Raw genomic sequence first — 215,607 nt, 5'->3', positions numbered from 1 at the left:
TTTGAAGGAAGATGCATGCATGATATGAAAAGCATCATGTCTGGTTTTGTTGAATCTCTTGACATTGTTTTAAAACACTGTTCGCCATGGCAATGATGTGAAATGACAATGTGAGATCTTTACAACGGACACAGATAGAAACGATCTGTGCAGCATTTAGCAGCTATTGAGCTTTCAGAATTGGTGGAGACAACAAACACAGCTTCATATCAACTTAAACATACTGTAGTGCTCACAACGCGTTCCTCCTGCCCACCCATGGTCAAAAATCAGTTTTAACAGTACGGTAGTGTTCATCACTATGCTGCTACAAATACTCACTAATCCACCAGATGTATTAAATCACTTTTGTCGGAGAATTCGTGATGTGGAGACAGATTTCATTTGTTCACAATGAGAGTTTAATGTTTTGTCGAAACTTTGAGTGTGACTCGCAGACTCTTTCCTACACCGTCACACACAGTGTGATGGGGTCACTGCAGGTCCAGGTACTGTGGCAGTACATTGTTCCAGAACTGCTGAGACTCGTCTTGTCTCTTCTCCTCTGCAGCTCTCTGCTTCGTCCTCGGTGCCGGTTTGGGTTTTTCCTGTCTGTTTGGAGGAGCAGCTTTAGGAGGCAACTTCAGAGTGTCCTCTTGTTTTATTTTTGCTGATTTGACTTTTTCCTTTTCCTCTTCATCTCCCTCTTCTTCCTGCTCCTGTCCTTCATCTTCTTCCTCCTCCTCCTCCCCTTCCTCATCTTCTTCCTCATCCTCCTCCCCTTCATTATCTTCTTCCTCATCCTCCTCCTCCCCTTCCTTTTCTTCTTCCTCATCCTCCTCCTCCCCTTCATTATCTTCTTCCTCCTCCTCCTCCTCCTCTCCTTTATTATCATCTTCCTCTTCTTCCTCCTCTTCCCTCCTTTCTTGTTCCTCTTCAGCGAGCTTTTTACCACCTTTGACCTTTGTGACCATTCCTTTTTCCTCACTCTCTTCTTCCTCTTCCTCTTCTTCATCTGTTCCCTCCTCTTCTGCTTCACTAACTTCTTCACCCTCTTCGTTAGACTCTTCTTCTTCCTCACCCTCGTCTTCAGAATCGTGACCTTTCCTTCCTTCAGTTTGTTCCTGTCTTATTTCTTTTCTCTGATTTTTGAGTCTTGTCTCTGTTTTTGGTTTAATCATTGTTTCATTCTCTTCTTCCCCACTATCCTCCTCCTCCTCTTCCTCAGTCTCAGCCTTACCATTTGCTTCTTCTTCACCCTCCTCTTCATCTCCTGTAATTTCTTCCTGATCCTCTTCTTCTTCCTCCTCTACCTCTTTTTCCTCTTCCTCCGTCTCCTCCCCGTGATTTTCCTCCTCCTCTGCAGCATCCTCTTCACTTTCCCCCTCTTCCTCATTTTCTTTAATGCTTTCTTCCTCTTGCTCTTCCTCCTCTTGATCAGTCTCATTGTCTTCTTCCTCCTCCTCCTCCTCATTTTCAACACTGGTTCCATCCTGTTTCTCATCCTCCTCCTCTCCTTCATTGTCATCTGTTTCTTGATCATCTTCTGACTCTTTATCCTCATCCTCACTTTCGGTGGAGTCTTCATCGTCATTTTGCCCCTCAGTTGTGCCCTCTTCATCGTCATCAATCTCGTCTCCTTCTTCTTCATCCTCTTCCTCTTCTTGACTTTTTGCAGACTCTGCAGTGTCACTTCCTTCTCTGTCCTCTTCTTCAGACTCTTCACTCCTGCTGTCAGCTGCGCTTCCCAACTCTTCACCACTTTCATCTTCTCCATCCTCACTCACCTCAGCTTCATCCTCTTCCTCATTACTAGCTTCTTCACTGGACGTTTCACTTTCACTTTCACTTTCCTCCTCCTCCTCTGTTGCTTCATTCACCTCAGAATCACTCCCTGATTCGCTGGTTACCTCGCTGCTTTCTTCACCCTCCTCTTCCTCTCCTTCATCCTCTGTAGCATCACTCTTCTCACTACTTTCGTCCTCTACTTCACTGCTGGCAGTTGTTATCTCCTCAGCTTCTTCCTCATCAGTTTCCTTATCTAGCTCTTCCTCTACAGAACCACTCTCCTCCTCTTTCCCATCTTCCACATCACTTTCACTTTCTCCCTCCTCATCTTCCTTCTCTTCCTCATCTTCAGTATCTGCTTCCTCTTCTTCATTGGTCTCATCCTCCTCTCCCACGTCGTCGTCATTAGAGACCTTGGAGCTTTTTTCATCTTCGTCTTCCTTTTCTTCATGTTCTTGCTGGGACATTTCCATTTCTGCGTCACTTTTCCTCCCCTCGGTTTGTGAAACATTTTCATCCCCGATCTGCTCCGACAAGTCACTATTCACAGCTTCCTGTTGTGGGTAATCATAAGTAGTATGATTGCTTTCTTCTTCTTGAACTGCATTCCCAGACTCTGATAGGATGCTAACTTCAGCATCTCTCTTTACGAATTCTTCTAGTGGATTTGATGATTCTGTTGAAGACAAATGTGACAATGTCGAGGAGAAAGACGGCTGCATAATTGCACTTTGCTTCATAAATTGCTTCTGCTTGGAGACTTTGGGCGATGTGGAGGTAGCTGACTCACTGTCTGACTGCCAGCCCTGTATACTTGTCACTGCCTCACCAAGAAGCTCCATAGCTGCACCTGCTAATCCAGCAGCAGGTAGAAGAGATGTTGCATGTGTGAGAATTTCTCCAGTTAGACTCTGAGTATTGTCTCTGTCTCTTTCAGAAACAAGCAGATCTCCTTCCACAGATTCAGAGCTTTGCAGGGATTTAGTATGACCGACAGGACCCACCTCTGTTCTCTTGGGGCTTTGTGAGGAAATAGGGTTACATGCTGGTTTATCATCTTGTGCTAGCTGTGGGCTGGAGGCTTCAGTGTGTTTACTCCTCACCTTAGCCTTTTTATCAACTTTACTGTCAGTATCGGCTTCTCCTCCAACTCTAAATTCCTCTCGGTCCTCTCCTCCTGGCTTTGTTTTTCCCATCGCTTTAGATTCTTTTGATTTCTTTTGGTCCTTTTTTTTAGTGCTGTCAGCATCAGATAACTTCTCCTTATCTACAGGCTTACCTTTCATTTTTTGACCTGTGTTCTTGGGAAATTTAAACTCTTTTTCCACAGTCTTTCCTTCCTTTCGACGTTTAGCATTTACTTCGCGTTTACTTTGATTTGTGACTGGTGTGGATTTGACGTCCTGTGGTTTTCCTTTGACTTTCACAGGTGTAGATTTAAGACTTTTTGAAGTTTCATCCTGATCAAGTGCGATTTCCTTTTTCACTTGTGCAGATTTAACATTCAGCATTTTACTTTGACCTTTGTCAGTTATGGATTTAACCTTTTGCAGTTCTTTTGTTGGAGTCAACTTAACCTGCTGCATTTCCTCTTGCATTTTACCTTTAACTGGTTTGGCGTCAGTCGTTTTACTCGGAATATTTGCTTCTTTTTTTGCAGCGTCTTTTACAGACGTTGTGCTTCCACTTTGGATCGAGATGCTGGTTATTTCATTTCCTTTTGTGGCCTTAATAACAGGTGATGTCACATTCAGAGCTGATGGTTTAATGTTCTCCCTTTTTGGTGTGCCTGACAGGTTTGTCTTGACAGGTTTGTCTTTCACATTCTCTTTGTTTTTATTACTTTCTTTTAATTTTCTATTTTTCCTGTCACTGACCTTCACTTCAGTCAAATTCTGCTGTGCTTCAGAAACATTCTTCTGGACAGATTGTGATGATGATTTAGAATAGGAGGGCTCCTTTTGAATTTGTTTGTCTTCTTGTGTTTTGATTTTAATTGACTGCTTCATAATGTCCTCTTTTCCTTGTGATGTGACTTTGGGGTTTTTCTTTACACTCTTTAGAGGAGACACTTCTTTCTTTAGGGAGCTAGACACCTTCAGGAGTTCTGTCGGTAAGGCCTTGTGAGAAATTTGGTCTGTCTTTCCACTGGACTGGAGCTGTCCAGCCTCTTTCACAGTTCTTCTTAGACCACGGACCTTTTTCTTTTCCTGTATTAAATTACAAAAAAGAGAAGGCTTAATAGAGAGTATAAAAAGCACAACAGGTAGAAAAAGGTCAGCAAGATATTGTGTAAAATTACATCAGTAATATAAGTAATTGTGGTCTTCTGCTTTTTGTGCTTTACTGCCAAATTGCAACATTATCGAAAAATATCTTGAAACCTATAGAAAATTATGTTGTTTGCTCATCATAGGACATATGTTCACTGTGGGCACACATAACAAATCAGTCATAAACCAATCTGTCATCAAGTTTAAATATAAATATGGGTGGGAGTAAATATAATAATAATATGGGTAAACTGGTGCTGATGAAGAGAAATGGAAAGAGAAATCTTTATTTGATTCAATCTGCACTGTAGACACACTGTGGTTAATTGGCCGTCAGTGATGTGTTATTTTTTTTACAGCAGCAGCCCTTCTGGCACCTTAATGCATTAAAATAGAAGTTCAATAACTCCTAAACATTATTTATAACAACCATGGTATCAAGTTGTCCTTAAGTCCAACATCTACAACTCATATATTAGAGAGATTAGATATTTCTATCTTCAATATTAGATATTGTACTTTATATTAAAGAAGGTTTTTTAATATCTAAAATTACTTGCAATATAACACTTTGAACACTTTATGAAGTAAGATGTTTTATAGTAATATTTCCACTTGGCTTTAATGCCTTTTATTATTATTATTTGATTCAATCTTTCAGTTTTAGAGCAAAGGGGGCCCTTCTAAATAATCAGAGAAACATCAATAGAGATCACAGCTTCTACATCTGTCACATACAGGCCTCAAGAAGTGTTGGCTGCCCGAAGACATGACTATAGCTGACTCACAGGTTAACAAACTCCTGCATTAGCTGATACAGCGTACATGAAGGGGATATGTGTGATGGACACAGAGGAGCACAGAGCTTTGCTTTCAAGTCTTTTTGTAGGTTTGAGAAAAGGATGTTAGGACTCAGAAGGACTCAGTTATGTCTAAAATCTATAAATTAAAATCAAAAAAATGAATTTTTAGGGTAATGGGTAGCCTAATTTTATATATAATGACACATTTTAAATGCAGAACTTTAAAGTGAGGTCTTTAAGTAGCAGCTCTGAACACGTCTTCCACAACTACACACAGGTGTATATGCAGTAAAAATCTTATTTAACACTACAAGTAGGAAATGAACGGGTTACTAAGCACCACATGTTGCACTATGACACACTACAATGTAAGAGACTCCTTCACAGCTTGCTTCATCCCCGGTTGTGGAAACACTGATGAGATGTGGCAAGATTCTTGCCAATTTTTCAAAAGCATTGTGTGTTTTTGTTTGTGTGTGTGTGTGTGTGTGTGTGTGAGAGAGAGAGAGAGAGAGAGAGAGAGAGAGACTGGAACCAAAACACATTTGTGTATTGGCAGAAGCAATCCAAATATCTAAATCTGGCTTGAGGAGAGACATTACAGACCCTCTTGAAGGAAAAGCAAAAATAATGTGAAAAAGTAGTCGATCAAAACACTGAACTAAATTCACATTTACCTCAGTGCTCTGCTAGTGGAAAATGTCTCTACAGACACACACACACGTGCAGAACATATGCTGACTTATGCACATTTTCTGGAAAAGTCTGAGTTGCTGCTTTCTGCCCTGGAGTGCACATAATCTGGACCACAACCAAGAAGCCTAAAGAGGAAAATAATGTTCAGCCGACTCTCTGTTTATGACTCGGTGGACAGCACACTGCAGTGAATGTATTTCTCTGGTCTATCAAAGTCAAATCAATCAAGAAGCCCTTAAAAACATTTTCTCTCACCATATTTGGCAAAAACTTAGAGTTGACTCCTTTCTCTTTCACATCTTCAGGGATTATTTGTTGTTCAGCAGCTTCTTCCTCTGAAAGAATGGACAGAATTTGGCTTAATGGCTGCACACGCCAATATCTACATAGATCTATATCTATAGATTTAAAATACCTGTTTGCAGTGAGGGAGGATCCTCATTATTGGAAACATGAGTGAGTGGGCTACTGGGGCTACAGTGTTCTTCAGGTGATTGAGGAGAGGCCACTTTGTCAAATAAGGTCTTTTTAGCAGTCACAACTCGATGTGCTTGTTTTTCAGTCTTTCTTGGTGAGACTGGGGTGTTGCATTTAGAAACAGGCTTAGGTGACAATAAGGAAGAAGGCAACTTTTTGAGTTTAGATTTAGAGGTGGCATGTGATGATTGAGAATGTGGGCTTGATGGTGCAGAGGAAAACACTGGACTCTGGGGGGATTTGGACAGAGATCTAGGGGAGAGTGGTGTGCTTGGTGTTAGGTCTGATTGGGGTTTGGGAGATGAAGAAGGGCTGGTAAAGCTCTTTGAAAGTGTTTTAGGGGTTAATCGATTTCTGGATGTTTGCCAGGAGGTACTGAGGAAGCCAGAATGCAGACGTGGGAGGTTCTGAAACATCTTCCCAAACAGCTCCACAGAGCTTTCCTGAAAGACAAGAAAAAACAGCAAAAAAGACACATATATGGAGCTCCCCCAACCAGTTATTTAGTGGCACTACAGCAGAGCTACATGTTTGTGCAACACTGATCCCTGCTGGAGTTAGACAAGGATTACAGCTATCTAAGCCACGAAAAGCCATTAGGAGTTATATATATGACAATATATTATATGAGTGGAGCAGAAGAAAATGAACCAGCAACTGTTTTAGATAGATTAATAACGTAACAGATTAATTGCTTTAGTCTTTTTTTAAGTGAAATGCAAAAATATCCAAGGCTTCTGAAAGTGAGAATATGCTGCTTTCCCTGATCTTACACTGTAGTAAACTGACTTTGGTAGATTCTCACTTTTTCTCTGTGGCGGGCACGAGCAGAGACGGCTGAGAGTGGGACTAGTGGAGCAGAACCCATCAAAGTATCCAGCAGGAGAATTTCTGTATAACTTGACTCCAAAAAAGTGTCACTGATTGTAACATCCTTCTCTGGCACCTCTTGGCTCTCTGGTGGTCTGGGTGCAGCCAGTACCAGCATGTGGTTCCCACCACAGGACACCTAAATGTAAGAAAACACATGGACTGGTGTAATCTGCTCAGCCATACTTACATACTCTACAGCATTTTAAGTCAAAGAGTTTGGAGGTTTCACTTACTAACTGAACACTGTATTTGAAAAAATGTGAACAAAGTGTTGGGCTGAACTGGTTGATGAAGTTCTCCTCTGAAAACCCCAGTTTTCCATGACGACCATCACCAAATGTGTAGAGCAGCCCGCTGTCTGTGGAGCAGGAATAAAAAGCTCTAACTGAATCAATCCCTTAATCCACAAAAACACTTCAATCTTGAATAATGAAAAGAGAATTTTCTTCTATGACCGATGTTGATGTCCTCTATAGTAAGATAACTTACTTGTGATAACAGCGGTGTGGTTCTCTCCACAGGCGATGTGTCTGATGCTGCTGTTAGAAAAGTGCTCCAGTGGTTTTGGCAAATCAGCTTCAAATAGAAATGTTCCATGGCCCAGCTGACCATACTGACCCCTGCCAAATGTGTACACGTTCTCATCTGACACAGAAAAACAGACAACAACATTAAAAAAATCATCAGCTCTTGATCAGCTGAGGTTAAAATGCTGGAATACTTTTTCCACTTCTTCCAATACTTGGCAGTGTTTTCCAGAGATGTCTAGTCTCTTCTTGAAACACGGGTTTTATTCTGCCAACCTACCTGTGAGTGCTACAGTGTGCTCTCCTCCACAGGACACCTGGGTGACACGACCCAGGATGCCTTGCACTCGCTGAGGGACTCTGTGATTGGTCAGCTGCTCCACCTGCAGACCAAGCCTTCCATACCCACTCTCACCATATGTGTAGAGGCCTCCATCCACTAAAACAAAGGCAACACAATAAGCTCACCACAGTAAATGACATTAAAGGTTCACACTTTTTCCAGTCTGAGTTTGTTAAATCGAGTCTTTTTTTTTTCCTCTTGTGCTCTTATTTAAACAATACTAAACTCTGATTCAGGAGATTAAAGCTTTATATTGGTATCAGAAAGCTCATACACCCAGTGACAATCTCAGTGACTGCCCTGTACCTGTGACAAATGCTGAGTGGTGGTATCCACAGGATACCCACATCACTGCTTCTCCAACATCCAGCTGTCTGGGTTCTGCTGCAAACCCCTCGTCCCCTAAACCGATCTGTCCAACAGAGTTGTCTCCCCACATGAACAACCTCCCATCCTCTGCCAACACACACACACACACACACACACACACACAGTATGAAACATACAAACAGTCTGAACCTCGAACAAGCATCACTAGCAGAGACATTTATTACATTATTACACTGAACCTGTTAAGGCAGCTGAGGTGTTATATCCTGCAGACAGCATTTTGATTGGTGCGTGGCTGCAGAAGGGGGGCAGCAGGTGAAAGGATGCAGCGTTGCTGCAGTGGCCTAAACCAAGCTGTCCTTCCTGGTTACTTCCAACACCATATACACTACCCTTCGCTACAAATACACAAAAACTGAGATAAATATAGGAACAAACATGGGCACCACAAAAACCTTCATTTAAATTTATATTTTTTATATCTTATTTATTATCTTACATGTGCAGACAATGGTATGATCCTTCCCACAAGCTGCAAGCTTCACTTTCTCAGACCTTAAGGCTAAAACAGAAATATCCAGTCACTGCTACTACTAACATACTTTAAATATATATGTATATATATATATATATATATATATATATATATTTAAATATACTGTATAAGACATAAATTGTTTTAATTTAAAAAGTAGCTTGTAGCAAAAACTATCTGACACATAGTGGAGTAAAATGTACATACAACGTTCTTCTGAAATATAGGCTAATGCCGTGGTAGAATAAAGTAGCATGTCATTTAACTGTGTTTTATATTTAAATGAAAATGAAAAGCTCTTACATACATTTCACAGTGGCCGGTTTGCTGACAGCGGGCTTCGATCCCAGCCCCAGCTGGCCCCAGGTATTATCACCAAACATGAGCAGTTTCCCATTTTCTGCAGAATCATTATTATAGAGAGTGGAGTTTGACTTGATTGCATGTAATTACATTTCACCTGTTAGTCAACACAGAAAGTATTGATATTAAACATATGCAGAGTCAGTGTTTCACCTGTGATGACTGCAGTGTGCTCTCCCCCACAACATATATGCACTGGGTAGTCATTCTTCAACCAGAATTTACTGGGCACATTATCAGCAAAACTGCTCTTTCCAAATGTGAAGATGGCTCCTGTTTCTGATGACACATGTGTGATGCATCTTTAAACAGTCTTGACAGAAGATTACACCATATTCAGGGGTAATCAGTAACTTACTGTTCACTAAGTTAACACCGGCTAAGTCCCAGCACAACCTGCTGTCTGTTCTCAAGCGATTTAGTAGCAGCCAGACATAAATAGCAACAGGTTTACCACACACACTGCCTGTAAGTTACTACTGGACAAGTGGAAGACAGACAAGTAAACATGACTATAAATGAACCCATGGGTTATATAGTGACACGGTGTGTTAAGTGCTCTCACCAGGTATGTCCACATCGGTCTGTCCGGTCATGTCCAGCGCTGTCCCCCTCACACCTCCTCCTGCTTTGCCTCTGTGGCCAGGTAGTTAACCTGGATCAAGGAACCGTCAGGGAGGGGCAGGCTGGAGGAAGCTTTGGCTGACTGCTCTAAAATGTGTTTGGACACATGAATGCATGTATGCATGTAGTATGTTGGTTCAACTTAAATTAACCATATTTTATACACAAGTCCACTTTCTCAGAGTTAAACCCTCTCTACCTGCTTTCTTAAATTACATGAATATGTATATGTGTTACTACCAAAAAGAAAGCTATTAAAACATATCGATTGGGCCTTAAATATAATGACTTTGTAAATATTAGTGTCTGTATCATTTCCCTCCTAGAAATGTTCTGTATTGGATGTTGTCATTCGCGAATTGTACTGTTTTATATTCAATAAAGATAAAGAAATAGAAAACACACTACAAGTAGAACAGAACTTATTCTTGTAACATGGTTTTAATTCTACATATTGATAGTTAATCATATACAAACCTGTTGTTAAATATAGTAAAAAAAAATAATAATAATTTAATTCTCTCCAAATATTTGCGCAGGCGCACTGAGATATGCGTTTAAAAATCATTGCTGTACGTGTTACCTAGCCCACCAAAAAGTAGTTTAACCCAGATTTTAAAATTCCTAATAAATTATGTAATAATTCATTTTTTATTTGTACATTTTTAATTTTAAATTAAAAAAAAAAAATCTGTAATGTAAACTAGTAGTTGGTGTCAGGTGGTGAATTAAGCCACGCCCTCGCTTCCCTGGCCGCATGTGTGCAGCAGAGTGAAGGAAAGTTGAACTGTTTCTGATGAAACACTCTCACAGCATTGCACTTCCATTGGATTTCCACTTTTAACTATGTCCAAACTTTTCTCTGTAAACAGCACTGTTTTCAAATGTTTGAAAACTTTGCACAGCCGTTCAACACGAGGGTTTAGGTGAGTTACATGAGCTAATTCTTGCAATGTCTGCGATGCAAGTGTTGCACATGGAAGGACATGCTGATATCCATGTTTTGTTTACTTTTTTTTTAGCATTGGAGCTGCTTCCCTCAGTCCAGTGAGTTTAAAGGGTCGTAGTTGCCTCACATTGAAAGATTTCAGCCCAGAGGAAATCAAGAAGCTGCTGTGGGTGTCAGGGGATCTGAAACATAGGATAAAGCATGGAAAAGAGGTAGCTAACAGCCAACAGTGTCCATTCATTCAGTGTCTTCAGTTTTACTGTGAAGCCTCTGTGTTGATCATTTAAAGAAGCTAACTGTGTTTTGTGTTTCAGTATCTTCCTCTTCTGCAAGGAAAGTCGATTGCCATGATATTTGAGAAGAGGAGCACGAGAACAAGAATGTCCACAGAGACAGGTGTCAGCTTTGTATTTAACTATGCTCTGTAGTTCAGTTTGGCATCCCCAATACTGTCAATACAGACATTTTATTAAAGCTGCTTTCAAGTGTGAGCGCTACACAGATACTGAGCTGGACCAATGCTACTCATCCATGTGTAAAGTGGTGAAAAGTCATTGTTAATATGGACACAAAAGAACTGCTGAAAGGTGACTTTCAGTGTCTCCCTGGAACAAAACATCCTGCACCTAAACATTTCCACCCTGTCGAAACACATGTGGGACAGTGTGCTTATTTAATTTACATGTTCATGCATTTTTATATTGATTCCAGGTTTTGCTTTGCTTGGTGGACATCCCTGTTTTCTCACCTCTCAGGACATCCACCTGGGAGTGAATGAGAGTTGCAAAGACACAGCTAGGTGTGTGATATAGTTTCAAATGATTTCTGATGTGTGTTTTATGAAATTAGATATAGTGTTTAACCTGAATAAGTATGTTATTTGTCAGTCTAAATCTTCTTCCAGTATTGTCATACCAGTGAACAATAGTGTTCCAATGATTTTCATTTTCAATATAAAAGACTGTGTTTCCTACCTTAATCTCCTGTATGAACCAGTATATGAACTAAAGCGCTCTTGATGTATAGCCTTTCTACTCACTGGACTCTCATCACAGGGTTCTCTCAGGTCTCTGTGATATTGTCTTGGCTCGAGTGTACAGCCACTCGACACTGGAGGAGCTGGATAAGGAGGCGTCCATCCCCATCATTAACGGTTTATCTGATCTCTACCACCCAATCCAGATTCTGGCTGACTATCTCACCTTGCAGGTACTGCTACTCTATAATTTGCTACAAATTTCATTCAGTAAATTGTAAAATATACCTTTTTCTAAACACCTACCACTTTCTTCTAGGAGCATTATGGGTCCCTTAATGGACTAACAATCAGTTGGATCGGAGATGGAAACAACATCCTCCACTCCTTCATGATGAGCGCACCCAAACTGGGAGTTCATCTTAAGATTGCTACACCAAAGGTTTACATGATTGTGTACATTTGGCCTCTCTTTTCTATATTTAAATGCATACAGTCTTGTGAAATGAAAAAACAAAAACAAAAAACTATTAAAGCACCTGTAATGTAAAACTATATTTTCATTTTCAGGGTTATGAACCAGTAAAGAGTGTTATTCAGGAGGCACAGAGACTCTCCAGACAGGTGAGGTCCTGCTTAAATGAGATGATTATAAACCAACCTGTGCTCAAAGGATATGTTTTAAATTTATAACATTACATATTGTCTCAGCATGGGACACAGCTCATTCTGACCACTGACCCGATGGAGGCTGCTCGTGACAGCAATGTTTTGGTCACTGACACCTGGGTCAGCATGGGACAGGAAGAAGAGAAGGCAAAGCGGCTCAAGGACTTTCATGGTTACCAGATTACTATGGAGGTAAAGAACCCTGTTTTAGTATTATTAATAAAGGCCATAAAATCCAACATTTCCTTTAAAGTAGCTCCTTGGCTCAGTGTAGAAATGAGTGAGGGCCACCTACTAACATGCCAGCAGATTGTTGGGAAACCAACAGGTGTTTGTGGCGGTTTCCAATTTGATCTCCACAGCTGCAGACACCATGACAGTAATCATTTCAGTAAAATAAAACGTCTGACTAGCAGTTTAAAAACGAAGAAGTAGTATTTAAGCTTTTGAAAATGGCATGTCTGTTAAACTACTCTAACACAAGTTACTAACTTACAAAGCACAAAATGCTCTCCATGTTGCATGATTATATGCACAAACCTTACAAGGTCATATCTGAAAAAATGCACATTAAATATTTCAGTCGGTGGTAATGCTTTATTAATTCTGGATGATTCCAAAGATAATAAATAAATATGTAGGTTGTGTACAGTATAGTCTCATACCACCTTGTGATCCACAACGCTGATCTGGTCCATTACAGACAGGAAGTGTAGCCAATCCAGACTGGATGTTCCTGCACTGTCTCCCCCGTAAAATGGAAGAGGTGGATGATGAGGTATTCTACTCATCCCGCTCACTTGTCTTCCCTGAGGCAGAGAACAGGAAGTGGACAATCATGGTGTGTAACGTGATAAAACTTGGATTTAATTTGGACCTTTCAGAATAGTTTAAATGTTTATTAATCTGCACATCCTCCCCTTTGTTTCAGGGTTTGATGGTTTCTCTTCTGACTGACTACACTCCAAAGACCCCCATACTAAAGTTTTAACTCAAGGTCTTAAGGTGGAATTTTAGTTGTGTTATCACAATGTATATCAGAGGCATCTGCAGGAGGAAAGTATTAATGTATAGTTCATAATATTAAGTTCACAACACTAGTGGGATTACCTCAGAGTAATTATGTTTACATTGTCTAATTCGGTTACAGCTTTAGAGCATGAATGGCATTGTTTGTCACCTTTTTCTACAGTACATTGTTGTTCCTCAGAGTCACATGTTTACACTTTGAGGTGTTCATTGCACTTACAGGTAGTAATATATGTCATTATGTTAACGTACAGTTCTTGTAATTTGTTTTTTTCATTTCTCCTCATCAAGCATGTTTATAATGAATAATTTTTTTGTCATTTCTGGCTCAGATTTTAATTGTGATTTAGACAAAATGCTACAACCTGTGAACAAATAATCAGATCACAAAAAATAACAAACAATTATTGGCAATACCTAATGACAATTCTTGATTTACTTGAATATCTTTTCATAAAGGCCTAGTTAGTTAATACAGTTATACCACTTTTTAGGTTAATAACATAAAAGGTTTTAATAAAGCATTAACATTAAAGAGGTCGTGGGTTTTAATGTTTGCTTCAGGGTTTATGTTAGGTTTTTGTCCACTGGTGTTTATCATTTGCAAAGAATTGTAACAATAGAAAATTCACATGATAATATGATAATAGACACAAGCAAATTAAGAAAAAAGCCTCCCCAATTTCATACAGTCCCTTCAAATGTAAGAATGACTCATGATACCTCTACATCCACGTTCGTCTCAGTATATGATGGATGAGACGTTCAGGGACAGTGCGCCATCACATGGGCGGCTCCGGTAACGCCGTGTGTTTTTCCTCATTGGATGGCGGAAGATGACGAGTTTGTGCGGGAAGCTTTGATCAACGTGGGTGGTCGGGTGAAATTAAAAACGACGCTTCATTCATAAACAACGACTTTGTTGTGAAAACGCACGAGAACAGTCAGAGATTTTGTAAACAAACACTAATACTACGTGATGCATTCAAAGCTGATTAAAATGTACTTCAGCACATGCAGTGTTGTGATGGTTTCAAAGCGCACACATGCGGCACCGCCACAGGCTGCACTACCATTACTCCGATAAGAAGCCACTTCTCCCCGGCGACCACCCACACTGAAGGAGCCGGGGAGCGGAGGGAGCAGCAGCGGAGGTGGGAGGAGGACGCCATTGCAGCCGCAGCTGGTCGTTTCTGCTCCAACGTTTACCAAAGTCCACAATGCCGAGGATCTTTCTGAAAAACCACAGGGGCAACTTTCTGTTTCTGGCCGTGAAAACACACCAGTGAGATGGAGGGTTTGTGGCTCCAGAGGAGGAAATGTGGAGGCACAGCGCCGAGCCAGAGCAGGTAAGCCGGGTTTGGAAAGCTGCGTTTAGAGGGACAATGGGAGAAAGTTTTAGCTAACTGAGGCTAGCTAACGGTAGTTGTTAGCTAGCATTAGGTTACTGCTAGCGACCTGGATGTAGAGCAGCAAATACAGCAATATGTTGTTAAAATGTTTACTTTTATTGTTGAACTGCACAGAAAGACAAATAAACAAGTTTTTTCTGCTAAAAGAAAACACTGTTAACTAACGAGCCAATGTTAAAGTCTGCTTTAAAGTTGAGTTCAGTTTTACTACTTAGCATCTGTAAAACAAACTAATAGTGAGGATTGTAGGCTCCAGGCTTTTAGGTTTGGTATAAAGCTGTTAAATAACTAGTCAATGGTGTTTTTGTGCTCAACCTTTTTTTTTTTTAACATGGTAAAAATTAAAAACAACAGCAGAAACCGATTTCGGATCCTTAACCAGCTAACACAGAAACATGAATGGAGCATTTTAAAGATGTTTATTTGAGATATGTTCAAATCACCTCCTTTTCTGTCACTTAATAAAACTTATCTTCATCTCGGTGACTTCTTATACACTTTTTCCCTAAATTAGATAAAGAGAACACGATTATAAGACGAGCTGAATTTAAATGTCACTGTGACGAACATTATATTTATTTGTTTACTCATTGTGTAAAACTATTTGATCTTACGTGTTTTTTTTAAGTGTGACCCAATTTTGCAGCAATAAATTCAACTGCACATTTGCAGTGCCTGTTTTTTTTAGCCCTGTATGTTGGCTTGCAGGGATTTTAGCCCATTCCTCCTTCACCCTTGGGATGTTTTTTGGCTTTTTTAATTGCATGAATTGTCTGTTTTGTCCCTCTACTGCATTTTGTAAGATTGTGGTTAGGATTTTGACTCTGTCATGGCAAAACATTACATTTCTTCTATGGTGGAACAACTTAGTTTGTTTAGGGTTGTTGTTTTGCTGCATGATCTACTTTCTTTTGAGCATCAGTTCCCCGATTGATACCTCAACATTTTTCTGCAAAATTTGCTTGTACAACTCAGAATTCATGGCTCCATTAGTGATGGCAAGCAGCAGAGCAGATCCTGCTCAACCATACTCAACCATTTTTTGCAGCCATTGGTTTCAGTTCATTTATGTGCCGTCTACAATAATGTTTATCAATCTTACAGTATTGTGACTTTATTAAACTGCCTTAGAGCTGAAGAAAAGTTGCACCAATTTTAAATCCTGAATAACTGTTTGATTATCAAACAAAAAATGCCAAATATTGTTGTGTTGTTTCCAGCTTCTTATGTCAGGATTTGCTAAAGATTTGCAAAAAATTGTGAAAGATATTAATTCACTGTTTCCTGCATTGTTAGAAATTATTTTTAATGTAATGATTAATCAAATATGAAAATGCTTAACTGTCTAAACATTAATGCAGATTATATATTTTACTAGCTGTATTTTCTATCGTGCTCTTCTACAGTCTATTACCATTCCTTCACCTGTCCGGTGGCCCAGTCTCTCATCATGAACATCAGTAGGAACTGCACAGCCATAGGAAATGTCGAGGGTCTGGCAGCCCTGGAGTCAGTCTCCATCGTGACCATCACACTCCTCGCCTGCCTGGGGAACCTCTTGATTGTGGCCACTCTTTATCGCAGGCCTTATCTGCTCACACCCAGCAACAAGTTTGTGTTCAGCCTGACCCTCTCAAACCTGCTGCTGTCCACGCTTGTGCTGCCATTTGTCGCTGTGAGCTCAGCAAAGAGAGAGTGGGTATTTGGGGTGGTGTGGTGCAACTTCACTGCCCTGCTTTACCTACTCATCAGCTCTGCCAGCATGCTCACCCTTGGAGCTATTGCTATTGACAGGTTAGTGCTGGATAAAGATAATAGACACTTGATATGTCTGATATTCATTTACTCCTGACACTGTTTGGGTGCCTTTCTAGTTTTTAAACAACTAAGTTCTGCACTGTGTTATTGCTATAGTTTAGTCTGTTAATTATCACAGGTTTGTCTCTGAACCAAAACAGTTAGGTCGCAGGTTGTAAAAACAAAAACAATGGACTGACTGACGTTACAGTGCTCTGTAAAGCTGTGGATAGCTGCACAAGTGTGATAATATTTACAACAACACCTTCCCTCATATAGAAACATTGACTACCACTGGTGCAGCTGCTAATTGATCAGTGTTATTAGATTGTGAATGTATGAATCAATTTTCATACTAATGTTGAAGCATTCATGTTCACAAACTTGTGATTTGTTTAATTTTTGTGTGTGCCCTTTAAGGTCAGTATGCTGCCTTCTTAATAAGATTGGTTAACCACTCACTTAGGTTGTGGTATTTTCCCAGCTCAAGAGTCAAGCATCCTTACACAAAATAACTTTCACCATTCATCTGCAAAATATAGATTATTTTCTTTCATTAGTAGTTTTAGAAAGTCTTTTGAAAGTCAGATGGTTTTAACAAACAGGGCTGTGATATTTGCTCATTTGAGACTATTTTATTTAGGCATGATTGCTTTGAGTTGAGGCAAAATAAAACATTGGTGTTTTAACACAACATACATTGAAATTAACATTAACACCATTTTAGTTCAGCAGAGAGGACTGTAAAACAAAGTCCCTAAGACCTCCTGTAAGTTTTCTCAGTTACATACAGTCCTCTCTGTTCTCACTGTAATTCTAATTACCCTCAGCACCTTTGGGGATTTTTGATTACAGTGCATGTTTTTGTTCTCCTTCCAGGCCCCTCTCTTTCTGTTCTGTTTGCAGCTTTTTGGAAAACACATTACAGAATTGTTTCTGTATCACTCACTCACATCTGACCAGTTACTGGACTATAAACGTCCCTTGAGAAGAGTGTTACATTTCCCCTACTCATTGGTTTCCTCTATGTTGTGACAGGTACTATGCAGTGCTCTACCCGATGATCTACCCCATGAAGATCACAGGGAACCGGGCAGTCGTTGTCATCACCTATGTGTGGTTACACTCTCTTGTGGGCTGTTTGCCACCTCTGTTTGGCTGGTCCTCCTTCGAGTTTGACTGCTTCAAGTGGACATGTGTTGCATCTTGGCACAGGGAGCCAACCTACACGGCCTTCTGGGTCGCCTGGTGCATCCTTCCTTCTTTCTTCATCATGCTGGTCTGTTATGGTGTCATTTTCCGTGTTGCTCGCATGAAAGCTCGTAAAGTCCACTGTGGGACGGTTGTCGTTGCTCAGGAGGACTCCAACGGAGCTCAGAGGAGCGGAAGAAAAAACTCAAGTACCTCAACTTCCTCTAATGGAAGCCGGCGGAGCCTTGTCTACGCAGGGAGCCAGTGCAAGGCCTTTGTCACAATTTTAGTGGTGATAGGCACGTTCCTTATGACCTGGGGGCCATATGTTGGGGTTGTGTGTACAGAGGCCTTGTGGGGGCAGGGGAGTGTTTCTCAGGGGCTGGAGACTCTGGTAGCCTGGCTGTCTTTCTGCAGTGCTGTGTGCCACCCACTTATCTATGGTCTGTGGAATAAAACGGTGAGGAAGGAGCTGCTGGGGATGTGCTTTGGAGACCGTTACTACAGAGAGTCGTTTGCCACACGACAGAGGACGTCCAGACTCTTCAGTATCTCCAACAGAATCACAGGTGAGAGGATGGCTGCTCACACAAATACTGTAACTTTGCTGAACAGATACTGTGTATTTCTGTTTAGCTTGCACACACTAAACATTGTAATTGACTTTCCTGCACAGCCAGAACCTTAGGCATTTATTTTCTAACACTATGGACCAATAAAGTCAATTCCGGTAGATTTATTGAGACAGGAATATAATGCATCATTACTTTGTGCAAGTTTACTATGAATACAGAGTAAGAAACGAGAGGGAAACCGGACTGTGCAGTTACTCAAACTGCCAGACAGCCCACCAAGATGCTGTACTCCTACTTACATGTCATTAGCCTCATCAAAACTGGTGACGTGACAACTAAACTGGCAGAAATTTAGTTCAATTCTAAAATGAACTTGGTATGACCAGTTCAGGGCCAATCTGGCTTAATCTGTGCAGTGTGTGCCCAGTTCTATGATGCTAAATTGTAAATGATAGTTACAATGATTACAAAAGCCGGTTGTGTTGGTATTTTATCATGTTCAACGATCCAATAAGAACGTGCTTGTGTTCTTCCAGACTTGGGTATGTCCCCACACCTGACAGCCATGCTGGCAGGTGGTGGGCATCTGTTGGCCCCGGGGAGCAGCACTGGAGATACTGGCTTCAGTTTCACACAGGATTCATGTAAGTGTTGCACAAAGGACACAGATTGAGAAATACACTCTGTTCCACATTTAAAATATACAAGTTAGGATCAATATATACTAGGCATATGTTAACACAGTATGCTTTTTTTGTTCTTAGTACACAACAAATCAACACACCTTAGTGCTTAATATTAACAGGGAAATAAACAACATATGGAGTCTTACACATCAAACTGCAGCACCCCTTCCAATTGGAACTAAGTTCTTAACACTGTTTCAAAAGCTGTTTCACCATCAACAGTTTTATTCTGTTGAAACTGTGAATAACACAACCATTTTCTTTGTGCACTTTCTTTGTAAATGAAAACAGTTTTCAACAACGCTTTTTGATAGCACTATTTGAGTATACTGTTGATCTTTGTCTTGTCCATAAAAAAAAAAAAAAAATTTGTTAATTGACATGTTAACAGACTAAATGTTTAGATTAGACAATAGTGGAAATGGCAACTAAACTACCTTTAAGCCCAAAATAAAATCTTGGTGTGGAAAAACTAATTTTAAATTCTACTTTAGTTAACAACTGAGAACCAGTGGGTGTAGTACAATCTTTGACAGATCTGTTTATTCTATTAAATTGTGCCTCTCCTGCTTTTTAAAACATGACACCTTCAGTTTGACTTGAACATAAAAAGGAGATGAAATGATTCGTGGCACACGTAAACATAAGGCTGTTGGATGGTCTTACATAAATTCATTGCCTCATACTCCCACAGCTTTGTTACAGCCGGCCTCACATTCCTGTTTCACAGATCACATTTTCAGTTTTAATGAATCAGTGGTGCAGACAGAACAAGTAAAGTCATGCGTTAGACAAATAAATGTCTCATGATACAACTGACTAGTGTCCTTTTACTAAGATGGTTTCTGCCTTTAAATGTAAAGTAGTTGTTAAACCACTGCTCTCTGTTAACCAGCTGTTATGTTTCCCTCCAGGCACAGATGTGATGCTGCTGGATAACCTCTCGACAGATGGCTCCTCCCACCCACAGCACCATGGGAATCCGTCCGGGAAGAGGAGGAGCTCGGTCACCTTTGAAGACCAGGTGGAGCATTCCAGAGGTATCTGTCATGTCCTCACTCCACAAAAGATTAGAGAGGAGCGAGCATAATTTGTACTCACCAAGGGTTTTAAACATCACACTACACTCAAGATTTGTTTTTTGTGACATTTGTTTAATAAACTGCACAAATACCACTCATGTCCAAAAGTTTGTGGACAGTTGCATATATTTTTCTTTTTGTCTTCATTACATTGAATTTGAATTATAATAATTTATACTGCATTAAAGGGCCTCAGTGGGTTTACATCAGTATAGATATAATTCTGTATAAGATATAGTCCTATTAACAAGCTCTGTAAATCTAATGTAGCGTCTGTTAGTTATTTCACATTGAACGTACTGAAGCAGAGTCTGAAGAACTAGATATGTGTCCGTCCAAATACTGTACCTACCATCTCAACTGTACATTTTCTTTCTTCCTCAGCTGAGAATACCAACACATCGTCGGTTCAAGTCCACGCAGAGGTACACAAGTCTCTCGACACGTTTGCCTCCTGTCTGGCAAAGGCTATAGAGAGTGACGCTAAACTCACTCTGTTTGGAGAAGCTCTTCCAGCCGGACTGTGCCCCACGAGGACAGCACAGAGACCTAGATACCTGGACGGTCAGAGACTGAGGCTGGAGAGTATCGATGAAGGCATTGTGAAGGATGACCGAGATGAAGAAGAGCGGAATGTGGAGGAAAAACCAGCTTGAACACGGTTTGTTGGATCTTTGTTGGACATTTTTTAGGTTGTACTCATTTTATTTTAAGGGTGTAACAGCTTCACACCCTTAACACAAGTATGTGTGACCATCAGAGTGGAGTTTCAGTTCTTCATACTCTGTGCTGTTAATGAAGTCTTTGTATACTCATGGGTACTCGTTACTTGAAAGTATTAGGATGCACATGAATCATTTCAACTGCGTTGGACCAAGTGCACACTATCAGTGTCTTTACAAGCTTTTGTATGGAATAATGTAATCACATAGGAAGCCTTAACTACTGTAACTTAAATTATGTTATAATTTGTTTACTCAAGTTATTGTTGCTGCGTGTCCTCAGAATTAACTTTAGGGCTGGGCATTATGAACGAAATTCACTGTAAGTTCTGTTTCCAGAGAACATTGTTATCACATTCAGTTTAAAACCTCTTCTCAGTTACATTAAGAAAAGTATTATCTGTAGGTTCAAGCCCAGATTGTTTCTCGTTCAGGTACAGGACTTCAAACCTAGAAGAGTTTTAAACTTGAACAAAGCTAAGTGGAGTTTTTCACTTGTTGCACCAAACAGGACTGTTCACTCACACTAACTACAAGATGCTGCAGCTGTTTAGGTAAATTAAGCAAATGATAAAGCTAATGTTAGCTTGTTAATATACGTTCAGAGCGAAGAACAAAAAATATAGTGAAATAAAATTACCTTGAAGCTTGTTAATTATTTATATTTCATGCCAAGGTTTTAAATTACATTTTACCAAAATAAAATACTTTAAATTGCAAATGTTATGCCAACATTTGAATAAACATGTCAATAACATCAGCTAGGCTTATAAAACATAATCAGCTAATATAATCTGATATTAGACTTCTAAACTCTATGAATACAGACTGTCAAACAGATCTCTGTGTATGCAGACATGAAATAAAACTAAGAAATACCAACACTAGCTAAAACGTATAGGTTTTAATTTCAGAACCACTGGTTTGAAACTAGCTAGTTCTTACTATACTTTCAAACATTTCTGAATTTCCAACTAGTATTCCACATGAAGAGACAGCTGTGCATCTACTGCACCATCGGTGGACCACATGCACATATACCTATACTGTTCCTAACTAGTTAGACCTCTTTGTTTGTGTGGCCAGTTGTTGAATCGGTTAAGTTAGGAGAACAGTATTTACAGTAACAGAGCTTTTAATGTAACAATGGAGAGATTTTAACAGAGAGGATAACAGTGCTGAGTGTTTCTTGGGAGATGAAGTTAGGTTTGTTTTTTCTTTCTTAGACTTGGTAAAAACAAGATTTAAAAAAAAATCCTTCAATGTCTTATTTTATCTAAGCATCCAAACCCCAACTATATTTAGTTTATTATCACATAACAAAGAAAAGCATCAAATCCTCATTAAGCTGGACATGTCTTTGCACCTGTACACAATCCAATGTAGGTGTAAATACATGTGAATAAAAATGAATTAATTGGTAAAAGAAAGAAGAATGTAAATATTTCTTACTGCCCAGCCCTGAACATTTGTAGTATCAGTAAGCTAATGAGCAGGTACAAACCACTGCACATACATCGTGTACTTTGTCTCATAGAAACCACTTTGTTTTTATATCACACTAGGTATTTCTTTCTGTTCAGTGTTTCTTCGTATCCAAGTTGAAAAAGAGCAGCAATAAAGTGAAGAACACATAAATGAACAACCAATCATTTGGAGACTGTTGCCAATATTTAAAATAGTTTTATTAATGAAAACACATAAGCAAGGACATTTCATGATATTACGCACAGAATGAGCAGTGCAAAGCGACCATGTCAGAAATAAATTATTGTATGTTCATATACTGGTAATAGAAAGTGAACTCACTGAAATAGAAACCGTTTGTGAATCCAAGGACAAGTTATGTCCTGAGAAAAAAGAAAAAAAAACAAAACTGTTCTCCAACTTAAAAACTGTTTTAATTCGATGGAACATGTGGTTTACCACAATTTATATGCGTCAACACTTCCTTTACTGTTACGACAACATTTATAACAAGTAGAGCACTGTCGTGGTGCTTCAGTCTTACCTCGTATTGTTATGTTGTGTTCGAACAGGTACTTATTTTGTAAGACAAAGCTGTACACCTGAGAAGTGATGTAACCTTTTGATTTTTACTATATAGGAACTATTAATACAAATATTTGCATTAAACTTTTGTATCAAGATTCTTCTATTAAAAGTTGTTTTTCCTTTTTACATAAAACTGTTTTCATCTGTTCTGCTGTGATTTGGAGAAATTGTTACCAACAGCTACCAAACAACGGCGACTTACAACATCCTGCTAACAACCTGGAGCCATTGGCGTTTTTTTTCCTTCCAGTTTGTGCCTCATTCGTCATTTAAGCATCAGATCTCCAGAACGACACTCCCGGTGATCTCTAAACATCAAGCAGGTGATTTAGCAACAGTTAGCACAGTTATGTTTTTATGATGAACTCCGTTTTTAACCAGCTTTACAGGTCTTGGGGCGTTTTATGACATAGTAAATGTTTGTTTGGCCGCAGCAGCAGGAGCTGTGCAAAAATATGAACTGCAATGTCACTTAAGTCAGCGTCTGAAAAGAATCTAAATCTGTGTTTGCAGCCTGCTCCTCGTCTCTGCCCGAGGAGGCTACGGTTGCAGAAGCACAGTTCTACTCCAATGGTTTTTCTAGAGTCTAGAAAATTTGCCACTGTTTTCTAATCCAAACAAGTTATTTTATGTTTTGCTATTCTTACCTCTGCCCAAGCGTTGTCTGTCTCAGCAGTCTAGGTACAGTTAACCCTTCCACCAATCAGTGCGCATTGTAAAGCTTGTTTATTTCTTAAATTTATTTGTATCTACTGCATGTTGCACAGTTTTAGTTTTTCCTCTCCGAGACAAGCGCGGACATCTTTCAGATGCCATTTAGCTTTATTTTTTTTCCCCCAAATTTTGTAAAAGATAATAGTTTCTTGACATGATCCTTTTCGGGAGGGGAACCACAGCTTTGTTTCCTTTTCTCCCTGCCAACAACAAATTTAAAGCATTTTCCAAGTATGTTTTAAATTCCTTGTTTACATGCTGCAGCAGCACATCAACATTTCTTAGCTTTGTGCTACAAATTCAAAATGTCACACGTTAACACTGATCAAAGTTCACTCTCTCCTAACAAAATAATATTGCACTTAACATCCTTACACACCAGCCGCCAATATTCTCACACTTTATATATATATACTGACGTCTTTTTCTTATGCATTCACACAGATGTAGTTTTACCTCATACAGAAACATCAGTAAGAAAGTCATCTTTAAAAAAAACAAAACAAAACACAGGGGCTAGAAATTAGACTAATTTTCAAAAGTAAGTATTCTACACTGTACTTGTACAAATCTCAAATCTCATGTTTCAAGTGCTATACAGCAAGGAGAAATAGTGTTTTCTTTAAAATAAAATGCCATTAGACTACCGCTAATCCTCATTTTCCTGACCAGAACCTTCAGAGCGATCGCCTTCCAGTCGATCTACAAGAAGGAGAAAGCTAATATTAAAGACAGGGGACAGTCCTGAGAAAAGCACAATAAGTACGTTTCTTGCTAACACAGGAGTAACTATTTAACCAGAATGAGATAAAAAGCAAACAGTTGTGTGTACCTGATCTGATGTGATTAAGCGAGGCCAACATTCGGAGCATGAAAGAGGCCGGGACTGTGATTGTGTTTCTTGTTTCCTCTAGCATCAGCTCGTTTCGAGTTATTACCTTCAAAAAAATGATTGTAAAATATAAGTAAAATATTGAGAACGGCTAATTATTGATCAGTAGTGGCATGGAAGTTGTTGCGTATTATTAAAATGTTAAGATTTATTTACTCAACAAATCAAGTAACAAATACAGAAGTGCTCAAGCTTAATAATGAAAACATGCTCAACATTTTATTACTAATGTTTTTCAAATTCTTGAAACTCTCTTTAGAAATTAAGATGGGGATGGTTTAGGCAGCAGGAAGGTAGGTGCTACAAACATCTTTCTAAAGCAAAGGACTCCATGAACAGTAGCTTAGGTTATTAGGGTTATTAGGATGCCGTCGATAATCACAGATATTAGAGTAGACAGAGTATAACTGTGTTATAACACAGTTAATTGTGATAAATATTTCTCCATATTTATCACAATTCACCAATTATTTGTGTTATAACACAGAATAATCATTTAAGCCTGTAAACTTGTAATATACACATGTCCATAATGTAAAAGTATTATTATGAATAATATCACTTCTACTCATTTCTGTGACCTTGTGGTCGTCATACCTCATCAGCGAGGACCCTGTCGAAAGATGAGGACTCTTCCAGTGGTGACCAGATCTTGATGTCATAGTCGATCCCTGAAGAAGCCAGAACTGAAACAGGCCATGACATGAGAGTTAAGTTACTATGCTGGACTACTTGGTCCTGTTGGAGCAGAGGATCAGGTGTGATAATCAGAGTGAAGCTCGAGTGTGACTCACTGGGGTCGTAGGGATGCGGCTGCAGGCAGTTGACCACGTGGTTGTCGGCTTCGAGCAGCATGAGGTGCTCTGCAGTGTGTCTGTCCCAGATGAAGATGTGGCCGCAGTCTGAACCGCTCATCACAAAGTTTTTGCCCCAGAAACAGGACTCTTTTATCTGGATGTAAGAGGAATAAAATCGCCTTAAGCACAGAGTTAGGTGAGATGATGCATACGACAGTCGTATCTGTGTGGTCAGTAACGAGCTTGTGTTGGAAGGAAGTTACAGACCTGGTACTTTGAAGGTGTACTTCTACTCATAGTAAATTTACTTTAACTATAGTTTCGATGTCATATCAGTTTTTCACCCTGCCTTTGTGTGTGGAGCTGTTCAACATTCAGATTTCCATCATGGCCGGACAAAATGTCAAACTAATGAGTCATTTTTCTTTTTCATGTGAGTGGACTGAGCTGTACCATTGTCCTGGAGTTGCGGTGGCCTTTGTAGACCATTTTGACAGAGGGTCTCCTAATGTTCTGGGTCTCGCTCTCCTCCATCTCCCTTCTTTCTTTCCTCCTCCGAAACAGCTCCTGGATACGAGCAGCTGCAGAGCGTCTGACAAACAATAAAAACCAACAAGTAAATTTAAGTCGCACAACAAAAAGACACAACCTCATGCTTTGAATCTATGCTACGTTTTCAACCAGTAATAAGCTGCGGTAGAAACAAACTCCAAAGCGAAAAAAGCAGCCACTTCAAAGGCAAAACATCTGCTTGCTCTGTTATAACCTCATCTGATCACTAAATTAAACCTGATCACAATTTTCTTAAATGCTCCTATTTATGAAATGAAAAGTTAAAGATATTGTTTGGCTATTTTCTGTCAGGATAACATGCAAACAAGTTCTCAACTTTCATCTTTATTTGACTAGAACATAAACGCTCACATCGTTTGTGGAGTCAGTGCTCACATGCACAGCAATCGTACATCACAGTTAGCTTTGTGTTTATTAGCCTTTTATTGAGTGAAATGAACAAACCAAGACAAAAACATCACGTTATGTCAGCATGTTCGTACAACACACACATTGTGCTGTTGAGTTACTGTGCTCTGCTGCGTGTCACACACCTGACAAGGTTTTATGCTTTTAGTTACCTGATCATCCTATCTCCTACTGCAGACCCTCTGGAATTAAATCTATATTTGTAATCAGAACAGTTAAAGCGTCACAAAAGACTCACGATAAAACACCCACCCTTTAACAGTGATCAGTAAATATTCATAGGAGAATGAAAAAAGGAAAAAAAATAAAAATCACAAGCTTGCCTGACATACCTCTGTCCCTGTCCTCTGAACCTTGTTGATGGGATGAGGATTGGATCGTCATCGCTGTCATCCGAGTCCTGGTTGCCTCGTGCAGGCTGACTCTTGCCCTCCTCTGCCTCCTGGCCTTCCTCCGTTGTGGGCTCCGCTCTCCTGCAGCCTCCCGATGTGTCCTCTATATCCTCCGTCTGACTCCTGTCCAGCGGAGAGGAAGCCATGCTGTCCCCCTCAGAGGAGCCCTCTGCTGGTGCTGGAGCAGTCGAGCGGCCGAGGCCACCGGAGCAGGAGGCGTCGCACAGAGGATCTGTGGAGGTGGACGGCAAACTCTGCTGCCCCGAGGACTCAGAGGGAGCTGCGGGGGAGTACACATTAATAAACTGTACGTAGGACTGCAAAACATTTTAACTACAGTTTACGTGGCTGTAGTCATGTAAGTGAGATGATGTGTTTTTGTAGCAGAGTAAATTTTTTGTGATCTGCGTGTTTGAAAGTGTGCTATTTCTATATTTAATTGAAACTTTATGTCTTCTGTGACGTGTTTCTCTGACACAGTCCCAGATGAACATCGTCCCTCTGGGTGTGGTTACTGGATAAGATATGCATAATTACATTTAGTTTTTGTAGAATGTATATTTTTAGAAATACATATACAAAAACATTCTTTACAGTATTATTGAAAGAAAGGGGACATCACACAGCTGCTATTTCATCCTATTTAAATAGGAAAATTATCAAAACCTGCGACACCTTTTACATCCTAATCGAGTTTTACTCCTCTTTACCTTTTGCTTGTCTGTTTCTGCAGTTTCTCTGTTACCTTGTTTCTATACTGCATTGAATTGGTTCACCCAGGCGTCTAGTTATTCTTTAAATTCTGTCGGAGCAGTGTTTGAGATCCTGAAGGAGACGACCCACCTTGCTCCAACGCTGGGCTCTCCGTTGACTGACTCGCTCTGCTCTGAGCAGCCACAGGCTCAGATGTTTTTTGGCCTCCGCTGCCCAAAGAGCTGGATGTGCTGCTGCTCCTGAAGAGGAAAGAAAACAGTGAATTGGTCCCGTCTCACATTTGATCCTCAATAATGAATTAATTTAAAGGTCACATTTATTTTAACATACAGGAAAATTCAATGAGGTTTCGTAACATTACAGAATTGGCACAATTTGTTTCTTGATTGTTGTTGCTTTTAAAACTGAGAAAGAATCAGAAACTCCACACACTTTTAGTCTCGAGCAGGAGTTTGGGAAAAGACAAAGACTTGCTGCTGATGTTGAGTCAATGAAATGAATAAAAACAACCTGTGCACTTAAAAACAATTATTTTTAACCCCAGAGATTACTTTTTAACCTTTGTAGTAAAAATAAAAAATGTCCCTTTATTTTTTTTTATACAGACTTTATGGTGTTATAAGTTTTTTTTTTTTTTTTATGTTTTTATTATTGTGTGAATGGTATTTCTGCTGTGCTCCAGGTCAAATAAAATAAAAAACACTGAACTGATCCACACTTTGCTTTTTTTGCTCACAATGTTTTCATATAACACAAGTGAGAAGTGTGCAGATTCAGATTAGATTATCATGGGCCCACTTCTACCATCTCAGCCATTTGTTATGGCGTTTCATTTACATTATAAGGTTGATTTTGACAGTGCACACCCTTACTACTCATGTGTACACTCACCACTCATCAGTGAAGTCCAGCTTGATCGTGCTCGTGGTGGTTCCCTCCGAGCTGTAGTGGAGGCTGAGTACTGGTTCTGCTGCACTCGGTCGACTGGTGCCGGTCACAGTGGTGTTGGTAGAGGAGGTGGGAGCGCTGCTGCTGGATGGAGCGGATACAGGTTCATCAGAAGGTGAACCTGTAGCTCCTGCTGCTCCTGGGAGGACAGAGGAGGAACAAAGGAGGAACAAAAAGCAAAAAATATGGATTTTTTTTAGAGCAATAAGATGCTGGAGAATATCTGGCTCTTCTGTTTAATGATAAAGAATAAATTTTCCAGCAGTTCACAGCACATCATTGGTTGTTTAAAAGTACACTGCAAACATGCAACCATGTGTTGCATCACTTCCCATTGATTAATGACAGTAAACACAAATGGAGACATGCGGCAGACGTTAACAGACGACAGAGCTGGACACACTATGACAAACACAGAACGACTATCAGCAGCCACAGAAACAATGCAGAGACACATTGAGACACCGAGACACAAGTCAATGCCCCTCGAGGATCGTTACACACCTCAGCTGATTTTGGACGGTCAGAGCAAGAAGAATCAAACTGGTTTATTAGGTTTCAATGTAATTTTCAGGACTCAAGATGTCGAATTTATTTTCTAATTCACCCTTGCTGTGAATTGAGAATCGTCACAAACAGCTTATCTGTTTGAGATCAGGATGAGATCTGCAACAACTGGGCAATAAATTAGTAAGTTAATATTATCATAATGTTTTTATCACTGGTATATTGTTGGCGTCAGTTTCCTGAGATAAACTTGTTCAGCCTCTCAGGAGTGAGATTCATTTATGTAAAGCGATGGACACAGAGCAAAAGCAAAAACATATAAACAGCAGAGGACGGATTGTGGAGAGGTTCAATATGAGGAAAAGTGTTTCTGAGGGGGGGTGGGGGGGTGGGGGACGCACCCTGCTGTTCATCAAGAGTCATGGATCCCAGCTGTTTGTTTACCACAGACGAGGGAGAATCTGTAACACAAATGAGACCAACTAAACATCGGACACAGAGGTCGAACCTGAGGACGCACACAGTCAATGGGCACGAGAGTTAAAAATGTCAAAGTCTCGTTAAACTAAAAGAAACATCCAAGGCTAAGGCCAAGCAGGAGGAGCTGTAAAATCAGCCAAAGGAAAGAAGCTTCGTCCAATATCAGTAAGGATTAGTTCACATTCTGCAGGTGCAGCTTCAGCTTGATGTGCAAAACAAGCATCGGAGATTAGTAGGTCTGAAGAAAATCAGGGGTGGAGATAACGGGTTTGCACATGCATACTACAGACGAACTGGTAATGTTTGTTTATTTTACTCCAGTGGTGTAATATCAGCTTGTAAATCACAACCATCAAGATTTACTTATTTAAAGATATGATATCCTGTAACAACACAACTGCACACAAAAGCAAAGCAAATCTAAACAAATTGAGATACACATAATTGTGTCAATGTTTGCTTTATGCACTGTCATCTTTAAAAGTAAACAATACATCCAAAATAAATGAGTGAAAATGATCCCATACAAAAATATCTGTCCTATGAATGACTGACTGGTGTCAGATGCATCACTGGTTCAAACAGCGAGTCCAATAAAGCCCCTTTCAGACACATCCATCATTTTACTTTCACATCATCCAACCATGTCACAGTAGTAACATTTCATAATTCATCCTGGTTCTGTCATCAGTGTATGTGTAAATTATTTTTTTAAGTTAAAAAACAGGAAACACTGATTTTAAGTTGCAGTTTTGAATGTTAAGTGAGAGGATTCTTCACATCAGATCATAAATACTAAACAGCAACAAATATATATTTTAAACAATCACAATAATCCTCAAAATAGCACTCCCTGCTGATATTCTTTATTTTTACGAATGCAAACCGCATGCATCTGACTCACATCATGTGAGCTACAAAGAATCAGAAGCCCATATTAACACGTTCTTCTCTGATTAATAATGAAATGGAGAAAATGTACCAATGGATTCACTGTCAAAAGTGACAATGAGGAACCCTCAAGCTCCCAATGGGCATCAATTATGACTCCAGCTGCAAAAATCTATTTTTAAAAAGCATCTCTGACACCGTAACATGTGCAAACCGAATGATAAAATGGCATCACTTCAACTGAGAGACAAATAAAAGTTAGATATCCCATGTCTGAAAAGGGCTTTTTGTTGATTCTCAGTTTGATACGAGATCAAACCAAAGTGAATCACATCACGCTCACCAGATAAGATGACTGATCACTGCGAGTGAACACATTAGTCATGGGGACATAAAAGCAGAGCTTCATACGTCAGCTGGTGCCACTCCAACAGGAGAGTTTGCAGGTGAAAAGCAACAAGTGGAGTGATGAAGCCAGGGGATTATTTAGGGTGGGGCTCAGCAAACAGTGAAGAGTAACAGCTACAGGGGTTAATAAGTACATGGTGCGTTATTGGGGACTGGAAAGAGGATCACTTGGGGATTAGTCGTCAGTTCTAGCAAGACTGGATCTTTCTGGAGCCTGGCTGTCGCTACAAACAAACGGGGAGATGGCAGGGGCCAGGCTGTATGAAGGGGGTGCTGCAGGGGTGGGGAACTCGGAGGGGAGGGTAACCTGTACGGGGCTGCGTCTCGGCAGCAGCAGCAGCAGAGGTAGCAGCTCTTTGGGACTGCCTCTCAGGGGCTGCAGAGGAAGAGGCCGCTCGCTGACCCTGACCTTGCCCCGGGGGGTCGGCCAGCCGAAGTAACCTCTGCAAACGCCTACACACTAAGCTTATGGGCAGCCGGTGAGGACCATACTCTGACAAAGAGGCAGAGGAAGAGAGGGAGAGTGAATGCACGGTTAGAGGACTGACGGACGAGAATGTGAAAGAGTTGGAAAAACAAAAAATGAGGAGGAGGAGGAGGAGGAAGAGGACAGGATGGTGAAGGAGAAGAGAGTGAAGTGAGGCTGCTGCCTGAGTGGAGTGGCTCCAACAAACACAGGCGCGCACACACACACACCCACACACACTCGTACATGGGAGATTTGACTAATTAACTCATACACACTTGCTGTTCTGTAGAGTAGAACAGTTGTTGTGCAGATGTGAATCTAGTCTGTGTTACTGCTCTTTATGTTGATGAATTGTACCTGAGAGTGCTGGTTCTGAGGTGGGTGTAGCTGTTGGGGTGGGGGTCCCGGTGGTAGTGGTGTCCTGACTCCTCTGCTCAGAGTCGGGGGATGAGGTGAGAGGGGAGGAGGAAGGGGCTGAACTTTCCACGGATGCAGAGCTGGAAGGAGGAGGTGCAGTGACTGTTGACGAGGACCCTGAGGAGGAAGAGGACGTGGATTTAGGCATGGCTGCAGCCGCGACAGGGCTCTCAGCTACCTCTGGTGCGTCTGTCCCCACAGGCCTCTCAGGGGCACTGGACTCCTGACTGGAAGCTCCCGCTGCGGCAGCCGGAGCATTCGACGCTCCCTCTGGACGGACGGCTGTTCCTGAAAAGAAGGAACACATAAATACAGTGTTTGAGCAGACATTTAGTCAATAAAGGTGTTTTTAGGCTTTGACAATAATCTGAAGACAATTCAAACACAGCCACCTTTATTAAATGCAGCTGAGTGCACAGTGTTTGATTTACTCAGTATTTTTCAGAGGGTCTAAACTGAAGCCTCACCTCTGGGCCGTGTCTGAGGTCGTGTTCCTCTGCTGCTCTGAGCTTCACTGGCCTCCTCAAACCAGCGAGACAACATGTCCGACATCCGCTGCATCAGAGATACGTTTGGGCTCTGCTCCCCTACAGAGAGAAGGGAAACGTGTGTTCACGTCAGACATTAAGCATTGTTGTTTACTGTCTGAGCTCCAGGTCACTAAGGTGTGAAAAGCACTTCAGGTAAAACTGAGTGGAGTCTGTTGCCAGATGTTACAGTGTGAGGGCTCCTACTAAAATGAAAGACTGGGGAGAAAATCTAAATGGCCAAATTTGTGGGACTAACTCTTAACTCTTGTGTCTTTGACATCTTTAGTTTAGAATAAGCAGGAGCACCGACAGACATGTCAGCTTACCGTCTCTCTCTCTCTCACTCTCAGGACGAGCGCGGGGTCCAGTGTCAGACCAGTCACCTCGTAGACGGAGGCGCTTCACCGGAGGCTGCCTCAGCTGTGGAAACATGCACACACACGGAAAGATTAGCAGTTTGTCAGTCAAAGCATGGTCAAAAATAGCTCCGCTGCCAAAGCAAAACACTGCTCGTCTCTGTCAATGACCTCTTTAAAGTGCCCCCCCCCGCCTTCTGGATGCACCACTGAGGGTGCCTTCACTCTCCAGTTCCCTGGCTCTCTCTGCAGGGCAACAGGCCGAGAGCCAGAAATAGAAAAAATGGGGGGTCTTACTGGAGTGATTACGAACTGCTTTACTTAGGAAATGTCATCAGGTCTGAACGTGGGCTGGAGGTGTTGAAAAGGAGCAGAGATAGTAGAGTAAATACAAGTGGAAAAAGACCCTGACCAAACATAGGTGAAGGAAGGGGACATAGGGGGCAATGTGCCCCCACCACCCACCTCAGCCTGAACTATTTTAGAGGATAGAGGAACACTGCCTGCGTCGGTCGCTGTATTTGGAAAGGAATGTGTGTGGTGGTTCTCATCTCGACACAGCTGAACTCGGCACAAGGCTCTGAAACACTAGCACCATGATCCAGCACATTTGCATGAAGCCAAGTACTCACCATAAATATCTGACTTTATCTGACTTGTTTGATGATTTTGTGTCTGATTATTTATCTGATTTATGATATAACGACCCAAATATTTAGGAAGACAATTACTGAATAAAGACGGCATTTAGAAAAAGGCTTTAGTAATGATTTTACTATGAATCTGGGTTTTTCTCTCTTTATTAGTGCAGTTTTTTCATCAATAACAAACCGTTAGCATGATGACAATAACACTAATGTTAAACCACAGCTGTGCCCAAGTACTGACTCATGTATAGTAGTTGTCTTAGTCTTTGCTAGGTGCTGCTACGTGGTACGGCTGCATGATCAAAAATAATATTAAAATATTAAAATAGTCAATGACATCAGAATGTATGTAGGCTGTGCGCTGTACTCCATGATGAAGACAACATACTGATGTTTGCAGGTAGTGTTCAAGTTTGTCTAAGACATTTACATTTGCTAACTAGGTTTATTGTAATGACATCGATTTTACAAGTATTTAGCCAAATACTACAAATACAATTACAATTTATCTTCCAGTGGAACATGAACACCAAGTTCCACGGTAATTATTCTAATCGTTAGAGCTGTTTTATTCAAAATCACCAATTTCAGATCACCGAAGTCATTATGATTCATCATCTGGACACCATGAATATCTGTGAAACCTAAAGCTTTCTGACACTGAGCAGCACGTTTTGCTCCAGAATGCCTTGATAGTCTTGATATTTATTGAACCCTGCTTAGATTTAAGCCAGATGCAGCACAGCAGCCCAAGAACATAACCGAGTACAGTACAGGTACAGTGTTCTTATCTTCGTATGCTTTGTGTTTGCTTCTGTAAACATAGATCTGATGTGAATATCCAGTAAGTTGAGTAATTTCCACATACATGACTTCAGTCTTCCCATGTTCTCACCTCCTCCCTCCTCTCCTCAGACGGGCCCTTCAGCTCACGGGCCTGGTCATCTTTGGGATCAAACAGGTAGATGTAATCGGAGGAGTAGCTGACCAGCACCTCCTGACCATCCTCGCTGTAGCAGAGAGACGTTACCCTGCACGACTTGTTGGACAGGTGAGCGGGAACAAAACGAACACACATGCCCGTCGTCCCCCGACCCATGTAGTTACCTGAGGATGAGAAAGAGAGAGACACTCAACATCAGCTCGGGTTGGTGGGATTCTTATAGTACTGGTAGAGCCCTTCTCTTCTCAACACATTCCTGACTGCACCAAAAACTGATAGTAAGTGATAAATTTAAACTTACTAAGGTCAAGACAAAGGAACTGGTTGGTTTAACTCTCAAGTGTTTCACTGTTTCACTTATTGATTGTCAAACAACTGATTTTAAAATACTACTCTGTAGTACAGTACTCAGACATTTGGACCAGGTGTGTTTTCCATTCCTTGGGTAAAAACTTGGAGAATTGCCATTCGGTTTTTATTCACTGCATATGTGACACATAAAAAACCAGAAGTTTACCCCAGTTCTTTTAAAACAAGGCTTAAAACCTTGTTTGTCTCTATTAAATTCACTGTAGGACTAAAAAACTGTGCTTTGTACATGCTGCACTACAAATAAAGTTTATGACGAATTCATTGTGGGGAGCGTTTCACAGGAAAAAGATTAAATCGTATTTATGTACACATGAGACATCAGAAGCTCCCAGAGGAGACCGGGGCACAGCACAGCGGGTTGGGACTGAGAGAGAAAACCCCTCAGGTCTTAATTACTTCCGTCTGCTGTCTTCAAAACTGCTGATAACTGTAAAGATACTCTGCCAATACCATCGAAACAAAGGTAAAACTATGTTGGTTTGTGTTGCTGTATGAAGATATTTACATTTCAACACATTGAATCCACAATCTCCAGAGAGAGCATTATAAAAGGAGGTCGGCATGCAGGACAGTTCACCTGTGGCTCTGGTGCCCAGCATGCGTCTGTCGTAGATTCGCACCGAGCTGTCAGAGCAGCCCACAGCCAGGTAATATGGCACCAGTGGAGAGATGGATATAGAGGTCGCTGCCCTTCGACAGTTTATCAAGATGTCCTGAAATCAAAGCAAGTTTAAAAAACTAAATTATTTCTGCTCAGAAGAAGACAACAATAATAATTATAAAGTTCAATCACTACGTGTCCAAAACAGCTTCAACAAAACACGAACATGACACATATATTCTAGCTGTGGAGGTTCCCCTCGTAACACTGACAGCTTTCAGCATAATTAAGGGAAAAGAGCTGTACTGACAGATTTAAGATGACAGGTACTGGTCTCAAGCATGACGTACAATAGGAAGATAACACAATCTAGGCAGACACAGCCTCTCACACACACTAATCTACTTGGCTCTCAGCTCCCACTGACGCTGACTGGTCTAAAGCCAAGAATAGTGTTTTCTGAATTACTCCAGACACAGAAAACGGCTTGTGAAGAGACCGGTGCTGAGGACACTGATGAAGATTTGTTACATTGTCGATATCAAATTAATAAAATTCCAATAAAAACAATGAAGTGGCAGGAAATAACAGGTAGAAAGTCACAAAACTGAACATACTGACACCTCAAATCTTTACATTTAAGGAAGTTAAATACTTCTTAATTCAGTAAAAACATAAGTTCCAAAAAACTATATATATATATATATATATATATATATATATATATATATATATCCCTTTATAGATAATAGATCCCTTTCATGTTTATTATTTATTCAAGCCCTTCCACCAACTAAAAGAATAACATGTCACCGTACATCTTTGCAGTCTTCTTTAGTGCAGCTCGTCTTCGTGCGGAGGTCAAACCACCGCACCGTGCCGTCCTCCCCACATGACAGAAATGTGTAGGGGTCATTTGGTACAGTCATAATCTGACAAATAAAAAGCAAAAGCAAAGGAGGTTGTAGTTATAAAAGAGAAGACGTGAGAGAAAATGTTGTTTGTGTGCTGTGTCTCTGGTCAGAACCTCATAAGCTGTTCCATAATGGCAGGTGAACTGACACTGTCTGTTGTACTCTGGACTCTTCTCGGTGTGGGTGTAGTAGATGATGCCGTCTCCGGAGCAGGAGATGATCTCCTGATCGTTGGTGTGCGGCATGAACTTTGCACTGAAGATGTTTGCACGATGACCCGAGCGTATAGACTTCTTGACCTAAGGAAGGAAAGCGAACTCGGTTGGAGAGGAAGCTGAAGAGAAGCTGAGTGAGCAGGTCCTCCTCACTTCAACAAATTCAAATCGAAAGAATAATAAAAGTGCTGAAAAGTGTTCTCAGCAAAGTATCAAAAGTAAAAGTACTCATTGTGTAGAATGACACATTTCACATGAATGTTTATTTTATTTTTCCACCACTGACCAGCTGTTTATTAATTGATTGTACTGATTAAGACCTACCTTTTTATTATACGGGTTCGTAATAACCAAAAAGGTATCGTCTGAGCCCGACAGGATATATTCTCCTGTGTCATTCCAGGATATAGTGTTGACCTGTGGATTAAGAGAAAACAAATGTTTATTTTACAATTAAAAAAATAAATTAGTTGACCGACTAAATCAAGGGTATTTACAGATTAATTTTAGGTTAATTTAAATGTATATATAAATCTATTTTAAGACGTCAACATTGGTCTTTTTCACAGTTTTCAGAGATACAAGTAACAATTAGCTTTTCTACAGACGTCACAGACAAACAAACTGGCTGAGAACCACTGGTCTAAATGATCAATTAAAAGCTTTATCAGGAAACTAGCATCACACCAGGACCATGTATTATAATCCATCACGCAATCTAAAGTGGAGCCAGTGATGTAGGAATTTAATAATAATAAAAAGTAATAATTACCTGCACATAATTTCTGTACAGTCTGGGATGGTTACATTTTGTTCTTGTTAATATTTAATTGATTGATCAAATAATTATTAAACAACTTTCCTTCCTCCGTCTCTTTAACAAACAACACATTCTCCTTTAATGTTTTGCGAAGACTCCGGAAATTCATAGTCCTTCAGAACAACTTTCACATCCTGAATGCATGAATCTTTTTCTTTCTCTGCACGCTCACTATAGAGAAGAAGCAGCTCCTAACAGACATAATCACTTTAAATGATCCTCCAGCGATGTGCTCTCTTTAATGTTCGACTTCCTGGGGAAAGTGTCTGAGGGAATAAGCTGCTACATCAACCTCTGCCCTAAACTGCAAACTCATGTGAACTAATATGAGCATTCATGACTTTTTATTATAAATATTCATTTGATAATGTGCCAGTAAATGCACACAATGTACGAGCTGCTAACAGGTTTAAAAATAACTTTTCCAGCTCATAGTTACAACACAGAACACCACAGCTAACAAGCTCATACCACACAATAGAAACACGGCTGGCAAACTTTCTGATTTAGAGGCAGCTATTAAACTGCGACTCTCCTGAGACTCTTCTGCTGCTGCTGTTTCCGTGTTTGGGACGAGTGTCTCAGCGGCCGATACTGCGACAAGACGTGTGACTGTTATGTCAGCGTCAGGTTTCTCACAGGCATAAAAGCACCTGACCTGAAGTTGAAGACCTGCTCTCGTGACACTAAGGAAAAGTGACACAAAATAAGACGAGAAACAGAAATATGTGGGCACTTACACAGCCATCGTGTACATTCAGTGTCGCTTCAAGTTTAAGTCTCTGGACAAATTCTCTTCTACCTGTGGAACAGAGGGGAAGAGAACAATTCTTGAGCCTTTTCATATTTTACACATACAGGATATCATCTTATTCAGTGCAAGAGAAGTGTGTACTGTACAAAAAACCCAAAATGTTTTTATTCAGTATTTAATTAACATGCACAGTGTTAGTCATGCAGGACAAACCTCCCTCGCAATAAGACATATTTCAGTCTTGTACAAGTCACGCTTCTAAAAAAAAAATACAATAAATAGATGATAAGTTCAAACTTTCCTTCAAAGTGTCATCAGAGTAGAAATGAAGATTTTATTTCAGTTTATTTTAGTGGTTGTATTTGTAATCAAGTGTTTACATGCTACAGTATCCCGGTTTCTGTCAGAATACTGCAATATGCATAAAATAAATAAAATGTTTACAGGATACTAAACACACTCTGTGACTAACAGCGCTGAGCTGTAAGAAACTAGATTCATTTTCAGTTTTGTATACGAATACAAGTCTTGATTATTTCCATCAGAGATTAATCTGCAGATTATTTTTTGTTTATAAAATTGCAGAAAAGGTGACGTGTTCAAGACAAAGCAGCATCTTTATTAATGCTGAAAACAGCATTTTTGACTACCTTCTAAATCTTATTACTACTAAATGCGACAGGTCATTGTTTAGAAAAACAAAACGGAAAAATGTATAATCACAACTTGTAACTTTCAGTAAGTTTAGAATATTATTAATTCAATAATTACGCCTGTATCCTAAACTGCTGAGCAGTAACACAGTGAAGTCACAGTACTGAAGCGACAAAACATCACATTATTCAAAGTAAAGTGTGTTTTCTGACACCACGGAGTGAAAACACAACACAGCTGATGGTGGTGAAATATTTGGAGCATGTTGCTGCCTCTCTGCTAAATATGATTAGCTTTAACAAGTTTAAAGTGGCTCTTTCTCTGACATCCAACAGCATACAGCTGTGTGTAAAGATGTAATGACTAAATGTGTTAATTTTGTGGAGACAAACTGTTCTGATTAGTACAGAACTCAGTGAAAACAATTCAAATGTCCTGAGAAAAGAGTAGATCACTTAGTAGATAATCAGGTAACACTGATGCTACAATATTTTATTTTATACTGTGTTCTGTCTTGTCGTGTAAATGTGCTTTAAAATCATAACTTGAAATGTGAATTATGACAAATGTTCTGTCTGAAATACAAAACGACATTTAAAACATTTAATAAATCCAATGGGTCAGGACAGATTAGACTAATAGACTCACTGAATAATTACTTTAGCAGCACCTGTATCTCAGTGTGACAATATTTATAGAAATAAGGTATCTGTTCTTCATGTCACTTTATACTGCATCGTATACTGAGAGGAAATATGTTTTAACTCTAATACATTTATGTTTTGGTCACTTTATAAATTTAAGTTAAGTTTCAGTTTTTTTCTGTTTTAATATTTTTAATCCTTTTAAATCCTTTTACCTAATTAGACTTACACACTCCTGCTTGAGTGAGATTATTACAACATAATTGTGATGGAGTATTTCGACAGTGTGATATCAGCACTTTTACTAAGGTAAATGATCTCTACACTTCCTTCACCACTGCTTGTTGCCCCAATCTCTGAGCTAAATATATCCTACACAAGCTCTGAGCTTCACATCACTGCAAGTATCCTCTCCCCGTGCACAATAACAGCTCAAACCGTATCTCAGTCAAGCTAAATACAGCACTGACTAAACCTCTGTGGCACCAGCTCCACCTCTACAGGCTTGTAAATCTTCGTTCAACCACTGTCAGGTGCCGACTGTTTGACAGGACACGTTGCAGACGAGTTTTAGAAACCACGCTGTCTGAGCCATGACGACCGTCCTGCGTTTACCCTGCTGAGTTTAAGTGCTGTTCTCTCCCAACCAACAGAAACACAAACGTTAAAAGACTAAAATAACTGTGAATGACTTATATGCAGACATCTCTTTGATGATGTCATGAAAACTCAGACCAGTCACCTGCACAGCTTTCCTTTCATCTTCTCAAATCATGTGGATATAAAATAAAACTGCATAAATCTTTTAAAACACTCATATGTGGACTGTATATTTGAAGGAACAGAGTCTGTTGACAAATGCTCTTGTTTATAAGTTGAGTAAACAAATAGTTGTACATGTTACATACATTAATTTTAACACACTAAATAGTTTCCAATATAAATAATGATAAATAATATCATTATATTCACAATCTACTTCACGTAACAGCTTCTCTTTGTTCACTGTGGCTGGTTTTGGCTGATGTGTAAGAGCATATTTTCCAATAACATCAAATCCTGATTATTTATCTGAGATGACGGTGTGCTGGTCTTCAGGGTTATGAACATTACTCCCACAAACCACGTGGTACAATCACATATAAGCAATTCATCACTGCAGGAACACGGTATATTGACGAAGACTCTTGTTTAAATGCAGTGGGACAAATAATCAATGTCAATATGTCATGATCGTGTGCGACAAGTTCAACTTACTGCAGAGTTGTTACCGGTTCTCACAGGTCACTGACACCAAGTGTCACTGTTTCTATTCAAATGTTATGAAGTGTGAGTTTTTAATATTTTAATAGTTTCATATACTCAAAGTCTTCACAAACTAAAACATTTAGGTTCCTCTGTTGGTTAGTTCAGTAAGTTACTGTGAACATACTTTAAATGATGACACTCTGAGCACTTTATTACACATGGTTTCATCTCTAGCAACTACAAAATCCTGCAAGACTGTAAACGCTTCATGATCAACTAGGCAGATGGTTGCTTTGCTGTACACTATCTAAAGGCAAAATCTGTCATCCTGTGTACACAGTGCGCTGCAGCTCCGGTGCAAAACAATGTAGTGCTCCAGCTGCAGCCTCGGACTGTGTTTTACATCACACCTAACCTCATGTCTGGTGCTTTAACTCTGCCTGCTCTCTGAAGTCCATTACATGTGCATGCTGTGACAGTGGAGCTCGGCGGACCGGGGACACAGTCGTGCTGGTTCTGTCAGTCCATTGGATCTGGCACCACACACCCCAGCCTGAGATGACCTGCTGCAGACTATGTTTAAAATAGTCCGTCTTCTGCTGACTGCACCTGCGTTGTCGTTAGCATTGAACGGGGCTTGCTTTGTTCTTACCTAAATAGTTGGTCCTGATTGCGTTAGGCTCGCTGTATCCAATTAGTCGTTTATTTACATCCCAAACCAGGTTTCCAGAGCAGGACATCGTGACCATATGAGGCGTTTAATTAACAATAACATTGAAACTAAGCTAACCCTCCCTGGTGAAGTCGCCTTTTCTCTATCGTCGCTTCGGTTTTGCCATCGGGATCAGCTCCTGGGAGTCGGGACGGGGCTAACGCGTTAGCTCGCTAACTCGGCGTCGGCATTGCTGAGGGAAAGTCCCGGTCCTGTCCCGTCCCCGCCGTCCTCCTGAGTTTACACTGGCTGAACCACGGCTCTCTGGGCTGCTAAATATCCGTCCTGCTTTCCTAGTGTGGTTTATGTCTTCTACCAGACAGCAGTCAGCTGTGTCGAGACACCGCGAGAAACTACGTGATTTAAAAGCCAAAAATAGAGGCGCTCGTTTTAACACACCCCATTGCTGACGGGGCGGGGTGTGTCCACACAATATTATACTGTCATAATAACTAGATGTTGTAGAATTGTAGGCAACTGCACATACATGACCTGGGTGACCGATGAAACTGCATTTTCCATGTTGTGATTTAAAAAACACACTATGTAACGTAGGTTTCTGCTGCATGTGCAGCTGTATCTCATGGGAGTTGTAAGTTTTTTCATTTGCTAAAATGAAATCAAAAAATTCATTAACTTTGTTAAATTCACTCCTAACAGCCGATACTGTGGTTGTTGGTTATTAAATCTAAAGGAGCATGAAGAGAATGAAAGAAATAATGTTTGAATGGAAGAGGCTGGTTTATCTTACTGATGAAGGCTATTTTTCAGGTAGTGTTTAAATGGCACTAAATGTCATGCACATATAAAATCAATCAGAAGGTATCAGACACTGAAATAACTTTTTAAAGTATTTTCTTACATAAAATAAAACATTATTGATCAAAATAACATTTTTTTTTTCATAATTAAATTCAGGATGCAAGATTAAAAAAACTGTATTAATCCCAGAGTGAAATTGTTATGCCTTGTTACAGATGCTCTCAATTCAGACATAAAAAAAAGGAACCACAACCAGAACAGATCTACACCAACACAACTATAAATAAAAAACATCAATACAAAAAACTTAATATGTACACAGAATATGTGAAGATGGATGAAAATAGGTCATAATAATATTAATAATAGTCTAGGGTGGATGACAACATATAAATCATAAATATTATTCTGATAATAGTTTGATGGCCACAAATGTAAAAATAAATACAATCGAATAAATAACACAAAGAAAACAAGACATGTCAGAAAAAAACAGTGGAAATAAAAAGCGCACACTGATTAAATTCAAGATGTCGAAGTTATTAAAGCGTGTAATATATAATGCCACTAAGGATTGTTTTTATATTTCTACGTTTCTACAACAACAACATGTCCTATTTTTTAAATTACTTGTCAATGAGACGATTTGTCTCCACCCAGTCGAGACACGCAGGACAGTAAAACCTAACGAACCTATCTGAACCAATCACATTGCAGTTCGGACCCAGTCGACCAATAAGAATATAGGAAGAGGTGACGCCTTCCTACGCGGTAGGTTGCGTCGTACAGAAAGTCACCTCTTCGTGTCGGTCAGAGAGGAGCTAGCAACAATAGCATGGTCACAGTCCTGAGGGAGGAAGGTCGATACTAGGACAGCACCATCGTCTCCTGTCGCTTATTTCTCTACCTCGCACAAAGAGAAGTCAAACGGGTTTCAGTACGGTGAATTTTAAGTCATCTCTCTAGGCAGCTAACCGTTTAGCGAGCTAGCTTCGTCCGGTGTTTTCATTCTCACCAGAACATCTAACCCGGAATCATGGCTGCGCTGAGAGCGTCCTACCACCGGATTCTGGACAGGGTCGAGCATATGCTGCCCGCCAAGCTGAGACCTCTCTACAACCACCCGGCAGGTAATGTAGAGCTGATGATCGCCCAGCTTCCGGATCGGCAGACTGCGTCTCTGTTGGTGTTGCTGTCTCCAAGTGTGTAGTGGGGGTAGGTGACAGATCTGGCTCCAGCTGTGGTGCAGGTGAAGTGGATGCACAGACTCGTCTTGACTGCATCCTGCAGGGAGCAGAGTAACAGCTCCAGCCTGAGCTAACTTTATATGAAAGACATTATTGATTGGTGTCACAGTAGGGAAAGTTTGAAACGCTGTTTTCCTAAAGGGAAGAGGTTTATTGTGTTTAGGGTCTGGGTAAAGTGCCACCATAAAAAGGTCACACAGCTGCACTTTAACCAGGACAATAGTCATGTTATTGCTATCTTTTTCTCTTGTGCAAATAAAGTAAAACAACCCAGAAAGTGGACAGTGCCCTCTTCCTGCAAAAGTCAGGACAGTTTTCAGTGTCGACAAAAAAATGTCTAAACTTAACTTTTGCAACTTTCTCAGGTTTGCTTCTTTCAAGCTGATGCAGTTCACAATACATCCTGCATTCACGAACATATATTTTGTCAACCCAGTTTCTGTAAATGAGGGCAGCTTAAATATAGTATAAACACCTCCCAGTGTAAAGCATATTCTTGGACTCCCGACAAGTCTGCCTCCAAAACACAGAAACGTCTTTCTAAATCAGTTTAAACAAAAACTGAATATTTTAACCTTCAGGAATAGATTATTTATTACGTTAGACAGCAGCTTTTCCCTTATACGCTGACTGTATGTGTTTTTCTTCTTTAACTACAACTTTCACTGAGGTCTCTCACACTGAGCTGATATTAAATAGAGGGTACTGAGATTAAGGTGTCGCTGGGGACAAGCTGAGCTTTGTTTTGTCTGTAGAAGGGTACAACAAGGACAAACTTCTGACAAAGGTATAAGGAGGCGGTGACAAAAGGCAACTCCCTCAAAGATGCTTTGCAGTGACCGATGTCCCACTTTCTGTTTATCCTGCAGCAATGGTTGGAAACTGACTCTAGACCAGCAGATTCCTTTGGTCTGTCATATTTCTTTCAGCCCTTTGCTGCAGCTAATTAAGTTTCTGAGACTTCTTCCAGCAGCTTGGTGTTGACCTGACTGTCTGGAGTTGTGTCTAATCTTTTCACACATTAGAAAAGCCTGATAGGAAGATTATTCCTATCCTGAAGGGCCCCTCCTGATAAATGCAGCTCTGCTTTCCCTTCCCTTCCCTTCTCATTGATTATTTGAGTATCTTATGGTTAATATTACATTTCAAACTCGATTCAAAACAAGATTAATTATCTGGCATTTTACTTAAGTTACAGATCTAGATGTCCTTAATCTTACTTGTACGTCTTTGAATTTTAAGAAGAGCTCACAGGATCTTTTAGTGTCAACCTCTGCAGAAGCATTGGTCTGTCCAGAAGACTGGGGACAACAACAGTAAAGTCAAGTACAAGCAGAATATATTTGGAATGGAGGTGAACTGTAACAGTATATAGACTGATTCAACCTACTTGAACATAAGTCTGTGTGATTATTGATGCTCAGTCATGTTATTCTTCTGCATCACATTGTTAAATTCACATTCCCTTTTTATTCTAGGTCCAAAAACAGTTTTCTTCTGGGCCCCAATGTTTAAATGGGTAAGTACATTTTAATGCAGTCTAACTTGTTTTACATGAAGAAGTGCAACTTAGACTAGTGGTTCTCAGGTTTTCTGACTTTAAGATATTTGTCATAAGGTGCAGAGACCAGTGGATATCAGTGAATTTATTACATTTTGTACTTTTACTTGAACATGTAAAAACATCCAATGAGTAAAAAATAGGAAAACATCTCTCAGAAATGTGTTTTTCTGTTTTCATGAGCAATGTATCTCTTCTCCTCAGGGTCTGGTTTTAGCTGGTTTGGCTGATATGACTCGACCAGCAGAAAAACTCAGTACCTCTCAATCTGGCGTGTTGACAGCCACAGGTGAGATGAGCTTTGATCAGATTCACAGAGTGTTTCAGTGTGAAACATACATTTCATTAATTTAAGAAATTACATGATTCAGGAGAATTTAATTCAATTTTAATTTAAAATCATGTGGGGGAAACTATTTATATTGCCTTTGCTGCACTTTTGTTTTTATAAGCAAATAACTGACACATCAGATGTCCTGTTTTAAAGTTTTCAGAATATGTGTCCATGGATTTTTAGTTAGTTAGTTAGTTTATCAGCTCAGTGTTCGGGGGGAGATGTGCTAAAGGTTGCATGATGTGTCAGGTTTTGCAATATGTGGCTTTGAACAAATCTTATCTTTTTCTCCTTTGTGAAAACATAGACTCTGAGCTCATGAATGACACCTGGTTTACTATTAGTTTGCTTAAGCTGCACTCTTACTGTTGTTCTGCTCCACCAGGGCTGATCTGGTCCAGATACTCGTTGGTCATTATCCCAAAGAACTGGAACCTGTTTGCTGTCAACTTCTTCGTGGGGGCCGCAGGAGCCTCCCAGCTCTACAGGATCTGGAGGTTTGTAGGGACTCTACAGTGAAGACTTAAACTGACCAATCAAATGATCAAATTATAAGAAGAACTGCAGCTTTCTGTTGTTATGTTTATTTCTGATATGACATCACGGCAACAAGTTAATGTTTAATCAAGCGCATTGCAGCAGAGACAGTAAGAGTTCAACATACAGTAGTTTTCATGTCTGCTTGTTTTTCTAATGTAAAATAATTGACTGAATTAAAAAAAAAAGCAAACTGAGGACAAAGGGTTTAAATATTTGCCTTAGAAAGTAAAACCCCCAGACTGACTGAAATATGACACAGTCACACAAACCAGCTGTGAGAGTCCCGGAGCCGGTTCCACTGGCTGTTTCTGAACTCAAACTTTGTCTTATGAGAAAGTCAGGAAGTGGAGATTTCTGCACCATTAAATTCCGGTTGCACCACACAAACCTGTTCGTTATAGTTCTAACTTGTCACCAAATATTGACCTGCTCTAATAAACCAACTGACGAACAAGCTTACTGACGCGCTGACTAAACGAGTAATAGAGTACAGAGTAATATGTAACTGAGTCGACACATCTGACCTGAAACATGATCCAACTGGATCTTTAAGTCACATCAATAATACATTTACCTCAAATTATAAAACATTAGTGACAAAGATGAATAGATGAAAAGAAAAGAGGAGTTCGATCTGATTTATCTATAGCAGCATAACTCAGAGATGGTTCATAGTCACCTGATCCAGCTCTAACTATAAGCTTTATAAAAAAAAAAAAAAAGAGGATGTTTTACAGTTTTATTTGATGGTCACTTATCAAATCATTCACTAACAGAGATTTAGACGAGAGAGATCTGATATTTAACACTCCACATTTGTTTTGATTGTTTTCTTTTTATTTTGTTCTGTGAGAGGAGTCTTTATTTTTAAGTTCTTATGAATCACTCCTCTTGTGTTGGTTCTTGATATAAATAATTTAAGGAAACTGCAGAGAGGCGTGTAAAACTGCGTCTCTGCATCCTGGGCTCCACTCTGAAATTTCTGGACAGTAGAGCTTCACCATCTAAAGTGGGATGGATGCCGTCTCTTCTAATCAGCCCAGGTTTTCCCCAGAAAGTTTTCTAATTGTCTCTTTAGCCCACGTTGTTTGCAGGACACCACTTAGACAGCCAGCAGTTAAATGACGATATGCGGCTGAACATGTCGTCACTGGTCAGATTGAAAACTAGAGTCTGACATTGTTTTAGCAAACGCACACAGTTTTAAGTTCTCTCAGTAAAGGGGTTATTCAAGCCAACACTTAAAATAAAGATACCAACAACTAAACCAGCTTGTCTGGTGCAACCCAATTCTGAAGTGGTCATGGTCCAAAAATCTGGAAAATCAATATGGGCTCTGGCACGACGGGGCACGTTTACTTCCTGGCACCAGATTCTTCTGGATATGTCATCAGGAAATAGAAACCAAACATGCTGCGTCTCGTCACTTCTTCATGCTCACAGTCAAATACAGCTGCCTCCTTATTCTGCCTTAATGAAGGTCCTCGTACTGAAAGAGTTAATCCTGAGTTATGTAGCAAAGCATTTAAAGACTTCTCTAGATTTTTTAAAGTTGTGTATGTTTTTGTATTTTTTTTTTTCTCGAACAGGTACGAGCAGGATAAGAAGGCACAGGCTAAAGCAGCTGCAGAGTCCTGAGGGCTTCTCTGTTACCTCTCCACCTGCAGTGGACTGAACGGGAGACTTCCCATCGGGCACTGACCTGCCCCGTATCATCCTCTCCACATCAATCCACGCTGTCTCCATAACAACCATGCCATAACCATCGTCCTACCACATTGCATTCAGCCTGTCCCCCCTGTTGGAAATGTGCACTTTTCTTTAAGTTTCAAATTTCCTCAGGGTGTAAAGGGAAAAAAAAAGAACATTTTTTTTTTAACTGTTCTCAACACACAGTCAAGAATGGTCGTCACCAACGCACAAGTGCAACTTGATCCACAGGTTGTACGATTGTACAATGTGTATTTAATGTTCGTGCTTTATACGTCGTGCACTGTTTGGGAAGTTTTGCTTTTTCCATCATCACTTTTCAGGTGTAGCAATCAGTACCTCATGCAATAATTTCCCAAAACTCTTGGATTTGTGTTGAACTTGGTTTAAGGAATGTTTCCAAATGAAATTACGAAGGATGCCATCACATTTACCTTGTCATTTACTTATTTATAATTTGGTTACACAACGTCTGTTATTAAATCATTATTATGATGTAATGATTCCTTCCATTTTAATGGCTTTAACTCTTTTTAACTGTGTGATGACAAATCCTGATTTATCACTTGATTTCAAATTTTACAAAGTGTTTTCTGATCACTAACACCAACACCACATATTTAACATCAACAGCTTTTTACTGATTGTCACACAGCAAACTGACATGCTAACTGTGACAGTTATCAAAACCTCACTGTCAAATGCCTCTTTGTTCATAGGAAGGTGTTTTATGTTTTCTGAGAATAGGACTTTCTTTGACGTGTTTAGTCGTTTGTAACCCTCCTTATCATTTAGCAATAACTATTTCTTGATCTGCTGACTGTTGGAAAAATGGCACCTTGAAGGTTGATTATTGTGGCTGTGTGATGCTAATAAAGCCTGGTTAACAGTACAACTGGTTTATAGTGTGGACGCAGTTTAGAAATGTGAGTGAACCTGAAGATGTTTGAAGATCTGAAAGAAATCAACAAAAACTTTAACAGGGATCAAGTGTTTATCTTATGACCTCTGGTGCAGTACGAAATCACAGGAGTGAGCAGAATATATAATGTGTTAATTACAACCATTTTCACAAATTACCAGTCTGTTCTTCAGACAGATGTCTGAAATGTGACTCTCAATTCCTCTATTATGAGGATCTCGTGCTTTTGTCTTTGTGATGACAAAATCTTTTTATCCTGTGGTTTTGTACAAACCAGCATTTGATAGATTTTTAACCATCTCTAAATAATTCAATTCAATCAGATTAATGATGAAAATCATGAGCTTTTGCCCTAAAAGATAAATGAGGTCTGTTGTTAAAACTGTCATTGGATGGTAATGACAAACTGGTAAACTGTTAATGCAGGAGCCTTTGAACAGCTCTGTTTTAATTGCAGTTGCTGTGGTTAAACATGATGTCATGAACATGTTATCACCTGTGGAATTTAGGGCAGCAACAAGAAATGAAAAGAAATTGGTTAAAATACATGAAATATCTGCAGGCTCAGCCATTTTTAATAAGATGCACTACTGAACTATGATTCGCGCCCTAAGTCGGCAGCAGCGTCTGCTTCAGGTGGTGGTGCCTGATGTTAATAAGTTACATAGATGTTCAATAAACAGGCAAAAGGTCCTTTTACAGTTTCAGAATTTAAGGCGCGTTCAGCCTTTTAGAGGGAACTGAAGAAACAAAACAAGCTGGAACTACACCCAACACTACAGTGCTACAAATCCCAGCTTCTGCCATCCACAGATCCATGACTCTGCTCTCTACTGAACCTGTTGAAACCAGTTTAATCCTGAAGCTAAATAAACCACAAATATCAAAACATACCAACGCTCTGACCTCTGAAGTACAGATCTCACACACACATGATAGTTAACCACAAAATTTTATTCACAACCATAGACTATGTCAGGTTTAGCGTTTTCCACCAACACGGGGTGCGCTGACCTTCATGGGCTTGGCGATCTTGGGCTTCTGTGCAGTCTTGGCTGCGGCCTACAGAGGGAGACATAATACAGTATTCACTTATCTTAATACCTATTAAACATGTAAACACTGAGGAAAAGGCAGCTCACACTTATGAAGAGACATTTAATGATGGAAATATGTCAAATTAAGTTGAAGAGCAGATTTTAGATTTATAAAGTCAAACAGCTTCAGCTTACCTTTGCAGGGGCTGCAGGTTTCTTGGCTGCCTGCTTTGCCTTCTTGGCCTCCTTGGCAGCTCTGAGAGAAGAATGAAAACTATCAGCCAAACTAATCTTTGTGCCATCATCTTCTACAGTGATGACCTAGGAAAAAAGAGTGCGGTACTTGAAGCAATTTAGGAGTACAGGAATGCATCTTACCTGATGGCCTGTTCCCTCTGGGCCTTGCGGACCTCAGGCTTCTGGTTCCTCTTGGCCATGATCTCAGCCAGGGAGGCCCCAGTGATGGCCCTCTGGAACTTGACTGCGCGGCGGGTACGCTTCTTAGTCACCTCTTCCTGTTAAAACATACAATGAAGAGATGTTAGGTTTTATTTGCAGCCCAAAAATAAACAGGCTTTACAGACAGATACGAAGGATGATAACAGACGGATCAATAGCATCCTACAGATTCAGCAAGTTGTGTTTATGTCGCAAATGTCTTTTTCAAATAAGCTGTGCACTAGGTGTGTTTATGAATCAGTCAAATGTGTAATTAAGTGTGACACATAGTAGCACATTTTGGTCCATTATCTTTAATACCTCACTATTTAATTGTTGAGGAGATATTACATTAGTGTTTAATTTCACATATTCTACTTTTAGTTTGCTTTCCAATAACACTAGCATTCTGAAACTAAATCGGAAGTATAACTGAAATGATTAATGATAATTCCATTACACTTGTAAAATAAAAGTGCACATAATATACAAGCAGTGTAACATGTGGGAGACTATGGAGGCTGGCCAATGGTGAGATGTCGGTGAAGACGTCAAGGGCCAGTACTATGATCTCCAGTTATTCTGTGGCTGCAAGTGTGGAGTGAGCGCTGCTGCCCAAACTGCAAAACACAGCCTGGCAGCAACACATAACACAGACGAACACCGTGCACACCATCCACCCACAGCCAAACTAAGTGGGAAATCCTATGTATTACCCACAATAATAGACAATTTGCAGTTTTGCTGATTATTCACCACCAAGCAACTACTTTCACTATAAGACTATATATATTAACTGTAGAGACAAGAAACCAGCAGGCAAAATATCACCTTTGTGTGGCATAAGACTGTAACCATTCACAGATTAGAACAAGAAACAAACGTACATGTCATCTTTCCATAATATTTTCTAGATTATCTTCACTGTTGACTGCAGGCCTTTAAATTATCTTGATGCATCTTTTTCTGCAGTTCTTTATCAGCACCAAGCTAGAACCCCCCACCCCACCAGCAGCATATTGACCAACCAAATCCTAATATTCTCATATATGCCACCTTCAAAGCAAAAACACATGCACCCGTAAAGATACTTACAGACTGGCCCTTCTTGTGCTTGCGTCTGTACAGCACAGTCCAGTTGATCTGTCTGGGGTTCCTCTTGGCCAGGAAAGCAGACTCACACTTGGCGTTCAAAAACTGGAACACCTAATAGAAACAGAACACTTAAATTACTTAAAGTCCAAAAATGGAAATAACAGATATTAGGAAGTGGTGCACATCCCATGTCTTATTAGATTCCTGTGTGGTTCATAAAATTAAGACTGCATTAATTCATCAATCATATTCTGATATGTCAAATGCTAAAGTCAGAGGGCTGTTGTAACTTCAGAGAGCCAAAAGTCAGATCTTCAAAATGCCTTTTCTAGAGAATTAACAGTACAGAACATGTAAAATCGTGCATGGAAAATTATAGCTAGTACTTAAGACTTAAAGACAGACACAGAGCTGGTAAGAACACATATTTTAAGCCTAGCTACCTGCCTACATCCTGAATTATTGTTTAATTTTCCTGAACTTGGTGCACAATAAAGTCTTTTAAGACCCTGAACATACTATTGAAAATGAGCCACTATTTAAGGTGAATGTTTTAAGTGAATATCAAGCTAATTATTGTCAACACACAGAGACATTTGACTTAGTCAATGCCATGTTCAGCAGTAGGTTTAAGAGAAAACAGGCTGTATAAAAACAACACAGATAGCTCATGTTAAAGCTACCATGCTAATGGTACATAGTAGCTGATGGCAGTTTACACCGGCAGCTAGCTTTAGCAGGTTACATAACATTTAATGGGGCATGCTAGGCCTACCTATTCCAGAGAATTTCTACCGTGACAAATATATTAATTAATTGGACAGTTGTTATGAACTTCACAACGTATAAACAGACGAAACGAGCGTAAACTGGAGTCGGACTTGGTGGTTACCTTCCCGTCTATCCTGGCGTATCGGCGGCCATGACCGGGGTATATTTTATACCCACTGAAACTGCACAACTCGACCCTGAAAACGACAAATACAAAGCATCACTTAAAGAAGATGATGTACATGTACCTATATTAACATAACATCATTTAAATGTTTGTTATAGTGTTAAGATGACATTTGATTGTATTCCGTAGACTCACTTCATGATGGCTACGAGAGGGCACAAAACCGGAAAGAAAGATGACGGAAGCGGAAACCAAAGAAGAAGACTTCAAGACGATCTTTACGAGCAAATGAACGTAGAATATTTTTATTTAGTCAAAGTTTTTTTGGTGATGTATGAGTAACATATAAACATAATGAATTTTTGCTATTTTGAGAATATTTCATTGAAAGTAATACTTTGCTCTGTTGTCACAAATGTTGACGTCACAATCTGACGGTTGCCTAGCAAACGTAGCGTTATAGCAGCAAAACAGTAACATCTAACTTCTTAATGCAATAAAAAATGTTCAGTCAAAGCGCATAAAACAAAATACAATTGCTGACATTACTTCTTGGTCAATTTATCGTTAACGTTGTTAACTATCCCCTTTCCCATTACAACTTTAACCTGCCTGGCGGTTTTTAGTGATATAAGCGCGCTGTAGGAAACAACAGAAGTTGTAGTTCTTTCGGTTCACATGGTGGCCTTTCTGTTACGAAAAAGGCACTCTGTGTGAACTCCATTTCCCATAAACCCTTTGTCTGCGTCTCTTGACAAGCGAGCGACGCTTCTTCTCCCTGGTCAGTGGCTAACTGTTGTTAGAGTTGTAAGCTAACATTAGGTCTTGTCGGAGGTGACAGGATGGGTGTATCGGATTTACAGTTTGATACAACAGCTGGTAAGTGAGCCACTAGACATTTAGGTCAAACGTATATAAAAGATTTGCGTTTGTTTAACTGTGATAATGTTTTTACTAATCTAGCTAACACTAGCTAATATCCGAGCTCTGCCGTTATCTGTGTTCAGGGTTGCAGTCATCTGGTGTATCACTTACAAATGATCCTGAAGCAAAGGCTTTGTATATATCAAGGATTTCATAGCAGTAAAGTACAGAGTTGATTAGGACAGTTGATTATTTTCCTTCCTACTTTAACAATGCAAAAAGCTACTAAAAACTGTGAGTAATGTCATTACCCTGCTGTGACTTTCTACTGTGAAGAAGTAATTCTGTCTCCTCTCTACTACTCTTTCTCTGCAATTTAGTATTGCACTTAATCAAAGTTCTGGACTTGCAAAAGCCATTTTAAAACAAAATCGGTGCAGTATTGTCCCAGATATCCTGTTAGTTCCCGTATAGCTGCTGTAAAAGCATTTGTGCTCTCTAGCTATGGACATGCACACAACTGTATTTCTCCCAACTGCTGAATCTCTATTCTCTTTACCCCACAAGGGCCTGTGCTGGATCTTTCAGCCCAGGGTGTTCAAAAGCTGGATCCCAGTTTCGTCTGCTCTGAAGACACTCACACTCTCATTCTGGACCGAAACCACATAATGAAACTGGACCATCTGGAAAGGAGCCCTCGCCTTCAGCAGGTAGTTACCTTTAGAAATGTAGAGTGTTTTTGCTTAGTTGTCAATCCCTGTTCAATTTCTTTTGATAGATCATTGTCTATTCCTCTTCAGCTATCTGTAGCCAGTAACCGTCTGGTGAGAATGATGGGTGTGTCTCGGCTCACAGAGTTGAGGGTTCTCAATCTTCCCAATAACAGTATTGGCTACATTGAGGGACTGAGAGATCTGCCTCACCTCAAATGGCTCAATCTGTCTGGGAACAATATTAAGGTGAGGAGAAGCAATATTTTGAGTTTTTTCATCACTTAACTTTACAAAAATGTCAGTGCATAAATGCAGTGTTAGTATGATAAATGTTTAACTGACTGTACACTCTTTAATGCAGGTCATTGAGCAACTTAACAACTGTGTGTCCCTTCAACACCTGGATCTGTCTGACAATAACATATCTACTATTGGGGATCTTACTAAACTGGTGGCATTAAAGGTGAGTGCATCTAAGGTCAAAGTAGACTGAAACAAAAATGGTTTTGCATCTTTGATTGATTTTATGTCATCTTTTCAGACACTTTTACTTCATGGAAACAGCATTACAACTCTTCGTACTGTTCCTGCTCACCTCCCTGCCCATTTATCCATTCTTTCCCTGGCAGAAAATGAGATAAGAGATCTAAATGAAGTAAGTATCTTTGCTCTTAGTAGAAACAGAGCCTTATTTTCAGTTCCTGATTTCATGTATTTACTAACTTATTAACTGCAACATCTATTTCTAATCACTCTATAGGTGTCATACCTGGCGCCTCTCCATGAACTAGAGCAACTGTCTATTATGAGCAACCCTTGTGTTATGGCAACCCCCTCATTGCCAGGATTTGATTATCGGCCATACATCATGAGTTGGTGTCTGAACCTAAAGGTCTTGGATGGTTATGTAGTGTCACAAAAAGAAGCGTGCGTAGATTTTTATATTGTTGCAAGTTGCTTAAAGTTAAAACATTAATAATATACACCTTTATGAATCTGTTATTTTCTTTGTGGAATTGTCACAATTACAGGCTCAAAGCAGAATGGTTGTATAGTCAAGGCAAAGGACGTTCATATCGACCAGGTCAGCATGTACAGCTGGTTCAGTACCTTGCCACAGTTTGTCCTCTGACCTCTTCCCCGGCCTTGGAGACAGCAGAAGATGCCAAACTTGAGAAGATACTCAGTAAGCAGAGGTATGACTCTGATCTCACACAGAGAGCCTTTTAGCAAACGGTACATATCAGTTAATGGAGAATAATTACTTGAGTGACCTCTTATTTGTACTAACGTTTTTATTCTCAGGCTTCACCAGAAGCAGCTGTTGGAAGAGTCGCAGGGAGGCTGTCCCAGCCCTCCTCGTCCAACTCAACTGGATGTAGAGATGCACAATCCCCCACATGCAGTCCCACTGGGGGAAGCCAGAGAAGTGAGAAAAAATGCAGCATCTGCACCAGCTAATGTTCCATCAGTCCAGGAAACAGGTAGGAGAACTTCAGCTGAACGCTGTGCAGAGTATTCGTATGTTAATTTACTGTTAACATGTTGTCTAACCAGTATTTTTATGCAGGGCTTTGATTATAATTTGGTTTTACGTCTTTCTTTGATACAGAACCAGTTGTGCAGTTCAACACTTGGGTGAGCTGTGATTCTTCCCATCCATCGTTGCCAATAGTTCGCAGTCCAAGGCTCGAAGATGAGCACATCTATTTAGAGGATGTCCAGACAGATGAGGACAAGCTTAATGGCAGCATGCTTTCTTCAGAGTCCACTTTTCTTCCCTTCACATCTGATCTGGAGCCACAAACGACCCATTCTGACAGCGAGGATGAGACAGAAACATTTGAACCTGATTCCCTGGCTCCAAGTCACCCAACGCAATCCAAAAAGCACAACACAAACAAGATACCTCATTCGCCCCTGTTGGATAAGCCAGAGAAGAAGAATCTTGAACAAGACGTTTTTGCAGCAGCCACAACAGTGGGATCACAGGGGGCCAGAGTTGGCACACCACAGAATAATCTGGAAACATCCTCTGACTTTGGTAAAGGAGAGATCACAGAAACCCCCGGACAGGAAGAAGCTGGTATCTGTACCCCCAAGTCAAGTTTGATGGAAGCAGACAGGGCAGCAGTTAAAATACAATCTTGGTGGAGGGGACAGTACACTCGGTGTTTTCACCCCATGGTCAGAGAAGTGCGCAGTGAAATCCGCCTCCGCAGGATGCAAGAACACATCCTGTTCCTGTCTGACAAGCTGGACAGGTAACCAACAATATATAAGAACCTACTTTACTGTGACAGTAATAAAGCATTTTTGCTTGTTGTCATGACTGGTTGTACTTTTACCTGTGTTTGCAGTGTGCAAAAGCTGTATGAGGAAGAGAAGTTACAAAGGCTAGTTCAGGAGGAAGCTGTGAAGTTTCTGTGGAAAGAGGTTAGTGTTTGAAGTTGTCATTATCACACACTGCACCTTATTCATTATTCATGATGAGATACTTCTTAAACTCCACTGCTTTCAGATTTGTTGTATGACTCACATCATTCACTATTCACATTATTCATTAGTTAAAAAATTTCCTCTGGTTTCCACGTAGCTCCAGTCTATGCAGCAGTGGAAGCAGTCTGTGGAGCAGCAGCTCGCTCACATAACTCAGGCTGTCACTGTGGCTCAAACCCCTTCTCCTGAACTGTGTAAGGCTGCCCTGACTGTTGCATCCAGAACATCAAACCCACCCAGCATAGACGTGTCCTTTCCAGACTCTGGCTTCCAATCAACTGATCGGCAAGCAGCACAGGAAGACAGCTTCATGAGCAGTGGGACTGCAGACTCTCTGAAGACGGTGCGTGCACTGAGCCCAGTTCGCAGCTGCTTTGCTGGTGGTAGCAATGATGTGGACAGCGCAGAGTGCAGCCTGCTGGAGAAGTACCTCTCTTCTGTGCAGCAGAGGGAGGAGGAGGCTGAGGAGGTGATCAGCGATAGAACAGAAACACCACAGCCACCCTCACCAGCAGTCTCACCCAGTAAAACAGCACAAGTCAGCTCCCCTCTGCAGAAAGCAACAGACAACCAATTATAAATGCAAAGAACAGGGGTAACCACTCTTGGCCCTGTCTGAGAGTCTAATCTGTACAGAACTATTGTTTATAATTTGGCACTGTGCAGCAATGGGTTATAGACTTGAGATACATTGCTGCCTTATGGACCTTTGGGCATGCCTGAAAACTGTGCTCATTTTGATTATGGACATTAACCCAGGAAAGGCTTGAAAACTAATATGAATGTAATTGTGAATGTAACTTAAGTTTTTTTATACTTCACTACTTATTACTTCTTATTTAATGAATACTGGCAACCTTGTGTGAAGACAATGAGTGTGATGTAGCTTCAGCAGATATTAGTGACTTGAAAGCAGATTTATAATCACATACAGTGATTAGGTTGATTTACCTACCGACCAGACATATTCTCTTTCTTCTGAACCACTACATTATTGATGAATTGCAAAAAACAGAGTAGCAATAGATGTGTTAAATGTAGTGCACCTGGAACCACAGATGTATCTAACCTGAGCAACAACAAACATCCTATATAGTGACACATAGTGTTAATGGCTGACCTGTTTCTATCAAACTTGGATCACAATACCCGATGATCAACATAAAATGTTGTAGCATCTTTGTCTTAAGAAAAATGTAAATAAATATCTAATATAATTTCCAAATATTTTTATTTGGCTTTATATTATGTTGAAATATTGCAGAAAATTGGTCTGTAACACTATGATAATAATCAAGCAATATGATAATATCCCACTATGAGTCGTTAATGTATACAACACCAAAATAAAATGTTTTCATTAGAAGAAGTTATGTCCTAATCAGGCCAATAAGCAGTGGACACACTTTCTTACAGTTTATAGTATGTAGGAGATCATGCTTCATCAGGAAGTCATGCACCATTTAAATTATTGCCTACACCTGTGCTTTTTATCTTACAACATGTAAAGAAGTTTAATTTCCTAAAAGAAATACATATTGTTTTAGCACAGGCACAGATTTCTATTAAAGGAACCTTTTTAGGAGACCTATTGTATTTTTAAGAATAACTTAAAGAATTTGTTCTCTATTTATCTTTCTAATCTATCTAAATTAAAATGTATGGGTTGCTGCCAGTTAAGTAGAGAAAGTAATAACAGGATGAAGGGCTTGTCATAAATACATATGAGCATGGTGTCATAGCACTTTCTGATACTTTTATAAAGGCTTTATAGTTATTATTAATGGATAAATCATTTGGTCAGTCCATAGCAGAGGTGTCTGTAATGAATGACACCTTAAATGTGCTGCAGGAGGATTTTCCTCAACCTGGCAACCCAGAAGTTGTTCTAATTAATGGCTTATAAATAGACGACCTTTGAGGCACTGATACAGTATTTATTAACCACTGTGAAGGCCACATATCACCACTGTATACGTTACATGATGCCATAGAATAAAGTATTTTTTTAGTTCACCCTATTTGAAGAACCGTACCTTTACATTTACATCCACCAGAGGACGCTACGTTAAATTTGTGTCCACTTAACAAACCTCCATCCTCGGAGCTGTAAACACGAGGCTTCGCCCCCTCTTCTGCCTCTGCACCGTCCGCCGTCGGTCCGAGCCCCCGCCCGGTGACGCTTCTTGCTAATCTTCCGTCGTAACAGTACGAGAGCGTTTCACGACTAAAACTAAAACAACGTTAGCTATCGGAAGTCACTCTGTACCAATAATAACAGACATGTACACGAACCGCCATTTGTTTATTTACCATCATTATCCCTCCGTGCCGTCGGGCTCGGCTTCAGCTTCGTGCAGCCGTTGACGTCGGAAGAGATCCGACCGTTACCGACGTCGTAAGATGGAGATGAGCCTGGAGATGTGAACCGGGGGACATGGCACCTTAAAACGGAGAGGTACGACCGTCTGAGCCGCTCTCACCTCTGCTGGTTTCCAAACATTGAAATGTGGAAGTTAATCGTGACCGGATGTACATTAATGTGGATAAATAGTCTTTTAGCTGCAGCGTCGGTGACACTGAAGTAAACGTCAATGTGTCCAAATGCGACCACTGTTTGTGTCATTTTCACGCTAATATAAATCGTTTAATGTATATTTTACTATGTATAATTAATATTATAGCTTTCCAATCATATGTAACCACTTTATATCATTTACTCAACGTTTGTCGTTAGCTGCTGGGAAAGGTGTGGAGCTATTCACTGACATCAACTCATTCAAAGGCCTTTATCTATCTAACATTTTATATTTATAACAAATCAGATACCCAGTATTACAAATCACATTCAAATCAGTTTTCTGCTTTTCTGTATTTCACAGTGTTCAGTTCAACACTCTGCAGACAAAATGCTGCCATTACTGTGGTGACAGTAATGTAAAACAGGGCCTGATCATGGGACTCAGAAGGAGGTCACCATGTGTCGAAGTCTGCCCAAGTATGCTCTCATCTTCCTCCTTTTAGCTCTGTCTGGACTCATCTTTGTCCTGCGAAACATCCACACTGTAGAGGTAAGAAGCAAATAGGTTTCCATGTGTGTTTTCTTCGGACTTTCTGAATCTTTATGCATTTGGTTAATTTTTTTGTTGCACTACGCCACTCACTTCTGCTCCATCACCTCTTGACTGTTGTTTTCTTGGTGTGCTTCTGTTAGTGAACCTGCCTCTTTTGTTTTTAGAGCTGGAACTGCCACACAATTACATCCCTCTACCAGCTCCAAAGCAGGATCCAATCATCCTTCATCCCAGTGAATCTTCCTACTTTTTATCACAACCGCACTTTTTGTGCTCATCTGGGCCAGAAACCCTCTCCTGAAGATGAACTGGAAGAGCGATATCTGTTGGACTCCATCGCCTGGCCTGGGCCTTCTCCACCCTCTACACCAACCGCCCTGCGGTTCACGAGTGACCCTGTCCACAGCCTGTTTGCCATCCTTCCCACTAAAAAAGGAAGGGAGTGGCATGTGGGTGACCAGCTGGAGGTCCTTGTCCAAATGCACGACTTCCAGGGGCGTCCCAAGCGCTACGGTGGGGATTTCCTTGTGGGTAGATTGCACTCTCCAGAGCTTGGCGCAGGAGTAGCAGGGGAAGTACTGGACCACAAAAATGGATTTTATTCTGCACTGTTCCCACTCCTCTGGGTGGGATCTGCACAGGTTGAGATTACATTAGTGCACTCCAGTGAGGCTGTTGCTGTGCTGCAGCGACTAAGGGAAGAACGTCCTGATCGAGTATTTTTCAAAAGCTTGTTCCGCTTGGGGTACCTGTCGGAGACCACCGTGTGCAACATGTGCCTGCCCCCGGACCAGCAGCCTCTGTGCAACTACACAGACCTTTACACAGGGGAGCCCTGGTACTGCTATAAGCCTAAGATGCTCAGCTGTGACACCAGAATTAACCACGCCAAAGGAGGCTACCTGAAACACCTCATCACCAACAAAGAAGCATTGCTCTTCCAGAGGTTTGTGGTGTTACAGAAAAAGAGATGCTGGAATAGGACATATGTTTGGTGGATTTTTCTTCCTTGAAACAAATCTCATAAAAAGGCCAAAACAACTATTGAATTTATCCTGTCCTGTGCTATCAGCCTCAATTGTTGTCCAGAAACTAACAAAAACTATGATTTTGGTCTTTTAATGACATTTGTTGGCAGAAACAAAACTAGATTATCATTAATCTTACACTGAACATGTTTGAAACACGGTTTTGTTTTTTTTTCTTTCTAGTGGTGTAAACATCAAAGTTCACATACATGCCTCAGGACCAGACAGAATCAATGTGCTTCCTCAGAGGAAAGGTATACCTGCAGGTTAATGTGTGTTATTTCTGTATCATTTCACAGTTCGTGCATGTTTTGGTTTATTCCATTAATTAATTTGTTCTGTAACATATTTTGCTTTTGTAATATAAAGTAGAGATAGAAAGCAGCAGTATAAAACCAGAGCCTCTCAAGCTAGCGTCTTCTGGATATTACTACGAAGACACATGGAGGCCATTAAGTGGAGTTACAATGCGCCAATTCAATCAGTCATCTGCCATCGTCCAGTGTCTGAAGAACAAGGTGATCAACATGTATGGAGACTCCACAGTCAGGCAGTGGTTTGAGTATCTCATTGCTTTTGTACCAGGTGAGGGCTGTCTTTTTGTATTGGATATTTGTACTAAACATTGTTCTCTGTAAATCCTACTGACTGTTTAGTTCCACTTATTTCACTCTCTGCAGAATTGAAGGAGTTCAACCTACACAGTCCTAAAAACGTTGGACCTTTCATGGCAGTGGACAGCACTCATAATATTCTCTTGAAGTACCGCTGTCATGGCCCACCCATCCGATTCACCACCGTCCTCTCCAGTGAGATGCGATACATTTCGAATGAGCTGGACGGCCTCTCTGGGGGCCCCAACACTGTCGTGGTCCTCAGCATCTGGGCCCATTTTAGCACCTTTCCTGTGGAGGCATACATACGGCGGCTGCGTCACATTCGGCGGGCAATCATACGACTCCTGGAACGAGCTCCAGGGACGCTTGTTGTGATCCGCTCAGCCAACCTCCAAGCCTTGGACCAAGAGGTAAGTCTGTACAACAGTGACTGGTTCTCACTGCAGCTGGATAAGGTGCTCAGAGCCATGTTCAAGGAAATGGACGTTCTACTGATGGATGCCTGGCAGATGACTTTAGCACACCACCTCCCACATGCCCTCCATCCACCCCCAGCCATCGTCAAGAACATGATCGACATGCTTATGTCTTACATTTGCCCAGCAAAGAAAAAGATCTAACACCAATAGGAGAAGAGTGACAGTGGTGTTACAGTATGAAAAAGTAGAATAATCTAACTGCAGGTAGAAAAGGCATTATTAGATACCAAAAAAAATGGAAAGAATTTAAACTGGAAACTTCCATAAGGCCGCAAGTGAAACCACTCAGAAAATAAGGTTTTCAGTGTCTGGTAAATGTCGCTCCCTTCTTTTTTTTTTTTTTTTTTTTTTTTTTTTTTTTTTTTTGCTTAGGTAATAGTAATGAATACTTTATTGATCCCCTTGGGGAAATTGTGGGTGGACAGCTACTAGACGGGATGTCAGCACTACACTACGGGGTTTCAGTGTCTTGTCCAACAAAACCTCAGCAAGTAGCCAGGAGGAACTGGGAATCGAACACCCTGGGGTTCGTAGGCGACTGCACTACCACCTAAGCTACTGCCATGGCACATTTAATCTGAACTTAACCTTTAAGTAAAGCACTACACTGCAGAGCAACATAGGGTGATGTTGGCGAGAGGTGCTGGCCTCTTTCTGAAATCCACAGTCCACTCCTCACCCACCCAGTGGGGGTGGTGTTGTCCTCCTATATCAGGGGTTTGCTTCTAAACTTAGTGGTTTATTCTCTTCATTAACATCTCAAATTATCTCCTTTAGGGCACAGAAATGTTATCTGTCACCCCTTTAAGGTTATATTTAAACATTTTAGTTTATGAAGATCACGAGAACTCATTTTAACGATGACATAAACAAGAGTGTAGTTTCAAGTGCACTTTTTTTTATAGTCGACTCTTTTTGCAATCAATGAAATTCTCTCTTCAGCTTTTAAAGGTTTAGGTAATACGTTCACACATCAAGTCTCAGTTGTGGCTTGACCTTTGCATAAAGTTACATTTCTATTACAAAAATATTTCATCGTTCTATATTCAATGTCAGTTCTGGCTAGGATTAATTTAACATGTGAAGACTGCTCATTGAGCGTTATCTAGTCCGAGTGTGTGTTACCAAGATGTAATGTGCCTTGTATCTAAATCTGTCTGTCCCTGGCATGGATTGAGGCAGTCAAAACTTTTAAGAGCAAAGTTGCTGACATGTATTTGATAATGTCAAATGTGTGCTTTTCTACTATTGCTAAAAGAAATATTCTATATTATAACTGTATGTGCTATGTTTGGAAGTCTATTCCATGTGTTTAGATCAAGCAGTTGAACTGGGTTTGAACTGAAGCTGCTCCGAGCCATGTTCCAGCTGTAAATCAGGAGGTACAGGTGGCCAGAATATGTATGTAGTGAAGTTAATGATACAGTTATAACAAATTTCAAACACAGTGTTAATGCATTAACTACAAAAATAAGCTTTGTTACACACATAGCATGACACCCTCCAACTAAGAGAGCAGCATTAAAAACATGATTACAACAATAAATAAATGCAAACAAGCTTGAATCTGTGTTTGCTCCTGTTACACTCTGTTGCAAATGCAGGGGACTTGCAGGGAATTTTAAAGCTACATATAACAATAGATATTAAACAAGACGCACAAAAGCAAGATGACTGCATTTTATTTGAGTTTTCTTGTTGTAAAAGTACAAAAAAAGGAGAATTTTATAAAAAGGTGTTGCTGTTTCCATACTTTTAGATGGGATTTTATTTAGTTTTTTTTTATTTTTTTAGTTTGGGGATTCATAAAAATGTACAGAGAACAGTTTGTCAGCAGATGTGATTTTGGACATAATCTGAACATCTTTAAGCACTGCCACATCCCATGTTGTGATATTCTTCTATGTGTGTGACCATTCATCACCTTTACCTGTGTTATACCAGTGGAGGTTCAATGATTTACCTACTAAATAATGTTGTCAAAAAGACATTAAATGTTTTAAAAATAAAACAAAAACTATTAAACTCCTTGATAATGGATCATTATTAATTACGTTAGTCAGTGTTTATTAAAACAGCTGTATCAGCTCAAAAGAGAGCAATATGTCTGGTCAAAGAATAATAATAAAACTACAAATGTTAATAAAAATAGGAAAAAATTACAAAATAATTATTTGATGTGGTGTTAATTACGTACATTTTGTGTCCTGTGTATTTAGTGGTAATTATTTGGCTGTAGAAATGTATTTTTTTCATACTGTATGTACAGAAATGTGTGGACGAACACGTGCAGATTGTCTCGTTCCTAAACCAATGGGCATGAATAATGTGCTTCCACACCTGGTTTAAGTACCTGGCTGCAGGGATTCAACCACAAAAGGGTTAATTTGGTCACGGTTGGCATTTAAATTCATCCCTTAGATGTTGGATGGTGCTCAGAGTTTTTCCAAACTACTGACAATACATTTCTTTATGAGTACACTGGAAAATTGTTTTGAAAACTTCACAGTACTCTCCCCAAACAAAAAGAAAACTATACTGTTTAGACTGACAGTGTGAACTAAGACTGCAGCAAACTACTGAAAGTTATTACAAAACATTGTCTGAATATTTTTTACTGTTTTGACATCACAAGTAAATACAATTTCTTGCTTTTGTTGTTAAATTAAGCACAAAATAAATAGATTAATCAGAAGAAACGTCTAAAGGCGGCTTTGCATGGTTGTACTGAAGCAAAGTAGCTCATTAAAAACAAATATATTTGTATATAATATACTAAATCAACTGGTACCGATTGACAAATGCTCTGAAATGTATGGAATTAAAGCAGACTTGACAGTCAGACAGTGAGAGTCCAGCAGGGGGCAGTTTGTCCCAAGATTTTTGTTGACAATTTTATTTAAAAAGTTTCATGTTCCCTTTGAAAACATCAAGCATGTCTCGGTACTAAAGCTAGCAAAGAGTCAAAGATATGAGACCGTTCATCAGTATCTCTGGCAAACAGCAGCTAGAGCTCTGTGCAAGACTGAAGGAAAACACACCACAGTATGCAAAAAGAAACAGAGATACAGGCTGATCCTGGCGGATTTTCCAATGTGCGCATGTTGACGATTGAAGAAGAAGCAGCTTCAACGATGAGATGTGGTCTGATCCAGAGAGCAGGTTTAACAAACTGAACTTAACACTGAACTCTGAGCTGATTAACCCTGACATGAGAAATCACTGATTGTGGTTCCAGAAAAGCTGCTGAGACTCTAAAACTAAACATAGCAACAGGTAAATAAGGGGCACAGCTGCCATTTGAATGTGTGACAGCAGCAATGAAAGTAAATAAATGATCATTATCACATTTGACACAGGTGGATTCCTACTGTGTGTTAAGTCTGGATGGAGGAAAAGTGCTGGTGGCAGCTGGAGATGATTTAAACTTGTGATGATAGAAATGTTCCAACAATGCTACAAATCACAACACCAGAAAGTATTGAATTGATTATTTGTCAATGTCTAAGGTTTTACACAGAATTTGAAAAGTATGTTGATTTGAGCTATTACCACAGTAGTGTACGGTAAATGTTTTAGTGCAGGGGACCTGATTAACAGTCTGATAGTTGTCATTGAGTCCCTTTAAATACAATGTAGATTTTATTCTGAGCTGAGGATGTGTAATTTTCTCTGTCCTTACACCGATGACACAGATGATCATAAAAGTGCTTTAAAAAACAAACTTAAAAAATGCCAACTCTTCTTCCAACATACAACTTCTGCAAATTAAAACGCTCCAATTTATTCCATCAACTGTGAGAATGAGGAAATGAGAGGTTGTGTCAAACAGCTTCTTCGTCTTTCTCTTAACTCGGGGCTAACAAAGAGTCACTCAACTCACTTTCTGGAATACATGCTGGATAAACACAACAGTTCGAACTCGTAATGTGAAGCAGTGATGTCCTGAGGTCACACAGAAAGAGGCACCGTTAGAGATTTCTTTTTTTTTTTTAAGCTTAAAATGAATCCTTCAGTTCATTTGTGTCAAGACAAGACAAATGATTGTGCGTCATTGTAAAATACTGCTTTGTTCTTCATGCACCATCTCAAAAACAGCTTCAAATCACTGCAGAACTGCAGAACACTGCAACATCTTAGCTGGAACGTCTAATGAAAAAAGCACAGTTTGAGATTTAGAGTTACAGAAAACATTATGATGATATCTGATATGATATTGTGCGGCTAAAAGTAGTTTTTACAGTCTGACCTTCAGAGAACTGATAAAATAAATCAAAGTACAGTGCTGGAAAATTAAAAACAACTTGTACATGAAAGGTTGACACAGAGAATCCTGAACATATACAGCAGTATGCAGTGTTATGTTGTCTTATTGTTGGCTATCTATTCTGAATAATAACTTTATACTTTGTAAGAACAGAGAAAAACACACTGAAAATATAGAAACAATATGTTTTAAGAAAGGACTAAAAGACGAGAATCATTGGCAAAGTTTCTGAACGCAGGCAAATTGTATGTGACGTCACTGCAGCATAAAGACAGAGGTGAGCGGGATCAAACATCCTGGACCTCCATGGCCTCTGCTGGCCAGCTGTATGTGTCCAGAGTGAAGGAGTCATAATCAGGACTGTAGATATGAGACAGCACAAAAGCCTCTTTGTCTTTCGGCTCGGGGTACAGTGAAGCGATGTTGTGTTTGTATGCGTAGTTGACAATCTGGCAGAGAAAAAAAACACAACAAGACACAGACGTTCAAACAGTAAATCTTTGAAATTATTTTAATAATATAATCGTCTTTAGAGCTAAGTGTACAATGCAGGCTCATGTCCAAACAGCACACTGCTTTTCAGTGTTAAAAACATTTGGTTTATTTATCATATGCTGTCAGAATATACCTGGATTATACAGTATTTTATATGAAAAAGTAGACGTTTGAATCTTGAACACCTACTTTCACCGCAATCTTGAACGACACCTCTCTTATGGTGTTGAGTGGAGGATAAAGTCTTCCCTCAGCCAGGTGCTCCTCTGTTACCATGTCAGCTATCGACTGAAAGAGAACGGATTAAGTGTGTTAAGTGTGCACAAGAGGAAGAAAATGCTGTGAGTGACATGTTCAATACCATTAAACACTGTATACCACTGTACAAACTGCTGTTTATTGATCATTTTCTCATTTTGGAAGTAAGATCCCCATGAGTTTATGGGACACTGCAGCAGAGCGTACCTCTGCTGTGGTGAGGAAGATGTCATCAGATATGTGGCGCACTCCACAGGCTATAACTCCCAAAGCGACTCCAGGGAAGACATAAGCGTTGTTTCCCTGCCCGGGGTAGAAGGTACGTCCATCAGCCAGCGTCACCTTGTCGAAAGGACTTCCACTAGCAAAGATGCCCCGGCCCTAATCACAGGAAGAGAGATGATGTTGAGAAAGGATCCTTTTTTTACACAGTTAAAACACAGTAAAAACCACTGTTATGATCTGCTATTATCTGATTTTTAACTCTTCATAAGCTGGAACTTGCTTTTAGTTTCAACAGATACAGGTAAACATACAATCTCGACACTAAACAGGAATTTAAACCAAACGTTTCTATTCTTCTAATCTGATCACAGGATAACCTGTGAGGCTGCATAATACCTCTGTGAGCTTGTAGCACTGCTCTGCTGTGCACTCCGCCTTGCTGGTTGGGTTACTCAGAGCAAAAATGATCGGCTTCTCGTTAAACGACGCCATGTCTTTGATAATCTTCTCTGTAAACGCTCCTCCAATAGCAGCCACGCCTTCACGTTCAGGACACAGGAGAGGTGGATCCATCAGAAAGGACTTGTTACGTTGCAATATAACAATTACAATGTGAACATTTGTTGGATTCAGGTTAATTTATTGTCATTATTGTGCATCGTTTTGGCTGCATCTTTAATCTCCAGTTCATCATACATGCAGTGTATGAATTTTAGACTCATGAACACATGAACTATGTAAATTCCTTGTGAAACTACGAGGCAGTGAATTAAATAAATAGTGAATTAGTTGATTTGTAGCAAATTACCGTGTTGTTATTAAAAGCTGGAGGGAAAAAATTCACCTTTAATAGGTTTCTCTGTTTTTCCTCAACTGGTCAGGTTGGATGAAAGAAACAATGTGGGTTATAAAGGGGCTTTATATAGGACATTGAAAACAACGTTTTTTCGAGCTACTTCAGGATGTTTGGTGTTACAATGTGGAAATCTCCCACTCATCTCTTAGTTTCCAGTAAACTCACCTATGATTGCAGTGGGTTTGATGGTGTGCACCACCTCCTCCAGGGTCTTAATGTGCGGGTGCTCATGAGCAAACTCCTCCTTCTCGTGGTTCAGATGGCTTCTTCCCTGAAAATGTGTAAAATATATAAATATTTTAAGCTTCACAAGGAGCCGTTTGTACAAGTAGAAACATGCATTACCTTAACAATGAGGCCTTTTGAATCCACCATCCAGATCCTCTTGGCAGCTTCTTCTCTAGTTACTCCTTCTTTGGCCATTGCCATCATAATCAGGTGAGCAATACCCAGAGCAGCCTGGCATATAAAAAAAGTCACCAGATGAGGCACAGTCTTATCCCAAAGAGATTAAGAGAAGCTAGGTTTGGAAACATAGTAAAAACCTAGATCATCGTCTAAATCGTCTCACCTCGCCTGCCCCCTGGAAAACAAAAGTGTGGTCGCACAGTTTGTTCTTGGTGATCTTCAAAGCAGCTAAGATCCCTGCTACAGCTACAGAGGCCGTGCCTGGATGAAAAAGAACACACTTGTGATAAGTCTGCAGCTTCACTGATGAATCAGGTTTTAGACAGTAACTTTAACTTTAATCCAACCATTTTTGGTTTGTGATCTGTTAAAGACGCAACAAAAACTATTAATACAGTGTGTAAAATATCATTCTGACACAGGCTGTTACACTGACAATCAGGGGTAATTGTATCATAGAGTCCTAAAATACCTTGGATGTCATCGTTGAAGGTACAGTATCGATTCCTGTACTTGTTTAGGATGCGAAAAGCATTGCTGTTGGCGAAATCCTCAAACTGAATCAAGCAGTTCATCCCGTATCTGCAGAAAGATGGCAACCAGTCAGACACGGGGATCGCCTGAACATCACCTGCCCTTTTATCTTTCCACTCACTTGTCTGTCACTGCCTGCATGAACTCATCTATCAGCTCGTCGTACTCTTTTCCTCTGATTCTCTTATGCTTCAGTCCAATGTACAGGGGGTCATTTAGGAGAGTCTGCACCAAAAATAATACAATAAATTAACGAGTGAAACAACAGGTACTCAGCAAGAGACAAGTTCTCTTTCGACTGCATGTATCAGTAAATGATTATAAAGTCATATCAGTAGTCCTCCAAACTCTTTTGATGTGAACTCTATTGAGTAGCGACTGATAAGCTGCAGACACAAAGTGTTGCACCAGCTCATAAAACCTGATTACAGCTCACACTGAGTTCACACTGACCTGGTTGTCAGTGCCGACGTCCAGCAGCACTGGGAGACACTGCTGTGGTCGAACACCTCCACAGGCTGTGTAGAGCGCCAGCTTCCCAACGGGGATCCCCATCCCATAGCTGCCCAGGTCACCCAGTCCAAGGATACGCTCGCCGTCTGTCACCACAATGGCCTACATGTGGCCAAACACATATCAGCAACACAATCATACATTGGTGTGTGTGTGTGGAGAGAGGGACAAACCTTTATGTCTTCTTCAGGCCACGAGTTGAGCATGGTAGCGATGTGGCCTCTATCGTGGATGGTAATGAAGAGTCCCCTGTAGGTAAGTAAGTTGTAATGATGAGGCATCAGTATTGGTGCAGCTGAACAGCCGATATTAATGGTGTGATTAATTCAAAAGCATTCATTTGACTAATTTTCTGTCTGCCACTGGTTTTCTTAATTTCAATACAATATTTAACTACAGTAGAACCTCAAATATTACATTTGGTCTTAGATTAATAAATTAAATACTGACACACGTCCACTGTTGTCCATGAAACAAATCATTCGACAACCAAACGTATGAACATGATAATACACAACTACTACAGTGTAAATGAAACTGCTCAGTACAGCTACAGTGTGGCTCACCGTGGTCTCCTGAAGGCAAGTCCATACTGCTGACATGCCAGGCCGACGGTGGGAGTGTAGACGATGGGCATGAACTCCTCAATGTCTGAAGTCAATAAACGATAGAACAGCTTCTCGTTCCTGTCCTGCAGCGTCATCAACAGGATGTATCTGAGACAGAGACAGAAATCTGACATCATGATGATTGTTGTTTATCACCTACTTAGGGGCTGAAGGCATCAGAACACTAAAGGATTGCACATCTCGTGTCTTTTTCCACTAGCAGGACGGCCTCTCAGGTCCTCTAGTACGAGTCTGAGATGTTTCACCGCGCGGGACAAATCCTTTAGTGAGACTTTTAGATTTATGCTCTGCATTCTAAATATAAACTAAAAACCTGCTTTTGTATCATTGATTAGAAAGATTTTAGCTATTATTTATTTTACTTCTCTGCTTATTTTTTTTTATTCAGGTTTCACTTCATCATATTAGTTATTGTCCATGATATATTAGGTTTTCAAACCTGTTTTATTGTTTTTATTTCATTTACACTGTTTTTATTTCTCATATGCATTTCTCCTATCAGTTTGCCAGGTATCTGAAAAGCACTTTGAATTGTAAGTAACATGTTACAGATAAAGTTTGATTGACTAATTAATAAATAATAATAATACCAATAAAAGGTACTTGCTGAAGTACACCCACAAGGACAAGTCTTTGGCTTTATACAGATTACAGTGTAAATACAGAGAGGAAATATGGGAAAGGAAAGTGAGAATTAAATTGGGCACATTGCAGCTTTAAGATATGTGTTCACTGGCTGCCCCTTTAAAAGCCACTACAGAAGACTGAACACTGCAGCTGCAGCTACAGTACTGTGGCGATCTTGAACAGCATGCTCTACTGTAAATGCCTCGGTCCGTTCTCTCACTTGTCCAGAGGGTTGGTGCGTGTTTCGTAGCTCTTCATGACACGCAGCACTTGCACGTCCTGGGATAGGAAGCAGGGGGGCAGCAGGCCGTGGATGCCCAGTTGTAAGCGCTCCTCTAGAGTGAATGCCATTCCCTGCAGGGTGGAGGAGGAAGAGTTACACAACACTACAGACTTTACATGAAGACGACATCACGCAAATCCAAACCACAGTGACTCATGTGTTAGTCATCTCGCTAGTGAGGTTTATTCAGTCATTCCCACACCCAAATACAGTGGTCTGTTTGATCTTTTCTCCAAATTAGGAATAATTTGCCTTTTTGTATGGAAACACATAAAGTCTTACAAAACAGACAGCATGAGGCCAAGCTTTTATTATAGTAAGCAGCCTTGTACCTCTCTGCCTTCTGGTTATGGTTATTGCTGCTGCTGCTCTGTCTCGATTTTGGCAGGTTTCCCACAGAGTGATTGGAGCGGGGTGTGAGGTTTAATCTATTTATTCTGTCCAATGGTGCAGGAGCCTGAACTCACTCCCCTGTCAGCTTGACTTCTGTATCCACCTCTCCCTTTTATCGCTCTCTCTGTTTCCGTTTCCTCTTGAAACGCCAAAGGATACGCTGACCCACACAGAGCCTAAACTGTCCTTCTAAGCTCAGTTAACCGTGGGTCAGTTTTTGAAAACACTCTTGTTCTGGTAAATTATTCATGTCAGTAGAATCGACTATGAAACGTGATACTGTCTGTTGTTACTGACAGTACATTCACTTTACAATCTATTAGAAAACATGCAGCTGTTCCACACACAGCACGCTTTCCAATTAATGACTATTTTTACGTTAGATGGTGAACAGCTGCAGAACAATGAACAACTTTACGTCACATATACTGTAGCTGCACAGCAAAAAGGTCGAGGTGAACAAAAGAAAGCATGCCCAAACCACAAATGATGACTGAAAACTGTTTACATACTGTATGCATAGTGTTAAATAATTAGTGTATATCCACATGACTGAGAACGTGGTTACAGATTAACAGAGGTTCATTAAACCTATGAGAGCGAACAGGTAAAACAGGGCGAAAGTGAATCCATTAAAGCTACACTCCTAACCAGCAACTGTAATTAACCTTGTCTATGTGCCACCCATCGACACACAAAAGGAGAGATTGAGAAAATAAAAAAGAGTTTGCTGGAGTGCTCTGAGTGAGAAATAGTGAAAAGCTTCATCAGCTTCCTCAGTAAACACAGGTGATGTACTGTAAATGAGTGTGTAAATACTCACACTCTGGGCTGGAAAATACAACATAGATAAAGGTTTATTTATGTTAATAAATATTTTCACAAAGTGGTGAAACATAGTCCCAAATTCAAACCACCGTTTCATTTTTTAAAGCGAGCTAACTTCACTTTCTCCCCGCTGAGCTGGGCTCCACTTCCTGACTCTTCACACTGAACTGACCTGTGAGTCAGCACCCAACTGCTGACGGGGCATCAGTGGTGGAAAGAACTGTGGCCGATCTCTTATCGGCCTAAATCAAAGCAATAAACTCAGCTAAAGCTTCAGTATCTGCTGCAGGCACGTAGCACAGCGAGGCAGGAAACAAAAGTATTCCCTGTTTATGCTGTGTTTGGAAAAACTCACTCACTGGTGACTCACTTGGTGGAGGTTTTTTAGATCACAGTAAAACTGCAGCATCTTTAGGACTAGGACTAGGACTAAGGTTTTTTCTGATTCAGAACAAATACCACTTCTCTATTGTGGCCAGTGAGTGAAGATTATGGATTAACTGTTTTATTGACAGACAGAGATCCTTCACAGGAATCTACTGTTTTTCAGAGGCAGTATAGCTGTTGCCTTATTCACAGCACATTACAATTAGAGCTGTGGCACTGAACTTATCATTACCTCCGTCTGTGTTGTGTATGATCTAGACTTGTGTGGGTAACACCCAAACAATCCACCATCATGAGAACCAAGAAAGCTACTAAAGCAAGAAGAGTAGAGCAGGATGTGAGCACATCTGTACTGTATGTGAAAACAATTTATTTACAATAAGGCTCATGTGCATGTAAGATGACACTGAAAACATAAAAAGCAATAAACGTAAAACCGTGTGCACATGAATACAACACAGCATGTTGTCTTTACAGGTGTATTACAGGTGAGCTCACACCCTCACTTTTACCTGAGGATGACTTTTGTGTTTGATATCATGCAGCATTTAAACCACATGTGATCCAGACTCACCTTTTGTAAAAAAAAAAGATACCTGCACCACATAATCTAAATTTAATTTCTAACTGTGGATTACATCGTTAGAGAGCCCACCTTGTTGAGGTGCGGGTTCCTGGTGATGTCGTAGCCCCGCTTCTTGGTGCTAACGCTGCCTTTGCGGCTCGTCCCGGAGTGGCACACCCGCACAGCTGAGCCAGAGGCCCTGTCTGCGGGCAGGACGCCTGCAGGGTGACCCGAGGAGCCGGAGAAAACCCCCATCCCGCCGGCTGCGCTGCGTCTGCACAGAAGCACCGCGGCTCTTCCCGGGAGAGAGTTCATGCTGCCTGCAGACAAGCAGGAATAAATATGACTAAAAGAGTGGGTTTCAATCAAATCCTAACGGGGGAATCTCCTCCCAGTTCAAAAACAATGACGCACGACCCAGAAACACCAGACATACCGCGGATAGCACCGGCTCAGCAAGTCCGTCCTGCAAAAGTATATCTGAACCTTTAGCTGAAGCGCAGTCACTAAATGATAAACAGCTGCTGCAGCCACAGGAAACATGCTTTTTAGTGCAAATACTAATAAATAAATAATGTAATAATGCACAGGTGGAGGGTACACCTGCAGCCGGTGCGTTCAGGGAGTAACAAGGAAACCCGGCTGCATTAGCATCGCTAGCCACTGTTAGCTTCCAGCAGCTTTATTGTGGAACAATCTGCGCAGATGCTAACGCCAACTAGCCGGTGGCTAACAGTCAGTGAGTCTTACCTGAAAACGACGTGAGGCCGAAACACACCTGACTTCAATCCTCATAGGAGGTCGGTCTCAGCTCAGCTGTAGGTCTCGGTGTTTTCAGGGGATGTCGGGGAGGATCGACTGCAAACAGCTGATCCAGGATCGTTTGACATTGATGGTTTCACTTCCTCCAGCAACTGAAGTGACCAATCAGACAGCAGCATGGAGCCCTGGGAGGAGGTGGAGGAGAGGAGGCCCAGCCCCCACATCCTCCTTCCTCCTCTCACAGTAAACACAGGCTCCATCTTCAGCTCAACATCTGCACTAAAACAACAACCTCCACTGAGGTTGGAGTGAATAATAACATCTTACCATTACACCATTATTCCCATGGTGATGGTTGTGTGTGTTGTTCATGGTTTATATTATTCATAAAACATTCAGCTAAGCAGGAAACCCCCCATTTTTTAACTCTTAGTCATGTCCTAACATAAACACACAAAAGACAAAACCATCTGTACAGTGGACCTCATGTCTGTGGCCCCATCTGCTGGACAAACCAGTGTCTCCATAATAAATCTGCATGTGCTGGTTCCACCTTACAACTTGTTAAACGTCTCCCCATGTAGATCTTATTGTATAGATTTTGGAACCAGATTTTCTCTGTGTGGATTAATTAATTAATTTGGGGTAATTACTTGAGTCATGCACTGTGTCAGCACAACATACATGAAGATCATTATGGGTTTATTAGACTAATTTGGCACAAAGCTCATGTACAATACAGTTCCACACAGATACAGATTTTTGGGGGCATCTATCACATATCAACATATCTGTTGTTGACACTAATGCACACAGTTAAGGGAATAATAAATAATTCACTTTATTCATAACATCACATGGTAAGACAATTTGTATTTGTTGCTAATGTGGAACAGTTTCAGTTTAAGGGACCACATCTGTCTGCTCAGTTGCAAAAATCACACTCCACACCAGCTGCATCTAAAAAGCTTTATTAAAAACCAACATTTCATTACACTGCAACTCTATTCATGCTTTTAAAAGAAGTAAATATTCATGAAATTCACAATTATATGTTGGTGTTGATCCAAACGGGACAGCGCTTAATAAGTGTTATAGTTCAACAATGCTACAAAATGCTAAAAAATTAAATACTACAAGAAATTATGCAATAACATTTACAAAAATCAAAAGGAATACTATCAGTCTGCAAAAACACAAATAACATGTTCACAATGACAAATCTCACAACATCCAACAATCTGCTTGTACAAACTGAGAAAGATTATCCAAAACCGGGAGTAAACACACAAATTACCACAAGAATCACATACATTAGCAGAACGTCACAGTAACTACAGTTTACAACTTCCTTCATACATACAAATCATATTTTTGTCACAATTATGTAAAGTTCAAAGTAAAAGTCCACTGCCCGTCCACAAAAAAGTCACCACCTGGATTTAACTAAGCAAATAGGTAAGAGCTTCCCATTGGATAGTTACTGCATGAATGATTATGTTTTAGCTGGCAACAAGTTATTTAACCCAAACTCATACAGGGAGTAGTTTTTTCCTAAACAACCATGTCAGAAGAGACATCATGTGGTCGTGAAGAAGATGTTGATTTGTTTCAGAAGGGTCAAATTATTGGCATTAATCAAGCAAAGAAAACATCTAAGGAGTTGATTATAACTACTAAAACTGGGTTAAGAGATGTCCAGTAGAAGAAGTTCATGTGGTCCGATGAGTCCAGATTTACCCTGTTGAAGTGATGCACCCATCATGTCTAGTGCCTACTGTACCAGCCTGTGGGGGCAGTGCTATGATCTGGGGTTGCTGCAGTTCGTCAGTTCTAGGTGCAGCAACGTTATGTGTCCAAAGAATGAGATCAGCTGACTACATAAATATATAGACGACCAGGTTATTCCATCAATGGAGTTTTTCTTCCCTGATGTCACGGGCATATTTCAAGACTCTATGTGCAGTAATCAAAGCTAAAGGCGGTCAAACTAAATATAAGAATTTGTGACTTTTTTTTGGACAGACAGTGTAAATCCACACTAGACACCACTACACCACTCTCTACATCAGAACACAAACTAAGTCCTTCCATGTTAATTGAAAAGATTAAAGGTACCCACTGTTTGTCTTCATTTTGATCAGTCTGGAGACTTTCAGGACAAAGTAAATAAAAAAAAGAAATGCTTCAGATCACTATGCTGGTCGGGCTACGGGAGCTTCGATCCTAAGAGAGAAGAATGACAGAAGGTGAGGTTGAGTTAGCAGAAGATAAGAAACAAATAAAAGAAAAGGAGAATAACTAAGAGTAGAAAACTATTCTGTAAGAAAGAAAACAGTTGAGATAAGTAAACGAGTCTAATAACCTACAGCCACACTAACGACGCTGTGAGGAGTTCACACTGAAAACAACTTAAAGCAGACAGCATGTGTTCTACCTGTAGTACACATCTGAGGTTGAGGAAGGAGGAAGTTAAAGTTGAGGAATCAACTACAGTTTGTTATCACAATTCATCCTGATGGGATGAATTTTACAGCAATCTGTTGAATACTTACTAAGTTATTCCATGTCTTAAAAATATTAAATTCCAACCTCACAGTTCCGCCTGAAGAAAAGTCAAAGGTTCAGTCAGTAGGATTCATTCTCAGGGGAAAACTCATGTTCGTACAAAAATTCATGTCAGACAATTTAATACTTTCTATAAATCCTCGTCTTTATCATGGCTGCTATGTAAAGATAGAAACAAGTCAAAACTAAACAAGAGAAATAATTTATGTGCGTGTAGTTCAGTGTTTCTTTGTGAATCTTACAGAATGGCAGTTGTAGTTCCTCCGACTGTAGCTGTTCCCAGGCTCGATGTCAATGGAGGAGTAGCTGGGGGGATTCTCAGACTCATCCCTCCCTTTGCCTCCTTTCCGTCTGCTGCTGTCGTCTTCATCCGAGCTCCAGTCCCTCCGAGTTGCTCGGCTGTGCAGCTCCTCCATCAGGTCGTCACGCGCACGTCTGGAGCCGTCTCCTCTCCTCTCAGCCGAGCTTCCTCTGTGTGATGCTCTTCCTCGCCTGCTCTCCCAGTCATCACTGTAATCACGTAAAATACTCCGCCTGGGCGGAGAAACATCTCTGTTTCTGCTCCCGCCCCTGTCGCGGGGGAAGCCTCCTCCAGAGCGATTTGTACTCCCGCTGGACTGGCTAGACACTCTGGGGCCACCCCGTGTGCCATCTCCACCTCCAGGCCCCCTGCGGGAGGAAAAGCTGGGTGCATGTTGGATGATAGGAGGCAGGGTGATTACTCTCCTCTCCACCCCTCTCACCCCAATCTCATCTAGAGCTGACAACATACTTGGGGGGCCAGCAGTGTAGGGAACTGCTGGAGGAGCTGGAGGTGGCTGTGCCTGTGCATACTGCTGCATTGGGGGCATATTCTGGAGTATATGTGGAGCCATTTGAGGTACCCCCACATCCAGCCCCCTAACCTGGTTCTCCAGGTAGTCCAACACGTGGTTGGTGCCGTGTGCACTGCCATTCAGATGGTGTGGCGGAGGAGGAAGATACTGCTGCTGCAGGGCCGTTGGTGACAGCTGCAGGGGAGGCATGGCCAAGTTTTCTTTGACAGGATAGTCCAAGTACGAGCCTGGAACAACAGTAACATAAAACATTAACAACAAAATTAAATAGTCTGATCTTTGTCACATAATGACTGTGAGGGCAACATTCAGTGTGTTTACATAGACTCAAGTAACCAGGTTACTGAGAGAAACCAGGTTTCTCTGGTAATCCGGGAACGTGTTTACATGCACTCAAAAAACCTGGATACTGGAAATCTGAGTATACATGCAGCAAAAGAGTAATCTGATTTCTCCTCCGTCTTAGGATGATTTTGGAAGCATGGTTCACAGATTTTATATATGGAGACAGATAAGACACTTCCAGATTGCTTTTCCTTTCGTTCTTTCTCTCTCTCTCTGCTCTTTTGTTGATAGTTGTGTTTGGGAGGTGACTGACGGCGCTATTTACAATACAAACTGTCTAAATTAAGGAAATGCACAGTAAAAAGTGACTTATTTAAATGTCTACAGGGAACTCTGCGCTAGTTTTATTTTAATTTCGGGAAACTGATCTGCAGGAACCTGAAATGATCTCTCCTTTCATTCAGTTGGACTTCTAGTAGTAGAGTGGTAAGTGCATTGTAATGCACATGTACTCCTGCAGAAAGCCAATTAGAAACCCGGGTATGTGTTTACATAGCAGAGTAATCGGAGTTCTCCAGGAGAAATCTACCTCTGGAAATTAGGTTTCACTAATCCCCTACCCCGATTACAGTTTCCAGTTTTTCCATTTACACTCGTGGTCCTACTTTAAAAAAAAAAATCTGTTTTATTCTGTAACCCAGTTATTTAACTGCATGTAAACACACTGATGTTTTTTTATCTCTGTTATTTGTCTCTACCTACATCTGAACAAGATGATGTCTGATGTCATCAGCTGCAACACATCAAATGTCTATGAACAACTTCCTCACATCATCAGCCATGTAATCCATTTGTTCATATGCAAATATTGATTATAACCGCTTTAGACAAGTGTTTAATTTTATTCACCAGCCCAGCTAGCAGTAATTCAGAAGAGCTGAGTTAAAAATAAGTTGATAAAACCCATTTGCATCACCACAAGACAAATGCTACAGAGGACAAACTCTAGGATTTCTGTTTGTTCCATTACTTACGAACCTGACTGTGAATGTGTGACTACCTCTGGTGAAAGTTAATGTTTTGTTTATGGTTTTTATCTGTAGTCCTAGATCTTCTCCTCTCTTTCATTTTCAGTGATGAATACAAACTACCATCACCTGCTGGTCTGACGGGTTCATTCCCAGAGACGCTTTCCACCAACACAACAGTCAGTTTCGGCCTTCAGACAGAGTTTCTAGTTTCAATGGAACTAGGTTGTCTGTAGTTCTTTGATATCGACTTGGTGTTTTATGGCCTTTGGTGTGTTTTTGTGTCTCACCTGAATGCAGAATGGGGACACCCTGAGAGGAGGCATTGGAGCTAATGGGAGCATAGATGGGTTGGCCATTCATCCAGGGAACCATAGCCTTTTTAGCCTCTTGCAGCATCCTGTGCTGCATCACAGCTAAAATGACAGCAGAGAAAAGAAGAAATTATTAAAAGATGTGTGTGTGACTGAGAGAATAGGGGTGAATGACACATGAAAGTGTCCTTTCCTTGTTTATACCTCTGTTTTAAATAAAGCAGTACAGATCCTGGAACACAAAGTGAAAACGTTTAACGGTTAACGTGAAAACACTACTTAGCTAACAGCAACTTAACTTACAAAACTGTACTGTTTTTAATTTTTCTGTTATTTAGGAGATAATGACACAATAATACCACATTTAAATAAAGACGGCAGCTGACATTCATGGTCAAAAGAGAGATTCTTGCAGCATGCCACATCCAATACATGTTCAGAAACAAAAACTAAAAGCAGAACTAGTTAGACAAGTTTTAAACACAGTCACACCTACAATAAAATAGCACCTGATACAAGAGATTTTCGTTTAGAGTACAATGCCTACACATTGACAAAGACATTTTTTTTTCCAAAGAAAAATATAGACAGAATCTTTTTGTCAAAAAAACATCAAAGCAAATCAAAACAAAGCACATTCTCGTTCATTTTCCAAGTGCAGAAGATGTCCATAAAATTTAATAGTTCATTATTTTAGTAAATTGCAACCTATGAATAATTATCATGTCAAGCTGAAATTTTAATGATATAGTAAATCCACAGACAGAAATTTTCTCCTGTTCCAGTTTTTCTAACTTAACTTTGGTTTTTGGACTGAACAAAACACTTTATTTAAAGACGTCCCCTGTTGGACTTATTGATGATCAATAGATTATCAGATGATGAAAATATTAATAAAAAACCAGTGCAGTTTGTTTTAACATCTAACACAACTAAATGTTATCTTGATTAAATATTGCCTGTTGTGTAAATGTTTGTCCTGGTTTGGTAGATTTTGATTTGTTAGCTTATCCAACAAGTTAGAGAGATCTGTTGTGTAAATCGCAGTCATGCATTTATTTGTTTATTTACTTAACATTTGTTGTAGTTCAATAAACTTAAGCACAAATATAAAAGTTTTGTCCATTTAAAGAGACAACTCTTGATCTTGAATTAATCACAGAGCATGTAATAATTAATTAGTTTTGATTGATTGACAACTGTAAAACATATCAGTTCAGTCACCAAAAGTCCTAAATAAATATCAACATATCTTGAGTTGAGGTATGAGAAGAGGTAAAGCCAAAAGACAAAACAAAGCTAAGAGCATCCCTACTGATTAATAGCATTAATCTACTAAAGTGCTGCACAGTGCAAGCCATGGAAAACAAACAAACCCAAACAAAAGGTATTTCTTCTACCTTTTTCCGGGCAGCAGCATGTCTGTGGACAACATGGGCAGCGCACGTAGCAGCAGCAATTCTGCGGGCAGCACTGACAGCAACATATGCAGAAGAGGATGATGAGCAGGAGGGCGCCGAGAATGATAAACAAGACCGTCAGCCAGTCTGGAACAGGTCAGAGGAAAACATTAAATCTGACATTTCGAACTGTCCCACGTGCTCATTAGAAAGTGTATCCAGACTCAGCTGAGACAACGTACTGTACACGATGAGTTTGACTTCTTGATCCGAGTCCCCTGTCGTGTCACCGGCAGCATCAATGGTGCAGAAATACATGCCGTTATCCCACCACATGACTTCAGTGATGGCCAGGTTAGCCTCTGTCCATAGAACGTCACAACAGAATTAAATAAATAACACAAATATTAGCTTTACATTGTTCTAAGCTGTATAATGAATATAATAACACTAAACTTAAGGTTGGGAAAAAAAATACGGAAAAAGCCGCTTTTCCTTTTAAAACAGTAAAGTGCTAGTGTCTTACTACAGGCACTACAGAGACAGTCATAACTGCACTACAGGTAATTATGCACAGTAATCTACTTATTTCTTTGAATTCTGTGCAGATATGCTATATATGGCATCTTATACACACATCAGTGCAATAACTATGATTATAACAACATTGAAATTAAGTAAAATAGTTACAGTGATGATATAATGGCATCAAACTCACTGTTTTGAATGGTGATCTTGCGGTTTCTGTAGTCTACACCCAGTGTGGGCTCATTGGTGCCCCTCTTCTGAATCACTGTGCGGACTATGCGCTGGCTGTCAGGACAGTCATTGGTGGGGTCCCGACCTAGCTGCAGAGCGGCTTGATACCCTGAACAGAGAAATTAATTCAGTGTATTACATTTTTCTTTCAAATCAGTGTAAATACTTTTAATACTGCTCATCCCTCCATGATAACAGTGTCAATATGAAAAATTCACCTGGAGCCGAATGTGCTGCTGATAAAAAGTTTAAAATCACTGAATGACAATTTATTTACCAATAATCATTAGATTAGATCGAAATAATAGCATCAACATAAACATGTTTGTTGGTGCTGCTGCTGCTTCAAAGCTGCTGTGTAACAATATATATATATATAACAAAATGATATATCAAAATCTTTTGACATCTTTTGTTCATTTCTTTTTTGTTTCTTGCAGGAACAGGTGTCGCTGCTAAAATTAAACATGAATATAATCTATTTACTGACCTAGTTCCAGATAATGCCTCATTGAGACTTTCACTGTGAGTTTCACCTGTGATTAATATCTGCTGATGTCTAATCCACTGCAGAAGACCATCAATCAGGACCCTGATGCCGAAACAGCTAAATACCGTGTTACTTTACATGTGTTGACGCTTTGTTAAATTAAAAACAAATCTCTTGCCATTTAAAGATATTTAAAGTAAGATCCAACCATGTTTCAATATACAAAGAGTAAACTGTGATGGTTGCGAAAAGAATTTAGGTTTTATCTAGTAAGTATTGTAAAGCAGGCCCACGTTTATTTGAATATAAACTATTTTGCATGTGCAAGACAATTAGTTCAGTTTTTGGAACTAGAATAAAATATAGTAAAAAGACAAAATTCACTGCCATAATAAATGAAAAACTTTGATCTGGACACGAACATCTTTAGATATAAATCAGTTTTAAGAAACATGGTAGATTATAGTTTAGACTACATCAGAGTTGCCTTGTTTAAATCCTGTGTGTTCTTTGGTGGCTGATGCAGCAAATGTTAACCACAGGTATGCACACATTCAGGACTCGTCACGTTTTTAGAGCTGAAGGGTGTGAAACCCTTTTCACATTCTGACTCCTGGAGAGTTGTGTGCAGTCACAGAGACTAAGCAAGCTGCTGCAGGACGGCCTGCTTGTTAAACTGCGAACGAATGGTTCCCTTCTGCACATGTTAAATACAAAAGACATAATGTGAGAGTGTTGAGGATTTGTAGTTATTTAAAAGTTGTGTTTAAAGACAAGGATGAATGTGGGAGTAGAAGATGATGCCTGTTTTTTTTTTCTTTTCTATGTTGGGGTAAGGGTCATACTCAAATGTGATAAAATGTGCTGTAACCTTAAAAATTCTGATATTTTAAATAGTTACTAAAGCAGTTTCTAATACAAGTATGGAAAAGTGCTCTTTAAATATTTTTTATTTTTATTATCCAAGACTTTTTGCCATATTATGTGGGGAAAAACTAATTAAATACATTGTGTGTGAACATTTTTTAACTTAAATGTTGATTAAAATATTTCCTCATTATCATATATAATAATAAGTATGTAGTTTTACATGTCTCTCAAAACATATTTGGAGGTTGGCTGCAAACTGTTTAAACCTTATACTTAATACTTCTAAATAAAATACCAAATACTGACTGAAAAATAAACTGTAACACATCATTAACTGTTTTAGTGATTATTCTGATCATGACTGTGATAAAAACTAAATTAGTCTTCAGTTAAACAAATAAATTATAAAACGACTGTGTGAACGCTGTAATTATTTTGTATTTTTATCCCGTCCTGAGACTCAGCTCCATCGGTGCAGTCTCCTGACACCGGTGGTCTCACCTGTGGAGTAGTAGTCCAGCACCGGGTCTTTGCAGAAGGACTTGTACCTCCAGGTGACCAGGACATCCTGGGCGTTTGCTGAAGTTGAGTAGTCGCAGCGCAGAATCACAGAGCCAAACAGAGTCGTGCTCCTCTCCGTCTCTGGAACTATCACGTGGATGGAAAGCAGCTCTGATACGAACAAGAAGCAAAGAGAGATAATGAAATTAAATTCACAGTTTAGTGCAGAAACAATTCCTGTGCGTTTGTTTACAGCTCCTCAATGGTTTGAAAAGAATCTGACCAGACTGGTTAACACTTAACAGAAATCATTACCTGTGCACAAGTCGGACTATATCATTAGAAGCAGTAACAATTACAATTATGTTAAATCATGTCTTTATAATTTCCAGAGATTGAGTTGGATATACATTTTGTTCTGAAATAAGTAAAATTCATCTACCAAATTTTGTTCACAGAAACCTTTTGCGGGTTCTAGAAGTCTGTGTTTTACTGATTACTGATCATATAGGTTACGTCTTTTCAGGTGGAATCAATAGAAAAAAACCTGAAGGGCTGAATATATTAAATTGTTGTTAGGACACAATATCATTTTTCATAATTTAATTTTAATTTAATATAATTTTACATAATGTGTACATATTTGTGTTATAATCTAAATATAAGCTGCACGTAATCAACATGTTTTCTGGGAATTTCATCACAACACATTAACTATACAGAGTGAAACTTTACAGCATTTAAGATATCACATAGATTTAAACAAACTCACAGTAAGATGCTAGAGATTCTTTTTAAAATTGGAAGTTTCTTACTGTACATTTATTTATGGTACTAAACCTTACTGAGATCATTTTAGGTCAAAGATATGGAAGTATAGTTCTGTTCAAATGTCACTTTGACTCCTGATTTATGTTGATATTAGATTCCTATGTCTACATATGAATGCATTAACAGCTATCACAGTTGGCATTTAATTATTTTTGTTAACAGCTCCTTCATTCTTTGATTTTCTTTTCTAATCTTTACATTTAAATTTATATAAATCTTAAATATTAACTCACGTTTGGACAATGTACAATCAGCAACTACTCCTATGTTTAATATAAGAGATGAAGAAGATTGTAATTAATCTAGTCAACCTATAATCATGCTCAAAATAAACAGATTCTACAAGCAAACAAACAAACAAACAAACAAACATCTGTGTCCATGTTTGATTTCTACTTGTGTTCATTAACGCAGCAGACACGTGACGTCCCTCGGCCTTGTCCTATTGATAATTAACTTGTGCACATTTCTGTGAACTGTTTGTTTGAGTGGTTTCACTGCACTGCTGTCTTAAATAAAACTAAACAAAACGAACAAAACAAAGGAAAAAACAAAACCCTTATAACAAACGAACACTTTGAACCTCACCTGTTGGCAGGTGAAGCAAAACAAGCGCCATCAGTAACATTTCTCCCATCTCGCTGCTGATGATCCTTCCGCGGAAGCTTCACTTTCTTTTTATCCTTTAGTCGATTTAATGTCCTCCAGCAACCCCGAACATCTGGAGGAACCCGTCGTGTGGTCGCTGCTCTGCAGATGAATCAGAGTTTTCACCTAATAACACGACATGTTTGTTTTCTGGAGTGACAGACGAGCGTTTACAGCCTCTCCTACGAAAAGCATTCCCGCAGAGAGTTGGTGTCGGAGGCGGATCACCTCCACCCCCTCCTCCGCAACCCTCCTGTACCCCTCCCCCTTGGTTCAGGTGACCTCACTGGGCCCGCCCCCTCAGACAGGTGCAACGTGGAGGCAAAGGAAAGAGGAGCCACAGGGTGATGGTGCTTAAAAAGCTTAAATAAGATCAAATATGGATCAAACTACCCAACATGGCAGGTGAATAGCCTCTGTAACATCCAGTCTGTACCTCTGTGTGCTGCTCGCTCTCAGCTGATCTAAAATGTGTTGCAAGGTGTTGCTCCTTGTACCGTCATGTTTACAGTTCTTATCCAGGACACAGACCCCAGAGAGTTTTACCATCCACACAAAGCAAACCAGAGAGTGCTGCTCTCAGCTCAAGGCTGAAGTGAGCTTGAAATCCTGGAAAACGTTTTTACATTTCTCAGTATTTGGGTGTCTCAGTTTACTGACTATATAAAATCTTCCTCATAAAATGTAGATAAATTAGTTCTTCTCCCTGGAGTCTGATCACCACCCCTGCCATCATCACAAAGTCCCAGTAGGTTTATTTGTTAGTATGGCTGGAATGGATGGACTATTATTACTTATGACTACAATTTCAAGCTACAGTGATTACAAACTGATTTAAAATGATCACAAAGTAACACAGAATAAACCCAAAGGAACACAGAACATGTTTAAATATACTCAAACCAAAAATAGAGAAATAAAATGAACATAAATATCACAAAACAGACAGAAGACAAGCCAACGTACACACTAAAATACTTTATATAAACATGCTAAAGCTGCTAACATGGTTTACATGAATATTACATTGTGACGCTATCATCAGAGCTCTAGTGTTTATTTAGTTGTGTACACAGTGTTTGATAAGATGCGATAAAAATTAAACGCTTCGTCTAGGGTACACACACATTATCAGACACAAATTAAGTATGAGGCCAAAAACAAAGTATGCGGAGCTTGATTAAAATGACAAATCCAGTTTGAGTTGATAGAAACGTATATGTCTATGTTAGTGTTAATGTTAACGTAACATGATCCAAAAAAGAAATATTTAATTATAACCGATATTTAGGGTAAAATTCATGCATGTAAAGTATATCCAACAAGGTTTTATTTACATATTTCAGTGTCCAAATAATTGTTAAAAAGCCTGCTGTTATTCTCTACATGCAAAATTATTATTTCACCTGTGACGATTTTGGATGAGATACAGTATATGCATAGACATATGTTGTTTTTGTTTTTGCAGTACAAAATGGCGGATACAAGTGCAGAACAGGACAAAGGAAAGTGTGAGATGGATTGAAAATGTGGCGTGAAACTAAAACACCAAAGGAAATCACTACAAGCTGAGTTTAAAACTGTCCCAGAAATAACAGGACGGGGCATGAAGAGACAAAATTATACTAGAACATGAACTAACACAACTAAAATAAGACAGGGAGTGAACAGAACGAGATGAGAGACGAGACATAAGCACATAACAAGAACATGGAAACAAGATCTGGATGAAAACATGATCCTTATAGGAATATAACACTGAGTAAAACCATGAAACACTAAACTCAGTCTGGAAACCAAGTGGCAGGAAAACAAGACATAAACAAAGTCCAAGGAAAACGAGAGCAGGTAATTGAGCCGGGAGCATGGTGACGTCAGCAATTCTAACAAAGGCCCGGCATCGAGGGGTGTATCAGCGGTGGCTGGACGAGTAGCTGCAGCTGGGGCAAGGCTATGGCTAAGACAGAGCAGGCCAGCAGGGGGTCATAAAGAGGTCATAATTTGTCCCCTTTTTGGCAGTCAGCTTTCTCAGAGAAGGAAAACCAGAACCAAAACAAACATCTGGTTCATGACGAGTTTAATGTGTAATCATTGGATTATTATTTCTGCTTTTTTCTGTTCTGTGCATATTCCGTCTCAGACAAGATAGTTAAAATAATAAATGTAAGACAGCGAAGCACTTATAGTTTTTTTATTCAAAAGTAATTAAGCAGTGCAATAAAAATCTACAGAACAGATCCAAAGTACAGTACTTGCAAACAGCAAAATATCAACAACAGACAAACACACAAATACAAAGTGAACCTGAGTTCTGCTGTGAGTATGAAGGCTGCAGGAAAATAATAAATGAAATTGGCAGATAATAATAATAATAATTAAAAAAACACATGTTGGCACTGATATTTGTAAATCCAGACACTCAACTGATTCACACACAACATACAGTACACACCATCGGTCGACAACACACACACACATAAAGGTAAAATGAATGCACATGAGTAAAACACCAGAAACGCCTGCGCATGCATGTTAATTTCTCCACTAACAGTGTTTTTCAGGGCACTTATTTCACTGAGATGAGTCAGACTTCGTGGCAGAACAGTTTTCCCCGGTTTATACGTGTGGCCTGGCAGTTCTGTGCAGGTCGAGGCTGGGAAACCTTGTCACACTATGAGAGAGTCCCTGCTCAGTGCAGTGCTCTGTTAAGGAAATACACCAAGAGCCACACGTTAGAAACTTTTGCATTCATGCTCATGCTAAATTAGTGGAGCCTAGTGCCTGAGACGTGTGAACAGAAATCATGCAGCTGAGGCTGTGTGTTAGTAATGAGTGATATGTGATACTGATCCACGGAGGAAATTAAATTTTTGGATGTTTAGCAGGTCAGAGAATAAGCATGAACAGATGAAACATATCAGAGTTAAAATGTTAACGTGATCATTTCAATTTCTCTCATTCAGCTTAGATTTATACAACAGACGTTAAAAACTAACTTAGAAGGATTCAGTGTTAAGACCCTAAATCTCTTGCACGAGACAATCACATTATGTACTGTACATAATACTGCTAAACGTCTTTTAACTGTTTAAGTACAAGTGTAGCACTATTCAGGTTTATTTCTGATGTTAACAAATCCATTGAAAAGACCAAAGTCAGTAATGGTTCTCAGTTTATTTTTGACGTTCCTAACCTCTCTCTAAGGCACAACCATGTTTGTTCCTGCTTAAACAAAATAATAAACTAATAAAAATGCGTCACAGATGTTTAGTTTGTGCGTTTGGAGTGTTTACTTCAATTTGATAGATGCAGCAGTTAGAGAATTGAAATGCTAAAAATATGAGGGGGGAGTGATAAAGAAAACATGCAACACGTTCCTCTGCAACCTGGACTGTGGACTGGCCCCAGATCTGACTATGTGTGTGTGTATGTATGTGACCAATGAAACCATATGCTTCAGCAAAACATGCTGGATATTAATTGTAACAAAAATATATATTACAGTGTGGGTTTATTTTGTGATAATAATATTGAAGGAGCTGTGTATCATGCTCCAAAAAAAACACATAATATAGTGATTTTTGCGTGAAGCAGTACAAAACCAGTCTGTCATCACATCTTTTGCACGGTTCGGTTGGTTTTGCTTATTCCACCTCTGTCTCCACCTTTATCTTCACTCAGGACCATGTTCTCCAGTAATTTTTCTGAGCTGTCACTTCCCATTCAGCCACCAGATGTCCCCAAACTTTCCCTCCATTTACAGCCACCTGACTTCACCCCACCCAGTTGGTTCCCTGTTTAACCTTCAGTATAACACACATACCAGCTCATTCCCAGACGCACCTTACTAGGTCTTCTCTGTTTTTGGTTTGCCTGCTTCTCTGTTCTTTTTGCCTGTATGTCTGGATTTTCTTGGACCGTCTGCTCACTCCAGGTTCTGTTTATCCCTTGATGACTGAAGCCTTGGAATTCCTGCACTGACTGTAAATCAGTTTTCTCTATTCATTTTCATTTTACTACATCTGCCTGCCTGTCTTTGTGTCTGCCTCATATGAACTGTGACAACCTCTTGGCATGCAGCTGCACACACTGTGTGTTTAATACTGAGTGTAGTATTTGCATTTTTAATATTTATTTAAGTAACCACTATGAAATGCAAATAAGGTTAAGTTTGGATTTTAATGTTTCTATGCTCGTCCACATGCTCTGTTTCATTTTCTAGTGTTTTCTACTGTCTGTCTATCTTTCTCAGACTTGGTATTGACGTGTATTTGTATTTCGGGAAGATAAATCAAGAACAACATGCCTGAACAAAAATGTACATGATCTCTGCAGGTATGTGAACCCACAACCAAACATCTTCCTGCACTGATGGGGTGTGGAGAACAGTTACACTTGCTGATATCTATCTTTAAGAGCAATAATAAGCAGGAACAGGCTACGTACTGGATTCATTTGGTTTTGGACTTTTCATGGAATTTGTCGACTGCCAGACTTGTCCTTTAACTATTTACAGGATTTAGAAGTTGGTTTCCTGAAGCACTACAGAGGAAGGAAGTCTTTGTTCCTGCTACAAGTAACTCACCAGGTTTCGGCTCCTGTCTGCGTCCTCCCTAACCCCCTGTTGTGTTTGGGACTTTCCAGGATGGGGGCGGGTGTACGAGAAAGGCCTCATGGCTAGTTCAGTGGTCCTGTATCTCTCTGACCTGGGAGGTTCTGCAGTGCGGTACCGGTCTGTGGACGGGTCAAGCCTGCGGTACATCTCTGCCTCCCGCTCAGAGTACGGAGGCAAAGGGTCGTCCTCCTCTGGACGGTTGCTGGGCGACCGGCTGTAGTAACTATCACTAGCCTGTCCTCTGGAGCTGCCTTTGGAGGGAGTGTCACTGTCCTCATCCATCCTCCCAGCACCTCTGTCTCCTCCCCGACCCCTCACCTTGCTCTCCAGCACGCTGTTGAGGAAGGTGTCGTCGTATTCTCTACTGTGGGTCCGCCGAGAGGGGCGGTCACTGTCCCACGTGTCCCTTCTCTTTTGTGTTAAAGGTGAGGGGCTGCGACGACCCCAGCCGTCATCTTCATCTCTGCGGAAACGCCTTGGGGGGCTGTAATCCCGCTCATACATCCGCTCCGGAGGCTCACCCCGCCGGCTGCGGGATCCATAAGACCGAGCAAACTCCTCCAGCTCATCCAGTGAGCCAGTGCGTCCTCTCCTGCTCAGCGTCCTTCTCTGCAGGTGCTCTGAGGGGGGGTTCCACCTAAAGAGGGAGAGATCAGTCAACTCAGCAACACTAACATGAATTTTCTGTACTAATAAAAAACATAAAGTCACTAAAGTTAACCAGAGGAGAAGGTTAGCAGTTAGTGGAGTCGTGTTATTCAAGTGGATTGAGTTGTTTTGAATGCAAAGTCTGTTGAAGGTTACTCAGAGATAAAAGAGTGACTCATGGATCAGGCAGAATTTATGAGGTGAAGGATTTATATTCAACGTTCAGATTTATCACTAGAAATGTTGGCTTCCTTCTGTGATTGTGTTTCAGTGAGTCATTTGGTCAGGATGGAGTGAGACTTGAAAGTGAACAGTTGAAAAACATCAGGATAGCAAGAAATGAGAAAGATCTCCAGGTATCATAGTCTATCTCAACGTCCTGGAAAATTAACACAAAAATAAAGAAAACAGTGCATTGTGTTTGTAATTACATTAAAGAACTAATAATAACTTTTATTTATTTTTGATTTGCTGTATCACATAACACTCGCCACATGTATTGCAATATTACCTTCTGTCCAGCTCATCGTCTGAGAGGTTTTCTCTGTCCCGTCTGGGCCGTCGGCTCTGTGTAGGTAAAGCTGTTCTCACCCCTGACCGGTCATTGCGATCTGGGATGGGCGGGAGCGCCTTCATCTGGACCTTCTGATAGGTGTGTCTGAAATCTGTATTCGGTCCCTCATGAAGAGAGCTCAGCTCTGATAGGCTACTGGCTGTTGGCAGAGAAACTAAAATAAAAAATCTAGTTTACTCTTCATCATAAATGAATCCACCACTGGCACATAACACGACACCGGTTTTTCTCTATACTGCCCACTACAATAACTCAGTAAGGAGGGTTAGATGTTATGAAATGAATGAAAGTATTAGAAGAAAACCAGCACTAATTGACACAAACCATACGCATTAGAAATAAAAGGGAAACACACACACACACACACACACACACACCCACACAGACTACAGAAACTGACCTAATCTGTGCAATCTTACGTTTGAGTGCAGCCATCTTGGCATTGGGAAACTGAGCCAGCTCCCTCTCTATGTAGTACAAAACTTTCATTGAGTCCTGGTCTGGACTGGATTTCAGTCGATACCCACTGCGCACTGTGGATGTGGACACACACACCCATACATACGTACACATGCAGCATTCACATTAACGAAAAAGGAAAAACGACGAAATTCAAACATGTTAAAACAAGACACACAGTTCTGTGGTTTCTAAGAGTTTTATTTTAGAGACAGACGGGGCGACGGATGAAATGAGGGTTAATCAAGTCAGTGTTTCCAAAAGGCCATACTACGCTGATCACACTCACCTCCAGCTAAGTTGTTCTCCACTGATGGGACAGAGACGATCTTTGGGTCCGTATGAGAAGACGGGGGAAGAGGGACCACAGTCGAAACAGTAGGCACAGCAGGGATGTAGTAGGGGTACATAGGAACCTGAGCAGCCTGTCCACTCTTTGCCATCTTCCCTGCCTCGTATACTGTACACCAGAACAACCACACAGTGAAACATCCATGCTGTTGAGCTGATGAGCTACGCTACACCAAGTATTGCCTTGTTTTTGTTTTTCTACTCACAGTGTCTCGGGCAGCAGCAGGTGTCTGGGCAGCAGCAGCAGCTGACATAGCAGCAGCAGGAGTGAGGACAACACTGGCACCAACAGATCCCCAACAACACCAGGAACAAGATACTGCCAAGAACTACAGATCCCACAAATGCCCACTCTGCAATACAAACAAACACACAAATAGATAAAGCCAATAAATAAAGTTTCTGCTACCTGGAGTGGTACATAATATCAGCACATCGTCTGTATCCTAAAAATCAAACAGAACCTTTACAATGTGTTTCATCCTGGAATCCACATTACTGCAGCAAGGTGTTAAACTACTGCACCTTATTCTCAGTTATCTTCCATCGAAAAACTTTTTAATTACATGTAAAGAATAAGAAATGGTTGCAAAATCCTCTGCACTGGAAAAGCTAAATCAAGACCTGAGTTTTCTATAAATGGATCAACATTAAAGAGACTTAAACAGGTTAATTAAGACCAAGTCAGACAATAATAAATAGACAGATCTGTTCTGGAGAATCATCTCAGATCATATCATCCAATAATGAACTGGAAGTTACAACCTCAAAATGTGTAACTTCTCTTTTATTTTCATGGTTATTGTTATTATTCCTACTGTTAATAAAAAAAATGTCAGATGGGGCAAAAAAAGATGAGGATTTAACAAATGTCTAGTTAAACCTACTTAGAATTACGTAGCACAATTAAATTAGTATATGTATAAAACATCAAAGTTTACAGGCTTGTTACGTTACTGGGAAAAACTGCCGGCTTATCTTCTTAGCAACATCTGAAAATGTTGATTTCTCCAGTTGTTTAATGTCTTTGTTGTAACTTCTGTGTTTGAGCTCAGCCGTTACTTTAGAGACGACAGTGGTTTTATAACTGATAGAAATCCAAATCCATGTGTCCAGAGACTACAGAGCACTAACACAGGAAACTTCAGGCGATCTCTGGAGCGCCCTAAGTGATTATTATCCATCATTATCCAGACTCAAACAACACACTTCCTCAGGGTGTGGCAAAAATCCAAATCCACTCAAAACCAACATTAACCTCATTAAGTGTTATTTAAATCACGACTTGGAGTAAGTGATAAGAACTGATAATGTAGAACCACTAACCTACTGACTGTGCATATTTATTGTGGGGTAGACATTGTTGCAAGAGAGTTACGAGCTGCTTTATGTACATCCTCATTCTGACTCATTAATATACATTTGTTAGTCAAACAGAGTCTTTGTTTGGTCAGTGAGGATTAAACATTAGGAGGAATTAGGGAAGCTAGAAGATGCCAGGCAGTGAGACAAAAGTGCAGGTGAGGGGCCGTACCTGGCATAATCTCCACATCAAATTCAGGTAGGAGATCGTCCTTCTCACCTGTCCTGCCTGCAGAGAGAGGGAGAGCACAGGTGAAGGCCAGCAGAGGAAGCAGGAAGCAAGAGGTCAAGAAAATTAGAAAATCTGCTAGCAGAGTGGATGATTAATGGTCATGCACTAACGGAGAAACCGAGAGGACAAACTTTTTACACAATCAGCAAACACACAGTAACAAAGCACTGATGTTAAATGAATGTGTGTTAAATGTCCTTACCCACATAAATCTGACTTTGTGAATTATCCATTAAAAATAATTCCAGGTATACTCTATGGATACCACAGTCAAGCATGGAGGCTGGTCCACTTCTTTAATTTAGACAACTACTGCCATATAAGTTTATACAGATTTCAGATCGTCCAATATATGATCTATATGCTGTTTATGTTTTACCTGCTATAAAGTAGACTGTGAGCACGTAAGCATGCTAACATTAGGATTTCTTTGTGGTAAAGTCCCACAGAGCAGCCAGCCTGCTGGCTTCATATGATATAAATGCCATGAATCACACTGATGTGTTTTAGTGTAAATGATTCATGGCAATAAAATATGACATTAAGTTTCTAGAAATAGTAACACATGAGCGTTAACATAACTCATGTGAGTTCAAAGATCAAACTTATTTCACATTAAATCTAACTTTGCACACGCTAATATACGGTAATTTGACATAGATATGTCAAACTGTGCAAACAGAGGCAGCGTATGAGAGCAGAGTGGATTCAGGAAACTGGGGCACACAACAATTCTAGGACAACTTCTCACACAAGTTGTAAAGCTGTGAAACAATGTCTCTTCTGTTCTTCATGTGCAAGATAAACAGGCCAAATTAGAGAAAACCAGAAACCAGAAAGAGAAATAATGAAAAGGGGCCTTCAACAGGTGCTGAGACAGGACTGCAGGTGTTTTTCATTTGTGTTTATCATAAGGTAGTAAGAGACTATAATTACATAAATACCCTGTCTGAATACAGGGTAGGCATCAGGCTCCAGCATTTGCTGAGTATGCTACTTACTACAGAGGGGGGAAAAAGTCAGTGCACCCTTTCCACCTGATAAAATAAGTTCATTTTGCTCCCCTGGCTTGGCACACTCATCTGCATACCATGAAGCTCAGTAACACAAGTAACGTGAAGGAGCCGAGGAACTATGCAGCTCTGAGGAGACGCAGGGGGAGCAGGGAGGTCGAGGAATGAGAAAGGGAGGGGTGCAGGAGAGGATTTTGCAAGACAAGAGGGAGAAGAAAATGAATGTTGAAAGAAATTAGACAAGATGGGGAGAGAAGCACAGCACTACTTGTTCTTGCTTGTACCACTAAAACTTTCCGTTTTAGTAATAAAAAGTGTTGGCATGAGACAACTTCCAGGGGTTCTATTTCAACTGCAATGTGGCGAAACTAAAAATCTAGCACCACAAATCCAGTGTAGTTATTCCCACAAGCTTGTGAGCTAATAATAATCAGATTAGTGCTCAGTGGAGGACAGCTGTAGACTTGAATACAACACGGAGCTCCGCTCTGCGAAACATTGTAGTTAACTCTGAGATGACGCTGTTATGATGGTTTACCCTTCTTCTGCCCTCTCTCCGTCCCCCTCGCTCTCTTCACGTCTAAACCAGCAGCAACGCGGTTTCTTACAAAAGAGCATGTTGCCACGGTAACAGCTTAAGGACTGGCTTTGGCAACAATGGTCTCAGTGTCCCTCACCTGAGGACATTGTACTTTACATTCAACGGTAGATGGTGAATTCTGACCTTTTTCACTGAAATAGTGCATATTTAATGAAGGTTTAATGAACCTTATAATAATAATAATCAACAACAAACACACTACAGTAAACAAATGGAACACAAACTTAATTCATCATGTAACTGTGTCCCCTTTATTAATGATTCTCTATGGGAAAATCGCTTTTTGTGTAAGTGCGCGATGAACGCAAAGTTGTACAGTAGTAATGTGGTTTGGTCGCTACGCCAGACATCAGATATGAAAGAGGCCACATTAGGCATCTAAAGCTTAGTGTTGGCAAAACAACAGGGTCTGTTGTGGATGAGCAGGACCATGTAAAGGGGCAAACACTATTTGCTGTCTCCATGGAGGCTCTTGTATGGACGCAGTGGAATGTGGGCAACAAAAAAGCCATTTCTTAATTTTCCACTAATGCATCAAGACACTTCACTGATTTCAAAACGCAAACAAACACCAACAAAGACAACCACTGGCTATAATGTTATTATTTTAGTAAAAACTACGTGTAGGCATACCGAGCACCAGTAACTCCAGCTGGCCCTCATCCACCCCCTCCACGTCGTTGGCAATAATGACTTTACAGAAGTACACGCCGCTGTCGCCCCACTGCAGCGTCCCGATCCTCAGGTCTGCTTCTGCACAAAGACAAGAAACAAGGTTACATGTACTGTGTGTGAGAGAAAGGTAAACTTAGAATGAAAACCTTCTTAATGAACATGCACAACACCTGTAATTTGACACGGTAACACATATTTAGTGAATACTGTCAGCATTACAATTACTTATTAGTTTGTTGACGGCTTTATTATTTGTTCTGCAGCGTCAAAACAACATCTTAAAATTGTTGTTCCACCCTGAACACTATTTTGACAAAAGAAATAAAAGCAGCACATCCCACATATAAAATTAAACATAATAAAACTAAATGTTTAACATGTAGATCAACCTAGTGTATCAGTGAATCTGTCTTTACTGTATTTAGTGACAACAGGACATTGTTGAATGTGGTCTGTTCCACTGACATTTAAAAAGACGATGCGTGTTTAGTCTTGATAAGGTTGCAGGTCTGTGTGTGTTTGTGAGTTGTGTGTTTCTGCTTCATTGTAAGACAAAGACAAAAGGTGGCTATTTAAAAAACAGGAAACACAAAGCACAGTCAGCTCCGACTCCTGCCATCCTGCACTGGTCAAACAGCTGCACCAACTTTTTCTTCTAAATGAATTCCTTTCTAAGAGCTTAAGAATGATCTCATTACTGTTTATGATGGAGATGTCTCTGCCTTTGTAGTGCTCGGCCAGCGTCATGGAGGCTCCCTGCGCTGAGGCCACAATTCGAACTGTGCGGCTGCTGTCGGCGCACTCTAGGTGGGACTTGGATCCCAGCTCGGACGTCTGCATGCCAAGACGCTCCAGTGGTGTGAAGGACTCTCGTGTGCGGTCCCGACAGTAGGACCTGTAATACCACTGCACCACCGGGGTCTGGGTGGAGGACGTTTGGTATTGACATGGCAGGACCACAGACTGGAAGAGCATCGCAAACCGGTGCTTCTCCCGCACTATGACATTCACACCATCACTCACACACACTGGCACAGTCAACACAAACAGGCAGAGAACATGGTAATTATGTAGAGTAGTTAAAAAGAAACACAAATATAATGCTTTAGTCCGACTCCTAGGCACGTGATTTGACTCCTGGTCATACAAATGTTTCTTTAGGAGATAAAAATGTGTGTCACTAACTACAAACCCAGCGTACTGTCAACTTTGACAGATCCCACAATCACCTACTTAACCTGCAGTAACGAAAACCAGGCTCCTCCAGAGAGAGATCAGATGGGAGCTGTGATCAGGGCAGCATTAGTTATTTTCACTGATTATTACAGCAAGTGTTTTTTGAATTAATCGATTAAACAGCTATAATGTTATTGACAGTCACAACTTCATGTACTGTAGGTGAAGGTAAAGGTAAAGCTGCGTAACATAATGTTGGTTCATGTTTCAAAGCCTAGATTAACACAGTGCTCACCTGCCAACAGCTGTTGGTCTCTGTATTTGTTCCCTTTATCAATACGGGCAATGAAATCCTCCCTTTCTGTGGTGGGAGTCCTCACTCTATGCAAAAATGACTAAAGTTCAGTTGAAGTGTGTTCAATTGGGTCTCCACTGATGCTTCTGAAGAATAGTTTCTATTTGTTTGTATTATTCACTACGTTCTCTGCTGTTCGAGTGTTTTAAAATAAGGAAATTACAGCTTTGCAATTTTCTTCTGAGAATTGTGTTTTCATTAAACTGCAATTTTAATTTGACAATGATCAATTTACATTGTTTACCCACTCACTTTGTGCAACTCAGACTGCTACAGCCTCATAACATAAACCGCTGAAGTATTTTTGAATAGAATAAGGACTGTGGATTTGGTCCTGCATCTTTTACATTTGAATTTGCTTTAGTAGACCATCTCTTCAGAGCCAGCAATTACAAGAGGGACAATTGCAGCAGCTAAATATACTTGAAGGTGATAATGGGAAAATTAAACTTGTTCGTTTAAAAGTTTTAGAAAAGTGTTGGTTCAACTCTGTGGTTATTTTGGAAGGAGCAGTTTATGCTGTTGTTAAACTGTATTGTCTTTCTGCAACATGTTTGTATATATTTTCAGTCTTCATAGGGAAGAAAGGAGTGGACAAATCCTAGGACTATAATGTAAGTTGCACTAATTTTAGCTGAAACTGGCAACTGAGTTGAAAGACAGGAAAAGGATGCGTGTGATGACATCTTGATAACTGCAGAAACATCTGTGTCTCTAGTTTGTCCGTGCAGATGATTCATGATGATTTTCTACACTTCTGCAATTTGTGTCATATTAAAAATGGGAGCACAGACTGGAACAGAGATTAGGTGAGTGGGGGCTGCGCCGTTGCTCTGTGCTAAGGTCAGGAAGGTCAAATTCCAGTGTGCGTGGGGGGCTGGGGAGGCCTGTGAAGAGGCAGGGGGCTGTCATCACAGAGGGAGAGGATGGAGCGGTCAGACACTCGTGGGTGCTTTCTGCTAATCATACTCAGTCTAGGTGGGGCAGGAACTGACATTAAACAATTCTCAGAAGACAGGAAATCAAAACAAAAGCAAGTCCTGCACCCTGCTTCTCCTTAGGACCAGCAGAGAAGCTCGAGTGCTGCGTTTATTTGATTTGTCTAAAATGGATGTGTTTCCTCGTTTAGGTCAAATATGAGAGCAAGTCTGCATATTGTTAGCAAGTATTAGGAAATCAAGCATTGCTTAGTCCCAGTTTATCACATGTTAGGATCTTTGGGTTTTATACTGTTATACTGTGCTTGACCTGACTAAAAACAGTAACTATTCAGTTAAAAATATTAATATCAAATACACCGTAAACAGCTTTTCTTTACATTTAAAAAGCTGAAACCAGAGAATTTCTGGCATTTTTGATTGTTTGACTGATTGTTTAACCTCAAAACCACTGCACATGATGGCAGGAGTACATCTGAAACGGCATGGTGGTTTATTAAAGTGAGTATGTTAATCATTCATGAACTTTGTCCTCGCTCAGCCCAGTCAGATGAGCATCATTCAGTTTCTGTATTCTCTGATACACTTTAACTACACAAGTCGACACACAAGTCATGCCCACATTAATGTTTTTTCAGAGTAGAGTAGAGGTGATCAAGCTCCTAAATTCTTCCCACGGGAGCTCTGGTCTTCCCTTTGTTTCTCTTCTCATGGACCAGTCCATTGTTTGAGCCTCCCCTCTCCTGCCCAACTAGAGGGGCTGAGAGGGGGGGAAGGAGGTCATAAACTCCCAACCAATGAGAGCATCTGGCTTCATCCAGCTGGGTGTAAACAGGCCAATTAACAGCCTGAGATTTAAACCAAACCGTTACTTCATGAATGCTGTGTGAGGCGAGACAGACAAAAACAGAAACTGCTGGGTGCATCATCTTCACGCCTGGTAACTGCTGTTTGCATGAAGTATGCATCAGGCGTGACTCACTGTAGGTTAATGAACAGGTGACAGAGTCAGCAGACAGTCACTTCCTCCACCCGCCTACAGACTAAACACCTCATTTCAAGATTAGATTACGCTTTTAAAGCTATGTGTGGTCGCAAATGTATTCCAGGTCACAGCCCTGATGCCGGACGCTGCATGCTTCCTGAACACGATCAGACTTTTCCTCTCCAAAGCTGTCACATTTCCTGACTTTACTGCGTTGTGCATTCCTTCACAAGGAGTCAGTTGCCCAACAAAAACTACAGATAAAAGCAAATAAAGTCTCCATGTTTGATGAAGGATTTCACTGCAATATGACAGTAAAATCAAAGTTATTCATAAGTTACTGATCAGGAATACTTTTTACTCACATACAACAAGTTTATTTATTTATTTTTGACACCTACTGTGCACTAGTTTTTCTTTGTTTCTAGTCCTACTATACTGTACTTGCAGCTAAGGCTTCACATAACATTACCGTTATTACTGAATAACCTGAAAATTATGGCAATATTTGCTTGTTTTGTGTAAATACAGTTAAAATTGTGACACATATTTAAGCTGATGTATTAAAATAGCCTAATTTATTTCACCTACTGTATAAAACTGTAACAATACTGAGTTTTTTATTAAACATGACACCAAATCATTTGGTTAAGTAGCTGGGGAAGGTTTACATAGTTGACAAATGACGACTTATTCATTACAAGTCAAGGTTTATGTTCTAGATTTGATCATTAATACATATACTTCTGCCTTTATTTACTATTTTATGTTGGAAATATTACTGTTATATCTGAGTAGATAAAGTAAAATAGATAGATATATAGATAGATAGATAGATATAGACTAAATAAAGTATAGTCGACGCTGATGACTCAAAATCCCAGAAGGATTATTGTGTTGTCTTATACAGCCTCTGAGGTGTAATCAATTTGGTAAAACTGGGAATAAATAATATAATTAACACAATCTATCTCGTCCAATTCGCCTGGATGAATATATAATATGTGAAGCAGGATTTTATAAGCTCGTATGTACGTTGTGCAACTCGCCTGCGATAAGCAACAAGTTTACATAAGAACAACCTGTTGAGCCCATTTTAAGAAATGTGAAAGGACTGAGACTCACCCGATGCTCCCAGTAAAACAGCCCACAGGTAAAAGTTCATTATATTTTCCGTTTTATAGTAAAGTGCAGTTTATCCGCATGTTGCTCATCTCGTTGTCCGATTACTGCTCCGCGCACGAACGGGACTCCGACTGCGTCTAACGGGACTGTACCACTTCACCCAGAGGTGAAGTCCCAGCAGCGACACCACCCTGAACCTGCTGCTGCTGCTGCAGTAAACACAGGGGCGAGGTTAGAGGAGCACTTTGTTTAGTTCATCATCTGAAATGGAAATAATAATATATATATAATAATATAATAATAATGTTCTGCAGATGTTGTTGTTGTTCTTGGCTGCTGGGCGGAGTAGAGAGGTGTAGTCGGTGTGAAGGTGGAGGAGGGAGGGGGCACCTTGGCGATAAAATCAGGTCAAACTCGGCTGTTTGAGTTTTGAGGCTCATTTTCTTTATTTAACTCAATCTGATTTGGCTTTAGGTTACATATGCATGTATAAAAACACAACTTTACATTTAAAGTTCAAACTGAAAAGTTGTAAAATGTTACAAATAATTAAGTAGGATTAAGTAAAACTCAATAAACTGTTATTTTACAGTAAAAAAAACAAACAAACAAACAAAAAAACATTTAAAGACAGAAGACACTTTAAATCAAACATAATGCACAAGTTTTACATGTTGGAGTGGCAAGACAATTCATAATAGTCTGAAAGATAATAATGAAACAATGATTAGGGGTTAGGGTTAACCACTGCAGTGGTCTAAATGTAGAGATTGTAAATATATTAGTGTTCCATGATCAACATACAAATTTTAATCATAAAAAACAAAAGCTACATTATATAAACACTAAAAACGATTTAAAATATTAGAAAACAAAAGATTTTAGCCTTAATTATATCAAAGATATTATCCAGTATATTTGGCAGCACCCCAACTTTACATTACAGTTAACGCTAAAAGTAAGTACTTTAATTTGTTTTATACTATAACCATAAAAAATAATCACGCTTAATTGATTTAATGTTCAGGACATCTTAAACTTCATTTAGTCATTGATCATTTAAAGCTTCACTGAATTAACTGACTACAAACAAAGGTAAATACCAGCTTGCTGTTTCCTTTTGCACGTTATAGAAACAATAGTAAACAATGTTCTGTTCTAATACAATTATTAATGAACTCAGAGGAAATACCCATTGGGTCCTTTCATATCAGGTTATCAAAATATTACAGTATATTTTTATTTTAATTAGATTCATGCTAAACTGTTAATTATTACCACACTGTTGCTGGTGTGGTCCCAAGTTGACAAATTGCTAAGATATGGTTAATGCAAACCGGTTAGGCTATATGTATATATATATATATATATATAATATAGGCTAATATCTAGGGAGTACTATCTACTATCAACCTGCCTTTTATGGTATTTGTTTATACATTTTGTTGTTTCTTTATATCAGGCGCTAAATAAAAAAGACATATAAGACATTTTAGGGCATTAAAGGGCCATTCAGTAACACAAAGTACATTCACATCATTTTCTATATTGATCGTCGAGTCGATCGCGACTTCCACCGTAACGATCGCGTTGGTCGTCGAGTCGATCGCGACTTCCACCATATCTCTCGCGTTGATCATCGAGTCGATCGCGACTTCCACCATATCTCTCGCGTTGATCATCGAGTCGATCGCGACTTCCACCATATCTCTCGCGTTGATCATCGAGTCGATCGCGACTTCCACCATATCTCTCGCGTTGATCATCGAGTCGATCGCGACTTCCACCATATCTCTCGCGTTGATCATCGAGTCGATCGCGACTTCCACCATATCTCTCGCGTTGATCATCGAGTCGATCGCGACTTCCACCGTAACGGTTGCGTTGTTCATCGAGTCGATCTCGACTTCCACCATATCTCTGGCGTTGATCATCGAGTCGATCGCGACTTCCACCGTAGCGCTCGCGTTGCTCGTTACGGTCGAGTTGATCGTCGAGTCGGTCGCGACTTCCACGATATTGGTCGTCTTGGTAACGCTGGGAGTCAATATCACTGCCCTTGCCATTATATTTTTCTTTGCCACTAATAGAACTGTGCTGATCATCATCAAACGTGTGTCCTGCTGATGTTACAGCGTAATTGCTTTGAGGAACAACGTCTTTGTCTTCATCCTGATTGTGCGGCTTTGTCTCGCTGTTTGACTTGTCATCCCAGTACTGCTCTCCAGTTTCAGGAGCATCTTTGTCATAAAACTCCACGTCTCCTGGGGACCTAATGGACAAGCAGCGACAAAATACATATTGAGGATAGCTGGTTAGATAAATGTGAATTTGTGTGGTGGTTTACAGTAGCAAAAGCAGGACATGCTGCACGTACCCCTCAGCAAACTTGTTTTTTTTGCTACTTTTCCGGCAGCAACAAAAGATGATAATCCCAATAACCAAGACACCTGCGACGACAGCTCCAATTATAATTCCAGTGGATGCAATATTCATACTGTCTGGGGAAAAGGAAGAAAAGAAAAGGTGTTTGCACACTACACTTGTTCCAAGGCTAAAATCACCATTTACACGGTGTTTGCAGTTTCATTAGTCATTTTAAACTTTAACTTTGTGCTACAAACTACTTTTATATGGAGGTACCTTAATGAGCATAATGGGTTTTATGTTGTAAGACTGAATAGCTTGGAGATCTTGGTGGTGGTAAAATAATGGAAATGTCAGCACTGACATGTGACAGCAAAATCCACACTTGTATGGTGAGGATTTATAAAACATCAAAAATATCTTGTACGTTTTTGCCCTACTTACAAATGTACGAGTTATGACTTTACAATCCAAACTACAATAGCTCTTCCCATTGTTTGCAGAACATCAGCATGCACTTTCCTTACACAGAACCTGTTGCCACACCTCTCTTTCAGTTTGTAGTTAATAAAAAAACAACCCAATAAAAGAAAATACTGCAGACCCGCTGTTGAAGGAATGGTTTAGAAAATGGTTAGCTGCCTTTTAACTACGGTATTAAGACAACCAACAGAGACGCAGAAACATTAGCATTCATTTTATCTTTGTGTTTCTGGTCACCTGTTGAGTAAACTCCATACTGATGTTGCCAACCTGCAGGTGCTAGTAAGGATTGTGTGATGACAACAAAAGTAGTTTTAATTGTAAATTAAAAAATGTCTGTCACTACAGACAAGTAACATCTTTCCTTTTTTTGGTGGTTGTATTATTTTGTTATACTGAAATGAAACACTATGACATTATTTTCTGAATGAAAGGCCAACAGCAAAGTGAAGGAGGAACTTCAGTTTGCCACTGGAAGTGAATGAGACATGAATGAAAAGCAAATGGTCTGACTGTCCCTCAATGACAAGGTCACCAACAACTCCTGGAGAAATATCTGGCATAATAGTGAATAAACCAGCCAATTGATGACTTGTCTTCAGATTTGTGCTGAGAATAAGAGTTTATGTTATTTTGTACACTAAAAACAACTGTCTGATCCTCTGAACCTCTAAACAAGTTGAAAGCTGAATTTGTGAGAGACATGGTGGTGGTTATCTCATCTGCACACACTCACTGGGCATCACAGCTAAGGTAAAGTTGCAGCTGGCAGAACCGACTCGGTTTGTTGATGTGCAAATGAAGTATCCAGAAGTCTCTACTGAAATGTTGAAGAGAGACAGCGAGCCATCCTCTGCAACATAATGACAAAAATTAGACAAAACTGTGCTGTGCTAATGCTTTAGATTAACAGAGAGAGAGCCAGTTGTTCTACAGCATGCCAAGATATATGTGTCAGAGTCACACAAGTGAAACATACTTTCAGTAGTTTTAGGTGGAAATTGTCTGGGAGAGTTTTCCACACTGTAGCTTTTCCATTCGTAGACAGGTTGAGGAGATCCCTCCTGAGACACACAGGTGAGGGTGATGTTGTGCCAATACTCTGCTGTTCCTTGCAGCTTGCAGATCGGTGCAGAGGGAGCCACTGTAAGTAAACAAATAATTTAACTAAAGTTACAGTCACTTAATTACAAGAAAATTGTATTGATATATAAATACATAGATACCAGTATTTAATACTCACCTAGGACCAAAAGGGAAGTGGTGGCTGCTTGTGTTCCCTGTTTATCATTGGGAATTGCGACGCTGCATTGGTATCGTCGATTGTCCTCCATGGTCACCTTTGTTAGGTGGAGTGTGCTCACATGTTTGGTCATGTCATTCTTTAGAGAGGCTCTCCCTTCATAAGCAGGTGCAATGTCAACCGGCTTGTTTAGAAAGTAAGAAGCCACAACAATCTAGAGAAATGAACACAAACTATAACATAATTGTATGAAATTACTATAATAGTAAAGTATCATAGAAATGCTTTTACACATTATGTATGTGTATTATTACAGTATCCAAATACTATAATAATACACCGGAAAAAGTTGGCACACTGTGTAACATCTTCATGAAAACAGAATGCACTGATTTTGGAGTCTCATAAACCCATATTTTATTCACAATAGAGCACAGAAAACAAGTTGTGTTTGTGGATATTTGTTGTTTTTCTCTGTTGACTGTTACTATAATAAAACAAGCTATTTAACTACTTCCCTTTAAGCTTATACATGACCTGTTTTTTAAGAGAGCCCTGTCCAATGCAACATGACACACACAATCAAATACATCACACATACAATCTTTCTCAGTATGTTTCAGCGATTGGGGTGCACATCCTGCAATAGGAGGGGCAGCTGCCCCCCTTAACCCCACGTAGATGTGCCTCTGGTGGCCACAATACATTTCCTTGAATGAAATATTTATATATATTTTATTCTATTCTATTTATGAAATTAGAAAATAATATAAACCTGGTGTGAAACCTATATCGTTTGTTACTGACGTAACTGTTCTGATATGTGCAGCAGTTTATGACTTGCCATATTATCTACTGGACAAAGGTCAGTATGAACATAATTTGGCGGTATTATCTATTATCTTCATGTTTAATGTTGTTGGACTGTAATTTTAGGAGGAAAGTTAAAGATTAGAAATTACACAATATGATGAAAATGAAATGCACATGTCACTGATGGCATATTCGCAATCAATTGCATGTGAGAGACACAAAATGGTTAAAATTTAAGCAGCAGCACACGAGACACCCTAAATTTTAGTTTGTGGTATGTGCCAAGCTGCATGAAATAAAAATGCATGAATAAGTAGTCAAGTCTGTCTCTTGCTCATGTTTTCATTCTTTCCACCTTTAAATCACTTATTCAGCTTATTTTCTGATTTGAAATAGTGGTTATGATCAATTTGTTTTAATTGCATTACTCACCAGCTGCTGGTTTTTTTTTTTTTTTTTTGTTTGACCGTGCCTTTCTGATAAACGCCCACGTTTTTTAATAAATGTGCACTTTACGGCTCAAAGCTGAGCCATTATACACCTGTCTTCACAGGTTGAGTAATGACAATAAACTCACCCTGATGTGTAAAACACAGCTCATGATATAGAACAGTATATAATAGTTTTGTGCATGACTAATTTCTCACCATTGGATCAACAGTATTGTCAGGAAAAGCTTCCCATGTGAGGATCATTGTATCGAAGTTTGGTCTGGCTGGGATGAAGGAGCATGTCAAAGCAATCTCACCTCCTCTTGCAACCTCATATTCACTAACTGGAATAGAAACCTCTAAGCTGCTGCAGCAGGAAAGCACTGAAACAAAAGTACATAATAACAGATAACCAGTCGGTTACCCAGTTACAGTAATTCATTTAATGTAAATAAATAAGTTATTAAGACAAATTCCCAAAATGTATTTTTAGGAAAATGTACTAAATGGTTTTACCCAAAGGCCTCTTGTGTAAAACACAATCCTGCTTCCGGTTAAGTAGCAAGAAGTTGGATTAATGATTAACTGCACAAAGGTGTGGTTCACAGAAAAATGAAAAATACAAGCATGAAGCCTACCTGTGAATATCAGAAACAGAGGTTTCCATTCAAGCTGCTTCTTAGACGTCATTGGTAAAAGACGATGAAAACAATCAGCCAGTAAAAAATCTGAAATTGATGCTCTAAGTCCAAGAGCTGGAACCCGCCTAACCTTCACGGTGAACTCCCAGGTACAGAGAAGTTTGCTCTTCCAGGTAATAAGTCAACAACTATGGGTCACATGTCACCAGGGGGCCAATCATTGATCTGTTATTTTCTTGATATAATCTGCCCACTAGTGAGGAAGGAGATTGATTTATATAACATTCATAAGCATTATATATAAACCTTTAATAAATGGTTTGTAACACATTATATGTTAGTTTTGAGCATAAAATACTGCTGTAAGTTTAATATGATACAAATATAGCTTATTCTGTTTGCACATGTAAATGGACGCTGCTATATAAAAAGATAATGATGACACAATAATAAAACAAATTATTCTTCATGGCAGATGTTGTAATTATTGTTAAATATTTTAGAAAAATTTCAAATGCATTTATTCTTGTCATTGTTCAGTCTTACACACAGGCACCAAGAAATATCTACAAATATTCAGTCATAATATCTCAAAATATTATTCTAGAGAATACGTGTAACGTACATGTAATGTGCTCTTTTAACTAGTGTCATAGTAAATGACAAATAGTAAGAATTTAGTTAATTAAATTCTGTTCAATAAAAAATATATGAAATAGAAATAAAGTATATGCAGCAATAGTTGGACTCCAGAGGTTTATAATAAACAATGTCAGCAGAGCAAACAATTACCCCGACAATGCTGTATATAAAAACAATAAAGACAATTAAATATAAATCTTTTAACCAGCCACAGTCTGTGTCTTATTCTGTGAATGTTCATCTTCCCAGGAGGTTTGCCATTTATCAGAAGCTGGTTGGTGCTCAACATGACCTGCAGGTTGCAGTATTGCACTGACGTTGACGCTGCATCTTTTTAGTGGAAAAATATCACCAGTCTGTGAGCCTGTTATAACACAACCATGATAAAAAGATTATAAATATGTTCTTTGATCCAGTGGTTATGACGTGCTGTGGTCTCTCACTCAGGGCTGTTACAGTCGGTTTAAAGGCACAAGGTAAAGCTGAACCTCTTACTGATGTTTTGGTGTTATAAAATATGATTGCTGCTCCACTCTGTCCCTGTCAGCCATGGCGTCTTTCCCCCTTATTCATGCCTCTTAATTCATGTCATCTCACTGTAATTCCTCTGACCTGCACCAGATGCCCTCAGATGTTTCCTCCTGTTCCAGTCACACACCTGTTTCCTGATAAATTCTCCATCAGAAGGAATTCTTTACAACTCATGTTGGGTTGTCCTTTTTAATTGTAGAAGATACGTCAAAAGTACCAGCATAAAACAGAAAATGCAACATTACAGATATAGCACCTTGTGCCAAATAGTTTCACCATCAGGACTTGCAGATTTGTTTTTATTGGCTCAGAACCAAAAGACAAAAGGCAACATGCAGACAGGAATGTTACAAAAATAGTTCATGAGAGATGGAAAACAATTAAAAACAGGCTTAGATGATCAGATATTACACAGAGAACAGCCCTTAATAATATTAACAGGTACTTTAATTCTTAGTCCCCTTACAGCACCGTGTGTTTGGGGTTCAGTGTTGTTCACCGTCACACTGTGGTCATGTAGTAGCATTTACAGAGCTACCACCTGAGTCGCACACATCCTTCAGCCTTTATGCAGAAGCAATTAGCCTTCAGCTATCAGTGCCTGGCACAGACATCGTAGAAGCACACAAATGAGTCAAACTCAAGGCATGACAATCTCTGCAGTATGAGCACTACATAGCCAGGAGAGCAGATACAACAACCAAACACCTGTAATCGACTTATTACTGAAATATCAATCAAATAAGTTTAAAACCAAAAGAGTCAGTTTGCAGAAAAGTACAACTAAACATGTGTCATTGTTCAGGGTGAGAAGGCAAAACCTGCAGTTGAGCTGCTAAAACTTCACAGTAATATATAACACTCCTAACTTGTAAAGCTATCAGTAAAAATACCTGTTAAACCAGATAAAATATAGTGAAGTAAAATGTGTTTCCCTTAAACCATTTGATTAAACAAACACAAGGTTAAACAATGCGATTGTTGTTTATTTTCACTAATTATAGTATCACAACTTTCCACTTATTGATATTTGCTTTAGTCACACCTGTAGCAGTATGTATGCAATGTACAGTATGTGTCCTCATATTTTTGGTGATGAGTTTCAATAAAGCCAGAACTTTTATGTCTTTAATTATATTTAATTTACAGTTTTTTCCACATCTATTTCCAATTTGTTGCATGCTATTTTAAAAAATTCTCTTCCTTCAGCTGTGCATGGCCAGATTAACCTGTCACAACCTGTTGAGGGGCCCACGGGCAAACATTAGCTACTAAGTCCTCATTAACCCTTCTGTTACCACCCTCTGTGCATGCTACCCTGTTTCCAATCTTTGCAGTACTCCCAACACATGGCAGTTTTATTATACACCCAGATACCAGAAGACCAACAGACCACCTGCTAGTGACGTGTTTTTTCATTATTGTATAACAACAACACTTTTAGGCCCAATATAAACTAAACTAGTGCATCAAAAATATATATTCTGACACAGTGTCCTACTCTTAGTCGTGGACACTTAATTAATATACTTAATAAAGCAGGACCTGCTTTACTTGATACTGTGCGCTCATTGCCAGATGTTCTGTTTAACCTCTGATTAAACAAACTATAAAAGTCAGGTGATACACAGACCACACAAAAGCTGTTCATATTAACTTTACTATTATGTTGCATTGTGTTGTAATAATACACGGACAAGAATGGAAATTGTGATTTTCACTCTGACAACTTAATGCTGTATTGAGCTTTTATTAGCAGCACGTGAACAACAAGTAAATTGTTTGTAGTACATCACTTCTAAGTAGATGTGAGGACATGTTAGTTGTTATCCAATTATAACTTGTGGGAATTATATATATCAAGCTCTAGTCATATAAGATAAGGATATATGCTCAATCGTGTATTTACAGTATGTTAGAACACATGTATTAACTCTTTATACACATTTTATACAAGTGTTCAATGCTAATTAAGACACAATGAACTTGAATGCTAATTCTTGGAAATAGTTATTGCAAAAATAATTGGATACAGCCTTTTACAAATGTAAATGTTTGAGTAGTGATGTAATCTAATGGCTTATCTTAATGCAATACAGCTGAATGTACTAAATGCAGGAAGTGACTTACATATTAGAGAAGTGAAATTTCCTTTCTCTGGTCAAGGCAAGGTCACCAACACATCTAATAATCTATCTTTTTCTGTCAGGATGGATGTGAAACTATACTACATGGTTTTTGGACAAGTTAGTTGGTTTGCAGCAAATCTTTCCTCAGTAATGAATGAATGACTGAGTGACTACATGCATGCAAGCACCTATGATGACATGACAAATGTAATCAAAAAGCAGAAAACCGAGTTTCATCACCACAGAAACATGACTAACGAAACAACAGCAGTATTTCATTATTCTAATGTTACTTCATGCTTAGTATGTTTCTTTTAACTTTCTAGTTTCTGGATATATAATCATTATATGGGCACAAAGATGGCAAAAATATGCTGCACCTACAGATGATTTTATTCTTAAATCAGTTTATAAATATGCTGAGTGAAACTGAATTATTTTATTATTTTATTTTCTAAAGAAAGATGAAGACAATTTCCCCATACTGGTGTTTAGACTGAAGAACATTTTGTGATGCAAATGTACTCTTATTAACTTAAATGAAATAAATTGGACTTTTTGTATGTGAGTTAATCAATGAAATACAGGGAGCTGTAGTGGCAGAGATGTATGTAAAAGTCCAACTAGGTTATTTGGCTAAAAAAACAAAACAGAAGTACAACTTCAAAGAATTTCTTTTAGGTTTAGGTACTTATTACATACTCTAAAAAACTAAGGAACTGATATATCTGAGCACAAAAGCATTTCAAACACTACTGAACTTGCTGTTGTTGATAAAGTGAACATGATTTAAATAATTGTATTTATAGATTTACTATTAAATTATTAGCAATAAAAAGCAAAATACTGGTGTTTACACCAGCGTCTTGCTAAAAGTAGAAAACATGTATTCTTGCACATGAAGTAAATGGTGAAGATTTTTTTAGCAGCCAAATAGCTTTGAGCTGGTTTTAAGCACTTTGCAGGCTGCTGCCAGGTGGTTAATTCATTAACAATAAACTCCATAAACTACTCCTTTGCTTTTTATTAAGTCTACACCTGCAAAGCAACTAGTGGGCCTGGCTAACTAAGACTGTAAACAAATCCTGTACATGATTAAAAAGTAGGCCAAGCATTCACTGTGAATGAAAGTACCATAAAAATACTTCAGTGCATGTACTTTGTTACTTTCTCCCATTAGTAGTAGATGTAAACAGCTGTAATCAGTGTGTTAGGCTTCCTGCAGCTGGGTCTGCCTTTCAGATCCGCCCAGGCGCTTCTCGGTCCAAACTCCCGGAGTGACTCTGGATGATTCTTTCTTATTTCTTTAACTATGTAAATAAGCCACATGTTGTCAACAACAGCCCCGCTCGGTGAGCACGGCTCGGTGCGCGTGTGTGCGGCCGCGCACGCCGGGCACGGGCAGGCTCAGGGCTGGGATTTCGGGTTAAATATTCAAAATGGCGGACGGAGGAGCAGCGAGTCAAGATGAGAGTTCAGGACCAGGTAACGATTACAGCATTTTACATATTCATACTCATATTCAAACGGTGATACTCACAATTTATCATAAGCGGAATACAGATGAAAGGCAAATTGACTCGCAGATCAGGATGAAATTCAGCGGTGTTTTAGTTCACACTCCGCGGGCCAACTGTAATTTGACAGAGGAGGAAACGAGCTATTGCAGTGCGACGGCAAATTACATGGAAACATGCCTCCCCCTTTTGTGTGATTAGACGGCTGTACGCCGCTACATATTCATACCTGTGTCGACAAATACAATTTAGCATATTTTATTAGTAATCGGAGACGTGACTCTGGATCATATGTGACCTATTTAGATATTTCACCAACGCAGTTTGATTGAAATGAGGACGCTAGCAGGCTAGCGTTAGCTCGCTTGCTAACGCTTTGTGTTGATGCCACACTGGAGCTTTTGAAAGAGGTTTGCATATTCATTTTTGGAGAGCCGGGGCCAGAGGCTGCGCTTGTGTGTTCTTTTCAGCTTCTGTTTGTTGTGTAAAATAAATCAAAATGCGGCGAAAAAAACAAAAAAAACCGTGGCCTTGGTTAAACACAGTGTCAGCTCGGTGTGCCCCAGCTCGACGTGATTTTACAGCAGAGCAGTTTTCCCCTCAGCCTTTTGTGCTCGGCGCAGCGGAGCCACAGCAGCCTGTTGTGTTATTCATGCGGGCCTGGCCGAGGCAGAGTGCGGACTTCAGCATATTCCTCCACCCGAAGAGGAGCTGGAGCTCACCCTAAGCGGCACAATAAACACATGTAAACACAACAGACTGCGCCGATGGTGACTGAAGGCTGTTTGCTAAATCTGGCCTCGACTATTCCCATTTGAAACGACCGTGTTCTGAGTGGCTAACTGGCTATCTTCTCTAACTTGGTCCAGCGGTTTACGAGCTAACTTGGCGTTAATTTAATTTAGCGCAAAGACAATCGAGGCTGTATCGTTTGGCTGTTTACGGTGATGTCCGTAATGTGGTGTTAGAGATGTTTCTCTCTGTGTTTGTGCGATTACAACAGTTGCTCTGAAGTTGGACCGAGCACTGTTTTTCTGGGGTCTGCGCTGGTCTTACGCACAAACTCCAAATTCACCTCATTGTAGTATTTTCATTTATTTATACAACTTTTTTTTCGCTTGTGCGTGGACAGCTTTGGAGACTTGGTGTATATTTGCTATGCTCGTCGTTGTTGTTGCAGGAGTTTGGACCCAGTCTGTGTGTGTTGAATACAAAGACTGTACCTGTGAATCCCCCCAGGCACAGGGAGGGGTAGTGAGGCCCACTTCCGGAAGGCCACAATAATAACAGGCAGGGCATTCTTACTATTCACTCTGCTGCTTTTATGGCTGGGCAAGACACAGCTTGATGGCTTTTTTACTTTGTGCAGTTCAGTTTGTTTTAAAGGGACCAGTCTGGCATCTGTTGTAGTACCACTACACAGGCAGTGCCTTTTTATCTATGTTAACTTATTGACTTTGCATTTCAGTTCTATTTTTATGCTGAAAAGGTGTCATCACAGTTACAGGTCCCTGTGTAACCATTAAAAAAAAAAATAGATCAGTACAACCAGCTCAGATCATGTGGTGTGGTGTTGTATTGTTTGCAGTTTTCTGGTGGTGCAGTTGTGAGTGAGTGTTTTTGCAAGTCAAAACAGGATATTCAACGAAACTAATGAAATAATGAAAATAAGAAAAATTCACGTTGCTGTCTTTATTACAAGAAGCCTTTCACGGTGACGTTTGTATCTCACCACAGCAGTGACAGTCATATATTGCAAGATGGTCACTATATTTATTTAAAGACAAGCTGATCATTTCTATTAATTTCTATTAATTAATTCTCATTAAATGTTATGAAAATTAAATTCTGAAGTTTCTTGTTTTGTTTTTAGGTATTTTGTGGAAATATAGCAATTGTCTTTAAATAGGCTTATATTTATGAAAAAAATAATAATTGACTTATTCAACTGGGCTACTTAAAGAATAGATGAGAAATAATTTTTTCATCCTGGCACTTAGACTACTTTTCTCATTTAATCAGTTTTACAGTTCCACCCTCATTCCAGCCTTGTAGTACCAACATGAATATTCATTGATGTAAACACAGTTGTTATGAATAATGCATCATTCTCAGTAATAAATTCAGGACATGCCATTTCAAAGTACTGAGAAGGCCTCCATGAAGGCTCCAGTCAGACAAGCCTTCCTCCACTGTGGAGAAAGAAAATCATAAACTAGTAAGAGCTCTAAAGTGTGCATGAAACAAAGAACTACTTGTTTGTCATGATTTTTAGTAAAGCCATTCTCGACTATTCAATGTAAAACAGGAATACCTTATTTCAAACATGGCATGTTCAAGTAGACATTTGGTTAAAATGTTGTCTGGTATCTAAATACACAGCATAGTAACATTAGAAAGCATTTGGAAGGGTAACATTTTTATTAAAAGCTGTTTTGTGCAATTCCTATTAGGTACAAGATGATTAAAGATTGTGCAACATGTAGGTGCTGGAAGTAAAAGACTAAAGTTGGGCCTTTAAACTACAAAAACAATAGGTAATGGTAACAGGTATGCGCAAGAAGATATGTAGTTTAGTTAAAACAATACTCTGCACAAGCAGTACACGACTAAGGCACCACCTTTAAATGAGAGGGAAGTGGGGGAGTCTTGTAGTGAACTATGAGTATCCTGGTTGATAGTGAACCTGCTAACATCACCTTTTTAATTGACTGAATGTTAATTCAGTCTGCTTCATCAAACTGTACCATGTGCATAATTAAAGTCTGAAAATGTTCCTACTGAAAACTTCCCTTTACGTTAGTTAGTTTAAAGTTTCTATGTAGCTTATATGTACAGTCATAGGTTAATGATCACCCAAGAGATTCCACGATCGCTCATTACTGTTCATCCTGGATTTAGTTGATTTGTGTTGCAGTTCACTGTTGCTTATTCTTGTCATATTGTGTTGTTGGTTGTATTTAAAATATTAAATGCTTTGTCTACTAATTTTACTTATGATTTTTATGTTGATTATGCATTGAATCAGAAAACTTTAGCTTGTCTGCTTATTATCTCAAATTCAAATATTTTTTTGTCGCTACTACATGCTTTTTGTTGATGCTGAGACTACTATGTAGAAAAAGTGGTCTTGATGTATTCTGTGTTTAAGATGAAGAATATAGGTAGCAGGGGAGAATGTAGATGTGCTAATTAAGTTTTTTTCCCCTTGTCTCGTTTTGAATCTCTCCTCTCACATTAACGGCCCTGCAGTATTCAGTCAGCCTTCCCATATTACGCTGCTAATGAGATACCTATTTAAAATTCTCTTGGCAGGATATTTGTATAATGCATTGTTCCACAGCAGGGTTTTGCAAACCATTCAACCAAATAACTGTACATGTGTTGAAGTGCACTGCTGATAACAGCCTTTGCATTCACGTCTCCTTTGTTTTCTCATTTGGTTGCATGATGTGATTGTTGAAGAGTTCAGTAGGATGAGGTTCATTTCTTGACCTGCTCTGGACACTTTGTTCAGAAGACCTCTTTTGAGATTTTTTCACACTAGTGTGACATCTGAATAGCCACCTTAGTAAACAGAGGCTGGAGTTAAACTGAACATACATTTTAAAGGAGCTCCGTGGCGAGTCCAGTGGCATATAATGCACACGCAAAATTCCTAATATGCCTACAAATTCCAGTTTTAGCGACTTGTTTGAAAGATTTCTGAAACAATAACTTGTGTAATAAATTGCAGAGCTGAAAAAGTAATAGATTAGGTAAATGGCAGAAAATCACGCAGCCACAGTTCTCAGCAAATATGCCAAATATCTGTTACATTCCAGGCTCTCGAATATAATAGTTTCCTGCTTTTTTGTAATATCAAATGAATATAAAAGAAATGTGATTGCTACTATAACACAAGTTAACTCATCTAATAGGAGTTTTCAAAGAAACCCCTGCTTCAGCTGTCACTATATCATGGTGAATAAAGACTTTTATCCTCACACTGCTGATTAAGGTCTGCTGGTTCTTCCAGAGTTTCTAGCATTGTTTAACTTGGATATGTATGTAAATGCCTTTCGTCATCAGTAGGATAAGTGAAGAAGTTGATTAAAGCTTTAGCTAGAAGCAGTTGTTGTGGATTTAGATGATAAGCCCCATCCCCTGTAGACCACAATACAGCCGCTCATTCCAGTCCAGTCATCCTGATTAGTGGACACCTGTGCAGCACCATAGCTGGGCTGTTTCCCCACTGTATTAACTCTCAGAGTATGCTGGAAATAAATTTAAAAGGGCTCCAAAATGAAATACTAATGGAATGTAAAGCTAATCTAAATATGCTAATCCCCAAACACTTCATAAACATAGACCGCAACAGCCTGCCACCCACTCTCTGTAGTTGCTTGCTGTGGAATGTTTTAGCCACAGGGGGTCCAGCAGTAATGACAGGCTTGTGGTGGATTAATGTGGCGTTATTTATTTCCGATTGAGCGAGTCCCCCTCCCACTCATGCTCGAGCCCCCTCCTTTTTAGCAGTTAGGCTGTGTCGCCATGACTCCTGGAGATGCTCACAACGAGCAGCCTCAGACGTTCTATTAATGCAGTCTGCCTTGCTAACATGCCCAGACCACCGCTGACAGGCCTCACACTGCATTCTGGGATATTTTCAACCCTTTACCTGCTCTTAGCTAATTACTTTATAGCCGTGCACTTGCACAATAATTGGCCTTGTGCTGCTTTCTCCCCTCCCTCTGCTGCGCCAAGTGCTAGTTTGAGCACTTTTTTCCTCCTTCTCTGTGTCGTCCTTATTCCCCTGTTTTTTATCGTCCTCCAAAAGCCATCCAATTAATATGCTAATGAGCTGATAAATATTTATAGGGGTTTAAATTATGCAGAAAGCTTTCAGAGCCCGGTGTGAAATGCGTCGCTCGCAGGACTTCAAAGCCTTGCATTGCTAACGAGGCAGGGGCAGATTTGCATATGGCTTTAATCAGCTGAATACTGATTATGCTTCATTATAGAGTCAGGAGGAGGGAGGGGAGAGAGGGGGGCAGCTGTTGCAATTGTCGTTTGGTTCATTCCAGCAAGAGAGGGAGAAGGTGAACTTTTTTAGAAGTAGAGACAATCTTGAAGAGAGAGAGAGAGAGAAAGAGAGAGAGAGAGAGAGAGAGAGCAAGGTAGGCACTGTAAAAGAGAGGGGCAGAGCTACAAGAAAAGAAAGGAGAGAGCACAGAGTGAGGGAAGGAGAGCTGTCTGCCTAAACCCTGTTGGCTTTCCCAGTGTGCGTATCCCAGTATTGTTCAGTGAACCGTGCGGTGGACAGTGCCACTGTGTCTGTGTGTAGCTCTGGTTGCATTGAACTCTGCTCACTGCTGACCAGTGGAGGGTGAAGAGAGGGAGGAGTGGGAGAAGGAACAGAGCGCTGGACACCCTGTTGTGGGTTTGCCCGACAGAGGCAATTTTCCTTGATAGGTTCAGAGACCATGCTGGAAAACACAGGTGGAGCGAGAGTGGGTGAGTTTTTGATGAGGTTATGATGGAGCTCAGCTGGGTTTTGTTTTTGGTTGGTGTCCTTGTGTGAAATAGGAAACACTGATCTGCCACACGTTGCATTAAAATGTTATTTACTGTATTAATGTGACAGCATCTCAGTCGTCTTTTACTTCTTTTGATTCCAAATGTAGCTGGTTGGTGTTGGTGAGCAGTTTTGATCTGTAATGTTGTTTATATGGGGAACGTGATAGAAAAATTATTGTGGAAATTTGTACAATTCTGGGAAATGGCGAGATGACCAAACTTAGATTGCCCCTTATGTCATTGAGATAGGGCAGTTTCATGTTTTCATTGGTAGTGGGTGTGAGTGTGTCTCACTGTCTCTCTGTCTGGCTCTTCCAGATGCTAAAGTGAATAATCAGTCAGAACCTACTAAATGTGCAATGGAAAGTGGTGACGGAAACACCGGTGAGTGATCTCCAGCCTTTTTGTCCTTTTGGTTTTGTGTCCTTTGGTGGATTGACATCAAGATGTGCAGAGTTTTACCTCCTCATTCAACAGGTTTTAGAGTCACAGCCAAGGTGGAGCATACATCTGAAAAAGCTGACTACTACCCACCTTTTAAATTATTGACTCATTTTGTAAAAAAAGAAAAAAAAAAAGTGGTGGCAACTTTCCAAAATTCCTGCAAGCGGTCCTCTTTGTCAAATTAAGTTTTTACCTCACAAAGTAGTTTCCCTCACTTTTGCTCGATGAATATCACAGTAATTTGCTCAGTGTCAGTGCTTCAGTGACTCTGTGATACAAATTATGGAACTCAGAGTGAATGTTATAGATTTAGAGTTCAGCTTTGTATTGCTGTTGTGTAATGATGAATTAAGTAAATATTAATGATACTCTGCTTCTAAGTTCTGTCTTAGCCAATTGTGTAATTTTTTATTTTGTGATGATTCACAAACCTGCATTTGAACAGATTAATGCATCAGTTCTTTGACTCTGGATCACTGTTACTGTTACACATGTTGTCACTTTTAAAAATATGTCACACTTGGTTTTCCTTGCACCTGAAAACTTGTTTCTATGAAGTGTACTTCATACTACTTGGCTCGTAGTATTGTGTTCCTCATTTTCTTGTTGCCGTTTAACCACAGTAAAAAACATCTTTGAACTCCTCTGACATCAAGTTTCATGAACTGTATTTGTGTCCACAGGAATTCAAACCAATGGATTGGACTTTCAAAGGCAAACGGTGCCAACCACAAGTGCAATCACTAATGCACACGCACAAGCCCTCCTCCAACAGGTAATACACCATCACACACTTCACCTTAAGTAACTTTACATTGCTGTTTATTTATGACCGGGTCAGATGTCTAGTGTATTTTTTTAGTGTAGTGACACAGGTTAATTGTAGTTTTACAATGTAATAACATGAAGTTTGAACAGAGGAATGCTAAAATGTGCACAAGCAAAAAGAGTTCATTTAAATGAGCCAGGCTCTCCTGGTGTCGCCTGGCAACACAGCAGATTAATCAACCCTGTATGCTAATTAGCTGCTCTGCGGTTGCTCGGAAACAGATGGCCAAGAATATGCAAATCTATGCAGAATTTACATGCACTGCATAACAGTTATTTTAATTAGCATCTCAACTCTCCCCTCCCTTCCCTTCACTTGTCTTGTCTCTGAAGGCTGCAGCACATTTTAAATACCCACTTTCTCACTTCCTTTTTAATTTAAATTCCTCTCTCTGCTCAAAGACTCGAGGCTTGTTCTCAGAAAGCCGATCAGTTAAACGGTGATATATTTCATTGAATTTTCGTTTTTGCTTACTTTATTTTGGCTGGTACTTAAAAATTTAGCATCAATCCATCTTATAGTCTTTTTTTATTAGTGACGTTAATGTGGCGAAATTAAGGGAGGCCTATCTTGCACTGTCAACAATGCTCAGGAAGATCTCCTCTAAGCCCCCACCTCTCTACTTCACTTTCACTAGTCTAAGTCGGAAGACTCGAGTGCTCTTCCGACCTCCGTCCAGCAAAGCGTATTGCCTCAAACCCAGCTAATGTTGGCCGGAGGACAGATTGCTGGAGTAAGTGGCTTTTTGCCTCATTGCTTGGAGTTAAAACCTAGTCGTAGCCATGCACCTGGGGTGACACCTGAAATCAATCAATGCTGGCTGAAAGATCGTGTGATGAAATGGTCGCTTGCCCTGGTTCTGTGGCTAAGGCTGGTGTCTCCTCTGCCTGTCTGCCTGTTCATGACAAGCCTATGTCCAAATTCCTCCATATTAGAGATGTTTGGATATAGTCTGTGCGTCTGTACACTCATGTTCAGGTCAACCACATGACACATTTCATATCCATAGTCTCCCTGAAGATCAGTCCAGTTGAGTGTGACAGCTGTTGTGCTCTGCAGGAGTGAATGTTTACTGTGCATGTGAATCAACATGGTCATGGTCATGCCTGGCTCGGCTGCATGAATCTTCTCTCCATTTCCCTGTTTAGGCTCATGTTAGTGTTGCCACGATAACCAGAGTTTCAGTAGAACTTTGATACCTTTGTGAAAAGTTTAATTTGATGTATACATTTGCTTTAACACACTGTACTTTGACCTGATGTGTAATAATAATGTAAAATAAAAAAAGAGAGAACTTGGAACAAACAGAGTTGTGTTCTGGTTCATGACACTGAACAGAAGCAGACATTTAAACAGCTGTTGGCAACATCATCAAATGACACAGTCCACCTGCTGTTTTTGATGACACTGCAGCCAGGAGGGAACAAATTAAGTGTTTATCTTATGGTACTTAATGAAGACAGATTTCTAGCAACATGTCAAGACTGCTGTGTAAGCTGTGTCACAAATCTTTTATGCAGCTCACAGATTTTGTGATATATTAGATATGAAACTTTCCATGGATATCAAAGCCAAAAACTCATGTATCGTGGCAGTGCTAACTCATCAAGTCCTGTATGATCATACTCCAAACTGAGTCCTAAAAAAGGCTAAACACTAATAATTCTCTTTATTTCTCTGTTTCCCTTCTCTCTCTGTAACATCTTATGTCTGCTGTGTTCCCCTCTTTGTCTCTTGCTCTGTCAATGTCTCTTCAGTTGACCCTGACTCCAGCGCAGCAGCAGCTGTTGATCCAACAGGCTCAAGCTCAGCTCCTGGCTGCAGCTGTACAGCACTCAGCCAGCCAGCAGAGCAACACCACGGGGGCCAGCATCTCTGCCTCCGCAGCCGCGCCCATCACCCAGCTGCCCCTATCACAGCCCATCCAGATCACCCCTGTAAGACACAATTATCTATGTACGAGGGTGTCTGCAATTGCTTAGAAATTATAGAAAAAAACAGAATAAATGTAGTTTTAATGAAATGATTGCCACTGTGATTATTTCATCAGTGTTATGGCATGTAAATCTTGTTTTAACTTGAAGTTACAACTTAAAATATTAGATTTAATTGTTATTTCCAGGTTTTACTCTGCCCGTGTATTTATTGAAACCAGTTAAGACAGTCATAACATGTTAAATAATGCATTTATATAATGAGTTTATATACAATATATACATTTTATATTAATATTATATTAATATATTAATTTATATGAAAAATTATATTATAAATTATAGAAAACACTTATGCAACCCTTTATATAAGTATACATTGTACCTGACCTGAAATCCTCACAAAGAAGTGTTATTGTAAAAACCCAATCAGTACAAATCCTAACATTTTCTGAAAGACATTACATTGATTAGCTTGATTACACTTTGTTTATTGAAAAACAATGTCAGTGGTCATGGTGTTACTACAAAAATTGGGTCATTGCTGTAATGATGTAAATGCAATATATACAGCTCATTCTTCAAGGTGATTGTAGTAATGAATATCTTTTCTTGCAGCAGCAGAATCTTAGTCTGCCTCAGTTTGTTCTGGTTCAGCCTGGCCACCCAATTGCCACACCACTGCAGCCCGCTCAGTTCATTATCTCACAGACGCCGCAAGCCCAACATGGTAAGGAAAACACTTGGGAGTGTTTGATTTTCATACTGAATCAAGAAAAGATACAGTGGCAAGAAAAAGTATGTGAACCACTCAATGTTTTTGTCCTCACATACAAAGTGATGTTCTTAACTTAGGTTCACATAGTTTTTTTTGCCACTGTACATATTTTAAATACTGAATTGTTTCTCTTAATCTTCCCTCCCCCCTGTGTTGTTCACTTTAAGGCATATTGCAAGCCCAGAGTCTTTTACCTCAACTACCTCAAAGCCAAGCTAACCTCCTGCCAACTCAACCAAGCATCACCCTTGCAACTCAGGTTGGTAATATTGCAAGAACTTCTTTTAAACTTTGGAAAATGTGTTTGAATTATTCTGGCACTGCTTATATTTTACCAACTGTAATCCAGGTTTTGAAATCACATTTTGCATATTTCTAATCTGTCCAGCCCGCAACTCCAACCCGCACAACAGCGACCACACCTATTCAGTCACTGCCCCACAGTCAGACACCACCCAAACGGTTGGATACCCCCACCCTAGAGGAGCCTAGTGATCTGGAGGAGCTGGAGCAGTTTGCCAAGACTTTCAAACAGAGGCGTATCAAACTGGGCTTCACACAGGTGTGTGTGTGTGTTTGTGTGTGTGTGTAGGACTGAATTGATTTATTATCCTCAAGGGTTCAGTAATTTTATATTTGTGATTACATTCGTTTTACTTTTGCAAATGAACATCTGTGGATATTCTTATGCTCAGATTCTTAGTGCATATAATACACACAATAATTAAATCTTTGCTGCTCTGTCTCTGTTTGACTTGCTCTCAAAGGGGGATGTTGGCCTGGCCATGGGGAAGCTGTATGGAAATGACTTCAGCCAAACTACCATCTCTCGCTTTGAGGCCTTGAATCTGAGCTTTAAAAACATGTGCAAACTTAAGCCATTGCTGGAGAAGTGGCTCAATGATGCAGGTTTGTCCCTGAACCCACCTGAATGAGTGATGCAGAAGCAAAGGGAATGAGGGCTCTTGATCTCTACACATGTAATTCTTTACTTGTCTGAATATCTTCATAGAACATTGTCTTTACCTCCATCCCCTTTCTTTTTGTCGCTGCTGTTTGTGCAGAGAACCTGACATCTGACCAGGCCCTGTCTAGCCCCAGTGCCCTGGGCTCCCCGGGTATGGGCATAGAGGGGATTAACCGAAGAAGAAAGAAGAGGACCAGTATCGAGACCAACATTCGAGTGGCCTTAGAAAAGAGCTTTCTGGAGGTGAGAAACTCATATGTCTTGTGTGTTTGGTTTGTCATGTTTTGAGATTGTTAGATTCTTTGAAACGTAGTATAAAGTTTTTTTTGCCATATAAACGTTTTGTCAGTCAACTTTGGTATTGCAATAGTTTTCAACATTTAACCATTTTTAGTATGTTATAAAGGGTATGTGGAGGTAGTGAATGAATTAGTCTCCTCAGTGCTGACAGGGAATCCCTGGCTTCTTTGCCCTCTTCAAGCAGAACCAAAAACCTACCTCTGAAGAGATCACCATGATCGCTGATCAGCTCAACATGGAAAAGGAGGTGATTCGGGTCTGGTTCTGCAATCGCCGGCAGAAAGAGAAGAGGATTAACCCCCCCAGCAGTGGCAACAGTGGAGGAGGCAGCACCCCCATCAAAACCATCTTTACCCCCAGTAGCCCTTTGGTAATGAAGGACACACTTATATGTTGTTTAGGATTAATGTTATTTGTTCTGTGCTCTAACAAAAGATTTATTATTTTGTTTTGTAGCTGTAGCTAAATTACACTCACACGCTAATGTAAAAGCCTGTTCGTTCATTTCTCTTATTCTCTTGCGCAGGTGGCCAGCACAGCAAGTCTTGTGAGCAGTCCAACTATTAATACACCCACCACTCTGACTGTAAACCCAGTGATGCCTCTCACCAGCACCAGTGTCTCTAGTTTGTCTTTCACAGGTATGTGTTTTTATGAAATTGTGTCTCATCACCTACAAAAATAGATTTTAAAGTTAATGTTTTTTCAATTGCCCCATTCTCCGCCAAAGGCGCAACAGTCGGAGCCACAAACACTGCATCCGTCATCTCTACTGCACCCACAGCAACCAGCTCTCCATCCTTAAGCCCGCCACCGAGGACTGTTCAGTCCTCAACCACAGAAAGCAAGGTTGGCACTCAGGCACAAACTGTCGTCACCCAGGCCCCCACATCCATTGCCACAACTTTAGGGGCAGGTCAGGTGATGGTGGCAGCTCCAGGCCTGTCTGCAGCACTGCAAAGTGCCCAGTTACCCACCAGTGCTAGCTTTGCTGCTATGGCTGCTGCTGCAGGTCTCAATCCAGGATTGATGGCGTCATCGCAGTTCACTCCAGGGTTAGTATTGCCTATGTCCAAACTGGTTCTCTAATTACTACTGTTATTCATCTTACTTTATTGTGCAGATGTTCTCTCTATTGATCTACATGATCTTTACTGTGTCTATCTGTCCAGGGGGGCCCTGCTTAGTCTGACTCCAGGTGGCCTTGGCAGCGCACTGAGTCCTGCCCTCATGAGCAACAGCACCCTGGCCACCATTCAAGGTGTGTACTAATCACAAGACAATACATCAAATACTTACCCAGCAAGTATTTTCTAGTCTGACACAAACATAAACTGGGTTTCACAGATAGTTGAATGACGTGAAGAAAGGATTCCCAGTCCTCTTATCCAAGGACCACATTTATATTTACAATAGGGGAAGTTTTTCTATTGGGGACATAGAGAAGATCCAAGACACATGGCAAACTGAAATGTTGTTCCTCTAGGACCAAATGTGACTCATCAGGAAATGGATGAATTAATAAATCAATAAATAAAATGGTCAACAAAATGGAGGAGTGTGTAAATGCGTGAAAATAGTTAAACATATTTGTACCTTGCAAGAAAATTTGAAGAAAATAAATAAATGAGAATTCATCATGTGGCCAGTAAAAATCATTGTTGGTATAATTTGTATAATGACAGAAAACTATGAGGGTACAGCACATTTGCATATTGAGGTTAAAATAATTCCTGCCACACCCCAGAAAAAGAATCCTGCTGAGCGACGATGCAAGTCTGCAGCGACAGCAGTAGTTGTGCAGTGCATGAGATGTGTTTTATTCAAAATAAAATCAAGTTATTTCTCACCTGACCCTTTTTTTAAATCTGTATTTTGAGTTATAAAGCATGTATCCATGATACACTCAAACTGATCAGCAGTTAGCCTTCTTATCCTCATGCGCTCTCTCTAAAAACACCCCCTGCTTCTCCCTGTTTATTTTCTCCACAGCTCTGGCATCGGGCGGCACAATCCCTATCACCTCTCTGGATGGCAGTAACCTGCTGTTCGCTAACACGTCTGCTGGTAACACGCCCAACCTGGTGACCACGCCGCTCTTCCTGAACCCTCAGAACCTGTCGCTGCTCACCAGCAACCCCGTCAGCCTGGTGTCGGCCGGGGCAGGGGGGCTGCAGGTCACTGCTGATGCTCATCATCAAGCCACCACGGCTGCTGTGCCTGTGCAAGCCTCGACCATTACCACTGCCTCCAAGGCTCAGTGAAGCCAGTCAGGCTGCATCCTGAATTAATGCCCTATTTCTTATATTGTGCACTACTCTTATCACACCATGTAGGGAATAGGGAGGTCGTTGATATATGCTATAGGCTCTGCGCTTCACTAACCACCCCACTTTCTTTTCATTGTATCTATCATTATTTAATCCTTTTGCTGCCACCAAAAAGAAGAGCCTCCAAGGAGGTTGAGGATGACTTTATGATTTTTAGTTTGTTTACTGTCTTTTCCGCTCCTCATCAACCATGACAAGTGTCCAGGAAAAAAATATCCTTGACATCATCAAACTCTTCACATTTTGTACATATATATATATATATATATAAATATATCCTCCTATTTCCAGGTCAGAATTTTCTCTGAGATACTGCTAACCAAAAAATTTGGATTTTTCTCTTTGAACATTCAAACTAAACTGATTTACTACTAATTTCACAATATTCATCATCACTAATGGGGATTTGTGTGTCACCCCATATTTAATTATATTTTTCTTTTTCTTTTTTTTCTTTTTTGGACAGGCCTTGATGTAAATCATATCAAAGTTATATTTTTGAGGTTTTGTTTTTCATTTATCTATACTGTTTCTTTTTTTTTTTTGGACATTTTCAGAACCTTGTAAGTCTATTATTAAGTTAAAATTTAACTATCACTTTTTAATCAAGGTTATAAGGCTTTAAAAACAAGTAATAAGTGGCCGATATAAAGGTTATCATTGCTTTAAGGCTCGGAGGCACCAGATGTGTCTCTCTGAGTCTTTTTTTCTGGAAACACTGAGTTTTACATTTTGGTGCAGCAGCCGCTGAGCTTTTATAAAATGATGGTCTAGGGCCAGATCATAGACACTGACATAATATTACAGAAAGCATTATATTGAGAGCTTTAAAAAGAGCTGCAGATACACGATCCCATGTCCAAGTAAGGGTGATTTGTTTTGGATGGTGATCCGTTGGAAAACTGTACATTGTGTTTGGATTTGGGGGTAGAAAGTAGAAGTCTGTATGTTGTCTACAGCTCAGGCAGATGCTGAGAGTTCAGCAAACTGCATAAGGCTCTGCGACTGATTGGTCTGTTTTGTTGTGGACTAGTCAGGGGGCATGGCCATCGTACCAAATGTGTGGTGGCGCTGACTAGATGGGGTTAATGTATTGTGTTTTGTTGTTCTTTTTTAATAGTAGTACCGTTGAATCTACTTGTGCACAGTATCTGTACCAAAAACTGGATTGATGAGCTGCAGTCTGCCTGTTTTGGGAGGAATGAAATTCTCTTTTTGTCTGCAGTCACTTGACTGGCTTATGAACTTTAAGGTATACCAAAAATATTTGTTAAAATAATTGCTGTGTAGTTGGTGTAGTTTAGTCTAGTCGATATATTTATGAGTACAGAATCTCTCTTCATCATCAACAGATTATAGAAATGCAATATTTTGATTATTTTCCAAAGATGACCTTTTTGGAAAGGTTGGGCCCCCCCAACGCCTGATCCTGCTTTTTCTTTGAGCCGTGTGATGGCATGTTTTTCTTTTTAAACCGTTTCAGTAGCAGTTTTGGACATTTCTAAAGCATAATGGAAAGTTCAGTTTTTTGTTTATTTTTTACTACTATTCAGCCATAAAACAACAGCTTGAACCAAAGTGGTTTTCCTCAGTAGTTGCTGTGCCTGTCCAAGCACACAAGTTGCCGTTCATGAGCTCTACTCACCACACTGCTAAAGCAAAATGTTTTCCTATTCTCCCAACTTAGTCAATACCTGATAATTCCTGATTTGGTGCTGCTGGATAAGGATCACAGAAACTTAGCTTTAACAACTTGCTGCTGAAGCTCCTGGTGGAGTTGAGCTGTTGAGAGGCCTGCATGCTTTCCTATAGCTTTATGACTGCATCCTGTGAAAAATCAGGTTTTGTGGTATCAACCCTCCCAGCTGGAGGGCTCACCTATGTAAATACATAGATCTAATCATCAGATAACATACTCCACCTCCTCTCAGCACCATCATTTTGAACCAGCATGTTAGGAAAAGATATGCTGCTCCCTAAATCTGTCTGTGGACTAGTTTAAAACCTGCCAATTTATCTTACCCAGCACAGTGTTGGGCTAAGTACTGTTATGTGCTACACATTCAACAAAATCCCACACAAAAGTAGCATTGTTCTACTGCTTCCAAATAACAAAATGAAATACCACGGTGATTATTAAATCACTGAGGCAGTTAGTTAGTTATCCTCTTGTGTACTTCTTTTCTGTTGTTGATTTGTTTTGACTGAATATACCTCAGCAGCACTTAAACATAGGGTTCAGCTTTAGACATTTCTGTGTATAGAACAATGTAGAATGTATAAGTACTGTCTGGCATACCATTCAAAGTTTATACTGATGAACCATACATAGGAACCATACATTAAAGGACAACCTACTACTGCTATTTTCTAGTACTACTATTTATGGGGTATTTCCAGGTTTAAATATTATTTTGAGATCCTTCTTGCCAAAGTAAAAGCCTTTCTCTTTGCAGTTAGGTGGGTGTCTGACTGCTCATGTTGCTGGTTTTCCAGTCTTTGAGGCCACAGTGGGCCTAAAGGACTCAGTCCTGTTCCAGTGCTGTTTGTAGTTACTAAAGAGTTGAACATGTGCTAGCAAGATGAACCAGTTGCTATCAGCACCATAGGATGTTACCGAAATATTTATCTGAGGAAAGACTTAAGAATTAGAGAAACGATCTTTTCTTAATTCTATACATATAAATATATATAAACACTTGTAAGATATTTTATATTTGAACCAGTATGTTATCAAGACTGAATGTAGTGTTTATCATGCTTACTCAAAAAAAAAAAAACTCCCCTAAATTTTCCTTTTTTTAATAAAAATTCTTGCAAAGAAGCAAGTTTTTTTTAAACTGTCAAGACCAAAAATAAGAAGTCTGAGACCACGCCTCCGTGGAGCGTGATTTGCTCACACCTGTGTCTGTTGTGTACGTGCAAGGTGTTTTCAGCAGGAGGGTCGCTCCAGACAGACAGGTCCTGTGGTTGGCTAGAGACTCTGAAGCATCTGATCTTAATCTTTTAGTATGTTTTTTTTTTTTTTTTTTTTTTTTTTTTTATGTGGTTGAGTCATTGTGGACTTGATTTGCTGTGCTGTCTTTAACAATCATTTAATTTTGTTAATGCCTTTAATTGTTTTGTATAGTGTGAGAGGGCAAGATCACTGGCTTTCTTAGTTTGACAGAGAAGATTAACATTATCATTTATGCCTTATTGTTACATAGAAGACATGAGCATTGTAGCATTGTTGTGTTTGAGTGTGAGTGGGAGCTTGAGCTCACCTGGTGCATTGTTTTTACTGAAACAGTACAGTGTACTTTGGGCATTTTGACACATGGGATGATTATGTTGCTACCTATGGTTTTTAGGTGTGACTCAGACAGGTTGAAAATACCTGTGAGAAAAGCTTTACTAATAATTCCAGCAGGTGGGTGTGTGTGAGTGTCTTGTAAAGAGAGAATAGGGAGGACAGTCTGCAAACCGTTATGGTGCATTTTTCCCATCTTCCAGCAGGTGTTTGAGAGTGATTTGTTTTTTGAAGGTGGGACATGAGAGTACTTATTTTTTGGTCAGATGGAGGTTCTCTACTGACAGAAAGCCTGTTAACGAGCCAGTCGTTGGTTTACTTATGAAAATACAGTTTGTGTTGTACTTACGATCTAGCTGTCAACAGATCTGGCTCGGCTTTCAGTTTCAGTAGGTGATTCTGAGATTTCAAGATACTCTTGTGGATCAGCCACGCGTGAAGTTGTAGGTTGATCCACCACACTGGTTTGCTGGTTTTTAGCGTTGATTAAAGAAGTGTGGAGTAACAGTAAGGCAAGGAGCTGTTGTATACCTCATTTCTAACTCAAAACTGAGTGAAACCTGCTTTAATCTACTTAAGAAATAAGAAAAATATATATATAAAAAAAACAACAAAAAAAACATAGATGAAAATACACAAACTTGTGTCAGTGGAGAAGCCTGTTCATACCTGTACTTGGTGAAGGGTTGTGGAAAATACCGCCACAAGGGGGAGACAGAATACACACCAGTACTCATGAATGTCTGCTGTTTTTCCTTCACAACTTGGTGTTCTTATGCTGCACGTGGGTGTTTTTCAGCATCGGATGGAAACGATTTGTTGTAATGTGAGATACAAGTTTATGTTAATGTATTAATTTTGATTTTAAAGTTACTTTGTTATGTAAATGGACCACCTTTGTTTGATCACTTTAAGTTTGACAATCCTGTTTTTGTTTTTTTTATTTTTTTATTTTTCACTCTGACCAGGTACAGGTATGTACACGTCTTCCCACTTCCTGTCGCAGCCCGCTCTCGCTTTCCTGTGGTACCAACATTAACCAAAGATTTCTAACCTGATTGTAAATGAACGACACCATCTCCCACCATCCCCACCCATCCCCACCTCACTGCTCAGCATCAAATCTCGGCTGCACGCTGTCGCCCGAGTCCTCGGTTCATCTGTAAAAAGTTTGCTTTTAATTTGCATGCGAATGTGTATACGCCGGAAACAAAACAAAACAAAAAACACTCCGGCATCCCGTCGTTGCAGCGTTTTCAGTGCCTGTGGGCGGGGATCGGAGGGGGTTGAACGGGAGCTGAGCGGGCTTCTCTACGACAGACACCAACCAATCCGGTGGTAGCTGGGTGATGTTTGTTAATACACACTGAGGGTTAATCCTGTGCACACTGTACATGCTCAGGACTCTGTGTATGTTTGAGCGCTGTTGCTAGATATTCCCCCTCCACTCTCTTCTCTCTCTCAAGGACTGTGGTGAAAATGCTGTTCCTGCCTCTCACTCCTTCATCATCTGTACACTGTTGTCCCAGGACATTACCTGTTGTCTCCAGGAATACACATCCTGTGGTTGTTAAACTGCTGTGTCCCCCTTCTTTCCTCTTCCTCTTGCTCTCTCCTTTTCCTCATCATCTCTTCACTACAGACTCTGATCAGCTGTGACACTATGCATCATGGTCCTTCACTCTGCATGGACTGTGCCCCTCTGGCTCAGACCTCTGGCCGACGGGCTTCAGTGACACTTTGTTTAATGCTTTACTCCACGTGAGGCTGTAGGGACCTCACAAGCGCTATCCCAAAGCAAAAATCCAAATATTTAACTTTTGACAAATGCAGATACCAAAGATATCTCTCTGTCCTGTGTCTCTCTCTCTCTGTTTTCTCTCTTCCACCCTGCAGCATGTGTATTAAGAGACAAACCCAGCACTGGCTTTAGTCCTAGCCTCAGTAATTCCAAAGCTTAGATGTATATTTTGGTATATTTCTGAGAAAAACGTACGTGAAAAGCGTGTTTCTCGTTTGTTTGTTGTTATCTCTTTTTTCTGTCACAGCATGGAACTAATTGCAGAACTGTCTTACTCTTGGTAGGTTAAAGATATAGTATTTTTGTATGTTTTTGGGTGTGTTATGTGTGTGATTACCAGTTCACAGCCCAAGTGACCATGGCTTTCAATAAGAGAGAAAAACTGAAAAGAAAAAAAAAAAGAAGACACCAACCATGTACATATTACGTCTGTGTATTTCAAACATGCATTCTGTAAAACATTTACTACTCATTTTGGAAGCTTGGGCTCATCTAAAGGAATGTGTCCGCGTTTTATTTCCCCTTTTCTTATTCTGCAGTCTGATATGAATTGACTTTCCAGAACTCTAATGTAAGGAGTTTTGGTTTCCATCCTGAACTACAACACTGAGGGACACTGCTCCGATCTGACTACAAAGAGAAAAAAAACAAACAAACAAAAAAAAAAAACAATAAAAAAACAAAACAAAACAAGAAAAAACAAGAAAAAAGGCCTCCAGTCATGGTGGCTTAGAACTGAAAGATTGTGTAGGAGTTTTAAGTATGTGAATCAGGATACATAGTAGATTTTGATGCATTTGTCTGCTGTATTTTTGTTGGTTTTGTTTTTATACACATATAAAGATAATCTTTTACTGTAACTGTACAGTTCTCTTTTGTTGTAAACATCATTAAACCATTTTCCAAGTGTTTTCACATGTGCTTTGTCTTTTATTGGGACTCCTGTTCCTGATTGCTTAATGACATTATCATCATTAAAAAAAAAAAAAGCGTCCCACACTTTATTTTTTTGGACCACATTAAGCTTTGTTTAAGGGACTCAGGCGGTAATCTGGAGTAATCTGGTCATTCAGTATATTCAGGTAGTCAGCTGACCTCATTCTTCAGACACATAACATTGCTGAACCTGGACCTGACCAACTGCAGCAGCCCCAGGTCATAGCACTGCCCCCACAGGCTTGTACAGTAGGCACTAGGCATGATGGGTTCATCACTTCACCTGCCTCTTCTTACCCTGACACGTCCATCACTCTGGAACAGGGTAAATCTGGACTCAACAGACCACATGACCTTCTTCCATTGGACAGTTCTTAACCCAGTTTTAGTAGTTTCATCAATCTCTTTGGGTGTTTTCTTTGCTTGATTCATGCCAATAATTTAACCCTGTATGAAACAGATTAACATCTTTCCCACAACCAGAGGATGTGTCTTCCAACATGCCTGAAATGAGAAACTACTCACTGCATCTGTTTGGGTTAAATAACTTGTTGCCAGCTGAAACATGATCGTCCATGCAGTAATTATCCAATGGAAGGCTCTTACCTATTTGCTTAGTTAAATCCAGGTGGTGACTTTTTTTGGACGGGCAGTGCAAATTACAGAGTTATGTCTGTAGTGGTGTTTTTCACTATATTTTACTGAATTCCCCCTCAGGGATCAATGATGATCAATAATCAGTGTTAATCTGCAGTTATAAGATGATATATCTATTTATTCATGTTTATGGTTAAAAACTATAACTCCTCATCACGAGAATGCTGTAAATAATAAAAAAGCAAAAAGAAATCACTGCTATTTTGTTGGAGAATGTCTTTATATGTGTTAGAAACCATTTATTAAATGTTTATTTACAATCGTTAGCCTACTTAACTAGTAAATGCTAACAGAACCTGCTTTTTGTTGGACTTCCTTTTACTACTGTGCATCACCCAGGTGATTAATTTAATTTACTGCTATGTCAAACACAGAAAAGGAGCAGATCCTCATAGGAGCTGGATGAGAAGGCCTTTGCTTTAATTATAAATTTGAAGTAACATATAATTGGCTATTTATTACAGTACATCCACACTAAAATACATTTAACTGACTTTAGATAACTGATTTATCAGCTTGTTTCTGCAGTAATGCACAATGCTGCTGTCTCTTGTGTTCATGTGGGACGTCACACAGGAGCCACAGGTGGAGCTGCTGAGCCGGGGTCCACAGATTCATAGCGGTCTCTATCGTCACCACGTTCATCTGCCTGTGAAGGTGGAGATAATAAGTTAAAGTTGTTTGCTGATCTAACCACTAGTTCTCTTTTTAATAACCACACTTTCATTCATTGACCACACAAACTGTAAAGGGGACGTGGGAAGACAACCAGAAATGTATGGTTGTCAGTTATTTTAGTGAATTAATAAGACAAGGTTTCACATACTTTTTCCACTTGCACTTTTTACACTTTACAATTTTTAAGGTTGTACTCAATAAAGACATTTAAGATCAGATTTCTTTGGTGTTATTACTTTAGGTACATCATACTGTATTTAATAATACTCCTGTCACTAAATGGTCGACTGAGGTTTTTAAAAAATAAACACTTTTTAGCATCAACGGATCAGTGATGGATTTATCTCCACATTACATCATAACGGCCTTCCTCTTGTTTACCGCAGGAATACATTTTTTCAAAACCAACCAGTTTAGTTTGACATTTTAAAATAGCCCAAAATTCAGTGTTGGATGTTACTAACATAGACTATTGCAGAATAAAAGCAGCTATTTGGAATTATTGTAAGGCCCCTCGTTTGCAGGACATTAGGGGACTTCTTCTTACCTGTGATTTCTTTTTCTTGCCAGGCCTTTTCTGTAAATAAAATACAACACATGATACACAGTTTTACTTTGACAACAGGGGAGAAAATGGCCTTAATAGTTTTTATCAGCAAAGGAAGCAACTTACCTTTTTCTTTAATGGTTCGAGAACCTGGTACGGATCAGCGTCCTTTGGTCTTTCGAGCTCCTGGTGAGAAACATTTTAATAAATGAATAAATAAATAATTCATTTGTGAAAATCATCAGACATTCTCATCTGTGTGTGTGTGTGTGTTGGTAAAGACAGAGTCTTCCTTACCTGGTAAATGGCGCCTTTATCATCCTGTGTCTTTAAGAAAAAATACATAAGAATGAACTAAACGGACACATATTCAGTCGTGCTTACTTTTATTTAAAATATTTTTATTTAACGTGAACTAAAAGAAACAACAACACTAACACTGTCAAATACAAAAGACACTTTTTGTGTTAGGTGGAAAAATATGTAAAAAATACTCACAGATGCTGCAAGTACCTCCGCTGGGAGGTGGGAAAACTACACCGGAAGGAGACATTAATAAATTCAGTTAAGCAGCGGAAATGATTCACAGATTATTAAAAAAGTCATGTTTGTTTCCTTTTTGTTTAATATTGTAGAATTGGGAATGTAATATTTTGGACTTTCTATATCACTTGGTGCTCTGGACATTTTTGACATAATATAAACTAAATCATAATCAGTTAAATACATATTTCTGAAAATAATGTAAAAAAAATCTAAAGATGTTTAAGGTTAATCTGAGAAGCTGTAACAAAAATGATATTTATACAAAATAATATGTTGTATGTCAGTCAATAATAAAAATAATTATTTTGTTACAGACTTAAACTCAGTCATTACATGTATCTGACAGTAAAGCAGTACTGTACGTACAGTCCTACCTGCGCTGTAACTCACCTTTTCTCTGAAGTACAACGCAGTAGCAACGATGCAGTAAATCATCAGGAACCCGTCCAGGAAGTAGCAGATGACTTGGTCAGTGAAAAAAATCTCTACAGGACAAAGAGACGACAGAAATGTTCAGAGTAGAGACTAAATACTCTAATTAAAGTATTTGGGTATGAACTTATTACAGTAACAAGTACTTGTTATATATGTGTTTCTTTATCAATCTTGTCCTGTGGAAACCTAAAACTGGAAATAAACATTATACATTGAACACATTTTACTTTGTCATGGATGAACTTTAATATTTTTTTATTACTTTAACATGCTACAGAGGGGCACTAAAACATGTTACCCAAATAAGATCAACTCCATTACTTTACATGATTAGTAATATTTTAGCTGTTATCAGATATCAGCTTGATGTCAGGTGCGACATGTCGGGAGAGATAGAGATGTGTGAGGTGCAACTAAGGTCCACAGCCAGACTCGAGTTGTGGTCACACAACATGAGCATGAACCATTAGACCACCAGTCAAATCCTTCATTATTATATTATTAGAGTGAACTGAAATAATGTAAAACTGCTCAGTTTTTAAGGGTAACTGAAGCTAGATTTAAAACTATACTGTATGTACACACCAACAATAAGCACTAAAAAGGGAGTGTGAAGTGTTTCTCATGATTATGATACTTTCTTCTAATACAAAACGGTTTTCTTGCTTCATTTCTGACTCTATTTGGAGAAATTCTAAATAAGCATATGACCTCACGGTGCGTGACTCTGATCTTCACGACATGCCTTTAGCAACATGTGATGGAAAATAGTAACTGAGGCACATGAGAAAATTGAGAAAGACCCCTGAAACAGGAAATAAGAAATGGCATATGTGCTGCTTGGTGCTCTAAGAGTCTTCCTGTCAGTGTGATTGGCTGCTCTGAGGTTTTGATGAGGCCCATTTATCTCGTGTGCGGTTGGAACAGAAGTTGTGTTGCGAAAATGTAGCCAGTGGTGTTGATTCAGAGAGGATATAAGTTTAAGTCAGATCTTGCGTTATCTTTCTTCAAGGATTAGAATACTGTCAAACTTCAGAAAGTCACAGGACTGATTGGTCAAAATGGCTGCTGGTGCAGTTATTGAACTCACCTTGTGTTGTTTTACTGTGTTTTTCCATTCTTGTATATTTAAAAAATTAATTATTTATGAACTTATAATCCTTGAAGGCACAGTTGGACATACAGAGACATTTTATAAAGAACATGGTCACAAATGTAGCACAAAGATGGACACAAATCTTAAATTAAAATTTCTTATATAATATTATTATTATATAAATATTTCTTATGCATCATTTTATTCCCATTTCTCTCAAATTCAACATGATATCTAGTGTGTTTTTTTTTAGGGGAGAAACGTCAGACTCCATAAAGAAGAAGAACGGATTAGGACACAGTCTGGCTATAAAACTTTAAATTATTTGAAATTATTAGTTTGACATTTTGACAACTCCCACTTCAGTATAACCAGCACCAATTAGTTTAGCACTGGAAGCAGGCATGCTAATTAATAATAATTAGTTAACTATAAGGAATTTTGCTTTATAATTAACAGATGTGGTATAAATCCTATTTGCAACTCTTAAAGGAAACTAATTTCCTGTCAAACTATGACTTTAACCTGTACGTTGTGCAGCCAAACATTTTATTTCATTAAAATATTTACTGGAGATTCTAACATTTCTAAAGCCGCCAAAATAACAGACTCCTGGGGATGTGTAGGCTATAAAATGATGAACAAAACATCTAGAACATTTACAAATGGGTAAAAGTATGCAGCCTAATATCATATGAGACAACTTCACTGTGTACATCATATGGTTTAAATTAGAGCCTGTAACAAACAGATGCAGAATAATGAAATGAAGTGAAATGAAATAAAACCGTACTTCTACAGATGCTGTTTACTGTCTTTGTTCGTTGTATGGACTGTACCTTAAAACATTAGTGAACTGACTGTGCAGTATTATCGCTCACACTGTGCGGATCAATAACTAGTGACTGTTGATAATTGTTTGATGATTGGTTGTTGGACACAGCGTGTTTATTTTAAAATTTCATAAAGCTGTCAGCCGTAAGTTGAAATCAGGACGATCAAGGTCAGAAGTGCCCACACAAGTAATAATCACATTTAAATAAGTAAATATAATTATATGTGCATTACATTAACCCTTGGTCACTCTTGAAAGTTTTGGTGTTTTATCTTCCCACATCGCAAGTCACTGTGGAAAATGAACGAAAATTCACCTTTGGTGTTTTCCTGCACTGTATAGCGTCTGGAGGGAGATTATTTATTTATGCATGCTTTCTTGTAACCCCTTCATCATGATGAATCTGACTGAAATACATGACAGGACTTGAAAGTGGTTTTGATCACTTTGAAAATATTTCTTTTTTCACAAATTCCCCCTAACTACGACATAAAAGAAAAAGTCTGGGAAACATCAAATACTCACAATTTCTGCTCATGAAAACTTCTCAAGTTAAACCCAAAGGAAAGAAAGAGATTGCATTATTTTATACTCTGTTGACACTGCTTTGAATTATAGCCACATATAGATTTATAGGCCGACAAGGAGACATGTGAAACCATTTAAAAAAGGCAGAGAGGAAGAATAAAACAGCCAACAAGCCTCTGCCGCATGTTTAAGAACAATAATAATGTGTTTTAAGTTTTGTTTTTACAGAAATGCTTTGTTTCTGTATTTTGTATAAAACGCAAAATGTACGCCCTTGCTCACAATTTAAATTCCTCCCAGCTTTAATTTTTCATGTATATATTTAAGCCTTTTGCTAAACTCAGTCAAGCCAGTTAAGTAAATATGCATTTGTTTCACTTACCACTGCAGGAAACAGGCACCACGAGCACAAACAGCATAAACACACCTGTCCTCATTTTGTCCATGACTCTTGCTTTCTGTCTTTTATAAACAGATTTATGTCTTTTCTTTCTTTTCCTCCTAGTTGCTTCTCATTGCTGCAGTTTAATTTTCCCCTCACTCTTGATCAAAGGAAGTGGCTGAACCGACTACCTGCCAGTGGACTGAGACTTGGTTGTGTGTACTTCAAAGCATCGCGCAGCCTGCAACACCCACAAAAAGTCTTTGACTGTGTTGTTCTCAACTGTTTTCCTCAAAATGTGACAAAATTTCCTAGTTTGGGCTCATTTAGTGTCACTGGTCTCCTCTGCCTTCTTTGATAACCTCCTAATAAACATAATCAATTCAAAAATGGTGCATGACACAGTGTAACATATAATGTAGTTGTAAGCATTTCTTCATATTAATGCACTTTTTTAACATACCCTTACTGTTAATATATATATTATACATTATACTGTATGCGATTACAGCTAATTTATACCATATTATCAAGGTAACATTAGCTGTTCATACACTTTAATTATGGATCTCATAGATGTCGACAAATACAACAATAAACACACTATTTCATTGTGTTTGCTTCTAGATTTATAAATATGTGTTAATATCTCGCTTATAAATGCTGAATAACATATGAAGAGTTATAATAAAAATACCAGAATGTTTTTATGGGTCCCCCCCTGAAATATAAGTAATGCAGCAATTTGTGAAATTATAGGTGAAGTAGTTCTTAGGATAGATGAAAATACTTTGCAAAGAAGCAAATAAGTTGAATTTTGTTTCTTTATAAACTGTATATAGAAATGTGTTAAAGCACTTTTTCTGAGGTGCTTTTAAGGATAAATAAACTTTGAAAATTTAGCCTGTCAATCACATGTTTCTAAAAATATCCTGCATGGTTTTCAAGCAGAGAGTAAAAACGGATGTTTCTGACCTAAGACATATAAGCAGGTGGTTGGACGGCTGCTGAGCGAACGATTTGACATTTGCAGCTGGTTCCAACTTGTTTAAGTTACTGCATGTTTCAAAGATCAGGAGACTGGTCGCCCTTATGATACTTCAGTGTTAGTGCCTGAGTAAAGCACGGGGTTACGCACATGAGACCTCCGCATTCTTCCAGATGCGTTGCGTTTGTCTGAAGTTGCATAATCACACTAATCTGTGACACAAACTGCTTCACCAGCAGGAAAATAAGTGAGGCTAGGTTGAGCTGCACGGAGACGTGACTTTATTCCACACCAGGGTGTAAAATGCTCAGAGACTGACCTTTAATTAGATACCTACATCTAAGTTTCTGGACCTTTCTGGACCAGAGATGTGTGTACTTGTAACTAATAGGCAACTAAACCACTGTGCCACCCAGAATCTAGATTTCTGTAGCAGACATTTCTTTTTACCTTTCACCATACCGACTAAACACTGAACATGGTTTAAATGCACAGGTTGACCAGGTTTTCTCTGGCTTCCTCTCACTATCTGCAGACGTATCTTACCTACTGTAATCAGTACACTTATTCATAATGTCTGTGAGGACGTCCCTTCTGCTTTTAATACTCAGTGCTGAGCTAAAGTCCATCATAGGTTCATCTGGGGAGCCATTTGATCTGTCTCAGATTCATTCTGTCAAGGCCAAACATACAGCCAGAGTCACAAAGAACTACCTTCAGTGACAAGATGATGAAGGAGTCCTGCAACAGATGGTCTGGCCCCACAGAGACCTGATCGCAGCATCATGGTAATATAATCCAGTAATATCCATATACTGTACATACTCACACTGCTACATATACTGTACTTACATATATATATATATATTTTATTTATTACTGTACTGTTTGTACTGTCAGGTTTCATAGTCTATTTATCTCGGACTGTGCCAGTTTAGTCTTTCGTCTCCTTTGGTCAGACTATCTTTCTGACAGTGTTTAAGCTGTTGTAAAAATGCAATTTCCCCATTGTGGGACTAATAAAGGTTTTCTTATCTTATCTTATCTTATCTTATGGAGTCAATCTGGGACAAAACAAAGACAGAGAAGACACAGTTGGACTAAATCCACAGAACATCCTGCCAAGTGCCAATAAAAAACTGTGTACTGAGGAGAACTAACTCTGTTTTAACTGGTAATTAGGGCAAATATTGATTTAATTCAGAGGTTCTCTGTTTACTGCTGTTTCTGTGAAGTTAAGTGGTGAATGCAGCATTTTTCATGTGTTCCTCAAACATTAGCACACTGTGTGTCACTGTGTGTGATGGAAATCAAATCTACAGTCGTTGTTCAGTGTAAACATGGGTCCAAAGGATTTAGTTTATTCTGGTAAACAAATGTAAATATATGTAAAAACAAAAGCCTGTTTCAGGATTCATATGAAGACATATGAATAGTTTCAACACGGACTAATCACCCTGAAAAACGCTCATTAATGGTTTAACTGAGTCAGATATTGAAGTCGTGTTGCCCTCCGTCTGCACCACGTGGTTTTCTGGGTGTTTCTCAAACCTTGTGTCACATGATCTGATGTTTGCTGTGGTTTCGCTGATGAACTGTTAAAGTCGAGCCAATTTAACACCGCGGCCAGAACTTAGTGCTATAAGAAGTACAAACGTGGGACCCGCAACGTCGACAGTGTTTGTTAAAAAAAAAAAAACACTGTTTGTGTTTTATCATCTGAACAAATCAGGGCGTTTGACTTTTATTCTCTCCTGCTGTTGTTGTGACGCTAGCGTTACCCTAGCTAGCATCTCCTAGCCTAGCTATCTAAGCTAGCCGCTTCCCGTCTGTTGTGCTGCCGTGATTTCGCCCAGACAAGAAATATGAGGCAGGTCGGTGCTGTCCAGTCATGGTGCCTGGGGGTTATGTTACAGCTGATTTTAGGTGAGTGTTTTCTGGGTTTTTCGTCGAGGTAAACAACATTTAAGGCTAACAGGCACTTAACGGGAACGTAAAAATAAAACGTGTGTGCAGTTGCAGCTAATATTAGCTATATGCTGTATTGTAAACAGACTTCAAACCACAAATAATATAAGTTATTGTGGAAACTGGATTGTCAGACCTACACATAACATCCTGGTGAAGTTATGTTTAACAGGGTTTTTGTTTTGCTTTACTGAAATGCTTTTTGGGTGCGATGATAAATACTCCTCAGGTTAGCTTCCAGTTAGCATGTTTCACATCTGCCTTTGACTGCTCTGGGTTAATGTGGTTCATAGTTGACAAATGGAGCTTTAAAAATACAGAGTCTGTGACTAAACACATTTGAATTTCTAACCAGGTCTCAGGTTTCCACACCACACTTAAGTGAAAGTTGCTTATTGAATCAAATCTGGCTCCAGACAAGCTGTAATGTTGTAACAGACAGACCTTAAACTCAGGTTTAAGATAAATACAGAGAAATCTCCTGACTTAAGGTTATTTGTGAGAGATTATTGTGACAATTTAAGTTAAAATATCCTTTAGTAAAGAATAGTAGACAATAAAGTGATAAATATATGCATGTATCAGTAATTATAATCCAATAATATCACAATTATACATGTGGAAAGGACTGCATAAAGCATTGTATGAGCTAATACTTCAGTAACATTTTAAATGCAATACTTTTACTTGAGTATTTTTACACTGTGGTATTGCTACTTTTACTTTAGTACATAATCTGAGTGTTTCTTGGTCAACACTTGGTCAGTTGACAGAATAATTAACTGCAACAGTTCTGATAATCAGATACGTTGTTTATTTATGTAGAAATGTAGGGTGGGTGATCTGGGTAAAAGATCATTTCACATTACGATCAAATATACCGAAGATTACAGCGCCTCTGTCACAATAGCCAGTGGAGAAAGTTCATTTAGACAGCATAGCCATATACTCAGCTATTTGTATTTTGGTTTTTTGACTTTGGCTTTTTCACGTTGTCATATTAAGTTTGCAAACAGCATCAGAACTGACAGGACGGGGACAAAAATAATTGGCTCACTAATCTATAATAAAAACTTATTTAGCAGCATCCTAGACAGAGGGAGAGTTTGACAGATTGTGTTTGAAACCGGTGCCAAAAAGTAAGGGCAACAACTGGCTGACACTACATGAAACGCTAAACATTGCCATCTGCTGGTTAAACATACATTTTCTGCATTATGTATCCAGGAATTAAATTAAAATTACCTGCCATAATACCGGGTATTGTGTAGAGAAGCAGGATAAAAATGCCATGTTTTGCCATGTTAATTGCAGCTGTTTGTTGTTTATACACACATACACAAGTTAATTGTTTAACAAGTTAACAATTTTAATGAATACCCTGCATCTACCTAATACCTAACTTATAATGGAATACTTTTTGCAGCTGCTGCTCTGCACCAGGGTTTTGCTACTGTTGCCCCACCTACTACTGCGCCGCACAAAGACCCTGGCAGACCTGAAAGAGGAATCTACCAGGTCACCAACAGTAATGGTACCACATGTTTGTTGGCATACATGGGCCTCCAGCTAAACATCACCTTTGACTCCCAGAATAAGGTACTTAAATTCACTCAGATATGTCTGAATACTTTTGGATTGAAACTATACACAAGTTTGAAATAATGAATGTTTGATTTGTTTTAGACCGTACAGGATGTTGTGAACATTCAGCCCAATATGACAAAGAGCTCTGGATCATGTGACTCAGACACTGCATTTCTGAACCTCACAACAGATGCAGACAAAACCAGCCTCATCTTTAACTTCACCCTGGTAATTTACCATGTCTACTGCTTTGTACATCACAGCTCTGCTCTTAAAATCATCTGCCATTTCTCCTTTTTTAATCAGATATTATGGTATGTTGTGAAATAACCACTAGATGGCAGCAGGAATGTGAAATTGACTTTTTTGACTGCAGCATTAGTCACTTAAAGACTTAAGGCCTTGATGTTTTTCTTCAGAATACTACGTCCAAAAAGTACCACTTGAGTGAAGTGTCTCTGTCAGCAACCTGGCCAGACATGAAAGGTAAGTGCACCTCCAGATATTCCAGATATATCCCGAAATTACCACCAAACAGCAATTGTAAAGATGTAGTAAAAGTACCGCAGAAATGGAAATATTCAAGTTAAGTGCCTTAATTTCCCCAAGGGGATCAATAAAGTATTCATTAATTTGTGGGAGGGAATCTGAACAGGATGACAGTTTGTCAGTCTCAGAGTTTAAAGAGAGAAATAGAAAACTGTGTTTAGTAACAGGTAAAGTGATATGTGCCCTGGCACCTGGCATGTATTGTTAGTTCAGTAGCAGGAGGCTGACGTGGAAAGTAATAAATCAGAGAGATTTCAGCAGAGAATGATGCACACGCTTCTGATTGGTGGTATTACTCTGCTTGTTAGAACCCCATCATATAACAGTTTGGATTAATTTGATGTGTTAGTAGCAGCTAGTGGCTACATAACACTTATTAGCTGCTCTGTATATATTTGGCATCTACCAATAGGTAACTGAACGACAGATTATTAGACCCTCAACAAAGTGTTGTTTTTTTTTTTTTTGTTTGTTTGTTTTTCTCTTTTTACTGCTATTATGCAGTTTATCTTGTTCACCTTTCCCTTTTATGTGAATATGTGCTCATCTGTTTTTTCACGCTCTCTACCATAGATCCCTTCTCAGTCCGTAACACCAGTCTGGACTACCTGCGCAGCACTCTGGGGTACTCTTACAGATGCCGTAATGAGCAAACTCTGTTTGTGGCCCAGAATTTCTCCATCAACACCTTTGAGGTGCAGGTGCAGCCATTTGGTGTCACTGGAAAACAGTTTGGAGCAGGTAATTCCAATGATTAAGCTTTCTTGATGGCATGTAGGTGTGATCAAGTGAATCTTATGCTTCTTCCTCAAATCTCTTTCTCTCGCAGCTGAGGAATGCCAGTTGGATGAGGACGACATGTTGATCCCCATTGTAGTTGGAGCAGCTTTAGCAGGTCTTGTCATCATTGTGCTCTTGGCCTACCTCATTGGCAGGAAGAGGAGCCACGCTGGCTACCAAACCATCTGATGCAGCTCGTTGTTTCATGTCCTCCATAGGCCAGAGTGCGATGTCCCACCCTTGAAATTAACCACTGTTTTATGAGACTTACCACTTCTCCCTTCCCTTCTTCTCCCTGCCTCTCTGTGTGTGCTCCCCCCCGCCCTCATCAGTAACACTACTCATTACACTTTGTGGAGGCTGATATGCGCTTTCTGAGCTCACCTGTTGTTTCAAGTAAAAAGGGGGATTTTTGGGGATAAAATAAGAAAACATCACTGGTACAGTTGTTGATCAGGGTCCACTAGAGGTCTCAAGCTGTATTGTACTATTTATGATTTCTGTGAAAGGAATTTTGAGGGATTGTGGGTTTTGAGGGAATTGCTAGTCATCTTTTCTCAGTTAAGGGGGAACCATATTTAGTGGTTTTACCCTAAATGAGATGTGTTAATATGAAGGGAATAATTCTGCCCGTTTAACTTCCATTTCAGACAGTAAACATCTGACATTTTTATTGTAACTTTGTATTTAGCCCAGGTATGCATACTTTAAGAAACACCATAATCTAATCTTGATAATTAATGATAAATTCTTAAATGTAAAGTTGCATTTAAGAATTTATTTTATCCTCTATGAGTAGTGCTGATATGCCTGTCTTTTTTTTTTTTTTTCTTGCATTTTGCATATGCAGATGTCAGCTATGAAAGATCAAGACAATTTTAGCTCTCTCTCACTTCAATTAAAGGAGTAGTTTTGCATTTTGGGAAATAGGAGATGGGTAGCTTGGTATAAAGCCTGGAAAGCAGAAACGACTAGTTAAGCCTTGTCTAAATGTAAAGAAAATCTGTCTGCTACCCCCTGTAAACCTCATTTATTATCATGTTATAGCTTCCCGCATGGACTCTAGGAACTAAACATGTCAGACCAAGCTAATAGCACCTAGTAAATCTAAAACCTACAGTATCGGCCTCAAGGGCTGTAAGTTAGTTTTGCATTCACGTCTTGCTTTCTGTCTTTCAGCTAAGCTAACTTGGTTGGCTGTAGTTTCATATTTAGCGACCACACATGGGAATGATCTTACCAACTCACTGAGGGGAAAAAAAGCAAAAAAGTGCATCTCACAAGCTGCTGATGGTTACTGCTTTGGATTCTACTGTTACACAATGAAGGCTAACCAGGATTCGCTTAAAACAATCTTTTAAAAGTACTGCTGGTTTGGTGCATGAAGAAGCTTACAGTAGGACTTCGCTGTAGGAAAATAATAGTATTACTTTGTTACAGTCCACTGGTTGGTTTTATTTAATTTTTAAATTTTTGTTTCTAAAGGGAAATGAGTTGCACTAGTTCTGATAAACAGCCCCATGCTCTGGTCAGTGCCTTGCTAAAAGTAACACAGATTTAAGTAAAGCTAATGGTCGCAGAGGTTCAGTAGTCACGCATTCATTCACTCACTGCAGATTGCCATGTATGAGACATTGTGTCTCACATAGCCTTTATGTACTGTTACTATCATTAACATTGTTTAATGTAATAGGATAAAAGGCAGTTATGTATGTGTTTTTTTTTCCTGGCTCCTTTAAATATCCATGTAGTAATCTAATAAGGTTTTAATGGATTTGTTTGAACTGTTTTCTAAAGGAGAGGTCACTAAAAGTAAATGAACAAAGCTGTTTGACTTTTAGTTTTTTCTTCATATAGTTCATCAGCTGTCAAACCTGTTTTTGGCTGGTCTTGTTTGAACTCCTTAGAAACGGAGGTTCGCTGTTGAGAATAATTGGTTATAAAGTTGTGGAAATACATTCTGTATTTTTATTTTCATATGTCAAAGACTAAAGACTGAATTACATTATTATGTAGGAATAAGAATCAATGTTCGCTTTTTCACCATGGTTTTAAGTGTTGAGATGTGATAGTCGTTGAAGTTCCAGTAGTTTTAAGTCATGTAAGTCCGTCTACATTTTGGATGGCTTAAACAAAATCCAGAGGGACTCTGATCTATATTGTTATATTTGATCAGATGTAACAACCTTTAAAAGAAGTGTGTGGCTTAGTGCTGAACTTTGCTAAAAGTAAGTGCAGCACGAGGCTCACACTCATTTTTTTTTTTTTTTGCAAACAGATTAGAAAAGACTCATGAAAGGATTGTTAAATGGGCCCCCTGACCAGAGCCTCTGTATGAAGTGACTTAATGCTTGTTGGAAAGCATGTGTATGCCATCGCATACTAAACAGAGACAAAGCAACAACAACAGACAAAAGTGATGTAAAACGGCTATAAAGAGACAAAACCTGCATTCTTTGTAGTGGTTTTATGTCTCTCTGTGTGGGGGAACTACGGGGGGGCTGTCTTATAATCTGTCTATGGCTTTATGTTATATATAGTTAGAAACAGCAGCTCATTATTGACATTATAAGTTGGCATTTATTTATTATAAAGAATAAACCATGTCAGCATTCATCATGTACAGTTAATTATTGCCAAGACCTTACAATGATTACTCCAAATCCAAGTTTCTAAACCTGCTCAGATTTGAGTTCTACTGTAGGTTTTATTGAATGAATGAATGAATGGAAATACCTGCACCTTAAACAGGATTGTTTCCAACTGGGACAGCAGAGCTTATAGAGTCTTTTGTCAGAACTCAAAAACCAACAGCTTGATTTTCTGTGACTGACACAACATCTTTTTTTTTTCTTATCTTATTTACAGCTGAGTTCAAGATTTGTTACAGGATTTTTCACTTTTCTATACAGCCACAGGAACAAACTATTGTTTAGGACCTCTGTGAAACACTACAATTACCACTTCTTACATTTGCTTGGCACTATTGAGGCAACTTAAAGCAGGACATAGATTTGCATACATTCTTTAAAAAACAAAACAATGAAACACCAAGTTTTGCAAATGTATTTTATTCAGAAATAGATAGGTAAAACAATATCTAGTTTTGTGTCATGTAAAATATATATTAAAACCTCTTTTCCACAGTACAAAGGTACAGATATTTTTTATTCTTAGTGACAAAACAAATTTGTCCTATGTGAGATTTAAATTCTTTAAAAGCAAGAATATTTGGAAGAACACAAGTAAAAGAGAAGAGTAGAAAATTTGAGCCAGTCTCAGCACATCCTTCATATGTCCAGTCTGCTGGATTAAAATGAGTTTAATATAACAATATGTCAGGGCTTTACACAGAAATACACCAGAACATCCAATTAGTCCATTTAAAATACAAATTTCCAGGTATTAAATGTTGGGAGAATGGTCCATCTCAAACTTTATCGCTGTCTAGATTCCTCCTCCAGTATGTGTTGTTTGCATTTCTCTCTCAGTTTATCAATAGTTGCCATAGAGAGACTCCCAGGTTCTGTAAAGGTTTTCTGTAGAAAAAGAGTTTGAAAAAATGTCACCAACATGATAATGGCTGAAGATAGTTAATTTAATATTTATGTATGCATACAATACAGCATATTATCTGTAATCCACTGAATTTATTTTTCAAATAATTTTTTTCTGTCCAAAATGTTAGCTTTCACGTTATAGTTAAAAACTGCTTTATGTAACCACAACCCCTGTTTCCTCATTAGTTGCTTGTTCATTTCACCCGCATAAAGGTGTGGCAGTCCAGAGTGAAAGCTCCACAGGTTATCTGTTTGAAGCACTCGCACACATCGGGCAAAGACCGAGCTCTCAAGATCTCCGCCTGGTGGTGAATGATGAGCGTGAGAGCAACGCGAAAAATAACCTTGGAGCCTTCATAGAAAAGACAATCCCAGACCCGCAGAACTGTCTGCAAGTGGAAGAAACAAAAAAGATGTCTGTAAAATGAATAAAGCATAAAAATCCTTTTTATAATTTAAACACAACCTTTCCTCACCTCAATTGGGAGAATGTCGATGTAAAGGCAGATGAACCAGCGGGACACCACCAGGGTCCATATGCCAGGGTACTGGGCCATAAGCTGTCCTACTGCAGGGGCTTTAGTTTTCACCAGCTCACCAAGAACTTCCTGGTCAGTCTTCAGCCCCAGCATAGCTGGGCTGTAGTAGTCTACAAAATCCCATGGTTAGATTAGCTAAAATGTTTTATCTGAATTGTTGGGCAGCAATTTTGAGCACAAATCAAAGATCAAATCTAAACATTTCATATTTTTTCAGTCCAGAATTACTGCAATATTTAATACTCCAGGTGTGGCTCCAGGAGTGCCACAAGGCTCAAACCTGGTTCCACTAGTCTTTGATCTTATATACTGGCATGTAAAGAGTAAAGAGAAACGAGTATGTGAACCTTTTGGAATTTCATGTTTTTCCAAAAAGTTCACATACTCGTTTCTCTTTACTCTTTACATACTTTTTCTTCCCACTTTATATTACAACTATAGAAAAACAACAAATACATCACTTACAAGAGGTTAAGACTACAGAATACACTGCGTAGCCAAAAAAAAGTCACCACCTGGATGTAACTAAGCAAAATGGGAAGAGCCTCCAATTGGAAAAGTACTGCATGGATGATTCAGCTGGCAACAAGTTATTTGACCCTAACTGATGCATGGAAGAAGATCATGTGGTCTGATGAGTCCAGATTTACCCTGTTCCAGAGTGAAGGGATTGGCAATGTAACTGGTTGTGTGAGATAATAAATAATTCATTTTTTTATCCTGTATAGTGTATCGTAAGAGAGGACAACTAATGCTACATATGGGACATCTCACAACATCCTGAGACAAAGACTAACATGTCAGCTCGTCCATGACATGTATATGTCCGGTGTTTAGTATCGCTGACCACGAGGCTCACAGAATCTTTTTCATAAGCAACTGGAAACACAGCAAAGTAAAAGAGGAGTGATAATGGCAAGCTGTGATTTCCCAATGTGCAGTCTGTCAAATAGACAGCATGAATTAGCTAATTTGACACAGTAACTATAGTGTCAAACAATAGTGCTTACTAAAATGTTTTAGCTTACCATAGAAATCTGACATCAGTGACCCAAATACCTTATCCAGGTGAAGTAGGCTGCAGTAAAGTTCTAGTTTTAAAAAGTACAGCACATAATACAATAGGAAAATAAATCTGAATGTCATAGTTATTCAGCTATAGGGGGAAATAATATAATTCTCATAAAAAAATATTCCTTTTGAAGAACTGAAAGGAAGAAATAGGACTTCATAGGTGGATATAGGTCATGATTACCTCATGTAATCCTAGGACAACCATGACAACCTTCGCACCACCTAAGCCTACCTCTAATCAGATAAACCGCACCAAAATGTAGAGAAACTTGAAACCTACCTGGGAGTATTCTGCCCAATAGTGCATCCATGAGCCAGAAGGATTTCTCTTCATCTTTGGTGATGATAATGAGGTAGCCTGCAATGAAATTCATGCCCTGAAATAAACGGAGAGAGCAATCATGTAGCTGTGTGAGGCCACTGCTCACTGATTTTACATGTAAAAACAAACATCATTCAGCAAGTGATTTAGTGTTTTGAGAAATTATGTTGGGAGTAGGAAAACATGCAGTGTTGTTTTTATTTAAAGTGTGAGTACAGGCTGAAAGCTGTGACTATAGAACACATGAAAACACAACAAACTCTGATGTTGATTAAATTTGCTTTACAGTGAGCTCACAGGAATTAATGAACATAGCTCAGGGGTTGTAAATGCTACATTTTGGGAAATGTGTTTGAATGAATAAGGAACTAGCCAGTCCTGTTCTTTAGGTAAACAAATGCCATGTTACCGATGACAGGAGAGTCAACTTCTGTTTGTACCAGTGTGTTCCTCACCTGACAGTATCCCACTGACTTATTGTGGTGTCCGTAGGCCAGCAGGACATTGTACAGAACTGCCTGTAGGCCAGGCTCTGCTTTGCTCTTGAAGAGGACGTTGTCGGGAAAAGTCCTGTGCATATCTGTCAAACAACAAGACAAGAATTCTGCTATGGTATAAACTAAATGTGTGTTCGCACAAGATGAGTGTTTTCATGTATATGTAGTGGCTACAGTGGTTAGTACACGGATAGTAAGACAGCAGTGACCTTTGTCACAGCAACATTTTGACCCTTTGAAAGTAGGAAGTATAGGTGTTACTAAATTACTAATGGCTCTGTTGTGTTCCAGGGCTATGACAATGACAGCTTTCCCTACTATACTAATATGTCATACCTTGTGGAAAAAAGGCCTCTTTTACCTGTGTGAATGGTTTCCTTCAGTTTGGCATCATGCTCCATAGCCAGCAGAGACTGGTAATAACCTGGGTTGCTCTCCAGTTGTTCCTGGGCACCACTAGCTGCCATCCAGATCCTGGACCGGTGCTCATTGGGCACACCTTTGCGCACATACCTCTTCACTTCCAAGACAGATTTTGTATTTACATTATTATAAAAAGATGGCACCAAATGAAAAAGTGGGCTGCTTGAACGGGGGTTTTCTACCTGTTAAGTTCTTCTCTACACGAGGCTTGCCTTGAAGGAGCTTGGACCATCTCGTGGACCTTCTGTTGAGGACAGCTACATATTCGTTCATCATCTCCTTGTAGGAGTCAAAATCATGATGTCTCTCAAAGCCATAGGGGTCAATCCTGCCAGGGCAAATCCACACAGGACGGTACCAAGGACAAATGAATGCACACAAGCTAAAACAAGGACTTAAAGCAGACTTACTTTGCTCCCACCCTTCTTTTTCTTTTGTATTCCCTAATGAGAGACACTACAACAGTGTCCATTGGGTAGGGTTTCCATAGCTGGGAGATCAAATACCCAAGCTGGATGACTATTAAGTTTTAAATTACTTTCAAGTGTAAGGTGCACACAGCACAAACAACAAAGAAAACCTGTTTTTTCCCCTCAGAAGAATACTGATATTTCCAAAAAACCTGGTAGCAGCTTAAAGATATTTGTAGATTAAGTACAAATACAGTGAGTAAATAAGGAAAGACGCTGATGTAAATAACTGGTGGCTAGAAAGGCAGCAACATAAATGTACGTCTAAGGAGCATGAAAAGACTCTGTAAAAGTATTTAATTATTTCATTATAAAAGAAAGACTAAACATGAACAGAAGGAGCCACATCGACACGAAGCTTACCTTTCACTGTCATTACTACATGTCAGGTGTTGAGCGCTGTTTTCCTCCATTTCCCTCTCCAGTGTGCGTCACGTGCTGCAGTTACAGTGGTCCACCAAGGCTCCACACAACCTGCACCGTAGAGGTTATTTAACTTTATTGCTTCTTATAAAGAACCTGCTGCTGTCAAGGTAAATGACAAAGCGATATGAGTTTCCAATTTCTCACCTTTCAGCTCTCACCGAGGGGAGGGGCCTGTTTAGGATCCACACAGGGGTGTGCTTTGTTTGCATGCAAAACAAATGGAGGAAGAAAAACAGAAATGTTTGCTCCTATGTCCTCTTACATGTCACAGTCCAACAATGACAACAGTAGCAATATCAGTAGTTGTAATATTAACAGCAGTAATTGTACTAAATAAAGGCTTCTTAGTGTCCTGGTGGCAAAATATTATTTCCAGCATCTCAGAATTACGAGTCCAAATTCCCTCACATCAACTCTACTTTAAATAAATATTATGTATAGACAAATTCTACTATCTAATGTAGAATCAATTTTCCTACATGATGCAGAGTATCAGTAAAATCATCATGGAGAAAGACTAAAGCTTTATTTTTGTTTAAATACATTTATTGCAACTGTTTATAATCAAAATCTGTATAGCAACCGTGAACCACATGACCACTTGTATGTGAATGGTGATGTTTTCTCTTTAAGGTCTTTCAGGTCATGATTTTGGCTTTCAGATGCTCCTGGGTGACTCTCACAGTCCTTGAACCACCCCTGTATTGCTTCTGGCACTTGTTTCGAGCAGAGCTACAATGAGTCAGTATTAAAGACATGAATCATAAGTGGCCGGAAGCATAACTACAAATTAATAAATTGCTAAACGTCTGCTAGATGTACAGTTTAAAAAAAAGGATGTGGCATTGAAATTGTTCACCATATCAATTCAAAGATTAACGTCACATCAGGACCACACAGGTGTTGTTTCCTGCCCTCTAAGGTTTTAAGTTTCACCTCTTAACCACACCCACAATTTACAGGTGTGGATGTGCACCTATGACAGGACCCAACAGTCACAGGGCTGTGATACGTCTGGACATCACTGCAGAAAATACAGTAGCACCAACAGAGGTCAGCAAAAACAATACAGTTTGTTTACTTTTGGCTTGTGTCACAGGTGTTAACAATAACATAAATAGTATTAAAGTGATTATTTAAGTGTTCCAACAGCAAAATGTCTTTTGTAGAAAGTTGTCTTGTCATCATCTCACGTCTGCTTTCTGAAACATCTTCACAACAAAAGAGCTAAATACATGTATGGAAAAAAAACTCATGCTTTATTCATCTTTCTTAAATGAACAATATACTTAGGCTACTTACATGATGCATCAACAACATGTTCTAATTTTCACTACAGTACCTTCAGCAACACTGAACAGATGGGTTTTAACAGAAACATAAATATTCAACAGACAGGTATTTATTCTTAAGGCTTACTTTGTTGTCCTGCTGTTGTCATCTGTAGTGTCCTGGCTTCTGAACTAAGGGCTTTGCACTGCTGTAACATACAGATATGTGCCATGCAAGGGCCTGTCATTTCTTAACTTTTAATTTCTGCTGCTCAAAAGACTTCCCAGAGGGGTCAACTGATAAAACCAAAACCCTTCAATCTTTTGAAAGCAAAATCATGGTACTGTGGATATGACCTGCTCCCCGCCGCAATTAGCCAGGCTGATGAGTAAGATGAACCAATATAAATTATCTCAATTAAAGCACTGCCTTTACATTAGTGAAAATTTATTCGTGAAACCAGCCTGAAGTGAAGTAAAATGTGTTTAACATGCTTTCAATGAAGCTCACGACTCCATGACTTGACAAATCCACCTAACAATTAAACCAACAGCATATCATCATATCAGCATATCACAATACTGAGGCATCCCATTAGAGATCTAGCATTTCCTGTACATAAAAGAAATCTTTTGCATTTATAAATTGAACATATTTATATTATTCTTCATATAGCTCTCTTTGTAAACTGTCCCAATAGATACAGTATATACAGTAAAAACTGCAACAGTTCTGTTGGTGCTGGTGTAGTAAGCACTCTGTTCCAAAGTTAGAGTAAGACATGGGAACTTTGCACAGTCACTCAGAGCTTCATGTAACAAAACAAAGCTGACTAGAAGAATCTTAAAACACACCGTTTTCTTCCCTCCAGTCCATTTAGAGTACACACAGCCAGTGAACCTCCTCTCAGTGCTGCGTCCATCCCTACTTACAGGGCTGTGGCCTGACAGGTAGTGCTCCTCCTGGAGCAGAGCAGAGGGGCGTCCAGGATACTGAGAATCCGACAGTTGATTCTGGCGATGTCCATATGATGCCTCAGTGTCATGAGGACAAAAAAATGTTGCCAGTTTTTCTTGTAGTTTTTACTCAGCTCCCTGAAAGGTGGTTTCCTGACAGTTTCAAGTGCTTCTGTTTTCTCTCTGAAGTCTACAATTTTCTTTTTTTTTTTTTTTTAAACAAGTCTTAAAAAAAACTATGAAGTCACTGTAAAAGAAACAACGTTCTGGTTTTCCAGAGTTGGGATCGAATTTAGAGAGTTTTACGTTTTGATCCTGTTACAATTGGTCGAGCGAATTCCACAAAATCATCTATAAGGACTGGCCATGCTCCTGAGAAAGAAATACCAGGATATCATTAGTGTCCCAGTGATGGACCAATGATTAATCTGAAGGAATTTATATTCCGTCATCTAAAACTCACCTTCCTCGTCATAGTTTGACATGTCATCTGCAATCATGTTCCCAAAGTCCAACAATAGGTTCCAGGTGTCCTTAGGGATTGATCGTTTATGGTGTTCCTGCAATGGATGATACTGGTAAACATGTGGATACAGGCATGGTTTTACATCTTGTTTTTTCTTCTGTCTTTATAACCATGATGTGGTGACAGCTAAATTCATTACATTGGAATAATGGAGTAAATCACTGATGGAAATTTTATACATTATTTATACAGGAGATCCAAGAGAAGAACAGGTTTTCAGAGACAGAGTAACACCCGCAAACTTTCCACGTCACCGATTACTCAACTCTTTCTCTCTTAATGCCGATTCCAGCTCTTCATATGAGAGTATCTGGTGATTCCAAGAACCAAACTGATACCAGCACGTGGCACTGTTTTTATGAAAGGTAACACGAGGTCATTTCATAGCTGATACCTTCACCCATATTTGCACATGTGATTTGTGCATGCTTAATTTTTACCTTTTTGACTTACCAAAAGGAATCTGTTCCAAAGATCAAGGAATTTAAATCGCCCTGACAGAACCAGGTTCCAGTAGGCCACAGCCATCTCCAAGTCTGCACACAGACAAAAAAGACACAAACACTTCTGTTAAACTCTGAGAATCTGTAACATCACCAAGCAAGTAGCTGTCACTATGGTCATTCTGCTCACCTAGACCCTTCTGTCCGGGATTTTTGGCAAAGTTAAAGGTGAACTGGTAGAAGTCCTTGAACTTCCCACTATCTTTTAGCTCCTGTTCTAATCTTGGTAAAAGGGCCTTCAGTTTTTCGGGGCTGTCACACCTAAAAAAAAGAAGAGTCTGTTTAAGCAACAAGTAAACAAACTCTTAACATACTCACAGAAAAACCTCAACCAGCTGTAGTATGACAGATTGATATCAAATTGGCTGAAGTTAACTCTGTCACATGAAGCTCAAAAGTCAAAACACTGCAGCTCTTCCATTCAGTCATTCCATGAAGACACAGAATACTCAAGCTGTGGTTGAGTTAGTCTATATATAGACAGCCTTCCCTCCCTGGAGCTACACTTGGAGAACCACCATGCAAAGATACTTCATACAACAGTGTTTATATACCACGATATAACATATCACACACTCACCCCAACTCTGTCATTCCATCCAGAAACTCCTTCTTAGTGAACTCGCACTGAGTGGCAGCACGAAACTTCCACGCTACGACCAGCACAGTGATGCTGGCTGGGTCCAGTGAGAGGTCATCACAAAACTGCTGAATCCCATCAATACCAATTTTATTCTCGTCTTGAGGATCTATCAGAAAAAAATACAGATTTTTTTTAAACAAGTACAGTATTTAAAATAAAAATATATATTTTTGGAAGAAATCTGCGCTAGTGAATATTTTAAGTTACAACACAAAACATAGACTATAAGTTATCCCACTTGCCTTTGTAGCGATTGTAGAGCTGCTCCAGCTTTTTCCGGTCTACTGAGGTTTTCATGGATTCCTTACAGTAAAGATCTGGGTTCTGAAAGTAGTTGTCAGTAGCAACTTCTAGTTTCCAGTCATTTTGTGTGAGGCAGTACACAGCTGTCTTCTCCCCAGCCTGTGTGAAGGACATGAACTGCCGTACCTTGTCCCTCTGTGAAGACTTCAGCTTATGCTGTGCAAGTACAGGACAGGAACTGTCAGACGTAGGTGCGATCAGCCCAGGGAGCAAAGACAACAACACACAAACACAGAGCGACACACAGACAAAAACACACAGCGAGACACATACATCTACAGGCATTCAGGCAACAGTGAAGAAAACAGCAAAGACTGGGAGACGCTCAGAAACACTCTCTCACAAGTATTTTAAAAGGCTAGTCTGTCACACTGACAAACACACATTATAAGAGTTGAGCCATGTGGTAATTATGTCCTGTCCAAAAGTAAGCTGGGCTTTTCTGAAGGGGGATGTTGTGGATTCTCAAAGCACATGCTGTACCCCGGAGGGCCCCTTAGATAACTACAGTCATAGATGTAACATGAGTAGGGAAACGGGATGGCATCACCAGGAGGTGCAACAAGTTTGCAGTGTAATACAAGCGCCCTGCCAGAAACACTTAAAGAAATACCAATACTGAAAAAGAAAAAAAAAGTATATACTATAATTAATGTTGATATTGTTTAACATAGTTGACATAATGCACATTTGCACTGAGAAGGAATCATTTATGAATGTAAGCAGGAACAATCTGGTTAAATATATCTTAGAGACAAACTAGTAAATTTAGAATATTGTATCAATGAATAGTAATGTACCCATAAAAAGTGAGTAATTAACAGGTGAGCTTAACGTGGTATCTAAACATTAAACCATACTCCAAATGCTTACTGGTTTCCTAACTACATCGGCGTTAAGCGACTGTATAGCTAAAATAATTTGTTAATTAACATAAAAGTTTGTAAGTGCTTTTGTGATTATTGTGTTGATTATTAAAACATTTAAAAAACATCATCTTGAGCTCTGGATTGTTAATGAAAAACATATCAGGCAGTTTTTCATTAATTCTATCTAAATGGACAATTATCAGTCAAACTGAGAAGATAACTATTATGAAAAGTCTCATGTTGAACCTGCTTATCTAGTTGATCTTTAATCTTTTAAGAAAGCAAAACACTAAAAATCATAAATTCATATTTTTCAAATAGCAATACTGCAATTAAAAGTCAAGGTTTTAGGCTTGGGGAAACTATCGTGCATTTTTCACTATTTGATTACATGGTACTGAGTGACATGACTAATCTGAATATATTTATATGATCATATTATCCTGAAATATGCTCTAGCTCTGCTGACAAGTCAACATGTCATCTCCTCTCACCAGCTGCAGTGTCTGAGCACTTGCACTTCACTGAAGAGCAGCATTTCCTGAAACCGGAGACTAAAACTGTGTAGGTTCACCAAGCTGTTAATGGCTAATTTCTGTCAATAACGACCACATCAAGTCAAGCCTCTGTGGTGGCTGCTGTTCAGACAGCCAGGATGACCGTGTCACCAAATGGGTAACGTTACATTAGCAATGTCTACCAGCTAGTAACTTCTACTGGCTAACGCTAGCTAAGTTAGCCAGAATGAATCCCTTACATCAACGATGTAGAGGAACATGTCAGGACAAGACTGTCAGTATAACCATGAATATGTCACGATCCTACTTAAACAGACCTGTGTGTGTCTGTTTGAGGTCCAGCGGCTGATCTGCTCACAGCCGAAGTTACCAGACTGTCAAAAAGGGACGTGTAGCTAGCTAGCTGCTCTCAAAATATCAACTGACCTTCCCTGAAACAGCAGCGAACACAAGTATCTGATCATTGTAGGCTTTCCCAAACGCGACACAGCACGTACTTTAATAATACGACAACTGTCTTGAAGGTAAGCATTAATGGCATTGAAGCCAGTGCCTGGTTTTGTGTTTATTTTGGTTACCTACCATTTTCACACCCGCTGTTTGACCAGTTTGGTAGCCCGACTGTCGTTCATTCTGCGCATGCGCAAGAGTCAAATGGCTATTACAGGTTTCTGTAGAAAAATGAGGTTTTCAGCAGCTGCACTTTTATTATTTGCCTTATTTCAAATGAGTGAACTTGATTTTTCAGTTATACAATGAAACCAAAAGATCTGAATAAAACCTCTAAAATTGGACACGAACATGAACTAAGATGCTAAAAGCAGAATTTGCTGCAGGAGTGCTCTATTACACTGTATTCCTTTTACCTAGATTATGTTAATAAGTTGGAAAATGAATGCATTTGTAAATTCAAGGAAAAATTCCAATATTTTTAAGAACAAATAGAGGTACTGATAATATGTGTCTGTTTGTTTAACAATTTTGAATATGTTTATTCAACATTCAAAAATCCTCGTTAACCCCAGAGCGAAGAAAAGGAAAGGACCAAAACCAGAGAAAGAACCACACAGACACACATATATTCTCAAACATTTGCAATTATAATTTTAAATAGATGCAGTTTTGTTTACTTTAATGTAAAACATGTAACAGGAAACATACTGTATATTTACAGACTGGACGACTACTATTCTGAACCCCCTTAACAATCGGAGATCACCTACTCTTTTATGGACACTCTGACTACCAGCATGACAAATGGCATAAAACACTCTCATCTCTAATAAGGACTACACACTACACCACACACCGGAGTCCCAAATTCATTTAGAAGACATTTGTTTTTAAAGGTCATTAAAAATGGATTTGTTCAAATCAAACTTTAATGAGTGCCTTCCACAGAAACAAGATCTAACCGATCATTGCAGGCAGGTGATCTTTATTTCCAGCTCTAAATATGTCAAGGCAAAGATCTGGTTTGAATTTATTTACTTGGTGAACACTGAAGACCTTAAGTTCCCATACGAGGAAAAACAGCAGTGGCCATCTTATAGTATAATACATTACTGGGTGGCAGACTGACAGGAGGCTCAGCTGAGGTTTATCTCATTTGAAAGTGAATCCACCCATCAACAAGTGCAAATAACACACACAGCACTGTAACTGATAGAGTATCAGTGGACGTCAGCCTTCCTTTTTTTTTGTTTTTTTGTTATTTTACAGTATGAAAGACCTGAAGGTAGGACTGTTGCATTATAGTTTTAAAAATGTACCTAGAGTAAGCACTGATAAACTTAAGTGTTTATAACCCCAATTAAGGACATGTAGCAGGTGACATACTGCAATCTTCAACTGCATGTGCATTTAATAAATCACTAAATATGGACTCCTGTAATGATCTGAGTGTATGTAATAGTTAAGAAGTTCTTAACTGCACTGTGATTCTGGGAGACTCAGCAGGCATCGTTAAAGATAAATGTCAGGTTAGTATCTCTCTACGAATTTCAAAACTGTATTTACAGCAAAACCTACTAGTTAGGTGATTTTAGGTGGTTTTAGGTTATGTTTACACAGTATGTAATTGAAAACATTGCAGTTGAAAGGATATTTGGCTTTTGACCTTGGAAATCAGTCAAATTTGTATCAACTATGTATATGTATATGTGTATATGTTTTTCTTTCCTGTATCAAATCCAGTTCAGATGGACAGCAGTTCACACATGACACAGGGTTGTATGTTTGTTTGTTGTATGTTCTAGGTTTCCCACCTCCCGTTTTCTCTATTGTAATTAATGACTGCTGTCAAATGGTAAAAATACACACTGTGCTACAAACCAAGGTGGTAGCAATGATTTTTAAGAATCTCAGTGCTACAGTACCCCCTCAAATATGTGACCTAACAAAATGAGAAATCTGTCAATTCCTTACAGTTTGCTGTACATACATTTAAACCTTCTTTTAATGCTAAAACGAGTCTGTCCTTGACTTTGAGATGTTCTCGTGAGCCAGACACAAAAATGCACAATTCTTCTTTTGATTGCAATGAGGTTCTCCTGAGAAATAATTCTTAAACATGCACTTGTCGTCAGTCTTCATTAGGTGCACCCTAAATCTTCCTGCAGTGAGAGGTGTCTTGAAGTATCTGCTGTGGAGGTTTGTCTTTAAAATGTTTTCTCCTCCTCCTACACAGCAGATGGCGATGTGTCTGTCTCTGCAGCTGCTCGGTCTCCACCAATCCCAGGAGGTGCAGGTTGTGGGCATGAACCACTTTGACTGTTTTGCTTTCGTCTCCTCGCTGCCGTCCAATCAGACCCCTCTAAAGTGAGACACCGCCAAGATCAGATTGTAAGACGCGCTGCTGAAGCAAGGCTAGCAGAGAGCGGACAGAAAAGGCTAACAAACAATTTGCTAACTTGTGAAGTGCACTGGTGAGACCCATTTATTGACTTGTGGCTATTAAACGTCTGCAAAAGGACCTTCTTGACGATTAATGTGCTTTACTAATTCTGCTTAAATGTCTTGAAAATATACTATGAACAGACACGAAGCTAACCCCGGTAAAAGTACAGCTAATTCTGGCAGTGTTGTCGATGACAGCTGTGGATTAAGTCGGCCGCTAGCTACTAGCGTTAGCTAGCGTAACGCCAGATGGCTAACAAAGCGGCAGTGGTCCTGGCTTTTCAAGCGTAAAAGCGAGTTAGCTCATTGCTAAAATAACCACCGGGTATTGCTAAATAGCAAAGTGCAATGTTACACTCTGGGCGTTAACTTTAATAAATGTTCTGCCAAGTTGCTAACTTATCGTATGTAGCTAGCTAATGAGAACAGAGGCGCTAGCAGCGCTTTTGGGTTGATTATGATCGATTGGTCATATTAACATACTCGGGTTGGCTGCTAGGCAACGGTACGGTAATTTGTCAAGATTTTAGCATTAGTTAGCAAACGGTGCTATCCTGAAACACCATAAACACCATAAAAATAAGTGCTAAGTCGAAAAAAAATGACACCAGCAACGATAACCTAACCAGAGTTAGTCACGAAGAAGTCGGTATTCAATTTGAAATTAATATTCAGGCTAATTCGATGAGAAATTAAGATTTTAGGTGTTTCTATACATCGGGACGACAGTGTCCGCTAAAGTTGCCTTTACTGTGTTTGTTGCGGACTAATTGGGAGGTGACAAGTGTCCGATAATGTGAAAGTAGACGACTGTCAACAAACCAGTTTACTGAATAAGCAAATCTCATTTCGAATAACGTAACAGCCTTTTTAGGATCTGTAGCAAGTTGTTTCGGATGCGAAGTGGAAATCTATCGTGACATCTTGTGTTTTAGTAACATATATTGTGCTAATTTCATGGATAACTTTATATAATAGATGTTTCTGTCTGTTTTTTCTTTATACAATTGGAAACGATCCACTTTTCATACAGTTTCACTAATCGACCAACAGGCAAAACCTGGCTTGACTTACTGTAACTTAGAACGGCAAAAGACAAAAACCTGGGGAAAAATAAGTTCGAGTTGAACACTCGTCATTAATAAATCATTTTGTTAATAGACTTATGTATAAAATAGTTTATAAGTACTTCGACATTACTTAGTTTGTTTCCTGTTTGGAAGGGATTTAGACCTCCTCTTCCTCCATTCTCAAATGCCAACAACAACAGCCGTCGAAGAAACAGGAGAGTGCACTCGTAAGTGCACATAATCACTATATTAACTTCATTCGCCGTGCGAAATGCATATACACTTCTTGAATGTTAACCCATACTCAGCTTCGTCTGGAATCTGCAGCACGGAGCGAATAAATGCTAAATTTTATGTGAATCCTTTCAAAACGTGCATTGGCTAACTAGCTAGCTAACGCCAGCAAGCTGAATCTAAGGCTAACGTTAACTGTTAGCAGTGTTAGCTGCATTCAACAAAAGCTTGTTGCTCTCGTCGTAAATGAATGCTGTTACTACTCTATCCAGCCGTAATACCAGTAGCCACATGCAGCTATCACGTTAGTCACGTTAATAGTTTTGCGCTTGTGTGATAAAGTTATCATGTTTTCGTGACCTGTAGCAGAAGTTCGATGATGCCTCTCCTCCGGACGTGCTCGATGTCTGAAGTAGCTAGGCCTTGTGCACACTTAGCGTAGTAAAAGTTGTAAGCATCAAAGGGTGGTTTAATGTGGTGTTCTGCAAACACTGTGCATTCAAAAATACTCTTCAATGCATCATACAATTAAGAGGTATCTAAAATATTCACGTTTTTGTTTAAGAAGAATACTGTAAGACTACTTGGTGACCCAAGCTAACGATAGTGATGTAGCTTTGTACAGTGTGCTGACAACAAGGACTTCAAATGGGCCTTAGTTCAGAAGTAGATTTATTTGAGTGGTAAAACGGAATAAAATATCATGTGGAAATATTGTGGAAAAATGTTTTTAAGGAAAATGAAAACTAACCAGTTTTATTTTTTATATTTGACCTCTTTTTTTTTTCCCCCAGAAGTCTGAAGATTGGAAAACAGAAGAAAAATTTATTTTTTAACCTGAAGCGCAACTCCTCCGGTCCTTTGGGATCATGGCTAAAGATGTAAGAAACTTTAAATATGGAAAAAAAGGTCTTTAGTCTATCTAGCACATTCTGGCTGATGAGAAAACAAGGCATATAAGTTAGTATAGCTGACTGATCTCATCTCGCATAACCAAACGTTTTGCTTTCTGTATTGTTTTTAACTGTATGCTTATAGCTGTAATGTAGTGAGTTTTCTTTTTGATTGTATTAATGGCTTGTCCTCAACAGGCTGGTCTGATTGAAACAAATGGAGAGCTGAAGGTTTTCATCGATCAGAATCTGAGCCCTAGCAAAGGTATGTGTTCCTAGTTACTGCCCCCATAAGCGATGACTACCTAAACCTGGTATTAAACTGACACAGGAGCTAAATTATTAACGACCATAGTATCAATAAACTCCGATGTTACCTGCTCTGCTTTTAGAACTGGAGAAGTTAAGGAAATAGATTTCATATTAGTTACTGCTACCTTTAATGTTCTTTTGAACATTTTGCCCCACCAACTCTGTTTCTCATTAAGAGTTTATGATGCATGTTTGCTATTACCAATGCATAAGATCTCTCTTGGAGTCTGTGTGTGAGGGATAGGGTCAGATCTCTCTCTCTCTCTCTCTCTCTCTCATTCACTGCAGCACACTGATACCATGGGATCCTGTTCTTAGTGTCAAGGGCAGAGAGAACTAAATGTTTAAAAATGTGGTCACACTTCAGTTTTATTATTTATTTTAGTCGGTATATCTTGAATGTAATGTCAAAGATGTCTCTACAAGGAACTAACCCACTCCTCCCTGTACCACCACTGGTCCAAACAAAAGACAAGTTGTACAATTACACAATACTGCAGCTCTGCCATGAATTGTACTTTTGCAAAGTTATGATTTGTCAGTATTTTTTAAAACTGGCAGAAAGGTGATAATTGTACTGTATGTTTTCTATTGAGGTCATAATTGGATTATATTAAGATAAATGAGGAGTAAAGTAATTGTGTGGTGATGGTTGGACAATAGGGGGCAATAGGGCTTCAATCAAGAGCTCTACTCATTACTTGTCTTGTCATATCTTCTGTTAGGTGTCCTCTCTTTGGTTACTGTCCAGCCTACAGCAGCCCCTGTGGCTAAACAGTTACTGCCCAAAACACTTGGGCCATCCAATGTGAACGTTGCTGCACACATGCAACATTTACCACACATGGTGAGTGATGTTCCACACAATTACTACACTGCATGGTCAGTCAGGCTGTTTTGCTTTCTCAGCCACATTTGTGTCAGAGCCCCAAACATTTCAACACCTTTAAAAAGTCCAAGCTTTCTAAATTGTCAGTGTTTGCTGACTTCCAATGCCGTCTTACTGTTGTGTAAGCCCCTCCATTATCATTGTGAGGTGACCAGTTGATCCTAAGCTTATCAACTCTTCAGTCAGCAGGTTTACACCCATCATCCTATTAAATACATGGAATGTATACATAACGGAAATCAGCTTAGATATCACCTTAGTGACGAAATAGATCACCTATCTCCTTGTTACTTTACTGTTTGGGACATTTGAAGAAAATGTCAGTTTAAACAAATCCTCAAATTCATCATCGGCCATGCTTATATTTTGTTTATACTACTAAAAAGTCATGTCCATATTTTCCCCTTAAAAGTTATATTACAATTGCTTCAATAAAACATTATGGATTTTTTTTATCTATACTTGGTGTCCATTCTCAATATATATTCTAATTTGAATACACTGCATTTTGTAGAGCCAATTTTATGTTCTTTGACTTGCAAGATTACTGCCAGTGATCAGTATGAATAATTTCTCTAACCTTCTCCTGCTCTGTCCTTTGTAGGTGATTGGAACACCACAGAGGCCTACGGTATCAAATACCATTTTGGTTAACAGTCCACACACGCCAAGTTCCCAGTTTCTCACTCAGAGTCAACCAGCCGATGCCTCTCCTTGGTCATCAGGGTAAGTCTTCAAAAGATGCTTACGTTATGGTTGGACCTTAACCTTATTGCATCATTGCAGAGATGGTTTCGAAAGACAGAGATGGTGTGAAATAATTTCCAAAAAAAAAGAAAAAAATATATTCTAGTCATTATGTTTCTAAAAATTCAGTAATGTTGTGGAATCTCTTGTCTCTCTGTCTGTAGAAAGCGGGGTAAAAAAGGGGAAAAAAATGGGAAGGGCTTAAGACATTTCTCCATGAAAGTGTGCGAGAAGGTGCAGAAGAAAGGAGTTACCACCTACAATGAAGTTGCAGATGAACTCGTTGCAGAATTCAGCTCTTCAGACAACCACATGTCACCTAATGACTCGGTGAGTGCAGCAGCTGCATGAGATTTTCTCAGAATGATATAAACGTAAATAAAGCCTAGATATGTTTACAGAAGGTCTCATGATATGTTATCTTTTGAACATTTTATAAGTAGTTTATATTATTTTTCTTTTATGTGTGTGCCTTAGCATGTGTATGACCAGAAGAACATTCGGCGGCGTGTCTACGATGCACTTAATGTGCTCATGGCCATGAACATTATTTCTAAAGAAAAAAAGGAAATCAAATGGATTGGTTTGCCCACCAACTCAGCACAGGAGTGCCAAAACCTAGAGGTAGGAAGAAGTTGAGACTTGCATTACCTGGTATTGTTTATATATGTTCTCTGTTGTGCTTAATTTCTTTAATATTGACTGTAGGTGGAAAGACAAAGGCGGCTGGAAAGGATTAAGCAGAAACAATCACAGCTTCAGGAGCTCATACTGCAGGTAGGAAATAATTGGGCACTTTTTTTTGTTTAGAATAGAAAATCAGCCTCTGTAGCTATGATATTTATTCTGCTTAAGATAATGGATACCTCCTCAAATATAACTACATATTAAAGCTTAAAATGGCCATTTTGGGTTGCTTGCTTGTTCCTCTGCATGTTTGATGCTAGGAGAGATTGTTGAAGAAACACCACATGCCTTAAATACATTTTTGTCTTGTCACTGCAAGAGTCCATTCATGTATATGAATACACAAATGCACAAGTATTTTCTTAAGTAAGTCCCTTTAGAGAAAAGCAAAGTGGATTAACTGATATAAACCAGTTACTCTACTTTGCCGGAGAAATGTACAGCAGAACAATGCAGCACAGTAAATCCAGCTGAGGTTTGGGTGATGAAACTTGACCAGAAATGTTGAATGGGCTGTAAATCTAAGTCGAATATTGTGTGAAACTGCTTCAATGTTCTCAACTTTCTTTGATGTTCTCGTACAGCAAATCGCTTTTAAGAACCTGGTTCAGCGGAACAGACAGTCAGAGCAGCAAGCAAACAGACCTCCACCTCCCAACTCGATTATCCATCTTCCTTTTATTATTGTCAACACCAGCAAGAAAACTGTCATCGACTGCAGCATCTCCAATGACAAGTAAGCTATTGTCCGAGCCTTAGTTTTCAGAACTTTCTTTTAAAAAAAAACAAAAACAGAAAAACATTAACCTCAAGACTTATTTTTTATAGCTCAGTGCATTGATTGTGACTTGTCAAATGATGTCCCAATATTATGTAGATACAATAATCTCATTCACTGTTATCCCTTCAACTAGTTTTGAGTTAAGGGATTGTGCTTACTGTAACTCTGTTAGTTTAAGTATATAAGGTTCTTATGTCAAGGCAAAGCAACCCAAATAAACAAATCATGTGCACTGGGTTTAAAAATCTTGTTATAAAGATTTAAGGTTGGTCATTAGAATGAACTTGATTAAGGCTGGTTGGACAGTTTCAGCAAATTCTAGAAAAAGTATTGGCACAGTTTGCATTTTCCTAGTTTTCTGCATAATTTGTTTGTGAAATGTGATCTGATCTTCACACAAACACAATATTTCTAAGCTGATAAAACCAAGTCAGTCTTTAATGTCTTTTTTTAAACATCCCTGATGTCAAGCTGTCCAGGCCCAAGGCAGCAAAGGAGCCCCAAATTACGATGTTCTTCTCTGCTGGGCTGATGTTAGACTCACAGCCTCTTGAAGTGGCGCAGTAAGAGCCCAGACCTCAACCCAATAGAGATGCTGTGCAATGAGCTGTTCACACCAGAGTTGAAGTAGTTATCTAAAGTTAACTTATCAAGTTATTTATAGAATATTGTTCATATTCATATAAAACATCCCATCCATTTTTTCCAGCATCACTCTGTTTAATGGTTGTTGTTACCGAAGACATGAAAGATCATGACAATTTGTGTTTTTTCGGCTTAGAAATATTGTTTATTTGTGAAGATTGAAAGACATTTCATGACCAATTTATGCAGAAAACCAGGAAATTGTAAACCGTGTCAACACTTTTTCTTGCAACTGTATTTACTTGTAAAACAAACAAAAGTAGCCACATTTGTTCTGCCCATACCCAACTAAACACAAATGCAATCCTTTAAAGTCACTTGGCTAAAATGTGTCACTTGGGACTTTTTTTTTACAAGTTTTACAATTAGATTTTATTTTATGTTTTTACGTAAGCTTTTTCAGTGTTTTTGTGTTTCTCCTTTTTCTCATCTGCAGGTTCGAGTATTTGTTCAATTTTGACAGCATGTTTGAGATTCACGATGACATTGAGGTGCTGAAACGTATGGGGATGGCCTGTGGTTTGGAGGTGGGAAAGTGTTCTCCAGAGGATTTGAAGGTTGCGCGGAGCCTGGTGCCCAAAGCTCTCGAACCATATGTCATAGGTCAGTGCCAAAGCTTATTTTGAGTAATAAACTGCCCGTTCAAACCGACACACTCTAATATTTCATTTCATTCATATTTCATATTCATTCCAATAATATTACCCTTCTGAAACACATTAACACCTTTTCCATGGCCACAGGATGTGTCTTCTGACATGGTAGTTTAATAAATGAGAAGCTACTCAATGCATCTATTAGAGTTAAATAACTTGTTGCCAGCTGAAAAATATAAATCAAAGCAGTAATTATCCAATGAGAGGCTCTTACTATTTAAGTGAAATTCAGGTGTACAGGCAGTGTTAATTAGTGTTATGTACTGTAAAGATACATGGCTATCTCATATATCCCGTGCAGACTCCTTCAGAACTTAACAGGAGGTGCAGCTGATAACTTGAAGTCAGTATCTAGCAAATGTCAGCAGCAGCTACATCAGTGTCAACACTTGTAACACCTAATACTACTGTTGTGGTGTTTGAGGGTGTTGCAGAGTTTGATACTACCCCACCACTGGTCTGCTTTGGCCAGGGTTGATTAGGCCCTCTTCTTTCCACTGCTTTTAAATATTCTATAGTATATAAAGTATGTAGGCTAGCATGTCAACAATGGCTGTGCCACAAAATGTGGCTGTGCCACAAAATAATGTAATTATAGTAATTATTAATGTACCCACTGCAGTGGTAACTGAATGGTAACTGTAGAACAGTAGCAGCACTAGTTTTTAGAGTATGATCTGTTTGTCAGTGCCATTTCTATGGTTTAAAAAAAAAAAAAAACTTTTGATGTCAGCTGTTGCTTATAGTACAGCAGGTGTTAGAAATTTGGTGTTGATGTTATAAAATGAATTTGTCATACCCAAATCAGGGTAATTACCCAGTCCTGTAAGTTGAATAAAAGTAGAAATTGTCTGAACTTAATCACTACAAAGTGTCTAGTTTTCAAGAGTATCTTTGAAAGTACAGATTTTCTTTATAAATTGTACCTCCATGCCTCTTTGCACCTGTATTAAGATCATCTTTCTATTCCCTATATTAGATTATGATGATGTGATATTTTTTAATATTTTGTAATAAGGTCACACATGCATATAGGGCATCTGATAAACCAGTAGGGCTGTGTTGAGCACATATTTTACATCCCCTGCTCCGCCTGGACATTTGTTTTTTTTAATACAGCTGCCGTCCTTACACAGAAGTGGTGGCGGCAGCGTTTGTTTCATGTTCAAGACATTTGTTTCATGTTTCATGTCTACAGTGGTTGTCTTTTTTCCTATTTTGTTAAAAAAATTTATCAGTTGATGATGAACAACAAGGGTGGCATTGGCTTTTGCCCAACTGTCGATCAACTTTGCCAGAATATATTTTCCTAAAGTTGAACGTAGATTAGCTTTTGGTTGTACTGTAGCTGGAATGCAGAATCAGATCTCATTCTCAACGAGTAGCAGTAGTCACTGTTAAATTTTTAATTTATTTTTTCTGTATTTTGTCTCTGACTGGTCACTGATTTTCATTAAGTTCATAGCCCTAAACCTTCTGTATGATGAGTCAACGACTGCACTTTTATGCCTTATATAATGTATCTGTGAAGACCCAGGAGCATGTGAAAGTGGCATTAAGATTTTCCCTGCTGATTCCAGCTGGTTGGTACTGAAAGAAAAAATATACTTAAAAAGAACTTGTGGAGAAAATAAAAATTACTTAGAACTTGTTAGATCTGGTTTCTGCTGCAAGAGAAAAGATGACAAATTCAACAATCATCAGTAATATTTATTTATTAATGAATGTATTTATTAATGAATGTTTTTCTTTTTCCAGAGATGGCAAAGGGTCCTATCAGTAACGTCTACATCACTGGAGGGTCATCTTCAAATGGAGCCCGTTACCCTGCAAGCAGGTGAGAAGCCTGTAATTTTCTGTAATTACCTGTAATTTAACCAACAAATGTGGCAGAAGGCAGATGTTACTCTATCACATTCATTCCAGCACTGACCTATTTTCAAACTGAACATTAAAATCATCCTCTCCTCCTCGTAGTGATGGCTGCCCTGACGGCACCATGGCCTCCAGCTCGAATGACTCTCACTACAGTGGGTCTCGTGTGGAGACCCCAGTGTCGTACATGGGGGATGATGATGATGAGGATGAGTACGATGAGAACGACGACGAAGACTAACCTGTCTACGCCTCGCCGCTCCAACAAGCACAGTCCCTCAAGCCACCTTCACCATGGGAATTTAGTCCCCTTTCGTGTGTTTCTTCAGCCTTTTCCCCTGTTCCCCATGCCTGTATTTCTCTCTGGCTTACTCAGGGGTGTAGATGAATATTGAAAAACAGCGGTGTGATTAGCACCCATCTTTTTCTGCTCCTGAAAAACGTGCACCTGCACCACAGCTCTCGGGGAGGTGTTGTCCAAGGGAACTGTGGTCTGTGGTCCGGCCACCACACTGAAGTCTTTGTATGTCTAATCCACTTCTAATAAGCCATCCCACTAAAAAAAACTTCTGTAAAACCTACTGCTGTTGGAGAATGTAATGTGCTTGTTTGAATAGTTATTCCTATTATTTTGCAGTTACAAATGGCAGACATGACGATGATCAAAATGTTCCAAGATGGCCAAAGTGTCTGCGTAACATGCTGTGTTAGTGCAACACCATGGATTCTGAATGGCCAAATACAGTTGCCATGGCATCCCAGGATGGGGCTCCATCAGATGTGTTGCTACTTTTTGTTTTGTGTTCTGGGCAATAATTTGAAATAGTTTCTTATTCCCCATTGTGTTGGGCTGGCTTCCTTCTGTTCTGTAGGCAGCTGCTTTCCTGATCTTGTTTGCTAGTATATTATTTTTTTGTATTCCTGGAGTTGATGAATTCTCCATCACCGCCCTGTTAAGGCCTTGCTAGTGTTTACAAAATAATGACACCAGCAAGGTAAAGACTTTCACAACCCAGGCTCCTGATAGGCAAATAAGCTTTGTTTGTTAATTACGTATATGAATCCTACAACGATTGTAGCTCATAGTAACCTTTAGAGGCCAGTGGTTAGACCTTCAGATAGACTTGCAAAAATTATTGATGTAACAATGTGTGGTTGTATAGGTCTTGATGTACTCCCTTCAAAGATCTCCCTTTTAAAACTGAGCAACACATGTATTGACTTCCAAATACATTTTCTGTAATCTAATATAAGTTTGCAAATTAAATATAGATTGTTTTAATAAGGTTGCATTTATAATTAATGCAAGTTTGTTGCTGCTATGAAAAAATTTTATGTGTCTGGAATAACACTGACTAACTTGGTTTGTGCAATAGTCTGACAGGCACATGTTGAAATTCTATCTACTGCTACTGTCAAAGACAGGTTTCCTAAAAGATGTCACAACAGCTGTGTCTCGGTCACTTACTAAAAAGGTGAAGGATTTGCTCTATTCTTAGATCCCAAATAGTTTGAAATTTGTTTAAGAAAAATCTGTGTTGGACAAAGGAGGGCTGGGGGAGTGCTCGACTTGTCAGAAGAGAACCCACGTGCTGGAAACTCCTGGTGAGGTGAGAACAAATTATCTGCTCTCGTCGTGCCTTTTATCCGTATTATGCTAAAGTTTCCTGTCTACTAGCATTTATTATTAAATGTAAACGGATTAACAAGGGCTGCTGCTGACACTGAGACAACAATTGTTAATGAGGTGTGCTCACATGTTTTTGACATGGAGAACTGATGAGGGCCAAAATGGCAGAATGTGTTGATTTATGTCACTTTAGCTTCTTTTGCCCTTAAAATCTCACATAGGTTTACATCTTAAAAATAAACGAGGTATAATGTGTTTATTTGGAAATACTACGTAAGAATACTTGCGTAGTATTTCGTCAGAAAACAGAGATCAAGCTTTTCAGGTAAATGCTGCTTGAGGCTACGGTAGCTGCTGATGAAATAATTCATACCTCACTGAACTGAGTGTTTAGCACTGTGCTCAGATTTAAGAAGCAGAGTGGAATAATAAACTTTATGTTGAAGTTGTAATATAAAAAAAAATAAAATTCCATTATACCTCCTATAATGTAATACTATTGACATACCCATATGTACACTGGGAATTCATTACTGTGGTCATTTCTTCTGGTCACACTGGGTGTAAAGAAATCTATTCCTAGAGCGATTTCAGTTTAAGAGATGGGGAACAAAGCGTGAAAGTCTGCTTCTGTCTAAAAATGAATCCTCCAGAAGTCGAATTTAATGTGCATCCTCCAAAATTAGCTTTTGGAAGAAAATAGTTTAGTACCACAAACTCTAATGTTGGATCTCTGGGCTTTTTCACAGAATCTGAGCCTTTCTCTCCTTACAGGGCATTTTATTGAGAATCTGATATCATTAGTTTATAAATATAAAGAACTTATGTATGCTTATAGAAATGAAATATAATTTAAATGTATTGTATCTGTAGGCATTTCAGTTAATCACAAACAGCAACAGCATCATTTATCCACGCTAATGTCCCACTGCTACAGGAAACAATATTTTGCCCATTGATTGACTGGTGACACTCACACAGTTATATATCCCTGCCTGTGTTGTCCTGTTCAGGCATGTGCTCGTACACTTGTCTGGGGCATGAGGGTGTTAATGGATTACCGAAAGGTGTTGACTCAGGTGTGCTGCTGTGTGTATGAATGAGGGTGGTACACTGCTCACAGTGTATTGGGATCTCGTGTCCATCTCTCTCTCTCATGCTTCCTCAGCTGCTCTTGTGTGATCTGTCTCCTGTGGCTTCACCCCTGCAATGTCTTCTCTGTGTGTTGCCTAACAGTCACATACCCTCAACATGGACATCGGAGGACTAACCACTGTAGTAGCAAATTCTGCTTATATCAATGCTCGTGGAAGCATTGATGGCTCTAATCCAGCAGCAGCTCGGGATAAGAAATACCATTCTCGCCTCAAACTGCCCCACATCACAGTGTGCGAGGGCCTGAGGGAAACTCTGGATTTGACCTTTGACTCGGTCTGCGTGGAACAGCCAATTGGCAAACGCCTCTTTAGGGAGTTTTTGGATGTGAATCAAGAGTATCAAGGTGCTTGTCGTTTATGGAAAGACATTGAGCACTATGACCTGGCGGAGGACTCTGATAGGGGAAAGAAGGCCTCGAAGATTGTCCAGCGTTACATGGACCCCTCTGCCAAACACTACTGCCCGTTTCTACCTGAGGACATCATAGCTAAGGTGAAGGAGGACCAGGAGGCTGCAGGGGATGATTTGTTTGTTGCTGCATTGGCAACAACATTGGCGTATCTGCGGGAGGCGCCCTACACTTTCTTCCTGGAGAGCATGTACCTGAAGAGATTCCTGCAGTGGAAGTGGCTTGAGATGCAGCCCATGGATGCGGACTGGTTCCTAGACTTTCGCGTGCTGGGGAAAGGTGGGTTTGGGGAGGTGTCAGCCTGTCAGATGAAAGCCACAGGGAAACTTTATGCATGTAAGAAACTCAACAAGAAGAGACTCAAGAAGAGGAAAGGCTATGAGGTGAGAGAACAAATGCCACACTGATGATGTGCTTTGTCTTTTGCATTAGTTCAGCATAGTTTTATCTGTCAGCCTTTAGGTTAAACATGTAGAGGGCTGATTCTGGTCTCATCAACTGGGCCCAAACATGGAGGACCATGTCAGCACCAAACTCAAACTCTGATATTTGGAGCATGAAATACACTATTTCCTGTTGCCTGACATATTGGTGCCTTCAGTTTCTATATTGTATCACACTGTAACTGCACCATGGTCGTTTAAAGGAAACAAGGATCATGTAACTAATATTACGTAACTGATCTTGTGTAGTATCGTGTAGTGATTTCATGAATACAGGTGTTTTACTGGCTTTGTGTTTCAGAGAGCGCGCGCTGCACCCAGCAGGCTGTGAAGCTGCTAATCATCTTTGTCCCAGCCTCTGTCTCATTTGGCTTTATCCTGCAGTATTAAACACAGAGGCAGGGATAGAGTGATTACTGGAAGCTTTAGTGAAAAGCTCTGCTGAATGGAACTCCTTGGCACTGTTATATTTTGCCCTTGACTTGTCTGAGGTCATATTTTGAAATATACTGTAGCCTCTCTTCCAAATGCCACAAACAGCATCACTTGAAACCATTAGAAGAAAAGTCTTTGTTCTACTTGTCTTGTTTTAAAATGTCCTTCATACATAATTTAGCAAATGTCTTTCCTCATTTTCTCCTGTAGGGGGCAATGGTGGAGAAGAGGATTCTTGAGAAGGTTCACAGTCGCTTCATTGTGTCACTGGCTTATGCCTTCCAGACAAAGGAAGAACTTTGTCTGGTCATGACGATCATGAACGGAGGAGACCTCAAGTAACTTCACATTCTGATAAACTTTCTTCTTTCATGCACAAATCTGGAAACAAAAGCTCGGTCATAGCAGCATAAATTATACATTACATTATATTTATGTAATTTGCCAGTTTTTCCTGCAGTACTGTAACATCATCATTGTCAACAGAAGGTTCACAATTGATGGAAAGTCAGCTCTGACACGATGCAAATAAAAAAATTAATTAATAAAATGACAAACATGTAAGATGACTTATACGTAATGAAATGCAGAATTCATTGCTTTTAAATGCTGAATACTTTATTTGTTTTTAGAGAGGCACATGGATTGCAACATAAATGAACAAACCAGTATTGTTATCAAAAATACTAAAGATGTTGATTTTAAATCCCTTTATTTCTTCAAGATTATTCAAAACAATGTAGCGTGCTGCATATACAGAAAATACTACACTTTTATACATGATGGAGCCAAAGTTACCCTGTTGTGTCATCTCTGAAGGTACCATATCTACCTGGTGGATGAGAACAAGCCAGGGTTTGATGAACCCAGAGCCTGTTTTTACATTGCTCAGATCATCCAGGGCTTGGAGCACCTTCACCAGAAAAGAATAATCTACAGAGACCTTAAACCTGAAAATGTGCTGCTAGATAATGAAGGTAAAATAGTTTAACACTAGAAAAAATTCACTTGTCTATGTGTAATGTGGAGCTTGTTCAGACACCTATGTGTTGTCCACCAGGGAATGTGCGAATATCTGATCTGGGTCTCGCTGTGGAGCTAAAAGAAGGCAAAACAATGACCAAAGGCTATGCTGGAACACCAGGTGGGTCTCAGGTATATTCATATACTGAAAATGTATATTTGAGGATGTTTGTTGTCATTGTTTCACTTTGTTTCTTGAAGGTTACATGTCTCCAGAGATGCTGAAAGGAGAAAAGTATGACACATCGGTCGACTACTTCACTCTAGGTGTGACCTTGTTTGAGTTCATGGCTGCTAAAAATCCATTCAGGAACAGGGGGGAGAAGGTTGGTTGTCTTTTATTGAGCCATGAGAGTCATTCACTGATGAAATGGTGAAATAAATGAGACGATGATGGGATATTTTTCACCGCCTCAGGTTGAACGTGAGGAGCTTAAAGAACGTGTGCTCACATGGGCGGTGGCCTATCCAGACCATCTCAGTGAGCATGCAAGGTCTCTCTGTGAAGGGCTGCTGGCCAAAGAGGTCGATCGGAGGATGGGCTTTAAGAATGGATGTTGTGATGAGATCAGGGCACACCCATTTTTCAGAGACATCAACTGGAGGAAACTGAATGCAGGTACCTTCTATATCTACTGCGCTTTCTTTTTTTTTTTTTAAAGCTTGATTCATGCTTCAGCTTCTGGAACATAAAATACACACCATCAAAATAAATCACTCATTTCAAACTTCTTCCGATCTTGGAAATGTTTTTCTTTCCTCAACAGTTGTTTGTTACTTTTAATTCCCACATCTCACTCCTTCAGGTATTCTACCTCCTCCCTTTGTGCCCGATCCTAAAGTGGTGTATGCTAAAGATCTGGATGACGTTGGGGCCTTCTCCTCGGTGAAGGGCGTGACCCTAGAGGATCCCGACAAGACCTTTTTTGATGAGTTTGCTTCAGGCAACATCCCTATCCCTTGGCAAGAGGAGATGATTGAGATGGGGATTTATGGCGAGCTCAACCTCTGGGGCCCTGAAGGCAGCATCCCAAATGACCTCCGCAGAGAGTCAATACTAGAGCAGCCAAAGTCATCAACCTGCTGCACATCATAGAGTCACGGAGAATACACCAGTAATACGAACTGAAATTTAAAGTCTCTTCTGGACTTTTCAGGTCACAGAAATAAAAGAGTTTGAGACTCTAAACTTTTATTGGTGGGTACAGGAAACAAGAACAGGTTTGATTTCCAACCTGGACTGGACCTCACTGTTGATTTAGTGCTGGCGAGTCTTTTCTCTCACACTCTCTCTTTACTTTACTTTGTCTTCATGTGTGCATGTATTATGTTTTAATGCTTTTAGCTTGTACACTTAAAATTAATTTAACAATCAAACTATTACTTGGTGCTATGTCACAGTCACATGTTGAACATGGAAGATGTTTACGTATTTCCCTCTGTTACAGTAATGCTCCTGTAGAGTGTATACCATTTAATGGAGAGTGCATTTGTTTCATTAGTTATTTATTTTCAGCCATAATAAATATCGACAGAGACATCAGAAACATAGTTTCATGTTTTTGTGTTTAATCCTCTGATAAAAAGAGATGTGATATACATTTGACATGAATGTTGGTTGTCATGACACACAGACAGATTTATTGTTATTTATTTTTAAAAACAGATTGGTCAACATAATATTATTAAAGACAGAAACATCATATGTGTGGAAACGTACTGGCAAATAAAATAGATAAATGTCACAAAATCACAGAGCACAAAACGTTTAACTTTTCAGAAAACTCCCTGTCCCGTCACTCTTTCGCTGTGGCCTTGTAAATCCTCACCTCCTGCTGTGGGAGCTCAGCGAGGAGTGTGGTGTTAAAACTGCTCTTGAAACTCTCTGTGAACCTCAGGTCTGACTGGAACCGGATCTTGTTGGCCCACAGCAGCGTCGTTTGACTTCCCGGTCGACAAAAGTGACGCATTGTGTCCAGCAGTGCCTCGAGGCAGTCGTGGTGATAGACCACATCGGCTGCGAGCACATAGTCGTAGTGGTATGATGGGTAGGGAAAGTCCCGCTCCAGGTCTTGACCCCAGGTGAGGGCAGTAACTTGAGGCGTGTAGCGGGAGCGGCCTTTGGTGTTCCTCAGAAGGTTGAAGGTCAGATTAGACAGGATTTCTGGCAGATCAGTGGCTGTTACCCAAGCCCCTGGAAAAAAAACAGAAAACCAGGACAGCTGAAGGTTACATTTAGTCGTTGGCAGATGATTTTATTTGTTATCTGCTGAGCGGCCACAGAGGAAACTGTAGTGCAGACTTGCTGTGACACTTTGTCTCTCTGCTGCATACTTAATGTAGGGGCTAAAGGATAACGGAGTCATTCCACTCTCTTCTTCATGATGCATTTTTTTCTTTACACTTATTGGCCTGTTTGCAATGTCGACATTTTGAGTGGGTGAATTCTCAAGGTCCTCAGACAAGTAACCCTATTGTTGTCAGTGATGCTGCTGACGCTTCTAGGGCCTCCACCACCAGAGTAAAATGTTAATGTTGCACAAAAGATGAGATATCTGTAAAATATTCAGTGCATATTTATAATTAAGAATACCACAACTGTTCTGAGTACTTCTGGAGTAAGAACTACAAATGATAATAATCTGTATAAATGTCAGGATTACTACTGATTTATTTATTTTGATTTACAGTCATCTAGTACTATCGGCATTTACTCGTGTTTGCAGCCAAGGCTTACTGATGAACTGTTGGCAAAGTTATTTCATACATGTGTGCATAATATGTGGGCTTCATTATCAGAGACTTACCGAGCAGGCTTGCCACTATGGAGAGTAAACCAGTTCCAGCTCCAATCTCCAGCACGGCTTTGTCCATCAGGTTCATTTGTTGTTGATTATTCTCCAAGAACTGGCACAAAGCTACTGCCTGCAGAGCAGGAAATCTCATTATTTCATCTGTAACAAACAAGTAATTGAATGTACAATAATACACTATTATATACGAACATACCCCGGGCCAGATCAGAGCTCCGTACGTATCTATAGACTCGCGTATGCTGATGTCATGACCAGCAAAATAAAAAGACTCCTTCCCCAGGGCATAGTAAACACTGGGCTCCCAGATGTTCCTCCTGTCCAGAGCTTCTCCTGCCATCACTTTTTGGTCCATTAATGCTGCTGAGCAAGATAAGGCATGTTACATTTCTGCAGATCTTTAGATCTGAACAGTCTGAGAAATTTACTTTGATAAAAAAGAGGAGAAGTGATGCTCAGTGATACACAATCTGAGCTAGTGACATTTAGAATTCATCAGATTTGCTTTTCTCTCTGAAAGCAACACTTTAAAATGATATAACCAAATACAATTTTACCTTCATCTGCACTTTTCTGATTTAGCTGTAGTTTCTCATCCTGGATCTTGTTATTTTCCTCCCGCTGCCTTTCAGCATTCTTCTGTTGCACAGCTTGACCAACTCTGGACAATTTCTCCATGTGCTCTCACTACTGTTGGAGGGAAATGTGTAATATTTAGTATTTAGTCCTCTGGACTCAGCCGGTGAAAAACTCTGAAGAGTCGTGTCTGCACTGGGCGTTTAAACGATTTGTGTGTTTGTGACCTATTTTAAGTTGAGCAAAAGCTGGATTGGATTGTGGCCTTGATTTAGTTCACTAGTCTCTTTGGCTGTCATTGGACTCCAGTGTGGATCTCAGAAACACAGCTGGTTAAACCCTGAGGTCAATAGGCGACACACAGGGATACAGAAGCTACTCTGGCTGGCTCTTTGTCCCTGATGCATCTCACATTCAGTTGGATTGAAGAAGACAAATGGGATAATTTCTTATAATGATTGAAATTGATTGTATTCTAAAAAAATATGAAAGCAGTGATGACTTTTCTTCTCATTTACACATTTCAGATTTTATAATACATGTATATGTTTATAGTACATACATTATAGTGCTCTTGAGAATGTGTAAAACGTACCTGTCTGACGCAGGGGGCCTCTTATCGCTCTTTTCTCACCGAGTGTGCACCACTCTCTGCCTGTGTTCTTGTGTTTATAGATGCAGCATGTCTGTGACACACCCCTGAGTGAGGCAGGGGTCTCTGGGGCCTCTCCAGATATGAGAGACAGAAGCAGACAAACAGATTTATAATGTCTGACAGACAGAGACAGTAAATTCTCACAGTAGTATAGTACATATAGTACTATACATACATACAAGTTTATATCAGCTGCAAAAATCAAATCCAGCATTTTGTTTTCCCAAAAGATTTTTGACAACATCTGTCATCAGCTTCTTGTTATTCGGTCCTCTCACCCTTAATGAACCCAACACCTGGCTTTAAGCTGGAGTTTCAGGTGGGACTGTGGGGACATGCATATATTTGACAACAAAATGTTTTCACACTGAGCACTGTGCCAGTAAATTTGCATATTTATGTTCACGCTGGATCTGGGCAGATCTGTATGAGGTCTGTTATGAATGTTTGCCTCCTAGTATGCAATTCTCCAAGGAGAATAGTATTAAACCCAAATATAATCAGTAGGAACTAATAATTAGCACTTTCCCCTTAAATAAATGTAATTCTTTGCCCCTTAATCCTCCTAACATGTGACATCTCTTATCCTGTGTTTCCTAACATGTATCCACTCCTCTATACCTGCAAACAAAAAGACACAGACTGAAGGTTGGTTGAGAAATAACAACAAAATTACAGATGTGAGTTAATTGCAAACCTAGTGAGAAGCTGTGAACTAGGAAATATTAGGCACTGTTCCTGAAAATGTTTTAACCTTATAATTCATTTAGGGAAAAAAATGGAAAGCCCGCCCCAGGGTTAGCAATATTTTCTTTGAGCACCAAAGAACTCCCCACAATAGGGGAGATATTGGAGACATACAACAGCAGTCTTCAGCCAGATAAGGACCAGGAATATTACAGCAGGAAGTTCTGGCACAAATGCACCTTCTGCCAAGATTCATAAACAGAGGAATCAAACTGAAAAGATCACAACTTCAGCCACATCTGCAGTTTATCAAACAACTTTATGTTAGAGAGATGCATTTTTTGCTTGTTGCATTCATCAGTGTCATTAGTAGAGTTTAAATAGAATAAATATTTGTTTTTTTTAAGTGAAAAAAGCAACCAATTATCAATGGTAATAAATAATGCTTAACCAAACGCAAACATTCTTTCGTGTAGAATAAAATGACAATATAATTTTCATGCAGTCCCTTAGTGTGACAAAAGAAAAACAACATATGTCGACCAGCAGCTGCTTCAGTAAAGAGGGATAGCAACAGATTGTATCCCCACTAGAAGTGCGAAAAATTCATTTAAGATTCTTATTATGCTATTTTTCCAATGAATGGAAACTGACAGTTGACAGAAAAATGCTAATAATAAATAAATAAATAAATAAATAAAACTTTTCAAATTAGATAGCCCATTCTTTCCATACTTCACTGTCATCACCATAAAGAACACAGATAAATGAACTGCACAGATCAGTGCTGGCATGTTTGTGCACTATAAAAGGCCGTGCTGTAAACATTGTTCAGATTCTGTCTTTGTACCACCGGTGGATTCTGTCCTGTAATGCAAAGTTTTACGACTGACCGTGGATTTGGGAGTATTTACCAAGCGTACCAAGTGTTTCTAAGCCGGGCTGTGGTGCTTTAACGTTGGAGGATTCACAGCCTCAGTGCATCAACAGACACATACACATACACAGAATCCAGTGAACAACTGGTTGAGTTGCATGATGCTACAAAATGACTCGAACTGACAGATGACGAGTAGCAACTCTGAGTCACACTCTTCTAAACAGCAACACTGTTAATCAGTCAAGGCATTAGGGGATATCCAGAGCATCTCGACACCAAGAGTCCACCGCTCTCTATTTCATTTACGAATCACTTTTGATTTATGGTATTTTGCAGAGGCTGTCTAGATTGGCGCAAATTATTTATTTGTAATGCGTGTACCCACCTGGCTATAGTTGTAAACCAAACCTGAGTATATAGAGAATCTAAAAATATAATTTTGTAATGTTTCCACACAATGTACAGCAAAGCTACTGGATTTTTCTCTCCAGTAATAGATTGGAGATGCACATTCAGCTGTGAGCTCTTAAGTCCAGCAGAAGTCATTTTTCCAGGTAACAGAACAATGGAGAATCAGTAAAGCTCTCGTGACAAAGATTGAATTTCTCCACAAAATCTGATTCATAATGTTAATTTATGTTTTAATTAATGCATCTGTGTGATTTGGTGCCGGGTTTATGTATATGTGGAACAGACAGCAATTAAAACAGAAGGATAAAGAGCTGTCAGTTATCACCTTAGAGTTAGTAATCCTCACCTCCATGTCCAAAGGTCAGGAAGAGGTTGTGTAGGTCAGTGGAAAATGAGTCACAGTCACACACAGCAACATGTGAGTGGCAGCAGGCTTTTCAGAAGCCACATGTGCAGTGAGGGTGTGTCAATGCATCAGTTAATGGGCGCTAAGCTCCTGTAATTTTAAAAGGTAGGTGTGGATAGATATTCTCTGAGCCAATCAAACGCATGTATCCATCTAGCTGTGAAATCTGAAACAGCTTTAATCATTATGACAGATCTTTGGCACCAGAACAATGTTTTCATGTTTGAGTTAACAACGGCATGTGTTTTAGGATGTCCTGAAAACAATACTGAAATACTGATAGTAATATTTACCACAAACACAGGAATAAAATATGTTTTCCTTATATACAGGGATTTAGCTAATCACAAACAAACAAACAAACACAGTTAAGTATAATGTACAACATGTGCAGATGTTACAGGAGTAGTGTGCATATTCTGTTGTCCATTCATTTACTTTCCAAGATTTAAATATAAAAACAACAAACTCTGCATCATCCACTGAATCAGACTCAGACGAACTCTGATTTTCACTGAAGACTGTAGGAGCAGATGAAAGCTTGAGGTTCCCAACACGTGAAGTCATTGAACTTTCCTTTTTTGAAAGACAAAGAAACAGCATATTGAGTATTTTGCATATTTAGTATTCAAACATGCAGTAGCATCATATTTATATTTCAGAAAATGATAGGTTAAATAAAGCATCTGCTTGCCTTTTTTCTCAGACAACAGACTGGATTATAGTTCTTGTAGTTATCATTGTAGTGTCTGACATTTTTTATGCTCTATCCATGTGTATAAATAGTGGAACAACATTTACCTTGGAAATCTTTACATTTTTAAATTACCAAATCATAGTAGTTGAATTTGTGTTGAAAAAAACAAAGAGACAAACTGAATCGTACCAGATGCCAGCACTTCCAGACAGTCCTCCACATCAGATGTGTTGTTGGGCTCCCCCGCCAGCCAATCAGCATAGCCCCACTTGGATCCATCTAACCAGATAAAACGACCAGTCTGACAGAGAACAGGGGATTAATGAGGTTCACATGTAGGATTAATTTATTTTTAAACATGCTGTGCTCGTATTGTCATCAGTAAAGTTATTATTTTGTTTTATTCCCAAGGCTTTCTGATAAACACCGTCAAATATCGCAGTCCTCCAATCCAGGTGCGTGTATATGCTCCGTTCATCTGCAGCATCATGGCCATCAGCTTTTTGTGGATGTACTGGCTTGTGATGGAAGCCAGGTGTCCCTCAGGGAACTGTTCCTGACAGAAGAACTGCATGGAAATAGTGAGATGGTGACAGCAGGATTAGAAGCATCAGCAACACCTTAAATAATTTATGCTGCACGTTTGAGAACATGAAGATACCTCAGCGTCTGCAGCCCTCTTTGGTCCTCTGAAGAACTGGTAACACTTCCCCTCAAGCACTTCGCCAGGACAATAGCCCTGCCCTGTGGCTAAAAGGTGGAATTACAACACTTTTCATATGCATCAAAAAACATATTTATTACCAGATTTCCATGTTTTATTTTATTTGTTACTGTCACTTCCCTGCAGCTACAGAGAACATATGCCCACATCATGAGTTACTGTACATGTACACGTTCATTTACACGTTACCTTGCTTGTTGTCTCTTCTTGTTAAATATCTTCTTTCTACAAACTGAGCGTCTCCATCATGCACAGGACCGTCTTCCACTGCAAACTGTGGCACATCAACCATCGAAGACTCCTCACTCCACTTCTCCATGTTAAACGTGTCTGTCTCATCTACGCCCCCCTCCATCCTGGCCTCCTCATTTGGGAAATAATGCTCTAAAGGTTGAATCGGGTCCCCTGCAAAATCTAATGCTGGCCCTTCTTCCATGGCAGCAGCTTGTGGCATGTCATCTTGATTCAGAAAGGGCTCTCTCCTCACCTCAGACTCCAGTTCCATAACTGGTTCTTCATCTAAACCATTTCCCCTTTTCCTCATCAGCCCCTTCACCTCCGGCAGAGGTTCACCTACAGGATCTTCACTCTGAAATGACTCTGGCGAAATGTGGTTGTTCAGTGGCTCCAGCTCCATAATTGGCTCATCAGCCATTTCATATGTCCTCTCCATGTCAATGTGCCCCTCTTGAACGTCCTGACCTGCTTCAGTCTCTTCCTCCAGGTTCATTAGCGTCGGAAACTCCTCTTGAACCTCTTGCTCCTCATTAAACTCTGGCTTCTCTTCAGAGTCTGTCTCCTCTTGAACATCGGGCTTTACCTCATCCTCTGGTTCCACTTTAACGTCTGTGTCAGCTTTGACCTCTGGCTTCTTGCTAACCTCTAGATCTTTCCTAACTTCTGGATCCAGATCTACACCTGGTGCAGTCTTAACATCTGCCTTTTCTTTAATCTTTAGTTCCCCCATGTCCACTGGAAGTGGAGCTATTTTTTCTTGCTGCTCTTGAAATACCAGTCTGACTTGGGGTCCAGGATGCTCCACCTCCACATGACCCTGCATAGGAACCCAGTCTCCCAGCAGGGGGCTCTGCTTCTCTTTAGTCAAACTAGGACTTTGGGCAACACCGGGAGGAAACGGGGGCAGTGCCAGTGCAACTGTAAAGAGTAAACAAGAACATTTAATTTTAAATTCAGGCAGATTTTCATGGACAGATGATTAAACAATGAGACTCTGGGCAGAGAGATGTAAAATCATTATAGGGAAAAGGGATGCAAAACAACAACAAACCAAACGTGACTTTTTTTTTCAGTCTTTCGTATCTGAAGTTTTGTCCTTTCGTCTTTTGCATCTGTTTGTGGTAATTTTCAACTCGCATCTTTTTGTGGATGAACGGCATCTCTTTGCATCAGTCAGTCGCTTTGATCATACAGTTTGATGCTCCTGACCCTGCATCTGTACATGGTTGTTCTGCTCAGTAATCCCTTCTTGCCTGCACATACTATATTATTTCATAGTGATGTTATGATTTGTAGTTAGCTGGCATACAATAAAACATGAATTAACATAAGAAGTGAGGACTAAAGAGCAGGAGTATGTGTGTTTATAAACCAGACTCTCAATGTGTTTACTTTAAATATAAATGGTTCACACATTTAAATCATTTGCTTTTGATTGATTCATTGATTCATCATTGTGTAGTGTGTAGTATTTACATTATAAATATAATATGTTCACATGACACAGTGAAGAATAGAAATGAGTTCTGGAAAAAACAGAAACGTCTTACCTGCTAGGCTCAGTGAGAGTAGTACCAGCGCCTTCATTTTCATCTGTATTAAGAATGTAGATTATGACTTGCTGTCTAATGAGCCTCGCACCATGTGGATTATTATGCCTTGTGTATGCGCTTTTATATCTCTGTGACTGTAGTTTATCTGTTTATACTCCTAATCTTCCTGAACAGCATTAGTCCTTCCCCTTTTTTACCTCTACTTACTTCAGTAAGTTATAAACCTCGGCCTTTCTGTTGCCTTATCTTGTCATATATTTTCTGTTTTGTTTCCTTGTTGCACGAGCTCAGTCATAATTAAAGAGGGTAGAAAGTTCACATTGTCAAGGCCCGACCAAAGACGTAAACAACTGTGGGAGTATCACACTTTGAAACCTGATTTAGGACTGTTCCTCCACCTAGATGAGCCCAATAACTCTCAGTAAATTACAGCAGAGTTATAAAAGTTAATCATTATACAATTCTCACGTGCAGTGATGCACAAATAATGGGCATGTAAAAAGATCTTTATTGATTCTTTTCAACCTTTTATTAATCTATATTCTAGGATGTAATGTAAAAACAACAATACAGCGGATATGAATGTAGATAGTAAATGTTGTAGACAGTCAAAGTTACAAACTAAACACACAACCAAGCAGCTTTATGATTGGATTCGCTGACGTGAAATTCCTGTAACAAATCTTACCATCGAACTGTGGGCTGTTAAACGACAACTAATAATTAACCATTATTCAAAGGTACCAGGAAACTTTAAGTAGGAGTAGTGAACTGATAAAGTCACCTTGTGTTTTCAGTTTCTCATAGATGCCACAAAATGATGCCAATTACGTTTAGTAGAGGAGCTATTAATTGGTCTAGGGTATGTTATAAGCTAACATGTCTAAACAGAAAATCTAGAGTTTATTGTATCAGAATAAATAATAAATAAATAAATGTTGATTTTCTAAACACTTTGGCCACTTTTGTCATTCACACGACTGCTGCTCATCGTAACTATTATCCACCATTATGAAAGACAGACAGCAGCTGCCTCTGTCACCTGTCATAATCCAGATTCCCTTCAACTTTCCCTTCATGGATCGTCACCCGACTCACACACATGTTCCCAGTTCTTCCACTTTGTACAACAGGTGTAGAGTTTGAGCTCTGTTCCACTCTCGCCTGTTTAACTTTAATTCTCTTTACTCTATTTTCTCCAGGTGGGTTTTTTTTTTCCAGCCTGTTTCTCATAAACTTTTGTCATTTTCATTATACTCGCCCTCACTGTGCTAATAGACAAGTAGACTATGAGTTGGGATGATGGATGAGTTCTTCATTATTTATTTATTAGTATGTATTAATTAATAAAAGAGTTTTAAAACAGGCACTAAGTGTTAAATTAGCAGGGTTAAAGTCTCAGTGCAATAAAATCAATAAAATGAGGCCCGATTTAATCCAGGTATAATCCCACACAAACCTGTCACAGCATTGTGCTGAGCTCTGTGCAGCAGAGCACGAGGAGAACAGCTGTTTCAGTGACATGGCTGTCATCAGAGATCCCAACGCCTTCAAAGTCCTCCCTTTCCTTTGTGTGTGTTCACATAAACCAGGACGAGCGACAATGTTTTAGTTCATGTGAGATTATCTAGGAGAGTTTGTTTATATGAATCGTGTTTGTGTGAAGTGAGCCTGGGCACTGAGCTGTGTTGTTAAGGGTGTGTGTGCGTTGGTGTTGTGCTGTGCTACATGACATCAGTGTGTCCAGCTCTCAGCGGAGCAGCTGGGATAGTTGATTGTGAACAGGTGCTGCAGCTTGGATTGTGTGAGTTAGTGCTTCACTTTTATTTTCCATGTGTGTTTATGCACACGTGTCTGCATGTATGACCCCTGCTTGTGCCGTTGTGTGTGCACACGGACACAAGTGTGAGCATGTGTTCACATTAACGAGAAGGAGCGACAATGCGCTGCTGTGTGAGTGCTGGTGGTGAGAAACCTTATAGCCAAGGACGCTGACGCTCAGCCAGCAGCTGCCTCATCTCTGCACCTCCTATTACCCTCATCACTGGAGACGTGTGGAAAACTCACAAACCGTGATGCTTTTTGTCTTTTAAATGAAGACGAGAGATCTGATTTTCCTATAAAAAGGTTTTCTGTACATTTGTAGAGGCCTTTTCAGCATTGTTGAGTCTTGATTAACAATGTTGTGGAAATCTATGAAGCTACCATTAAGTGCATCATCATCATCTTGAATATTGAGTTTTCACTGTTCAACTTCACACAGACTTTGTTACATTTGCCATAATACAGCAGATATAATTACTGTAACATTATACAGATATTTCTCTCACAACTACTGGCAAAAAACACAACCTTCCGTATTTGCACTTCTATAGTTCAGGTTGCAGCAGTGATTTAATAATAAGCAGCAATGCAAATGATTATGTTTCCTATCATCATCCATTTTTGTTCTTTTGCCATCTGTGCTGCCTTTGTTTTGAATAAATTTCACAATTTGCATGCTGAAAAGGTTAAAACCTTTATCTAGTTGCTTAACTTGTGATGTTAATGATACTGTTGTATTTGTGTCACCCCTGTGATTTAATGGAGAGCTGGAATCCTGCTTTGACTGTCTAACAGATACACAGTTATAGATAATGGAAGAGTGGAGCTGCTGTATTGGTTTGGTGCATAATTGGAAGAAGTCACATTTACCAAGATAAAAGTAGGAAAACCACGGTGTGTAAATCTTTAACTTAGTTCCAGTCCAAATTTTACTTTACCGACAAAATTGAAATGTAAAAGTAAAGTACTCATGAAGAATGGGTACTTGTGAAGTTTTTCTACTATGCTGGATTTATACTGACACTTTACTGTGTTCGTTTTTTAAAAATCATAGAGTACTTGATAAGATAATATCTTCTAAGTAGGTTTTATAAAGTGAGAGTGAATCAAACAGTAAAGTTGTGGTTCAGAAACCTAAACAAAGAAGACTCGTGCCAAAACATACAGAGATCATATTTCCGCTGTTGGCACCACCTGCTGAGAGGACGTGGTCCCCCTGACCCAGCAGCCCCCCACCCCAGTTGTGTCTGCTTCTTGTTAGTTGTCCAGGACTAGTGAGCGCACACCTCCATGCTGCAGATGAAACTTGAAGAAGCTGCAGAGAGTTTGGAGTAAAACAGACTCAGCAGACGCCCACAGCACAGACCTGATGTCCTCAAACGTCATGAACACCGTGAAGATGTTGGTACTGCCGCTTCTCTTCACCTTATTGCACAGTGAGTTTAACCTGGTTTAAAAACTCTGTTGGTAAAAGTTTTAACAATGGGAAAAGATGGGACAAAGTATAATCTGCATTTTTACTATAGATTCTATTGTCTGTTATTTTACTTATATGTTTGTTTCGGTTTAATGTATTTCATGTATATACATTTGAAAAGTGGTGAAGTTGCTAAAGATGTGTGTAGAACAAACAACAAACTATTGTAAAACCTAACAAATATAGTTGGGGACTGTTGAAAGTGATTGGCATGGGGAGGGAGTTAAAGATGAATTAAGATGAATACAGTTTTATTAAGCACATATATTCCAATCCTGTCCATTGTCCAGTGGTGTAATGTTTGACAGAAATAGTAATTTTAATGTTATATTGTTTGAGGAATAGTTTCCCAACCCTTCCCGCTCCCTTATTTCACCTGTATCTGAATTCTAAAACACACGTGTTTTCTGTTTATTTGGATGATGCAGGATCCATGTGCAGCTGGCCGATGCTAATATGTTGCTGCAATCAGTTGCATACGATTTGATTTGAATTTAACTGATTCGACATTAAGGGGCTCGGGTGATTTAATTTGTGGACGTCCCTGCAGGCAGGGGAGGAGGTGTGATTTGTTCAGGGACCGCAGCACGAGTTGAGATTGTGCAGGGAGTGGTTGTAGCTGAGCTTCATGTTTACGCTGAAAACGCTCTGATGCTGTTTGAACCCGAGATCCACAGACAGATGGGATGCATCACATGGCCCCCGAAGAGGAGTTTGAGATCTCACTGTTTCACTTTAAAGATAACCCCTCGCTGGCCCTGCTGTTAATTGGACTGAGATGAAAACAACCACTTATTATCAGCAAAAATGCATTTGAAGTTGTGGGAATTTTAAGAGGCAGCTTTCCAAACAACATGCTTTATGTCGATAATTGCAGCTTTGACGTGTGATCTGTCTTGAATTTCCACATAAGAACCACATGTTCTGTCAGAGATGAAAAGATCAAATCTTCAATGTATCTTGGACAAAACAGTAAAGAGAATATTTTGTTTACTGGATGTTTCAACATCTTACTTCTAAAATGCATGCTAGTAAGCGTGAAACATTCATTTGAATATGATTGGAAAAAAAAAATTTAAACAAACACCTTATCATGGAACAGTATTAAAGTGCACAGTATGTACATTAACAAAGGTTTACATGGGTTAAGTTTAGTTAATTTCTGGTATTTATGTTAAGCATTTAAGCCAGAGTAAGGTTTAAGTTAGGCTGAAGGTCAGATTTAAGCAAATGGAGCAGAGTTTTCTATCAGCATCAATTTTCACAACTGTGTGTTGTGCCAGCTGAGGAGAGTAAGGTTACTGTCATAAAGAGCTGCTTTGTCTGCATAGGAAAACATGCTTTCAAGGCATGTGTGTGACACACACACACACACACACACACACACACACACACACACACACACACACACACACACACACACACACACACACACACACTCACGGTGAAAGGGAAGAACCGCTTGAAAGAAATTTAGTTATAACATATTCATAACATCAATAACAATGTCTGAAATGTTCCCTCCTGCCCAACAGTGTGATATTAATGACCCCTGACCCCGGTTTGAATTTCCAATTTGCAGCTTATTAAACCAAACTTCAGTTGGACTGTTTTCTTCTGTGGAAACCTGTTTCCATTATAACTCTCACAAAGTCAAGTTAACATCAGCTTTTTCTTTTAAAAGGAGAAAACTTTCAAGTGACGATTTAATAAATGACTTTCACTGCAGGATTTTGGGGATCTGCTCTGTCTCTTGTTCTCTCTCTCTCTGTGTGTGTGTGTGAGATTGTTGAAGGACAGATCACTGAGAGAGGTTATCAGGTCAGGATAAAGCAGACAGTCATCCATCACCCACATTCCTACTCACCACCGCTCCTGGCACCACCAGGACGTAGCTTCATAAGTTGTGTCTGAGAGTGTGTGGACCATGTTTGAGAGGAATCTTTTCTACGGTATATGATGATGCAATGTGTGCATTTTATGTTTACTGGCACATGTAAAGGATGTGATCAATGTGCTCCAATCAGCCCTCAATCTGAAACAACAGATAGAAGTAATAAATACAGAGAGATGCTTTCTTTTTTTCCTCATCAAGAACGTGACCAGAAGTGGAATTTAAGATTGTTGCACTTTGTGACCTGATAGTAAAACTGCTTCTAACATCATTTATGGCAGTAGATTGATTGTTTCACTTTTGCAGGCCGCGCCTGTGTGTCAGTGACAGTAAGCAGCAGCAAACCCAAAGTGGAGGTCCACGAGCACACAGGTGAGACTGTGCTGACATCAGCTTTAACAAATAATCTAACACTATTTGGGACAGTAAGTAGATAGACCTTGAGAACAAAGTTAAGACAGGAAGAAGGGTCTATAGTACCCGTGTTTCTCAGTCCATAAACATTATTTGCATTAGTCAAATCAACAGATTTGCATGACTACACCTTAAATTATCCCTGTCTTCCTTAACGACCACACCATTAGAATCAAGGTAAGACATGGAAAAGAGCAGATATCACTTTTCATGCTAATGCAGGAAGTGAGCAAAATCAGCTGTCACTGTACCTCATCAAGTTCAACATTATTGTTAAAAGTCATCTTATTGCTCTCTTTCCTGCGCTCTCAGACGCAGTACTGGCCTGTGAGTTCAGGACAGAGAAAGATCAAAACCCTCGGATTGAGTGGAAGAAGAAAGGAAAGGGAGTGACGTTTGTGTATTTTAATGATAAATTCACTGGTAAGTGACAGATTTTTACGTTTTCTTTAAAAAAAACTCAAACATTAAATGATGTCACCTGTCTCCTCATCTTTCTTTCACTATAGACTCAGCTAAGATTTCTCTTCCACTTCAGGCTCTTATGCTGGACGGGCTAAAATAGAAGGAGCAACGCTGACGATACACTCTGTTACTCAGAAAGACTCGGGGGAGTATCGCTGTGAAGTGACTGCCAGCGAGGACCACGTCAACCTCGGGGAGGCGTCTGTAAGCCTCAATGTGCTTGGTATGATGGGAAACCTGCATGTGTTTCTTCTTTTATCCCAAAGCATTATGTCTGATAGCCTCATAAATCAGATAATTCTTTGTCTTACTATGATGATTGTGTTGATATGCTTGTCTACAGCATGCACAAATTAAATATACTGGGTTATCAGCTGCAGCCCAGTAGAGTATATGGTTTGTACAGGTTTGTGGGACCAGAGTAGAACTCTTAACATTGCTCTTGACAGCTCTTGACGTGTAATCCCCATTGTCTGTGAATATGCTGCGTTCAAATGACTTAATCTGTACGACCAGTGTTGCTAGGTAACTGACAACAAAACTGCTCTTTCACTGGTAATTGGTTTAGTTTTTCTGCATTTAAGTGTGACTGGAATGAGGGAAGTGATAATAACAGTATGAATAGTATCTGACATTAACAACATAACGACTCAAAGCACTGTCCTAGGTTTTAAATCGACTGGCTAAGTTTTATCTGTGAGTCCAAGGACATGCAGGTTCTATTGGATAGATATTCTCCATTGCTCACAGGTGTGAGCATAATGGTGTTTATAGCCTATTTGTCAGCTCCAGTGACCTGTCCATGTTGTTCAGAGTGTTTTAGGGTAAATTATCCAAACCTCAGAGCCTGAAATTAGGTTAGAATTTATCTGCAAGTTTTAATTAACCTAGCGTTATCCTCCAGTGATTCCACACAGGAATAATCAAAAAATCTATGTGGTGGTTGAGTCAAGGTAACTGCACTTCTTTCTTCAAACTAACTGAGAAAGTTTCAGAGGGTGTGTAAGATAATAAAACCCAAGTAATGTAAATATCAAATAAAAAGATTGATATTTTCACAACAGATTGTTCCTATAAAGCTAGATAAAACTACCTAACTTGTTTGATGAATTTATAAATCTAAATCCACCAAACTAAGACACGAGTTAACACAGCACATAAAATGTAGTCAAGATAACATTTAGTAGTGTTAAAAGGACAAATTGCATTTGTTGACTTGGCGTAAAAGTTGAAGACGGCTAAGTTACATTTTACAGTGTAGATACATTAAGAGATGAAGGAGTACAGTTACAGAAGTCAGGGTGATTTGATTATTTCTTCCAGCTGATGCATTGGTTTTACACAGTTTATAATCTGTGCATTGATGTAAATGAATCCTCAGACCTCTCATCATCAACTAAACAACAAAGTGTACATATGTTTTAACAGAAATAGCATCAAACATCTTATAATCTATTTGCACTTTTTGCTGCAACTTGTCTTTGCTCTCTGCTTCTTTAGTGCCTCCTCATGTCCCATCCTGTGAGGTGCCGAGCTCAGTGTTTGTCGGCTCAGGCCTTGAGCTTCTCTGTAAGGACAAACTCAGCGTGCCTCCAGCCACCTACCGGTGGTACAAAGACAATAAGGCACTGACAGCCACAGCAGACACTCCATACAACATCGACACAAACAAGGGCACGCTGGTGAGTAAAATATGTAAATACTCATGTAAACCCACTTGCAGGCACACAGCTGTTACTCTGCTCACTTCGTCTCTCATCTTGTGTTTGTTTGTCTGGAGTAGAAGTTTAAGAGTGTGTCTAAATTGGACTCAGGGATGTACCGCTGTGAGTCCTCCAACAGTGTGGGGGCACCCAAAAGCTGTGTGGCCAAGAAGCTCAAAGTTATTGACTGTAAGCGGTTCTAATAAAAGTACTGTATCTAACTGGTGCTTACATATCAGTCTATATCCTCAAAAACAAAATAATCTCTCTCCTCTTCTTTCAGATCCTTTGAATATGACCATTTTAATAGCAGGTGCTGCAGGATTTCTGCTACTCATCCTTTTCTGCTGCATCTGTGTGTGTGTGTGCCGACGCCGAGGCTGCTGCAAGAGTGAGTAGTGTGCTCTATGGGAGTGTAAGGGAGTCTCATGCAAGAGGAAAAGTAATACAAGGTGCAAAAAGGAGATAGAAAAACAGTCCTTCTTTTCTCATATAATTAAAAATGTGATATACAAAAGATAGAGTTCTTGCAGCACAGGTATTTCCATTTCCCTGAAGTACATGTTTTACCAAAAGAACTCAGTATTTGATTAAATTTCCTTTCAGATCCACTCAGGACTGCAGAAAACTCTCTAAGGGAAGAATCTTGAATATTTGTTGGTTGTTGCACCACTTAACTGGTCACAGAAATGTATATACTATGTCCCTGCAAACAACATGTGTCGAACACGAATATAAAAAAGATTTAGTTCCTAATGCACCTTTAATAGAATAAAGGACAAGAAGGGATGATGATAGAAAATGTAATTTATTTCCACTGAGATACCTGCCTAACAAAATTGAATTATGAGACCAGACCAAAATGATGAACACAGAAAGAAGGAGGAATTTTTAATCTGTATGATAGAACCTGTTGTTCAGCATTGGGGACATATCACAAATAACACTCTTTAATTAAAACACATTCTTACTTTTTAACTTCTTTTTGGAACTTCTTTCCTTATGAAAGCTGTGGCTTTGACTTTAAACAATTAAAGGTTGAAGAGTATTAGTCTGAGTACAGTGTAAGTATAAATGACATTATGTTACTTTATGCCAATGAAAGTAAAAACTATTTATTAAAAAATATTTAAATAATGGACCAAAGTGTTAACACAATGTACTAATCCATATTTTATATAGACAATAGTAAAAATGTCAGTGTGTTAATGAAAACTGTGATTTTAGCTTAAATTATGACTTAAACATTGGACCAGTCATTAAACTGGTCTCCAGTTGCTTTATGGTGATTATACTTTCCAAATCTTCATGCACTCTCTGACCTTTTCTCCTTTGTTGTTGTTGTTGTTCGAACAGAGCACAAGAAAACAAAAAGGTGAGTGCTTCACTTCTCAGTCTCCTTGTTGCCTGTCGAGTCATGAGCTCACGCTGACTGAACTCCCACCCTTTGTCTTTCAGCACCAAGTCCTACAACCCTGCTCCTCCGCCCCCTCCTATCCGCAATGTGAGTGATCAAAGACATTTCTTTTATTGTGACAGTTCTTGATTTGCTTGCTGCAGTGAAATACTGTTGATAAGTTGCTGACAACACTTGTCTCTTGCTAAATGGAACAACTCTATTGTCTGGCTCTTCACAGCTGAGGCACTACAAACCAACTCAGTCCTTCATGGTCTGAGGGTGAAACACTCCAACTTCACACCATCTAAAATCTAAAGTGCACACTGGAAAGTAGCTCGACTATCATCTTGCTTTTGGACAATTTCTCACTCTTCACTGGGACGAACACAGACCAACAGTTAATCTAAATGTCTAATGCTTAATAATAATAATAATAATGTGGAATTTTGTTTTATATGAGATTTTTTTCTTTTTATATATATTTTCATAAACCTTTTTGTGTGTTGATCTTATGTTACAGCTGTTTAATCTTTGGTTGTATGAATTTAAATAGTGAGTGAAACATGAACAGGTGTCTGCACACACTGAATGGTGCTCTGGAGACTTTTAAAATGGTCTTGATGAGTCTATCCACTGATCACTTCAGACAGATAAGAATAATAATCATGTTTTATTGATAGTATTGGCACAAAACAATATAGTGCTTAACAGAAATTTTATCAATCTGCATGTGTTAAGCACTTGTGTTTATTATAACAACAATTGAGGGTAAGAAATATGCTACAGGGTGAACACTAATGGTGCAGAAACCCTTTTATTCTTGTACTTCATTTCTTTCTCCTGTCTTTACAGGAAATGTAGTGTTCATGTACTACCTGCCCTGAAGCATGATTTCACTGTTGTGTTTATAGTTGTAAAGTGACAACTATAGTAAAGGGTTAGTGGACACAGTGCAGAGGAGAACTTTAATTAGGTGATTATACTATAACAGATCAACTTATTAATCTATTTCTTTTGCCCTTGTTGTCTGAGGAAGACCACAATAAAAACCTTCAATTGATTTTTATTGTGGTAATTCCATGTTTTTCTATTTACCACTAGGTGGCAACACAGCACTGACTGTATCTACAAACCAGCACAGGCCTCAATATGCCCACAGCTACATGATGCCAGCCTTTATCCATTATTTGTCAAGGCACAGTAGTACTATTGTTCTCCTCCTCTGGTACACGTTGTTCTCCTTATTGTTGTGCTCATAAATTACAAGTTCTGAAAATGCACTGATGTCCTCCGGTTTTAAAGAAGATGCATTGTCTGTGCGTGGCCTAATAATGTAACCCATGCTCATAACACCATTCAGATCCAGCTTGTACATAATCTGTATCGGCTACAATGCGCCGTCAGGAACCAGTAACAGATATCTATTCTCGTACACGGTCATAACCTTCTTTAACGATCACATTAAATGGATCCTATTGATCTGCTAATACGACTGCTTGGTAGCTCAAACCTTTCTGATCCTCCACTTTGGCTGCAGTGAAAGGACATCAGCTGAGCTCGAAAATATGCAAATGTCCTTACACAGTTTGTCACTTGTGTGTGAAAACACCTCAATGGAAACATCAGCGGTTTTATCATAGTGACAGCACATTTCAAATTGGTAGATTGTTTTTAGACGGCATCTGCAAACATGTTTTTACTCCTCAGTACATTATGGCAATTACTGCACGGTAGCTCTCCATCAGTGGTCAACATGATATTTTAAAATGTATAATATGCTATTTTGAGTAACTACACTACAGAATAGCAAACATATCAAAAACTGTCACACAGGGGTGAAACCTCGCAGCAAACAGTACCCTCACTGATATTTAGGACACTGGTGTTTATCTTATCATAGATAAGTAGTGTAGTTTCAATGTCAATGTTTATTGCACCATTAAATTGCTGTTATTAGTTGTTATTGTACCCATAATTATGCTTCACTGTACCTAACTATAGACCAGAAGGTGTGCAGTATATCATAGAGGTCTGTTATGAATAGACGACGTCTAGTGGTTGCAGTTATTAGTGGTGGGCACCAAAACACTGGATTTAAAACAGGAGACAGGTGTTTGTTTCCTGATCAATATCAGGGTTGTTACTTTGCTAAGTCGTCATCTTAACACAAAACCACAATCTTTTCTTGAACCTAAGTGACTAGTTTGTGCGTCTGAAGTTTGTTTGCTCTTTAACTGTGTTACCGAACATCTGGTGCCTGGTAACAGCTTACAGAGCCAAGTGTCTTACTAACCTCCACCTACAGTCCTGATAATGACCATGAATGATATGATAATCTTCAAACACTTTTATTGTAATCTTGTCACAGACACTAATAACAACGGCTTTGTTGGATTTGTATTTTTGTATGATGTTGGCTAACACCCTGTTAGCATTTCAGTTCACTCTTGTATGTACCTGCTGTAAAATATATTATTTGGATTTAATTGTGTTGTTGTGTGTAGTATTACAATATTTGGATTGTATACTAAAGTAAAAGTAATAATACGACAATACTCAGATTAAACAAACCTACTTTAAATGAAACCACTCGGCTCTGTCAAGCCCACCCTCCCCACTCTGCTCAGTTATTTCAGTATTAGTTGTTATAAAATTCCATTAAATAAGAAACCCCAAAACAGAAACAAAGCAGAAATAATTAACCTTCTGGGATTGGTTAGGAGGATGGGCATCGCTCTAAACCCTTTAGCAGGAACCATCTCTGCACTGCTGCCAGACTGTTCAATGAGTTTGTGTCACCAAAGTTTTTGACAGAACTTCTCCAAATTAAAATTTGTTTCGGGGCATATTTCTACTAATGAATTATTGTAAAAATGTGGCTTTAAAGCACTGAAGTAAACATACATACAGAAGATCCCTATTACAGTGTTTAAAATCAAGTGTCATTGATGTGCTGCAACAAAAGCATCATTTTAACAAGATCTTCTATCAGGACTGTGTGGAAACGAGTGACAGTGTTATTCTCTGGTTTCAGGATAAGTTACAACAGTTTCCTTCTCGTTCGTACATGGAATTTGAACCTAGCGTAGCTTTTCCAAATTTCAACCTGAGGAGGTCGACCTGACCTCTTTTGCGGGCTTGCAGGGCCTTTAATAATACATCACATTTTGAAAACTCATTGTCTGATTTACACTGTATGTAAACAAATTAACCAGCAATCGCAGATGCCAGAGTGGACAAATGTATTGAAGCAAAACTGCTGTGTAGTGGAGCAGAACATAACATAACATAAAATCAACTGGCATAACCGGGGAATTTGTAGTTACAGTAAATACACAATGCACAAAATGCACATGAATAACAAGGTGTATCTCATGAAAACCCCAGATTAGTTCTGCAGCAGATCCTGGAACACATTATATAAAGGGCTTGTGACTGCACAGTAAATAGTGTGATCACAAGAGCATGGGAGTCTCCCTCAACACAGTCTTACAACCTGAGTTTCTAGTTGTCTGTAACTGAAAGTAAGTAAATGATAACAGCAGTTAATGCACACCCACACACACACACACACACACACACACACACACACACACACACACACACACGCTGTAAAATCCTGATCTGGTCGCTGGTTAATGGAACATCCTGACTGCCTGCTACGGTCATGTTTTGTGGTTTCCTTTGAACAACTAACAGACCTTCTTGTGGATGCTCGCCCTGGATTACAGCTCAAGGGGCCTGTTACATCACATTTTGTAAATGTGTGTATCTGCCAGATAGACTGAGGAGGGAGAGAGAGTGTGAAAACAAGTGAGAGAGAGAAAGTGAGAGAGCAGTTGAGTGTGAGTGGGTGGTGGCTGTCAAATGAAATCTGTGTCAGTACCACTGTTTTCTTAGATGTTAAATTAAGCTTCACACCAGGTTTCCTTCAAGACATCTACTTCCTATGATGCACTGGAGCCTTACCCACAACGCACTCTGTGAATTGAGCTCCTCTGAAAACCTCCAGGAGAGCTACTCATCTATGAACAGGTGGCACAATGCTCATGACACATGGCACATCACCCTCATGGATTAAGTAGCTTTTGTCATGTTTCTGCTCAAATAAATCTCTTTCCACCAGTTTTTATTTATGAGTTTAGTTTCTTTGTTTCTGGTGGTGTTACCTCCACCTCGCTCTCTGCCTCCCAGTTTGTTGTACTTTTCACAGCTTCCCTATCCGTCTGCATTGGCTGCTTGTGGGTTATGCAAAGCTTACATCATGCTGACATTGATGTATTAATGCCTCAGGGAAATAGTTGTGGCAAAGAAAGCAGGAAGAAGACCACTGACTCAGGGATTACCACAGGAAACTCTGTCTTCCCGTTCCCAAGCAGTAAGAAATAGCAACATTTAAACATTTAAACCTCACCAGGCGACATCCCCTAAAGTTTCATTAAATCTTTATTGTGAGGTTCTCTTACAATGCCAGGAGTCCCGCTGCAAGTGTGTCTACGTCTGTGCAGCCGAGAGGGGGAATGGAAAGAAAGTTTGGCGTTTGTGCCTCAGTGCTCAGTCTGGATTGTGCTGTTATGTAGCATCATTCACTGACAAGACTGCTGCGTGTGCCACGCGTACAATTACAAAAACATGAACCTAAACCCATTTCTAACCTTTAAAACTAGATTTTACTCTTCAAACAGCTCTTAGAAGTTGTGCCACAGTGCTGGCTTCAAACTAAAATGTGTTGGTATAGCTAAATTAAGACATATACACACATACACAGTGTTTTGTCCTCCTGCGTAAGCAATCAGGACTTTCACTCCCACAGAAGCACTCAACTTATTTGAGCTCAGATAGGAACAATGTAGGCAGAGTGTTACACAGATGAGATGTTTTGTCTGTATGCGTGTGTATGAAATCAGAGATTTGAAAGCACTACTCTATATGTGTGTCCTGAATGTCAAATAGGTTCGTTATCGGTGGATATATTCAAAATACTCTGCATAAATTTAAAAGCATTGCTGACAAATCCAGTCAATAGATCAGATTTTTTTCCAGAGGCCAAAAGAAAAGAACTGCGTAAACTTGACTTTTCAGCATCTTAGAGAAACCAAGGGCATCACTGACTGTGGCTGAAATAATTATTTTCATAATTGATCAGAGTTCTGTTTATTTTCTCAATCGGTAAATTGATCATTCTCCTGGACATTTTTAAATCTCTTGTTTTATCTGAACAACAGTACATGACCCAAAGCCTTCAGTTTAAAATCACAGAAAACTAAGGAAATAAGAAAACACGGCGGAGCAGCTGTGACTCAGGGCATTAAACGTGCCGTCAACAAATCAGAATGATCCAAGGCTCCTCTGATTCATGTGTCAGAGTTACTACTGTTGTGAATGTTCCTCACTTCAGTTAGAAGCATCTGCCAAATGAGGAAATGTAAACGTAAATGTTGTAAAGGGAACCGCCACATGAACCATTCAAGCACAAATAATTGTTGTAATAATCAGACAAAGTATTGTGAAGGTGATTGAGTGCATGAAGTGACAGTAGACTAGACACTGAGAAAGATGTTGTGAAAAACCACTAGGTTACTGAAAGCTGTACAGCTGTGTTAGGTGATTTTAACTACATGAGTAACTTTTCCTCAGCCACTAATATCGAAATTGTCTTAATGGAGGTTCAGACTAAAACTCTATTGTCAGTGCATTACAGTGAAGTATGAATATATGTAATTCATACAGTATAATAAGAAAAGTCTTCAGGTTGCATTTAAATGGAGCAGACTTGTCAGTTGTCTGTTCAACCCCTCACCGCCCATCACTACCTGAGAGCCTCTGCTGCAGCGTGCTTTTTGACTGTTTTGCATTCAAGAGGAATCCTCAGCCCTCATGTACTCCCAGTATTATGCTTTTAACTGATTCCCTCCAGAGGCACAGAGGAACAGAGGGATAGAGAGAAAAAGGACAGAGCAGGAAGTGGATGCAGAAACAGAAGGATCCTTAAGGGAAGACTGGAATTTCACAGGACAAAAACCTGCTATTGAATTCCTGTCATGATTCTTTGGATAATAACCTTCCCTATCCAGCCTCTAAGACACATTGGGGGCTGCACAAGGCTTGCACAATCCCCCTCCCTTGTGATCTCACTAGTTGAAAGTGTAACTGCATACTAGCTGCTGCACTGTCCCACAACTTGCTGGATGCTACTGAATGCCTCTATATTGAATTAGACTGTGCATCCCTTGAGAAAACCTTAGAAAACTTCACAATGCATCCCATCAGTATGTGAAACACTAAAGTCAAACATTTTTTTTTGAGGTAATGGTCGAGTCGTGTCATGTCCCGTTAAAGAAAAGAGGTGAGCTGTACCTGAGGGCTAAGCCTGAACTGATCGTCTGGCCCTGGAGCCATGATGAGGCCTGATTGCTGTGTGATTTGAGCATCCTCAGACCCGCAGCTCATCAATACGCCTCACAGCTTAGCTCCGTAACACACTGCACTGCACTGCAGCAGGACGCAGGCATCAGCAGGATGAATATTTATCATAGCCATAAAAAGGAGCGGGAAACAATTTATTTATCACGGGGACCAAAACTCTCCTGGATGTATTTTGAAAACAATGCTATAATTCAAACACATGGTCTGTCAGGATATGAAGTCATTTGCACACTCACAGGCAGGAAATACATGAACCATATGTTGCAGCTGAGGCTGTAGGCGAATGAAAAGCAGTTTGTGTTCTCTGTGTTAGAATAATTGTCCCTGCTAATCTGTTGGGATTCATTAAATTGGTCAGATAGGACAGGGCCAGGCGAAAGGATTACAAGTTGACGAGTGAGAGCAGAGTGAGCTGCAGCCCTGCAGAACCTTCCCCAAAAATGCAAGCAAACACGAGGAGACAGTCTGATTTTATCCTCACCCTGCCTTCAGACACAGCTCATCTTCTTCTCTTACTCAGCCCAGTGAGCTGGCTGAAGACAGAATGGGAGAAAACAAACCCAGCTTATTAAACTCCAGCATCTAAAGGAAGAATCTTTCATGTGGAAAAGATTTACTTAAAGGAGGAGAATTCACTCAGTTCTGTCCCCGTTTCCATATGCTGCACAGACCAAATCCTCTACTTTTACACAACATGCTGGAGTCTTATTTCCACGGCACTGTCCTGGCATCAGTAACCAACTTTTCTCTGGATTTCTTCGCTCTGATTAACTGAGAGGGAGTTTCGCAACAGGCTGCATGTGATGTGTTGGCCCTGATTAGAACATGTTAAAAATATCACCACGCTGCACACCTCCATCTCCTCCATCCTGCCTTCTGTCTCTTCTGTCTGTCCACCTCTCCCTCTCCGTGTTTACGCTGCCTTTTTCCTTTAATTTCTCATCCACATCGCCTTTCTGTGTCCCTTTCTCCCTGTATGATTAAAGGCTTTAGTTTAGATGTATTTTTATCAGATTCCTTGCTGTGATTATGTTTTTTTTTTCTTTTCTTTTGTCACGCTTTGCCTGTTTTCTGCCAGAGGTCTATGTTTGATTATAGCTTCGCTCTCTCTGATTGCGACCTCTTGTCTCAGTGAGTGGTGTTGTCTTCCTGGCACTCTCCCTCCCCATCAGCCAGAGTGACCTTGGCAATAACAGAGGCAGAGATGGTGAGAAATTCAGGAAAGTCTTATCTGGTTGCAAATGAAAAACAGAAGAATACCGATGTATTTGATGATTTCATTTTTTTAGTATGCTTTTTACGCAATGTCAATTAACAGTGACTCATGTCTTAAAGCTGAAGTAACAGATTTGTTTGGACAGGTTATGGCAGTAGGTTGTGACACACTACATAAACATTTCAACATAGACATTTCAACTTCTTCATTATGCAAAAGTTTTACAATGAAATCCTTTAGCTTTTTGCCAGCAATGAGTGTCATTCAACCTGTCACATATGTCAAATGGATTCCCAGAGAGCAGGAACATCCCAAAATCTGCATTCACCAAAAACAAAATCCTAAACCACACATTTACAGAGCTAAAAAATATATGATAAACTGTTTCTGTAGCACACAACCGTGGTAATGTAAGACAGAATTAAACAAGCTATTAAAACTGAGAAGGTTGTTTTACAAGATAGATCATATTCCTCACTAAAATTAGTACAAGCTTTTAATGTGAAAATCAAATAGGCTTCATGTTGTAGCAACAACATGTATTAAAAACGCCCAAATTAATAAAGGGCGTTTTAGACCAGTCCATTTGATCAGAAGAGAACCGAAGCTGTTCATATCAAATTGATCAATCTTAGTTATTACATAACTTTTGTTACTCATGTTTCATACATTGTGAATAATTTTATTGTATCTTGTTCAGTCTTGGCTAATGGTGAACAATAAAAATGTACTGTATGTACATCCTGAATTAAAATTAATGACATGAAATGACATGTAATATAACTTACAGCTTGTGATACACGCCTGGAGACCTTAACTCCCATCCTAATGTACAAGCATATGGGTGGAGAATAGATAGCTAGCCCTTGAGCAGAGCATTTGGCACTTTCCCTGCGAATATCAATGAGATTTCGTGCCTCTCTTCCCCTATCTCTCCTGTCTCTCCTGCTGATTGCACTCTCAGACTTATGATTCCTCTGCACCACAGGCAGAAATCCATCGAACCAAGGACAATATCAGAACTGATATGTCTACAAACCGAGTTACAGGAGTGAAGGAGCACAAGAAAATTAATGTTTGCCAAGAAGAATTACACTCACCCTGTATCACTGTACCTGCTATTCATCCAGAAAAGAAAAAAAAAGTCATGAATACAGCACTGTATCACTGAATGTATGATATTATCAGCTGTATAGTACATAATCTGACAGCTACTGATGAACTACAACCTACTGCACATTTCGTTCAAAACCCCCAGAATCACAAACAATGTATGAGTGAATGCGTTATGGAAATACAGCAAAATACATACTGAGAAATAGAGGCAGTGCAGGCGCCATACGCTTTGCAGTGTATTTCCAGATGATGAAGCTTTTATTGTGCCTCAGTCTGCAGGTGCACTCTGCAGCTTATAACAAAGCAGGCAGAAAAAAATGGAAATAAAAAGAGTTTAGGGCTGGTCACTAAAAAAAACGGTGGTTGAGAGAGAATATTAAGTTGTGCTATAGCAAAATAACCACTGTGTGAAGGTCGATGGAATTGTTTTTACTGTGTTGACAGGATTTTTCACGTGCATCGTGAAGGCACTGTATACAGCACATACTGTACATCAACACTGTCATCAGGTTTCTTGGAATCGGATGATGAGAGGTTTGCTTTAAAACCATTCACCCACCTGCTGGTGGTGATAAAGAGAAAACAATCAAAGTCATCTGTTAATGTATGAGCGACAGTTTGTTAAAACAACAACAATAGCCTGTCTGACTGGATCTTCTCCACCTGTCACCCACCGACACTTTGACTTTGACATTTTAATATTACTGTGTGATTTTGTCATTGTCAAAAAAAATCCCACACAAAAGCTTTTTTGTTTCTTTTTATTGCAGAAATCCTTTACAAAGACAGTAAAAAAAGTGAGAGCCATTAACTTAGCTTTGTTCTCGCACATTGTTTGTGTCACACAGTGCAGTGGTGTGTACACTTGAAGATGTATTTTTTAAAATAATTCTGGACCAAAGTGCAGGTCTATGAAAATCACCAGCCTTATCCTCTAGATGACAGACCAATGAATTGAGGGAGATCACCAGGGACACCAGCATAACGGCACCAAACAGTGTGAAAGTCATTATCACCACTATGAACAAGAAAAACCTGCTGTACACATCGTGTCCCAGTGACACAGACCAGAACGGCCAACCACACACACAAATGAAGCACATGGTCCTAAGACAAAGGACGGGACAAGAAAACAAACTCTTAAAAGTAGCTAAATTTTGATCTGGTCTTAAGATATTTAATAGTCAAATTAGGATGTATACAATATTATTATGTACAATCACGTTTGAAAAGTTTTCAATTGATAATTGAAATAAGCTATTATACTATTGATGTGAATCACTGCTTCTCTGAGTATTTTTAATTCCCTGTTCCTTTTCTTTCCATTTCTTTTGTATTTTTATTTTTTTAGTTTGTTTGCTTATTTGTTGTGTTTTATTCCCAGGGGCGATAATAATGCTGTAGCCATTAAGAAAACAATCTTTGCTTTCTTTGCTGCTTCACAATCAATCATCACATACTAAGAAAAGAAGCAAATAAAGACAGTGAAAGACTCACTGTGATGTTTTATCTATAGGAAACATGCTTCAAGATTCTGCGGGGTGATTTGGATAACATGACTGAAGGATGCGTGATCAGTAATGCAACATAATGAGTACTCACTCCAGAGTTACATTAACATAAGTTAAGTTATGTAAACTCACAGCTAAGGTCAAACTGGAAATCAGGTCAAGGATAGAGGTGAAAGCACTGACAGGAATGGACAGAGATCATGGGGCGACAGCAGAGATGGTTCCACTGTAAATAGACATCATTTATCATCCTTTCATTGCACATGGGTAGAACATGTCAAACATGGGCCCTTTTCTCCTCTCGCCCTCTGTCAGATGCGTCTCGCTGCATCTATCATTCACCGTGACTGCCTCTGCCACATTTCCTCCACATTTTTGTGTGAGTTCTTTCTGCACTCGCTCTGTATTGTTACTTGTACTCATCAGCGCATTCAGTGTTGTTTTCTGGTCCATTAGAGACGATGACTACACACTGAATATTCATGATTAAATGGGCCCCTCCAGCCAGTATTTTCAGTTTTCTGTCCACTATTTATTTATTTATTAATTGATCAGTCATTCAGTGTTTAAACAAAGACAAAGCGTCATGTGTGAACTAAATGAGCAGGAACTGATGATAAGATGTAAAATGAGATTTATTTGCTTTCTTGTGACCCACATTGTAACATTATTAGTTGAAACCTAATGACATACATCGTTTTTGAGGCAGAAGTCACAGGATCACCAAAGTTATAGGACTTTGACTGAACTCATCGCAAACCTTCTGAGATTTCTCTCTCGAAACATACGGACTAACAGTTGTAACACAGTCATTATATTTTCCTTTTGCCTGATCTGCAGTGCATAAAGAATAAATATTTGATTTAAAACAATGTGCGTTGATCAATTTTGTTTAAATCATTTATAAACCTAATTTTTAAAATGCAATAAAAATTAATCTGTGATTTTTAACTGAAACATTAAATATAAAGTTTAGTCCGCTAAGTCTAAAATCACCTGCTTCAATTTGTTTATGAAATGACAACAAAGGTAAAAAGAAAAATACACATGATTCAATTTTCATTGAAGTGATGTCAATTAATATTTTAGTACTAGATTTAAGATTTGTAAAACAAGCTTGTGGGTTGTGTTTAAATGTAAGTGAAGTCTCCGTTACGACCCCCCTGCTAACACCCACCCTCTGCTTGACTCATACACCCTCCCCTAACTTTCCCACTATGACATCTTGCCTTTTGTTGTCTGCACATCTAGGATGCGGTCACCCCCTTACTCTGCTCTGTTCTACGTCTCTTTTTCTGCTCCACCCCCACTCCCCTCATCCATCACACCACTGCACATTCAGATCTTTGTCTGTCGTCTTTTGGCACTTGGTCGTTTTACTCGGCCATATATCACGACTCGCCCACCACTGATTGTTTACCACTTTCTGCTTCCCCATTTGTCGGGACCCCTCCCGTGCCCCCAGGAAATGAAGTCGAGACAAACTTGTAACCCCTGTCACTGGTTCTCTAGCCAGGCAGGAAGTCACACAGGAAGTACATTTGCAAATGCCTCAAACAGGAAACTGTAAAGAGGAAAGTAATGTTTCTTTTGGCAGACAGGACTTATATAAGCTTACATCTGTAAAAAAACGATATGAATGATACAGATTGCAGATTGCAGCAGTGTCAGTGTAACTGCTATCCCTTTGCTCAGTAGTGTCATCCTTGTTTATTGCTATTGCCGAAACACAAAATAAAATAGATTAAGCTAGAATTTACTTGTTTTAAGTAATTTTCACATTTTAATGAAAAAATTACACATACTGTTTGTTTTTACTACATAATTCAGTTTGTTTTAACAAGTGTCTTGTTATAACATGACTGATCTTATCTGACACCAAGACCACACAGTAATTACACTGAATGCAAAAGCGGCCTGTAGCATAATATAAAAACAACTGCCACGTGTCTATATTCAAATCATAAGATTGACTTTTGTTTTATGCCACAACATGTTTAACAAGGTTTAATGTAATAAAGACACATTTTTTATATTAAAGGTTAAATATAGACGTAAACTGAAGGGTTTGATGTTTACTGTTTAACATTTCCACTTTTCAATACTAATGGCCCACACAAACACACACACACACTCACAAACACGCCAGCTGTTTGTGGTGAGCTCTGCAAACTTTCTGCTGATCAGCATCCTGTCTGATCAGGAAGCTTCGTATCTTTTGTTATGAAAAACATTCTTTCACTCTCAGATTGCGCACATGATACTGGAGGAAAATGTCATGAGAAAAAATACTCAAGGTGGATTATCTTGCAAATTGACTGTAACAAAAGTACAGATATACATGCAAAGGAAGACAAACTCATGGAGAGGGAGGGAGAATGACCAAAAGGAAATGTTTTAAAGTTAAATCCCACGTGCAGGCACAAGTGTACTGGCTCGGGGTTGGGTGGGGTCACTGCTGCAGATGGGCTGAACCTTAAGGTCATGTTTTTTTGCCATGCTATAATGCTTATTCAGCCTTCTCCCTATGGTGTGCCTGTAGGAGTATCAGAAGCAGCAGCCAGGTCCTCAGGGAAAGTTCATTTCATGCAGCTGCTCTTTCATGTGACCAAACATCTCCCACCAGCAGTCTCTGAATCCCCACAGAGTTGTACTGTTTTTATCAAGGTTAAAGTACACAGATATAAAATGCAGCTGCGTATCCTGGTTCTGAATGTTAGGCTTTCATATATTAACCCAAGGAAACCCTGGTGAACACTCATGCGGTGAAGACTGTGATGCCAGTGTGTGGGAGTAGATATGGCATCAAGTGAAGTTCTGTATCGCAGTCAGAAAATGCCAAATAATCTGCAATTTACTGTTGTCATTACTGTGTCTGTGTGTTTTACATCTACACAGCTGAGATGAAACTGTGGTTGAAGTCAACGGCAGGTTCGGCTTTCCAACTTCCAACTTCTCACTTCTACGAAATCTAATCTTAACCACAAGACTCTTGTATGTTTGTACAGAAATATATGAAGTGAAAGAGATGTCGCAAACTCTTAACAAGTAAAAAGTCGATCAGATAATAACCAAGTTCTGTCGAAACAATTCTGTTTTCGTTTATTTCAATGATGACTTTTTGCTGTTCATAAGTAAAAAGTTTAAGTGCCACAGGGTGAAACGAGGAGTCATCTCTACTCCTGTCTGGTCACAGATGCTTCTACACAGTTTTGCTTTTTACTTAAATGTAACACTGTCATTTGAATTGAGTTCTTCCAAAGGTTACTTGCAGGAAGTCACTTCTGTTCAGTTTGTTGTCATGTTAACTAAATGACTGCATATGAACCTCAATGGCTTCCTGCAGCTGTCTTCATGTGTAAAACATGGACGGTAAAACCAACACCAGTCTACTTCCCGTTGAAATCGTTTTTTTTTCCTCAGAACTCTTAAACCTAGTCTAAGCCTTAATGGATAAATGAATTATTTATAATCCACTCAATAATTTTAAGGTTCTTCTTTCCACATTACATTCAGTTCCCCATTTCGTTTTTGATTCTCCTTAAGAAGCTTGAAGGTTGTTAAAATAACCTTAGCCCACACCATTTGAGGTATTATAGAGTATGCTGCATATTTTGCATCATCTACTTCACTGAAGCTATTTGAGGTTTATACAAAGTGAAGTGTTTAATCCCAAAATGCCATGGATTATATGACTGCATCATCAAAGGGAAAAATTCTGGGTGACTTGTGGACCATTCCCCAAACGGTCATTCAGCCTGGCATTTTTTGGTATTTTCAAAAACAAGTGATACTCACTCGAATCTTAAATGAAGTTGGTTTGTTTGAACACTGTTTGGCAGCTCAGCATGAATTTGTATGATTGACCAACTGGTGGACTGCTGTCTATCTTAATTATACTGAAGTGTGATGTTCCCATTAAAATCTCCTCATTAAACAGTCTTAGTATCCTGAAGATTACAAACACAGCTGAGTTGATAGTTCTGAGTAATTGAATACCAGTGTTTTCTATCCAAGCAATTTATTAATGTTAAAAAGGTCAAAGGAAGAGAAAAGGGAATACAATAGAAATTACTCGTGGCAACATAGTCACTTGTACTTTACTTGTATTTACCACAAGAAGATCATGAACGATGATATCAACTTATTTACTGATGACATCCAGTCATACATTTCTGTGTACAATCAATCAGTACAAAATGTCTTCACACACAACAAAATAGATGCACACTTCACAAATCTTGACTCTTCTGGTTTCCAAATCAAATAAAGTTTGAAGTCTGAGCTTTTGAATAGATGTTTTAACTCAACACTAGAAATACGTTATGGCTCAATACTCCACTCGACCTTGTGTAACTGCCTTCACACATAACGACTAACTGAAACCTACAAAGACTAGATAACTAGATAAGCTGCACCACATTTCCACCACGTCGCACAGATGTTTTGCCTTTGACAAATACCAAAAATGTTTACGAGAATTAAGTCTGACTATCAGCAGGACCCAGACTGGGGCAGAACTGGTTCAATTGGCTTCAGTACTGTAAGTCAGTATATCACATTCATATTTGGCTCAGCAGTTGTTACTTGTTTCCCTACTTAATTTGATGAGACAAACGAGAGTGAGTCCAAACAGTGAAGTTGAGCTGTGTATCAGCCCTGGGTATACAGCTCATGTATGACAATACTTGCTCTCGTCTGTCTCTGCTTCAGGTCTTACATTTATTGCTCCTCACTGAGGGCTTGTTCATCTTTTAAGGGTCTATGCAAATTTAATCCAACAATAATCTATCTTTTCCTCCACTAACTGTTAATCAAAAACTGTTGCTTTTTGAATCTTTACCTACAGTATTTATTTTAATCCTTAGCCCTTCATTTTTTACATCAGTGTCACCCCTTCTCTCCAAGGAAGGGGTGACACTGATGTACTAAAAGGTGAATGTTTCATTCAGATTAATCTTAACCAAACACCACATTAATTTCCAATGTAATCAATCCAAACATCTCTCAAATTAATGAAAACAAACAATGCAGCAGTGAGATAAATAACACCTGCAGACTCTCCTTACCAACCACTGCTTTGTTGCTGCTTTCTTTCTTCATCCAAAGTGGTCCATCCAAGCATGACATGGCTGTATAAATGTTATCTCACATACTGGTGACCTTTTAGGGGCATTATGCCAGGCAAACACTCTGGATGAAAGCCCTGAATGGATCTGGGATGATCCATGTATCCCCACCCCACCCCAACTGGCTGTCACACTTGGGTGAGTACACAGAAAGACCGTCTCATTCCAGGCTCCTAATGGCTGCTTCTGAGCCGCCTAAAGCGGGAGGTCACAGAGACGGTGGGCAAAAATGGGCAAAAGCAAATTCGAGCTGCACTGTATATATTTCCAAATGCCTCTCTGCCACACCGCATCATGTGTGCCATTGCAAAGCCTGAAAATCAATCAAGAGAAAGAAAATGAGAAATGCAGGGGGTCACCACAAACTCCTGCATGGTTCATAGATGTACCCTTTTATTGCACATGGGTGACATGAGATTGTCCACAAATATCAGCCAGTTGTACAGTGGACTGACGTTTAAATGACCAGATATAAAGCATCAATACAATGAAGCCTGATGTCACTGTTGTGTATTTGGTTTATCATTGTCGAGCCTAGCCGGCTTTCTAAAGTCATCTACTAGTCTCCACCATCTCCTCAGTCACCTGCTGATTTCTGACATCTTCTCACCCCAGCTTCTCAACATTGAGGTGCTTCTCCAACAATAAGCCCAATATCGCAACAAGGTGCAAAACACTGGTATCACCGAAGAACAGAAAGGCTTGATTGGAAAAGGAAAGGAACAGCTCATGATCCAAAGCGTACAGTGTCATGTGTCAAACGTGGTGAGGGCAGTGTTATGACATGGGCATGTATGGCCGCCAATGGAACTGTGTCAATGATGTTGATAGATAATGTGAATGCTAATATATTTTTGTAGAGGTCACACTTAGCTAAAGGGTTCGCAACTGATAGGACACCACTTCATATTACAGGTGGATAAGGGCCTAAATCATGCTGCAAAAGCTATTTTTATTTAAAATTTACTGTAGTGGTGTATAGAAGCCAAATGCTAAAACATATCTAATATATATAACATGCTGATAGTACTCAGGAACAGCTTCCTCTTACTTTAGGTTAGTTGTGGTTATTTAGGGAGTATTAAAAGTTCCTCAAACTGTCTAAGTGTTAATAATCATAACTCATATTCAAACTCAGCAACCATGTTCATGTAGAAATGTTTTTTAAGACAATGGTCTTTGCTCATAATCTCACTCATAATGCTTCTCCTGCTGGTTATTCTGCCTCTCTGCTGCACATCAATCTTTTGGCAGCTTCACCAACTCAGCCTCCTCCTGTTCTACTTTCTTATTGCCATTTCACTCTATGGCATCTGTTCTGCTGTGCATTTCATCCCATCCCATTTTAGTGACATGAGTCTGTTGGGTATCATTATGTGTAGCTGTGGGAGACTCATTGTGCCCTGAGCTGAATCATCTTCTGCTGCTGGGAGTCAATATGAAGCAGTACAGTACCTATTATATAATATAAAATGTTTGAAATAAATTATGCAAATGTCTAATGTAAGCGTTTGCACTAGATTTGAGGTGAACAGATATGTAAGTAAAATAAACATTTAAAGTTACAGAAGATTTTACAAATAGAATTTGTCCCCTGTTTCTCCATTTACATGTTATATGAGACCTTTGTAACATATTACAGAGTTATATTAGGTGATTAATCAGGTAATCCAAAATTAAATAATAAATTATGATGTATTCGATTAACAACCTGGAAGTACATTGAGTGGTTTGCAGTTTAAAACACAAATGTGAATTTTTTTATCCCCAAAGATTTGATTTTTTATTGCTATATATGCACACATTTTATAATATGTATGAATGTATATGACTATGAAGGGGTAATTCTACTTGCCAGGGAGTATATTAGTAGGCCGGTATTTGCTGTTTTACTTGAGTATTGAGTTTGTTTACTTCTGTCACCTCTGATATTTCGTACAGATAAAATGCAATAACTTTGATAATCTCTGTTTAATTATCTTCTAGTGCAATGTATCTCTGTGGTACCTGTTTATTAGCAAGTACTACAGTATCAAAACTGTAATGGCATCACTTTCATTTGGCTCTATTTGGTAAGCTGGCATCAGCATATGTTTGACACATGTTAGCTTGCAAAACATTTTTGTGCCTTTAAAATATTTGTGTCAGAGAAAAGCAGGCAGTTGCTAATTGGAGTGACAGCAGAAGAAACAATTAGCTGGTGACATTTGTACATTCATATCACGGCGTTTGTTGTCTAGTGACAGAACAAGCACGGGCTATAGAAAATTATTCTGAGGAAGAATGTGCTTTGCTGCTTTGTTGTTTTTGTTGTCGTGATATACATAGTTTAAGCCATGCTTTTATTTAGATGTATAAATAGACGTTATAGATGTTGAGCTAAAATGTGAATTTACTCCTTCATTCCTTCTCACGAGAACCACAGCTAAATATGTAATTACCATCTAAACATGTCCCATTATTGTCTTCCAATCTCTAATTCTGCTCTGCTAAATCAGTCTTTCTGTCTCTTTTAGTAGCAGGGAGTCTTTCTCATTTTTACTATTTCAAACTTCTAGTTTGGCTTCCATATTCCCTCATTATATCTGATGGAGAATCTAAACAGTTTCGGAGAAAAGAAACAGGCATGCAAAGCCTATACAGAGTGAAATTACACGGTGCCGTTCGAAATCACACGTTCATAAAGCGGCAGTGGTGGTCAATGTGGTCAAGGGTGTCACACACTGTGTGTGCTGGTCTGAGTGTGTATTTGTACATAGTTCCTATGTAGCATAGATGCTGTGGATGCATGTCATCCTGTCTCAAGCTGCAAAAATAAGCAGAACTATGCTGTCTAACAACAACTATCCTCAACAGTGACTACCAGTCACATAGTGCATGTCTGCTGTGTTGACTGTTGTGCTGCTTTATACTGAGGTATGGCAAAGACGCTCATGCTGTGAAATCATGCAGAAGGCTGAGGCGGTTTCATTCAGAGCTACTGTTCATCTTAGTATCATTACGTGATGTTTTTTTTTTGTCATGCAAATCATCATTGCCCGAAACTTCCATGTCACACGCTACTACATTCTGAGTAGGCCATCTGCTCCATCAAAAAGCCATTGTAGAGATGGTATTAACTTGTGTGCCAAATAAAAACATACCTTGACCTCAGCAGCTGAAGAATCAACATATTGCACAGTGTATCTTGAACTGGATGTTTGCTCTGGATGTAAAATGTATGTGCATTTAGTCTTGTTAAAGGTAATAATGTTGCATAAAAAAACAGGTTGTTCTCTTGTGTGTGGGTCCTGCTCTCCGTGTGAATGTCTAAACAAGGCAGATGTTGTCTGTGACCTGCAGGTCTTGAGATACAGTGTTGAGAGCTGAGAGTCCAGCAGGAAGGGAATCACACTGTCAAACATACAGTACATTCGCAGTAGTTTTTCACAGTAGTCTGCTTTTATACTGCTGCTGTTGTTCAGAAAAGGGAACTGTTAGCAATTTCTTAAGAACCTGAGTACAAAATTAGTGATAATAACAATATGGCTTTCGTGCACTGTGAAGCTAGAGAGGAAAGATAAAGGGAATAGAAGTGAAAAAATCTCATCCTACTCACTCTAATCCTTTAAAGACGGCTTTGGTGCCTCTGACTGCCAGACACTTTGATACATCCCTTTTCAAAATAACTGGGAAGAAAAGACGAAACATTTTAAGAAGACTCAGGAAGAGAGAGAGATTTGTGGTTCACAATGCTTCCCGGCATGAAAAAAAGCTGAATTATCTATTTTAAAAATAATGAAATTTGTCAGGAAAAAGGAAATTGCTCAGAGCTGTGTCTGAAGGCAGTCTTTGAAATCTCTGAGTTTCTACATGTTGATTGTAAAGAATCACTACTATTTGTAATCTGACTACACACAAATGTCTACTAACTACTGAATGATTTAGTAGTAAGTAAAAGTAGCAATACTAGAATGATAAAATTGTATTGTAGTAGTTGAAGTAAAAGTGCATAGATCACTGTTGTGTAGTTAAATGAATCATATTTCATAAATATATCATGATAAGTTATGTAAATAAAGTCTGAATATGTGAAGTAACTGCTGTCAAATGGCTTTAAGACAGAAAAAGTATGTCTACAAATAACGTGGTGCAGTAGAAGCGCAAAGTAACGTGGAATGAAAATGCTAGTAAATTACAAGTATCTAACTTGTTATTGTACTGGTAAACATAGCCAGAGGAGGTCTGACTTGGGTCTTACTCAGTGAACATCATCGCACGGTACATGAATTATATCTTACACGAATGCATACTGCAATAGCAGACCGAGAAACATAACAGATTGCCGTGTTTTTGTCTGAGAGCTTTGTTTATTTTCTGTGTGCTGTCTCATATGACGAAGCGAAATTACACATAAGCCAAAATTTCACACGTCAGAGACACAAATTCCTTTGTGTTTGTATGTACTGTACTGTGGGCTTGTAGAATTGGCTGTAAAAATAAATAAATAAATAAATAGGCTGTAGGCGTTTGTTCCTAAAAGTAGATGTGCTGCATGGGGGGTGTAAATGCAACCGTTGAATTCCTACAGTTGGTGGACAGTGAAAGCATCACATGTGCACGCTTGCATATATTAATGGGTAGATATACATGCATGTGAGATCGATAGCTTCCTGTTTGTCAGACAGCAGAGGGTGGAAACTCTCACAGCGGACCGGCCATCATACACAGGCCTGTCCATCAAATACTCGGTTGCCATGGAAACAACCTAGTTCCAAACTAGCACAAGGCAGTGCAGCAATATAATGGAGGACCAGACAGAGCCATGCCTGCCTGGGGATGTGTTGCTTTTAAAGCAACCACCATCATCCTTGTCTTTTCCAGTTAAACCAAACGAGATTGGGGGAGAAAGGAGTGTGACACAGTATCTGGCTGCAGTCCCCACAATATAAACCAACAGTGTGTTGTTGTGTTGTGTGCATGCCCAATTACAAACACAGTGCAGCTTTGTGAGTTGTTGTTTTTATTGAAATTAATACTTAGGCCCAAGCCACATTATTCTTCATACACTGTTTCTGTGGAAACAATATTAGAGAGGTTTACACATGGAGTCAAGAAGGCTTATCTTATCAACAACATGTAATCATTAAAGGTATTACATCCAGCTTACATCAGTCTGATAACAGGCAGACTACAAGCAGAGCCAGGAAATGAAAGAGAGATCAAGGGAGAGCGAGAACAGGGAAGGACAAAGTCAAAGAGAGACGGATGGAGCCATCTTATTAAGTAGTTGTTAAAAATGGAACATTAAAAGGTAAACACACTGGGTAGGGTTGTTATGGGATGACAGTAGAGCTTGTAAGGAATTGCAGAAATGTGGCATCAAACTGAAATCTCATCAGATTGTGATAAGTGTGACCTCACACTGTCAGATTTGTAGAAAGAAGACTAATTGCTGTTTCCAAAAGTGTGAAGTCTGTGCAGGAAATACTGTGAAGAGGAAATAAATAGAAGAAAACAAGCATGAAGCCCAGGAGACACAGGGAGAGAGAGAGGACTAAAAGTGACAAAAGGTGAGTCTGGCATTGGCGTATGTTGATGCTCTGGGAGAGGAGCTGCCGTCTCCCCGGAACTGACAGGTACACTGTGAAGAAATCTCAGGGAAACAACATGGGGTCCAGCACTGCTGTGAAAACAGCAGAATAAATGACTAAAGCTGCAAGTGACAGCAGCTGGTGGGGTTCAATTGCCCTGTGGATCAAGTGAAACAAATTCTATGTTCAAATTTCCATACATACTTGTTTCCATCACTGTGATGGACTGTAAAAACACCCATCGCCATAATTTATATTGCTCTGTGATGGTGTCAAATAGTCAGATGATAGAGGACCATCACACAAATTACGTCAAACAACCTGGGAGAGCATGAGGTTTGATATACAAAACAAATTACTTGCATGTTTTCCAAACTTTTATTGCACTTTATGAGCTTAATGATTAAATAGTGCATTACAAACTATAAATGAAACTGCATGGGTGATTTGACTTAGGTGTCTAAGGTCAGTACATGAAACAGAAATGGGCCAACAGTCTTGTTCCCATTGGCAGGAGGTCTAAATGTGGGATAATGGTGCTTATTGAAGCGCACATTGGGGTCTTTGTTACAGTTAGAGGTCAGTTAGAGGTGTCAGGAGTCTGCTCTGGTAATGATGAGGCATTTTCCCTTATTGGTGCTGAGCACTGAAGGAAATGTGGAAACGATGCAACACATCTTTTACCTACTACCCACCCAGCTACTCCTAATGCACAGGTAATATTGAGACGACAGAAAAGAGATGTGGGAGTGAAGAAAGTGAATTGAAGTGAAGAGAAAGCCATTAGTACCCTATATCTGTGGACAAAAGTAATTTTAGCAAGATTTTTCTTTTTGTCTTTTTCTGCCTACATTTCATAAGTAGTAGTGACATTGTCTCAGTAATGTGTCCAAGTGGTGACATCTCAGGTTTGCAGTGAACATTTTTAGCCATGATCAGCTTGCGGTGCGTTGTTCGAATGAGCCCTGTGGTTCTGGTACTCTTCCAAACATAATGTTTTAATGTAGCACAGTATTAAAACAGCAGAGGCAGATTAAATGGTCGTGCATTTTAATTCAGGGTGGTATCTGTCATCTTGTGGTGTTTGGATCCTGTTGGAACTATAGCCAAAGGTTTTACTTTCAACACAGTCTGTGTCTCTGTGTGGGTTTGGCAGTGGCTCCTGTGGACTCGCTTGACCGTTGTCACCTTCTCTTATGTCACTCTTTGATGCAACGTCCACAGCCCTCCTGTTGTTCAGTTTCCTCTTTCTCTCCTTTGTCTAAAGACCCATCTTTGTTCAGGATGATGATGATGATGATGATGATGAAAAAGATTAAAGGCTCTTAGTTACTCTGAGGGGAAATTTTGTCCCATTATAGCATTGTTTTGAAGAGAGCAGAGTAACAAGTAACCTGACCCACTATCACAGCCTTCAATAAAAAAAAAATAAACAAATAAACACCCTACCTATGATCCCTACTGTCTTGCCAACAAGATATTTTTCAAGCTCTTAAAAGAAGCACTGGAACCTTAATTAAACTGCCTTTCAAAGACGACCAAACCATTTTACAGCTCCAATAAAGTCACAGTGAGTTTCTCTGAGATCATGATAACAAGGTCAGTTGTCGCATGTTGTCAGGTGGAAAAAAATCCTCGTTAATAGATTAATTTATTTTTAGAGACTGACTGTGGTTAGTCTACAAGTGATACATTCATCTGACAAGCAAAGCTCACAAAGGCAGTGCGGTTTGGAGGCGTGTTATGACGGCTAAAGTGAAATGATTAAAATTGCTGATTTTGTGAGAATGTGTGTGAAGAAGTGTTTTTCTTTCGAACCATGATCTCGGTGTGTTGGTCCACTACTTTGATTCAAACTTAAATATCTTGACAACGGTTACTGGTTCCTGAAACATGAACCATTTTCCACACTTATCACTTTCTTTATCTCTTTATATAGATCTACTGGTAATTTCCCCCAGTTCTGAGTCATGTCCAAATATCTGTGTTATGAAGAGTGGCAGTGGAAAGGGTTAATCAATGAGGAGGAGGTGGAGACGTTGATTGAACCTCAGTAAAGCAGAAATGCAACTGTGTCTAAATTTTGGTTTGTGCTTTAGGTTCCTTACTAACAGTATACTTAATCTCAAAGCACCAGTATGTAACTTTCTTTTTAAATATGGTGCTATCAACGTCTCTTGTTCCTCAGACTCACTGTCAGCTCTGGTAAGTTAACACCAAGACAGGTATGTTTTTGTTTTTCCACTCAGAGAAAGCTAATTATTTAACAATTACCACTTATCATCATTATCAACCTTCGAACTGTGCAGCCATACGGTTTAAATCACCAGGACATTAATGCATTTCTTCCAGCAGTTCACAGTGGTTTCCAACCTGTAACACCCCCGATAACCTCATCAGCCTCAGTTAGACATTATAGTTAGTGCTAATTTGCAAATGTTAAAATAGGACTCACTTTGTTTATGCACAGTGTGATAAAGCTATTGGCCAAGGACTTGGTTCCTTCTTACTGTGACTCTAAATGCACAACTCCCATAAACAAGGCTTCTGTTAAGTGTTAGTCTCTAAAAATAACAACACTGCTATAAAATAGATCAAGTACAGAGTGTGGTAATCATATTTCCAGACCATTACCGGCAGATCATTTGGCAACTTCTTTTCAGAGATGAGCGCATCAGACCCATCAAATGGCCTATAGCCTCCAGATTTGACTGTCTCTCTTCACACTCTGCTCAGGGCGAAGTTACCCACCTGCTGTCATTTCACTACATCACTTGCTGTTTACTTATCACTCTGTAGTGGGTGAGGACTGAACCAAATAAAATGCTCTCAGAAGTCTCATACTTCAATCTGTCCACCCCTCATCAGACACCTCCACCAGCATTTGATGATGATGTGAACAAGCCCATTAAGTCAGCAAGGCTTTTGTAATATGTTGACTCACATAATTACTAAATCAGTCGAGATATTGCGATCACGAGAAACAGATGGCACGAAATGACCAGGATATTGAAGGCTCGAAACACCCAAGCACATCAGTGCATCGCCATGGAAACCGTCACGCTCTCGCAGGTTTCTAATGGCCACAATTAGCTGAGACGAGCAGCAAAGTGTGGTACATCAGAGAGATGGCCAGATGTTCAGATATGATTTTAGCAGTGGAAGAAAGCTTTGACTGCTCTCTGATTCATCTCAATAGCACACTCATTGAGTCTCGATGATGATTACGCAGGTAGCGATGATGTGGGTAGTGCTGGTGGTAATGATTTGATTTTAAAACCACAGACAAAAAGCCCAGAGCGCATGGGAACAGGATGTCAGCGGTGACTTGACCCAACGTTTTGATAGCATCATATCTTATAAAAAAAAAAGAATGAAGGGAAAAGATCTGATATAAAGGGAATTTTCTTATTGTTACCTTCCTATTAACAGGAAGGTAACAATAAGATGGCATATTATAGCACTAAGAGACAACCTAGTAGTCAATTGATCATTTGCTAAAACTCCTCTAACAGCATTCATCTTGAAACTAGACACAACAGACCTGACATGTGGGTTTTGTGACGAGTGAAATCTACACTAAGAGTTCAGTAGGATATGGTTTCTCATCTGTCGTTAAGAAGATTGTTAGTTTAGCATTATGTGTTTGGGGTGATCATTAATGCTTTTTAAATGATATAACATATATGTTATGTTATCAGAGGAAGCTCTGTACAGGTGTGACACATGCTCTGTGTGAGAGCACGTGAAATGCTGGAGGCTCTGTGCTGCTCTTTTGTGAGGTTCAGACATCAACCCCAGCCAAACGGAGACAACTGAGATAGCATTACATTTGGTAAAGCTCGTGAGTTGGTGCTGAAGCTTAATGGCTTTTACATGATCAGCCTACATGCTGCATTTCCAAGAATTCATTTTTTAAGATAAGGTTATGCTGAATGAGAAAATACAGACACAGGTTAGTGCACACATTTTGTCTTCCAGTGTATGTTAAACTAAAGAGGATGCTGACTGAGAAGTGTAACGTGTATTTTCATGCACACTTAAAAACACTTCTTCCTACTTCTTACATTCATGCACACACCATGTCACACCTGGATACACACATCTCTCCCTCATTTCAAAATTCCTTTTTTCCGTCTTCCCCTACAAAGGCTGCAGTATAATGAAGTGTGCTGACTGACACGCACCTGGACAATGACAAGCACCTGAGTCAGGTTTTCAACAAAGACGACAGATCAGCACAAGGGTCTCAACATACTGCTCTGGGCCAGAAACACATTTCCCACAGCCCACTCACTCTCTCCTTTTTCAGTCTGAACACACCAGTGTTCAGTGTGAGTCATCTGCCTCCAAATGCCCTGTTTTTGAGCTTCGCTCTGAAGAGAACAGCATGTGTGCAATGGAGCCAATGCCTCTGGTTGCATTATTTCAAGGCAACGTTTTGAGCATCCGTGCAAATTCCCTGATCCATATTTGTGTTTATCCGGATGTTTGTGTTTGGGTGTATGTGGTTGGGGGCAATATTTACTAAGTTTTACACACTATAAATGTTCCTCCTCTGTCCTCCGAGAGGCCATCTGAGCATCCTTCAGTGTTTCATGCTTAAAGAGGACGCTTCTCCTGTAAACACCATCTACTTGCAAGTTTACTTTCCAGTTGGACTTACGGATCACAGACAGCTGGTTTGATCTCTTTGTGCTGTGATTTATTATTCATTGGCACATTTGGCTGTGCAGCAGTAATTGCAGCATGCAGCAGCAGCAGCAGCGCCTGCATCTGATGGAGCACAAACGAATAAATAAATGGAGCCATTTGAACGTGTGACATTTACTGATGAGGCAATTAAGAGAGCAGCGCACAAACGCGTGACCCGCATTACGTTTGCCGATCCCAGCACGACACAATAACAGCTAGCCCTGTCTTTCCCTCACTCGCTCTCTCTCACACACATGCACGTTAAGATATTATGCAAACATTCATATTTTTATGCAGCAGTAAGACAGTAATGGTTAACTACTCTACAACAATAGGTTATGGTACCGGACAGGTTTTTAAACTGCTCTTATGTTAAAATACGTCACACATACAACCATAATCTATAAAAAAGTTGTTTTAAGGGACAAGTCAGCTGAAGGAATAGTGATGTTTTGTTGGCAGGGATACATGGTCAACAAAACATCACAAGGTTTCTTTCCATGAGTCAGAGTGGTTTCTTTATAAGCATGATGACGATTGTTTGAATAACTAACCCTAGTCAAAGGTTATTATTATGACCTTGACATCACAGCTCCTAACTTTTACAAATGTAGACGTTTTAACACTGAACAATAACTAAACATAACCAAGTGCTGTGAGTGCCTCAACCCAACCATAAAGAAGTTTAATTCCACTGAATTGGATATTGTGCTGCAAGATCTGATATTTTGGTGGAGAAGAAAACTGGATTGTCAACATAGCCTCATTATGTTAATAGAAAACTTAATCCGGTTGCAATTATGTCTTGTTCAAAAATGTAAAACCGATTTGCCTGTAAATAATCCTATAACATTTCTTGTCAATGACTAATTAGTTCTTTTATCCACCCTGCTGTGAATCTTCTTTACTTGCCCTAATATCCACCTTCTGCCTAGTTTTTAACAAAGCAGAGGGACCATATCACTGCACGTCTTGCCTCTTTGGCTTTGGTTAAAGTAAATATAGATATATTTGTTCATAACAGAGCACAGAGTCTAAAACCACATTGTTTTTTGTCATCCTCTGGGCACCTGCAGGTTTCAGTTTCTACGTGGGGACAGGTTTCAATTTCAGCAGCTGCGCCACGTTTGTGAAACACAACTTTTTACCTGTTGGGCTTTAAAAACATCGGACTTGTTTTAACTTGACATGCATGACAGTGGCTGTCCTGAAGGAGTTGAGTTGATTTTCATTCATCTCTATCCAGAGAAGCACCATGGATAAATTATTTAAATGTGTAGCTTCTAATCTTGGGGTTGAAAGTCCCCGTGTGATGGATTACAAGATGAATGTCAGGGGTTTCACAATGATTAATGTCAATAAAAAGAAAAACGTTCACACTTTTGTGAAGTTTTCTGGACGTCTCTAAACCTTTTTTTTGTTGTTGTAAAATGTTGGCCAGTTGTGCCTCTTCTCACTTCTCTTCATGTTTCCTCATAGGAGCAGTTCTATATAATCTGAAATGAACTCATTTGCTTTCTTAATGGAAGAAGGGGGAAAAAATGGTTCCATATTTACTTGGTAAATATTATGCAACACCGGGCAGCATATCAAAAATAAAGTCATGATGTCATGTCTGGGTTAGCCTGTTTTATCT

At 39.5% G+C, this 215,607-nt stretch overlaps 20 protein-coding genes and 1 non-coding gene across 46 annotated transcripts; 10 read left to right on the top strand and 11 right to left on the bottom strand.

The window, feature by feature from the left end:
• The first annotated feature begins 10,371 nt into the window (after positions 1-10,371).
• otc (ornithine carbamoyltransferase) lies at positions 10,372-13,779 on the top strand. Its single transcript, XM_026375819.1, has 10 exons — positions 10,372-10,537; positions 10,634-10,772; positions 10,875-10,956; positions 11,272-11,359; positions 11,616-11,769; positions 11,856-11,978; positions 12,107-12,160; positions 12,248-12,397; positions 12,909-13,046; positions 13,137-13,779. Exons 1-10 carry the CDS (start codon positions 10,458-10,460, stop codon positions 13,194-13,196), a joined length of 1,068 nt encoding a protein of 355 aa, XP_026231604.1. The 5' UTR covers positions 10,372-10,457; the 3' UTR covers positions 13,197-13,779.
• Positions 13,780-14,070: 291 nt separating this feature from the next.
• On the top strand, positions 14,071-22,559 carry gpr161 (G protein-coupled receptor 161). The gene is made up of 6 exons (XM_026376210.1): positions 14,071-14,583; positions 16,053-16,440; positions 17,482-18,203; positions 18,746-18,853; positions 19,810-19,935; positions 20,362-22,559. The coding sequence occupies exons 2-6, from the start codon at positions 16,097-16,099 to the stop codon at positions 20,631-20,633; spliced, it is 1,572 nt and encodes a 523-aa protein (XP_026231995.1). The 5' UTR covers positions 14,071-14,583; positions 16,053-16,096; the 3' UTR covers positions 20,634-22,559.
• On the bottom strand, positions 22,367-41,108 carry dcaf6 (ddb1 and cul4 associated factor 6). Of its 4 annotated transcripts, XM_026376206.1 has the most exons (21): positions 40,715-40,811; positions 37,503-37,564; positions 36,267-36,359; positions 35,841-36,026; positions 35,632-35,745; positions 34,790-34,925; positions 33,793-34,004; positions 32,221-32,314; positions 31,832-31,951; positions 31,305-31,652; positions 30,786-30,971; positions 29,101-29,160; positions 28,136-28,331; positions 27,374-27,483; positions 26,471-26,810; positions 26,291-26,332; positions 25,611-25,749; positions 25,155-25,311; positions 24,958-25,046; positions 24,301-24,406; positions 22,367-24,170 (listed from the first exon to the last, which is right to left on the bottom strand). In XM_026376206.1, the coding sequence occupies exons 1-21, from the start codon at positions 40,809-40,811 to the stop codon at positions 24,118-24,120; spliced, it is 2,940 nt and encodes a 979-aa protein (XP_026231991.1). In that variant the 3' UTR covers positions 22,367-24,117. The 4 variants fall into 4 exon arrangements, with proteins under 4 accessions (XP_026231991.1, XP_026231993.1, XP_026231992.1 ...); XM_026376208.1 differs by lacking the exon at positions 30,786-30,971 and having other exon boundaries at positions 40,715-41,108; XM_026376207.1 differs by lacking the exon at positions 26,291-26,332.
• A 1,199-nt stretch (positions 41,109-42,307) lies between these two features.
• Positions 42,308-47,823, top strand: mpc2b (mitochondrial pyruvate carrier 2b). The gene is made up of 5 exons (XM_026376464.1): positions 42,308-42,666; positions 44,262-44,302; positions 44,549-44,633; positions 45,064-45,175; positions 46,808-47,823. Exons 1-5 carry the CDS (start codon positions 42,573-42,575, stop codon positions 46,854-46,856), a joined length of 381 nt encoding a protein of 126 aa, XP_026232249.1. The 5' UTR covers positions 42,308-42,572; the 3' UTR covers positions 46,857-47,823.
• A 960-nt stretch (positions 47,824-48,783) lies between these two features.
• Positions 48,784-51,609, bottom strand: rpl24 (ribosomal protein L24). The gene is made up of 6 exons (XM_026376463.1): positions 51,514-51,609; positions 51,313-51,388; positions 50,421-50,531; positions 49,266-49,402; positions 49,083-49,143; positions 48,784-48,912 (listed from the first exon to the last, which is right to left on the bottom strand). Exons 1-6 carry the CDS (start codon positions 51,516-51,518, stop codon positions 48,832-48,834), a joined length of 471 nt encoding a protein of 156 aa, XP_026232248.1. The 5' UTR covers positions 51,519-51,609; the 3' UTR covers positions 48,784-48,831.
• On the bottom strand, positions 49,826-50,006 carry LOC113173869. The gene has a single exon (XR_003299851.1). It is a non-coding gene; the product is annotated as a small nucleolar RNA SNORA23 (small nucleolar RNA).
• A 454-nt stretch (positions 51,610-52,063) lies between the features above and the next one.
• On the top strand, positions 52,064-56,611 carry cep97 (centrosomal protein 97). The gene is made up of 11 exons (XM_026377373.1): positions 52,064-52,197; positions 52,750-52,892; positions 52,983-53,141; positions 53,257-53,358; positions 53,437-53,550; positions 53,656-53,822; positions 53,927-54,091; positions 54,201-54,379; positions 54,508-55,159; positions 55,256-55,331; positions 55,492-56,611. The coding sequence occupies exons 1-11, from the start codon at positions 52,161-52,163 to the stop codon at positions 55,972-55,974; spliced, it is 2,277 nt and encodes a 758-aa protein (XP_026233158.1). The 5' UTR covers positions 52,064-52,160; the 3' UTR covers positions 55,975-56,611.
• An 882-nt stretch (positions 56,612-57,493) lies between these two features.
• On the top strand, positions 57,494-62,620 carry nxpe3 (neurexophilin and PC-esterase domain family, member 3). Of its 2 annotated transcripts, none has more exons than XM_026377307.1 (6): positions 57,494-57,852; positions 58,277-58,465; positions 58,633-59,414; positions 59,680-59,750; positions 59,869-60,081; positions 60,177-62,620. In XM_026377307.1, the coding sequence occupies exons 2-6, from the start codon at positions 58,373-58,375 to the stop codon at positions 60,731-60,733; spliced, it is 1,716 nt and encodes a 571-aa protein (XP_026233092.1). In that variant the 5' UTR covers positions 57,494-57,852; positions 58,277-58,372; the 3' UTR covers positions 60,734-62,620. The 2 variants fall into 2 exon arrangements, with proteins under 2 accessions (XP_026233092.1, XP_026233090.1); XM_026377305.1 differs by having other exon boundaries at positions 59,866-60,081.
• Positions 62,621-63,471: 851 nt separating this feature from the next.
• Positions 63,472-72,756, bottom strand: me3 (malic enzyme 3, NADP(+)-dependent, mitochondrial). The gene is made up of 15 exons (XM_026376996.1): positions 72,611-72,756; positions 71,951-72,180; positions 69,625-69,758; positions 68,715-68,864; positions 68,322-68,397; positions 68,089-68,250; positions 67,757-67,860; positions 67,574-67,683; positions 67,265-67,362; positions 67,039-67,152; positions 66,859-66,964; positions 66,234-66,376; positions 65,820-65,993; positions 65,544-65,642; positions 63,472-65,308 (listed from the first exon to the last, which is right to left on the bottom strand). The coding sequence occupies exons 2-15, from the start codon at positions 72,173-72,175 to the stop codon at positions 65,147-65,149; spliced, it is 1,857 nt and encodes a 618-aa protein (XP_026232781.1). The 5' UTR covers positions 72,176-72,180; positions 72,611-72,756; the 3' UTR covers positions 63,472-65,146.
• A 1,797-nt stretch (positions 72,757-74,553) lies between these two features.
• ildr1b (immunoglobulin-like domain containing receptor 1b) lies at positions 74,554-83,381 on the bottom strand. The gene is made up of 8 exons (XM_026377322.1): positions 83,093-83,381; positions 81,674-81,844; positions 79,772-79,921; positions 79,296-79,415; positions 79,054-79,200; positions 77,630-77,755; positions 75,433-76,253; positions 74,554-74,848 (listed from the first exon to the last, which is right to left on the bottom strand). The coding sequence occupies exons 1-8, from the start codon at positions 83,139-83,141 to the stop codon at positions 74,810-74,812; spliced, it is 1,623 nt and encodes a 540-aa protein (XP_026233107.1). The 5' UTR covers positions 83,142-83,381; the 3' UTR covers positions 74,554-74,809.
• Positions 83,382-85,345: 1,964 nt separating this feature from the next.
• ildr2 (immunoglobulin-like domain containing receptor 2) lies at positions 85,346-98,451 on the bottom strand. Of its 5 annotated transcripts, none has more exons than XM_026377060.1 (10): positions 98,262-98,451; positions 94,381-94,710; positions 93,641-93,760; positions 91,334-91,390; positions 90,006-90,152; positions 89,738-89,908; positions 89,409-89,522; positions 88,927-89,143; positions 87,738-88,404; positions 85,346-85,854 (listed from the first exon to the last, which is right to left on the bottom strand). In XM_026377060.1, exons 1-10 carry the CDS (start codon positions 98,299-98,301, stop codon positions 85,819-85,821), a joined length of 1,899 nt encoding a protein of 632 aa, XP_026232845.1. In that variant the 5' UTR covers positions 98,302-98,451; the 3' UTR covers positions 85,346-85,818. The 5 variants fall into 5 exon arrangements, with proteins under 5 accessions (XP_026232845.1, XP_026232846.1, XP_026232847.1 ...); XM_026377061.1 differs by having other exon boundaries at positions 88,927-89,128; positions 98,262-98,450; XM_026377062.1 differs by lacking the exon at positions 91,334-91,390.
• Positions 98,452-98,702: 251 nt separating this feature from the next.
• On the bottom strand, positions 98,703-109,157 carry gpa33b (glycoprotein A33 (transmembrane), paralog b). The gene is made up of 7 exons (XM_026376127.1): positions 109,082-109,157; positions 103,815-103,981; positions 102,355-102,568; positions 102,091-102,255; positions 101,848-101,964; positions 100,639-100,762; positions 98,703-100,533 (listed from the first exon to the last, which is right to left on the bottom strand). Exons 1-7 carry the CDS (start codon positions 109,089-109,091, stop codon positions 99,798-99,800), a joined length of 1,533 nt encoding a protein of 510 aa, XP_026231912.1. The 5' UTR covers positions 109,092-109,157; the 3' UTR covers positions 98,703-99,797.
• pou2f1b (POU class 2 homeobox 1b) lies at positions 108,934-128,207 on the top strand. 11 transcript variants are annotated; one of them, XM_026376119.1, is made up of 15 exons: positions 108,934-109,026; positions 114,936-115,001; positions 115,745-115,836; positions 116,528-116,623; positions 117,648-117,827; positions 118,443-118,554; positions 118,770-118,861; positions 118,991-119,164; positions 119,370-119,511; positions 119,667-119,812; positions 120,054-120,239; positions 120,396-120,510; positions 120,600-120,924; positions 121,042-121,130; positions 121,862-128,207. In XM_026376119.1, the coding sequence occupies exons 1-15, from the start codon at positions 108,981-108,983 to the stop codon at positions 122,131-122,133; spliced, it is 2,133 nt and encodes a 710-aa protein (XP_026231904.1). In that variant the 5' UTR covers positions 108,934-108,980; the 3' UTR covers positions 122,134-128,207. The 11 variants fall into 11 exon arrangements, with proteins under 11 accessions (XP_026231904.1, XP_026231902.1, XP_026231903.1 ...); XM_026376117.1 differs by having other exon boundaries at positions 108,935-109,026; positions 118,446-118,554; positions 119,658-119,812; positions 120,051-120,239; XM_026376118.1 differs by having other exon boundaries at positions 108,935-109,026; positions 120,051-120,239.
• An 891-nt stretch (positions 128,208-129,098) lies between these two features.
• On the bottom strand, positions 129,099-134,200 carry cd247l (CD247 antigen like). Of its 3 annotated transcripts, XM_026375688.1 has the most exons (8): positions 133,933-134,048; positions 133,548-133,565; positions 131,047-131,141; positions 130,609-130,644; positions 130,408-130,437; positions 130,237-130,296; positions 130,111-130,140; positions 129,099-129,534 (listed from the first exon to the last, which is right to left on the bottom strand). In XM_026375688.1, exons 3-8 carry the CDS (start codon positions 131,089-131,091, stop codon positions 129,454-129,456), a joined length of 282 nt encoding a protein of 93 aa, XP_026231473.1. In that variant the 5' UTR covers positions 131,092-131,141; positions 133,548-133,565; positions 133,933-134,048; the 3' UTR covers positions 129,099-129,453. The 3 variants fall into 3 exon arrangements, with proteins under 3 accessions (XP_026231473.1, XP_026231472.1, XP_026231471.1); XM_026375687.1 differs by lacking the exon at positions 133,548-133,565 and having other exon boundaries at positions 129,099-129,540; positions 130,117-130,140; positions 133,933-134,200; XM_026375686.1 differs by lacking the exon at positions 133,548-133,565 and having other exon boundaries at positions 133,933-134,197.
• A 2,287-nt stretch (positions 134,201-136,487) lies between these two features.
• lamp1b (lysosomal associated membrane protein 1b) lies at positions 136,488-142,420 on the top strand. Its single transcript, XM_026376434.1, has 6 exons — positions 136,488-136,846; positions 138,315-138,487; positions 138,575-138,703; positions 138,895-138,961; positions 139,598-139,765; positions 139,854-142,420. Exons 1-6 carry the CDS (start codon positions 136,786-136,788, stop codon positions 139,991-139,993), a joined length of 738 nt encoding a protein of 245 aa, XP_026232219.1. The 5' UTR covers positions 136,488-136,785; the 3' UTR covers positions 139,994-142,420.
• LOC113173117 (growth hormone-regulated TBC protein 1-A-like) lies at positions 140,620-147,283 on the bottom strand. Its single transcript, XM_026376433.1, has 9 exons — positions 147,260-147,283; positions 147,053-147,163; positions 146,402-146,547; positions 146,158-146,316; positions 145,755-145,879; positions 145,258-145,354; positions 143,841-144,013; positions 143,568-143,753; positions 140,620-143,343 (listed from the first exon to the last, which is right to left on the bottom strand). The coding sequence occupies exons 2-9, from the start codon at positions 147,100-147,102 to the stop codon at positions 143,242-143,244; spliced, it is 1,038 nt and encodes a 345-aa protein (XP_026232218.1). The 5' UTR covers positions 147,103-147,163; positions 147,260-147,283; the 3' UTR covers positions 140,620-143,241.
• A 1,072-nt stretch (positions 147,284-148,355) lies between these two features.
• Positions 148,356-153,327, bottom strand: dcun1d2a (DCN1, defective in cullin neddylation 1, domain containing 2a). 3 transcript variants are annotated; one of them, XM_026376240.1, is made up of 7 exons: positions 153,288-153,327; positions 151,258-151,474; positions 150,953-151,121; positions 150,503-150,633; positions 150,323-150,405; positions 149,807-149,903; positions 148,356-149,715 (listed from the first exon to the last, which is right to left on the bottom strand). In XM_026376240.1, the coding sequence occupies exons 1-7, from the start codon at positions 153,288-153,290 to the stop codon at positions 149,636-149,638; spliced, it is 780 nt and encodes a 259-aa protein (XP_026232025.1). In that variant the 5' UTR covers positions 153,291-153,327; the 3' UTR covers positions 148,356-149,635. The 3 variants fall into 3 exon arrangements, 2 of the variants coding, with proteins under 2 accessions (XP_026232025.1, XP_026232024.1); XM_026376239.1 differs by lacking the exon at positions 153,288-153,327 and having other exon boundaries at positions 151,258-153,268; XR_003299804.1 differs by lacking the exon at positions 148,356-149,715 and having other exon boundaries at positions 149,811-149,903; positions 150,136-150,405.
• A 2,100-nt stretch (positions 153,328-155,427) lies between these two features.
• Positions 155,428-165,674, top strand: tfdp1a (transcription factor Dp-1, a). 4 transcript variants are annotated; one of them, XM_026376236.1, is made up of 12 exons: positions 155,428-155,632; positions 157,705-157,788; positions 157,999-158,065; positions 158,838-158,959; positions 159,606-159,727; positions 159,913-160,078; positions 160,226-160,372; positions 160,457-160,525; positions 161,020-161,171; positions 162,298-162,464; positions 164,276-164,354; positions 164,495-164,633. In XM_026376236.1, exons 2-12 carry the CDS (start codon positions 157,777-157,779, stop codon positions 164,631-164,633), a joined length of 1,242 nt encoding a protein of 413 aa, XP_026232021.1. In that variant the 5' UTR covers positions 155,428-155,632; positions 157,705-157,776. The 4 variants fall into 4 exon arrangements, with proteins under 4 accessions (XP_026232021.1, XP_026232020.1, XP_026232023.1 ...); XM_026376235.1 differs by having other exon boundaries at positions 157,702-157,788; XM_026376238.1 differs by lacking the exon at positions 155,428-155,632 and adding an exon at positions 156,859-156,900 and having other exon boundaries at positions 157,702-157,788; positions 164,495-165,674.
• A 67-nt stretch (positions 165,675-165,741) lies between these two features.
• LOC113173015 (rhodopsin kinase GRK1-like) lies at positions 165,742-170,670 on the top strand. Its single transcript, XM_026376234.1, has 8 exons — positions 165,742-166,002; positions 167,259-167,972; positions 168,678-168,805; positions 169,287-169,444; positions 169,528-169,611; positions 169,692-169,816; positions 169,908-170,109; positions 170,297-170,670. Exons 2-8 carry the CDS (start codon positions 167,274-167,276, stop codon positions 170,584-170,586), a joined length of 1,686 nt encoding a protein of 561 aa, XP_026232019.1. The 5' UTR covers positions 165,742-166,002; positions 167,259-167,273; the 3' UTR covers positions 170,587-170,670.
• Positions 170,671-171,213: 543 nt separating this feature from the next.
• Positions 171,214-172,981, bottom strand: zgc:172067 (S-adenosylmethionine-dependent methyltransferase domain-containing protein). Its single transcript, XM_026377066.1, has 4 exons — positions 172,861-172,981; positions 172,500-172,663; positions 172,298-172,415; positions 171,214-171,684 (listed from the first exon to the last, which is right to left on the bottom strand). Exons 1-4 carry the CDS (start codon positions 172,979-172,981, stop codon positions 171,287-171,289), a joined length of 801 nt encoding a protein of 266 aa, XP_026232851.1. The 3' UTR covers positions 171,214-171,286.
• A 3,470-nt stretch (positions 172,982-176,451) lies between these two features.
• On the top strand, positions 176,452-188,582 carry jam2b (junctional adhesion molecule 2b). Its single transcript, XM_033325817.1, is given in 11 exon segments — positions 176,452-176,517; positions 180,515-180,518; positions 184,631-184,696; positions 185,051-185,161; positions 185,277-185,426; positions 186,704-186,885; positions 186,987-187,095; positions 187,190-187,297; positions 188,263-188,281; positions 188,365-188,410; positions 188,544-188,582. Coding segments are annotated over 11 exon segments (900 nt in total).
• The last annotated feature ends 27,025 nt before the right edge of the window (positions 188,583-215,607 follow it).

Source organism: Anabas testudineus, chromosome 21, assembly GCF_900324465.2.
Source record: "Anabas testudineus chromosome 21, fAnaTes1.2, whole genome shotgun sequence".
Classification (NCBI taxonomy): Eukaryota; Metazoa; Chordata; class Actinopteri; order Anabantiformes; family Anabantidae; genus Anabas; species Anabas testudineus.
The sequence above is the reverse complement of the archived record's forward strand: the minus strand, read 5'-3'. Positions and strand labels throughout refer to the sequence as shown.

Bases quoted from the DNA above. Each gene is read 5' to 3' on its own strand.
- LOC113173015 (XM_026376234.1), top strand. From the start codon at position 167,274: ATGGACATCGGAGGACTAACCACTGTAGTAGCAAATTCTGCTTATATC. The intron at 169,445-169,527 runs GTAAAATAGTTT...GTTGTCCACCAG, and splicing joins TGTGCTGCTAGATAATGAAG to GGAATGTGCGAATATCTGAT. The intron at 170,110-170,296 runs GTACCTTCTATA...TCACTCCTTCAG, and splicing joins CTGGAGGAAACTGAATGCAG to GTATTCTACCTCCTCCCTTT.
- gpa33b (XM_026376127.1), bottom strand. The intron at 101,965-102,090 runs GTATGTTTCACT...ATTATGTTGCAG, and splicing joins TCCACCTAAAACTACTGAAA to AGGATGGCTCGCTGTCTCTC. The intron at 100,534-100,638 runs GTACGTGCAGCA...CTTGTCCATTAG, and splicing joins AAAAACAAGTTTGCTGAGGG to GTCCCCAGGAGACGTGGAGT.
- ildr2 (XM_026377060.1), bottom strand. From the start codon at position 98,301: ATGAACTTTTACCTGTGGGCTGTTTTACTGGGAGCATCGG. The intron at 89,909-90,005 runs GTGAGTAGAAAA...TCTGGTGTACAG, and splicing joins CTGCTGCTGCCCGAGACACT to TATACGAGGCAGGGAAGATG. The intron at 89,523-89,737 runs GTGAGTGTGATC...CCACATCCACAG, and splicing joins GGAGAACAACTTAGCTGGAG to TGCGCAGTGGGTATCGACTG.
- cd247l (XM_026375687.1), bottom strand. From the start codon at position 133,996: ATGGACAAAATGAGGACAGGTGTGTTTATGCTGTTTGTGCTCGTGGTG. The intron at 130,645-131,046 runs GTGAGTTACAGC...CTTCCGGTGTAG, and splicing joins CGTTGTACTTCAGAGAAAAG to TTTTCCCACCTCCCAGCGGA. The intron at 130,438-130,608 runs GTGAGTATTTTT...TTTTTCTTAAAG, and splicing joins CGGAGGTACTTGCAGCATCT to ACACAGGATGATAAAGGCGC.
- otc (XM_026375819.1), top strand. From the start codon at position 10,458: ATGTCCAAACTTTTCTCTGTAAACAGCACTGTTTTCAAATGTTTGAAA. The intron at 11,979-12,106 runs GTTTACATGATT...TTTCATTTTCAG, and splicing joins TTAAGATTGCTACACCAAAG to GGTTATGAACCAGTAAAGAG. The intron at 12,398-12,908 runs GTAAAGAACCCT...GGTCCATTACAG, and splicing joins GTTACCAGATTACTATGGAG to ACAGGAAGTGTAGCCAATCC.
- mpc2b (XM_026376464.1), top strand. From the start codon at position 42,573: ATGGCTGCGCTGAGAGCGTCCTACCACCGGATTCTGGACAGGGTCGAG. The intron at 44,303-44,548 runs GTAAGTACATTT...TCTTCTCCTCAG, and splicing joins GGGCCCCAATGTTTAAATGG to GGTCTGGTTTTAGCTGGTTT. The intron at 44,634-45,063 runs GTGAGATGAGCT...CTGCTCCACCAG, and splicing joins TGGCGTGTTGACAGCCACAG to GGCTGATCTGGTCCAGATAC.
- nxpe3 (XM_026377305.1), top strand. From the start codon at position 58,373: ATGTGTCGAAGTCTGCCCAAGTATGCTCTCATCTTCCTCCTTTTAGCT. The intron at 59,415-59,679 runs GTTTGTGGTGTT...TTTTCTTTCTAG, and splicing joins GAAGCATTGCTCTTCCAGAG to TGGTGTAAACATCAAAGTTC. The intron at 59,751-59,865 runs GTATACCTGCAG...TGTAATATAAAG, and splicing joins TGTGCTTCCTCAGAGGAAAG to TAGAGATAGAAAGCAGCAGT.
- pou2f1b (XM_026376115.1), top strand. From the start codon at position 108,981: ATGGCGGACGGAGGAGCAGCGAGTCAAGATGAGAGTTCAGGACCAG. The intron at 116,624-117,647 runs GTAAGTGGCTTT...ATGTCTCTTCAG, and splicing joins CCGGAGGACAGATTGCTGGA to TTGACCCTGACTCCAGCGCA. The intron at 118,862-118,990 runs GTTGGTAATATT...TAATCTGTCCAG, and splicing joins GCATCACCCTTGCAACTCAG to CCCGCAACTCCAACCCGCAC.
- LOC113173117 (XM_026376433.1), bottom strand. From the start codon at position 147,102: ATGGAGGAAAACAGCGCTCAACACCTGACATGTAGTAATGACAGTGAA. The intron at 146,548-147,052 runs GTAAGCTTCGTG...TTGCCCTGGCAG, and splicing joins TGTAGTAATGACAGTGAAAG to GATTGACCCCTATGGCTTTG. The intron at 143,754-143,840 runs GTGAGGAAAGGT...TTCCACTTGCAG, and splicing joins TCGACATTCTCCCAATTGAG to ACAGTTCTGCGGGTCTGGGA.
- lamp1b (XM_026376434.1), top strand. From the start codon at position 136,786: ATGAGGCAGGTCGGTGCTGTCCAGTCATGGTGCCTGGGGGTTATGTTA. The intron at 136,847-138,314 runs GTGAGTGTTTTC...TACTTTTTGCAG, and splicing joins TATGTTACAGCTGATTTTAG to CTGCTGCTCTGCACCAGGGT. The intron at 138,962-139,597 runs GTAAGTGCACCT...TCTCTACCATAG, and splicing joins AACCTGGCCAGACATGAAAG to ATCCCTTCTCAGTCCGTAAC.
- gpr161 (XM_026376210.1), top strand. From the start codon at position 16,097: ATGAACATCAGTAGGAACTGCACAGCCATAGGAAATGTCGAGGGTCTG. The intron at 16,441-17,481 runs GTTAGTGCTGGA...ATGTTGTGACAG, and splicing joins GGAGCTATTGCTATTGACAG to GTACTATGCAGTGCTCTACC. The intron at 19,936-20,361 runs GTATCTGTCATG...TTTCTTCCTCAG, and splicing joins CCAGGTGGAGCATTCCAGAG to CTGAGAATACCAACACATCG.
- dcun1d2a (XM_026376239.1), bottom strand. From the start codon at position 151,603: ATGCCTGTAGATGTATGTGTCTCGCTGTGTGTTTTTGTCTGTGTGTCG. The intron at 150,634-150,952 runs GTGAGTGTGTGA...TCTTTTTTTTAG, and splicing joins GATGGAATGACAGAGTTGGG to GTGTGACAGCCCCGAAAAAC. The intron at 149,904-150,322 runs GTAAGTCAAAAA...CATCCATTGCAG, and splicing joins TTTGGAACAGATTCCTTTTG to GAACACCATAAACGATCAAT.
- ildr1b (XM_026377322.1), bottom strand. From the start codon at position 83,141: ATGGGAGAAATGTTACTGATGGCGCTTGTTTTGCTTCACCTGCCAACA. The intron at 81,845-83,092 runs GTGAGGTTCAAA...TGTTCGTATCAG, and splicing joins TTTGCTTCACCTGCCAACAG to AGCTGCTTTCCATCCACGTG. The intron at 76,254-77,629 runs GTGAGACACAAA...CTGTTGTTCCAG, and splicing joins TGTCCCCATTCTGCATTCAG to GCTCGTACTTGGACTATCCT.
- tfdp1a (XM_026376238.1), top strand. The intron at 159,728-159,912 runs GTAAGTCTTCAA...CTCTGTCTGTAG, and splicing joins GCCTCTCCTTGGTCATCAGG to AAAGCGGGGTAAAAAAGGGG. The intron at 160,526-161,019 runs GTAGGAAATAAT...GTTCTCGTACAG, and splicing joins TTCAGGAGCTCATACTGCAG to CAAATCGCTTTTAAGAACCT.
- me3 (XM_026376996.1), bottom strand. From the start codon at position 72,175: ATGAACTCTCTCCCGGGAAGAGCCGCGGTGCTTCTGTGCAGACGCAGC. The intron at 67,363-67,573 runs GTATTTTAGGAC...TTTTTCATCCAG, and splicing joins CTTCAACGATGACATCCAAG to GCACGGCCTCTGTAGCTGTA. The intron at 65,643-65,819 runs GTACGCTCTGCT...GTTCTCTTTCAG, and splicing joins TCTTCCTCACCACAGCAGAG to TCGATAGCTGACATGGTAAC.
- cep97 (XM_026377373.1), top strand. From the start codon at position 52,161: ATGGGTGTATCGGATTTACAGTTTGATACAACAGCTG. The intron at 53,142-53,256 runs GTGAGGAGAAGC...TCTTTAATGCAG, and splicing joins TGTCTGGGAACAATATTAAG to GTCATTGAGCAACTTAACAA. The intron at 53,823-53,926 runs GTGCGTAGATTT...TCACAATTACAG, and splicing joins GTAGTGTCACAAAAAGAAGC to GCTCAAAGCAGAATGGTTGT.
- rpl24 (XM_026376463.1), bottom strand. The intron at 50,532-51,312 runs GTAACCACCAAG...TGTTTCTATTAG, and splicing joins ACGCCAGGATAGACGGGAAG to GTGTTCCAGTTTTTGAACGC. The intron at 49,144-49,265 runs GTAAGATGCATT...TTCTTCTCTCAG, and splicing joins CAGAGGGAACAGGCCATCAG to AGCTGCCAAGGAGGCCAAGA.
- zgc:172067 (XM_026377066.1), bottom strand. From the start codon at position 172,981: ATGGAGAAATTGTCCAGAGTTGGTCAAGCTGTGCAACAGAAGAATGCT. The intron at 172,664-172,860 runs GTAAAATTGTAT...CTTGCTCAGCAG, and splicing joins TCAGAAAAGTGCAGATGAAG to CATTAATGGACCAAAAAGTG. The intron at 172,416-172,499 runs GTATGTTCGTAT...CCTGCTCTGCAG, and splicing joins GAGCTCTGATCTGGCCCGGG to GCAGTAGCTTTGTGCCAGTT.
- dcaf6 (XM_026376206.1), bottom strand. From the start codon at position 40,811: ATGGTCACGATGTCCTGCTCTGGAAACCTGGTTTGGGATGTAAATAAA. The intron at 28,332-29,100 runs GTGCGTCCCCCA...CTGTCCTCCCAG, and splicing joins GACTCTTGATGAACAGCAGG to GAGCAGCAGGAGCTACAGGT. The intron at 25,047-25,154 runs GTGAGTCACACT...GGCCTGTTTCAG, and splicing joins GCCGCATCCCTACGACCCCA to TTCTGGCTTCTTCAGGGATC.